Source organism: Mastigoproctus giganteus, chromosome 10, assembly GCF_048544385.1.
Source record: "Mastigoproctus giganteus isolate SK-2022 chromosome 10, ASM4854438v1, whole genome shotgun sequence".
In the NCBI taxonomy this organism is placed as follows: domain Eukaryota; kingdom Metazoa; phylum Arthropoda; class Arachnida; order Uropygi; family Thelyphonidae; genus Mastigoproctus; species Mastigoproctus giganteus.
Genome location: NC_143584.1, coordinates 183,170,632 through 183,384,789, shown reverse-complemented (window position 1 = coordinate 183,384,789; position 214,158 = coordinate 183,170,632). Strand labels below are relative to the sequence as shown.

General features: G+C 36.5%; 3 protein-coding genes and 1 non-coding gene across 4 annotated transcripts; 1 reads left to right on the top strand and 3 right to left on the bottom strand.

The window, feature by feature from the left end:
- Positions 1-16,620: 16,620 nt before the first annotated feature.
- LOC150079613 (putative ATP-dependent RNA helicase DDX23) lies at positions 16,621-163,818 on the bottom strand. The gene is made up of 18 exons (XM_090383822.1): positions 163,623-163,818; positions 159,283-159,366; positions 134,658-134,711; positions 125,741-125,872; positions 110,332-110,443; positions 91,085-91,223; positions 81,279-81,400; positions 69,826-70,002; positions 63,304-63,383; positions 55,423-55,648; positions 50,640-50,785; positions 40,353-40,530; positions 37,791-37,880; positions 37,011-37,160; positions 32,286-32,437; positions 26,987-27,095; positions 21,589-21,763; positions 16,621-17,049 (listed from the first exon to the last, which is right to left on the bottom strand). Exons 2-18 carry the CDS (start codon positions 159,363-159,365, stop codon positions 16,826-16,828), a joined length of 2,349 nt encoding a protein of 782 aa, XP_090239948.1. The 5' UTR covers position 159,366; positions 163,623-163,818; the 3' UTR covers positions 16,621-16,825.
- A 13,625-nt stretch (positions 163,819-177,443) lies between these two features.
- Positions 177,444-201,827, bottom strand: LOC150079611 (uncharacterized). Its single transcript, XM_090383400.1, has 4 exons — positions 201,734-201,827; positions 184,496-184,554; positions 180,401-180,642; positions 177,444-177,888 (listed from the first exon to the last, which is right to left on the bottom strand). The coding sequence occupies exons 2-4, from the start codon at positions 184,503-184,505 to the stop codon at positions 177,691-177,693; spliced, it is 450 nt and encodes a 149-aa protein (XP_090239526.1). The 5' UTR covers positions 184,506-184,554; positions 201,734-201,827; the 3' UTR covers positions 177,444-177,690.
- On the bottom strand, positions 192,628-192,699 carry TRNAD-GUC (transfer RNA aspartic acid (anticodon GUC)). The gene has a single exon. It is a non-coding gene; the product is annotated as a tRNA-Asp (tRNA).
- An 11,175-nt stretch (positions 201,828-213,002) lies between the features above and the next one.
- Positions 213,003-213,502, top strand: LOC150079610 (late histone H2B.L4-like). Its single transcript, XM_090383371.1, has one exon. It carries the CDS (start codon positions 213,027-213,029, stop codon positions 213,399-213,401), a length of 375 nt encoding a protein of 124 aa, XP_090239497.1. The 5' UTR covers positions 213,003-213,026; the 3' UTR covers positions 213,402-213,502.
- The last annotated feature ends 656 nt before the right edge of the window (positions 213,503-214,158 follow it).

The following is a 214,158-nucleotide window of genomic DNA, read 5'->3' as shown; positions in this document are numbered from 1 at the left end:
CATTCCAACGTACACGCCGAACAATGATCGTACGGAAACTTAGTTTCAGAGGGGGTATGATAGTTGATATCAAATGGAGGAAACATCTGTGTGTGTGTGTGTGTTGTTTCTCAGGAATTAAACATTCACAAGTGAACACTTGAGGATCTGCTGAAGAAATGGAAGTCAGGAATGATGCTGAGCCCAAGAATATACCTCATAAGTGTAAAATACTGATAATGTTAGCCGATGCGCATTGAACCAGCTCGTTACGAGTATCTTATCTAAATATTAGAGAATCTCAGTTTGGAGTTGCAGTCACTCACAAGTATTTTAGCAACACGCAGAGAACTACATGACGTGAATTTTCGCAGAAAAGTTACAACCTACCAGCCTTTGATAAAGACAAATGGCGTGGTATAAAGCATACACTGAACCTGGGCTGCGAATCAATGGAAAATGGTCCTGTGGAGCAATGAGTCACAATACGCTCTTCAGTTTGATAGGCGTGTTTGGGCCTATCAAACACGCCTATCAAATTCTCCAGGAATGCCTGGAAAACACTTACTATAGGAGTAAAAAAGGTAAAGTGCAGCCATTATCAACCCACTGCGGGATGGAAGCCTCCTCAACAATTCATGCTGAGGGAAATGGACCATAATCTGCCACGCTGGTCCAGTGCGGGTTGGCAGATCGACCGTATTCAGCAGTCAGGGGCTTGAACCTCGGTCTACTCAAAGAGCGTGTGCTACTGCACTCCTGCTCTTGAGGCTTCCATCCTGCAGTGGGTTGATAATGGCTGCACTTTACTATAGGAGTGTGCTGACCCACCTGTGAAGTGGGAGGAGTAGGAGGTGTCATGATCTGTGGGTGTTTCTTGTTGTGTAAACTAGCTTCACTGATTGCAGGGCATGGAAGAATGAATGCTATCTTGTGCATTCACATTCTGGAAATTCTCCAGAATGTGATAATGGCTGCACTTTACTATAGGAGTGTGCTGACCCACCTGTGAAGTGGGAGGAGTAGGAGGTGTCATGATCTGTGGGTGTTTCTTATTGTGTGAACTAGCTTCACTAATTGCAGGGCATGGAAGAATGAATGCTATCTTGTGCATTCACATTCTGGAAATTTATGGAAGCAGCTCTTACACTTTCCAAAATGACAACGGACCATGTCACAGCAAGATTTTGAAAACATGACGTGAAAAGAATCATATCAGAACATTGCTGTGGCCACCACAAAACCAACATTAGCTCAACTAATCACCTTTGGGATGAATTGAGACGTAGAATAGAGTAAGGCTAAGAGAACCTTCTTTAGTGGAGCTTAAAAAGGGGGGGGGGTTAGCACACAATACCACTATTTTCTACCAGAAAGCCCTCGCGATAGCACAGTTGATATCAACTGTGCTATCGCGTGGCCTGAGTTCGAATCCCTTCAATGACACGAGGAATTTTGCTAGGCTTTTTTCACAACGTGGCTGAATTAGTCGGTCTCAGGCGAGGATAACATGGTTTTTCTCCTGAAAATTCGGGTTTTTCATCCAGAGAACGTTCATGCTAATCCCAGAATACACGCAATTTACAGACACAATATATTGTTGCCTCATAGCCTTAGTTGCTTTGGCACTTCAAAATTCTAGCAGAAATCAACAGAATGTCTTGCGGGACGCACTGAAGCAGCCATTGCGACTAAAGGTGAATAAACAGGGTATTCAGATGACGCGAGGAACTTTAATGGGCTTTTTTTCACTCCGTGGCTGAGTTAGTCGGTGTCAGGCGTAGATAGCAAGGTTTTTTCCCCCAGAAATTGGGGTTTTTTCGTCCAGCAAACAGGCAAATCGACCAGAGAACACACGCAATTTACAGACAAATAAATATATGGGTAGATGTAAGAAATTACGGGTGGCCTTAATATAATAATAATACAATATTCATTTTTTTGAATAAATATATATTTTGTTTACAATTGCGAAACATCTTTTCAAAGAGATTATAATTGCAAGTGTTCCATGTCCTATTGTAGGACAGTGTATTGCATTTTAAATTCATTATGGTATTAAAATTCCTCCCTCCCCACCCGTGTCATTCGAAGCCCCTCCATTAATGTCAAACAAATTTAAAAATTAGCCGATAAGGCTTAATAAATTTTCATTGTAATGTAAGGTATAAAGTTTATTTTTTTTTAATGTTGAGTGATTCTAATGAAAATGCGAAATTATATTTTTATCATTGCTTTATTTTTAAAAATCTCCTCCACAGCTAAAGCACTTATGCCATCTGTTGTACGTATATACCGGATTTTTTATACTCTGCTCAAAGTTTTTTGTTGACGTTTGGTGCCATTGTAACAGAAGGTGCTCCGGCACTTACCAGTACAGTCAGTGGCGGATTTAGCACTTGAGAGGCCCCAAGGCTTCATTCATTCAATTTTGAGGACCCCCTCTAAATATTTTCGGTGCCACTACAGTGTGCATTCTACCCGCCCGTTTTTACTATAGCACGCGCTCTAGATTTGGTGTTGCGGTTTTAATCATTTTGGTTGCGCAATTCTTTCATACATATTTTAACTAATGTTTAAATGAAAAAATGGCACAACTAAGCATTAATGATAATACGTATTCTACTTCAGATTCACTTAGTTCGCATAGATATTTCATATATGTAGGGATATTCGCATAAGAGTTTACTAACTTCTCATATTAAATTATAGTTTTATTCAGTAACGGTAATAATGATGAGTGTAAAAATTAAAAATGAAACAATTTTATTATTTTTTTTGAGACCTGAAATTTGAGGCCCCTATATTTAAGAGGCCCCAGGCGCGCGCCTGTGCGCAAATCCGCCACTGAGTACAGTTCCTTGCTGGTTACAATAGTTTCTTCTGCTGTATGTCTGCGCATTACTCTTACATTCAGGAATTGATTATTATTATTATTTTATTTATTGCAGCAAGTGCCATTTACAATGTAACTAAGGAAGGTCTTAACCAGGTGTTCCTGCGCTCAGGTCAAAATAAAAATTTTGCACACGCAAGTCTTCCATAAATACACATTGTTAATTAACAATGAAGAAATATAATTCTCAATCTGAAGATATAAAAACACGTAAAAATATTTTGAAAAAAAAAAAAAAAAAAAAAAAAACCCGAATAATAAATAAAATGTAAATTATTATTAATAAACATGAAAGAAAAAGCATAGGAACAATAACTGTGAGCCTCTATTGAACAAAATCATCAGTTTTATCATTGCGATGAACTTGTAGAGATATTTCCTGATATCCAGCCCTGCCTGATGATAGTAGGGTAACGGTGCAGATAATTTTTAATAAGGTTAAACTTTATTTATTGCTGGCCATAGTGGTGAAGTAAGGTATATTTCAATTTAATTTTGCTAAATTTGGATATGACTCCACATAATGAGTACGCTAGGCTTAAAATACTTAGATTATACAGTGTACAGTCAAAACATTTGACCACCCGTGTTTTAGCAGTCGGCCGTTCCTCCCCTCCTGGTGGCACACTTGTCGCAGTTAGAACCAGTAAATGCGATACTTCAGGTTCTTGGCATGCGATCCATATGAAGTACAGGGCGATTCTAAATTATTGTCGGGGTTTCCGTGGGCTATAATTTTCTAACCGGAAAAAACAAAATAAAACTGCTTACGAATATGAAAGTGTAACTCAAAAAGTTTTATTACCTATAGAATCAATACTGCAGAATGCTAAACAGCTTCAACATGCGCGCCTTTCGTGGCACGTAAGATGTCCAAGCGATATTCAATTTCCCTCCAAGTGTTCTCCAGCATTTGCGGTGTAACTATTTCAATTGCAGCAACAATTCTGAGCTTCAGTTCATTGAGGGAGGTCACAGGAGTCTTGTACACAATGTCCTTCCTGTATCACCACAGGAAGAAATGAAGCACCGTAAGATCGGCTGAGCGAGGAGGCCACGGAATCGGTCCACCACGCTCAACCCAGCGCCCAGGAAAATGCATGTCAAGAAATTCCCGGACAATAAGAGCCCAATGTGGCAGTGCACCATCTTGCTGGAACACCACATTTGGCTGATGATTTTCCAACTGGGGTAACAGATACAACTGTAACATGTCCAGATAGGTCACCGCGGTGAAGTCCTCCTTGCCCTCTGGAAGGCACGTCGTTTCCGATTTACTTCTTGCCTCAGTGCCTGAAGTTCTCTGGACCACAAGGGGGCAGCTCCTAGAAGTGGATTTCTTTTCCTGATGGCTTCATTAGCTGCACTCACGATTGCATCCGTTACTGCCGTTGGTGCCAGTCAGGGTCTTGGTCTTTGGGGTTCTTAGCCAATAATTGTTGCTCTTTTCGGTTAGCATCTCCTTAAATAGGTTCCAGTTTGCCTTGTCCGTGGCATGGCGTTGGAGTATCTGCCCTGTGATCCGGGGTACGGGTTATTGTTCTGTTAATATTGAAGGTAATGACACGATGGTCGGAAGTGGTCCATTCCCCCTGCACGGTCCAGTCAGTGATGTAGCCTGCAAAGGGTCTGGTTGATAAAGTTACATCTATGGTGACTCTGTAGCTGAGTGGTCTGGGGCGGGAGTGCAGTAGCACACACTCTTTGAGTAGACTGGGATCCAAGCCCCTGACTTCTGAATACGGTCAATCTGCCAACCCGCACTGGACCAGCGTGGCAGATTATGGTCCATTTCCCTCAGCATGAATTGTTGAGGAGGCTTCCATCCTGCAGTGGGTTGATAATGGCTGCACTTCATATTTTTTTTTTTTTTTACCTATGGTGGCTTCCCAGAGGGTGCTGGAAAAGGTTGGCAGATTCGGGAACCCACACCACATCGATGGTCGTGGTGAAAGTAGGCTGTCGTCTACTTTCACCATGACCTTATCTTTCCTCTTATTTGAGCCAGTAGACGAAAACGGTAGGACAGCTGATCTTTTAAATTTAATTTTTAATATTTAAGTTTTTTTTTAATAGAATGATCCCAAACTCATTTTGGGCAATCTGTATGAGACCACCACGTTCTATCTTAGTTGTGGCTCACCTTGTGGTGTAGACAGGCTCCGGGCAGGCCTTCTAGGTGATCGCTCTCCCAAAGGCAAAATGGCCAAAAACAACTGAGCAACAATACACACATTTCTGGCCTTTTTTTTTAAATGAAAATTCCTAACACGAAAGGTGTTAGAACGTATACTACTTAGTACCATGCATGGGTTGAAAGTATGAAAGAAGACTACTTGCTGATATTAGACTTAAATTTCTGTAGATTGTAATTTTCAGGAAATACGTGTAAAACTAATGTACCTAACCTAACCTAATACTAATTAAAGGATACAGTTCAGCGAACGTACCTTGCCTAATGTCCAGTGGTGATGCTCTTGTACATTTTGCTGTATTTCAAAATTGAGAAAAGTTACGATAAATAAACCATCAAATCATTATGTTTCAGTATATACAGGGTGATTTATAACAACTACACTTGCAGTTAGGTTAGGCTAGGTTGGTGTGTGTTAAGCACCAAAGCATCTGCTACAGAAGCATCAGTATATTGTTTGTAATTGCATGTATGCTGTTTGCCGAATGAAAAACTAGTATTTCTGGGAGAAAGGCCATGCAAGCCACATCTGAAATCAATTAACTCGCAAGGTTGTAGGAAAAGAGAGAGAGAGAGAGAGAGAGGTGGTGCTCTTGTACATTTTGCTGTATTTCAAAATTGAGAATCCCTTGCACCATCACAAGGGATTTTTATGGGTTTTTCCCCCCTTAAAAATCCCTTGTGATGAAAGGAATTGGAACTCATCCTTTTCCATCCAGTGTAAGAATGGTGTTTACAACCACTGTGATATCCACAAGAACATGCTAGTCGTATACTGGCTTAAGACAATATAGGGCATATCAGTAATGCCTCAGAATAAATCGAAAATGTTTTTCCGAAGTTTTTTTAACTGACTCCTGATTTAAACAAGATATTCACAATTAAAGCTTGATGACATCACATCACATCCAACCTGAGCGATATGCGATCATAATGCAACAGGTCCATAATAATTAAGACTAGTGTTCCCAAAGAAATGGGCTCATAAATGGCAAAAGAAAGTAAAAATTTACTGCATTACACCTCATGCTGTGATTGTACACTGTACAGTATTTGAAGTCTCGTATCTAGGTAGGCCATCCCAGTTAGGAACTAAAGGGACTATAGCTTCATGATCAAAATAATGCAGATATTTTAACTGATACATGATGATTAAAGCTTAATGATTTCCCAGAATACTGCTTTAGCTTCCTCCAGATCTTGAGACCACTCCTGCAGGTAGACAGTCAGTTGCTTTCTAAAATGAGGAGAGTGGGGGGATTCCTGTATCATGTTTGAAATGCCTTCTATTTACAGGGGCAACTAGCAGTTACATGGGGAAGAGCTGGAAATGTTTTGAGAGTTCCTCAACTTATTTTTAACTACAAGTAGTTCTCAATAATCACAAGGATTAGGGCCTGGCAAACCCACCAGCAGAAAATGCTTCAGTAATGAAATGGGGGGGGGGGGTTGAAAAATTCAGAAAATTTAAACAATAGAAAAATAAATTAGTATTAGAAAAGAAAAAACGAGTATGTACACTCAGTAATCACTGAATTATGACCTTATTAGTAATGGACTATGCCACTTCGTTCACAGTATGAAAAGCCAAACAGCTTCGTACACCAGAGCAGCAGTAATTTGCATGTGGTTATGTAAGTCAAAGTGATAAAGTTGTAGTTATGGGTCATCATAAAGATATCACAGTTTCAGAAGGGCATGATTGTGGGAGCTCTTGCGTTTGGTGATTCCATATCGCAAACTGGATGTCTTGTTGGTCGCTCATGGCCCACCACGGTTATGGTGTACAAAGAATGGTGTCAAATGGTTCAAATCACCTCCCGCTGACAGAACTGTAAAAGATTACACAAGGTGGATGTTCGTGGTGAGTGTTGTATGGACTTAATGGCAAGTCAGTCTGTGACAGTTGATATCGAAATACACTATTACGTATGGGGTTCCCCATCAGCAAATGCTGGGGTATCAACACTACACTTGTTGAACACTGGAAATGAGTGTTATGAGTGTACTGGTCGGATAAGCCAAAATCCTAGTGCTATAGGCCAATGGATACCTTTTTGTCCATGGACCTATCATGCATGGCATCCACTATCCAGGCAAATGGCAGTGGTTGCTTAATATGCAACATGTTTAGCTAGGAAGAACCATAACCCCCTGCTGCCAATGGACTGTTTCACTGGTTAGGTCTGCCAGCAGCTCAGGTATACCACACATCCACTGGTATTACACTACATCCAGTGGATGCGGGATTTTGTGTATAAAGTGCAGACAGGTAGTAAAAGTAGGCTCTACCTACCTGTTGGCTATGCATGGGTATCAAGCAGCAGCTGTCCTGATGTTTGCTGCTCCCTGGTAGTTGTGGGGCCTGAAACAACACAAAAACACACCTACACAAACATGTTTGTGTATTGTGGTATAGTAAGTGTAGTTTGTGTAGTATGAGGCAATTGTAAGACCACATTTGGAATACTCTGTCCGAGTATGGAGAACTCATCTGAAAAAAAGGATCTAGATGGGAAACTTGCATGGTGAGATTGGCAAAGGGCAATCGTACAAGGAAAGACTGATTATGTGGGCTGCAGAGCTTGGCAACTAGGCATCTCAGAGGGGTACCTGACAGGTCTATAAGGCTCTAAGAGGTTAATAAAATGAATGGAGAAATTTTCACTGTTATGAAGAATTCCAAAACTAGGGGCCATAAATTCAATTTACAGGGAAAGAGATTTAGATTGGATTGTAGAAAGGTTTTTTAGCCAGTGAGTCACTGTTTGCTGGAACAAGTTGCCCTCACAGGCAGTTGAGACTGGCAGTTTGAATAAATTCAAAGGTCAACTGGTAGTTACCTGTGTGAGAGAGAAGCATATTTGTATTTTATCTACTTGTTTTTTTTTTTTGCCAGTGCAGGAAAAGCCTGTGGCTTCCTTGCACTATATAGCAAATATTATTACTATGAGAGTAGGTTTAGGATATTAATGGTAAGAATAATATTCCTGGTAGGCTTAAGTTTATTATCTTTTAATCATAATTTGTTTGGCTCCTACTACATGTTGTTCCTGAAGCTCTTGGGTTATTTCTTCCTCTATAACACACAACAGATGCCAGCTAGATATAACACCCTTAAGAGTTCTTTAGAGTTGCATGGGAGATACTTTCACTGAAATTCCAGCAAAATTTGTAACTTGCAGTCCCCCCCCCCCCAGAATGCCTGTGGATTAGTTTCCACTAGTAGGTCTCCTGACTGCAGTTTCTTTAACTGCCTTAGATCCTGCAATATTTAAGTGTTCTTGGATAAGGGAGGGAGATAATTTACTTAGAGGCTGATGTGCAGATGAGTGCAATATGAGAAATGCTGGAAAATCTGTTTTTTTAAATCTCTTGGCTTGAGATGTGTCATGGTCAGTTTCTGTTTTTCTCGGAGAACTTGTTGGCTCTAAAGATGGAAACACATTATGATCCATATCTGCTCCTTTTCTCCCTTGGCTGATTAACTTTTCTGCCAAGTTTTGGAGACAGGTAAGGTTATTTGGCTATTTGGTTTTTAGGAGCATCAGCAACTAAGGCCATATTGCTCCGTGAATATGCGGTGGTCATTCCTGACCTTTCCGCATCCTCTGTATTTGGTGGTGATGGGCTCTAACCCTGGTTTAATCAAGAAGCGTGTGCTATGCACTGCTGCCCCTTCCCACCTGGCTACGGAGGGACAGGTAAGGTGCAACCATTTATCAAGCAATAAGAGGTTAGTGTGTTATGAAGGTTAGGTCTATATACAAGAAGAAAGGTGCCTTTTCTTTCTTTTTAGTAAGCTTACTTCTTTACTTTGAAGAGCAGAAATCAAATAACTGTATAAATGAAAACTTGAATATTCTCTGTAATCTACTGCTTGGAGAGAACGTGCTTTGAAATTCGCTTGGCACTCAGAGCCTGCAACCTTATGGATCCAAAAGGATCAGCATTTTTATTTTATGGTAAACCTGAGTTAAATCAGTAGGGATATAAATATAACTCTTGGGGGAAAACATACTTGACTTCTGGAAGTTCACTTTTGGTCAGTGTGTTGACAACTACTGGAATAAACTGTTTCTGTGGATATTCATGAAAGCAGTTTGCCAAAATTTAAGGGACAGCTGGTTTAGTACTCTCTGGCAGTGGGAAGGAATATGACAGAAGTGGATACAAGTTGTATAATAAAGTTTTTTTTTTTTTTTTTTTCTGATGTAGAAAAAGCATGACTTCCTTGCATATTTTGATATATGTTAATAAGGATGTTTCAGTTCTAAATTTAAAATTAGTTTTAATCTGCCTTCCCCATTTTAGTTTTCTAATTTCAATGTAAAGAATAACTAATGGCAATGAGTTCTGTTTATATTATGAATCTTTATGCTATTGATTAATTACAATTGACCTTTTGGAAACTGAACTGAAATGGTGCACACAAATCAAGTAATAATGAAAATACAAACAGGCAGTTATGCATCACTGTAACATATGGTCTGGCCTGCAATATATGTGATTATGTAGATCATTCAGATTATGCATTACTTGCACTTTGGATGCCAAATATGCTCCAGTAATTGTGGTGGACAGTAGTGTGCTAGAAGTAAGTTAATCAATCATGGGTAGAAGTCACAGTGGTACTAAATGTCCACCCAAATATAATACCCCGATTATGAAGACAGAGAAGTGCCCCAAAGAATTGCTAAGATTGACTTAAGAGTCGCAACAACAGCAAATGACCAATATTAGTCAAGGCAGACATGCACTTTCTGAACTCCATGTTTTCAAGAGATTAACTGTGGCTTGTGAGGTATAGCATTAAAATCTTTGAGTGCCAAGTTATATATTTAGGGGTGTAGAGACCTCCACTTCTAATAATCATGTCCTCCTACCCCAAAAATGGGGAGAGTGTGTGTGGAGTTCTTCAGAGTGAGATTATTTCACTCCAGGCCTGAATTCCATTAAATATGTATGGGATGGTCCATGCAGCCGAATGTGAAATTGTCAGTTGCCCTTAGAATCTTACATGAGTTATAAACTATTTTCCTGGGAGAGTGGACCTCATTCAGCACTCCTAAAGGCCACTCTTCCAGGAGAACAATGTATAGTTTGTGTAATCCTGCCTGGCTTCTGTATTAAGTAATCATACCCTCCCTCTCATTCAGTTATGCATTGGCTAATATGCATATTTCATAAATTACATGCTTTACCCACCCATATAAGATTTTTCTTAGTCTTCTATGGGTAGGTAAAGAATGTAATTTCATTCAAATGATACTGCGGCATTATACTGAACCAAACCAAATTTAATTGACTTATATAAATTATTCTGCACACTATCATACTCTTGCCATTGATGCCTTAGAATGCAGCATATTTTTGTCAGGTAGTGTATAAACATGTTCATACTTTTCTAATGTTCGCAGCTACAGGAAAAGATGCAAAAGTTTTGAATGTCTACATTTTTTGATGCATTTCACTGGCATTGGTGGTTGGAGTCTTTACACACAAGTCTTGAGAGTTTTCTTATCAGTTAGTGATACATCCTAGAGGAAAAGTTCTGTGAACAAGTTAGAGTGCACTACTAAGCAGCATATTTTTTGTATGAAAGGTCCAGATAGTTCAACACTTTAAGTTAGTAAGGATGTTTTTAATGTCTGAATCTGTGATGACAATAAGTGCAAGATGCCTAAAAATAAATCTATCAAATAATTGTTGCAACAGCTGGGTTTAAAACATATATCCACTTTAAGCAACTGTTTGACAACACAATTTAAAACTGTTTCCTTACAAAATGCAGATGCAACAGTCTCAGAACAATGTTAACAAATAATGCCAATTTGCCCCTTTGTGATCCATTTTGTCATTATTTGGAAAACAACACACCACATATGGTTCACCAATAAAGAGCACTTTCACCTTAGTGGCTGTCAATAAACAGAATTATTGGTGTATGTAGCAGTGAGAATCACAACACAGTCACAGAGATGCCTTTTGCATCCTGAAAAATGCAGTGTAGTAAGCAGTTTCATCAGTTGGAACTGTCAATGTCTTCCTGAATGATACAGTTAATGGAGAACATTACCTGAAACTCCTTCAAGACAACTTTGTTCCAACTATTCAAAGCATAGGAGTGCACACAGAAGAAACATTTTTCCAACAAGATGAGCCAAGACCACATCTTATTCACACCACACCATATGGTGAATGCAGTTCTTAATTTCCTGGAGGAATTTTAATGATAGGATCAATGTCTAAATGATATCCTGAATGACATAGGATTGGATGGTCTTGAGAGGTGAATTATTCCTGTGAACATTATTTCTATAATGGTTGCAGGAAGAATAAACTATTGAATAATCCAGGAATAATCCTTTAAAGAACAGCTGTGATGAAATCACAGCTGCAAGTGGAGGGCATCTCTGAAGAAACAAGCAGCAGTATTGGTAACTTTTATCAACATCTGTGAATACTCTTGGATACAGAGGAATCACGCTGAATATGTTTCTGCTTGCATAATACTAATGCGTTATCTGTTTAACATCAAATTCACCATTGTTGGTGCAATACACCAAAAAAAAATATGAATTGAAATCAGTTGCATCTTGTTTTGATGATTCCGTGCAGAGTACTAACAAATTTATCATTTACTTTATATTCCTTACTGTAATGTAAGAAAAATAAAGTGAAAGATAAATCATATGTATTGTTGCACACCTGGCTTGGTAGGCTCAAGGGCCTCCAAACAATACATTTGTTTATTGCACTGCATGTATAAATATTTGAACTTGGCATTACATTTTTTTAATAAACCGAGTCTATAGTAGTATTCTGCATTTTGGTACATTTTTTGTGATGGTGTTTGGGGGAGGGGACAGTGATTACTTCAGTCATTGCTAGTTCCCTTGGTATGATGGCCCTAACAGCTATTGTGCCATTAAACTTCAACAACAACAACAGTTATGTATTATGCTTGCACAAGTATGTTCTCACTGGTTGGCTGATTTGTATGTTGTACAAGATGTGAAATCTGCAATAATTGATGGAGGAGGAAAAGCTATACTCTCTGTCAGGGATCAGCTAACTACAGCCTTGACTAAAGAGGCCTTTAAGAATTTCAGTCTGGTCTGGATTCATCAAATTCTTAAAGTGGCAAGTAGTAAATTCTCCATATGGTCGTGGGAGACTGTGTTTATTTATCTATGATATTCCAGTATGCAAAAATAAGTAATACTACATCACTAGATAAATAATTAACATCCTATTAATGTTTTTACTGTTAGGAAGAAAAAAAAACAGAAAACCATCTAACCATTAACAAAGGAATTGGACAGATACCAAATTTAATACAATAAATGTGGGAGCAGTGCAAACCTGGTTGGACATGCACAACAAAGGACTTTCAACAATGAATAAGCACAAAAATGCTTTTTTTTTTTTTTTTTTTTTTTTTTTTTATGTAAACCCCAAACACGAGAGGTGTTAGAACCTATAGTACTTAGTACCGTGCTTGGGTTGGAGGTTGAGAGGAAGAAAGAAGATATTTGTTGACATTGGACTTGAACTTCTGTAGGCTGTAATTTTCAGGAAATACGTATGAAGGAAGGTTGTTCCAGAAAACAGCAATTGAATGAATAAATGAGGAAGATGAAAAGTTGGTTCTGTGAGTTTGAAGTTGGACAGCAAATGGATGTTGGCTAGTGGTGGCACGTGTTCGGACTGTTTTGAAAGAGAGAGCGGGAATTATAGAAGCCAATTCAGAAGAACAGCACCCATGGAAGTATCTGTAGAAGAGGCATGCAGCAGAAACAGTACGTCTATGGGAGGGCGAGTGGAGAGACTCTGTTAGAGATGAATCATTAATTAACCTAACTGCCCTCTTCTGAATGGAATCAAGAAGCCTGAGAGAGGTTTTGGGGGCACCATCCCAGATGTGGGAACAATATTCCATGGCAGGGCGGATTTGCGATTTATACAGAGTGAGCAGCTGTTTGGAAGAAAAGTAATGCCGAGAGCGAAAGAGAAAACCAAGTTTTTTAGATGCGGAAGAAGCAATATTTGTAATGTGCTTGTGCCAAGAGAGATTAGAAGTCAGGGTAATCCCCAAAAGAGATATATCATTTTGCCTAGAAATCGGAGTGTCACTAAAGATAAGCATAGGAGCAGAAGAATCCTTTTTGCGAGATATAAGACAAGACTGAGTTTTAGAAGGGTTGAAATCAACTAAGTTGTCTTTGCCCCACTGAACAATTACCTGAAGATCGGCATTTAAGGAATTGGTAGCAGATTTTTGAGAAGTTGAAGCTGATTGAGCAGGACAAGGTTTCTCAAAATGGAAAGTGTAATGCAATGTGCTATCATCGGCAAAACTATGGATAGGATTTCCAGTCAATGGAAGAAGGTCATTAATATACAAGAGGGAAAGAGTGGGGGAAAGAACTGAACATTGGGGGACACCGCATTAGCGGAGAAATTAGAAGACAGAGAGCCATCTACCATCACCCTCAGTGAGCGATCAGAGTGAAAACTGGATAACCAATTACTAAAAACTGTTGCAAACCATAAGATGGAAGCTTGTTTAGAAGACCTTTATGCCAAACACGATCGAAAGCCTTTGAGATGTCAAGAACAACTACTTGTGTTTCACCGAACCTTTCCATTGAATTAGTCCATAAATGGGTAACATAAGCCAGAATATCACCAGTGGATCGACACTGACGGAATCCATACTGGTAATTTTTGATCAGACGTAAGGTTTCTAGGTAGTTTAAAATTTGGCGGTTAATTGATTTCTCCATTACTTTAGAAAGAGTAGAAGTAATTGCAATGGGACGATAATTGGATGGGAGGGATTTGTCACCCTTTTTAGGAACTGGCTGGATATGAGCAAATTTCCAAGCAGAAGGAAAAACACCTTTGGAATAAGAAAGTGGAAAAAGGTGGCAAAGAATATGAGTAAGTTCAGGAGCACAGGTTTTGAGAACAAGTGGAGAAATACCGTCGGGAGCTGGAGCTTTCTTAGCATCAAGATTCGTCAACATCCTTTTGACGGAAGACCACGAGAGGCATTGAAAGGAGTGTGTTGGGAATAGTGGGAGGTCTTTTACCAAGATCGTTAATGCATGAGTTGAAAGAAAAATGGGATGCTAACAGGTCAGCTTTATCCTTGGCTGAAGTGACAACAGAACCATCTAGTTTGGACAAAGGTGGGAGCAGAGATGGGCAAAAGTTGCGGCCAATAGCTTTGGCAAGAGACCAGAATGCTTGGCTACCATTAGGGCAAGAAGCAAGTTTTCTACTCTTAGCCTGTTCAAACTCTAGTTTGGACTGGTTAATAACTGCTTTACAATTGTTGTGAGCTTTGGTGTAGGCAGAAAATGAAACTGAAGAATTAGAAACGGGCCAATTACGATATGCAACATTCTTCTCTTGAACAGCCTTAGCACATTTATCAGAAAACCAAGGTTTAGATAAAGGATGAGATTTTAAAGTGGAGTGTGCGATAAAGGATTCCATTCCTGCAAGAATAATTTCACTGACACGATCTGAGCAAACGTTGACATTAGAACTTTTGAAACAGTACTCCAACCAAGGAAAAGAAGAAAAGAAGTCTCGCAGGTCATCCCATTTTGCATTCTTGTAATGCAATACAACATGAGGTTGGGAATAGCCATGAGATAAAGGTTCCATTGGAGAAAAGACAATCACCAAGGCGTGATCTGAAGTGCCTAAAGGACCTCTCACTTTGACCGTGTGCTTAGAAGGGTTGTTTGTGAGAAAAGATTGAAGAGTATTGGCTGTATGATTAGGATTGTCTGGTATTCTTGTAGGTAAATGAACAATCTGTGCAAGATCATTAGTAATTGCAAAAGCCTCAGTATCTCGACCAGCTGGGTCGGTGTGACTAGAAAACGGAAGGCAGCTGGAGTTGTGAACAATAAAATCACCAAGGAAAATTACCTCACTGTTAGGAAAGTTGGACTGCAGAAAGTCAAGTTGCAAAGAGAGGAAGTCAAAGAGCTCCAAGTGATTAGTGGAGTTGGGAGAACGGTAGAGACAACAGATGAATTTGACACAATGAGGTAGAGAGATTAAGCCAGAGAAGATCAAAGAGAGGAGATTCCAAATTGCCAAGTCTCTGACAGGGAATATCAGAACGGACATATGCACAAGTACCACCTTTGAGGCGAAAAGAATCATACAGTGAATAATTTGGGCATCTGAGATGAGCAGTAGTTGAATCAACCGATAACTGAGATTCTGTCAGAAAAAGTACATGGGGTTTGGCAGACTGCAAGTGGAAATGGACATCGCTGAGATTAGAATTGAGACCACACGTATATTTGTGAAATGAATTAGGAAGTGCTTGGGAGGTTTAGATCTTTTCGCAGATAAGCATGCTCTATTAATTTGACAATTCATGGTGTATTCAATAATAAGAAAAGTGGCACATGCTGTATGAAGTAATTTTTGGATATGGCGTACACATAGTAAGAATAAACCCAGATCCTTGACATAACGTGGCCTCGACAATGCTCCCCGCATACACATTACTTGGACGCCCTCCAGTCACTATCTGGCAGAGTAGAGGTAGCAAGATTATACATTAGCTGATCCGGAAGACTCCTAGAGAGTTACCAATAGGTTTGGTCCAGTGTACTAATTAGCGGCCGGCCTGCGAACACCGTTTTAGAGCTGTACCCTCGAAATGTAAGGAATATTGGATCTCACCACGATGTTCATCAATCATACTGCATGATGGAAGAGATGGGGAAGGGTTAACCGGAACTTAGCTCCAGAGACTAAACATGGGTTCCACCACTTGTAGCCTCCAATAAGCAAAGTGGTGGTATTGCACCGGTTGATGAGAGTCATCTACCACCTAGTACTGCCTGGTAACATAGAGGGGCGGTGTTCCTCCATGTGGTGTGGGCGCCACACCTCGACCCCTACTTACGTTGGTTCACACTGGAATGGTCACCCACCATGTACTTGTGCATGGAGGTTATACCCAGGATTACTAAAAGTCCCGCCATCGTGAAGGTGCAAGCAGAGGATTTGGCTGTCACAGACCGTCCGGACTTTGCCGAAATTGGGTCCACTTGACTTGAGTGTTACCCGAATATTAGTTCCATCAGCGTTTTAGACTCACAGGTAGCAAGTACAGCTTGTCTGGCATATCTGAGAGAATGTCTGTGACAACCTCAAGGACCAACCTCAATGCTTGCTCATTGTTGAAATTCCTGTATTGGAAAATAGGGATTATGCTGAGAATTAATATGACATTTTCCTATGGATCTAAAAAATTATTTATATAGTAAACTTGATCCAATTTTTTTTAAAATCAACCCCGTATATTCTTAAAATTATGTATACAGATTGAAAATACAATTATATGCTGGAAGAAAACCCAAAAAAAAAAAAAAAAAAAAAAAAAAAAGAGTGGACACAATTAAAGGAACTTGCAAACTAAAGATAATAATAATGTATTTACAAGTGATGTTACAGACTATATAACACAGCACTTTCACTTGATCTAAAATACCATGTGGAATATGGGATCTTAATCCCACTTGAATAAAATTTATACTCTTGTACACCAGCAGGCAAATACAAAATCTTTACCAGAGTGATACTGCAGGTCTTTTCGTTCGCAGAGATATACGAAATCTCTTTTCAATAAAACCTACAGCTGCATCATGGTATTTGAATATATTAAAGATATAACCCGTTGTGACACAGAAAAGTATCTGCATAACAGTTCAAGCAAAAATCTTCTCTTCCCTTCGTTTTTTAGTGACAACAGTTCCGGGTTTGTGTTGTGCATCAGGATGATTAGCAAGTTCTGGAGGACAAGTCGATACAGGACTGCTAAGAACACATTGCTTAAGGTCATAATAAAGGTGAGAATCTTCTTTTGTTATTAGTGTTACAGCAACTCCATGCTTTCCAGCTCGCCCAGTCCTTCCAATACGATGGGTGTAATCTGGAAAAAAAAAAAAAAAAAATTATATATATATATATATAAAAAGTAATCACCAGTTATAGTGATCACATTTGCAAACTGAATTTTGATTATAATAAGTGAAAATTGACAAATAGTATCCACAGACTATAAAAATAAAAATATAAAGCACAAAATTACACTTTATTACCAAAAGTTTATTACCAATTAAATGATATATGAAAATCGGAAGAATATTATCTACAGGTCAGCAAAATAAAAATAAATTTATACTTACATATAGCTTAATTAATATACATATTGATTAAACATAAGACTTTGCAATATGATTATAATTTAAAATACAGTAGTCAATTATTTTAGATTGCTTTAAATTATCACTACAAAGTCTATTTATAGATTTTTCATTATTGTATAACAGTCTATATTCACAATTGCAGCAGTTTCTTATGACCGAAGGTGTGATTCTAATAAACGATGTAGTGCATTTTATTGATTTCAATCAGTTCTTTGAAATTTGATTCTATAAAGTGGCTGATTCTAATAACAGTAATTACTATAACTGGTGCTTACTGTATACACTGAGTGATCACTGAATTATGACCACCTACCTGATACTTTGTAGGTCCTCCTTTTACCCTCAGTACAGCAGCTATCTGACATGGCACTGATTCAACAAGATGTTGGAAGCGTTCAGGAGGTATGGCAAACCAAATTGTGTGTAATGCAGTCAGAAATGCAGGTATGGAGGTGATTGGTGTATCCAGATGCCTGATTATGCCTTTCCATAGTGTCCCACAAGTGCTCTATGGGATTGATATCAGGGGAGTTTGGAGGCCAATCAATATGCTGGAAGTCAGAACTGTGTTCCTCAAACCATTCCTGCACAACAAGTGTCCAATGGCTCGGTGCACTGTCATCTTGGAAGACACACCATCGCCATTCGGGGAAAAGTGTAACATAATGGGGTGTACACAGTCAGCAAGCAGTTAAAGATAGCGGAGACCACTGATACGTTGTTCCAAATGCACCAGTAGTCCAAGTTCCTGCCATTGAAACCTGCCTCACACCATACAACCACCTCCACCAGCCTGCACTTTTGATACCATGCATAATGGATCAAGAGCCTCATGTTGTTGACACTAAATCTGTACACGACCTTCCATGATGTGGAGTAAATAACGTGACTCATCCGACCAGCACACCTTCTTCCAATCTTCTAACATCCAACTTGCATGCTCTTTGCACCATGCAAGCCTTTTACACGCCGATGAACCTTGGTTAGGAGAGGATGCCATAGGGGTCATCTGCTGGTATAGCCCATATGTGAGACGTGTGGTCATGTCAGATATTGTTCCAGGTTGGCCCATATTGTATTGGGTAGCCAACTCTTCAACAGTGCTGCACATGTTCGCCTGTATGAGTCATCAGACCCAGCACTCACCTCTAACATCAATTTTTGCTGACCTTTGCAGTTTTGCCGTCGGGTCATCGTTTGACCATTTTGACGCCAGTCCTGGTACACTTTAACTGCAGAGGCTCTCGAACACCCCACCAATTCAGCTGTTTGGGAAATCGAAGCACCAGCTCGTTGAGCATCCACAATCTGTCCTTTATCAAAGTCCGATAAATCCTTCCTTTTACACACATCATATGGAATTTTATTACCTACTGAACCACTGACACCTTATTTTTGCTACGTAGGTCGACTAACTCCTCACCTCTACTTCATGTGGTCAACGGGTCGCATTCAATTTTCATAGGGGTGGTCATAATTCAGTGATCACTCAGTTTATATATTTCATAGCTAATGATATATGCAGCTTACAACTATATTCCACTCATATATAGTAAAATATAATTATATGCAATTTTTATTTTCTGCTATGAGAAGGCTTTTGAATGTAATGAGTAAAGTCTTCATAAGAAAAGAACCATCACAACAGCCAACTAAGGAATGGATGTTTATGGTGCAGCAGCATCTAAGGCCATAATGTGCCAAGTCCAGCCAACTAATGTATAATATATTTATTTATGTCAGTATGACTGATTAATAGCAGCTGTATTCCTACTTATCTGTAGATAGCTATATAGTAGCGATGATCAGCATGATGTCAATACATCGAAAGGATGCTGAAATCTGCATCCAAGTGGATGTGGACTGAAAAAAATGACAGGTTTATGATATTTATAACAAGGACTCCTGAGGTTTTGAGGAGTAAACCACACGTTTTCCATTCCCCATAGAAAAAAGCCCAGTGGGGACAAATCAGATGAGCAAGCTCGCCAAGCAACTGGCCCACCTCTGCTAATCCAAACGTTTGGGAAGATTTTGTTCAAAAATGATCAAACGTTCCGAGCAAAGGGGCAAGGTGCTCCATCATGAGGAAAAACCTGTATTGGCTTCAATCTTTAATTATCTTAGTTAAGCAATAAAATATTCTGTAACACTGCAAGATAACTATCACAATTAACCAGTGTTTCTTCAAAAAAGAAAGGACCAACTATGTGTTTTTTCCAGGGCAAAGAAGACATTGAATTTAGGGAAATCCCTTTCATGCTCGAAGACTTCTTATAATTTCTCTATCCCACAAATATGACAATTATGATGATTAACGACTAATGTGAAACATTGCTTCATCTCTAAACATTACATTGTCAAAATATAAGATGATGTTTTCAACATTTTCATTAAACTTCTGAAAGAGCTAATGTCACATAGTAGTCCTCTTCCAGCAATATTTGATGCACTTGAATCTTTTAAGGTCCCTTGTGCAATTTTACTCTAAGAATTTTGTGCACCATTTCTTTAGGAACCGAGTTCTAGAGATGCCCATCTTAGTGATTTTCATGGGCTTTGCTGAAAAGCTTCCTTGACAGATGCCACAGTCTCCCTATTTAATCTGGGCTCCTTCCAGTTCATGGCTTATCATTAACAGAACCAGTCTATTTTAGCTTCTTCATCCAGTCTGAAGTATAATTTCTATGCAGTACTTCCTTTGAGTAATGTGCCATAAATTTTCTTCTAACCACTGATATGAACTTAAGCTCTGTTAGCCAGAGGACACAGTTCACTTTCTCTTCTACTGAAACGATCTCTTGTAGGGTAAACTGTCCAAAAAAATTATATTAAGTAATTATTTCTGTGCATAAAAACTGGAATAAATTATCTTTCCAATGCATTTTACAGATTGTTTTTATCTTGTATAGAACTTAAGTTATTGCAGATTTAAAATACACAAAGACTTTATGGACATCCTGTATTTTTCTGAAAGTGGCTAGGAAATGTGGTGTGACACGACGGACCCATCGGTGAACAGCAACGCACCAGAGAAACATCCATTTTACATCAATGCTGTTTCCCAAACTACATTCTAGTACTTTGGTGCACCAAACATTAGGAGAAACACTATTGAGTTCAATGGCAATCACTCATTCAGCAAGCCACAAATGTGAAATCTTTTAACTCCAAGTGTGACTTGAGTAACAAAAGTTAGGGAACCACTGTGGCAGAGTACAAACAGATCCCCTCCCTGTGCACTGCCTACTAGACCCCCCACCCCTTCAAGGTCTCTGAATAGTAGGAGCAATAACTATTGTCTTCTTTTGTTTAAGGATACTGAACTGAACCATGCACAGATAAGAAAAATGCAGATTGTGATTTTTGCCATACAAAAACAATGTTATCTCAAATCCGTGGTTAACAGGCCCACAGTTGGGAAGGGATTAAAATATAGGATATGTTTTGTATTTGTAAGGATTTCAAATTAATGTTTTATTCCTAACTTTTTTTTTTCCCTGCTGCTTTACTTAACCATTTACAAGTAAATGATTAACTGAAGTTAAGGCTTTTATTCCTCTCAAATACAATCTTACTAGAGTATCAACAGCCTTGTAGTGTAAAGCAACAGGCATCTTGATATCCAGGAGGTTTCAAACACCAATGTTCTGCTCAGTTCTAAAGAATAATTATAAGAGTTGCAAATCCTTAGAAGTTTCCATGGTAGAGCTGTAATTCATAATCAATATAATGTGAAATTTAGGCTCTGAAATGAAAATACTGACACTATGATTAAAAATAGTTCTAATGAGAAAACAGGTTGCAATAGCACTGTTCAGGTCAAAGGGCTGAGTGTAGTTTTGGAGAATGTCTTTACTCTACTAACTGTGAAGAAGCACTCTACCAACAGTGAAGTACAGTGGAGGAGAAGGCTGCATCATGGAAACTGTTCTGATGGTCATATTGCCTAAAATGCTCATAGCCATATCTTATTTTAATGTTACAGACTAACCCATACTAATCACAATGTAGCAGTTCTATGGATATAGATGTAAGTCATTCTGCATGTAAATGTACTAAGCTACAGAGCCAGACTTGGTGGCTGCTGGATTTAAGAGAATGCTGTTGTAAAATTGGCATAACCTGCATGCAAGTCTGACCTGAATTCCATATAAATGTAGGACTAAAATGCCTTTTTTTCCTGTGTATATAAAGCTACTCAACTCAACAGTACATATACATAATTTGCACATAGCACACATCTAATATTACAAACTTACCTTCAATTGACTTTGCCATGTCATAATTAATGACCAATGATACATTACGGATATCAATACCTCTACCAGCAACATCGGTAGCCACCAAGATATCTTTTGTTCCTGTCTTCAGACTAGCCAAAGCATATTCTCTTTGCTCTTGACCTTTTCCACCATGCAAGGTACAAGCATTGTACTAAAAAAAAATAAAAAATTATGAAATCTGTTATGTACAGCACATTTTAAAAAAATCAGTTAAAATAAATATAATTAAAGAAAATAAAAAATAAATATATAAAAAAATTGCAACAGTGTGTGTGCGTGTGTGTGTTTTAAAGATGAACACTGTAAACTTTGTCCCTAGAGGGCCAGTTAATCTTCAGATTTATGTGAGATAGATCTTCTCTGTACTGTTCAGGAGAAAATTGCAAACAAGTTTTTCCCATTCCAAGTGCTATTTACATAAGACAGAAATTTTAGAACTTTATCATGACATCTGCTTCAACAAAATACCAGTTACACACACAAACACTTTTTTTTTTAAAATCAGTTGCAAGGAGAAACAAAGCCATTCTCTCATAAATCCTCAACTAACTAAACTACACATAATATACACTTAGTGGGCACTTTTATTGGTACACCTACACTTTTCATGAAATGAAGTGCTCCTTCAATAATAGCATCATGTTTGTAACAACAATAAAAAGCAGATGGGCAGGCAGATACATTAGGATACTCTATGTGTGCAATTCAGTGAGTGAATGAACGAGATAAAAAGAGGCTTTTAAAAGTGACAGTAATCAATGCCAGACACGCCAGTATGAGTATCTTGGAAACTGTTACATACTACTCTGCACAAGACTTGAGCAGGGTAAGTAACAGAAAGACTATAGTTAGTCAAATAACAGCCCAGTACAAAGAAGAATTTTAGAATGCATAACTGTCATACCTTGTCACAGATGGGTATTGCAGCAAACGACAGAAAAGGGTTTGACTCAGCAAAACACAAATAACGTACAGGTTACAGTGGGCTCAGAACACCAACAAGACAGTGCAGTAGTGGAGAAATGGTGCATACTCTGATAAATCTCGGTTCATGTTGTTTCATACTGTCAACAGGACCAAGTATGTGTACCTAATAAAGTGGCCAGTCAGTAAACAGTAGATGACACAAAATAAACTTGGATAGAAAAAAAATCCATTTCTTTGAGTATTTTTTGGACATTAGTGAATCTCCTAAAGAACCAAATATTTATTAAAAATAAAAACATTATGTAAGTGAAAGAAAGGAAAGCTAAAGATACATTCCAGCGTAATGATGTGTCCATGCAAACTTTTACTACTCTGACAGAAGACTGCCAATAACAGGGATATTCTTTCAGTAATTTGGGAGAAAGGTTTTCTCACATGGCTTAATCCATTTTACAGTTGTGTGGTCTTTCAGTCACTAAAACAAATCTAAGGATAAATGCAAAAATTCACTTTTACTGGGCACCTCAAAATTTTCAAATAAGAGAAATCTTAAATATCTTTAAGAGAAATTTTCTTCATTCCAGTAAAAATCAGCCATCTATACAGTACTCAAATGAATTCGAAACTAACTTTGTTCTCACTAAAATATTCAAAATGCAATTTCTTAAATTATGGGTCCACACTAATCTTCAGAAAATATTACCAATGATTGATAATCAGAAACCGTCTCTCACATTACAACAGTGCTCTAATTTAGACAAACCATTGGAGGGGATAGATAGGTGAAATAGGTTTTTTTTTTTGCTAATGCTGTATAAGCTTGCTTTCTTGCATCGTTTGCCACTATTAATACTAATTTCATGATCCTCTCTTTCTCCCTCCCTTGCTCCCTACCTCCTCTCTCAACTACTTTTAAATCACAACTAAAAAATAAGGCATATGTGGGAAATCCTAGGTTATTAAATCAAAATTATAGTGTAACTGACACCTAACTCCACTTAAGGTTTGAGCTTAAATTGCAAGATTTATTGGATATCAGGTGGTTTCTATTACACTTAATAGCTATTGAGCAAATGAAATAGGCTCCCATATGCAACTAGTTAGCAATATTGTCAAGGGTGGTTGAATACAGAGTCTACTTCATTTACTCATTCGTCATTAAGTGTAACAGAAATGGCTTGGTATCCATAAATCTCACAATTTAAGCTCTTGACATCAAAAATGTTTACTAACAGGGCCAGCAACAAACAGCTGAATATTTAAATTTAAAAAAAAAGTCTCAAATTCATTGCATTGTTTTAAACAAGTAGCATCATTCTAATATACAGCTCATCATCATCAGCCATTTTCAATCCACTGCAGGATGAAGGCCTCTCCAGCAACTTTCCAGTTCCTTCTGTTTTGTGCAATGGCCATCCATTTACTACCCACAAACTTCATCTGTCCATCTCCATTGTTGTCTTCCAGGTTTTCTCTTAGCTCCTCTTGGGTACCATTCTGTTATTTTCTTAGTCCATCTGTCATCATGTCTTCGAGCTATGTATCCTGCCCAAGACCATTTTAGTTCTTTAGTTTTGATAAGAATGTCCTTTACTTGAGTTTGCTGCCTAATCCATGTGTTTCTCTTCTTATCTAACAGTCTGATTCCCAATATAATTTGTTCCATTCTTCGCTGTGTAGTTCTCAGCTTCTCTTCCATTCTTTTGGTGAGTGCCCAAGTTTCACTTCCATAAGTCATGGTGGGGAGTATACACTGGTTCATTATTTTATGTTTCAGACAAACTGGGATATTGCTCTTCAGTATGTGACTATATTTCCTGAATGCTATCCATCCAAAATTTATTCTTCTCTTGATTTCCATCTATTTATCATTATTACAGCTAATGACTTGTCCCAGATAAATATATGACTCCACCTTTTCAATTACTGCTCCTTCAATCATTATATCCCTTTTTGTGGCATACTTGTTCATCATTACTTTTGTTTTAGCCATATTCATCTTTAGTCCAAAATCCTTACTAACCCTGCATAACTGATTTTCCTCTAATTCTTTGGGATTGTGGCTTATGACCACAATGTCATCTGAAAATCGTAAATGGTTTAGGTACTCTCCATTCACATTGACTCCTTTCTGCGACCAGTCTAATCTTCTGAAAGCTTCCTCAAGGGCAGCAGTAAACAACTTCCGAGGTATTGTGTCTCCTTGTCGAACTCCTTATACAGCTACTATTTTATTACAATATACAGCTAATATTTTATAATTATTGTATTTTAGCTTTCTTTTTCTTTTGGCAGTTAAAACAGGACAGAAGATTGGTTAACTCTCCAGCCAGAGTTGTTGTTATTTAAAGTTAGTACCTGAAGTAGCTAAGGACATAAAGCATTGGTATAAAATATCTTTTTGTACAGTGTATGTATTATGTGGTTATTTTGCCTCTTTTTGTGGGATGAAAAACCCCAAGTTTCTCAGAGAGAGAAAAAAAATAATGCAGCCCTTGCTTGAGGCTAACTAACTTGGCAACAGGTTCATAAACCTTTAATCTTAAACAGATTTGAACTCAGTCCTTTTCCACACAGTATGAAAGAACAAACTGTAATCACTATCTAGCTAAAAGCATATATAAAAGTAATTCAGTATACTCATGTGGCTACTGATAGCCTTAATAAAATTTGTTGGAAGCTAGTAAGTTCAATCGTTTATTTATCAAGAAACAGTGTTAATGATGACATTTATTGTTCACAATAACCTTTTGTTTCAATGGGAACTGTTTGTTTTGAAATAAAATCTCGTCAATATATACAAAATAAAAATGGCTTATTTCTAAATTAACGAATGATTAATAATGGATGATTACATTTGTAAGGAAAAGTTTTATCTCTCTGCCATACTGCAGCATATATTATTGCTTTGTGCAAAATCAGCTTACACTGTAAATTTTTGTCTACCCATGAACTAATGGAACTGAAAGAGGAAATATGATGTTTAAAGAGGTGATCCATTAACTCGATCTCCAAAAGCCAAAATCTGGCTACACACATTGATATTTTCATGTGAAAAATCATAATGCACATAATCTATGCTAAGAATATCTGTGATTTGGTTGAAAGATAGTTGAGTGACAGAGATAATCAACTACTGATGATCCAATATAGGTTGCTCATGAACTGAATAAATACAGTAGAGCATCAGTAGAAGAAAATAGAGGCCTTCAAAATGTGGATCTACAGATGCATGCTAAAAATACCTTGGATAGACAGAATCACCAACATTGAAGTCTTGAAAAGAGCAGGAAGAAAACGTGAATTGTTGAGCTTAGTGCAGAGAAGGAAAACTGCCTACCCGGGATGCATCCTTAGAAAGGTGAAATATAAATTGCTTCAAGTAATAATAGAGGGAAAGAGAGAGGAGTGGGGAGGAGGAAACCTTTTTGGCTGAAAAACATCTGCAACTGGCCTGGCAGATCAGCTGAGGATCTTTTTCATCTCGCCCAAGGCAAAGAAAAGTACAGCGTGGTGATCACCAACCTCCAATAGGAGATGGCATCAAAAGAAGAAGAAGAAGTGGACTCGCTCAGAGTTTGGTGTTGGCCCTTACTGTTTTGAACATTTATTAATGATATTGATGTAGACATATCAAGTTTAATGTCTGAGTTTACTGATGATACAAAGGTGGTTAATGACAGTAATCAGGTTATGCTACTTCAGCAAGACCTGCATAAATTAGGCATATGGGTTGAAAAGCAATCAAGGTTTAATGCTGACAAATGCAAGTTACTATACCTGAGTAGCAGTAAGGGCAGTGGGGGACTGCACACATTTGATTCTTGGTTAGAAACTATGAAAAGAGGACAGGATGAAACTTGAAAACTACTTGAACATTTGTACTTCTGAGTAGCGTAAATGTTCATATGTTGTGTTTCTGAAGCTGTTTTACTAAGCATGAGATAAAACTTTATGCAACTCTTTGTTCCTTTGAATTGCTCATTTAAAAAAAATCAGAGGACACATTGTACAAACATGCATGACTAACACAACAAAGAACTGCATATAATGAGAAAAACTACTACAGAAGCATATTCTTCCACAACCAAGCAGTAGGAAAAATCCATTCTATTATTTGTAATGTTGCTATTGGACTATTCCCAGGTGTAATACAAATTTTCATGTAACTGACCACTTGTGTAATCTCTAATTATTAGCCTCACAATATCAGCAGATTACTAATGGCATTAAAGTTTTAACAGCTGGTAACAAATATATTTGAATTTCAATAAACAGAGGCAGGTACTATAGATTTGGGACTAAATTCTAATTAATTCTGAACCAAAAGTTAAAAATAGTAATAAAAAAAGTAAAGAAAAATAGAATAAAAATAATGTTACATATTGATCATTCCAACTGTTCAACTACTTGTACTTATATAAAAACAAGGAATTACAATACATACCCCCATTTTTTCCAGTCCTTTAGCCAAAACGTCTGCACCTTTCTTCTGATTGACAAAAATGATAACAGGTGGTTCCACACCCCTCTCCAGGATTTCCAATAGTTTCTTTCTAAAATGAAGAAATTGGGAAATTATAGTACATACAACAAAAGGAGTTATCATATATTTTTTTCAAGCTCATTTCAAATAACACTTCAAAGTACTAAGATTATTACTATATTTAATACCACGCTTACTCTTACACCACATGAAATTAATAATATAGTTTATTAAGCTATTCGCCTAAACTACTATACATTAAGGTAACATTTCAGGTATCTTACTGTATAGTAGACCACTATACATATCTTAATGTATAGTAGTTTAGGCAAATAGCTTAATAAACTATATTATTAATTTCACATGATATTAAAAATAGTAATAATCTTAATGGAAAACAACCATATAAATATCCTTCTCTAACTATATTACTCAAAGTACATTAAACTCATCCAGTGCCATCTTTTATCTGCATTTCTAAGATGCAGACAGTTTATAACAGATTTCTGTATGAAAATAGATTTTAAAATCAGAGGAGGAGATCATGCCTATCAAATAATGTTGCCTGATTTTGGCTTATGAAATCTAAAATTCTCTGGAATTCAGGTCTAGAAGTTGGAAATTGAATAAAGCAATATATAATAGATGTAAAAATAGTATTACATCAAAAAATAATAAAATGAAATGTTTTTAAGAATTTTTGACAATTATTTTCTGAATTCTTGTTTTTTTTTTAAATTCTGAATTAATTTTTGAAATAATTTCTTTCTAATACTGGGCAAAAAAAGTCATATTAAGAAAAAGTTATTTAAAAGCCTATATGCAAAAATTTTTCATTTTTATGAATTTTCAAAATTCATTAAAAAAAAAAAAAAAAAAAACTTCTGAAAGCACAACAGAGTGCTTATAAACTTACTCCTGAAAGGATTAAACTATGAAGAAAGGATAACTTATTTTCCTTTTTATATTATCAGTAGCACATTTTCTGGGATATCTAGTTAATCAGTAACAACCTAATCACTTGATGTAATTATAGCTGAAATATATATATATATATATTTTTTTTTAAATACAACTGCATAACTTTTTACATGAAATTTGATCTTGAAATGTAATTTAAGATGATAAATCTAATCATGAAGCCAGAATATGATTTCAAACTGCAACATGGAAATCAAGTTGGCAAAGAAAAATGTGCATTTAATCGCAACACTCAATTCTAATCTAATGCAGTACACAGAGTGCATATGAGTAAGATTTCTTGTTCTGTAGAATGAAATACAAAAGTCTGAAAGATTCATAGCAGCTGACAGCTACTGGCAGGATGGTTACAAGTTAACGTGGCCAGACATTAAATATGTCAAGAATGGTAATGTTTGTAAAGAGTTGCAGCATCTGGGATCACTAGTGATTGGCCTGAACAGTGAGATACTATTCAGGGAGATGAAAGCTAGACAGCTCTTTCAAGTTCTCAGTAGCCACAGAAACAAAATTTTCTACGATCACCAATAGAAAACTGCATAGAGAAGTACTGGGTGAAATGCATCTTATGAGCTGCTGAATACTTCACATACAAACTAATTAGCAAAATTATTTGTTAAATAACTGTCACAATAATAAATTAACAAAATAATTAAGTGATCCTGTGATACAGGCGATAAAATTTACCACACTCAGCATATTTAGTAGAGTAATTTGCTATTAGAAATTTTGTTTCCCATACCATAAGTATCAATAAACTACTTTGTTGATTTCACATGGAGCAGTTTGATAAATTTAAATGTGCACATAGAAGGCTTTAAGAAAGGGACCTTTGTGCATTTTTTGGGGGAAGGATTCTTTTGTCATAGTGCACTAATTTATATGCTGTTCTAATTTATATGATCTCTATGTGTTATGCCTGTACAAAAGTATGTTCACAAGCTGATGTTCATGTGCAGGCTGAAACACCACTCAGAATAATTCACAGTGGAAAACCCTAATTCCTCTGCTTGAAATCAACTAACAGCCCTGACTGAAGAGGCCTTTAAAATCCCTCCAGTTTCTGATATTTAAACCCAGACCTCTCCAAATGAGTGCTAGGTAGCAAATCCACAATTTTGTTTCCTTTCACTCCCTTTTTCCCTCCATCAAGAAAGCCTCACTTGGTGCAGGCAACAAAGTCTTGAATCAAGACCAATAAGCCAATATTTTTTTTTTTTAGATGAGCTTAGTCAGTCTTAAAAATGTATTCTTTGCATGTTCTCATCTGGAATATGTTCCTATTACTGTAATATCAGAAATAGGGGCATTATTATGGTAGCAGTGTAATGGTCTGGGTAGGAACCATGACAAACAACCACAACAAACTCCACATCTTTGTGGGAGGCATCTTGATTGCTGAGAGGTATAATACAAACCTTGTGAAGCTTTTAAGAAGTGCTATGAACCCTAAATTCATTTTCATGGATAATAATTCTTTTCCATATAGGACTTAATTGGTTATTCAATTAGCTTAAGGTGAGGATATTATTCACCTTAAACTAACCAACCAGATCTGCAAACATGAATTTAACTGAGCATGTCTGAGATATTTGGGCTGATGAATTGAAGAGAGAAAAAAAAATCCCTCCCTGCTCTTATGAAGGAATGGGATTTATAATCATGTCGTTACCATTAGCCGTGTATTAAATGGGTAGACTTTCAAATTCAACGTATCTGAGCTTTATAATAATGCTCTTCCACATAAGATTTGATGAAATTCCACTGGGTATGTATTTTTCTTGATATTCCAGATTTTGCAGTTGTAACTAAACTTTTTGGCACTGGTATGGAAACTGATTATGCAAAATACAGTATAATTCTTTAATATAAAAGAAATTTACTTTTTTTAACATTGTAAATTCAAAAATTTAATAATGTGTAAATAAAGATGAAATTTATCATTGTTCAATATTTTAAAATTATTTTGAGATAAACATCCTACAACTATGTCTTAATCTGTATAGTAGGCCTTCTAATCAAGAAGGCCTGATTTACTTAAAAAAGATTACCATTTAAAATTTGTAAATCCTTCTTGTTATATGATTAATGTGATTTCATTTCATTTTATAAAAAATTTTAATTTATATTCCTTTCCTTTCCATCTCAAATATTTTGTAATTCATTAAAATATTTGTTGCTAAAGAAAAAAATCTGAATTTATTTGCACATAACCAGCGATGTAATAAACTGGTGAAATACATCGAGGATGCCGGCCAAAGAGGCCCCTCCCACATGCGCCAGGCATTCTTATAAACAATAAAATTAATGACAGGAGGATCAAAAATCTCTGCAAAAAAGAATTGCCATTTAAAAAAAACTTATTTGCTTGCATTTGATTGTTGCGCTAAGTAAAGAAGTAGATTTAATGAAAATTTCAGATGAAATTATTTCACTAACTAAAAAAGGAATCAGCAATTGTTGGAGTTTTTGGTTATAGTCTCTCTCACTGCTATAGCCTATCATTTAGATCGTTATCACTTTGCTCAGTTACTTCATCAGAGGATATAGTTAGTCATGCCAACTACGTCCTCTGCTGCAGCATGTACCACAGAATAAGGCATCCATTAAATGATCAGAAATTATGGTAAAATAAACATGGCCTAAGACATAACGAGGACAGTACACAAATACATCAAAACTTATAATTATTACTGAGCCATCCAGACAATGTATTAAAGAATAAATACAAAAATATGTATTCATTCTTTAAATATGTGCTAAATTAACGAAAAACACACCAGTTTGAATATTCAGTGGTTACGTAATCCATTGGTAAAGACTTAATAGTCATTATGACGTATTGAGAAGGTTGGGCTAGTTCTCATTTTTGATGGACCAGTAGTCTGAAGTTGTAAGTAGTAGTCTGAGTTGTCTACAGAAGTAGAACAGCTGCTCAAGCCTTGGTGGAGTTGGTGTGCTGTGACTATAAATTACACAATCCAAACGTCATTTCCTACTATGTGGATAATCCAAATGTCATTTCCTACTATGTGGGATAAAAAATTGTAAATATCCCAATGGGAAAACCATATATTCTCTATCTAAAATCAAATTATCACCACTAAATACAAAAAAACCATTAAAAAAAAAAAAAAAAAAAAAAAGGTAAACTGCAGCCATTATCAACCCACTGCAGGATGGAAGCTTCCATAACAATTCATGCTGAGGGAAATGGACCATAATCTGCCATGCTGGTCCAGTGCAGGTTGGCAGATCGACCGTATTTAGCAGTCAGGGGCTTGAACCCCGGTCTACTCAAAGAGCATGTGTTACTGCACTCCCGCTCCTGACCACTCGGCTACAGAGGCCTCACACCATAAACAGGATGCAAACCAAACCTTTCCATTTGAAGATGAAGGAAAGGGTAGAAATATTTGTCAAATGGACTAATGTGTGAATAAAAGTTTGCAATATATCAGGTCAATTCTGATGAGAAAAAATAACATCCTAAAGCGATACAATGGAAGACACGCAACGCAGCGTGAAACAATTGTCCATAATAATACAATCCAGATTTCAAATAGCAGTTTTCCTATTACATTATAAAATATAACCAGCTTCTAACTGTAAAAGTGCATTACTGATATTTTCAGATATGTACACTAAACTGCTAATAAGTTTACATTTGATAATGCATTCCCTTTAAAAAAAAAAAAAAATTTAAAAACAAACATGAAACTGTTCTCAAATATAAGAAAAGCCACAGAAGAAAGAAAAAGAAACAAAAACATTAAACGACAATACAACTTCTTGGCCATAGTTTGCTCTCTGCTTAATATTCAAAATGTTTCATTCCATGTAAAATCAGCATACTGAAGTACCACTTTCAACTTTACCACCTCTGATTATCAAATGGGTCATAATTCTGGATCTTTTAACATACAAAGATCAAATCAGGCTCACTTTTAAACTCTAGAAAGAAGCTTTAAAATTATGTATCATAACTTTATTAGAATAAAAAAATATTTCAATGGTTACTATAATGAAAATATTTCTTCAAGGTTGAGAAATCCTGTTCTAGAATATGTCAAGATTTCTGTTATTTATCTCTACTCTGACTTGCATTCTCAAACGTTATAAAATTTTGGCTAGAGGTGAAACACTTCAACCTTTTCTATTGCTTTTTGAACACAGAAATTATTTTCATTTAATGCATTTCACCTTATACAGACTTTTCTAGAAATGCAATTATCATGTTAATTTGGTGAACCAATATATATTGCAATAAATGTCTTACCTCTTTTCACTTTCAGTTACAATATACACTATCTGCTCAACACGTTCAGTTGGTTTGCCAGCAGATCCAATGTAAACAACAGCTGGCCGACGTAGATAAGATCTGGCTAACCTTTCTACAGCTGGAGGCATAGTAGCAGTAAACATAACCGTCTGTCAAAAATAAAATGAGTGATATTAATTAATGGAATAGAGGTACAGAGAGAAAATAAATTCTCAAACAAGATATTAAACACAGTTTACAAGAAGTTGCATCCATTAGTACTGACAAGTTGGAAAAAAGTCCGAGAAACATGCTTTAACATTTACAAAAATGTTTTGGAATTGGTGATGGCTATTTTAGACAGATATTTTAAAGAAAACATGGTTACAATGTCTGTCTTTAATACTTTAACAATACATGCTTTAACATTTACAAAAATGTTTAGACAGATATTGTAACCATGTTTTAAAGAAAAAAAAAAAATGCATTTACAGATTTTATGGACACTGTGTAGTTTAAGAATGTACTAATTCAAAATTCCTTCCTCTAATCACCCACAGAAAAGGTTTTTCACAATGGGGCTGAAAAGCCCAGAACAGGATTGCCTACCAAACTATAACTCATAGTACCATTTTGGAAAAGCATATCCTTTGATTTCCCTATTAAAAAATTGGCTGATAATGAGGAAACAGCTGAATGGCTACTTACAGGATGGGGAATTGTTTGAAAGCTGTCAGTTACCTTCCCTGAAATCATTTTACATCTCTAAAGGGCAACTGACATTACTATGCTAATTAGTATTAGCTTTTGCAAAATGACACAAAGAAGCAAAGCTTATTTACCATCAACAAAAAAAAATAAAAATAATAAAATAATAATAATATATATATAATCGTGTATTTTAAATAGCATACAGGAACTCCCCGACTTACGTAAGGGTTGCATTCTGCGGAATGCTACGTAAGTCGGAATTTCCCCCATGCTTGTGCAGCACTCGCAACTGTGCTCGCTGAATTGATTGAATCAAAAATGAAAAAAAGAAATGTTTGACCAACATGTAAATAGAATTATTTATTGTATTTATTCAATTTTTTATCTCATGCACAGGAAAAATTACAAAAGCGTGCAATTTAAAAAAAATTTCAAAATTATAAAATTACAAAGAGAGATGAAATAGGCATGACGTCAATAAGTTTTACCTCTCATGCATCGTTGCCAGAAGCTGATAAGTACGTTGCTGCAGAGGTTGAGGGCTGTGGAGATTTAGAAGGAGTCAGCCACTCAATCTTACAAAAGAACATATTAATGGATGACTAGACAGTGGCTTTTTTCTTTTCATTGTAGATTTCTTTGTAACAAGCAAGCATATCATTCACCCCTCTGTTAACTTTTAAGAATCGTTTGCTGTCAGGATCCATCTTCTCAAACCTAGCCATTGCTGATACAATTTCACGAAATGCCATTGCCATCTCTCTGGCGACGAAGCGTCTCAGCTCATCATTTGGTTCATCTTGAGCTTCGTCAGCATTTCCTTTTTTCACTATTGCTGCCTGCAAGTCAATAAGTTCTTTGTTATATAATTCTTCCTCTATTAACTCCATGTCTTTGGCATCAACCTCCAACTGAAGTAGCTCTACAACCTTTACAATCTTATCTGTAACCTCTTCACATGATTCGTCTTTTTAAAATCCTTCGAAGCCTTTTAAGTGCCGTGGGCATATTTTCTTCCACACGCCATTTAAACAACTTTTAGTCATTTCTGCCCAGGCCTTATTAATGTTTAAGATGACAGGTAAATATTGTAAGATTTCCAAGTCTCTTAACATAAAATTTTTCTCATCTACTGCAGACAATGCCTGAGCAAATGTTGTGCTTAATAGTATGCTTTTAAATTCGAAATAATACCCTGATCCATCGGCTGGATGAGTGAAGTCATGTTTGGTAGTAGAAATATAACTCTCACGTTTGAAATCATCTAGATGCGTAGGATGTCCAGGAGCATTATCAAATAGAAGCAAAATCTTGAAAGGAATGTTGTTGTCTTTACAATATTTTTCAACCTCGGGAATGAACCAGTAATTAAACCAATCCTCAAAGACAGATATTGTTATCCATGCTCTCTGGTTCGATCGGAAATGCACGGGTAGGGTGGCTTTATTGATGCCTTTAAATGCATGAGGATTTCCAGAATGGTACACAAGCAGTGGTTTTAATCTGTAATCTCCTGCTGCATTAGCCCCAAACAAGAGCGTGGCCCTATCTTTTGGCGCCTTGAAACCTGGCATTGTCTCTTCCTCTTTGGCAATGTATGTTCGATCCGGAATTTTTTTTCCAATACAGAGCAGTCTCGTCACCGTTAAAAATTTGTTGCGTTAAACAGCCGCCTTCATCAATAATTTTTTTCAACACATCATAAAATTTCTCTGCAGCTGCAGAATCGGCACTGTGACTTCACCGCATACTTTAACGTTGTGGAAACCAGTGCGATGCTTGAACCTATTAAACCACCTGTTGCTTGCCACGAACTTGGGTTGGAGTTTGCTGTACTTATCCTTAATATCTTTATAAATACTTGTTGCTTTTGCTTGAATGGTCATTAGACTCAGGGGCACTCACTTCTGAATCTGATTTTCCATCCATATTTTCTAGATCCTGTTCCATCTTCAATATAGATGGAACAGCTGAACACTGTTTTGTAATCACTGTTGATCTTAAGTGCATTGATCCTTTGACATGGTCTTTTATATGTGCACTGTCCTTTAAAATAGTATTCACTGTTGAAGCAGCGAGACCTAATTCCCTTGCAATAGATGATTAACTTTGTCCTGCTTCATACTTCATAATCATTTTCATCTTCATTTCTAAATCAATTTTGTTTCATTTCCTGGCACTACCACCACTTGCACTTTTCGTTGGTCACTTTCCCTTCATCATTGTAATACGTAAATAGGAATGAAGAGAAGTTTCTGAAAATTTGTTTTTTTTTTATGATTGAATATTTCTTTGAAGGGGAACACATTTCACCATAATAGCTAAAAACTCACACAATTGCAATTATCGCTATTATTGCAAATGCAATAAGATCAAGTTTACTACCCATTTATAATTAGATGCACTAACAGAAAAGCCCAATAAACTGGAAAGTGCAAATTGTTTTTGTTTAATGGTAGTGACCTCCAGAAACATGCTTTAGAAAAATATCACAAAGGCATTCAAAATTAATTCTTATAATGGAAACATATGATAACGATGAAAGGGTAGTGCAATTTCCATTATAAATATGACCTTTTAGAGAGATAAATAGTTTAGTAATATAGCGAAATTTTCAACTTCCAAGTCCTTGGAATGAATCACAAAAAAAAAAAAAAAAAAAAACCAGCCGAGTACAAGGTATCGATTTTCTAATACATCAATCATTCGACCAGGTGTAGCAATAACAATCTGAAATTATTCCACAAATATAGATGTGTGTACACACACACATTCAAGAATTAAAATATTAAATATCAAATAATAAAAGACAAAAAATAAGGAGTGGTAATTTGTATGTATCCAGATAAAGAAGTAAGTAATTTCAGTTAACAGAATGTACAAAGTGTCAGTCTTAGACTAAATTAACAAAGCATGCCATTAGTTATTCTAGTAAGAAGTTTCAGATGCAAGCCTAGCATTTTGTTCCCATAATGTCATTAATATTAATTTTAGTTAAACTTTCTGGGGAGTTTCTGTATTTTATTACTAAAGGAAAATACAAAATAAAAACTTGGTCACCTCAGTACATTTCCACAGGAGGACTTACAGATGACAAAAATACATTAGATACACCTCTAATAATAAATAAATATATGGATAAATTATAAATAGATAAAATAAAATTAAAATTTTACCCACTTCATTTGCCCATTCCTTCTAACAATCTGTCCAGTCTAACCCTACTTTAAATTTATTCAAATTACACACTTCTTTTTTATTACACCAATTAATTATTCTTTGGTAGAAGGCAAAATTTCTGCATATATATTTGCAACTATTTATTTTCAATTTAAATTGAAAAAAGAATGGTTTCAGATTTTCCTGTATGTGTGTCTTAGTCTGATCCCTTTTAAAAGTTCTTATAAAAGTTCTTATATATACTCTTCAGTTAGGTTACCACGTAAATGGATAATTTCCAGACATTGCAATATACAGAACCCCAGTCTTTCTTGGTAATATCCTTTTGCACCCCAACTAATCTTGTTGCTCTTCTCTGAACCCTTTCTAACAAATCTAACAATTTCTAACAAAATTTATTTAAAAAAAAAAATGCTACTGGGTACTGTGAGTTACAAGCTTGGTGGACAATCGAGCTGATGGTTCACATTCTTAGAAAAGTTTTTCCTTTTATTTCTCTATTAAAAACTTGACAACTGACTGATAATTAATAAGAAAGCAGCTGGATTGCAAGCCAAATGCGAATGCTGCTTGATTTGATTTCCTGAGAAATGGTTGCAACAGTGGGTAACTTTTATTTCAAAACTTCTTTATGAGAAGAAATCAATATCCGGGAGGATAAATTTAGTACATGAAAAACATTACTGGCTTCTTCCTCTTCTTTGGGCTCTACTATATAGAAAGATTTGTCCTGTAACTAAAATTTTGACAGTATTTATAACACAAGCAAATTATTGCAGACCCCATTTTGAAATTTTGTTGAATTTCCAAAAAAAAAAAAAAACAGAAGAAAAAGGTTTTCAGCTGTCTTACCTGACGATATTTATGTTTACTTGCAAAATTTGCTAATAATTTTTCCTCATCTTCAGCATCATCAGTATCAGGTTTCTGGTTTGTGACAGGCATATATTCTAATATCTTCTGAACATCTGGTTCAAAACCCATATCTATCATCCGATCAGCCTGAAATTCAGTATCAAAGAAGATAAGTTATTTAAACCTTACATAATTAAATATGGCCAACACTGAACTACATATTTAAGTATCACAATTTAATTAATTATTAGAAACTATATCAAATTTACACCTGAAAGTTTCAACAAGATGTGGCACCTGCTTTTCACTTCAACAGACAAAACGATAAAGAAGCAACAAGAAAAAGAAACAAAAGCATTTGAGGAGACCACACAGTAGGGGTAGGGTCTTGGGAGGGGGGCCTGTAAAATGAGCCCACATATATACACATCATAAATGGTAAAGCACAAAATTAAATATCCAAGGATAACAGAATAAATGTTTAAGAGCGATTAGGTTTTAATATTAAATTAATGAATCATCACTTTCCAAACAGGGAAGTGCTGCTACAAGAGTACTATAAACACAGATAACTCAAGATATTACTGAATTAAATTATTACTGAAATACCCTTTAAAATAGACTATTCATTATTCTGTTATTTTAAGCATATTTTGGAATGTTCTTTTAAGAATAAATTATTTCTAAAAGAGATAATAAAAACCTCAAAGTTATAAATGTTATTTTAAATGTTAATAAGTTATTTTCATTACATTTTTAAAAATTTGGTAAGCTTACCTCATCCAACACAATATAGGTGCAACGGCTGAGTACCAGGTATCGATTTTCTAATACATCAATCATTCGACCAGGTGTAGCAATAACAATCTGAAATTATTCCACAAATATAGATGTGTGTACACACATTCAAGAATTTAAATATCAAATAAAAGACAAAAGATAAGGAGTGGTAATTTGTATGTATCCAGATAAAGAAGTGAGTAATTTCAGTTAACAGAATGTACAAAGTGTCAGTCTTAGACTAAATTAACAAAGCATGCCATTAGTTATTCTAGTAAGAAGTTTCAGATGCAAACCTAGCATTTTGTTCCCATGATGTCATTAATATTAATTTTAGTTAAACTTTCTAATATTTCAGCTGTTTTCATAAAGGGAACACTTAATTTCTATACTGTGCATTTATTTCATCTATGGCATCTTTAATATTAAATTTTAAAAAAAAAAATTCTTTATATCCTGTTGTGAGTGAATAAGGCTTTTGTGAAGTACTGTTATTTTACATCACAATCACACTAAATAGAATCAATCAATTTTAAAATATGTTAGAAAAGGAAAACAAATTTGAAGAATGTTGGATAACTCTGGCCACAAAAGACTGGAATACTGATAATTATAATATTAAATTTCAAACTAAGCCATTCCTTCCTTCTATAATTCAGCTATTTAAAATTTGGCATGACTGTTACAAAAAAATTATCCTATTTAAAATCATAAACTCATTACCATACCATTGTAAAATTAATGGAGGGCACAAGATGAAATGTGGAATTATCCTATTTAAAATCATAAACTCATTACCATACCATTGTAAAATTAATGGAGGGCACAAGATGAAATGTGGAATTATTCTATTTAAAATCATAAACTCATTACCATACCATTGTAAAATTAATGGAGGGCACAAGATGAAATGTGGAAATAATAATCTACAAAAACAACTAAAGCTCTTATTTTGGCATGTTTCCATAGGCCAATTTACATAATGCTAAAACAATTTTATGATTGTCTTGAAATGCTATTTAAGTAGTAAAATTTTTGTGATGACTATGTCAATTTAAAATAGCTATACTATATAGCACAAAAAGGATGGCTAAGGGAGGGCCTATTATATTTGTGTGGAATAAAACAGAATCAATGTGTGTGAATGCTGCCACTCAGATCTCAGACATGGTGTGTTACTGCATTGATCTTTCAAAGTTGTTAAATTCTTGACTGACTAATTTTTAAGTGAGTTTAATTTTATATAATATTAAAAAAAATTGTTTTAATTACCTTTTCTATATAATATATTTGATATTAATACGTCAGATTGATGTGTTATATATTAACACAGCTACCCTGAAAATCCCTCTGGGAAGTTCTAGGACTTGCATACAGCAAAACATTAGTCCATCAATTGCTAACCAGAATTTCATAATGTAGAGCGTCATTTGACTGCACATTGAAAAATGAATTCTGAAAACAAAGCCTAACTTTTCAGTGGTTTGCAAATTTTAAGAAGGCCACCTATAAATTAAAGATATTCCTCACTCTGGCCACACTTCAACTTCAAGAATCAACAATTCAATTACTCATGTTCATGATCTAATCAGGGTGATCAAAGTTTAACTATCCATGGAGCTGCTAGTGAAACTGATATTCCTTATTGGGACATCAATCAATTTTAATGCAAGATTTGGGAATGTGACTCATTACAGCTAAGTTTATGTCTTGCATCCTTATTGATGTTAATGGAGAGTAGTGAGCTTTTGCAATGAGGATCTTCATCAACTGCTGCTATAATCTACATTTTTTTTTTCCATTATCACTGGTGATGAATCGTGGATGAATGGCTATGACCTGGAAACAAATTTCCAGTCCTCTCGCCTTCTATGATGAGGCCCAAAACAATCTCAAATGTGAAGATTATGCTTATCATATTTTATGCCTCATGGGGCACTGTTCATTATGAATTTGTTCCACATGATCAAACAGTAAACCAGGAATACCACAAAACAATTCTATGGTAATTGTGTGATTCAAAGGAAAAGGTTAGAAAAGTGAGATTCGGGGAATTAGCACTTGAATCAGAACAATGCCCCTACCACTCTGTACTTTTCATTCAAGAATTTCTTGTGAAGCACTCCATCATTGTGGTCCCTACCTGCTATACTCATTAGTTTTAGCTCCTTTTATTTTCACCCCCACATTCTAAGTACCCTTTATTTATTTATTTATCCAAATAGCTGATAAGTTTTGCCATTTACCAAATATCAGTATGGTTCCTGAACTTTTTGTTTGAACACCTTGTTAAGAATCATGTTATTTTTAGGAGAATAAATCTTTCTCTTCTGCACAATAAATAAATATATTCATAAACAAAAGGCTAATGCATGACATCATCTAGCTTACTTCATCACAAAGCTTTATCAAATAGTGATGTTGTGGAGAGCAATTACCCAAATGCTATAAAAATAATAACGGAGTATCAGATGGAAAATCATAAATACTAAAAAACAGTAGACATGATTTCCATTAACTAAATTTATTTGTCCTTTAAAAACTCTTTTCTAAACTTACCTCACAACCCAGCCTTAATCGAAAACCTTGTTCCTCTCTGGATAAACCACCAATAACAGCTACTGTTCTAATATCTAACATCTTCGCAAATTTAATAGTTTCCTCTTCAATCTGTTGCGCCAATTCACGAGTAGGAGCAAGTATGATAGCATATGGACCTTGATCAATATCCTCTGCTCTAAAACATCAAAATATGTCAATGTTATTAATATGTATAAGTGCTATACAGTTAAATACACTTATAAGGAAAACAGGAATCAGGGAACAACAGATCTGTTCCAGATATAGGTGTTGAAAGCAAAAATTAGGCACTCAGATAAAAAAAAAAAAAACATATCATAAAAAACAGTATGGTCATACAAAAAAAAAAAAAAAAAAATAAGAATCCTTTCTATAGGTCCATAATCATATTTACATACATATATTAGCATTAGCAAAGGCACATGATGCAAGAAAGCAAGCTTATATAGCATCAGCAAAAAAAAAAAACCACCCTTACACCCATCCACTCGCTCCAAATGTTTGTCAAGTTCTGCCTTGAATCTATTTAAGCTATCAACTTCTACAACAGATGGAAGTTTGTTCCAGCAATCAACCACCCACTGGCTAAAGGCAAACTTCCGCACATCTTTCCTCAATTTTGAATTTATGACCTCTCGGGCGATTATTTTGAGCAAGAGGAAAAATCCCATTCGCATTGAGCATGCTCAAACCATTCAGGGTTTTATACACCTCAATCAGATCACCTTACAGGTGCCTAGTCTCCAGACACTGTAATTTGCAAAACTTAAGCCTTTCTTCATAAGAGCAACCTTTTGTTCCTTTCACTAATCTCATTCCAACAGCTCTACATCCTTCTTAAAATGAGGCCTCCAGACCTGTTTACAGTACTCAAGGTGTGGCCTGACCACTGCCTTATACAAGGGGATAATCACCTCGTTTATGCCTGCTAGAAAAATTCCTGTATATCATTGACAAGACACCATGAGCTACTCTTGCAGACCATCTGCACTGCTCAGAAAACTTCATATCTGCCTGCACAATTACCCCCAGGTCCTTTTCATTCATTTTTTTTTTTTTTTTTTTGGCTGATGCTGCATAAGCTCATACACTTGCTTTCTTGCATCACATGCCACTACTACTACTACTACTACTACCACCACCTCTCAAGCCCATCTGCTCAACTTTTCTAGATCCTGTTGCAGCAGCGTACTGTCATTAGTGTCATTAACAACCCTGCCAACTTTCGTATCGTCTGCAAACTGAGACATTAAGCCTGATATACCATCATCAATATCATTTATAAATACAGAAAACAACAATGGACCCAACACTGAACCCTGAGGGACTCCACTAATAACATTAGTCCACGAAGAGCAGTGTCCATTGATTACCACTCTCTGTCTTCTCCCACTCAACCATCCCTTTATCCATAGCAGCAATTTGCCTCCAATGCCACACTGCTCCAATTTGTGCAGCAGTCTTCCATGTGCAACAGTATCAAAGGCCTTTCTAAGATCCAAATATATGATATCAAAATTATTCTTTGCATTGAGTTCCTTTGTGACTACATTATAGTATCCAATCAAACTGGTCAGACTTAACAAATCCATGCTGTGTCCGAGCTATAACTGAAATCTTGTCTAGATGATCCTGCAATGCTTCTTTAACCAGTGCCTCCATTAATTTCCCTGGAACAGAAGTTAAATTAACAGGTCTGTAATTACCTGTCTCCTTTTGATCCTCCTTTGTGGATTGGGGTCACATTTGCACATCTCCAGTTCATGGGTACCTCTTCTGAGTCCAAGGAAGCTCTCATAATTATGGCTAAGGGTTTGCTTATTTCCTTTGCCGCCTCCTTTAATATAACTGGATAGATTCCATCCACTGCAGTTGCCTTTCTTATGTTTATCTTCAACAATTTCTCCTCCACTTTACTCTGTTATTACACGATTATCTATTATCTAGCTTACTGCCAGAGCTTAATACACCTCTGGCATTCCCCTCCTGAATAACTCCTCACGTGTGAATGTAGATGCAAAATATTCATTTAGTTTGTTAGCTACCTGAGCAGGATCGTCAACAGTTGAACCATCGATATCAAGTGGACCAATCTGATTCATTCCCTGGTGAGTCACCATTTATCTGGTGAGTTACTCCAAGTTTTTAATCCACAAAGCATGCAAATTTGCCTGTGAACACAAACTTGTCAGAAACATAACTGCGAAGCCTCTGGCTTCGTGGATGAGATGATGGGTGCATATACATCATTAAGAAAGTACAGCATGAGCAGGATGCCAAGATGGACAAATATGGAGCTGGCCAGTTTAATAGAGCAGAAAAAGACAGCAAGGGAAAGTTACAGAATGAGGAAAAGTACTAAAGCCTACAAAGCTACAAGTTGATCTGTTATAGTGCCACAAATAGGTTAGGGAAGCTAAGACTTAGTATGCAAAAGCACTGACTAAGACAGCAAAGAATGGAGAAAAGAATTTGTCATGTATGTGAATACAAAGAAGAATAAAATGAGTTAGATCATCGTATCGTTGCATACTGGGAGTGGTAAAGGCTTAGATTACCCAGCTGGCATTGCTCATGAACTGAATAGGTACTTTGCATCAATCTTTATTGACGAAAGACCCTTCATGCTGTGGAAAGTTGAAACACATAAAATTAGGGATTTATAAATTACAAATGACTATTTATTAGGAAAACTTTTGTGCCTAAGGCAAGTAAAGCTCCTGGAGTTGATGGCTTATATCCAATAATTTTGAGGATGGCAGCCAGGGAGTGTATCAAACCATTGAGCTTAATTATGGGGGAATCATTGGACTTTTGAGAGATTCCTTTGATTGCAGAAGTGCCAACATACTGCTAATACATAATGGTGATTCCAAGAGAGAAGTTAGTAACTATAGACTAGTTAGTCTAACTTCAGTGTTAGGAAAATCTTGAAGGCAATGATTAAGAGATATCTCCAGATATGCAATCTGGAGACATTTAGATAGAAATGGCATTCTGAAGGATACACAACATGGTTTTGTTAAGGGAAAATCATGTTTAACTAACCTGGTAAGCTATTTTGACACAGTTACTCATAAGCTGAATGCAGGGAACAATTTCGACATAGTTTATTTGGATTTTAGCAAGGCTTTTGACTCAGCCCCTCATGACAGGTTACTGTAATAAGCTGGAACATGTTGAGATTATTGAAAAGATTGGGTCTCAGTAGCCATGTTAGCAAGAGTGCAAGGATGTACTGAGTGAAGAGTGCGGGGTTCAAGACCAGTTGTTGGTAGTTGTGGATTTCCCCCTTGGTATCTTGAGTTAGTCAGTCTCAAGGCCAGGTGCTATTAGCAAGTCAAATCCAAGGATCCTGACTAGAAATGCATTTGAAATAAATAAATTTAAAAGATTCTAAGATGGACTGCAGAGTGGCTGCAGTGCAGAAGGCAGAGGGTTGCAATTAATGGATATTCTTCAGATTAGTGTAACGTCAGAAGTGGAGTCTCCCAAGAATCAGTTCTCAGGCTACTGTTGTTTCTGATTTTCATAAATGACATCGACAAAGGGATAGAGGGCATGATGTCAAAATTTGCACATATATGTAAAAATTGGAGCATCATTAATTATCAGTGCCAAGCAGTACCCCTTCAGGATACCTTGAACAGGCTTCGAGAATGGTCAGGAAATTGGCAGCTATGTTTTAATGCAGCAAAATGTAGTGCCTTACACTTGAGGAATGCTAACCCCAAATTAACTTATACAGTACATTTGGTGAGATTAAATTAAAAAACAGAACAAGAGAAAGAAAGAACAGAGGAAGAAAGGGATCTGGGAGTTACAATACGGGTGATATGAAGTTTTTTGAACAGTGTAAACAGGCAGTCATAATCCCATTATAAAAGGCAATTTTAAAACAACATTTGGAATACTGTGTCCAAGTATGGAGACTTCATCTGAAAAAACACATTGAGTTCCTTTAAAGGATTCAAAGATGGGCAACTCACATGGTGAGATTGGCAAAATGGCGACTGTACAAAGTAAAAGTTATGTGGGATACAGATTTTGGCAAATAGGCAGCTTAGAAGGGACCTGACAGGTTTATAAGGCTCTGAGAGGAGTTAGTAAAATGAATGAAGGCTGAATTTTCATTGTTATAAAGGATTCCAGAAATGGGGATCATAAATTCAAATTACTGGGGAGGAGGTTTAGACTAGATTGTAGGAAGTTTTCTCTTAGCCAGACAGTTGTGGATTTCTGGAACAAGTTGCTTCTGCAGGTAGCTGAGGCTGAAAGTTTGAAGAAATTCAAAGGTTAATTAAACAGTTATGTATGTGAAGAGAGAAGCATGTAATTTGTATTTTCTTATCCACTTTCTATTTTTACTTTTTTTTCTTCTTTTTTTTTTTTTTTTTGGCCAGTGAAGCAAAAGCCTGTGGCTTCCTTATATATATGGCAAATACTTAATACTAATACTGTAGTTCAGAGTTTTCTACAGCACCCATGCATCCTGAATGAAACTTGGCATCAGAGAAGCAGGTTACTCTGCCTTTATTGCAACTAATTTCAAAATGATGCCAACTAAATGCATTTCAAGGACCCAACTCACCCTGTATGCAGCCAGTGTTTCAAAATAAAAACAGGTAACGCCTTCACACACATATCCCTAATGATTTCAAAAATTTATTTATTTAATTTTTGGAATAACTTAATTAAATAATAGCAAAAATCAAATATTTTTTTAATTAATTAAAGAATATCAAAAAAAGCAAAGATAAATAACATTAATGATAAGTGATTAAAGTATAATAAACATATAAAGCTTCATAATAATAACACCTGTTTGAAATGATAAAGTAAAAGTATACATTATGTAACAAAATTTCCAGACCTGGAGTTTAACCAGAACTGATATAAAAAAGCATAAAGTTAAATTTTAGAAAATACAAATATATAACTAATAAAGATATATAATAAATGCATAAATTGCAAAAAAAAAAGATTATTTTAAAATGGAGAAGTTATTCACAACATGGTACTAATATGCAGATTCAGAGATTAAACATATTTTCTAAAAGTTAAAGAGAAATTAAGACTGAACTGACTTAAATATAAACCCTTCAACTTTTTTTTCAAATTTACCTTTTAGACGCTTCTATTAGAAGAGCCTAAAAGGTGTCAATTTGTGTAAAGGACTAAACTTTACGTAATCAGTTCAATATAAAATAAAATATTGTAATTATGGATTCATATTTTGGGAATGTTGAAACTGATCTCAAGAAGTAAATTAAAGACCTGATAATTGATATGCATTATTTTGTAGAGGAACCTTAGGCCTTGTATATGCCTCCTTAACACAGAGGTTTCATATTGGATTTAGTGTTATTTTGTTATTTGGTTTTTTTTTTTTTTTTTTAGGAGCATTAGCAACTAAGGCCATATTGCTCTGGGGATATGCGGTGGTCATTTCCTGACCTTTCCGCATCCTTCGTATTTGGTGGTCACGGGCTCGAACCCCGGTCTAATCAAGAAGCGTGTGCTACACACTGCTGCTCCTTACCACCTGGCTACGGAGGCGCCCTGGATTTAGTGATATAGGAAGGAAATTTAATACTGTGAAATACACTAGTGTCACAAAAGATTCCATGCCAAAAGGAAGAAGTCAATCAAATCCTCATAGTAAAATAAATAATATAATGCAGAAATCTTTTTCCCAATCTCCTTTTGCTCCTCCCCCAAACTACAGTTTTTAGAACTTCTGTTTTTAATTTGTGCAAAAACTGGTTTTTTTTTTTTTTTCAAAAGTTATCTTCATGCAGCACTGTTCATTGGCTAATTATTTTGTGAGTTTTTGACACATCACTTACTTTGGTCATAGTGCCAGTTCACATGGTATGATGGTATGGTCCTCCATGTACAGTATAGTGGAAAAGCTATTTTTAACTTATTTGGAGAGGTCAAAGTTTGAATTCCATCAATGAATGGAGGAATTTCTAAAGGTCTCTTTGATTAGGACTAGTTAGCTGATCTCACATAGACAGAAGAGGGTCCCAACCAGGAGTCGTTCTGGGTTTTTCAGTTTGCACAACATTCAAACTGGCCCATAAATAAACACTTGTACATATATAATACAAAACAAAGCAATATTGTCTAAGTGAAACAGCAATAACAATGACAAACAAGGTATGCTGGATCCTATAGTCTTTATTATGTGTATTATATACAAGAATTTTGCCAGGAGGAACAAACAGGTGGTTATGCCATTGTGCAAGGCAAAGGATAGGCTGAACCTGGAGTATTAATATTAGTAGTGGCTAGTGATGCAAGAAAGTAAGCTTATATGGCATCAGCCAAATGCAAAAAAAAAAAAAAAAAAAAAAAAAAAATTACCCGTAATAGAACTTCCCATATCACCTATCCACCATCTGTTGAGTACTATAACAATTGGAAGTACTGCTACATAGAATACTTCCAATTGTTGCAACAGGTTGGGGAACCTCATTAGGAAGGATACAGGTCTGTTGGAAAGGGTGCAGAGATATGCAACAAGATTAGTTGGGGTCACAAAAGGACACTTACCAAAAAAAACTTGGAATCTCTAAAACTGCAGTATCTGGAATCTTAAAAGAGACCTGATTGAAGTGTTTAAAGCTTTGCATGAGTTAGGTTAAATATTAATGCCATCATTACTCATTCTCAGGTGACATAAACAAGGGAACATAAATTTAAACAAGAAAAGGGTAGTCACACAATAATACTACAAGTTTGCAAGGGAATATTTCAATGCAATAGTAAAATCAAATAAAATCATCACACAAAGTAGTGTACAATTTTATGTGAATTCAAATTTGATTTCATTTGAATGCCATTGAAGGCCAAGACCGAGTACTCACTATTATGTTCAACTTATAGACAAATTTTGTTATCCATGGTTCTGTTTAAGTTGTTAATATCTTTTTAAATTGGATAGCATCACCTGTTCAAGTTATACTATACAATTTAAAAACTAATAAATTTTCACTTTTTAATCAATCTTATAATAATAAGCCATTTATTATGTGTTAGCATTATAGTTTTTAAATAACTACAAGAAGTAATCAGAATGATGATGCTGTTAACATCACACAGCAAATTTATGTGAGCAAATGAAGACAATTTTATCCTTAAATATAGTTCACAATATTCAATCTATTTCTATACTTGTTTCTGAAGGAAACAAAAGATGGGAAACTAGTTTTGCATCTAGTCACTTGCTGCATTCATGAATGTTGTTATGATGATGATATGATTATTTGTATATTTTCTAAGGACTAGTATCATCCCCCTTCAAGGAATGATAGTGGACCACAAACCACACTTCATACAATGCTGCTTTAATCAATTATATGAGAAATTTCAGTTTTCATCCTTTCTCTTGAAATACTGAAACATAATTGTCATGACAGACAGGATTGAGACAAAGTCAATTAAAAATATAGAATGTTGTTTTATTGAGCTTCTGGTGGTTATTTCTCTCTAAACATAACCCCAGTCTTGTTCAATACATCTTTTCCATTCCTTCACCCATTTTCTAAACACTCCAAAAAAGTTGTTTTCGGAGATGATTTCAGATACCATGAGTGGCATTTAATATCTTGGTATCCAATGTAAAATGGTGACCTTTTAATCACCCTTTAGCTTAAGAAATATAAAAAAGTCACAAGAGACAAGATCCAAACTATGGGAGGATGGGGAACTGGTTTGATGCTTAACTTGTGTAGTGTTTCCTCAAAAACTGAGGTCATGTGCATCCTTGCATTGTCATGATACAGTAGCCAAACCAGATGAAATCAATTTTCAAATCAGACCTTTTCTGGCTCATTTTCTGATTCATTTCTTTACAGCTTCACTATTAATTAATATTGTCCAGACAGCACAACATTTTTCCACGTTTTAAAGATGTGCTGTCTGAATAATTTGTTATACAAGTGTAAATAATGCCTGTCATTTCAAAAAAAATTATAATTATATGCTTATCTGTACTTCACAGACTATGCCTTGGTCTGTGAAGTACACCTCTTGGAGGTGGAGATATGCTTTGTTTCCACTATGAACTTTGTTTTGATTCAGGATTACAGTGGTGGATCCAGAACTCATCTTCAGTGAGTATTTTGCTTAAAAACATTTTTTTTCTTACACTGATAAATTTTTATGAGAACAGAGATTTCCACTCCAACCTGCCTTTGTTCAGGAGTAAGAATTGGAGGAGGCCCAATGTGAACAAATGTGTCATTCCTAAATGTTCTTTTAAAATGGTTTGTGCACTCTTGCAACTAATACCCAAGATCTCTGCAAGTTTACTGACTATAATTCATCTGTACTCAAGGACAGTAACAGATGCTATACTAATAATCATGTCAGTTATTGATATTGATGGATATTCTATGATAGAATCATGTTCTACCGGGTACAGAAAATTCTCCATAGGCTTTCTGAAAAAGTTCTAATACAGTATAATGTCGGTTATCCGGAATAAATTTGAATGGCTGATCTTTCTTTCTTTTTTTTTATTAATAACGGTAGTGCAGTAAGCGTGGGTTATAGTGATTCTAATGACTGAAAGATCGAGTTTACTACCCGTTTATAACAGATTGTACAAACAAAAAACCCAATAAACCAAAAACTCAAAATTGTTTTTATTGTTTTATGGTTGTGACCTCTAGAATTCTATGTGACCTTCAGAAATATGCTTTAGAAAAATATCACAGAGACCTGGATTTTCTCAGAAACTGTGAGTGAATTTCAGATTAGTTTAGCTCCAGATTAGGTAAGAATAATATCGGCCTGAAACTGTGTGATTTATTATTTTTCTCAGTTTTTAAGGTAAAATGTGAATGAAAAGAAAACATGCAGTTTTAACACTGCAACATAAAATAGAAATTAATAGAATTAGAAAAGGTGAAATTTTAGGAAATCTCTCCAAAGGGTTTAATGTGGGGGACTTCAACAATTTACGACATCGAGAAAAATTCCAGTGCTATAACAGAATTTGTGTCGATTATGGATAGTGGAAGAGAATCTAGCAAGAAAACAGACAATGTCAAAACCTGAAAATGCCGCTTTAGAGAGTGCACTTTATTTGTGGTTTCTTCAGAAGCGAAGTTTAGTGAACCAGTGTCTGGCCTAATGTTGTGGGAAAAAGCATTGGATTTTAATTCAAAAATTAAGAGGTAATGAAGATTTTAAGGCAAGCTCGGATTGGCTGAAAAACTTTAAATTGAGACAGTATACGTGAACTAGATATTCAAGGCGAGAACTTTCTAAAGATGAATCGGCAGTGGTGTTCTTTAAAAGTAAGTTTGCTTCAGTAATAGCAAATTATGAGAAAGTAAATGTTTATAATGTTGATGAGACGGGCTTATTATGGAAAGCATTACCGAGAAAAACCCTAGCCATTAAAAGAGTGAGTTACAATTGCTGTGTGTGCAAATGCTACTGGGATGCACAGATTGTCCATGCTCATTAATTGTTAAGTCGAAAACACCAAGAGCATCTAAAAATCTTTCTAATTTTCCTGTTTTGTATAAAAATCATAAAAATGCTTGGATGGATGTATCAGTTTTCCGAGATTGGTTTATAATTTTTTAAAATTAATTAATCTTAATTATTTAATTTAATCTTACCTTACGTTTGATTATGCATAAATTTTGGCTAACCTTAAGAGGTCTGACATCAGTTATTCTGGATAACTGATGCTCTACTGTACTTCAATTGGCGTGTTGTAAGTCACAGAATTTCACACTGACTCGCTCTTTGTTTGTTATTTTTCTTGTGGGTATGTTATCCTTGTTTGAGTTTGATGTTGGTTTTCAGAAATTATTGCAAACATGCAGAAACAAAAAAAAAATTTGTTAGAGATAAATATCTAATAGGTTTTAATGTATATTTTTTTACATTCTGTGTAAAATTACAATCATTTTACATTCTGTGTTAGTAAAATAGTGTCAGTCTTTCTTGATTACTCCTCATGTATGACTTATAACTTGTACACGAGAAACAATCAAGATACCCCTCAGAGTACTTATATTTTAATACACGTATATACTGAAATACAACTACTGCTGAAAATTAAAATGATCAATATACATGCTTGCAGAATGTTAAACATTTTGTTTCATATGGATTAATTACATTATTAATTATATGTTAAAGAAATGAGAAGTAATGGATTGAACTTTTTGACTGAAATGTAAAATGGTGATAAATTCTTCCTCTCATCTCTAACTAAACTCTTTTTACACATACCGTTCGATCTTGGGAAGAGATGTTATCCACACTAACAATGGTATTAGAAAAGCTAAGGTTTTTCCACTACCAGTTTCAGCTACACCAATTATGTCTCTATTTTGCAATCCAATAGGTATAGCTTGTCGCTGAATAGGTGTTGGATCCTGAAAGAAAATACATTAACTTTATGATCATAATAATTTGTTTATTAAATTTAAAGCAAGTTGTGAGATTCTGAAATGAATGATATCAATAAATTTGTGATGATCTGCTGTATCATCAAATACAATATCAATACAATAATTTGTCCTTTATCTAGTTGTATACTTTATCTGCAATTATCATAACAACAGTAATTCTATATGAAAAAAATCTATTGATTTTCATTTCTTTAAACTGTGGTCCTAATACTTCAATTGGAATCTAGTGAGACACCGTTCGAATATGGTATCACCAAATTTTGATTGAATAGCATGTTACACATGCATAACTAAATTGAAATTAAGCAAAAAATAAAATATTGCAAATAAACCAAAATGATTATCAATAGGGAAGGAATCAAAAGCATAGAATTTTAGTAAACCAAACCTTATTTAAAGTAGTTCCAAATAATAGATTTCAGAATTATTTGTTGAATACCATCCTCAGCCTCTTAAGGATTACATCTAAACTAATTTGTGCTTCGGTATTGATACACGCCAGGTGAGAAGCTACTTGGATGCTACTTATTTATTACAATGATGAAAACTAGGTGCCAAGTTGGGTGAAGCTTAGCTTTTTTATCAAATAAATTAACTTGCCACATTTTGAAAGTGTCTCCGACTTTATCATAGGGCCAAAAAAAAAAAAAGGTGAAAAACAGGACATTTTTGCAAAAAGATGCTGATTTGAAGCAAATCAAATTTTTTGGGGAAAGTAGGACGTTATTTGTAAAGTCCATACTATTCTAGAAATTTCATTTCACTGATGACATACACATATTATATTAACATACTGACACTGGAATGTTTACCAGTACAGCTTATCTAGAATTTTTCTGTCTATAGATTTCTATTTGGACTTTTTGTTACACATCAATTAGTTTTATTTCTTCAAGATACTGTTGCCAACTTTGCTGCTCTCTTCAGAAATGTTGCAGCTTTGTTAATAATAATGGCACTGCTGTATAGCCTTTGCTGTTGAGAGAATTTACAAAGCTTCACTAGAGAGAAAAGATCTGAACTCTTTCCCTCCCCCCAGGTAGATGAATATTCTCTCATGTTGCTACAAGAAATTGTTAAAATTACAAGCATGACTTGGGATAATTTTGTTATATCTCAAGCTTCCTTGTGCACTTGTCAGTTTGGAAGATTGCAAAGCAGGTGTGTGTGGTGGGGGGGGTATATAGGGAGAAGATGATCAGAAGTATGGAGGATTGCAGTCCTGAGAGTAATTCTAAATCATTTGAAGATAATAAAGCACTCACACCTATTCTGGTATTATTATGTTTACTTCTGAATTGGAAATATGTACATAATGGGTCAAACATTTCATGGTATTTTCTTACCACTTCTTCAGTGAAGAAGTGGTAAGAAAGACAGTTTGTTTGTTATTTGGTTTTTACGAGCATTAGCAACTAAGGCTATATTGCTCCGGGATATGCGATGGTCATTCCCTGACCTTTCCGCATCCTCCGTATTTGGTGGTGACGGGCTCGAACCCCGGTCTAATCAAGAAGCGTGTGCTACGTACCACTGTTCCTTCCCACCTGGCTACGGAGGCGCCAAGAAAGACAGTAACAAATAAGGGTTACTATACAAAGCTGGCTACAAAGACAGTAACAAATAAGGGTTACTATACAAAGCTGGCTACAAAGACAGTAACAAATAAGGGTTACTGTACAAAGCTGGCTACAAAGACTAAGTAACTAAGGATTATTATGGAATTCTTAAAAGTTTTTTTAGTAGAATTTAATAGTAGATTAAAAACCTAATCAAACCTTTAAGCACAACGTGACTTTACTCTTAATAATGCCATATGTGTGCAATTGCAGGTGTTGATTACCTAACCAAGCCATTCCATGTTGCCTGTTTAGTACTATACTGCAAATTGGTTTCCCTATAAATAACTTTAATATGGAAGCACATTTGCTATAAGAAATTGCAATCTCAAACTGACTTTTCTAGAACACACAAAGCAAATTCAAAAACATAACCCTGCCAACAAATTCCATGAAATGTTTTTGTCATAAGAGAAACAAATCCTTGGTTTTAAAGGGTGAGCAACAAATGTATAAAAATATATGTGTGAGAAATATCTATAAATATGTTTGTATTAAAGTCTTTCTGCACTAAGCATGTGGCCTTTAATTCAAGTTTAGGATTTTATATACAACATACAAATCAAATAACAGAACAAGTAAAAATTATGATTCTTAAAATTTTATGATTTTTTAATTATTTAAAGATCAACTTATATTCCATAAGAATCATAATCATGGTGTGCAAGTGTCAATTCTAACTGTACTTCTAATTACAGGTATATGTACAACTATATACTTTTAGTATATATCTTCAAGCTGCTATTTGATTAAATTAGCTAACAAACTTCACAGAATAGTGTTACTGTTCTTTCTTTCCTAAACAATATTTAATCTTTAAATATATAATATCGGTGTTTAGATACACCATAGACACTCTTAAAAAAACTACAAAGTAGTTGTTGTGGGCATCATTTGCCCTTTCTCATATTGTGCTCTGCCTTCACGACGAGTTGCCATGATACTGCACTACCTCAAATAAGTAACGCTTCACTAATAGAGAAGACTATTGTTACTTATTCTCAGTGAGTACCACCACCCAGACATGTTTCAAGGCTATTGGCCTATCATCAGTGGGTGGGCAGGTACCCTAGTATGCGTTGGCATCTCTCATATTGTGCAATTAACTTCACAACTGGGTCGTCATGTCTGCAATACTAGGGTACCTGCCCACCCACTGATGATAGGCCAATAGCCTTGAAACATGTCTGGGTGGTGGTACTCACTGAGAATAAGTAACAATAGTCTTCTCTATTAGTGAAGCGTTACTTATTTGAGGTAGTGCAGTATCATGGCAACTCGTCATGAAGGCAGAGCACAATATGAGAAAGGGCAAATGATGCCCACAACAACTACTTTGTAGTTTTTTTAAGAGTGTCTATGGTGTATCTAAACACCGATATTATATAGATACTAAACTCTTAAAGTATTATGCCATGTGCATTTAATTATTTTAAATATTAATCTTTAAAGCACATTAGCAAAGGCACATGATGCAAGAAAGCAAGCTTATACAGCATCAGCCAAAAAAAAAAATTTAAGCTATCAACTTCTACAATGACAGATGGAAGTTTGTTCCAGCAATCAACCACCTGCTCGCTAAAAGCAAACTTTCGCACATCTATCCTACAACTGTCTTTCCTCAATTTGAATTTATGCCCTCTCAGGCAATTATTCTAAGCAAGAGAAAAAAATCCCATCAGCATTGAGCATGCTCAAACCATTCAAGGCTTTATACACCTCAATCAGATCACCTCGCAGGTGCCTAGTCTCCAGACACTGTAATTTGCAAAACTTAAGCCTTTCTTTGTAAAAGCAACCCTTTGTTCCATTCACTAATCTTGTTTCCCTTCACTGTACTCGTTCCAACAGCTCTACATCCTTCTTGAAATGAGGCCTCCAGAACTGTATACAGTACTCAAGGGTGTGGCCTGACCATTGCCTTATACAAGGGGATAATCACCTCCTTATCCCTGCTAGAAAAATTCCTGTATATCATTAACAAGACACCATGAGCTACTCTTGCAGACTGTCTGCACTGCTCAGAAAACTTCATATCTGCCTGCACAATTACCCCTGGGTCCTTTTCATTCCTTACCACTGTCAGTGTAGTACCACACAGTTGATACGTAACTGTGGGGTTACTGCATATGGGAAGCAGTAACCCTACAGTTGATACGTTACTCTGGGGTTACTGCTTCCCATATGCAGTACTTCACATTTGTCAATGTTAAACTTCAGTTGCCACCTCTCAGCCCACCTTCTCAACTTTTCTAGATCCTATTGCAGCAGCGTACTGTCATTAGTGTCATTAACAACCCTGCAGACCTTCATATCGTCTGCAAACTTGGATATTAATGATGATGGTATATCATTAAAAAATACAGAAAACAACAATGGACCCAACACTGAACCCTGGAGGACTCCACTAATAACATTAGTCCATGAAGAACAGTGCCCACCGATTACCACTCTGTCTTCTCCCACTCAACCATCCCTTTATCCATAGCACCAATTTGCCTCCAATGCCACACTGCTCTAATTTGCGCAGCAGTCTTCCATGTGCAACAGTATCAAAAGCCTTTCTAAGATCCAAATATATGATATCAAAATTATTCTTTGCATCCAGTTCCTTTGTGACCACATCATAGTATCCAATCAAATTGGTCACACAAGACTTCCCCTTAACAAACCCATGCTGTGACCGAGCTATAACTGACGTCTTGTCTGGATGATCCTGCAGTGCTTCTTTAACCAGTGCCTCCATTAATTTCCCTGGAATAGAAGTTAAACTAACAGGGTTAATTACCTGTTTCCCCCATTAATCATATATGTCCTGACTGTACCTTATAAGAGTAACTATGTTATAAAACATAGGCTATATGCGTAGAGTCAGTGCACATTTAATTAATAGTATTTCACACAATATTCTTTAAAAAAAAAAAAAATACTAGGTCTTCAAGATTTTTACAGTTAAAATGAATGATCCACAAATTCTCATACCGTGTATCCCAGCTGATCTATAATGTCCAAAATTACTCTTGGAAGACCAGATTCCTTCCAGTATCTGACAGGATTGGGAATTCTGCCACCTTTGATAGCAATGTTAAAATCTTCTCGAAATATTCTCCAATCTCTCTCTGTCATTTCTTCCATAGATTTCTGAGTCCAATGACGATCATCCCACTTTTGCTTATCTTCTTTTTTCTTCAGCTTTCTCAAGCGCATACTATAAAATAGAAAATATGTAAAAAGTTATGCAGAAACAAATATTCAAAACACAACTTAAAGAATGTTAATTTACATTAATTTTTTATTTTTTTATTTTTTACTATTCATCTCAATGTGGTAAAAAAAAAAAAAAAAAAAAAAAATTAGTGAAGTAATGACCCAAAGGTGATTTGAACAATTTTAGTATTAGGCACATGTAAATGTGCAAATAAAACACACTTCTCTCTCTCTCTTTTTTTTTCCAATAATAGTAACCCCAAATAAGAAAGGTTACTGGAATATGTAGTACTCTGGTACCACAATACCAGCTGAGAAAACAGAAGATATTTGTTAACATTGGACTTGAATTTCTGTAAATTGTCATTTTCAGAAAATACATAAAGAACAGAAGTAATGAGAAAGAGGATAGTGGACAGGATAATGAGAAGAGATGAAACTTAGTTTGGAGTGGAACTATGAATGGATGTTGACTAGTTGATGCATGTGCTTAAAGTGCTTTGGAAGAAAGAAGTAGAACTGCTGATTTTAATTTTGGTGCACAATGCCCGTGAAAATATCTGTGAAAAAGGCAAGCAGCAGAAACTGAATACTTGTGTTACAGGGAATAGTATATGTTTGTAAATTAAAATTATTAATTAACTTGAATGGCCTCTTTTGGACGGAGTCCAAAAGTTTAAGAGGTTTTGGGCACCGCAGATGTGGGAACAATATTTCATGGGTGGGCAGATCTGTGATTTGAACAGAATCGGGAGCTCTTTAGAAGAAAAGTCATCCTGAAAGTATAACAGAAATAGTTTTCCATTGCAGAGAAAGCAATACTTGTAAAATACTTAGGTCACTGTTGTTATTCTATTAGAAACTTGATATCACAAGGGCACAAAAGGACATAATGTGGCAGACAAACAAGGGTGTAACAGATGTTATCAAAAGCCAGATGTATAGATAATATAGGTTTTAGCATCAAATACCGTCACAGAACTGAATCTTTTTTAGGAAAAGAAACACTGCAACTACATCCCATCTGTTGTCCAAGTTTGTTTTAAGACAGGAGCAGCTCAGGCTACTGATTTAATAAGAATGTAGTTTGCCATGCTATACTGTAAAGAGGACAATCAACTATGATATGCTGTACTCTGAGTTATGCTTATGCCATGAATGAAGTCAGGGATATCTCCAGTCAAGTCTAGTGATCTCATCTAGAAATCTTAGTTGTTGAAAATGAGCACAGGAGCAGCAGACTTTTTGACAAGAAAAAAATAGGACAAAGAAGGATCAAAGTTAATTAAGCTTTCTTTTCTCCACTGGAAAAATACCTGGACAATGGCATCTATAGAAATGGTGATGGCTCTTTGAGAAGTTGCAGCAGTTGTTTGTGCAGAACAGGATTTGTTGTACTGGAAGGTTGAACTAGTGGTGTACTATCCTCAGCAAAACTGTGTGTGGAAGTTAATGAAAGATCATTAATGTACAGGAGGAAACAAGAGGGTGGAGGGAATTCAAGAAACAACCTATAAACTTATCTTACATCCTAATGAATTTTTGATAATTATTGAGAATATTTTCAATGGCACCTCCATAGCCAGGTGGGTAGGAGCAGCAGTGCATAGCACATGCTTCCTGGTTAGACCAGGGTTCAAGCCCGTGACCACCATATACGGAGGATGCGGAAGGTCAGGGAATGACCACCGCATATCCCCAGCCAGGATAAAGGGTGAGGGTTGGTGTCAGGAAGGGCATCTGGCCGTAAAAAATTTCATGCCAAAACAGTAAAAACACTGACCTCATATATATATAATGGGAAAAAGGCGAGGACAAAAAAAATTTAGAATATTTTCAATGATGCTTTCATATCTTCCTTGTTCCCTAAGAAGTTGTGAACAATATTTTTGAAGCCAATTCCAACTTCTTTTCCAAATGGGGTTATTGCTCTTTCAAAATGCTTATATAAAGTCAACTTCCTTTTCTATAGCTAAATGAAACTGCCTTTTTTGAATTTGCCACCTATTAAACTTGGCAACTGATTATGAAGATACTTAAAGCAATTACCATCACTGTCTAATGCTGTTGTTGGTATTGGGTTTAACAAATTATCTAATGCTTCATTAGCCCTCATCTGATATGAAGTGGAGGTAACAAGACTTCCATTAGGTCCACCGTACTTTTTAACAAGACTACCACTGCTTCCTCATTCAATGCTGAGCTCCTGCTCTGCTATCACATTCACATATGAAATAACACTTTCATAAATACCTGACTGATGACCCAACAACACACACAGATGTTCAAGTCTCCACAAAACAGTCACATATCTTTCATATCTAACTTTATTAAGAAAAAATTAGAGGTTTCACATGTCTACTTCAAGTATATCTGAAACAGAAGCATACATTTTCCCTGATGAAGGATATTATCTGTCAGGATAGCATTATAGAAATGATAAACAGGCTCCATTCACTTGGTTCATAATACCAGAGCTCTTAAGACAATGATTAATCCAGCAATATGATGCAATTGACAAGTGAATATTTCTGAGAAAACTATGAAACATATTTCTTTTCACAGTGGCTCTCAAAGATAGTCATGTCCATGAAGAGAGAGCAGATTTTCAGTTTTAGACTAAAGGGTTAAAGTTGGGCGATCTAGTTAATCAAGGATAAGGACCGTCTCAATCAAATCCAACGGTTGGGATTAGTGACAGTGCAGATAATTGGAAACCTAACAGAAAAAATGCAGTCGAACTCCATCACAATGGATATACATATGCCATTGCATCAATTTATTGGAGAATGTTAGAGGAACATTCTACAAAAGACCTGGCAGCTCATCTTTCAAAAAAAAATCAAGACGTGTTTCCCCGCTGAGACAGTCACTGAACATGCATAGTCTGGTTAATTGGCTCTCAAAATTCCATACCACACAATTAGTGAAAATTGGTAGTGGAAATTGATTTCAACTGTTGCACGAAGATTGTCACCAGTCCACACGGTACCATCAAGGTGCTGTACTTGTAAACAGTATATAGATGTAAATTCTCTTTACTCAGTACAATCCAAGCAGTAATTTTAGGAATTCTAAAGTGTGTGGATATTCATCAAATAATTATTCCAGAAATGCATTGCAGTCTTTGACTCATATTATTTTGAAATTCAAGATAAACACCAAATGATCCAGTTTCCTGTGAACATCAGTATGAATCAATAAAAACTTGTCAATTATGGGCAATACAGTCAGTAAATTAGCATCAGCATTCCTCAACAGCAGCTCTTGCATTACTGGTAAAATCATAATTAAACTCAATCAACCCTAATAACATAATCAAACACCATTTACAAGTTCTAAGAGTGTGCTTACAAAAACTAGACTAGTGAATTAGACCACAATGTACACCAAGCCAGGCAGTACTGCAGATACTAATGGTCAAATTATGAAATGACCATATCACCCCACCTGTAGGGAATTAGCATTACCATCAGCCAAAAAAAAAAAAACCCTTCCCATTTCACCAATGTGGTCACTCCAAATGTTTGTCTACTTCAGCCTTCAGTTTATTTAAGCTATCAACTTCCACAACGACAGATGGAAGTCTGCTGGGGAAGTTCCAGAAATCAAATACCTGCTGGCTAAAGGCAAACTATTCTACAACTGTCTTTCCTCAATTTGAATCTATGTCCCCTAAGGTTCTTAATCTCAGCAACTGGAAGTATCCCATCAGCATTGAGCCTGCTCCAACCATTCAAGGCCTTGTACACCTCAATCAGATCACCTCACAGGTGCCTAGTCTCCAGATGCTGCAACTGACAGAATTTAAGCCTCGCCTGGTAAGAGAACCCTTTTGTTCCTTTCACCAATCTTGTTGCCCTTCTCTGTACCCATTCTAACAACTCTACATCCTTCCTAAAATGAGGCCTCCAGACATATACGAGTACTCAATGTGTGGTCTGACCATTGCCAAAGGTCACCTCCTTGTCTCTGCTAGCAAAATTCCTATATATCATTGACAAAACTCCATGACCTGCTCTGGCAGACTGTCTGTACTGCTCAGAGAAATTCATGTCCAACTGCACAATTACCCCAGGTCTTTTTCATTCTCCACCTCCCTGAGTGTAGTACCACACAGTTGGTACATTTCGCTTGGGTTACTGCTACCCACATGCAGTACTTTACATTTGTCAATATTAAACTTCAGTTGCCACTTCTCAGCCCATCTACCAAACTTTTCTAGATCCTGTTGCAGTAGCATACTCTTTTTACTATCATTAACAACTGTGCCAACCTTTGTATCATCTGTAAAATGGACATTAAGTCTGATCTACCTTCATCGATATCACTAATAAATACACAAAACAACAATGGGCCCAGCACCGAACCCTGGGGTACTCCACTAATAACATTAGTCCACGTAGAGCAGTGTCCATTTATTACTACTCTCTGCCATCTACCACTCAACCATCCCTTTATCCATTGCAGTAACTTGCCCTTAATGCCATATCGCTCCAATTTGTACAGCAATCTTCCATGTTCAACAGTATCAAAAGCTTTCCTGAAATCCAAGTATATGATATCAAAATTATTTTTTGCATCCATTTCCTTTGTGACCACATCGTAGTATCCAATCAAATTGGTCAGGCAAGACTTCCTCTTAACAAACCCATGCTGTGTCTGAACTATTACTGCAGTCTTGTCTAGGTGACACTGCATTACTTCTTTAACCAGTGAAGCCATTATTTTCCCAGGAACAGAAGTTAAACTAACTGGTCGATAATTATATGCATCACCCTTTGAACCCCCTTTGTGAATTGGGGATACATTTGAATATCTTCAGTCAATGGAGACCTCCCCTGAATCTAAGGATGCTCTCATAATTATGGCCAAGGGTTTGCTTACTTCTCTCGCTGCCTCCTTCAATATAACTGGATAGATTCCATCTGCTCCAGGTGCCTTTTTATGTTTAATTTCAACAATTTCTCCTCCACTTTGCTCTCTTACAAAATCATTTAGCTCCCTGTTTAGAGTTAAGTAAACATCTTAATTAACTCTAACTGTCCTCCCCTTCCTTACAGAATTCCTCATGTGTGAATGTAGATGCAAAATACACATTCAGTTTGTCAACTATCTGAGCAGGATCATCAACAGTCAAACTACCAACATCAAGTGGACCAATCTGATTCATCCCCTTCATTCTAGAGTTTACATAAGTAAAGAAGTCTGTTGTTTTTCTCTGCATCCTTTGTCAAGGATTTCTCATAATCAGTCTTCATTTGCCTAACCTCCTTTGTGACTTGATTACAGACTAGCTTATATCTGCCATAGGCTTCTGTGTCACCTGATAATTTGTATGCATCTCACACATTTTTCTTCTCTGCCACAAAGGCGCCTCCGTAGCCAGGTGGGGAGGAGCAGCAGTGCGCAGCACACGCTTCTTGATTAGACCGGGGTTCGAGCCCGTCACCACCAAATAATACGGAGGATGTGGAAAGGTCAGGAAATGACCACCGCATACCCCGGAGCAATATGGCCTTAGTTGCTAATGCTCCTAAAAATCAAATAACAACAACAACAACAACAGCATCTCTGCCACAAGCCTAATTAGTTCATCTGACATCCATTTAGATGTGAACCTTGAACAGTATTTCTTAGTTGGTATGAAAAGCCTAGTAGCCTCCAAGATTAAGTCCCTGAAGGCCTACCATTTAGAATTCACTGTTTTTAACATCATCATTTGATCCCACTGTATAGAGTTCAAAAATTGTCTGAGACCATGTAGTCATCTTTACGAAAACAAAAACCCTTCCCTTTAACTTTTAATAGTAGTTACATCTTTAAATACATCCCACATCAGTAGACTGTGATCACTGTTACCTAGTGGTTCCTTTATCTGGAAATTCTTAATGCATGCGTCATCACTGCTGATATTCAGATCAAGAGTATTACCTCCTCTGGCTGCCCCTCGAATATGCTGCTGTAGAAAACAATCCTCTAATAAATCCATAAAAGTCTTGCTAGCGTGCAAGTGACCAACCCACAAGTTCCAGTCAATATCTGGAAAGTTAAAATCCCCCATTACAAGACATTCTGATTTACTGGCCCATTCTATTTCTCTGCACAACTGTTCATTGTACTCATCAGAGTCATTAGGCCTATAAGACACTCCTCCCTTTCCCAGTGTTTTTGTTACACCAAACAGACTCAACATTCACTGTCCACCCATGTCGACTGGATGCACTTCGTTAAATTTTGTGTCTTAACTAACAGCATAATCCCTCCTCCCTTCATACCCTGTCTATCCTTTCTGTACACATTGTACTCCCCAAATTCCAATTCTGCACTGCTTATATCTGTGTGACACCATGTCTCTGATATCCCAACAATATCTGCCTGTGATGCCTTGATCAGCACTTCAAATTCATCAAATTTATTTACTATACTTCTAGCACTGGTGTACATGCAAGTATACATGCACCTGTTCTTACCCTTAGCTACCCTAACACAGCCCATGCATTTATTTGTTCCATGATCCACAGTAACTTGCTCTCTAGGCTGCTGCTTGTTACAATAGAAGCAGTATAAGAATTGCTTTTGTCTCTGCCTGTGGCTACTGTTAATCTTTTAGTCTGTGAATCCCTCCAAACTAGCAGTTTTCCGACCCACCTAACACTGCCTTGATAGCATCCACAAATATTCTTGCACCATTTCTATTTAAGGGTATCCCATCCCTGTAGAAAGAAGCAGTCTCTCCTGTTAGCAAGCACAGACCACGATGAAAAAAATTCTACCACATGAGCCGTGCACAGTCTCCCAGGGCCGAATTGATTGACAAGGCTCTCATCATATACTCCCTCCTATCGTGTCTGGGCAGAATTGCAAACACTTTCAAATTCAACCCTAGCATTGACCTGTATTTGTTAAGTAAATCTGCAGATCTCTTACTCTTAAGGTCGTTAGTACCAACGTGTACAACAATATCACCTTTTGTGCCCTTCAAAGATGATATCTGTTCTGCAACACCATCAACTTTTGCCCCTTTGGCAGACATACCCTGGTCCTGTTCCAACTCTCCTTTTTGCATAATATATTCCCTGTCTTCCTGACAATAGAGTCACCAACAATAACTAGTTCCTGTGGGACCAACACATTTTGCCTTGGAGATTGCCACTGTGTTGCCTGATGCACAGGAGTGAGCTCTGGCGTTGAGTTAGGCAGCTGAGAGCTTGATGGGCCCTCTTATTAATTTCCTCGAGGAGATCCACCCTACACCTCAAACTCTCATAAATGCCCATTAGAATGCTGAGTTGGTGCGTAATTGAACCCATACTAATATGAACTTTTTTAAAATCACTAAGGAATGAATTCCTGAAGTTTGGCAGATTCCTCTGGGACCCTGTATAATTTGCCAGATCCAAAAAAATAATTGCAGGTTTATGATATTAGTGCTTTCAGCTCTAATGGATCAATAACATGCAGCAGAATTTTACTGGCTAAAGATAACTGAAAACACTAATATTTGGTGTTTTCAGCCCTCTTTGGCCAGTAAATTTCTTTTATTGCAATTTTCAGACATTCCACTTTATGGGTGTGAAATATGTTTTATCTAAATGGTTATTTTGGAGCTGAGTATATGACACAAAATAATAAAATAAATGACAGATTACTTACGCTTCTTGTTCCTTTTCTGCAGCTGTTCTTCTTTTTTCAAGTAGCTCTCCATAAAACTTGCACTGCTCCTTTTTCTGTGACTATTTAAGATAATATTAAATAAGTACTTAGAAAATCATTTTCATTTCAGAAAAAAATCCTGTTAAAAAATAAATCAACTACTGATTTGTTACAGTACAATTAAATAACATGCCAATTCTTGGTGAAAACATCCTAATACGAACATGGAAATGATAATGCCATTCATTATCAGCAACACTTGTGGTGGTGGGGGGGGGATTATACCAATAAACTGAAACTGTGTCATTAAGTGCAAATCTGAAAATTAACTTAAAAACAAGCAAACTGAAACAGAAACTTCTACTTACTTTCTAACAACTATAAAATTATTCAGTTTTGCAAAACTTTTCATATATGTATGCTTTATATAACTTTAAACAATCTGAAAAGCAAAATTTGCAAATTCTTAACGTGGTGGATAATATCATCATGCCTGTGGATAAGAGTATGATACAGAGAGAGAGTTGTTGTTGTTGTTATTAGGAGCATTAGCAACTAAGGCCATATTGCTCTGGGGATATGCGATGGTCATTCCCTGACCTTTCCGCATCCTCCATATTTGGTGGCCACGGGCTCGAACCCTGGTCTAATCAAGAAGTGTGTGCTACACACTGCTGCTCCTGCCCACCTGGCTATGGAGGCACCAAAGAGTATGATACAGAATGATTTCAATAAGAATGGGTTAAGTACCCTTAATCCTTTCAACAATGAATTTGCCAAAAGTGTGCTTGATCAGAGCAGTGAGCTTTCCACTAGAAGTTGGCTCTGAACTGAGTTTGTTCGTGGAATATCGAAGTATTTTAAAAATGAAAATGTATATAAATGATTTAAATATTAATTTGTTCTTATGTTGACTTGATCACACATTATAGTAAAATTACTGTCAAAAATCAAATCACAATTTTAAAAAAAATCATAAAAAACATTTTTATGCAAAAATAACATCCTCTACATCTATTTATCTCTATTCAACTTCATAAAAACTTCTAGATTTGAATTACAGTGAATTTCTTAAATTTCAGATCAAAATTAATCCATGTGTTAATGGACAAGTTATTTGAAATGTAGATGAAATTTCCTTGAAAAACATATACAGTGAAGCTTGGATAATTCAAAATATGGGTTATTTCGAATTGTTATTCTGCATGTTGTTCCTCCTATTTTATAAAAAAGATATATTTAATTCAAAATTTGAATAATTCTAAACAATTCTGATGCCCCCTTCAACATAAAATTATCCAAGCTCTACTACACACACACACACACACACACACACACACACACACACACACACACACACACACACACACACACTATATATATATATGTCCTGCTGAAAGGGTTAGTGGATCACAGCATAGATTTGTGAGGGAAAAGTCAAGCCTGAACAATCTGGTTAATTACCATGACTAAGTCATAAAATATTGATTGCAAGGAAAAAAATTCGCAAAAAAAAAAAAAAAAAAATTATCTTGATTTTGTAAAGCATTTGATGCAGTCTTGCACGAAAAGCTATTATATAGAAACTGAAGCAAACTGGGATTACTGATAAGGTCCTTTCCTAAATCGAGGGCTAGCTCATTTTTTGTCAGCCCTCGTTAGTGGCCACCTTGAATACTTGTAATAAACAGGTATTCAGGGTGGGCCACTTCAGACAAGTGGAGTTCCTCACGGATCAGTGCTGGGCACCTCCTGTATCTATTCTTCCTTACTGTGAAGAAGAAGCTGTCAAAGTCTGTTGTTGTTTGTTGCTTCAAAATGACTTGGATCAGTTGAAAATATGATCTGAAATATGGCAACGACAATTTAATGCTTTCGAATACAAGTTTTGCATCTCAGGAACAATTCAGGAGTTACTTATAAGCTAGGAGGAGAGAAGTTAAAAGAGGTTCAAGATGAAAGAGAATTAGGGGTTATGATATACTCAGATATGAAATTCAATATATAGTGTAAGCATGCTGCTAGGAAGTGTCTTGTCTGACTTACAGAACCTTTGCCAATAGAGAGAAGGATGTTATTAGCTCTCTGCATATGACAATGGTGATACTTCATTTGAAATACTGTATTTAGGTCTGGAGACCGCACCTAATAAAAAAGACAGAGTTTCTAGAGAGGATTCAAAGAAAGGCAACAATACTGGTGAGGAGTGTTAACTGATGTCTCTATATGAAGAGCAGCTTTACAAAGTGTGGACTGCAAAGATTGACAACTTGAGAATGGAAAATCTGACTGATGTGTACAATATAAAACCACAAAGGGAATTACTTAATGAGAGAGTTTCTCTCCTGCCAGTATACTCTCACTGGCAGGAGAGAAAATAATTAGGTGTATCAATAAAAAATTTTGGAAATTAACAGAAAGTTGGAACTCATGAAGTTTATCTTCAGGAAGTGTGCTGTACCTCCCTGGGATAAATTATCTACCAAGGCTGTTTGATAAAGTTAAAAGGGGAATTGGATGGTCACTTTTTGGCAATGGGAAAAGTAAGTATAATTGGAAGGTTTTTTTTTGGCAGATAGAGAGTGCTTCCTTGCATCAGTCATCCATTCTAATACTAAGACTAAATGGTGTGGAACCTTCTCTCACAGCCTTTCCTTTTCTATTTATTAACCTTGTTAATAAATACAATAAGTCAATCTTATGATGAACCTTTTCCATAGTGTCACATGGCTTATTGATCCTATTGTAATCAGGCTCAGAAGATATGGTCATCTGCATAGCTTAGCAAATGGAGACTTGAGGGGGCGGGGGATTTAAATGAAGTGTATAAGGTCCTAAGGAGATTAGTAAGATGAATGAAAGAGGAATATTCTCACTCTTAACAGGGGCACAGAGATTTTTTTTTTTTTTTGAGCTTCAGAATAAGTTTGCTTCCTTGCATCATTAATGCCATTTTTTAAATGTAAAATAATTAAGTAAAATACACAAAACTGACTTTCTCTTCTGGAGGACACATAGTATATACAAGTTCATGGGGGCTTATACACTCTCAAAATGAAACACACATAAGCGCTGTTGTCTCGAAACTTGCGCAGACAAGTAGCATATTGGAATGTTAAGTATAAAACCTGCTAATCAACACACACAGGAACAACAATTAAACTGGGCTATGATGACAAAATGGAAATCTTGACTGATGTTGAAAAGGGAGAGGGAGGGACCTCAGTCAGAACATAAAATACTCATACCAAAAAAAAAGATATGCCACCTTTATTGAAAAAATACCATAAAAACAAATTCATACAATGAATTATTATACAGTGACTGTTTCCATCCGAGTGAGTCTTTCCTTCAAAATTCCAAACGAGACTAGGATTTTATTGGTTATACAACTGATTCCATCCCTAAGCATAACGTAAGGTTTGAGATGGATTATTTTTTGATGATTCAGCTTGATAGACTAATTTGACCAATCATAACATGAAGTGGGAAAAAGCCAGCATTAACTCAATGATTCTAATGAAGAATGCCAAACAGAATTTTTCTTTGGTGGAATGCAAGAACATAACTGAAATATGCTTATCTTTTTGTTGCAATTTCACCATCCACGTTAAATAATCCATGGATTATTTAACATCTTGATATGAAGTGCATATTAAAAACCAACAACATCTCTCCATCTTCGCTAAAAGTAAAGAAATAACCGACTTAATCTCCTAATTTAGTGGATTTTCTGACCATCCAAACTAATTGTGGCTATCCAATGCAAATATAACTTTTGTCTTCCCTCATTTTACAAAGAGTAAGCTGCCCATAATATATTGTATGTATGAACAACAGACTTTCTTATATTGCAAAGATTGACCAACCATAACACTATATTGAGCTCCAAGCATGATGACAGTGAAAATCATAACTACCCATTATGCATACAGCGTGACCAATACACAATACTACTTGCTCACTACGTATGAAATACACAAAGATAATAAATTCACTGCTAACAAATGAAATAGAAGCACACAATTGTATTTATCCTTACAGTAGCTGTGGTCAGTATTAGTTCAAAGAGATAAACATACTATTAAATTTAAAAAATTAACAACAAGTAAAAACAACATAGGGACAGGTATATATGCTGTTCCATTATAGTTCTGTAAGAGGCCATGTACATGCTTTAGTCATTTACAGTATTACACATAATAAATTTATATCTCTTCATGTATATTTAAATGTCCTGCTTTTAAATATATTTATGAAGTATCTCTCTTCAAACATCGTGCCTTTTACAATTTTGTTCCATCTATAACATTAAAACAAAACATAATATGGCTTGCTGAAAGCCATATTATATTTTCTCTTATAGTTATGTTGTGCTAGCTCTGACTTAGATGATACATAAAAAAACGATGAACAACTAGACCTGTTCTTTTTTATGTTCACCAACTGTAAGGACAGTTGAAAATATGGTAGTTCTAGACAGACAGGAATAACATTTTAGAAGTTATGGTAGTTTTATGCATATGCTACATCATATGAGACCACTTCAAGTTAGGAATGACTGCATTATTGCTCTGCAGATGTATTAATTTTGTCATTAGTTATTGTTAATGTTGCTTTAAAGGATTTTTATTGCTGATATCAGTCAAAATACGGGGCTTACCTCTAGGCTTAAAGCAAGGCAAAGAGCAGGAATGGCACTGTTGATATCCAAAATCCATCTGTTCCTGATAATAAAAAGCCAATATATTCTATTTCTACACATTCACTTTAAGAAGTTCCTTTATATCTAATTCCTTCTTCATTAAAAGACAACTCTGTTCATAACAATTTTTTTTTTCTTGAATTTAAATTTAATCTTTAAAGTATAATTCCAATTACTGCAATGAGCAATGTACAGTACTAAAGCTGTTAAAGAGATACATGCAAAAAATTATTTTTATCTTGCACATATCTCTTTGATAAATGCCATAAAACCAAACATGGGAGGAGAAACAGAAAGAGAGAATTAACAATCAGGGAAAAGCTGGGTATACTAGATTACATTAGGTAAAATATTTCAGAGAAAAAGCACTAGTAACATTAATATGTTTGCTGCTGGTGTACAGTACAAGAACATCATAGGTACCCTACAAAAGATGCCAGCACATTTGTGGAACAGGCATCATCATTGCATGGGTGATCATAATGCCACATTGTGCACATGCAGAGCCACTTTATAATGTTAGTGGATTAATATCAAGAAAATGTGGCTACTATTTAACAGTGTCAGTAAGTTAGTAACAAAGTCAGACCGGAAAGAAAAGGTTTCTCAGAGAAAATAAAGATACTTTTCTTTTGATCTGTGAGTCATCCAGCATGAGTCTAAACAGAAGTTAGAAACTTTTTAAGCAGCCATTTAGCAGCATCAGTAGATTACTAGAAAGAAAGTTGTGGCTGCCATTTGACAAGTGTCAGCAGCTTAGTAGCAAGGTCAGACTGGAAAGAAAAAGATCCCAGAGCCAATAAAGCTATTTTTTGGATCAGAAACTATACCGATAGCCTTCGTGAGGCATCAGAGGATGCTGAAGCATAATCAAGATTTTTCTTAGTATCTTCCTAGTCCAGTTTGATCCTAATAAGTAGCAAGAAACTTGAGGCTGCCACTTGATAGTGTTGGCAGATTAGTACCAATAAACTTGAGGCTGCCAGTGCTTTCTCATGCTAAATTCAAAAGAAGCTGTTAATACTGCTGCTGTCACATAAAAAGCCTTTCAGTTCTTAACTACAAATTTTATTTTTCCATGTATCTTTTTTTTTTTCTTCACAATTGCAGCATCCATTTTTCTTTCAACACAATAAATTTTATCAAAAAATATTCTAACCACAAATAAATCACTTTTCTATACCTTTAAACTAGTAGCTGGAACAACTACACCCAACCATGGCATAACTGATACTGACACATGGAACAACTATTCTGTAAAAAGCACCGATTGTGTCTAGAACATGGCAGGATTAAATGAAGCCAACATATAGCAGCAGTAGCACTGAAAGTGTTTATTATGTGTAGAGTGCTTAATATAAATATAATACACTTTAATAAAGATACATTTTCACAAATGGACCTACTCAAATTTGAAATTTATATAGTTTAACATTTTATAATTGCTAATTTCATTACATGTATAGTAAAAAATAAACTTGTATATAACTTAAACCATACAATAATAAACTAGCACTGAGCATACTGGATGCAACCTTCAGCTCTAGGATTTTTTAAGATATAAGTAGCATACACTGTACTTCCCAAAAACCAGCACATATCTGAACCTAATGAAAATATGAATGAAATTAACAGGATTAGTAAATATATATACAAACAGCCTCCAAGTAGCTTCACTTCATGTTTGACAAGCACATATCCTCTTGCACATGGAGATGATGTAATAACTCAAAATCACATCTGCATCTATGAACTAAATCTATCCGATCTGATATATAATCATTAAGGAAATAATAGAACAAATTTTCAGTACATACCTTTAAATCAATACCAGCAACATGACCTCGTCCAAAGAACTGAACTGTATGCCTCTCCTTATAAATTGGATTATAATCAACAGCTGTATCTTCTGAAGCATCCCAGTCAAACACAAATTTTCGATCATTTAGACGTCTCACTCTCCGTTTTTTCTTAACAATACCAAGATACCTTTCCTGAAAGTAGTATTACTGAAGATAAATTTACTACTTATATGAAACAATGCATTGCACATATATTTAATTTTAAAAACATAAGCTTTGTTGCATATTTTCAACCTATATTTACATATTTAAAAACCAAAAACGACATGTTTAATACATTTAATTAATAATAGTTTTAAGTTATACAGGTTGTGTCAGAAATAACTGACACTTTCATTAGTGTTTTTCTCCTGTGCATAAATAGGAGATTCTGTTTTTAGTGAGGTTGTGCAACAGGCTAGGGAGATAAGCTTGTTATGATGCTTTGGAGCATTCAACGTCATATATTCCATGCATCTGATGGTTTTTTGAAAGAAGTCTACTGTTGCAATGCAGCATAATTTTTGGTGAAATTTTTGCATTTGTAATGTGTCCTTCATCAACACAACTAAGTTATGGGTAACCAATTTTTAAACCAGTTTTTTTGTCTGTAACACCATCAGTGTTGTAACAGACAAAACCATCAGCAGCTTCACATACTGTAACTATGCCAATGATTGCTCAACAGACAATTGAGTTCTCTTGTCTGTCGAACAGAATCCAAAAAGATCCATTCAGTACAGAAGTTTGCAAAAGTTTTCATGCGAAAGATTCACCCTTAAAAAATGGCTGTTATTCAAGAACTTAGACAAATGACAAAATAAATCAATTAATGTTTTATGGAGTGAAGTGGACAATACCTAATCTTCAAATAAACTGTCTATAAATGATGAAGCACATTTCATTTGAATAGTGAGGTCAAACAGATTTATCACTACTGGGTTACTAATAATCCTGGTCAAGTTCATGAATTACCCCATCATCGCCCAAAGGTGATGTATGGAGTGCTTCTTCAAGTTTTAAGATTATTATCAGTCCTTTCTTTTTTTTTAATTTTTAAATGGCCATGCGCTTTCAATGCAGAACACTATTAGTAGTAGTAGTAGCAGTAGGGAAAAATTATGCAAGAAAGAAAGCTTATATAGCATCAGCCAAAAAAAAAAAAAAACACACCCACATACTTCACCCATCCTTACTTACTCTCTAAGAATTTGTCTAGTTCTTCCTTGAATTTTATTCAAACCATCCACTTCCAAAAAAACAGATGGAAACCTATTCCAACAACCAACCACTCACCGGCTAAAGACAAACTTCTGCACATCTATTCTGCAACCATCCTTCCTCAACTTAAATTTGTGCCCCCTCGCACATAACCTTAGCAAGTGGAAGAATGCCATTCACATTCAGCTTACTCAATCCATTCAAGGCCTTAAAATAAATAAATCTGGTCACCCCCACAGGTGACTAGTCTCGACACTGCAATTTGCAGAACTGAAGCCTTTCTAGATAAGAGCACCCTTTTGTTCCCTTCACCAATCTTAAATGCACTTCTCTGAACCTGTTCCAGCAGTTCTACATCATTCCTGAAGTGGAGGCCTCCAGACCTGTATACAATACAGTAAGTCCTTGACTTACACGGATTCATAGATATGCGGTTGTGCTACTTCTACTTACAACTAGCCACGGCATCCATTAAGTGCCACTTTAAATATAATAGATTGTGTTAGTGTTTGCTAATGTGAACTGATAGTGGCATCGGTGCTTTGTTTTCACCTTAACCACTTAAGTGTAAGTTGTATCTTGTAAGCTTATACTTGTTATAAACAAAATAAATATAAACCCTAAATATGTCTGCAAAAAGAAAAAATGGTGGGAATAGTAATCATAGTGATAAGAAGAGGTGTATTATAACTATGGAGACTAAAGTCAAAATCATTAAACAACATGAAAACAGCAAGAAATTTGTGAACATCGCACGTGTTTACGAAATGAATGAATCGACTGATTAGAACCATTATAAAAGATAAAGTTTGTATTATGCAGCACGTAAAAAGTTCTGTGCCAATGCAATCTGCGATCATATCCAAAAAAGAGGCTTATTAATAGAAGAAATGGAAATATTGTTGTTAATTTGGATAGGAGACATGAAACAACAACGAATGCTGATAAGTCTTATTCTCATACAAGAAAAAGCCTCGAGTCTTTTTGAAGAACTAAAGTGTAAACATGGTGAGAATGTTGCTAGTGAAACATTTATTGCAAGCCAAGGGTGATTTCAAAGATTTAAGGGCCATGCTAAACTACACACCATCAAAGTTACAGGTGAGGCTGCTAGTGCAAACATAGCAGCAGCAACGGAGTTCCCCAAGAATTTGGCAAAAATCATCAAAAACAAGGATTACCTACCACAACAGGTCTTCAATGTAGATGAGACTGGTTTATATTGGAAAAAAATGCCAGATCATTCTAACATATTACAAGAAGAAAAAACTATGCCAGGATTTAAGGTATCAAAGGACAGATTAATCCTTCTTCTTGGTAGAAATGCTGCTGGAGGTTGCAAAATAAAACCACTGTTAGTTTACCATAGCGAAAATCCAAGAGCCTTCAAAAATATTTCGAAGGCATCGCTACCTGTTGTGTGGAAGTCCAATCGAAAAGCATGGGTGACACAAGAAATTTTGCAGGATTGGTTTCTCCTTCATTTTGTGCAAGAAGTTAAAAAATATTGCCAAGAAGACAACTTACCATTTAAAATATTACTGCTGGTTGATAATGCACCTGGTCACACAACTATGTGTGACTATCATGAAAACATAAAGGTTATATTTTTGCCTGCAAATACAACTTCCCTCATGCAACCTATGGATCAGGGTCTAATACAGACATTCAAAAAGTATTATCTATGAACAACATTTAGACAGGCAATAAGGGCCACTGAAGGACAGAATGCCATATCATTGAAGCAGTTCTGGAAAGAATTCGACATTTACAAAACTTGTTAAAAACATCGATACTGCCTGGAGTGAAATTACAGTATCAACCATGAATGCCATCTGGAAGAAATATTCACCCCCCAGTTTGTTCAAGATGCTTTGAGAAGTGAAGAAAATAAAAATGTAATTACAGAGCTTGTGGAAGTGACCAGAACATTTAGAGGAAAATGACTTTATTGAATTGTTGCAAAGTCATAAATGAATTAAGCAATGACGATTTAATGGAGCTTGATGACCATAAAAAGGAAGAGGAAGTACAAGAAGAAGTGCAATAAGTTGAACCATCAAAACGATTTGATACTAAGGAAATGGCAAAATGCTTTAAAATGATTGACGAAGGACTAGCTGGCTTAAAACCTCAGGATCCAGACACCGAATGGTTTGAAAAAGTGATTGGAGTGGTGCATGATGCAATTGCATGCTACAAACTGATTTACAACAAGAAAAAAAGAGCAATAGTGCAGACATTATTGGACAAGTACTTCAAGACACTATCAAAATCTCCAAAGTCTGAGAACATATTAAATTATTAACATAGAATGGATATTTTCAGCTAAATTAGATACATTTTTATATTTATGTATGAGTATGTACTCGATAGGATATTGAATAAAGTTTTAGTTCCACAAAGTGTTCATAAATAGAAGTTGATTTGCTTGAATTTTTCTTTCAAGCGAATATACAATTAAAAATAGATTGTATTTAAGCACTATTCGACTTAAGTGGTTTTTCAACATGCATGGAAATTGCTGGAACGAATTAATCACGTAAGTCGAGGACTTACTGTACTCTAGATGAGGTCTAACTATGGCCAGACGCCTCCGTAGCCAGGCGGACAGGAGCAGCAGTGTGTAGCACATGCTTCTTGATTAGACCGGGGTTCGAGCCCGTGACCACCAAATACAGAGGATGCGGAAAAGTCAGGGAATGACCACCGCATATCCCCAGAGCAATATGGCCTTAGTTGCTAAGGCTCCTTAAAAAAAAAAAAACCAAATAACAATAAAAAAAATAACCATGGCCTTGTAAAAAGGGATAATCACTTCCTTATCCCTACTAGCAAACTTTCTGTATATCATTGAAAACCCCATGAGCTGTCCTGGCAACACATCTGCACTGTTCAGAGAATTTCATATCTAACTGCACAATTACCCCGGGTTTTTTTTCATTTTCTACAACCCTGAGTGTAGTTCCACACAGTTTATAAGTTATTCTGAAATTGCTGCTACCTATATGCAGTACTTTGCAATTGTCAATATTAAACGTCAACTGCCATTTCTAAGCTCATCGACCTAATTTTTCTAAATCTTGTTGCAATAGCATACGGTCATTACTGTCGTTAACCACTCTGCCAACCTTTGTATCATCTACAAACTTTGACATTAAGCCTGATATACTTTCATTAATAAATAATGAAAACAACAATGGGCACAGCACCGAACTCTGGGGAACTGCACTGATAACATTAGCCCACAAAGAGCAGTGCCCATTAATAACCACTCTGTCTTCTTCCAAAATGCTCCAGTTTGTACAGCAGTATTTTATTATAGAACATTTGGTGAAATACATGCCATTCTTTGTTCATAATAACAAATTGCAATGAATGGCATCGATTTAATTGTATCTCATTGTGATTTCCTTCACGACGAGTTACCATGTATTGCACTACCTCGAATAAGTAATGCTTCTCCAATGGAGAAGACTATTGTTACTTATTCTCAGTGGATACCACCACTAAGACAGCACCATTTCAAGGCTTGTTGGCCCATCATCGGGAGGCAACACCGGGGTACCTATCCACCCACTGACGATAGGCCAACAGGCTTTGAAATGGTGCCGCCTGAGTGGTGGTATCTGCTGAGAATAAGTTACAATAGTCTTCTCCATTGGAGAAGCATTACTTATTCGAGTTAGTGCAATACATGGTAACTCATTGTGAAGGGAGTCACAATATGGGATACAATTAAATCGATGCCATTCTTTGCAATCTGCTATTATGCACAAAGAATGGTGTGTATTTCACCGAATGTTCTATTGAAAATTCCAATTCATATATGTATTATGCCCATTGCATTTATTTTCTTAGCAGTCTTTTATGTGCAACAGTATCAAAGCCTTCCTGAAATCCACGTATACAATATCCAAATTATTTTTTGCATCAGCCTGTTCTTTGGTCATTGCATCACGGTAACCTATCAGACTGGTTAGACAAGACCACCCCTTAACAAATCCATGCTGTGGATTTGTTAAGGGACATTCCTTAATTGCAGGAATGCACAATTGTTCCTGTCCAGATGGTCCTGCATTAGTTCTTTAAACAGTGACTTCATTATTTTCCCTGAAACAGATGTTAAGCTGACAGGTCATTAATTACTCATGTCACCTTTTGATCCCCCTTTATGAATTGGGTACACATTTGCACATCTCCAGTCCATAGGGACTTCCCCTGAATCCACGGATGCTCTCATAATTACAGCTAAGGTTTTGCTTACCTCCTTTGCTGACTCCCTTAATATGATTGGAGAGATCCCATCCACCCTAGATACCTTTTTTTATGTCCAGCTTCAACAATTTCTCTTCCACTTCCCTTTCAGTTATCACAAAGTCATTAAGCTCCCCATTGGAGTTTGATAAACTGCTGATATTCCCTCATGTAAAAAATTCCTCATGTGTGAATATGGATACAAAATATCTATTCTATTTGTCAGCAACCTGAGCAGGGACATCAACAGTTAACCCACTAACATTAAGTGGCCCAATGTGATTTAACCCCCCCTTCAACTGTTAATATAAGAAGTCTTTACTGCTTTTCTTGGGATTCTTTGCCAGAGACTTCTCATAATCTGCCTTAGCTAGCCTAACCTCCTCTGTAACTTGATTACAGACTAATTTATTTCTACCATAGGCTTCTGTATCACCTGATAATTTATATGTATCCCATGCACTTTCCTTCTCGGCCATGTGTCTCAATAGTTTGTGACATCCATTAAGGTCTAAGCCTCTTTCATTACTTCCCTGAATGCTTCCAATTTAGAATTTGCTGTTGGTAACATTATTAGTTAGTCCCACTGCACAGAATTTAAAAACTGTCTGAGACCACTGTAGTCACCCTTACAAAAGCAAAAGCCTTTCCCTTTACCCTTGACAGTAGTTATGTCTTTAATTAAATTCTTCATTAGTGCACTGTGATTGCTGCCATCCAGTGAGTCTTTTACCCGCAGATTCTTAATGCATGTAGAATCAATGCTGATAACCAGATCAAGCGTACTGATTCCTCTTGTTGCTTCTCTAACATGTCTTGCAATGTCTAACATGAAATCTACACAAGTCTTGCTAGTGTGTGTGTGACCAACCCAAAAATTAGTCAACATCTGGAAAGTTAAAATCTCCCATTATAAGACATTCTGATTTACTGGCGCACACTATTTCTCTGTATAGCTGTTTAGTAAACTCATCACACTCAGGCATATAACACATCCTACCCTCAATTTTGTTTTCCCAGCACTTATATCACAGACTGACTGACTCAACATTGCACTATTCACCCATGTTGACTGGGTGCACTGCCTTTGATTTAATATTCTTCTTAACTAAGAGCATAACCCCTCCATCCCTCTTGTCCTGTCTGTCCTTCCTGTATACATTATAATCCCCATATTCAAATTCAGCATCATTTATGTTTGAGTGACATCATGTCTCTACTATCCCTACAATGTCTGCATTTGATGACTTAATCAGTACTTTAAATACATCAAATTTATTTACAATGCTCCTAGCATTAGTGTACATGCACATGTTCTTACTCTTAGTTACCCTTACACAGCCCATGTTTTCACTAGTTCCATGATTATCCATGGCAGGACCTAAAATCTCTGACACCTTGCTTTCTAGGCTGCTGCCTTTTCCAATAGAAGCAGTGCAAGACAAACCTACACCTCTGCCTGCAGCTCTAGTTAATCTATGTATCCCACCAAGTTAAAAGTTTTCCAACCCACCTATCACTGCCTCGATAGCATCAGCAAATATTCTTATACCCCTTCTATTTAAGTGTATCCCATCTCTATAAAAACAGTCTCTCCTGTTAACAAGCACAGACCACGCTGAGAAAAATTCTACCCCATGAGCAGTGCAGCAATGCACATTTTCTCCAGGGTTGAATTGATTGACATCCTATCATGTCTGATCAGAATTGCAGACATCTTCAAATTCAATCTAAACTCAAGACTTTATCCCAGTTGTGACATGATTTGGGAGTTCTGATCAAGCTTGAAAAAATAAACAACACAGATAAATAAGTTTTATGTTTATACTCCAAGACAAACACATAAGGTCAAAGGAGTTCACATGACAGAGAAAATAGAGGAACAGGCACCATGTTTGACCATTTGGCTACAGCAGTCTTGATATGGTATGAGATATATCATCAATATACAGAGCAGCAGCTCATAAAAAAACAGCAATTATGAACTTTTATGCAAAATTTTTCCAGGCTTGCTCATTTCTCACTTTGGAGATGTTCCATGACCACCCTATTCCCCTGACTGTATGACACTCAGCTTTTTATGTGGGAATAATTCAAGAATTATGTGTACACAACTAAACCATTATTAAATAAAAGAACTACAAGGTCCGGTATACTTTGAAGTAGATAACTTTGAATATAAGTAAGCACTTGCCTTTATTTTTATTTATTATTTATTTTTTTTTCAAGGTACTGCTTACGCACAATATACACACTAAAATTACATACATGAATTTCAGCATTCAAGAAATTAATTATAACTCACATCTTAAAACAAGAATTAAATCCCCAAATGCGCTCGCCTTCAAATTAGTAATTCTTTTGGTCAAAGTAATTATATAGCATTTGAAAATAAAGTACATAGACAGATTACCCATGGATCTTAGTTTAAGTGATCTCTTTTAAAGAGTTATATTTATCCAAAATTAAATAAACATATTTACAACCTTTCACCTTGCAAATCATCTACTACAGTATATATCTCAATGATATATTGTGCATACCAACATGCAAACTATAATGAATATTATGGAGGTATTCAATAATGTGCACTCTAGGCTGAAATTCATCTTGGAGGAAGAATTAAATTGTTCTTTTAATTTCTCAACCTTACATTAACTATAATAGAGTGTAATCAAATTTAAAATATAAACTAACATGCAAACACGGGCATTTTTCTTCACTATGATCAGTTACCATCTTTAGTCTCCTATCCTTCAACTATTCACCAATCCAGCTCAGGATCTTGCACATAATCCCAATATACTCCAGCTTGTACAGCAACTTCCCACATAGGACAATACCAAATGCTTTACTGAAATCTAAACATATCATGTAAAAAGTATTTCTTGTTTCCATCCCCTAAGTGACCATATTATAGTAGTTTATTAGGTTGGTTAATCAAAACTTTCCCTTTTCAAAACCATGTTGTGATCCATTTAAGATATTATTCCAGAGGTTCCCAAACTTTCTCGGTTCACAGGGCCCTTAATGTCCCAGTAATTTTTTCATGGCACCCCTAGGCCAAAAGAAATACCTAACACAGTGGTTTTCGACCTTTTAATATGTACCTATATAATAATTTTATTTTTTATATAGAGGTACTAAATAAAGATCAATTATAGATCACCACAAAATTAAAAAGATACGGTACAATGGATACCGTACACCTTTTTATAATGAAATAAATGTATAAATTTCAAAAGAATAATACTAATAATAACTTTAAGTAACTTAAACCGAAATTACATGGCACCCCAGTTGAAAACCACTGTATTATACAGTAGAGTGTCAGTTATCCGGAATAACTGGTGTCATACCACTTCCGGATTGATAAATTTTCCGGATAATTGAACGTAAGGTAAGCTTAAATAAAAATTCAATCTTACCTTACCATTAAATTAAATGGTTAAGATTAATTAAATTAAAAAAATTATAAACCAATCTCAGTAAACAGAAACATCCATCCAGGCATTTTTATACAAACAGGAAAATCAGAAAGATTTTTAAATGCTCTCGATTTTTTTGACTTACAGATAACGAGCACAGACAATCTGTGCGTCCCAGCAGCATTTGCACACATAGCAATTGTAACTTGCTCTTTTCTCATCTTAAAACATGGTGCAAGCACTTTTCTTTTAGTGGCTACGGTTTTTCTCAGTAATGCTTTCCATAATAACCCTGTCTCGTCAACATTATAAATGTTTTCTTTCTAGTAATTTGCTATAACTGAAGCAAACTTGCAAGGATGCCACTGCTCATTCATCTGCAGAAAGTTTCTCGCGTTGAATATCTGTAAAGTGTCTATAGTATACAGTTCACGTATACAGTGTCTCGTTTAGAGTTTTTCAGCCAACCTGTGCTTGTCTTAAAATCTTCATTACCTCGTAATTTTCGATTAAAATCCAATGCTTTTTCACACAACATTGGGTCAGACACTGGTTCACCTAACTTTGCTTCTGAAGAAATCACAAATAAAGTGCACGCTCTAAAGCTGCATTTTCAGGTTTCGACATCATCTTTTTCCTTCTAGATCCTCTTTCACTATCCATGATTGACACAAATTCTGTTATAGCATTGGAATTTTTCTTGATTTCATAAATTGTTGAAGTCCCCACATTAAACTCTTTAGAGAGATATCCTAAATTTTCACCTTTTCTATTAATAATTTCCATTTTTTGTTGTAAGGTTAAAACTATGCATTTTCATTTTGTTCATATTTTACTGTAAAAAATTTAGAAAAATAATAAATCACACAGTTTTGGGCCGATATTATTCTTACCAAATCTGGAGCTAAAGTAATATGAAATTCACTCATGGTTTCTGAGAAAACCCAGTAGTCTCTGTGATATATGATATATTTCTAAAGCACATTTCTGAAGGTCACATAGAATTCTAGAGGTCACAACCATAAAACAATATGCAGTTTTTGGTTTATTGGGGTTTTTGTTTGTACAATCTGTTATAAATGGGTAGTAAACTCAATCTTTCACTTATTAGAATCAAAATTCAATTTACAAATGTGATCACAATAACTGGTGCTTACTGTACTGCCATTAATAAAAAGAAAAAAAAAAAAAAAAAGATCAGCCTTTTCGAATTATTCCGGATAACTGACGTTCTACTGTACTTCTCAAGATGATCCTGCAATCATTGAAATTGGTTATACTAAGATCAAACTGACTGGTCTACAGTTATCCATCCCATCCGTAGCTCTCCCTTTGCAGACTGACTTTGACACTTCTCCAATCCAAGGGTCAAGTGATAACCTAATGACTCATCCTAATCGTTTGATGAACTCCCTTCCCAGCCTCCTTCATATGATCAGGTACCATCTTTACTATGCCCATCACTAACTATGCCCTTATCTACTTTCAAGCTCAGTAGCTTTTCTGTTGGGCTCTTCTCTATAATATCGATATTACATATCCTATATGCTCAGGTACATCAGCACAATAGCCCCTGCCCAAAAGGGGCTTTCTATTGTGTATTTATTCAACTCACCAGATGCAGTGACTGATTATATACTTTAGAACTGATACTATACCAAAATCCAGTCAATAGAAGAAAAACCACTGTAGACCAGGAAAAGGCATCTTCATGCAAGCAAGCAATCAGTCTGCATGGGGAGCACAGTAGCATTCTCACCGTCCTTCCCACATCGGGTGGAAAAGGCCCAGGTTTGAATCCCATGAATGATATGAGGAACTTTTATGGGCTTTTTTCACTCTGTGGCTGAGTTAGTCTCAGGAGTAGATAGAAAGATTCCCCCCCAAAAAAAATCATGGGTTTTTCTTCCAGCAAAACAGGCAAACTGACTAGAGAACACATGCAATTCACAAACATAATACACTTGGGCAGATGAACTGATATTCCGGGTGATTGATATTCCCTAGAGTGACATTTATTTTATATCTTCATGCAAGCGCACCAAGTTGCAATTGACAGAAATCAAGAAGCTCGAGTTAACACTATGTAGCCAAATACTTCCAACAGATTACTTAATGATAAAACTAAATATAAGCATATCTGACATATGATATTTTTAATCCTGTTATATTTAAGTTTTAATTTGTGTTTCAATTCTTAATTTGAGTAATAACAAATTATTTGTGGCTTCCACATATAAGCACAATCTGAATATTAGATTCAGTTCCTGTACAATGATATCACAGAAAAAAAGATTCCCTCGGTATTAATCCCTGGATCCCAGACCACTACCACTGAGGAATGAGCCAGTGTAACCAGTGAGACACTGATACACTTTCAGATATAATATTTTTTACTAAACAGAGGGTTTCTCTGGTTTTTCACCCAACACGATATCTACTACACAGAAAATTATCATGTTGGTTTTGGATTTAGTAAAAAAATACTAAGTTATTGCTAAACATTTTATTGCACCCATTTACCTTAATAGCTTCTAATTCTTTCTCCTTATCTTTATTCTCCCTTATTTTTTCCCTATCTTCTTCTTCCTCTTCCTTTTCTCTTTTCTCACGCCGTTCCCTTCTTTCTCGTTCTTTACTATCTTCTACAAATCATAAAAAGAGTGATATGCTACATATATAACCATAATTGGAGAAAACCTATTGTAAGAGTGCATTCATTACATATTAAGAAACAGATATATCTACTATTTCTTGATAAAACATAATAACAGACAATTTTAAATGGGGATGAATGTTAACTGAAATACTTCTCAAGCAAGCCACTGGTGTGCTGCCAATTTTTAATTTATTAAAAATTGGCAGCACACCCCTGACTATATTTCTTCAATACTATAGTAAAATATTTGTTTTTTGTCTACAGGAAATGGAAATCGGAAAGTCATGAAAGAGTGATCTAATTTTGAGAAAAGTTGATGATAACATTAAGAATATTGTTCAGAAATAAATTCTAAAGTTGAAATTCCTGTTTTTTTATATAAAAAATTATAAAAAATTTATTTTTATGTAAAAAGAAATTCAACTAATTAATTATCAACAACATATGTCAGGTTTTAATGAAAAAGTGTAAATAAAAAATTATAATTTATGTAAATTTAAAATATAATGAAAATTAAATCAGCATATCATTTTACCAAGAAGATTTACATTTGGATTCAATAGGCGACTCTGTAGCCAGGTGGGAAGAAGCAACAGTGCGTAGCACACGCTTCTTGATTAGACCGGGGTTCGAGCCCGTCACCATCAAATACGGAGGATGCGGAAAGGTCAGCGAATAACCACCGCATATTCCCGGAGCAATATGGCCTTAGTTGCTAATGCTCCTAAAAACCAAACAACAAACAAAAAACCAAACAACATTTGGATTCAATGAAGGAAACATCATATAATTTTTGATTTAAAAAAAGTGGCGATTATATTCATCATGATTTTAAACATTTACAAATGTATTTGGGGTTCTCTAGCTGGCCAGGTAAAGTCTTTTCGAAAGAGGCAAAAAATGTTAGGCATTAATGATAAAGTTTAGTTACATAACCTTATTTCACAATAAAACAAATTTTTAAAAGTTTAAACCTTTCACATCAGGTTACCCTATTAATAAACAATATCAATGTAGTAACTTTCATTATTATGTGACATTGGGAGGACTATCCTGTCCTTTTATGTGTGTTTTAGGAGAACAAACTTTGTCTTCAGAACAAGTTGCACAGAAAGTTTGCTACTTTCAAACAGAGCCAAAAGGTTAATCTGAGTTATTTAAAAGAGACCACTGCTATCTGTAAGTCCTGAAAGAGGCTATCATAGTAGTGTCTCATCTTTTAAGCAAATGGCAGAATAACCTTTCATGATGTTATTTTTTTTTAAAGTAGTGTAATATCAGGGCAACTTATTATGAGTGCAAAGGTATTCTAATGTGAGTGATAAGACTGTTGCATTAACTAGGCAGTTAATCCTATTGGCTGCAAAAACACATGAATGGAGAAGACAGTCCTCATAACTGCATACAAGATTTTAAAAAATCAGATCATTTTTTTCAGCATTCTTGTTTATCACAGTTAATTTCTCTGTTGATGTGGATAGGGTTCATTAATGGCTCAATTTACTTTTCTGTGCTTACAGTAATATTTTAGAATATAAATTCCAAAATTGCAATCGATGTATATAACGTGTGAGTTTTTTGTACTTGTAAACACCAGTGAGTTTTTTGTACTTGTAAACACCTCTTACCTCAGCTGTCATGGGATTCAAATATTGTTACAGGTCAACCATCACTAATCTGGCCACGAGTAATCCGGTTCCACCGCTAATTCAGACATAATTTTCGCGAACATAATTTCAAATTTCCTGGGTCGGCGCACCAACCTGCCGCTACTGTTTTGGTGGCGTTGGTTGCCAGTGTTTACGAGTTTGCTCCAACAGCTAATGCTGTTGGAGCAAACTCGTAAACACTGGCAAGTCATTCTCACATTTTTTTCTGCATTTATTATTATAACCTGCTCACGTTTAGCCCCAGCCATGGTTCCAATGCATAAAGGAAGTGCCTCTTGTGGTGGAAAGCACAAACACCGTACATTGTCCATAACAGATAAAGTTGAACTTCTGAAAAAACTCGACAGCAATGTGTCTGTGAGAAGTTTAACTCTGCTTAATTGTAAATTCCAGCAATTTCTCTCAGTTCCTCTTATTTTAGTAATTTTCTTTTAGCCATTCCTTTTTAGTTTTTTTTTTTTTTTTTTTTTTTACAACACACAACACACTTGTACAAACTTGCGGAAAAACACAACACAATATGATGAATAATACAGTGCCCTAACAAACTTGTTTTCACAAAATCTCTAGCAATACTGACAAACTTATTGCGATGTTTGAGAGTTTATTTTATTGTAATTAGTTTTATTGCAGGGCTCGCCGTGCATGCAATAAACTAATCACAAACAACCTTCATATGTATGCCATAATAGTGTCACATGTACGTGGCCGACACGGCTTCTCAAGAAATAAAGTAACCAACATATGTGGCCACGTTGGCCACATATATACGACATAAAAAAAATACTTTTTTTTTTTTTTTTATTTTTTATTTTAAGCGAAAAAAACGACAACACTGACATTACAATATTTATTTTAGAATAATTAATCAAATTATTTGCTAAATATTTTTTGGCTCCTGGGGAATTTTTTTCTTAAACTAGCTTGGCAGTCAACGTGTTAAAGGTAGGAGGAGGTGGTTAGCTGTTGGGTAAACTGATGTGCTAAAATAACCACCGGTGATCCGGCAAACTCACTAATCCGGCACCCTACAGGTCCCAATGCTGCTGGATTAGTGATGGTCGACCTGTGCTATATACACTATATATTTTATGTAACTAATAATATTTACATAGTATTATTACTACTGCATATTTAAATAAGATCAAATAGTATTATCTATTTTATAATTTTGAAGCTGCAACTTATTATAGTCAAATAAAAAACATAAAGTGACTTTGTACCTTACAGTTATGTCTTTTTTTTTTTTGTATTGCATAAATTAAAAAGCAATAAGTAGTACATAAAATATAAAACAAAACAAACATCATACTGAAAAGCACACATCATCAATTTTTTTTTTATTTCTTTCTCTCTTTGATGCCAGTTCATCTAAGAGATGTGAGCCAAAAGATTTGGGACTTGGGCAATAAAATTACGCTTATATAGTCAAATGTTGGCATTATCCATTTCAAAGTAGTTCCCACCAGAGTTTACACACTGATCCCAACATTTTTTCCACTGTTTGCAGTGACTCTGTAACTTTGGTCCTTGAGGCTGTCACAGACATTCTCGCAGATAGGCAAGACAAGCTGTACTTGCTACCTGGAAGTCTAAAACGCTGATCGAACTCATATTCGAGTGACATTCAAGTCAAGTGGACCCAATTTCGGCGAAGTTGCGATGGTCTCTAACAGCCAAATCCTCTGCTTGCACCTTCACAATGGTGGGACTGTTAGTAATCCTGGGTATAACTCCCATGCACAAGCACACTGTGGGTGACCACCCAGATGTGAACCAATGTAAGCAGAGGTAGAGGTGTGTCGCCCACACCACATGGAGGAATGCCATCCCTCTGTGTTACCAGGCAATATTGGTGTTAGATGACTCATCAACCAGTGCAATACCACCAATTTGTTTATTGGAGGCTTGAAGTGGAATCTATGTTTGGTCTTCAGAGCTAAGTTCCAGTGAACCCTTCCCCATTTCTTCCATTACGCAGTATAACTGATGACTTTTGAGGTTATAATGAACAACATGGCAAGATCCAATCTTAATTACATTATAGCTCTAAAACTGTGTTCGCAGGCGGGGCATTAGTTAGTACACCGGACTGAACCTATTGGTAACTCTTTAGGAGGCTTCCGGATCAGCTAGTGTATAATCTTGCTATCTCTACTCTGCCAGATAGCGACTGGAGGGAGTCCGAGTAGTGTGTATGCAGGGACATTGTCGAAGTCACGTTATGTCAAAGATCTGGGTATATTCTTACCATATGTACGCCATATCCAAAAATTTCATTACTTCATACAGCATGTCCCCCCCCCACTTTTTTTTTACTATTGAATACACCATGAATTATCAAACTAATAGAGTAAGCTTACCTGCGAAAAGATCTAAGCCTCCCAAACACTACCTAGTTCATTTCACAAATATATGTGGTCTCAATTCTAATCTCAACGATGTCCATTTCCACTTGCAGTCTGCCAAACCCCATGTACTTTTTCTGACAGAATCTCAGTTATCGGTTGATTCAACTACTGCTCATCTCAGTTGCCCAAATTATTTATGATTCCTTTCACTGCAAAGGTGGTACTTGTGCATATGTCCATTCCGATATTCCCTGTCAGAGACTTGGAAATTTGCAATTTCCTCTCTTTGATCTTCTCTGGCTTAAAAATCTCTCTACCTCATTGTGGAAAATTCATCTGTTCTCTCTACCGTTCTTCCAACTCCACTAATCACTTGGAGCTCTTTGACTTCCTCTCCTTGCAACTTGACTTTCTCCAGTCCAACTTTCCTAACAGTGAGGTAATTTTCCTTGGTAATTTTAATGTTCACAACACAAGCTGGCTTCCGTTTTCTAGTCATACTGACCCAGCTGGTCGACATACTGAGGCTTTTGCAATTACTAATGACCTTGCACAGATTGTCCATTTATCTACAAGAATACCGGACAATCCTAACCATACAAGCCAACATGCTTGATCTTTTTCTCACAAACAACCCTTCTAAGTACACAGTCGAAGTGAGTGGTCCTTTAGGTACCTCAGATCACAACTTGGTGATTGTCTCTTCCCCAATGGAGGCTTTAGAATGCAAATTTAGAATGCACAACTTGGTGATTGTTTCTTCCCCAATGGAGGCTAAAGAATGCAAAATGGGATGACCGGCTAGATTTCTTTTCTTCGGTTGGATTACTGTTTCAAAACTTCTGATGTCAATGTTTGCTCAGATTATGTGAGTGAAATTATTCTTGTAGGAATGAAATCCTTTATTCCACACTCCACTTTAAAATCGCCTTTACCCGAACCTTGGTTTTCCAATAAATGTGTTAAGGCTGTTCAAGAGAAGAACCTTGCATATCGTAATTGGATTGTTTCCAATTCTTCAGTTTCATTTTCTGCCTACACCAAAGCTCACAACAATTGTAAAGCAGTTATTATTCAGTACAAACTAGATTTTGAACAGGGTAAAAGAGTAGAAAACTTGCTTCTTGCCCTAATGGTAGCAGAGCATTCTGGTCTCTTGCCAAAGCTATTGGCCGCAACTTTTGCCCATCTCTATTCCCACTTCTGTCAAAACCAGATGGTTCTGTTGTCACTTCAGCCAAGGATAAAGCTGACCTGCTACCATCCCAATTTTCTTACAACTGGGATGAAAACTCAATTCATGCTCTTAATCTTGGTAAAACACCTCCCACCATTACCAACACGCTCCATTCAATGCCTCCTGTGGTCTTCCGTTAAAAGGATGTCAGAAGGATTTTGACGAATTTTGATTCTAAGAAAGTTCCAGTACCTGATGGTTTTTCTCCACTTGTTCTCAAAACCTGTGCTGAACTTGCTCCTGTTCTTTGCTGCCTTTTTTCACTTTCTTATTCCAAAGGTGTTTATCCTTCTGCTTGGAAATTTGCTCATATCCAGCCAGTTCCTAAAAAGGGTGACAAATCCCTCCCATCCAATTATCGTCCCATTCCAATTACTTCTACTCTTTCTAAAGTAATGGAGAAATCAATTAACTGCCAACTCTTAAACTACCTAGAAACTTTCCGTCTGTTCAACGATCGTCAGTATGGATTCCATCAGTGTCAATCCACTGGTGATATTCTGGCTTATGTTACCTATTTACGGACAAATTCAATGGAAAAGTTCGGTGAAACACAAGCAGTTGCTCTTGACATCTCAAAAGCTTTCGATCGTGTTCGGCATATAGGTCTTCTAAACAAGCTTCCATCTTATGGTTTGCAAACTGTTTTTTGTAATTGGTTATCCAGTTTTCTCTCTGATCGCTCACCAAGGTTCAGTTCTTTCCCCACTCCTTTCCTCTTGTATATTAATGACCTTCTTCCATTGACTGGAAATCCTATCCATAGTTTTGCCGATGATAGCACATTGCATTCCACTTTCAATTTTGAGAAACCTTGCCCTGCTCAATCGACTTCAACTTCTCGAATATCTGCTACCAATTCCTTAAATGCTGATCTCCAGTGGGGCAAAGACAACTTAGTTGATTTCAATCCTAAAACTCAGTCTTGCCTTATATCTCGTAAAAAGGATTCTTCTGCTGCTATGCTTATCTTTGGTGAAGCTCCGATTTCTAGGCAAAATTATATATCTCTTTTGGGGATTACCCTGACTTCTAATCTCTCTTGGCACAAGCACATTACAAATATTGCTTCATCTGTATCTAAAAAACTTGGTTTTCCCTTTCACTCTTGGAGTTTCTTTTCTTCCAAACAGCTGTCCACTCTGTACAAATCACAAATCTGCCCTACCATGGAATATTGTTCCCACATCTGGGGCAATGCCCCCAAAACCACTCTCAGGCTTCTAGATTCCATTCAGAAGAGGGCAGTTAGGTTAATTAATGACTCCTCTCTAACAGAGTCTCTCCACTCGCTGTCTCATAGACATACTGTTTCTGCTGCATGCCTTTTCTACAGATACTTCAATGGGCACTATTCTTCTGAATTGACTTCTATAATTTCCGCTCTGTCTTTCAAAACAGTCCGAACATGTGCCGCCGCTAGCCAACATCCATTTACTGTCCAACTTCAAACTCACAGAACCAACTTTTCATCTTCCTCGTTTAATCATTCAACTGCCGTTTTCTGGAACAACCTTAATTCATACATATTTCCTGAAAATTATAGTCTACAGAAGTTCAAGTCTAATGTCAACAAATATCTTCTTTCTTCTTCTCAACATCCAACCCAAGCACAGTACTAAGTACTATAGGTTCTAATACCTCTCGTTTTTGGGTTTTCATAAAAAAAAATAAAAATAAACTCCTGTTTTGTGATGCTGTTCAACAATTTATGTGATTCGGCTTGAATCTCTACAATGTCTTAAGAGTCTTTGTCCTTTATGGATTTTCATTTTGGGAAACAGCAAAAGGTCATATGGAGACAGGTCAGTAGAATAAATAGGGAAGGTGGAGACCATCAACATTTTATTCTTCACTAAAACCTGCTGAACTGACAAAGCCACATGGATTGGTGCATTGTCATGATGCAGAAGCCAATCCTGAGTGAGCTATTTTGTATGGATATTTTCTCCTAACATGTTCCCTCAAATGCCTTAGGATCCTTATGTAGAACTGGTGATATAGAGTTTGGCCTGGCAGAAGGAATTCCTGATGAACAATTTCCTCATTGTTGAAGGAAACAATAAGCATGCTTGCTTTTTTTTTGGACATGCAGATGATGTACTTTTCCAATGGGAGGACTGCTGCTTCGTTCCTAGGTCATAACCATAAATCCAACTTTCATCCTGTTATGACCTTGGAAAGGAAGTTTCTGTCCTTTCCAGCCTGTGCTTGAAGGTCTTTGCATATAGAAAGCCATGCAGGTCCCTGCACTCAGCAAACAGGGTACAAATTTTGTAGTAATCCGCCTCATGTTTAAATTTTCAGTTAAAATGCATTGGTACATACCGTATGATAGGCCTAGAATGTCACAAATATCATGACTTGTACACAATCTGTCCTTGTGGGCGACTTGATGCACTTTTTTAACATTATCATCAGTCTGACAACAATGGACAACCTGAGTGGTGCAGATCCACAATTGAAATCTCCCCACCTAGGAAATGCAAATACTATTGAAAAGTTTATGTTCTAACCACAGCATCATCACCAAACACTCATTTAAGCATTTGAAATGTCTCCAAAGCTGTTTTTCATAAAATTTATGACAAAATTTTATGAAAATTAGCTGTTCCTTAACATCTGTCATCTTACTCAGCTACAAAAATCAGAAGACACACTCAACAGAAACACACTTAAACACAATTACACAAAAGCACAATGTCATAAATGGCATGAAACTCACCACACTTTCACAACGAATTATTATTGTAGATTATTGTGTGACACAGAGCAAAACAGAAGACAGAATAAATAATGACGGGTTTAATACTAATTGTAAAACATACATATATTAAATACATACAGTATAAAGGCTTTCAGTTATTATGGTAACCTTCATCAGTCAAACTAACAGTTAAGAGTGTGGAACATGAGGGCGTGTACTCCCAGTCATGTATATGAACTGCGTGATGGTTAATTGTTTGATGTTGAAGCCTGTGGCTGTGATTGTATGTGAACGTTGCCAACGTTTGTCATTCATCAAAATGGTTGCTTCAATAATAGGGTGGACACAACATCCACTGCTTCTGCTGACTGAGGTATTAGAGCATGTGATGTTCAACGACTACCGGTATTGGCGGGACCTATCTACAATTACAACATCGCGGTGCGGGTCAATGCCATGGCAGGTTAACCAGAAGTGTTCGGCAATGGCCGAGTGTTCTATGTTCGCTAAGCCATCTCCCAGTTTCCCCAGTGTAGCAGCTAGTGCAGTCACGGCAAGAAATGCGGTAAACTAGATCACTTTGTAGTATGGTGGGAACCAGTGTTTTCACTCTAGAGATGAAGGATCACAACTTTCTGCCTGGGAGCTGTACACACTTTATCCTATGTGGTTTTAGGACCCTAGAAACCTGTTGTGATAGGTTTGGGTAGTATGGGATAAAGGCGCTCGCGGTTGAGTCATCACCTTGGATGTTCCTGTTTGTCGTTACATGGTCATGTGTCTGCAGGTCACACCTGTCAAGGGTACTGATGGGATAGCCATACCTTGCAAGATCCGCCTTGACTTTAGCAATCTCGGTGTGCCTCTCATCTACAGAACTAGAGTGGGTCCAGGCATGGGTTAACAAGGTCCATACAGTGTCAAGAAGATGGCTGTGCGCATGTGCTGACCGGAAGTTGGTAAATTGGCCAGCACACATTGGGGGGTAGCACCTCATATTTGTATATTTTTATGAACTACAGATTAAATTTTTGAATTAAACTGGCCAGCTATTATTTAATCTACCCAAGTGGTTAGCTTAAAGGTCAAGGTTCAACATGACATTCATTAAAGCCTTAACATAAATTTATTGTCACTGGTTGACTCATTATTCACTGCTATTTTCAGTGTTGCTCTTAACTGCATTTGTATATTGCTCCCTCTATTTCATTACCCTTGGCTGGTCACATGGGCAGTAAAAATTGACCTATTAGCAAATAATACACACACTGATCTGTATGCATGAATTGGTATGATCAATTAGTATGAATTTTGTGCATTTCAGGTCCAATGCAGCTGTACTACCATTGCCAAAGATTTTCTTTAGGCAATTGTATGATGGCTATCTACCATTGCCTAAATGTCACCTTTATGAAAAATGGAATTCAGTTATAAAATTATTTTATGTTAATAGTCACTAATAGACCCCCATTCTGGCAGATGCAAAGGATTGTGTTGCCCTGATGTATGCAGTTTAATATTGCAAGCAATAAAATACAATTTTATTCATTTAAATTGATCATTTTTATTATTACACTTTGTGCATCATAAATTTAATATTATTCCAGAGAACAAAAACAGAGAGACCACTGGAATACAGAATTTATCGTTTTATTAAATTCTTGAAAATTATCAAAAAAAAAAAGAAGCAGCAAACATTCGTTACCTTGTAACTTCTTAGCTTCTTCAAAAAAATTCATTCTTAATTTTCTGTCTTCATCTAAACGTTTTCGCTGTTCATCCACCTGTTCTTGTCTTCTTTTAAGAGCCTCAGCAACTCGTTGTTCTTTTGTCAAAAAAACAGGCTGTAAATTAAACAGAATTATAAATAATTAGTATAAAAATATAATGTGAAAAAGTTTTATCAACTACTCATAGAAAAATACAAAACCTGTTAAAATAAAGCCAAAAAATAATTATGCCAATATTAGTCATACAGTCAAAACAAGGAGAGAAGTAACAACTTAAATTTAAATACAAAATATATTAATTACTTTAAAAGTGAACATCAGTTTTAATTTATTAAATATATTATTATATTAATTTAAATATTGATATTTATATTAATTCAAATATTCATGCCAATCAAACTATTCTTTTATCTTCAGCTGTAAATATCAAATATAAATATCCACCAAATTACAAGTGCTACTCCCCCACACGAGAGTTGGGTCCCTTAAAAGATTGTTATACAAATACAACTATTTCCTGTATAGCAATGGACCTTCTTCCAGCCAATGGAAGGTTATTAATAACCTTCCAGGAGGAAATGAGTGGTATGCACATGCCACTTTTCCTCTGGCCTTTGCAATGCTGAGTTACCCAGAACCTTGGGTAACTCCAGTATAAGTAAAAGGTTAGAAGGCAGAAAGTTGAAAGGTTAGAAAGACTTCTAACCTTTCAATCATCACATGCAGTGAGCATGTCACAGAGGAAACTGGCTACCCAACTGCAAAACACAGAAGGTAAGTCATAAGACGGAAGCATATTTAGAAGACCTTAATGAAAAAACATGATCGAACACCTTGGAAACATCAATGGCAACCACTTCAATTTTTGAAGCATTTACACTGAATTTAACAGGTGACAAACACGAGACAATATATCACTAATGGTTTCACACCGACAAAATCAATATTGGGAATTATAAATTAGATGGAGAGTTTCAAAACAGTGCAAGAGAAGTTGATGGATTTCTTTATTATCTCTGAAAAAAGTTAAATTAAATGCTGAGATAAGTGGAAGAAAAATATCATTTTTTTTAGGAACTGGCTGGATTTGAGCAAATTTACACTGTGAATAAAAATTACTAGTTGAATAAGAAAATACAAAAATACAACACAATTCAGGGGTAACTATGAAGCACAAGTTTTTTTTAAGAACAAGTGGAGAAATGCCATAAGAACCTGAAGACTTCTTAGCATCAAGATTGTTCAAGATTCTTCAAATGGCTTTCTTTTGGACGGCTAAGGGTGGCACTGAATGGAATGTGTTTGATGTGGTAGTAGGATAAAAGAACATCAATGCAAGAAGAAGATGAAAAGTAAGATGACAACACAATAGAACATGATATAACAGAGATGATGGTACAGATGGGAAGAATCAGCAACCAACAGCTGTGACAGGAGACCAGAAAGCTCAATTAGCATTTGGCCAAGAAGTTTCCTATTCTTAACCTTTTCAAATGAAGTTTGGATTTATAAAACCTGGTTAATTCAAAGTCCAAAGCAGAAATATTTGATCCACGAAAACAAAATACATTTGTTTTGGAGTTAAAAAAAAAAAAAGTCTGAACAAGATAAGGACAAGTCGGTATTAATTAAGAGAAATTTTTAAAGTCAGATACTCTTATTAAGACTATGTACAGAATTTTGAATTCTTATTTAAAAAGTTTTTGAAATTTTCTTTAATTTTAAAATTTAAGAATATTTCAGTTTTGTTGTGGATAGATTATTAGCATTAGCATTAGTTGAGGCATATGATGCAAGAAAGCAAGCTTATACAGCATCAGCCAAAAAAAAACCCTTCCCATTTCACCCAATCCTGTTACTCCAAATGTTTGTCTAGTTCAGCCGTAAATTTATTTAAGCTATCAACTTCCACAACGACGGATGGAAGTCTGTTGTGGAAGTTCCAGCAATCAACTACCCGCTGGCTAAAGGCAAACTTTTGCACATCTTTTTACAACTGTCTTTCCTCAATTTGAATCTATGCCCCCTCAGGTTCTTAGTCTGAGAAAGCAGAAGTATCCCGTCAGCATTAAGCGTGCTCACATTCAAGGCCTTATACACCTTAATCAGATCACCTTACAGGTGCTTAGTCTCCAGATGCTGCACTTGCAGAACTTAAGCCTTTCTTCATAAGCGCACCCCTTTGTTCCTCTCACCAATCTTGTTGCCCTTCTCTGTACTCGTTCTAGCAACTCTACATCTTTCCTAAAATGAAGCCTCCAGAGTTGTATACAGTACTCAAGGTGTGGTCTGACCACTGCCTTCTAAAAAGGGATAATTACCTCCTTGTCTCTACTAGCAAAATTCCTATATATCATTGACAAAACTTCATGACCTGCTCTGGAAGCCCGTCTGACCTGCTCAGAGAACTTCATATCTGACTGCTCAATTATCCCCAGGTCTTTTTCACTCTCCACCTCCCTGAGTGTAGTACCACAGAGTTGGTATGTTTCTCTTGGGTTACTGCTACCCATATGCAGTACTTTGCATTTGTCAATGTTAAATTTCAGTTACCACTTCTCCGCCCATCTGCCTAACTTTTCTAAATCCTGTTGCAGTAGCATACTGTCTTTAGTGTCATTAACAACCCTGCCAACCTTTGTGTCATCCGCAAACTTGGACATTAAGCCTGATATACCTCTATCGATATCACTGATAAATACACAAAACAACAAGCACACACAAAGACATCCTCCTTGGCTAGATCACATCCTGTTCTAGACAGGTCTGCAAACATTTCACATTTCGCACATTGTTTTAGACTGTGATGCATGGGAGAATTGTCACCTGTTCTCCCGCAAACCACAGCATTCTGGCTATTCTGTGAATGCTGCTTTCCTGCTCTAGTCTGGGTCATGAATTCAATTAAATATAATTTAATTAACAATGAAATTTAATAAGATTAATAAATTTTATTGATAATACTATACTAATCTAACAGATTTCTAATACAGTGCTAGGTATTTCGCTATCTAGTTTTACAGGTGACCCCCGCTTAACGCTGATAATTTGTTCTGGAAAAACAGAGCGCTAAGTGAATCTGCGCTAAGCGAGCGCCGCATTCCCATAAGGTAACATGTATTTGTGAGTTGCAGTCAGTGCCATAGGATATTTCCTAATCGATAACAAATGGTAGTGAAAAGATGCACAAATGTCGGTCAAAATATTTAATATTCAAATATTTGCACATATAAAATATTCTGCATTACATATGTATATAATTGTGGTAATTACTTACATATCAAAATTAAACTTGAAATTCCAATTAAAATCATGAATTTAATTGATCTAAATTGATTTTATTTGATTTAATTTAATTGATGAATTTAATCGTGAAAAATGTGTCGATTTTGGCCCTCTTCCAAATAAACTAAAAGGGGTATTAGTTTTAAATCCCCCGCAGCATTACCACCCAACAATAAAGTCACCCGATCCTTCGCCGCTTTGAAACCTGGCATGTTTTTTTTTTCTTCTTTCAATATGAAACTTCTTTGAGACATTTGTTTCCACAAAAGTCCTGCTTCATCTATGTTAAAAACTTGTTGAGAAGTATAACACATAATACCCTTCTTCAATAATTTTAACAAGTTCTTTTTTGAAAGTTTCGGTTCCTTGATCTGCACTTGCAGCTTCTCCCTAGATTTTAAATCTATTCAACCAGCCCTTACCAGTTTTAAATGGTTCCACATTTTTTTTTTTTTAGGTGAGTTTTCTTCAGATCATCATATTGGCTAATCTCTCTCTCTTTTATAATATTTAACTTAACTGAATTCTGCATTGGACATTATCTTCAATAAAATTAGTTAGTCTTTCCATTTCAATCCTAATAGTCGGCCTAGCCCTAGTTGCTTGCAGTGGAACAGCTATCTTTCCCGCTGCTAAAATTAATTCTTTATTTTTTTATAATTGTTCTTACAGTTAAACTTGCAAGTCCTAAATTATGGCACACATCCGCATGTCGTTGACTGGAATCGATTCGCTTCAAAACATCTAATTTAATTTGCAAATTCAGTCTTTTTCTTACATTTATAGTCTTTGTACTGCGTCCAGACGTTGTTGCTTTTTCATTCTTATCGGCCATTATTAACTCTTTGAAAATGTAACTGCGTTGGTTGCATTAATTATGATACAATGTTCGAGTAAACTGTCCATTATGTACGATGTCTAATACTGTACTGAGTGATGATTAGTCTTTGGATAAATGCATATAACGCAAATATTACAAGCAATATACTTGATAATTTTTTAAAATGTTGATCTCGGAACTACGTAACAAGTCACTGTACTGCATTAAATTAGCATGCGAGAAAATTTCACTAAGCGTGGGAAAATTTCTCAAGTCGGCGTGGGAAACGTTTAATGCTGTTTTGCTATTCATTTTCAAGCTATCGACTCCATCAAATGAAACGATTTCGTTAAATATGCCAAAAATGCAATCTGTAAAAGAGCGTTATAGTCAGATGCAGGTTATACTATAAGAACAGTGTTGTAGCGAATCAGCATAAAGCGAACCACGTTATAACGGGGGCCTGCTGTATATTAAACCTTACAGTATTCCGCATTGCATAACAATGGCGGCAAATTACGAATGTAAAATCTACGGACACTAAATATTAACTTTCAAAATCGCTATCTAAATTCAAAATAAACCATGGAGCTGCTTGGCTAGAACTATAAAGCTACTTATAGAAAATAATTTTGTATAACAATTTTTTAAGTCAATAAAACGACTAAATATAAATATAAATTTAGCGTTCGCTGGAGTTACAAAAATCTTGACCAATGTGGTAGTAACCTCATATCCAATTCCCCAATTCAATTAATGTGTTAATGTAGTCAATATGAGAAAGATAATTCTACTGTGTAAAAATTCAATCAATCAATATTAGTAGTGGCAAATAATGCAAGCAAAAATGCAATAGTAAAAAAAAAAAAAAAAACACGATCCATCCCTCTAATAATTTGTCTAATTCTTGCTTAAATTTATTCAAACTACCCACTTTCAACAACACCAAATGGATAATCTATGCCAATAATCAATTGGAAAAAAATTTTGCACAAATACCCTACGATTAATAAACTTTGATAACTCCCTGAATGTCATTAAGGAAGATTAAAAACAGGAGTGGCTCCAATATCAACCCTAAGAGATACCAACTGTTATGCTAGTCCTCCAGAAGAATGTCCATTTATGAATATTTTCTACCTCCTATCTTTTAACCAGACCCTGGTCCAATGAAGGATCTTACCAGCAATCCCCATTTTCTCCAGTTTATATAAGTCTTACATGGAGAAGATAAATAATACTAATATCAAGATAATGTCAAAGTTTTTCTTGCATCTAACTGCTTCACAATGTCATGATAAAAATCAATTACAGCAGTTGAGCAAAACTTCCCCTTCATGAACCCATGTTGTGATCAATTAAAAATACCATTTGTATCCTTACCACAGACTTATTACCTTACCCAACACTGAAGTCAAACTTGATGGTCTCCAAGTGGTTCATAAAGTCTTTTGCACTTCCTTTGTGGACTGGGGAGACATCACTGCTTCCCCAGGGGATCATCCTGAAGTTCAATGATGATCTCATTAACATTCCCAGTGGGCTGTTACACTCACATGCAGCCTTTTTTAGTATAACAGGATGTATACTGGCCACCCATGGAACATTACCTTTCCTCAATAGACTCTTCTCAGAAATTGCTACTGTCACTTAATTTATAGCAGCCTGACCACTAGCCTCTGTTCCTTTAATGTCTGAATGATCTTTCAACTACATTTATGATCTATCAGTGTTTTCAAGGCTTCACCAATACATAGTTGAACCAATTACTTTCATTAACCTTTGTCAAACTTTATGATCTAATTTTAAAATTAAACAAAACTGAACTCATCATACAGCTCTTACCATGGCTTCCATACATTGTTGACCATTTAGCCTCAGCTGGAGACCCCACTTTACTCCCAGCCAGGTTATTATCTCTATCTTGTGGAGGTAGATCTCCACTAACATTTAATTATTTAATATGCATCTAATATCAAATACATTACCCACCACAATTTCAATCTTAATCAATTGTTCTTCTATTCCATTCTATCTGCTACTGGTTCCTCGTCTTATATACTTCCTTACAAAATCTATCGAAATCCGAAAAATTTTCTAATTCAAAAGAAATTAAAGGTAAACTACTGTAATACCCAAAAACTCTTATTAAATTACCACTAACATTATTTATACAGCCAGGCCTCACATAACACGAGTTTGATTAACGCGTTTTTCAGTTACCGTGATTTGAAAAAAATGATACCACTTTTTACTTTACGTGATGCAAATTTCCAGTTAATGCAATCTTTTTTATGTGATAGTTAAAAAACATTCGAATCAAGCACTAAGCATCTGACAGCCAATAAACAAGCATTTGCCCCTGTCCACCTCAGTGTGTTCCATCAACCATCGGAAGTAGACGTGTTATTTGTTTGTCTCCTGCTAATAAAGTCACGTGCAGATGTATTTAAAAATTCTAATTTTCTACCCCTGTTAATTATGGATAAAAGAAAGAGTGAAAAACAATGTGATTGCAATACAAAAAAACAAAAAGTTATTACTTTAGCTGAAAAACTTGAAGTTATTAAAAAACATGAAAGTGGTGCAAACCACGCAAAAATCGTAAGAGATCTAGGATACAGTAAGTCTACCGTACAAACTATCTCGAACCATAGGGACGAATATAAAGAGAAAGGTAAAGTTTCATCAACTTCTTTTGTTTTACAAAATACCAGAAACAGAACTCAAATAATGATTGAAATGGAAAGTCTTTTATCAATTTGGATAGAAGATTGCAATCAAAAAAGAATTAAATTATCTAAGGACAATATTCAGAGCAAAGCTATTAACATTTTTACTAAGCTTAAAGAAACAAACAAAATATCAAGGGGAGACTGAAATGTTTGTTGCTAGTTCAGGGTGGTTTGAATGTTTCAAAAATAGAGCAGGACTGCATAATGTTAAAGTAACAGGGGAAGCTGCTAGTGCTGATGAAGATGTTGCTGCCAAATTTCTTGCAGAATTGCAAAAAATCATTCAGGATGGTGAATACGATTATTGACAAATATTTAATGTAGACAAAACGGGCCTATTTTGGAAACGAATGCCAACTAAAACTTATTTGGCTGCAAATGAAGCATCACAACCTGGGTATAAAGTCTCAAAAGATCGACTAACACTTTTATTAGGAGATAACGCTGAAGTTGATTTTAAATTAAAGCCAATTCTTGTGTACTGTACACAAAATCCTAGGGCTTTAAAAGGATACAACCATCGAACTCTTCCAGTCATTTTGCGTTCAAATAAAAAAGCATGGAAGACCAAAGTCCTATTTGAAGACTGGTTTACATCTTATTTCTGTCTAACAGTTGAAGCCTACTGCAAGAAAAATAATCTTACTTTTAAAGCTCTGTTGCTTTTATATAATGCACCTGGTCATCCTTCTGCACTTGGTGACTTAAATGAAAATGTGAAAGTTGTTTTTTTTTACTGGCAAATATGACTTCATTATTGCAACCCATGGACCAAGGGACGATTGCAACTTTCAAGGCTTACTCTCTCAGTAGAACATTTGCACAGGTACTTGAAGCTACAACAGGAGCAATTCCTGTACCAGAATTTTGGAAAAAATATAACATACAAGTGGCCATTGAAAACATTCATGCAGCATGGGAAGAAGTGACAGCCAGCAATATAAGAGCAGTTTGGAAGAGTCTTTTACCCCATTGCGCAAATGATTTTAGTGGCTTCAAAGATGCAGTTCAAAAGGTTATTGAAGACATAACTAATATTGGTAACGACCTTGGTTTCAAAGGCTTGGACATGGCTAACGTTCGAGAATCACTGAATTCACATTCAGAACAGCTAAGTGACAACGATCTTCTTCAAATAGAGGAACAGCGTGCGTATGAAAAAGCTGAAGAAAAAGAATGCAAGCCAGATGAAAATGTTACTGTAAAGGAGATAACGGTAAAAGAACTAAGCAAAATCTTTCGTATCACAAAGAACCTTAAACAAAAGGTAATGAACGTTGATCCTAACATCGAAAGAAGTAAGTTATTTCGCCAGGGCCTAGAGAAGCTTGTTGTCGGCTATCAGAAATTGTATGCTGAAAAAAAGAAAGCCAAAACTGTTCAAACGACTGTGTTCAAATATTTCCATAGCAAATAGTTAGTTTCTTCATTTATGTATTTTATGCAATAAACATTTAATTCTATAATTATTTTTATAATCTTTTACATGGTATGCAGTTAAAAAGTTATTTAAAAGGTATTTTTAAAATTCTTTATGGACCAATTATAATTTTTCCTATTGATTATTATATTCGATTAACGTGTTTCCGTTTTGCACGTGTGCTCGCGGGACAAATTAATTGTGTTAATCAAGGCCAGCCTGTATAATTGAACATAATGTGAGCACTAGTCTCAAAAGAACTGCAAATAAACAAACTTATCAGATAAATCTAACTCAAACAGCATGCTTTTCACACCATGACCTGCAATAAGAAACATTTCAAAAAGACCAAAATTTATATAAGGCTTCACTTCGACATCTATTATTTTCACATCAGGAATAAATGAAAAGGTTACTTGACCTTTCTGACTGCTTCACCACGTCTGTTACCAAATCTCATACAATGCATTAATTATTCTCTTCTTCTTTTGCATAACATTTTATTATTATTAAACTCAATTTACTATCAGATATCTGATTCTCGTAATTATCAACATAACTATCAGAATTTATTCCATTTCTCATAGTCACTTGGAATCCTAACTCCAAGTAATTCTATTTCTGAGTCATGTTTGGAAATAGAATTAACTGTCAATACCTGTAACGCCACTGTTGGGACTGCCCTACAAGCTCTTGATGTGGTTAACAGAAAAGTCTCTGTATTGATGACAGACATGTCTAAATTGCTACATTAGTAGTTCTATGGCACTATGCGCTAAGTGCATAAAAAATCATCAGAATAAATACAAAATTATATATTAACTTCATAATTTACTCCTCAACCTCCAATCTGATCATATTACCCTTCTTAGTTTAGTACACAGTCTTAATCCTATCTAAGATATTGTACATGTGACAGAAATGACAGATTGTCATCCAAATAAATTCCAAGATAAATAAATTCTAATACCAATGATGTGAATCATTTAGCCTGCCTCTAAGCAGTATACTATTTGTCTTTGTATTGGATATCTCCAATTCATGTATTTGACACCAGTCATTTATGATAGTTACTGCATACTGACTTTTAGTCATCTACCTGGAAATGTGCCTGGAATATTACATTTGTGTAGTAGGAGGAGTCACATCACAGTACAAGATTTAAACTCATGGTCTTATGCATTATTGTATGCAAGTGATTAGATGACTTTCATCGACCGGTGAAATACCACCACTTTGCTTATTGGAGGCTTGAAGTGGTGAAACCCATGTTTAGTCTCTAGAGCAAAGTTTCCGGCATCCCCCCCCCCCATACTTCTCCTTCAACCCATGCACGGTACTAAGTACTATAGGTTTTGATACCTTTCGTGTTTGGGGTTTTCATAAAAAAAAAAAAAAAAAAATATTGTGATTAGCATTATAAAAATATACAGTAAAAATAGATGAACCGACATTGTATCAAAGAGAAAAAGAGGGAAACCTGTACATATAAAATTGTATCCAATGTTTCTGATAAAGAAGCCTTAAATGATAAACTGAACACACCAATCAAGCAAGAAATAAAGTGTGTGCTGGTGTAGCAATAGGATTTTCAGAGCAATTCACAGAAAGAATTAGAAGTCAAGCAAAAGGTAAACATTCTCTTTTTTTTAAGTTTCTTATTTCCAAGAAATGTTTTAAAAAAATTTACACAAGTTATTCTCTGGACCAGTTTGAGCACTATGTCATAAAGCAAACATCCAGAATTTTTATATTTACAATAAAAAAAAAAGTACCAGCTATACCTAAATCAATCTCAGTATTGAAACAAGAAAAATAAATTTTAACTGGCAAAGAGAAACTTCACAAGATGGAATTTTGTTGGAAGAAAACTTTTAATGGAAAGAAATGACATCACAATTAAGAGAATGAATAGAAAATGAAACAAATAAGAATAAAATATTTTAAAATATTTTTTTATATCTCCAAACTTTATAGGTGTTCCTAGTAATTCATCTAGTACTGCATTTAATATAACTGGGACCAGTACTGAACCTTAGGGTAGTAATGCATAACTCTTCCACTATTTCATTGATAAATTGATAAATGATAATTTTTTTTTTTTTTTTTTATGTGAATCCCAAACACGAGAGGTATAAGAACCTATAGTACTTAGTACCGTGCTTGGGTTAAAACTTCCCGTGGAGGCGCTGGGTACCGATCCCGGTACCTAGGTATTATTAAAAAGGTTATTGATATTGCTCAAGGTTCAGAGTTTAAATATGTATTGGTATATCATTAGATCTTTGAGGATCTTTTGACCATCTCTGCAATTAAAGTGTGTTGTGAAGATTTAAGCAGATTTAGTCTAATTACTCTACAGAATTGTATAAGTTAATGGAAGGTTATTTTGTTTTTACTAAGATTTTCTGATTTTTAAAGTAACCTTCCATTAACTTATACAATTCTGTAGAGCAATTAGACTAAATCTGCTTAAATCTTCACAACACACTTTAATTGCAGAGATGGTCAAAAAGATCCTCAAAAATCTAATGATATACCAATACATATTTAAACTCTGAACCCCGAGCAATATCAATAACCTTTTTAATAATAACTGATATCAATTTATCATTTGTGAATCCAAACTGTTTACTTGAATGTATACTCTGTTCCATATACTTATTTTGAAATCTCAAGATTAATAACTTCTCTAACACCTTACCTACTACAGGTAAGAGCACTGTTGGTCTATTGCTAGGCATTAGGATCTTTATACATTTTATTTGATTTGAATAAAATCCTGATAACTGCTTTTTTAGGGAAAATGCCCACTTTTCAAGGCAGTATTGAAAACTAATTTGAATAGTTCAGGTTTTAGAGTATTAAAGCATTTATGGCTTCATTTTCCACTAATTCCCACCCTGGAGCTTTTCCACGGCTGTTTAAACTTATTGCTTCAGTTACCTCTTGATACCTAAATTCAGATTCAATAATTTCAATAGCATAACATTAATTTACCGAATGAATATCTTTCCATAACTGAATTTTATTTGATATCTCATCATTAAAAAAAAGTGAATCCAAAAGATCATATATTGGTAAAAAAAAAAAAAAAAAGGTAAACTGCAGCCATTACCAACCCACTGCAGGATGGAAGCCTCCTCAACAATTCATCCTGAGGGAAATGGACCATAATCTGCCACGCTGGTCCAGTGCAGGTTGGCAGATCTATCATATTTAGCAGTCAGGGGCTTGAACCCCAGTCTTTTTTTTTTTTTTTTTTTTATGTAAACCCCAAACATGAGAGATATTAGAACCTATAGTACTTAGTACCGTGCTTGGGTTGGAGGTTGAGAAGACGAAAGAAGATATTTGTTGACATTGGACTTGAACTTCTGTAGACGTAATTTTCAGGAAATACGTATGAAGGAAGGTTGTTCAAGAAAAAGCCAGTTGAATGAATAAATGAGGAAGATGAAAAGTTGGTTCTGTGGGTTTGAAGTTGGACAGTAAATGGACATTGGCTGGTGGCGGCACGTGTTCGGACTGTTTTGAAAGAGAGAGCGGGAAATATAGAAGCCAATTCAGAAGAACAGTGCCCATGGAAGTATCTGTAGAAGAGGCATGCAGCAGAAACAGTACGTCTATGAGACAGCAAGTGGAGAGACTCTGTTAGAGATGAATCATTAATTAACCTAACTGCCCTCTTCTGAATGGAATCAAGAAGCCTGAGAGAGGTTTTGGGGGCACCACCCCAGATGTGGGAACAATATTCCATGGCAAGGCGGATTTGCGATTTATACAGAGTGAGCAGCTGTTTGGAAGAAAAGTAACGCCGAGAGCGAAAGAGAAAACCAAATTTTTTAGATACAGAGGAAGCAATATTTGTAATGTACTTGTGTCAAGAGAGATTAGAAGTCAGGGTAATCCCCAAAAGAGGTATATCATTTTTCCTAGAAATCGGAGTGTCACTAAAGATAAGCATAGGAGCAGAAGAATTCTTTTTGCGAGATATAAGACAAGACTGAGTTTTAGAAGGGTTGAAATCAACTAAGTTGTCTTTGCCCCACTGGAGAATTACCTGAAGATCAGCATTTAAGGAATTGGTAGCAGATTTTCGAGAAGTTGAAGCTGATTGAGCAGGACAAGGTTTCTCAAAATGGAAAATGGAATGCAATGTGTTATCATCGGCAAAACTATGGATAGGATTTCCAGTCAATGGAAGAATGTCATTAATATACAAGAGGAAAAGAGTGGGGGAAAGAACTGAACCTTGGGGACACCAGCATTAGTGGAGAAGTTAGAAGACAAAGGGCCATCTACCATCACCCTCAGTGAGCGATCAGAGAGAAAACTGGATAACCAATTACAAAAAACAGTTGGGAAACCATAAGATGGAAGCTTGTTTAGAAGACCTTTATGCCAAACACGATCGAAAGCCTTGAGTTGGAAGAAAAATGGGATGCTAGTAGGTCAGCTTTATCCTTGGCTGAAATGACAATAGAACCATCTGGTTTGGACAGAGGTGGGAGCAGAGATGGGCAAAAGTTGCGGCCAATATCTTTGGCAAGAAACCAGAATGCTCGGCTACCATTAGGGCAAGAAGCAAGTTTTCTACACTTAGCCTGTTCAAACTCTAGTTTGGACTGATTAATAACTGCTTTACAATTGTTGCTCCGAGCTTTGGTGTAGGCAGAAAATGAAACTGGAGAATTAGAAACAAGCCAATTACGATATGCAACATTCTTCTCTTGAACAGCCTTAGCACATTTATTGGAAAACCAAGGTTTAGATAAAAGATAAGATTTTAAAGTGGAGTGTGCGATAAAGGATTCCATTCCTGCAAGAATAATTTCACTGACACGATCTGAGCAAACGTTGACATTAGAAGTTTTGAAACAGTAATCCGACCAAGGAAAAGAAGAAAAGAAGTCTCGCAGGTCATCCCATTTTGCATTCTTGTAATGCCAAACAACACGAGGTTTGGAATAGCCATGAGATAAAGGTTCCATTGGAGAAGAGACAATCACCAAGTTGTGATCTGAAGTGCCTAAAGCATCTCTCACTTCGACCGTGTACTTTCTGTGAGAAAAAGATCAAGTGTATTGGCTGTATGATTAGGATTGTCCGGTATTCTTGTAGGTAAATGAACAATCTGTGCAAGGTCATTAGTAATTGCAAAAGCCTCAGCATCTCGACCAGCTGGGTCGGTGTGACAAGAAAATGGAAGCCAGCTGGAGTTGTGAACATTAAAATAACCAAGAAAAATTATCTCACTGTTAGGAAAGTTGGACTGGAGAAAGTCAAGTTGCAAAGAGAGGAAGTCAAAGAGCTCCAAGTGATTAGTGGAGTTGGCAGAACGGTAGAGACAACAGATGAATTTGACACAATGAGGTAGAGAGATTTTAAGCCAGAGAAGATCAAAGAGAGGAGATTCCAAATTGCCAAGTCTCTGACAGGGAATATCAGAACGGACATATGCACAAGTACCACCTCTGAGGCGAAAGGAATCATACAGCGAATAATTTGGGCATCTGAGATGAGCAGTAGTTGAATCAACCGATAACTGAGATTCTGTCAGAAAAAGTACATTGGGTTTGGCAGACTGCAAGTGGAAATGGACATCGTTGAGATTAGAATTGAGACCACGTATATTTGTGAAATGAATTAGGAAGTGCTTGGGAGGTTTAGATCTTTTCACAGATAAGCTTGCTCTATTAGTTTGACAATTAATGGTGTATTCAATAGTAAGAAAAAGTGGGTGGGACATGCTGTATGAAGTAATGAAATATTTGGATATGGCGTACACATGGTAAGAATAAACCCAGATCCTTGACATAACGTGGCCTCGACAATGCTCCCCGCATACACACTACTCGGACTCCCTCCAGTCACTATCTGGCAGAGTCGAGGTAGCAAGATTATACACTAGCTGATCCGGAAGCCTCCTAGAGAATTACCAATAGGTTCGGTCCGGTGTACTAACTAGCAGCTGGCCTGCGAACACCGTTTTAGAGCTGTACCCTCGAAATGTAAGGAATATTGGATTTCGCCATGATGTTCATCATAACCTCAAAAGTTATCAATCATACTGCATAATGGAAGAAAGGAGAAGGGTTGACCGGAACTTAGCTCTAGAGACTAAACATGAGTTTCACCATTTCAAGCCTCCAATAAGCAAAGTGGTGGTATTGCACCGGTTGATGAGAGTCATCTACCACCTAGTACTGCCTGGTAATATAGAAGGGCGGCGTTCCTCCATGTGGTGTTGGCACCACACCTCGACCCCTGCTTACATTGGTTCATACCTAGGTTGTCATCCACCATGTACTTGTGCACGGAGGTTATATCCAGGATTACTAACAGTCCCACCATCGTGAAGGTGCAAGCAGAGGATTTGGCTGTCACAGACCGTCCAGACTTCGCCGAAATTGGGTCCACTTGACTTGAGTGTCACCCGAATATCAGTTCCATCAGCGTTTTAGACGCCCAGGTAGCAAGTACAGATTGTCTGGCATATCTGAGAGAATGTCTGTGACAACCTCAAGGACCTACTCAAAGAGTGTATGCTGCTGCACTCCAACTCACTTTTAATTCATAGTTTCTAATCCATTTGTCTACTTGACTGTATAATAGATGGAGTCCAGCTTAATCTTATCATTAAAATCTTGTAAGACACCAAGGATTTTTACTGCCTTGGTGTTTTATTAAGGATATCCATTATTCTTTTTTTCTTTGATATATAAGCTTATTATATTGATTTCTAAGAGTTATATATCAATTTTCATATATATATTTACCTCTTGTAGGTTATGAATCCTATTTTTTTTTATACAGAGTGTTTCAAAAGTCATGGTCAATAATTTAAAGGTAAACTGTACAGACTACAATATTCAAAAAAAGCCTAGTAAACATGGGTCCTTGAGTGAATCGTTTTAGAGATATTACACATTTCTAGTTGGGATCCACCACTGACTTGTTTGTTTAGGTTAAGTTATGCTCATTCTCTTCCTTTCCCCTCTCTCAATGCTCTCAGACGTAGCAGGCATAGTAGTACTTGTCAAAGGATAGTCAACAGGGAAAGAGGTTACAGCAACGAAGAGTATGCAGACATGCACTTCACATATGGTAAAGCCAACAGCAGTGCACTCAAGGCTGCACGTTTGTACCAAGAAGCATTTCCCCACTGAAGGCAGCCCAACAGGTGCACATTCATCAGGTACATGAACACCTTAGAGAGCATGGGCACTTCACATATGGAGTACGAGCCGGTAGGCCAAGAAGCATAACACCTGATGTTGAGAAAAGGGTGTTAGAAAGAATAGAACAAAATCCAGGAATTTCAACAAGGAGGGTTGCTCCGCAAGAGTGTGTACTGAGTCATAGCAGTCTGTGGCGAATTTTACATCGCCAATTACTGTACCCCTACCGTATCCAGCGTGTTCAAGGTCTCAGCAATACAGACTACCCTCCCAGAGTGAACTTCTGCCAGTGGATGGAACAACAGTGTGTCCTGAACCCCTAATTTTTAAACAACATTTTGTTCACTGACGAAGCTGGGTTTACTCGTGATGGTATTTTTAATTTTCGTACCTGTCACATTTGGTCCGAAGAAAATCCTAATGCAATTCACGAGTCACGACATCAGCAATGTTTCTCACTGGATGTCTGGGCAAGACTACTAGGAGATATTCTAATTGGACCACACTTTCTGCCAAACAGGCGAGCTGTACCTTCAGTTCCTGCATAATGTTCTTCCAGACCTCCTTGATGGTGATAATGTTCCACTTCAGCAATGCCAAAACGTGGTTTATACATGATGGTGCACCGGCACATTTTCCTCGAGTTGTGGCTAGGTATCTAACTAAAAAGTATGGTCAACCGTGGATAGGAAGAGGTGGGCCTGTAATGTGGCCTCTCAGATCACCAGACTTAAATCTTATGGATATTTATATCTGGGGGTCAGGTAAAAAGCTTGGTGTACACTTGTGACATTAACACATTTGAGGAATTGCAGCATCAGGTTGAAGGAGCCTTTCAGCAAATCAGAAATGACCCAGGAATGCCTGAGAGGATTTGCAACTCAATGCAGCGAAATGTTCAAAATGCTGTCCTTACATCCATATGCAGCTTTGTAGTCTTCCCTGCATTGAGTTACAAATCCTCTCAGGCATTCCTGGGTCATTTCTGATTTGCTGAAAGGCTCCTTCAACCCGATGGTGCAATTCCTCAAATGTGTTAATGTCACAAGTGTACACCAAGCTTTTTACATGAACCCCAGATATAAAAATCCATATATATGGTTATTCTTGCTATGGTTTGTAACGTTCCATAACATGTAATGTCTGTAAAATTCTGTGGTGTTGAAACCAAAAATTAAAAATGTATTATCTTATGTTTAATAAAACCACCCTTAGCAATGGATTCATAGCTTTTTGCTAAACTAGTGGTCCCCTAGTCAGTGGCGGATCTTAACAGAAAATGTGCATTAACGCTTATTTTAGTTTGTACTTTTCACCTTTAAATTACTGACAATCATTTTTGAAATACCCTTTATATCCTAAGTTACCTCTTTACTGGTTTTCTTAATAGGTCAACTGATAACACCACCAAGGCACAGTGAAAGTATGTTTTAGTCATTTTTAAATGACTAAAACATACTTTCATTTAAGCTTTAATAAGCCCATCCTGAATGACTTTAACTTTGTCATTCACTTCAAATGAAAAGTGATTGGCAATTATTCATTTAAAGTTGACAATTTACAGATTTAATCACAAAACTTTTCTTGATAGCTGGCATTGTTTACATACCTGTGTTTAATATTAAGGAAGGTACATCAGTAGCCACTGATGGTCCATGCATCATTTACTTTCCAATCTTCAACACACCAATGTATGATTCACTGTGAAAGAAACTATAAGTTGATATTTGTCTCAGCCAATTTAACATTGCCAGTCTAAGCACACTGTTCAATTCTTCTAATGCCTCTCCCTTGTCATCCATAAACTTACTACCCCTTAAAGGTAAGTTGATGTCAGCATCCATACCTGTAAGAATTCTTTGAGAACCCAATTGAGTATATACCTATACCTTCTCTATATATATTCGAAGTAATTCATAATATTCTTTCTAAACTGGCAATACAAAGTTGCCAAAGAGATAACACCAAATATTCCAGCTATTTCAACACGTATATCATGAGTGAAGTATGATACACCTATTCTAGTGACCGCCAGATCCCTATTTCTTATTATTATGGCAATTTGAATATTTCCAGTAGGCTGTATAATTCGAAAATTTAAGGGAAATATCTTAATCTCCTCCTCATAAGTGTACATTTCTGGAATAATAATAATACGATATTTTTCTTGTGCCTTAATTTACACTCTTAGTGCACTGACCACCATTTGTCTATTATTTTTAATGTATATACTTTATTCATAGAACTATCTGCAGTTGATTCTATTCTTAGATAATTCTATTGCTGTTTTCAACTCTTGAAAACTATTGTCCCTCACTGAATGGTGATAATGTTTCTTGTTAACTTTACAGTTACTACACTTAAGATAATCTCTTCTATTCAAGCACTCCTATAAAAATGCGTGCATTTTCCATGGCCAGCCTGTACATGTACATATATTTGAAGAGGAGTGCAATTTTTGGAAGTATGCCCATATATGAAGCCCAATTTACAAAGACTTTGTCTATTTCTTTACCAAAATTTGCAAATTTCTCCTGAACGTCATTTATCCAATTTGATTTAGTTTTATTACAGACTCTGACTATAGATCTTATTTTACCTTGATTATTTATTTCATCCCTACAATACAAATACTCCTTTAAAATTTTTACTCAAAACTCACTTAGGAAATTCTTTCTGCACTCCTTTCTCTACATCATAGAATAAAGTTTTGGACCAGGCTTCACTGGGAGATCAACACTTAATCATGTCCAAATATTCAGCAGAATTAGTAACTAAAAGCATCTCAGCATTTCTAATTCTTTTTATATCAAAGATAATTTCTTACTGTACAGCCAAGTACAGTAAGAAATTATGTACTTACTGTTCATAATTGAATGTCTTATTCAATTATGAACAAAGTGCATTATAATGCTACCTTTATGCACTACTAGATTAGCATGAATTAAAGAAGTATCCAATACAATTGCTTAGATAATTTTACTAACTACACATGCAAACTACATGATGGATCATAATCTTTTGCAGCACAAAATGTGTGTAATGAAGATGCCAACATCCAAGAGGGACTTCATAATTTCTCTTTTTCCTCTCCCATAGAACAGGAGGGGAAAAAGAGAAAGTACCCATTTGGTAATTATGTACAGAGACCATGCATTTTGGTTAACTGGAAATAAATATACTAAACTTCATCAAATATTTTAAACATTCTATCCCAAAACAGATAGGATGTTTATTCTAGTTGTTTAGATTGGAGAAACCTAAAAATTATGTCACTGTTTTCCTATTATGTTAACATCACTGACATCACCAATTGTAAAATCACCAGAAAATAAATCAAGGCTAAACAAGCTGTGTACAAAATACTAATCATAGTTTAGATTGATATTGTACAAACTTTGTTTTAATTTACAAGAAAATAATGACTCTGAATTTTAAATAAATTATTTTACATTTATTTAAATCTTTTAAAATTATTTATTTTAAAAAAGATGTAAAATTTAAAGATTTTATTTTAAAAGCTTATTTAATAGGCAACACTGTTGTTACAATCAAATTTGTTTAATAGGGAAAAAACATGCCACAATTCCTGCCACATGGGGGGTTAAACTTTCAAAAATACATACTGTATTTTCTGCATAATGTCAGTAATGTTGAGATCTGTGTAAACATATAAAGAAATGCACATACAGAGAGATATAAAAAAACCCAAATGAAATTGTTTCATATTTTCTAGACTAATAAGTGTAAAAATATTATGTAGAAAAATTATTATTACTTTACTCCTAGCCTCCTCTTCAGCTTTCCGCTTAGCCATCAACTCTTCAAGAGATAGAGGTTCTTTTTTTTTCTCTCTCCTTCTACCTTCATCATCATGTCTCAAACCATTACTAAAAAAATAAATATTACTAAATACATATGCTCATAAAAAGCATAAAAATATATCTTGAAATATAAAGCAATCATTGATAAATTCTCAATGTATAAAATCATTCAATTAGAATAATACACTAATTACAAAAGAAGCTAATATCAACTGCAAAACTTGAAAATTTGGGTTTCAGTCTAGTCCCCTCAACACATATATACTGAAATCTAATGGTTAGAAGTGCTGTGTTTTGATGTCTAATTAATTTATTTATCAACAAGATTTAAACATTGACAAATAATTCAAAAGAACCAAATGATTTCTATAAGTTATCAGTGAAAAGATTATAAAAATCTTACCCTTCACAGGAATACATCAGAAAACAGCTATCAAAAAAGAGTTCAACTTGAATATATAGATTTCTTATTTCTCTCTGGGATAGAGGACTCTGATCAACACTAAACTTCTTGACATTGTCATAAACCAGTGGTTTTCAACCTTTTTTTTAATAATGGCACCCCTAACAAAGTAATTTATTTTATTTTGCGGCACCCCTACTCAATTTTCTGTCTGTTAGATCCAATTCTCTCTCTCTCTCTCTCTCTGTATATACCCGTGTGTGTGTGTGTGTGTGTGTGTGTGTGTGTGTGTGTGTGTGTGTGTGTGTGTGTGTGTGTGTGTGTGTGTATAAAATATTAAAAAATATATATGTTATATGATATTTATTACAATAATATAATTATGAAAATTACATTTCATAATACAGTATATAATTTTATTCTTTATATAGAGGTACTAAGTAAACATCAATTATAGATCACCACAAAATTAAAAAGATACTGTACACCTTTTTATAATGAAATAAACATATAAATTAAAAAATAATAAGTTTAAGTAACTTAAACCCAAATTACGTGGCACCCCTGGAATGCAGCGAGACTCATCTGCGCTGCTGCTACTGTCAAAGAAACTCCAGGTGTGTTCGACCGTGTCCGCCAATCCATGCTGCGTCGGTGTCACATATGCATTGCATCTCATGGTGGAACCTTCGAGCATCTGTTGTAACATCATGAAATGCATCCATCTGGTACTCCATTGTTAATATTATGTCGAATAAATGTTTGCCACTAATTACTGTCTTGTGTCATTTCTGCTTCTTGTGCCTCTGCTACTACCTTCCTGTGACGTTTCTGGTTATGGGTTCATATGCGATTCACATTCCTTTAGATGTTACCTACCTCCCCTAAACGTTTGTACCAATATTTTTGAGACACCCTGTCAACCGGGATGCCGCCTTTCAACGGGCGGCATCCCGGTTGAAAACCACTGTCATAAACAGTTATAATTAATGAAATTATCATCTTAATCATTATTTAAATCTGTTATAGCCAGTGAATATACAGGGTGTCTCAAAAATATTGGTACAATAGCAAGAATATTTGCTGATGCTATCGAGGCAGTATTAGGTGGGTTGAAAACTGCTAGCTTGGGGGGGGATACAAGGACTAATAGATTAACAGTAGCCACTGGCAGAGGTGAAAGTGATTCTTGCACTGCTTCTATTGGATTGAGCAGCAGCCTGGAAAACAAGATGCAGGATATTTCAGACACTGCTGGGAGTCATTGCAGTACAAGTAAACACATGGGTTGTGTTAGGGTAGCTAAGAATAGGAACAGGTGCATGTATACTTGCGTGTACACCAATGCTAGGAGTTTGGTAAATAAATTTGATGAATTTGAGGTATTGCTCAAAACATCAAAGGCAGATATTGTTGGGATATCAGAGATGTGGTGTCACACAGATATAAGGAATGCAGAACTGGAATTTGGGGAGTACAATGTGTACAGAAAGGATAGACAGGATAGGAAGGGAGGAGGGGCTATGCTACTAGTTAAGAAACACATAAAATCCAAGGAAGTGAAGCCAGTCGTCATAGCTGGACAGTGCAGTGTCGAGTCAGTCTGGTGTGACATAAGCATTGGGAGATCAAAATTGAGAGTAGGAGTGTGCTATAGACCTAATGACTCTGATGAGTATAATAAGAAACTGTACAGGGAAATAGAGTGGGCCAGTAAATCAGAGAGTCTTATAATGGGAGATTTTAATTTCCCAGATATTGACTGGAATTTGGGGGCTGGTCACTCACACACTAGCAAGGCTTTCATGGATTTATTGGATGATTGTTTTCTACATCAGCATGTTCGAGAGGCAATTAGAGGGAGTAATACTCTTGATCTGATTATCAGTAGTGATTCTTCATGCATTAAGAATCTGCAGACAAAGGAACCACTAGGTGGTAGTGATCACAGTGTGCTGAAGTGGGATTTACTCAAAGAGGTAACTACCATCAGGGGTAAAGGGAAGGGTTTTTGCTTTCGTAAAGGCGACTACGATGGTCTGAGACAGTATTTAAATTCTATACAGTGGGACCAACTGACGATGTTACCAACAGCAAATTCAAAATGGGAAGCATTCAAAGAACTTATCTTGGAAGCTACTAGGCTTTACATACCAACTAAGAAATATTGTTCAGGTTTAGGCCTAAATGGATGTCAGATGAACTAATGAGACATATGGCAGAGAAGAAAAATGCATAGGATACATATAAATTAATGGGTGACATGGAAGCCTATGATAGATATAAGCTGGTCTGTAACCAAGTCACAAAGGAGATTAGGCAGGCAAAGGCAGATTATGAGAAATCCTTGGCAAAGGATGCAAAGAAAAACAGAAAAGAGTTCTTTACCTATGTAAACTCTATAAGGAAAGGGATGAATCAGATTGGTCCAGTGGATATTGATGGTTCAACAGTTGAGGATCCTGCTCAAGTGGCTAACAAACTAAACAAGTATTTTGCATCTACATTCGCACATGAGGAGTTGTTCAGGAAGGGGGAATGCCAGAGGTGAAGTAAACTCTGGCAGTGAGCTAGATGATTTTGTAATAACTGAGAGGAAAGTGGAGGAAAAATAGTTGAGGATAAACATAAAAAAGGCAGCAAAGGAAGTAAGCAAACCCTTAGCCATAATTATGAGAGCTTCTTTGGACTTAGGGGAGGTACCCATAGAATAGAGATGTGCAAATGTGACCCCAATTCACAAAGGAGGATCAAAGGCTGACACAAGTAATTATACACCTGTGAGTTTAACTTCTGTTCCAGGAAAATTAATGGAGGCACTGGTTAAAGAAGCACTGCAGGATCATCTAGACAAGACTTCAGTTATAGCTCGGACACAGCATGGTTTTGTTAAGGGAAAGTCTTGCCTGACCAATTTGATTGGATATTATGATGCAGTCACAAAAGAACTGGATGCAGGGAATAACTGATATTATATATTTGGATCTTAGAAAGGCTTTTGATACTGTTGCACATGGAAGACTGCTGCACAAATTGGAGCAGTGTGGCATTGGAGGCCAATTGCTGCTATGGATAAAGGGATGGTTGAGGTGGAGAAGACAGAGAGTGGTAATCAATGGACACTGCTCATCGTGGACTAATGTTATTAGTGGAGTCCCTCAGGGTTCAGTGTTGGGTCCATTGTTGTTTTCTGTATTTATAAATGATACTGATGATGGTATATCAAGTTTAATGTCCAAGTTTGCAGACGATACAGGGTTGGCAAGGTTGTTAAGGACACTACTGATGCCATGCTGCTGCAACAGGATCTGGAAAGGTTGAGCAGATGGGCTGAGAGGGGGCAAATGAAGTTTAACATTGACATATGTAAAGTACTACATATGGGAAACAGTAACACCAGAGCAATGTATCAACTCTGTGGTACTACACTGACAGTAGTAGAGAATGAAAAGGACCTGGGGATAATTGTGCAGGCAGATATGAAGTTCTCTGAGCAGTGCAGATGGGCTGCAAGATTATCTCATGGTGTCTTGTTAATGATATACAGGAATTTTTCTAGAAGGGATAAGGAAGTGATTATTCCCTTGTATAAGGCAATGGTCAAGCCACACCTTGAGTACTGTATACAGGTCTGGAGGCCTCATTTCAAGAAGATGTAGAGCTGCTGGAATGAGTACAGAGAAAGGAAACACGATTAGTGAATGGAACAAAGGGTTGCTCTTACGAAGAAAGGCTTAAGTTTTGCAAAATACAGTGTCTGGCGACTAGGCACCTGCGAGGTGATCTGATAAGAGATGTATAAAGCCTGGAATGGTTTCAGCATGCTCAATGCTGATGGGATTCTTCCTCTTGCTCAGAATAATCACCTGAAGGGGCATAAATTCAAATTGAGGAAAGACAGATGTAGGATAGATGTGCGGAAATTTGCCTTTAGCCAGCGGGTAGTTGGTTGGTGGAACAGACTTCCATCCCTTGTTGTGGAAGTTGATAGCCTAAATAAATTTAAGGCTCAGCTGGACAGGTATTTCGAACGAATGGAGGGGTGAAATGGGAGTGGTTTTTTTTTTTTGCTGATGCTGCATAAGCTTGCTTTCTTGCATCATATGCCTCTACTAATACTAATGCACAGATACTATAATATTTTGACACTGAAGTCTGAAGTAGGCATTCTTCCAACAATGTCTGAAATACAGCTGGAGCTAATATTCAAATACCACTTGTGAGTGAAGTACACTGAATTTCAAAAAATTAAATGTCCAATCATTTTGCAATGACCAAACTGTCTGCTTGTACTTTCAAATTAGTGAGATTTTTTATTTATTTATTTATTTTTAAGCATTTGCTATTTTATTATTTATTTATTTATTAAACCAGGTGGTCCCAGGCAGCTTTCCTGGCAATTCTGCCCACCAATTTACAATGCTGTACAGATATCACACAAACTACCACTAGTTGGTTAGCATCCCTAGCATGTGGATGCAGCCAGGGATTCACTATCTGCATACTGATAATACCAAATAAAGAACAGCAAAAACAGGAAAGAGAAAAGAGAGCAGAAGAAGAAAGAAGTAGGAAGGAAAACAAATTGAGTACAGAACTTGAAGCAACAGCAATCAGTAAATCCATGCAACCTAAAGCGAAAACTAAAAAGTCTCTGTCCCGCTCCTAACCAACTGCAGCGTGTTCCGGAACAATGGACAAAAAGTGCTTTGAACAAAATGTGAGAAAGGACAATTTATAGCTGAGTAATTCAAACAAGTAGGTTTCATGTTCTTTTATGAACATTCCTGATAAGTGTCCACTCCCTGCACAATGAGAACAAACTATTTCCTTCATATAACAAAGTCCTGTCATATATCCATAGTGAAGACTTCTACAGCACATTGTAGTTAAATACCTCTTGAACTTGTGACTTTTACAACCCAAGTAAACACGCTTGAAAAAAATCTCTAACCCTAAAACTGACAGCCAATATTTAATTTCTATTATTATATCTACCAACTCTTGAGAAACAAACTATTATTCATTAGTAAACTCTTCAAGGCCATAGTCAAGTAATTCTGTTCATATAACTCTTTCATTGAGTTATGCTCTTCAATATCTTGATTCACATCAAAAATAATAATACAAGATGGTGGTCTCAAAGGCTTAGTCACAGAGAGGCCTAAATTTTTTAAACATACATTGGATTCAAGCAAATGAATGCCCTTACATGTACCAACCCCCATGATTACTCCACTCCTTAATCCTCCTGACTTTCAATGTATGTAGAGATGACCTGGATTCCTCCAACAGAATAAGCTTAATTTCAGCACTACTGATAGGTTTCACAACATCCCGAAAATCATTACTGTGACTATGTAAAGCCTCACTGAACATTTTTCTTGGTTTACTAAGCTTATGTCCTTTTAACGGTGTACTCATCTGATCTGTATCAGCAGATGGCTCTACAATTGTCTTGCACTCCTTCAATATATTCAACTATTCTCTTCACGGAGTCAGCAAGAACCTCGTTAGAACGTTCGAAACACTCTAAACATGATTTAATGGAATCTTGAGACCCAACTGTTGCAGAAACCTGTCCACCAGCTGTTGGAGAGGGCAAAGAAGAAGCCACCATGATTGAGGAAGACTTTTTAACCAAAGATTGTTGCCTATCTTGAGCTGTAAGCCCACTTTGAATAGTCATACTGCATTTCACATCTGCTTACATCTAAGCTCTCAAAGCTTTTTACCATCAATTTGCATCCAGAATATCCTCTTTCACCTTCAGAACAACAATTTACATTACAATTCACACATTTTTCATGTTAATTGTGCAAACTGTCCAAATCAGTATGATTCCTCTCAAATTGGAACAACCGAGAAGCAAAACCCATCAATAAGTTCCATCTGTTCAACAAACCATTATATGCGTAACTGCTCAGCTCCGATTCAGCACTATTCAAGAAAACTATTATATTTTTTGCAATGTACTCAACACTCTATTCAACACCTCCGTAGCCAGGTGGGCAGGAGTGGCAGTGTGTAGCACACGCTTCTTGATTAGACCGGGGTTCGAGCCCATGACCACCAAATACGGAGGATGTGGAAAGGTCAGGGAATGACCACCGCATATCCTCGGAGCAATATGGCCTTAGTTGCTAATGCTCCTAAAAACCAAATAACAAACAAACAAACCCTATTCAACAGAAGATCATCTAAATCCTTCGAGTCCAGTGAATTATCATTCCGTAGAGAGCTGTGGTCATGCATCTTCTTTTCCTCCACTAAAATATGTCCATAATCAATGTACATAGAATGCAGTGAATGTAAAACTGGAACAAGATCTAGCTTAATACTATTAGTTCTAAGATGCTTCATTTTAATTCTATTATCCATTCCCTTCAACCTTAGTTCTTCCTCTGTATCACAAGAATCGCCACAGTGAGGAAAATAAGCTCAGCTAGAGAAATCCCTGTCAGGCAGAGGTGCACCCCTGTCAGAAAATATATCAATCTGCTTCAGTAAATCTACAATAGACTTCAGTCCATTAGATCCGATCACAACACTCTATAAAACCAAGTCATGCAACCATAATTCAAATGCAGCAATATCTGATGCAATTGGTTCAGATTCTGTTAGTTCTGATTTCGCAGACTACTCACATCCTGTCTCTTCTTCTTCAAGGTGTATGACCCTGATTCTGGTTCAATGGAATCTGATTTAATAGATTCAGAGTCTGTTAGTTCTGATTTATCAGACTTTTCACATCCTATTTCCACTTCATTACACCCACTATCATTAAATGAGATCTTGTTTGTACTCTGCACAATACTAGCTTCCACAAGAGGACATGCCAGTGCAGACATGGTATCCCTATTATCATTCCATCCATCTGATTTCTTTACGCCACCTTGTGCAGGTAAGGTATCACCATAATCATTTCGTATGCTTGAACCCGTTACTACATCCTGACATACTACACCTTCTAAATCTAATTTCTTCTCCTGCTCACAAAGAGCAACACACTTTGGGACAGAAACTGAGAAGACACCAACTACAGATGAAGAGTCAAGAAAAACCTTAAATCTACATTTATCAACTCCAACTATCCAAAATGCTCCTTTATACTTCTCAATCAATGCCTGAGCAGGAGAGCAATTTGATTCACCAATATCTCCTGAAGCATCAATAAGGTTTTAAGAACCCATCTTAAATCTTTCGATTACATGTGTTTGTCAGCACAGCCTATTCCCACAAGATTTCACATATGCATCAGCCTCAACTATGCATTGTAGCCCTGGATCTAACTTTCCTCCTTTTCATACAAATGTGTTGTTCTTATTCATTTTGCATACACTATTACAGTTCATTAATAGTTCCTGCGGTAGTACCTGTATACAGTATAGACTATGTATTAATAAAATTTTCAATTTAATATTCCATGTATTAACAGCATGCTCAAATATAGGCAGGTGGCAGTATTGTAGCCATGTTTCACTGATGTGCGAGAAGGCAAAATGGTTGATTCAGCAGAATCTTCCTGACCTTGAGAATTGTAATAAATTAATAAATCTACAACAAAAGCAAAGTCCATGAAAAATAATAACATGTATGTGTAGCTGTAAATTAGACCTATCAAGGGACACTATTCTACAAATATTCAATCCAGTCAAATGTTCTTATTTTCACTAAAAACCAATAACCTTGAATTTTCCAATATATCTGTACACGCTATGATCACAATGTTACATGGCCATTATTGGAGCTTTATCACTGGAGAAAACCAAGTATTGAAATACACTTATAGCCTGAAACATAAACAATCCCCAACAAAAACTGAATACATATTTCCACTCACTGTGCATTAATTTACTCGATCCAGAATTTCTTTTCTAGCAACGGTATCTTTTACCAGTTTTATTAGACAAAATTGAAGGAACACAAAATCCTACAGCTGCAATATAAGAAGTACAATGCCCTCTCAAACTGCTGTGACTGTTAATAAACTCTGGGTCTATCCCACATATGCATGGTCTAAAAATACTAAGCTGGAGGAAATCATTCGGGTCTGAGCCAATGTCAGCAGCTAATGAGATGTGGCATCCACACCAAACAGAGAAAAAGACATGCCTCTATGACACCAAGAAATACCAAGTGGCGGATGACTCTTCACATCCACTGCAATACCACCAGTTTGATGAAAGCTCAGAGTGATAAAAATCACATCCCTCCAGCATCGCTCCATCTCTTCAGTCATACAGCATAAGCAATATCTTTTGAGGTTACAGCAAGCAACATGGAGGAATCCCATATTCCTTACATTCCAAGGGAAAAGACAACTTTAAAATAGCTTTCACAGGCAGGCAGGCCACTAGATAGTACACTGCACCAAACCAATTGGTATAATTCTGGCAGGCATCAACTAATGTATAATCCTGTTGCCTCTAATCTGCCAACTGAGTGGATGAAATCTAAACAGTTTTTATGCACTGTTTAGGCCATTTTCTTAGTATTAGTAAGGCCAAATGATTGAAATAAGCAGACTTCTGCACCATCCAAAGATAAAAAAATAATTAATATTTTTTTATCTGTTTTATGTTATATATATAACATAAAACAGAATTATCCAATTCTACTTTAAATTTAGGTAGACTCACTGCTTCTACCACACTGGGGAGATAACTTATTCTGGCATTTGGCAGCCCACCGCTCAGAGGTGAACTTCATAAGATCTGGTCTTCTGCTACTCCCTGAAATGTTATATTTGTGCCCCAGGTACGTGGTCTTGAAACGTATTATGTCATATCTGAAATTTCAATTCATACATTATCCTCCAACTTTGCGAGAGGAGTCTGTCAAACTGGACACTACCACTGTAACATTAATGCTCATCTTTTCCTCACCAACAACCCTTCAAACTATACAGTTAATGTTATTTGTCCTCTAGGTACTGCAGATCAGTTATTAGAAATGGTAATTACTAATTACCACTACTAATAACAGGCAGTCCTACAAGATTTATATTGGTATGCCTAAACCAATGTGCATGTGTAGGAGACTTCTAGTACAATATGCCATATACACAGAGAGATGACTAAACACTTTTGGTCACATAGTGTACCAGTTTCCATAAAAACAATTACAATCAAGTTGTAAATTCTTTGGACAACTGATGGCTATGCCAAGTATAAATGGAAATTTTATTTATACTTTATTCAATGGAGAATCGAATAACATTTATTAAATCAATTTTTTTTTTTTTTTTGTATATGGATAAGCTAAGGCATTTAAGCTGAGACTTATCTGATAACATCTAAATTTGATATAGAACATCCATTTCTTTTCACAGGATCAAGAAGATAAATCCAACTATTAAAAAAAACTTTAAAAAAATCAGTACAGTAAATACAGAACAGAGCTGAATATGTAATATAATTTGCCTGCAACATTTATCAGAAATTTGGAATAACTCTAAGTAGAATAACTAAGAAGAAGGTCTCATTCTTCATAGAATTCCTTTTTTAATGCTAGAAATAACAGTACAATGTTATTTCAAAAATGAAATTAAAGAGTATCAAAGAGTAACCATCCCAGCTGCTAGTTCATAGGTGAAATAAGCCAAATGCACAAGTTCAAGGTTACAGATGACAGTGTTTAGAAAAAGAGTAGCATTTACCTTAGAAAGGTGAGTACATTTAAAAACACTATAAATAAAATGAATAAAAAATTTTTAATCAGAAGGTTATGTTTAATATGAGTTCTGATTTAAGATTCATTTATCCATATTACTAAGAAGAAAATAAATTATAGCACCAAAAGGAGTAATGACTTACTCAATTTCAGAAATACAAGATAAGGATCAACATTCAGAGGAAAAAATATTTGGAAATCTCTGTAAAATATTTTCCTTTACAAAATCCTTTATTGATATTTACCAGTTTAATCAAAAATTGTCATAAAATAGCAGCACGTGGGGGGGGGGGAACTGTCACTGCTCTCAAATGACTAAGAAAAATACTGAAAAGAATTAAATATAGAAAAATAAAAATAAAAGATGAAGGGGTAACTTACGTGTGCTAACCCAACAAGAGCCAAGGAATATCAGCACTTGTGAAAAACTTGAACTCTAAAAAAAAAATAAACAAACAAACAGAAATGAACAATGCCTAAGCTGATCTTCTGAAACAGAGATTACGATAGAGGGGGAAAAAGCAACAATGATGTTACATGCAAGTGGTTAAAATAATGGTGCAACTAATGGGACGAATTATATTCTTGGAGATCACACTATTATCCAAAAACATGTGCCATTATTTCCAATATTCACACTCCAAGGTTACAGATGTATTTACCAAAATATTAGTACACTTGGTCGTCGACTTACGACCTATGCGACTTACGACCGGCCGCACTTACGACCACAAAAAATTTGATTTTGAAAATTTCATTTGTATTAATTTTTACATTAATTTTAGATTGTATTTTTGTGTTTACAGTACATTATGTACAGTATTATTTTTCAAATTATGACAATACTGTATATGTAATTATAGATCGTAGTTTTGTATTTTTTATAAACAGTATGAATAATAAACCAATTAAAATGTACAGAGCGTTTGAATTTAACCTCCTAGAGAGAGATAGCCTAGGCGTAGAAACGAAGTAAAAGATAAAAGCATTACTGTATTTAAAATGAAAAATAAAAGATGATAAAAATTTAAAAGATTATAAAAATAAATTATAAAGATAATAAAAAGATTAGAAAGGTTAAAAAATACTGTTAATAAATATATGGCCGACATACGACCAGATCGACTTACGACCTGTCAGTCAGAACAGAAGTCGGTCGTAAGTCGACGACCAACTGTATTACTTCAAAACTAAGTTTCAACATAATTTATTGATATTAAAAAAAGCAAGATTTTTTTTATTCATTATTTACAGTTGCAAGTATTTTAACAGGAGATTTTCACAATTTACACAATAAATTCTTTTCCTTTATTTTTGTTAATTAATTATACAGTATAGGTGTTCATTACTCCACTGGAAGATGTGCTTACATATAAAAATTGAAAGGTACAATATAAACAGAAAAAACTAGAGTTTTATCTTCTAACTTAGAGAGGAGAACAGAGAAGTACTTACAAGTAGACTTTCCTACTACCCTTGAAGTTTACACTATTTAAGATATATGATATCCTTAACAGCAGAAAGAAAGCCTACATGCCACAATGATGTCAAAACTTTTATCATTTTACTGTTTTCGAATTGAAAACAGTATAAAAAAATATATATTCAAGTTTATGAATTAGGTAAATCCTTTATTTTGAACAGAACACACTGTTTATTCACATCCAAAGAATTCAACACTCTCTCTGTGAATATTAATAGTGGTAATCCCAGGATAGTTGCACAATTTGAGTAGCACCAAATTCAAGATACTTGGGAAGCTTGAGAAGCTCCCTGAGCAGTGCAAACAGACTGTTATGAAAATTCGTGGAATTCTGTCAATCATGTACAAGAGCTTTGCCAGTGGAGACAAATTTTGATAGGCGAACTGGACAGGGAGGAACTCATAAAGGCATCTTTAATGAAATAACTTAAGACAGAGTTGACAAAAGTGAGGAAAAGTGCAAGACTAACGATCGGAAAAAAAAATTTCAGAGAATGGATTACCATGATCACACAGCTGCTTGTAAGCTGAAGCTGAATCCCAGCAATGCACCATTGCCTATTCTAGCACAATGAATGGAAGCATTAAACATAGCAATAACATAACGTGACATGGAGTGATGAATCATGCCACACTATCCAGGATGTACCTGGATACACACTCCAAAACAATAGCTTCACACAGATTTCACTGGATCAACAAAGTTTGCTGGTGATGTTTGTTTGTTTGTTTGTTATTTGGTTTTTAGGAGCATTAGCAACTAAGGCCATACTGCTCCGAGGATATGCGGTGGTCATTCCCTGACCTTTCCGCATCCTCCATATTTGGTGGTGACGGGCTCGAACCCCAGACTAATCAAGAAGAGTATGCTACGCACTGCTGCTCCTTCCCACCTGCCGACCGGGCTAGCCGAGTGGGTAAAGTACCTGCCCGGCAACCCAAAGGTCGCGGGTTCGATTCCCGCCTCGGGCTTGGATCAAAGTACTGCAAAAACCTTGGGAGGTGCAATATGGCCTCAGAAGCCGATGCGCCAACAACTACCAAATCAAAAAAAAAAAAAAAAAACCTTCCCACCTGGCTATGAAGGTGCCTTTGCTGGTGATGCTCTGGGCCTGTTTAACATGGATGAGAATTGGTCCACTGGTTATCATCAAGGAAGCCATGAATGCTGGTGTCTAACATAATATTGTGAACAATTCTACTTTACCTGTATCACAGCAATTCTTTGGAGAGGGGTTGTATTTATCAGCACCTAATGTAACATGGTGAAAAATTTTGCCTTACCGGTATCAGTTTGGAGAGGGGTAGTATTTATATCAGCACCCCACATCACAAAGCATGGTGAGTATGACAGTGGTTTGAGAAGAATAATATGAATAATCTGCCATTTCCAGTCAGGAGCTCAGATCCAAATACTTCTGAACACCTTTGAAATATTTTGAAACACTGACTGGAGACAAAAGGAGGTTCTAGTTCAAGCAGAAAACCAAAGCTAAAAACCTGTAGAAATGTCCCTCCCACAGAGTGACTATTACCATTAAAGCTCAAAGGGAATCACACTCAACATTAAAAATTTTTTCTAACCATATATATATATTTTTAAATTTAACATCCCCATACATGTTGGAGGATAACATATAAGATTTGTATAAGTGTGCGTGTAACATGGAATGTGAAGTATTGGAGAATCCCCTTAATATGCTAGATCTCTCCTCTTGTAACATCTAAAATATGTTGCAAGAGGAGAGATCTTCAGGCCTCTAAAATAAAGCTAAAGAATGCCAACTCTGGCTGGATGTCAATGTAATATTAATTTTATTAGCAACCAAAAAAATTCTAAGAGGGTGATATGCTCAACCTTCTGAAACAATGGAATATATGTTTTAATATTAAAGGTCATTGTGTAAACTGTCCCTAAGAGACTACAGACCCTGAAATGGTTATCTACTAGACCTACTTATATTTCACTGGAAGTTTATTGTTTACCAGTGATACACACACACTCTTCAAGAGATGCTACTTTTTAAAATTTTTCTGCTTTTTTTTTTTTTTTTTTTTTTTTAATGTGCAGAAATAAAATAAAATCCTCCCATATACTTTTCCTGATCAATATTCTCTAAATGATGATAACAGCATTTTTTTGTTTTCATTTTGATTTATTAGAAATATGAGCAATTAACTGTTTGCTTGGTGTATGACATGCAAGTGAATGTATTTTTATTTTTGGAATTAATGGGATACACAAATACTGCTCATCCAGTAACTGTAATTCATCCTACCTACCGTTCACAGTAGATGAGGGAAAGAATTATGGGTAATATATTTACACCAGCAGAACACTACAATTTAACTCTTTTTATCTGCCTTGTTCATTTTTCTGAAAAATTTCTCTTTTTTTCAAGGGAAATTTCTGGATGAAAATGCAGAAACAGAGTGAAGGGATGTATAATATAAGTGAAACAATATGCACACAGCTCAAGAAATTTTAAACAATGAAAAGTGGGATAAATTATGTAAATCTCAATTAATAAAACAGTTTTCAATTCAACAGCAAAATATTAAATTTTTCTAAAACATTTTAGAAAACAGCATTAAAAAAAAAAACAGCATCTCTCATGCAATATGAACATTTAGGGGGGGAACCGATGGAGAATTAAAGAAATTAAAAAGGTATAGTACAACTCTCTAAATCGTATTTTATTGATAGTTACATATGACAAAACATATTTTGCTAACTGGGGAGAAAAATGCTGGAAAACTAAGAACTGTAAATGCATCTTTGCCTAGGATTTGTTTTTAAAAATAGACAATTCAGACAATTTCATTTTGCTTCAGTTCTTTGATTTCCCAGGAAACAGAATACTACTGGAATAAATTAAAACCTAAACTTGCAGCAGAACTAGGGAAATTATATAAAATTAAGGAAAGATTGATTAGGTATCTAGATAAAACCAAGTGAATATTTTTTTAAAGGATGATATTGAATAAGACTAGCTCTTTGCATCAATCTGCTTTCATTAATATTAATAAGTGTAAAAGATATGCACTTTTCATAAATTTTATGAAAAATTCAAAAAAGGTTGGCAAGTATGCAACGAGCACATTTTATAGCATTAAACTGAATCAACCACAGGAATTTGATGTAAACCAGTTCGTGAGATGCTTAATTTTGACCATAATCAGTTTTAGTATGAAAAACTCCAAGGTTAAAATAAAAAATTTTGCATTGCATGTGCAAAATCAATCTCTTTTTATGAAGAGTACACACACATCTCCTTGCCAGGCACACAGTCCCTTACTAATCACTGGCTACAAAGATTAGTACGTCTCTGCATATGTAAAAGAGAAGCTGCAGAAAGTTTTGAAACATCAATAGCTGTTTCAAAACCTTCTGCCTCTAATAATACAGTATGCACAAATGATCTGAGCCTACTTCTGTTTATAATCACTAAAAACTGCTTTCCCTGCCCCTTCCTCTTTCCAATGAATTTCACTTTGTATGAACACAGCTTCTATTTAGAATTTGTCACTAATTGCTTTAGCTAAGAGTCACTGATATCAAGCTCTATCCAAAAATTAGTTAGAAATATACTACCAGTGTTATCCACTGAATCATCTGTTTGAAATCATTTGTTTACTTCCCCACCCTTCCATAATTATTCAAATGCATATAGTTATATCAAATCAATTAGTACTGATTTATTTTAGTGATTCATCATAAGAAGATTCCATAGTCAGTCCTGTGGGCATACTGCTCTACAAACTAAAATGAAATATTAAGATTAAAATCAAACTATATTACCTGTATTTTCCACTCCTCCTATCCTTGTCTCTGTATTTTGATTTACCCTTATCTTTTGACTTCTCTTTAGACCGCTTTTCTTTACCACGTCGATCCTTACTTCTATGCCTCTCTTTACTTCGAGATCTGGATCTACAATGAGACATCATTTTTAAAATGAATATTGCATTTATTAGAGTTTAACAACAGAAAGGTGTAAATCACTGTAATACTCAAAAATCCAGAACTTTCTGAATATTTTTACAAGGGTAGTTGACCATACAAGGGCAGAGGGAAAACAGGCTGACTGGACTTATAAAAAGCACCACAGATGCCAAATTTATGAATTATGGTTGATTAATAATTTCCTAACACCAATTTCTTTCTGTTTTACATTTCCTAGACTGTATATCACTGTTACTATGTATTTGCAATGTACAAAATGATTCATTTTGTAAGACATTCAATACTAGTTCACAGTATAGTATACTTAGTAGTACAGTAGTATGTGTTTAGTTTTTAAGGCAATTCGATTTCTGAAATTATATTGCACCATTTATACCTCATATTAAAAAATACTGAACAATCCCAACACTCATACTTGAGACTGCATTCAAACTCATTACCTTTATTTCTTAAGCAAGAACTTTGCTAACCTGACCAATCTAGCAGTAAGGTTAATATTTTTTCTTAATGTTGATGAATGTTGTTTTTGTGGAAATTATAGGGATCACACAGCTACTGCATTATCTAATAATTATCTCTGAATACTTAGGCTATATGCATAATTTTCAAAAAAAAAAAATCAGAATTTTTCAAAAAATTCAGAATATGTTGTCTCTCAGGATGATGGATTTATGAGATCCTAATATATTCAAATAAAACTGAAAACTATATAGCTTTTAAATATTAATTTCTTCTTATTTTGACTTGGAAGTCCAAAAATCAAATTATAATTTTTTTTTTTAAATTATAAAAAGTTGCTAAAAAAAACTCATTATTATTACAAATTTTTTGATGTAATATTATCTAATCAATGCCACCACACAACTTCAGTTGGTTTACTGTATATAGAAATTATCCTAATGCACTAACTTATACGATAGTAAACTCTTCCAACAGTCTGAGACTTTTTAGCCGTAACTGCCACACATATTATTATTTAATCAGGAAAGAATCCTAAAAAGACTTACCTAATCATTCTTGATCAGGTAAGTCCTATGGAATAACATTTATTAGTATTCAATGCTTCAAAATACTTTAATCTAAAGTTTAATGTTCAAAAAAAGTTCATTTTTAAATCATTAAAGTAATTAAATACATAACTTAAGAAATTCAATAAAATCTAAACATTTAAAGACAGACCACACATGGTCAGCAAACAAAGATTGACGAAATGATCTCAGAAAATAGCACTGCCAATCTATACTATTTTTAATCACTGTGATGTAATCCACAGCTACCCAATATATATTTTTAGTTAATTTACTAAATTAACACCAAATTGCACAAAGTTAGCTAATTAATTAACTTTGTGTAATTTTGGTTTCATTAATATCTCAATTCTTAGGCCTGATGACAGGATTCAATATGGAATCCAGAAGCATCACAAATTATTAAGCAGTTCTATTTTGTAGGAGTTTAACTTAATGAAATACTTTTTACATAATAAAATTCATTTGATAACAACAATTGATTTCATTTAATTTGTGTTATAAGCATGTAATTAATTTTATTTTTTATTGGATGGTACAACAAAACCAGGGAACTCCTTGCATCATGTGGCTAATAATAATGATCACAAAAATAAAAATTATATGTATACAAAAAATTCAAATGAAACAGAACAGGAATAATATGATTTTTTAAAACAACAACCTTTAACATGTTAAACTCTTAATGTGTTATTAGAAATTCTAATAACTCTAATAACTAATCAGACACAGATATTGAAACTATACTACCCAATCATACTGCATTGTTTGAAGAAAAGAAATTAAATTTTCTGTTGAGTAAAGGTGCTATTGTATTGCTGTTTCATAGTATTACTCATAATTTCTGTTAAGAGCATAAAAATATCATTTTTTAATTTATCAAAGTATCAAGTCAGCTTCTAGCCTTGTTTAATTTTAACTTTTCTTCACTTACAGATTTTCCCCCTTAAACTGCAATTGCTATTTCTTCTTCCATCATCACCTTCACTCAGCCATTTTCCTCCAAATTAATATTTTACATCCACCAAATTAATATTCTTTTCCCTACTTTTGGACAACATATTTTTGAACTCTATCTCTGTTTTCATCTAAATAGTAGTAGTAGCAGTAGTAGAGGCATGTGAAGCAAGAAAGCAAACTTATGTATCATCAGCCAAAAAAAACCATTTCAAACACAATCCATTCCCTCTCTAAACATCTGTCCAGTTCCACTTTGAATTTATTTAAGCTATCAACTTCCACAACAACAGATGGAAGTTTGTTCCAGCAATCAACTACCTGCTGGCTAAATGCAAATTTCAGCACATCTATTCTATAACTGACTTTCCTCAATTTGAATTTATGCCCCCTCAGGTTTATAATCTAAGCAAGGGGAAGAATCTCATCAGATTGAGCCCGCTCAACCCATTCAAGGCCTTACACACCTCAATCAGTTCACAACGCAGGTGCCTAGTCTCCAGACACTGCAATTTGCAGAAAGTAAGCCTTTCTTGGTAAGATCACCCTTTCGTTCCCCCTCACCAATCTTGTTGCCCTTCTCTGTACTCGCTCAAGCAACTCTATATCCTTCCTAAAATGAGACCCCCAGAACTGTACACAGTACTCAAGGCGTGGCCAGACCATTGCCTTATACAAAGGGATAATCACCTCCTTTTCCCTAATAGCAAAATTCCTGTATATCATTCACAATAACCCATGATCTACTCTGACAATCTGTCTGCTCAGAAAACTTCAGATCTGACTGCACAATTACCCACCAGGTCTTTTTCATTTTCTACCACCCTAAGTGTAGCCTGTTGCCCTGCTATGAGTAACCCCACGTTTCTCTGGGGTTACTTCTACCCATATGCAATACTTTGCATTTTTCAATGTTAAAATTCAGTTGCCACTTCTCAGCCCATGTGCCCAAATTTTCTAGATCCTGTTACAGTAGCACACTGCCACTACTGTCATTAACAACCCTGCCAACCTTTTTATCATCTGCAAACTTCAACATTAAGCCTGATATACCTTCATTAATATCATTGATAAATATACAAAACAACATCTTGCCCAACACTGAACCCTGGGGGACTCCACTAATAACATTAGTTCACGAAGAGCAGCTTCCATTGATTACCACTCTCTGTCTTCTCCCACTCAACCATCCTTTTATCCATTGTAGGAACTTACCCTTAATACCATACTGCTCCAATCATGTACAGAAGTCTTCCATGCGCAAGTGTCAAAAGCTTTCCTGAAATCTAAGTATATGATATCAAAATAATTTTTTGCATCCAGTTCTTTTGTAACCACATCATAGTATCCAATCAAATTTGTCAGACAAGACTTTCCCTTAACAAACCCATGCTGTGTCTGAATTATTACTGCAGTCTTGTCTAGATGATCCTGCAATGCATCTTTAATCTGTGACTCCCAGATATTGACAAGTTTCAGTCAATATCTGGGAAGTTAAAATCTCAAATTATCAGAAAATCTGATTTACTGGCCTATTCTATTTCTCTGTACAGTTGTTCATTGTACTCATCAGAGTCATTAGGCCTATAACACATTCCTATTCTCATGTTTGCTTTTCCAGTGCTTATATCACACCAAACTGAATCGACATTGCACTGACCATCTACAGTGGCAGACAAAAAAACTGCATCACTTATAAATTTTGGATTGTGGGTTGCAGAAATGTTCGAAATGCATTTGTTAGATGGGATATATATCTCTGTGAATTAGTAAAAAATCTGTGAATTATTAAAAAGAGGAAGGGAAACAGCTGTGCATTTCCTTTAATTTGAGTGTTCATCCAAATTTTAATTGTGATTTTAATCTTTTTAATCGTGATTTTAATTATTTATTACCGGAAGCAGTTTTAATTATTTATTCTGACACAATGTCTTCTCACACTCATGGTCTTGCTGTGGTGGTTTGATGTGTTTTGGAGTCGGGTTGGGGCTCTTGGCTTTCGATTCCATTGCGCGTCAAATTTGGTTGTATCTCTATGAGTGAGGGAATTCGTTAATTCATTTTTTTCATTTTTTTTTATTCGTTACATTTGGGAGAGAACTGACTGGAAGTATTCCACAAAAAAGATTCCGTCTCTGATATACCTAATCACAAATTTTACCTCTGATATACCTAATTGTCATAAATATCTTCCCAAAGGGTAAAATACGTAATTAATGGAAACAGGAGAAATCATGTAAATGGCAATCATGACAACCAAATATACATTTTATTGTATTTATATGTACAAACTGAAATGACAAGTTAACGTAATAGTATTATGTACTGTAAATCAGCAAATAAGTCCTCAATATTTTGTTGTTCCTCCTCGAGGTGCAATTACAGCCTTGCAACGATCTGCATAGAGTTAATCAACTTCTACAGTTGCCCAATTTCATGGTACCACACCCTTACAATGCTCCTCCTGCAGCTGAATCTTACTTGTTGACTTCTTCTGAGCAATTTTAGACGACATTATGTACCAGCAATTTTCAATACGGTTCAAATCTATACTGTTGCCGGGCCAGTCCAAAACTGTATTGCCAGCATTTCTGAGGTATCACTGCACCTTAAGGGAGAAAAACGAGGGAAAACGTGTATGTTTTAAGCCTTGTGAGATAAGAAGACAAACTCATTAAAACTAAATAGCATAAAACTTACCAATTTTGCTGTGTGGCTAGGTGCTGAGTCCTATTGAAAAATGCAGTTTTGGACATCTGTGTGGTGATCCCTAATAATGGGTTTGAGGTACTCCTCCAAGATAGCAGTGTAGTTTCTGCATTCAACGTTCCATTAATAAACTTAATTAGCCCCACTCCTTTGCTTGATATGAATTCCCAGACCATCTGACCGGCAGGAAACTTTACAGTTGGCGTTATGCAGTCAGGATGGTATGCCTCCGATTTTCGTCTTCTGACATATCACTTCCCATCCGAGCCATACAGGTTGAATTTTGATTTGCCAGAAAAGATAAGTGTCCCATTGCTCTTTTGTCCATGAAACATGCATTTTAGCCCAAGCAAGTCACTTCTTCGTTTGTTGGGTCAACAAAGGATTCTTCTTGGGCCAATAAGCATGCAGACCAAAAGGCATGCATGCCGAAAGCAGTCTTTGGATAGTTCATGCACTTGTTTTATCACCAGAGGCCATCTCAAAGTCCAGTTTTAGATCAGGAGCACTAGCATGGCGATTACGAAGGCATAGCCATTTCAAATATTGATCTTGAGAAGGTGTGGTCACTCTCTTATGGCATGATCCAGGTCTTCTCTTCACATCACCAGTTTCACGCTTTAATTTCAGCACTCGGGATACTGTTGACTGGTAGCAGTCTATTTTATCAGCAATAGCACGTGCAGAAAGCCCTTCCTGGGAAAGAGCAACAGCTACACTTTTATTTCTTGGTGTCAACTGAACATATGGAGCAGCCATGCTTACATTTCTGAAAAACAGGATATTAATGAGCGTGTATACCCTTCCAACTCTGTATTTATAGAAATGGCTGATGCAATACCTTGCAATTACTATCTGATGCAATAGAAGCATTATCTGAAGCAACACCTTTGCTTTGCAACAAACAAAATTACTGTAATCAAACAATATCTTATGTGTTTCACTACAAATGTTACTTTTTTAAAAGTGATGCAGTTTTTTTCTCTGCCACTGTATGTCAAATGGATGCACTTCCTTAGATTTTGTGTGTTTCTTAACTAACAGCATAACCCCTCTTCCCCTTCTATCCTATTTATACTTTCTGTACACATTGTACTCCCCAAATTACAATTCTGCACTGTTTATATCAGTGTGACACCATGTCTCTGATATCCCAACATTATCCACCTTTGATGTCTTGACCAGCACTTCAAATTCATCATATTTATTTACCATACTCCTAACATTGGTGTACATGCAACTATATACATGCACCTATTCTTATTCTTAGTTACTCTAACAAGCCCATGTATTTATTTGTTCCATGATGACTTCCACCAGTCCCTGAAAACTCCAGCACCCCACTCTCCAATCTAATAGAAGCAGTGCAAGAATCACTTGCACCTCTGCCTGCAGCTACTGTTAATCGTTTAGTCTGTGAATCCCCCTAAGCTAGCAGTTTTCCAACCCACCTAACACTGCCTCGATAGCATCAGCAAATATTCTTGCACCCCTTCTATTTAAGTGTATCCCATCCCTGTAGAAGCAGTCTCTCCTGTTAACAAGCACAGACCACACTGAGAAAAATTCTACACCATGAGCCTTGCACAATCTCTCCAGGGCCGAATTGATTGACAAGGCTCTCATCATGTACCCCTCCTATCATGTCTGGTCAGAATTACAGACTCTTTCAAATTTAACCCTAACTCAACTTTTTTCAACATTGACCTATACTTGTTAAGTAAGTCTGCAGATCTCCTACTCTTAATATCATTAGTGCCGTGTGCAACAATATCACCCTTTGTGCCCTTAAAAGATATCTGCTCTACAACATCAACTTTTGCCCCTGGCAGACATACCCTGGTCCTATTCCACCTATCCTTTTTACACAACATATTACCCATCTCCTGACAATGGAGTCACAAACAATAACTATCTTCTGAGGGACTAGCGTATTCTGCCTCGGAGATTGCCGCTGTGTAGCTTGATGCACAAGAGGTAGCTCTAGCACTGAGAGCTTGATCAATAAATCAATAAAAATATCTTCATTGTATTACTGTACTCTGCTTTACTTGATTCCAACCTGCATTCCAGTTGTAAATAGAACTTTTTATCATTTTTAATAATTGCAACTGTCTTTTCTCCTCGTGTGCTACTCACTGTCAGAATTGCCAAAAAAACAATCAATTTTCAAATATTTCCTTCAATATAAACATTTACAGCAAATATGAATATAATTCTCTGATTCGTAGATTGTGTGAGGACCAAGTCTTAAACATATAGGAAAAAAAACTATTCTCAAGTTATACTGGTTATTTCACATATCCAACTTAAGAAATATACTGAGATTTTTCTGTAAAATAAAGAGTATGATCTTGAAATCTGCAGATAATGTGAGGGTCAGGAGGGTGGTTAATGATGGGAGTTAAGCTTATATCCATCAAAGTGATTTGGACAGGCTTTGTGGACAGTTGCAGAAAATGGTGATTAAGTTTTAATGCTGCCAAATGAAAAGCCTATATTTGGAAAATAACAACCTGAATAACATATACACTGGGGTTGGGAATAGCTGAAGGATGCATATGAGGAAAGAGCAAGAATTGGGTGTTGACAAACATGAAAGTTGCCATTCAGTGTAAGCAGCTACACAGAGAAGTGCACAATGTCAACAACAATTTACCATACATTTTCATCTAAGGAGAAAGAGACTATTGTTCCATTATACATTTGGAATATTGCATTCAGATCAGGTGGCCACATCTGAAGAAAGATACTGTGCTTCATAAAAGGATTCAGAGACAGGTGGCCATCTAATGAGAACAGCAAAGGGATATCCATGTGAGGAACCACGAAGATGTGGATTACAGAGCTTGGACACTAGGCATCTTAAGAGGGATCTGATTAAAACGAATAACTGGAATTTTCACATTGAAATGTAAAATGATAACCAGGAGACATAAATATACAAACTAACAAACGGGATCTGAAGAGGCCCATGTTTGGTCTGCATGATTTTTATGCTAATGGAATAAATTGAGTGCCTGAGTGGTCAGATCGCCAAAATTTATAAGACAAATTGACCAATACCTTTTGACAGTAGAAAGAGTAGATTTCTAATATAGACAATGACAGAAATAAGTCTTCAGCTTAAAACTTCTACTTAACTGGTTGAATGAACTAATGCTATTCAGAGTATAACACCTAAGAGATTTGTGTAAAGAAAGTGAAAATTTGGAACCTGACATAAGGAATAGAGTCCAAGTTGTTACTGACCTACAACCTATGGTATTTATCCAAAGTGATCTCAGATTTTAGTCTCTATAAAGGGAATATGAGAGTTGTTCAAAAAGTTCATATTTTGAATGCATAACATCAAATGTATCCAGAAGATTTTTTTTACAAAATAGTCCCCAAAAACTGGAAAAACTGCACTTGGTCTAGGCAGTTTGACAGAGACTGGATTCCATTTTGAAAAAAAAATTCTGTCCTTATACGCAGCTAAATTATTCTCAGTGTGAAGATATGCATTTCTGAAGATGTACATTGTTTGTTATCTGTTAACTGCAACTGAATTTACTTTTCTTCATCTGTCAACATCCTTTAACATCTAGCAACCAAATGCCAATATAAAGTCATATTAGAAAAACAATAAAATTTGAAACACAATTCCAAAAAAACTTTATTAACTGCAGGTTGGTTGGTTATTAGGAGTTTTATGGTGCATCAACATCAAAGGCTATTGTGCACCAAGTCTAAGGTAATAAAATATAAAAAAATATAGGAAATATGTAAAAATATAAAATAACATATCTAGTTAATATATTATAAACAAAAATATGGCATAACACATTTATGATATATTAAACATTAAAGCAATCTAAATAAATCTGTATAAATTAATCAGTTGTAAAAACCTCTATTAACTGCAGGTAAAAATATAGTGTGAATATCCTAATTCCTTAGTACACAAAATGTGAACTCATGATGTGAACTTATGATCTTCATAAAAAAAGAAATATTATTTAACAGACTTTTTAAGGAATGCAATAAAAACAAAATTTTCTCCAAAACAAACTTACCTTCTTTCTCTACTACGTGACCTTGACCTTTTCCTTCTTTCTCTACTTCGTGACCTGGGTAAAAGAAAAATTACAAATTATGCCATATCATATAATAAAAAAAGTTGGTTACAGTATAGAACGTAGACACCAGATGTAGCAGACAACTTTTTTGACAAATGGCATCCCTGGTAGCTGATGTGTTACCCACATTTAAGCATTAAACCATAAATTTAATGCTAAATACAGGTTGCATATGCATGTTTGCAGGGTGTACAGGTTGTGAAATCAAGATAGTGTGTATATTGCATTTTTCAATTAGTTTTCATATCAGTTAAATGCATTAAATGTCCTTTCCAAGGGTCTTGAAGGTTTACTTCCTTTTTAGAAAAGGCAGCAGCTAGTTGGACTTCCCAAACAGCTGCATAACATATCATAATCTAACCTAACCTTTTATTGAAACAATTTGTCACAGTGGTTAATAGTATATATCAGCTGATGGACTGTAATTAACTACCTCAGCATGCACAGAGCCCAGTGAAATCAGATTAGCATGTTTATTCCATTTTTTGCTTAATTGTCATGCGAATGTTATGTTAAATTAGGTTAGGCTATGTTAAGCAAACCAGCTAGTTGGGAAGAATTCCAACTAAATGCCCTTTTCAAGGGTGCCAAAGATTTACCTCCTTGTTGAAAAAGGAAGCTAGTCAGAATACCTTTCAACCAAATGCTGACTGATAAACCCTTTATCCTGAACTATTGGCCCTGAAAAGAGCCAGTGGATAAGTAGGGGGTTACAAAGGATAATGAACTTTTACTTTCTTTAAAAATTAAAGGAAAATTTAAAAATTCTCCTTTCTGGGAATCAATTATATATGCTGTCGAGAACTGTGCTGCGTTTTTAGCAATTTTAATTTCATCATTCCCCACTTTTGTTCCATGCCTTGCATATGGAGACCCATGAGGGGATTAGCGAAATTCAAATTCACAGTTTTGTGACTGTACTGTTCCCAGGAAGGTAAGTCCATCACTCATTCATCCAGATTTCTGTTTCTTGAGCCATAAGTTGTTGTATCAGTGGGCAAAGGGTAACTGTGTTGCAGTGGCAAACTGAGAACATGCAAGTTTCTTTTGGGGCTCCATTATGGTGCAAAATCATTCCAAATACCCAAGGACCAACTACAGCTTTTTCATAGTTTTCAATGAGCAGATCCCACTCTGTTGCCAGCCATCATACGGCCATGGTTATATTTGCAGCATCCTCACATATAACTTTCATTAATTTGGATGATTTCACCAGGTCCTCCCACTGGTCCAGCCTGTCTTAAGATACAAAGCAAAACTTCACATATGTAGTTATGCCAATCCACTAGTGTGATGTTTATGATTCCAGAAAACCATTTAACACATCCTTGATCATAGTAAGAGTAATCTTTTTGGCCCAATGCCAAATTATTAGCAATGATATATTTATATGGTAATTTTTTGATTGTGGCCTAGATGATCAAAAGTACACGTCCAACTTACATGAGATCCTGTTCTCTTTTTGATGCTGTGCTTCTTTTTACACTGGGAGCAATGAATAACTGGGTATTTCCTTCCACTGTGCAATACAGTTGTTGTCCTCAAGTTTCCATTGCAATTTGGAGAAAAATCACAAAGCCGCATTGCTAACAGAAAAATCAATAATCAGCCCTTCCTGTTGATAAAAGTGGAAGGCGCAATCTTCTGGAGAACAAATCTTGCAGATTTCTAGCATATTTGGATCTCTATCGAAAGACATCACAGCACAAGAATTCTAAAATAAAATAAAGGTCAAAATAACAGCAGTCACAAATAATAACGACAACATACTAGTCTCACTGATTACATTACTACAACTCTTGTTCTTCTTGATTACGTTACTATTATAATAAATAGTAATGGTTCTAACACAGAACACACAAATCTTGTTGATTACATGGCAACAACAACTCTCATTATTGTTAATTATGTTTACTTACGAATTATCAATTCTTGAGTAAAAAACATGGAAAGAAACACCAAATCATATTGATTACATTGCCACAACAACTTCATTCTCATTAATTACATTAACTTAAGATGCTCAAATCTCGAGTAAACAACATGGAACAAAACGATATCAACCATTAGCCCACGTGTCAGAAAAGCTGTCTGCTACATCTGGTGTCGATGTGCTATACTGTAAATAAAATGTTATTGATGTTATTATATCTAATAATTACAGAGACCTGCAAATCAAAATTTGCAGAATGAAGTTTATATTCTAATATGTTAAAATCTGCATAAACAGCCACATTTGTATTAAAATTCTTTTATTTTCTTTGCTGGTCTTTGAAAAGGGATACAAATGACATAATGCATAATAGAAAACCAAATGTTCTTTTGAGACCAAAATGTCTAAAATTTATTCTTAGAAATCTGATGAATTTGTATAAACAGGCACCTTTGTATTAATATTCTTCTATTTTATTCACTTTGAGTATTGTCCATTTTATTAGTAAAAATTTGAAAACTGTATTTGAATAAATCATGCATAAAATGTTTTTTTGAGAACAAAAGGACTAAAATTTATTCCAAGAAATCTGATGAATCTGTATAGTCACCTCTGTATTAATATTCTTCTATTTTATTTGCTTTGAGTCTTGTTCATTTTATTATTAAAAAATTGCAAATTGTTATTTGGATAAATCAAAAAAAATTTCCAAAATAAGGAAATATAGGTTTTCCATTTTTCCAGTTTCTATAAAATTGCTAAAATAATTAATCTTTTGAAATCAGCATAGCAAACTCCAAAGGTTAACATATTAGCATACAAACTTAATTCTACAAGTTTTAATTTGCCAGCCTCTGTAATTAGAGATGAAAAATTCAGTAACCTGGAACTTTCAATTCTTATACAAAATGTCAGCTGAGCTGATGTAATGCTTCTAATAAATATCCAAAACAACATCTTTATTTTTGTTTATAAACAACACTGATAATACTGTTTAAACTTCTAGTGTTTACAATGTTATGAACAAACTGTGCTAAATTAGTTTAGGAAGTTGAAGAGCCAGTTTGCTGTTCGATGTTTTAGCATGTTGTAATTAAAACAAAATAATATATATTTTTATGTACAATTCGCTGGATTGAATTCTATTATACCAAACAGTACTTCCATCTATTGGGGCAAGAAGGTACTCAACTCATGGTGTATACAAAACCTACAATATAATGAGGTACATTATTTATGGGTTATATAGTTTTTTTTTTTTTTTTGGCCTTTACTTTTACAATTAATTCTCTAGCCATTTCAAGTCCAAAGAATTAACAGTACTGGCTTCAATGGATATCAGAGCTGATCAACTAAAAAGGTCTTGAGACATGATCAATCTGTGACATATTTTAATTAATTGAACTAAACTTTTGGCACTAGTTGTGGTTATTGATATCAGGCATCTTCATTGCATACTAAATAAGAATACATTATAAACATATATACAATGTCCGTTCACAGCAAACAATGGCCAGGAGATGCACAAACAGGCCAAACATTGCTGAAAAGGAAAAAAAGGGTTAACTACATACAATAAACTTTTCAAAGTATAGCACCTTTTGAAATTGAGAGGTGCCAGATTTTAGAGGGGTATATCTTGTGACTGAGCAGTTTGGAAAAGCACATTTGAATGAATGTGCTTCTCCAAACTGCTCAGCACTAAAAACTGAACTTGTTTACATATGTAAACATTTATAATGACTATAAAGTAGAGCTCACAGTTAAAATCTAAATAACAGTTCAATTTGTTAATTGTGAACAAATGATATTAAACACAGTCACAGCAAATGTTGTCACGTAATGTAATCAATTTTAAATGCGTGCCTGGTACAGTATCAGAAATAATATCGATGGATGTGCTTCAGAGAAAATACTTTTGCATTGGAGGATAAAAAAATTAACTGATTCTTCTTAAGGAATAATCAGAAAGAGATATGTGTACTCGTTATTAATTTGATCTACTCTGAAGAAATTTAATAAATATCTCATACATAATAACAAATATTGCTAAGTTTAATTTTTGCCACCATTACAATTATTGCACAGAAAAAACAACAGATGGTTCATGGTCACACACCAGGCCATTTCTTCCATAAAGTTAGTGAGAGTTGGAAGCCAAGTGAGTGATCATGAGCTGCCTGTTGTTTTTCTCCCTACTTTAGTCATGCACCTGATGATCTGTATGACTACAGAGAGGAGAAACAAAAGGCAGCTCAAGGTCATTCCACAGCATTAATACGGAGTGGGGAGCCAAATTAGTGGTGACCTTGGGCTGCCTGCTTGTTTTTCCTCTCTGCAACAGTTATAATGGCAGCAAAAAAAACTTGGTTGTGTGGATTTAAATCTCTTGTTTGTGCACAGTAAGTCTCCCTATTTATGAAAGAGACTAACCATACATTTAATCAAGCATGCATTTTTCCAGCTATATCACACTGGCATTTTCAATCTTTCTTTGCAATCAGTTATTCTTAATTAGCAAACTCATCACCAGTTCATGCAAGTGCTGTATGCATCAGCTGAGTGATGAGTTTGAAAGCAATGAAAAAATTGTAAAAGTTGTAATTCCCAACAGTAATGCTAAGTTATGAAGTTTACTGAATCATCATCATCATCAGCCATTTTCAATCCACTGCAGGATGAAGGCCTCTCCAGCAACTTTCCAGTTCCTTCTGTTTTGAGCACTGGCCATCCATTTACTACTCAAAAACTCATGAATTTCATCTATCCATCTCCGCCTTTGTCTTCCAGGTTTTCTTCTAGCTCCTCTTGGGTACCATTCTGTTATTTTCTTAGTCCATCTGTCATCATGTCTTCTAGCTATGTGTCCTGCCCAAGACCATTTTAGTTCTTTAGTTTTGATAAGAATGTCCTTTACTTGAGTTTGCTGCCTAATCCATGTGTTTCTCTTCTTATCTAACAGTCTGATTCCCAATATAATTCGTTCCATTCTTCGCTGTGTAGTTCTTAGCTTCTCTTCCATTCTTTTGGTGAGTGCCCAAGTTTCACTTCCATAAGTCATGGTGGGGAGTATACATTGATTCATTATTTTACGTTTCAGACAAACTGGGATATTGCTCTTCAGTATGTGACTATATTTCCTGAATGCTATCCATCCAAAATTTATTCTTCTCTTGACTTCCAGCCATTTATCATTATTACAGCTAATAACTTGTCCCAGATAGGTATATGACTCCACCTTTTCAATTACTGCTCCTTCAATCATTAGTTCCCTTTCCGTGGCATACTTGTTCATCATTACTTTTGTTTTAGCCATATTCATCTTTAGTCCAAAATCCTTACTAACTGTGCATAACTGATTAAGATTTTCCTCTAATTCTTTGGGATCGTGGCTTATGACCACAATGTCATCTGCAAATCGTAAATGGTTTAGGTACTCTCCGTTCACATTGACTCCTTTCTGCGACCAGTCTAATCTTCTGAAAGCTTCCTCAAGGGCAGCAGTAAACAGCTTCGGAGATATTGTATCTCCTTGTCGAACTCCTTTCTCGATTTTAAATTTCCTACTGTCTTTGTCTAGTCTAATAAAGGATGTAGCACTCTCATAAATTTTCTTCAAAATCATAATATATGGAGTATCTATGCCTTGTCTTTCCAGTGCCCCAAACATTGCCTTATGCTGTATGGAGTCAAATGCCTTTTCATAATCCACAAATGCCAGGCATAATGGTGTTTTATATTCATTTGCTTTCTCCATTAGCTGTGATATTACGTGAAGGTGATCCATAGTTGAGAATCCTGTCCTAAAGCCAGCTTGCTCTTTCGGTTGATTCTCATCAAGTATTCTTTCTAATCTGTTAGTAATGACCCTTGTGAACAACTTGTAGATATGGGATAACAAGCTAATTGGTCTATAATTTCCAATTTCTGATTTATCTCCTTTCTTATGCAGCAAAACTATGATTGCATTATTCCACTGCTTAGGCATCACACCTTTTCTAATGCACTTTGTGAAGAGCCTTGCCAGTTTTTGTGTTATGTCTCTTCCTCCCAATTTTAACAACTCTACAGTAACTTCATCTTCCCCCGGGGCTTTCCGATTCTTCATTTTCTTCAATGCATGTTCTACCTCATCAGGAAGAATATCGGGTATGTCGTATGTGTTGCTACTTTGCAATCCATCTTCCCCACTGCTGGTATCATTCCCTCGCTCCTTGTATAATTCTCTATAGTAGTCTTCTGCTATTTGAATTATGCCTTCTCTGCTGTTTATAAGTACACCATCGCTATTCTTCAGTTTCAGTATCATTTGTCTTTCTGTATTACTGCTCATGGCTGCTGATTTAAATCCTTTGTTTTCCCTTAATGCTTGTTCTACTTTTCTTGTGTTAAATCTTCTTATGTCCTCTCTGAGTCTCTTTCTAATGGCTTTGCATAACTCAGTATACTCAATTTTCTCCCTGTCAGTGTTTTTCTTGCTCTTCATTTGTCATCTTTGGTTCATCATGACAAGTGTTTCTTGACTAATTTTTTCTTCTTTGGATTTCTGTTTCCCTATAGGTTTCTTGGGCTTTATCACTTTCAGAAAGTTGTAATATTCCTCGTCAATATCTTGGTCCTGAGCAGTCTGCAGAAGCTCAAACTTGTTCTTCAGTTCCAGTACATACTGCTTTTTCTCCTCCTCTGTTATTTCAAAGACCTTTGTATTATTTACTGGAGTCAGTTTTTTCCTTTCCTTTCCTACATCTATATCAAGTGTACATCTTACCATTCTGTGATCACTTCCAACATTTACCTTATTCAGGACGGTAACATCATTCACAATATATCTTCTGTTAGTGAGGATGAAGTCGATTTCATTACTTGTTAATCCATTTGGACTCTTCCATGTCCACTTTCTGTTCACCCTTTTCTTGAAAAAAGTGTTCATTACTGACATTCCTTGAGATTCTGCAAATTCCACAAGTCTTTCACCTCTTTTATTTCTTTCACCAATTCCAAAATTTCCTATAGTTCCTCTTTCTGCACTGTTTTGCCTTTTTCCAACCTTAGCATTGAATAAGAGATAGCAATAAAAGAATAAGAGATAGCAATAAAAGAGAGAAATTCAAAGTTATAATATGGCAAAAGTTTTATGGCCTCAGAGGAATTATACATTTGCAGTATTACCTTGTGTTTTCATGTTTTTGCAGTATATAAATTGCATTGATATAAACTGCAGTATATAAATTGCATTGCAATATTTTCAAATAACCTCTCCAAATGGTTAATTAGTAATTTGTTTAAAAGATAAGGCTACTCTTGCAACCTGTTTAAGGATTAATAAGCTCCCTGCTTAGATAGAAGGTGGTCTCCAGTGACTTACTCAGACAAAACAGCAGCTTTAGCTATATTATAACTTTGAAAACTGATTTCATATACTGCATGGCAACTCACATCAAACAACTCCTTTACAATTGTCTTGTCCTGAAACAGACTGTCATAGCAGTCTCATCTTTTAAACAAATGGCAAATTAACCATTTGGTGAGCCCATCTGTGTGAAAATAGTGCAATACTAGGACAACCCATAGCAAACAAAAGTTTGTTCTACTGAGAATTACAGCCATTGCACTATCTAATTAATTTAAATCCTGCCTGCCTTCCATAAAAACAGATTAAAGGGCAAGACAGTCTCACAAGATTCTTACAAAGAGACTAGTGTCACTCCTTTTTGCATGGATCCTTAAAGACAAATGCAATCATTGAGTGGAGCCCTGGATTTTTTTCATAATATTTCTGGGATTGTAAGATGTGCCAAATTTTAAAGTGCTGGATTCCAGAGTGAATTACTGTACAATAAATACACAAAATCTAGATACAGTATATACAAACACAAGATTGTAGTTTCCAGAATATTAATATCAAAATCTTCCATAATAAGGCAGCCAATAGTCTCATTGAATTATAGCAGGGAAACAGGCTATTTTACTGGGGGTGGGGTAAATTACTGTCCCTAGCACTACAGAAAAATAGGACCTGTTCTAAACAAATCTCTGGAGATCTATCTTCAATTCTTACAGGGAGGAAACACTTGTATAGGGAAGCACTCTTGTCAAACATAGCTGCTTGGAATGCAATGCTGGGTTGGATTGAAGCCCAGGTTGAACAATCTGCCAGCCAACTACAGTGAACTCTCACTTTACAATCAAATCACTTTGTGATGAACTCTCCTTTCACTATACAACGTGGCAAGCACTGGTTATTGTGATCCTGTTTGCGAATTGAATTTTAATTCTATTAAACGGCGATTCTGATAAGTGAAAATAGGAGGAATATTATCCACAGGCTATAAAAATAAAGATATAAAGCACAAATTTACCCTTTATTACCTTGCCAATTAACAAAATTAAATGATACGTGAAAATCAGAAGAATAGTTTCCACAGGTTAGCAAAATAAAAATAAATTTACACTTACATACATAGCTTAATTACTATTGTGATATGGCCATGCTAATTGATATTTCTGTTCACTAACATGTTTTTTGTTGTAAAATTTAAAACAGTAAAAAAAGATAAGCAATCAATAATGAAGAACACAGCATGCACAAATAGCGACTAACACGATATGCACAAGTGAGATACAGAGTAACAAGTTTACGAAAATTAAAAAATACAAACGAAGAGAAGATTCTGAAAAATTTATTTAAGTTTTTTATATTATTGAAGGTTCCATGGAAGGGGAAACACATTTCACCATAATAATGCTATAAAAACCCACAGAATTCCATCTTTTTTTTTTTTTTTTTTTTTTTATGAAAATCCCAAACACGAGAGGTATTGGAACCTATAGTACTTAGTGCAGTGCTTGGGTTGGAGGTTGAGAAGACAAAAGAAGATATTTGTTGACTGTAGACTGTAATTTTCAGGAAATACGTATGAAGGAAGGTTGTTCCAGAAAAATGGCAGTTGAATGAATAAACGAGGAACATAAAAAGTTGGTTCTGTGAGTTTGAAGTTGGACAGTAAATGGATGTTGGCTGGTGGCGGCACGTGTATGGACTGTTTTGAAAGAGAGAGTGAGAATTATAGAAGCCAATTCAAAAGAACAGTGCCCGTGGAAGTATCTGTAGAAAAGGCATGCAGCAGAAACAGTACGTCTATGAGACAGTGAGTGGAGAGACTCTGTTAGAGAGGAGTCATTAATTAGCCTAACTGCCCTCTTCTGAATGGAATCTAGAAGCCTGAGAGAGGTTTTGGGGGCACCGCCCCAGATGTGGGAACAATATTCCATGGTAGGGCAGATTTGTGATTTGTACAGAGTGAACAGCTTTTAGAAGAAAAGTAACGCCAAGAGTGAAAGAGAAAACCAAGTTTTTTAGATGCAGAGGAAGCAATATTTGTAATGTGCTTCTGCCAAGAGAGATTAGAAGTCAGGGTTATCCCCAAAAGAGATATATCATTTTGCCTAGAAATCGGAGTGTTACCAAAGATAAGCATAGGAGCAGAAGAATCCTTTTTGCGAGATATAAGACAAGACAGAGTTTTAGAAAGATTGAAATCAACTAAGTTGTCTTTGCCCCACTGGAGAATTACCTGGAGATCAGCATTTAAGGAATTGGTAGCGGATATTCGAGAAGTTGAAGCTGATTGAGCAGGGCAAGGTTTCTCAAAATGTAAAGTGGAATGCAATGTGCTATCGTCGGCAAAACTATGAATAGGATTTCCAGTCAATGGATGAAGGTCATTAATATACAACAGGAAAAGAGTGGGGGAAAGAACTGAACCTTGGGGGACACTAGCATTAGTGGAGAAGTTAGAAGACAGTTATGTTTTGTTATTTGGTTTTTAGGAGCATTAGCAACTAAGGCCATATTGCTCCGGGATATGCGGTGGTCATTCCTTGACCTTTCCGCATACTCCGTATTTGGTGGTGACGGGCTCGAACCCCGGTCTAATCAAGAAGCATGTGCTACGCACTGCTGCTCCTTCCCACCTGGCTACGGAGGCGCCTCGTTAGAAGACAGAGAGCCATCTACCATCACCCTGAAAACTGGATAACCAATTACAAAATCCAGCTGGCAATAAGATGGAAGCTTGTTTAGAAGACCTTTATGCCACATACGATCAAAAGTCTTTGAGATGTCAAGAGTAACTGTTTGTGTTTCACCAAACTTTCCCATTGAATTTGTCCATAAATGAGTAACATAAGCCAGAATATCCCCAGTGGATCGACACTGACGGAATCCATATTTGCGATCTTTGATCAGACGGAAGGTTTCTAGGTAGTTTAAGAGTTGGTGGTTAATTGATTTCTCCATTACTTTAGAAAGAGTAGAAGTAATTGCAATGGGACGATAATTGGAGGGATTTGTCACCCTTTTTAGGAACTGGCTGAATACAAGCAAATTTCCAAGCACAAGGAAAAACATCTTTGGAATAAGAAAGTGAAAAAAGGTGGCAAAGAACAGGAGTAAGTTCAGGAGCACAGGTTTTGAGAACAAGTGGAGAAATACCATCAAGACCTGGAGCTTTCTTAGCATCAAGATTCGTCAAAATCCTTCTGACATCCTTTTGACGGAAGACCACAAGAGGCATTGAATGGAGCGTGCTAGGAATGGTGGGAGGTGTTTTACCAAGATCATTAATACGTGAGTTGGTAGAAAAATGGGATGCTAGCAGGTCAGCTTTATCCTTGGCCAAAGTGACAACAGAACCATCTGGTTTCGACAGAGGTGGGAGCAGAGATGGTCAAAAGTTGCGACCAATAGCTTTGGCAAGAGACCAGAATGCTCTGCTACCATTAGGGTAAAAAGCAAATTTTCTACTCTTAGCCTGTTAAAATCTAGTTTGGACTGATTAATAACTGCTTTACAATTGTTGTGAGCTTTGGTGTAGGCAGAAAATGAAACTGAAGAATTGGAAACAAGCCAATTACAATATGCAACAGTCTTCTCTTGAACAGCGTAACACATTTATTGGAAAATCAAGGTTTAGATAAAGGACGAGATTTTAAAGTGAAGTATGGGATAAAGGATTCCATTCCTACAAGAATAATTTCACTGACACGATCTGAGCAAACGTTGATATCAGAAGTTTTGAAACAGTAATCAGACCAAAGAAAAAAAATCTTGCAGGTCATTCCATTTTGCATTCTTGTAATGCCAAACAATATGAGGTTGGGAATAGCCATGAGATAATGGTTCCATTGTAGAAGAGACAATCACCAAGTAGTGATCTGAGGTGCCTAAAGGACCGTTCACTTCAACCGTGTACTTAGAAGGGTTGTTTGTGAGAAAAAGATCAAGCGTGTTGGCTGTATGGTTAGGATTGTCTAGTATTCTTGTAGGTAAATGAACATTAGTAATTGCAAAAGCCTCAGCATCTCGACCAGCTGGATTGGTGTGACTAGAAAACAGAAGCCAGATGGAGTTGTGAACATTAAAATAACCAAGGAAAATTACCTCACTGTTAGGAAAGTTGGACTGGAGAAAGTCAAGTTGCAAAGAGAGGAAGTCAAAGAGCTCCAAGTGATTAGTGGAGTTGGGAGAACGATAGAGACAACAGCTGAATTTTACACAATGAAGTAGAGAGATTTTAAGCCAGAGAAGATCAAAAAGAAGAGATTCCAAATTACCAAGTCTCTGACAGGGAATATCAGAACGGACATATGCACAAGTACCACCTTTGAGGCGAAAGGAATCATACAGCGAATAATTTGGGCAACTGAGATGAGCAGTAGTTGAATCAACCGATAACTGAGATTCTGTCAGAAAAAGTACATGGAGTTTGGCAGACTGCAAGTGGAAATGGACATCGTTGAGATTAGAATTGAGACCACGTATATTTGTGAAATGAACTAGGTAGTGTTTGGGAGATTTAGATCTTTTCGCAGGTAAGCTTACTCTATTAGTTTGATAATTCATGGTGTATTCAATAGTAAGAAAAGTAGTAGGGGACATGGTGTATGAAGTAATGAAATTTTTGGATATGGTGTACACATGGTAAGAATATACCCAGATCCTTGACATAACGTGACTTCGACAATGCCCCCACATACACACTACTCGGACTCCCTCCAGTCACTATCTGGCAGAGTAGAGGTAGCAAGATTATACACTAGCTGATCCAGAAGCCTCCTAAAGAGTTACCAATAGGTTCGGTCCGGTGTACTAACTAGTGTCCGGCCTGCGAACACCGTTTTAGAGCTATACCCTTGAAATGTAATTAAGATTGGATCTTGCCATGTTGTTCATCATAACCTCAAAAGTCATCAGTCATACTGCATAATGGAAGAAAGGAGAAGGGTTGACCGGAACTTAGCTCTAGAGACTAAACATGAGTTTCACCACTTCGAGCCTCCAATAAGCATAAGCAAAGTGGTGGTATTTGCACCGGTTGATGAGAGTCATCTACCACCTAGAAAGTACTTTCGTACCATCTATCAGTACTTTTGCAAATGCAATAAGATCCAAGTTTACTAGCAGTTTATAATAGATTGCACTAACAGAAAAGACCAATAAACCAGAAACTGCAAATTATTTTTATGGTTCACAAAGGCATTCAAAATTGATTCTTATAACTGAACATATGATAACGATGAAAGTGTAGTGCACTGATTTGAATTGGTTTTCTGAAATTTGATTCTATGAAGCGGCTGATTCTACTAAACAGTGATCATGTTAAGCTTAAGGTGCCTACTTATTTCACTTTTTACGATGGGCTTGGCTTACAATTGTCTCCGACCGGAGTACGTGGTCCTTCCTCTCAGCCAATAGCAGTCTTAGTAAGCATGTTGGCCATGTTTTGTTTTGCATCCTTTAGTTGAAGTGATTTTTTGTGTTGTGCTTTAATCACTATATTAGTTTTAATCAATTTTTTTAATCAATACGTACAATTTCCATTATAAAACTCACCTTTTAGAGAGATAAATAGCTTAGTTATATAGCGAAAATTTCAACTTCCTAGGTCTTGGAACGAATTGTCAAAAAACTATGTATTATTGGGTTCACATTACAATATTTCCACAATACAATGGTGTCTGCCAACTGGGCTAGCCAGGTAGGTATAGTGCCTGCCTGGCAAACCAAAGGTCGTGGGTTCGATTCCCACCTCGGGCTTGGATCACAGTAAAATGCGAAAACTTTGGGAGGTGCATTATGGCCATAGAAGCTGATGCGCCAACAACTAACAAGAAAAAAAAAAAAAAAAAAACAATGGTGTCTCTGGAATAGATTAATAACATAAAGGATAGGTCCACTGTCTTTCCCATATATCAGGTGCAGAGAATTTTCCTGCAAATAATTTTACTACGCAAGTTTTTTCTCCGTGATCATATCAGGGAGCCTTTCAGCCCAAGTGGATGGGCCGTGGGCATTGTGCATAGATGTAGTAGAGGTAGTTGATTCTTCTATCATCTATTTCAAAAGTCAAAACTCAGCAGCAAATAGTGATTTCAATGTGGATATCAAAGCAGAAGGCTCATATTTCTGCTCTGTACAGAATGCCTTGATAAGCCTGTGTGGCAACATAATTTTTAGTTAAAGTTAAGTTCACATAAAATAGATGCTGTTTGGCTAGTCACTGTTTTCTTGTCATCTGCACATTTCACTGCACAACACAGTGGGCAAAAGGAAACTTGGCGTCAAAAGTTACTCCAAGGTCTTTATGCTTTTGTACACTGGGGATTCAGATGCCATTGTGAACAGACACCATAGCTGCTGGTGATTTTAGAGAACCATGTTAGCTGATTTAGCTGGATTAATCCACAGTTCCAAAGTTTTTGAAGTACCGTATTTCCCCATGTATAAGACGCACCTTTTTTCGAAAAATTTGGGGTCTTAAAAACTGGGTGCATCTTATACAGTGGTTGTAGATTTTTTTACTTGCATTTCCCGTTTTTTCGCGCTTGTTGTCTTTGCGCTCATTGTTTCGCACTTGTTACCGGTATATTAGGTTACGTTTTGCCATGTTCTGCCCAGAAATGGCTCAGAAAAGATTTTCGTACAGTGCTGAATTCAAGTTAAAAGTGATCCAGTTTGCAAAATTGAATGGAAATTGTGCTGTTGAACGTAAGTTTGGTCCTCCTCCAACTGAGAAAACAATCCGAGACTGGCTACGAGAAGAAGAAACCCTACTGAAAACGCCATGGCAGAAGAAGGCCATTAGAGGCAAGTCAGCAAAATTGCCTGATTTAGAGAGGGAATTGAAGATATGGATTGAGGAGCAAAGGGCAATTGGAATTCCTGTGTCCACAAAGATGGTTCAGCATGAGGCAAGAAGAATTGTTGATGAAAAAGAAGTTACTGATTTCAAAGGAGGACACAATTGGTGCTTCAGGTTCATGAAATGGAATGGACTAAGCATGCGTACACGTACCAGACTTGCCCAAAAGATGCCTGAAAACTATGAGCAGAAGGTCCTTGAATTTCATTGTTTTGTCATTCAATGTCGGAAGACACAACAGTTTGAGTTGGGACAGACTGCAAATATGGACAAAGTCCCCCTTCAATTTGATGTCCCAAGTAACAGAACTGTTGATAAGAAGGGGGTGAAAACTGTAACTGTGAAGACAAGTGGACGTGAAAAGAGCTATTATACAGTTGTTCTAGCTTGTTGTGCCGACGGAACCAAGCTGCCTCCTATGCTGATTTTCAAACGCAAAACAATGCCAAAAGAAGACATTCCTCGAGAAGTGACTGTCCACGTTCGTGACAAGGGTTGGATGGATCAGGATGGGATGAAGATCTGGTTTGAGAAAGTTTGGAGCAGGAGACCAGGTGGGCTCTTAAGCAAACCTGCCCTATTGGTGCTTGATCAGTTCAAGGCACACATAACAAAAAACACAAAAAAGATTGCTGCAGAGCAAAAAACAAAACTTGCCGTCATACCTGGAGGTTTGACATCCCAGCTCCAACCACTTGATGTCAGCATTAAAAACCTTTCAAAGCTGCCATGAGAGACGAATGGAACCAATGGATGAAGTCTTCTGGGGACAATTTGACACCAACAGGAAGAGTGAAAAAACCAACTATAGAAGTTTGTACCTGGGTGAAAAGATCCTGGGATAATATCAAGATTGAGATCGTTGTCAAGTCATTTAAGAAGTGTGGCATTTCAAATGCCATAGATGGAACTGAGGACGAGGCAATATATGAAGACAGTGATTCGTCATCAGACACAGATGAGGACAAGCTAATGGATGGGAGTTTTGACAGTGATGAGTTGTATGAATTTTATGATGAATAAAACTTGAGTTCAATAACTTTATGTAATACATTTTTTTTCAAATTTTGGGCCCCAAAATTAAGGTGCGTGTCTTATACATGGGGAAATACGGTAAGTACCTATCTGGGGTATGGTGTTGTCAATATGTTCTGTAATTTCCTGTACCAATGCCATATGCAGAATTTCTCTCATTACCTTATGGTCACCAGAGCAAGCAATAATATCCCCTCTATTACTCAACAGAGTGGCAATGATGGCTGCAGAAAGAATCCCAAATAGAACTTCCCCTTGCAAAACACCTGCATTAACTTCTCTCATGTAGATTTTATACTCTATTGTCAATTGGATGTTTTGATTCCAAGCAATTCCTATAGAAAATATAGTAAAATTACTGAAATGTGGATACTAACAAAAGCTGCTTCAAGGTCAAGGTAATAACTGCAATTTCGAATTCATTTTCAAACACAAGGATATCATTCATGATTGTGAGTAATTTGTAATGGTGGATCTGTTCCCAATGGCAGATGACTTGTGGAGGATTATGAGGAAGTATTTGCTTTGTAAGGACAACAAGTATTGCTTTTTCCAGAATCAATGCTTTTTGAAGATTTCAAAAAAAAAAACAAAAAAAAACAGTATTCTTTAACATAAACAACTGGAAACAACAATACTATTTTTTTTCTTACAAGTGTATTTTAATACATCTTTTTTTAATTATTGTATTGGGAAGTCCCAGCCAACTTCTGGCAACCCTGTCATGTATTTATATAATATCATAGATTAAAAAAAAAATTAAAAAAAAGAGAGAGAGAAGATGGCTTCTGTAATGTAGGTGTCCACAGATGAGGAATGTAATTCTCAGAGATATCACCGATATTACATTTTAATAAATCTAATGACTTATTTTATTTATTTATTTTTTTTTTTGAATATTCTACAAAATGTTAATTCATCACATAAATCTATATCATTAATATGTCAACGATCAACATTAAGCTATAAAGCGTTTAGGGCGTAAGCCTCAAGCTTTGGAAAAGTCTAGACTATGTATAAGTTAGTGTGAAAGCATCAATAATACATAGCTTGAGCATTGTATTAAGCTTTAACTGTAAATCCATACTATTTTCACAGGCAAGTATCACATTGTTAATTTATTTGTAAGACATTTAATTGAAAACCAAAATTAAACTGTAGAATTTTTCAACATTTTTAAACTTTCTGTGGTTCATGCACATCAACTACCAATTTGGGATGTAATAAGATGATTGATACCAAGATCTACATTCTGCAACAGATAAAAGCATTTTTTCCCCTAACAGACCAAATGTACCCCTATTGTGTTGATCTGTTTTTAGATTATAAAAAATATCTAAGGAATACATAATGCAATCATACTGTATGAGTGAATCAGCAAATGAACCCTGTAACTTTAAATGTCTATAACAAATGACTAACTGAAATCAGTTTTAGTGAACTTCTCATCTTAAATATATGTTTAAACCTGCTATAACAGTTACATGCTTGTGTATCTATGTACTTTCTTCTGTTCCAGCCAATAAAAATTAATGATATTATTGTGCAATAAGTTTGTTTTTATACTGCAATTCCACTTCTTTTGGAAGTCAAGTATCTTAATCATCACAACACTTAACAGTCTAAATAAAACCAAAGGATGACTGAAGTGCTGAGTGCAGACTAGTAACATAAAATAGGTGCATGTATACTTGCATGTATACCAATGCTAGAAGTATAGTAAATAAATTTGATGAATTTGAAGCGTTGGTCAAGACATCAAAGGCGGATATTGTTGGGATATCAGAGACGTGGTGTCACACAGATATAAGGAATGCCGAACTGGAATTTGGGGAGTACAATGTGTACAGAAAGGATAGACAGGATAGGAAGGGAGGAGGTGTTATGCTGTTAATAAAAAAAAACATAAAATCAAAAGAAGTGCATCCAGTTGATATAGATGAACAGTGCACTGTTGAGTCAGTTTGGTGTGACATAAGCACTATGAAAGCAAAAATTAGAGTAGGAGTGTGTTATAGGCCTAATGACTTGAATGAGTACAATGAACAATTGTACAGAGAAATAGTGGGCTAGTAAATCGGAATGTCTTATAATGGGGGATTTTAACTTCCCAGATATTGACTGGAACTTGTGGGTTGGGCACTCACACACTAGTCAGACTTTTGTGGATTTATTGGATGATTGTTTTCTGCAGCAGCATGTTCGAGAGGCAACCAGAGAAAGTAATACTCTTGATCTGGTTATCAGCAGTGATCATTCACGTATTAGGAATTTGCAGATAAAAGAACCACTAGGTGGCAGTGATCACAGTGTACTGACGTGGGATTTACTTAAAGATTTAATTACCGTCAGGGGTAAAGGAAAGGGTTTTTGCTTCCGTAAAGGCGAGTACAGTGGTCTCCGACAGTTTTTAAATTCTGTACAGTGGGATCAACTGACGATGTTACCAACAGTAAATTCTAAGTGGGAAGCATTCAAGGAATTAATCGTGGAAGCTACTAAAAGTTTCATACCTATTAAGAAATATTGTTCAAGGTTTAGGCCTAAATGGTTGTCAAATGAACTAATGAGACTCATAACAGAGAAGAAAAATGCATGGGATGCATATAAATTATCAAGCGACTCAGAAGCCTATGGCAAATATAAGTTAATCTGTAATCAGGTCACAAAGGAGGTTCGGCAGGCGAAGGCAGATTAAGAGAAATCCTTGGCAAAAGATGCTAAGAAAAACAGCAAGGATTTCTTTACTTATATAAACTCTAAAAGGAAGGGGATGAATCTGATTGGTCCACTTGACATCGATGGTTCGACTGTTGACGATCCTGCTCAGATAGCAAACAAACTGAATGAGTATTTTGCATCTACATTCACACGTGAAGAATTATTAAGGTTTGAAAATGGCAGAAGGTTATCAAATTGTATCAAGATACTTAATGATTTTGTAATAATTGAGAGCAAAGTGGAAGAGAAATTGTTGAAGTTAAACGTAAGAAAAGCACCTGGGGTGGATGGGATCTATCCAGTTATATTAAAGGAGGCGGCAAAGCAACTAAGCAAACCCTTAGCCATGATTATGAGAGCATCCTTGGACTCAGGGGAGGTTCCCACGGACTGGAGATGTGCAAATGTATTCCCAATTCACAAAGGGGGATCGAAGGGTGACACGAGTAATTACAGACCAGTTAGTTTAACTTCTCTTCCGGGTAAAATAATGGAGTCGCTGGTTAAAGATGCATTGCAGGATCATCTAGACAAGACTGCATCAATAATTCAGATACAGCATGGGTTTGTTAAGGGAAAGTCTTGTCTGACAAATTTGATAGGATATTATGATGTGGTTACAAAGGAACTGGATGCAAAAAATAATTTTGATATCATATATTTGGATTTCAGGAAAGCTTTTGATACTGTTGCGCATGGAAGGCTACTGTACAAATTGGAGCAGAATGGTATTAAGGGTAAGTTGCTACAATGGATAAAAGGATGGTTAAGTGCGAGAAGACAGAGGTGGTAATCAATGGGTGCTGCTCTTCTTGGACTAATGTTATTAGTGGAGTCCCACAGGGTTCAGTGTTAGGTCCACTGCTGTTTTGTATATTTATCAATGATATTGATGAAGGTATATCAGGCTTAATGTTGAAGTTTGCAGATGATACAAAGGTTGGCAGGGTTGTTAATGACAGTAATGGCAGTGTGCTACTGCAACAGGATCTGGATAATTTGGGCAGATGGGCTAAGAAGTGGCAACTGAAGTTTAACCTTGACAAATGCAAAGTACTGCATATGAGTAGAAGTAACCCCAGAGAAACGTACCAACTGTGTGGTACTACACTTAAGGTGGTAGAAAATGAAAAAGACCTGGGAGTAATTGTGCAGGCAGATATGAAGTTTTCTGAGCAATGCAGACAGGCTGCCAGGGCAGGTCATGGGGTTTTGTCAATGATATATAGGAATTTTGCTAGAAGGGAAAAGGAGGTGATTATCCCTCTGTATAAGGCAATGGTCAGGCCACGCCTTCAGTACTACGTACAGGTCTGGAGGCCTCATTTTAGGAAGGATGTAGATTTACTTGAGTGTGTACAGAGAAGGGCAACAAGATTGGTGAGGGGAATGAAGGGATCCTCTTACCAAGAGAGGCTTAAGTTCTGCAAATTGCAGTGGCTGGAGACTAGGCACCTGCGCGGTGATCTGATTGAGGTATATAAGGCCTTGAATGGGTTGAGCACGCTGAATTCTGATGGGATCCTTCCACTTGTTCAGATTACGAACCTAAGGGGGCATAAATTCAAATTAAGAAAGGACAGATGTAGAATAGATGTGCGGAAATTTGCCTTTAGCCAGCGGGTGGTTAATTGCTGGAACAAACTTCCATCTGTCGTTGTGGAAGTTGATAGGTTGAATAAATTTAAGGAGGAACTGGACATGCATTTAGAGGGAATGGTGTGATTTTTTTTTTTTTGGCTGATGCTGCATAAGCTCATACATTTGCTTTCTTGCATCACATGCCACTACTACTATTACTACTACTGTAGCACGATTTTTTTTACACACTGTCATTTGCACATTAGGAAGGAGAATGGCATGAACTACAAAGCTGAGCTAAAGAGCAATGCCTTTTATTTCATAACTTTTTAAAAATAGAGATAAATAAAAAAAGAAAAACATTTGTAGATAAAAACACTGCCTTTCATTTCATGTATCATTTTCTAAAATTGCCTCACTTTACTCAATACATTTCATACAGCACTTAGCAAGTTTCTGTATTCTATTTTAGTAAAATTCTTTTGGCTGAGAGCCCAACCATTGCTTCGCAGCTGCTTTAGCTTCTTCATCAGCATTGTATCTGTTGCCTTGGAGATATCCTTTAAGCTTGGGAAAAAAAAAAAAAAATGCCACTTCGGGAAAAATCTTAAATATAGGGAGGATTATAGAACAACTTCAAATATCCCAGTGACAAAACTTTTGCCATTGCACAGCGATAGTGAAGCCATATGTGTGCTGAAGTAACATAGTGGTATTGCCAAGCCTTACCTTATTTAATTTTTTTTTAATGTACTATAAATTTATTGGGACTTTTCCAAAAAAACCATGTGTGTACCCTGCACAAACGAAAGATGTTTTATTTTATGTGAAAACAGCTTTGATGAAAATCAAAACCGTTTAAATTTTTAAAATCGAACAGGTAGAATCAAAGCTATGAACGATGTAACCGAATCAACACTAGTGATTGAGTTAGCATCATTTAGGAAGTGACATCATTTGCGTCATTTCCATCTTGCATTTTCGTTACCAATCGGTTTTACTTCAATCCAAAAATTTAGTAGTGCCATTGATGATTTTTTGATGTTTTCACATCAAAAAACATTTTTGGCAGTCAGAAGCTCAATAATTTCACTTTGTTTGCATTACATGTTTAATGGTGGTTCCATTTAAATCAGAATAACTTGTAAATGAACAACCACACAAAAATGCTACTGTGCATATATAAACTATTGGCTACAAGGAATATCTAGCTGGAACTTGCTCCAGCACCTAACACTAAGGTTATGAGTTAGCATCATTTAGGAAGTGACATCATTTGCGTCATTTCCATCTTGCATTTTCGTTACCAATCGGTTTTACTTCAATCCAAAAATTTAGTAGTGCCATTGATGATTTTTTGATGTTTTCACATCAAAAAACATTTTTGGCAGTCAGAAGCTCAATAATTTCACTTTGTTTGCATTACATGTTTAATGGTGGTTCCATTTAAATCAGAATAACTTGTAAATGAACAACCACACAAAAATGCTACTGTGCATATATAAACTATTGGCTACAAGGAATATCTAGCTGGAACTTGCTCCAGCACCTAACACTAAGGTTATGAACTAAAAAACATTGAAAAACAGCTTGTCAAAAGTAGAAAAAAAAAAAAAAAAAAAAAAAAAAAACAGATTTTAAATTGAACTTTTTTTTCCTTTTGGTTTAATTTTCTCTTTTTCATTTTTTTCAAATTTTGTTTGAAATTTCTTCATTAGTCTGAAATTTGGTGTCAGCCTCTAAAAAAGTCATGGGTTTAGTAAAGATTCACATTCACCTAGAATCTCCCCCCCTCCATGACAGCAGGCTGGAACCAGGCACATCCATTGTTGTTGTTATTTTGGTTTTTAGAAGCATTAGCAACTAAGGCCATATTGCTCCGGGGATATGCAGTGGTCATTCCCTGACCTTTCCGCATCCTCCATATTTGGTAGTCACAGGCTCGAACCCCGGTCTAATCAAGAAGCGTGTGCTATGTGCCCACCTGGCTATGGAGGCACTGGCACATCCATTACATTTTTTTTTTTTTTTTTTTTTAACATAGTTACCAAGCAAGGAAGATACATTATTTCTGTCATTTAATGAACACACTTCCATAAGCTATTTTTGCAGAACACCTCTGATGATTTCCAGGTGAAAAATAACTTCCCAGATAGGAAGTGGAAGAAATTTGAAGGGATAATGTCAGAAATGTATGACATACAAGCACCACATTAGCTTTCCATCTAAGATGCAGAATGTGAATTGTATTCAGAGGCAAAATTATGAGGGTAAAGCAGCACCATAACTCTGGTCAACATTCTTTAACAACTGAATGCAAATGGGTCAAAAGGCCGCAACAATATATCCCAATGACACCAATGTCCCTTTGTAGAAATCAGTGAGGATCACAGCATGCTATTCAAAGAAAACTAACAGCATTACCTTTCCAATAGGGTGCCTATATTTTTGCCTTTTTCAAAGTCAGTGACTGAGAATGTTTCCATTTTTTGGAATGGTTTTACCTTAGCTTCATGTTCAAATGGTGGATTTAGAAGTCATCTAGTCACTAGTCATGAAAAGAGGTTATCTTGGACACTGTTGCATGCAATAAAAAATTGCTCTGTGCAATTCTGTCTTCAAATTGTTCAATCTTCCTTACATATTCTGGAAAGGTGACAAAAGTTAAAGGATCCACTGAGAGAAATTATATGCAAATGTTTTGTTTGTTTTCCACAGTCCTCTGAGAGTGTACTAGTTCTTTGTGAACTGGTACATAACAAAAACATAGCTGCTATGTAACAGCTTCTTCATATTCTCCTTTCTGGACAGCAGTTGTTGGGTATCCTAACATCATGAAAATTAATATGTTCCCACTTAAACTGCCTATCCAAATGCTATTCTATTATAATATTACAGGATGGACAATCCATACTTACATTACTAATGCACTTATTTCCTCATGAATTATTCCTAAATTTTTCCCACTGAAGAAACAGGAATGGATGACAATTCATTAGTAATGTAAGTATGGATAAATGTAAGTCAAGAATTGCCAATAAAGAAATTTATAAATCAGTACCTTATAAAAGCTACAGTAATAATTTTTATTAAAAAATAAATTATTTTATTTAAGTGTTATTATTTTATTTTAATCATTTTTATTAAAAATCATTACTGTAGCTATTATAAGAGTCAATTTTGGCTCTTATAATAGCTACAATTATAAGTCCAACACATTGATACACTTTAAATTTGCATCAACTGGTAATAAATTATATTACGAAGTATGGTATCTTATGGTTATATATGGTATATTTAATGGGGGGATACAATGCCTTTTTCATTAATTACAAAGTAAAAAATGAAAAGAATTACACAGTTAATATAGCACATAATTATGATTAATTTTTAATTATAATCCCTTTTATCCATTTGACTATAACATAGTTTTATCTATCCTATAAACAGGACTCTACCATTTTGTACAGTGGCTTAACTTGGAATGGGGGAAGTCAAACACATTCCATCAAAATGATGGAAGGTGCTTGAACATTCAAGCTTACAGGAAAGACATTTGCACATCACCAATCTATACGAACCTCCCCTGAATCTAAGGATGCGCTCATAATTGTAGCCAAAAGTTTGCTTACCTCTTTACTATTTCTTTTAATATAATTGGATAGATTACATTAGTCTGAGGTTCCTTATTTTCTTTTAACTTCAGCAATTTCTCTTTCACTTTCTTCTCAGTCATCCCAAAATCATTTAGCTCCTAGTTATAATTTAGTGTGCTTCTGGCATTCCCACCCCTAAAAACTATATTGTGGGTGAATGCAAATTATTTATTCAACTTGTCAGCAACCTATTTATTCAGTTTGTCAGCAACCTAAATGTGACCATCATTAGTTATGTTATTCATATCCAGTGGGCCAACATTGTTCATCCCTTTCCTTCTATTCTTCACATAAGCAAAGAACTCCTTACTACTTTTCTTTGCATTCTTAGCCAAGGACTTCTCATAATATGCTTTAAGTTCCCTAATCCCCCCCTAGTGACTTGATTGCAGACTAGTATATACTTATTATATGTTTCTGTGTCTCCTGCTGAATTTATAATCATTCCAAGCATTTTTCTTTTCTGCTGCTAGTCTCATCAGTTCATCTGACATCCATTTAGGTCTAAATCTTGAACAATATCTTAAAGCTTATTAGCTTCTATGATTAATTCCCTGAATGCCTCCCACTTAGAATTTGCAGTTGGTAATACCATCAGCTGATCCTACTGAAAGGAATTTAGAAAAAGACCATTGTAGTCACCTTTACAAAAGCAAAATCCATTCCCTTTACCCTTGACAGTAGTTATATCTTTAAACAGATCCCACATCAATATTTTATGAGCAATGTGGTTGTTTTTCTGGATATTTTTAATGAATGAAGAGTCACTAGTGATAATTTGATCAACAGTACTGCTTTCTCTTGTTGCCCCTCTAACATGCTACTGTAGAAAACAGCCATCCAACAAATCCAAAAAATTTCTGTACTGTGCGAGTGATCAAACCACAAGTTCCAGTCAATATCAGGAAAGTTTAAGTCCCCATTAAAAGACTAGTTTTGTGTCCACTTTATTTGGTCTGTTCATTATACTCATCTGAGCTATTTGGCCTATAGCAGATGCCTATTCTCATTTTAATTTTCCCTGTGCTCATATCACACCAAACTGATTCAAAACTGCACTGGCCAACCACATCATCCAAATACAATGCCTTAGATTCTATGTGCTTCTTAACCAAGAGCATTTAAAACTTATTATTATTTTTAATTATTATTATATTTTTTATTGCAGAAAAAGACTGTGGCTTCCTTGCACTATGAGATTAATACTAATACCCCCACCTTCCCTCCATCCTTCCTATAGTCATTGTACTCACCATATTCAAATTCTGCATCCCTTATGACTGAAGTACCATGTCTGGCATTTCTTTGGCTACTGATGGTTAAAATCAAAAAACTTGGTGAACCACATATGTACAATCATATTATAAAAGCCTACATTTAAAAAAATGAAAATAAAAAAAGTTAAACAATTAATTTTTAAGATTAAGCCATACCTCCGTCGTTTGTCTGCTCTCTCTCTATCTCTATCTCGACGTCCATCTAGAAACAGTTTTAAATCATCCTCATCAGATGCCATTCTAAAGTACAAAAAGGGTATCAAATAATAAAATTAGAAATGGCACAGATGTTAACAATTCTGAAGAACTAACAAGTACTAACAACAGAAACATTTTTTAATTTAATTTAACCTTAATTTATTTTGAACTGTTGGCAATTTATAATTAAAATGATATGATTCAACTAGATTCTTTTTGTACCTTTAATAATGATAAGATTAAATGGAAGAAACTTTCAATCCCTATTTCATTCATACTCAAGTACTACAATATAGTATTTCTGACAAAAAGTATCTTGTACACATATATATTAAAATTTGGTAATAATCAAACTGTTCTACTTGTTTTAGTACCACTGTATTCCTATTTTGAAATCTCTCATTTTTAGTTCATATTCAGCACATGATATCCCAAGAGAACTATAGCCTTGTAATCTTATGACACAATAAACTGGATTTATTTATTTAAAATCTGATAAATTTATTTATTTAAAAATCTAAAAGCCTGGACTTGTAACTGTGCAATTCTGGAAATTGCACAGTTACAAGTCCAGGAAAATACCAGATGGTCCATGCTATTAAAGAGCTAGTGGGCCAATTCACATGAAAATATATTGTGTTTTTAAATTAAATTAACAGTGCCAATTAAAATTTAAATAAAATAAGAAATGGTTATTTTATATATAACATAAAACTATAAATTATATATTACTATAAATGGACAACTTAAACAGTGGCCTGTGCAGATTCCCAATTGTGCGTGGACTACATTGATAATATAGTCTATGTCAGCAATAAACTCAGCCGCATGCAATAATTAGACTGTATAATACCACTCTGTAATGTTGTTTCACTTGTGACACAATATATTCAAATCAGGCATACAAAATATAAAAAATGTAGCTTATCCATGTTGAAATGCAAAAATTTAGTTGAAGAAATGCAATGAGAGGTCAGGCTTGAAAACTATATTTCCCAATATTTCTGTTATACAGAATTTAAGGCTGAAAATTTGAATTATATGATAGCTAAAAGTGAAGCAATGAAAACCTCTCAAAACAGTAAAAAATGTATTATTAGAAGGAAGCCAAGCTATTCAGTGTCAGGGAGTAACAATGTTTATTCTCCTAAAGATAAGAAAATAAGCACTAAAAAAATGATCAAAGTAGACAATTTTACAAAGTGTATTATTTGTTTTAAAATCCATGATTTTGTTAAAAGAATTCTTCTCACATTAAAATGCTTTTTAGTAGAAGTGAAAACTCTTGCTTTTAGACTGGCAGAAAATATCTTTAAACTCTACTTAAAGAAAAACCCTACTTTAAAATTGCCAACCTTGGAGAAAACTGTCATTGAAAAACTGAAAATAGTGGCCATGCAAGAACAATACTTAGGGAAAATGTGATGAGCCAGATAAGGCAAAAAAATAATTTAAATTGATGAGACAGTAGCTAGGTATTGGCACCTGATGAAAGCAGTGTACTGCTGCCAAACAATACAGGCCATTACCTAATTACTGTTTCATGCTGGAGGAGGTAAGTGGGTTTCTAAAAAACTCATTATGAATTTTTAAATCAAGACAAAAGACTATATGAACTTTGAAAATTTTTTGAAGTGGACAGAAGAAAAACTCATATTAAATTGTTCACCTAACTGTATAATTGTAATTATTATTATTATTAGCCATATGGTACAAGGAAGCCTGAGGCTTATGCTGCACCAGCCAAAAAAAAATTCTGAGTTACCCTGTGTGTGTGTGTGTGTGTGTGTGTGTGAGAGAGAGAGAGAGAGACGTAGAAGGAAATCACAAGTTTTTTTTTTTTTTTGGTAGTTGTTGGCACATCGGCTTCTGTGGCCATAATGCACCTCCCAAGGTTTTTGCAGTACTTTGATCCAAGCCCGAGGCGGGATTTGAACCCGCGACCTTTGGGTTGCCAGGCAGGCACTTTACCCACCCAGCTAGCCCGGTCGGCGAAATCACCAAGAAAGAGAAGAATGATGATATCCAGCTGAGGACCCTGGGTGTGCCAAACCCATACTCACCAGATGTGAGCTCCTGGGGTTAATAATGGATAATGCTAGCTATCATTATATCCAATGAAATAAAAAGCCAGGTGGTGCCATATCTCTGAAAAGAAATACACAGCAATGGTTGCAGAACAATGATCTAAAAAAATAAGATACATAAAAATATTATGTTGCAATGATCTAAAAAAATAAGAATTTGGAACTGATAAATAAAACGCCATCATCAAAAAAAAAAAAATCTGTGAAATCTTAAATTTTTAAAGCTTGTGGGCATATCATTTTGTTTATAGACCTCAGTAAACAAAGATTTCAATCCAACTGGCTTATCGGGAGGGGGGCATAAAAGTCTGAACTGAACTGAACTGCTTCAGAAAACACTGCAATAGCCCTGAATACTGTGAAAATACTAGCACAGAAACTGTTTCTTGAATACACACCAGATAAATTAAAAAAATATTGCAAACATGAAAGTCAAATTGAGGATGAAACTGATAGCACAACAATACTTATTATACCTATACCTATACTTATCAATAAGTATAAGTATAGTAATACACTATCGTAAATATAGTAGAACTGTCTTCTTAAAAGTCTGAATGCAATCCTAAAATTTTTCCATGTGAGACGCACATTTTGCTGATTATTTTGTAACAAAAAAAGGGAGAGAGAGAGAATCTTTATTGCAACTAAATGAATACAATGTACATATATAGATTTAAGTGAAGTTGCAATTGTCCCGTCACGACCAACAGCCAGGGGCTAAATGTTATACATCAGGAAAAAATTAGTATAAGGACTTTTTTGTGATAATTATTTACTCGTACAAATTTGTAATTTATAATTTAGGACCTTGTCAACATCACAGTTTAAAACGCTGTGTTACATGATACACATATTAAGTAATTTTAACATTCTACAAAAAGCATATAATAATATTGCATTTGGCTCACAATGGAATGAAAATTTTATTTTTTCAGTCACTCTACAAGCTGGACAAATAACAAAAAACCCAAAATTACAATAAGCCGGATAGTTTAAATGGTGGCCTTTGCTTACTCATCATGAAATGAACTTTTCTGAAATTCTGATATTGTTTATTCTGTAAATGTTATTTTCTCTATGAATACCATTTAAGTTTTAAAAAATAGATGTCTCGTTGAAAGAAATTCCTATTTAACCTTTTAATGCATGAATTACTATAATAAGGATGTTCTAATAAGCTTACAGCAAAAAAAAAACTATGCCTTGTCAGTTATACTCCAGATTATGGGTACACTTCCGGAGGAAGTGGCTTCTTCTGCTTGACTCCATCCTGAATTACTAGCGTAAACTAACCTAACCTTTTTTCACTAGCCAAAAATGAAAGTCTATTAAAAAACCCACCCTTCTTTTGCTTGAATCCATCCCGAATTTAGCCAAGCCTGCAACGAGGTGACAAGGTGTACCCATAATCTATGGTTCAGCCGCTTTGTCAGCTGCACTCTACCCCTTACCGCAGATCTCCCCACTTTGGTGTGAATTCGTTTCATGCTGACTGAGCAAAGGTCACCACTTAAGCTGCTAAGCTATACTGTAATCTTCAATATTTTTTTTGCATAACTTCATTTTTTAGAAAAAATAATAGTACATGTTCCTATTAACTTTACACAGAAACATGGGCTCACATACTTTTTTGAATTCCAGGGCTGATTCTGTATGGTGTTTTAGATATAAATGCAAACTTAATATTACAAAATGATATAGCTGTTTTTATGTGATTTTAATTGTTAGAATGCTAATATATCGACAATGGGGCCACTTAAGTTAAGCTGAAATTTCTTGCCTGATATAAACGTTATCATTATATAAATGAAACCACTAAAGTTTCACCATGTTACACCATAGCACTGCAAACTGTATGCCGAGACCTGCTTTTCTGATATTTCATGCTGCCAATCATTCAATGGAAAAACGTTGTCTGCTGTGTTAATGGCATTTAAAGGGCGAACGGTCAGTTTGCATTTTACTTTACAAAAGCCATAAAATAACAAAGCCGCCCTCTCGATTTTATCAACAAGACAGAAAAATGTCCAGGGATTTAACAATTTCCATGGTAGCTAGACTCAGTAAGGTAATGTTCCATGAGTGAAGGCCCAGTTTAAGAAAATGAAACCACTAAAGTTTTCAAAGAGCCCTCAAATTTTGCGAGCGATCCAAAGACGAAACTAAACTTCTACCTTGATTCAAAACTAAGATACAGAGAACACTTACTTGAACAATATTTATGAGGATCTCATAAAACCGGAAGGTTCTTTCTTAGAACACAAATATTATTTCAGGACCTTTACAGTCAATGTCCGCTACATACAACCCTCACCCAATCGACACCATCTCCATTTTTAAGTTTAAACATTTATTATCAGCAATTTTAAACAAAATTACAGTTGCCATTTACACATCATAACAAAACGTTTGCTAAAAGTCGATATAATTAACTGCTGCCACCTGCTGGTCAAAATAGGATGAAGTTAAATAATAAAAAATAGCATAGAACCCATCTTACAATGACAGGTATTATCGATCAATACACTACTGTACCAAAATATTAGAGATACATGTACGTAATACTATTCATAGAGAACCCCTTAATAAAATTTTATCACAAGACAAAATGGCAAACTTTTTATGGCTAAATAATACTGCTGCATGTGTTTCAGTGAGTCAGGCACTTATGATATTTGCACAAATGGATTTAGGCTGACCATTTATCATGTAACATAACCAAATAGAGAATAGTAACATGTACACATTCGGTTTTTCAAAAATATGCTGCTTTTTAATAAGTTCTTTGACAACAAATCATTTATCAGACAACTCATCATAGGATTTTGGAAGTGCTCTTTGCTTCCAGTGTCTCTTTACTACCACATGGTAAAGACACATTTAATAAGGATTTCATGCATTAGTCTATCTAAAAATATCTTTCAAATACATTTAATAATGCAGTCTTAGGGCGAAAGTTTTTGTTACGACTCTTCTCCCGGTTTTAGAAGGTGCAGTCTCTGCGACAATTTCTGAGGCCAAAACAGCATTACTTTTGCTGACAATTTGGAAGTTATACAGAAGTACAGTAGGTTGCGATACTTCAGTTAAAAAGTTCAGGAAAACAAATAAAACTTAGTTCAAGTTATACTACCAAGATCAACGATTTTATTCTTTAAACACAAATAAATCTGAGTCTTGACAATTTCTGTTCAAAAACAAAAACAGAGTATCTCTGAGAATAAACAGAGTAATTAATGACAAAGACAAAGTAACTCTCAAGATATACAGGGTAATTAATGTTCAGTGACAGATTTAGGTTGTCAGGGAACCAAGGCAAAGTTAATAGTTGGACTTACCTTACAGACATCTAGCGAAGGTAGGGAGTCTTACGAGCAATCCCTGGTGCACCCTTATAGGGAACCCCAACTAATATCTAGTACCCTATGCATAAATCTGGTCCTTGATAATGCACTACTCAACATGCAACAGAACATGCAAAAAATGTGGTGTAACACGTGCAGCTTGCAATGAAGTGCGACAAAATTTGGTATGGTGGTGTACCATAAACGATGAAATGAGAAGAAAGCGAGAAACTTTTTCAGAGATAGAAGGAACATTTGTAGGGATTGTAAAAGAATTACCAAAAAAGTTGACATTACAGAAGTCGATACGAGATGTTCAAAAATATGGTCACATATCATCAGTACTGCGTTGGATCCCCTCCATAGGCTAAACAGGCCTGACAGCGGTGATCATGCTTGATATAAGGGTGTCCATCAGATTCTGTGTTGGAGTGCAATGCGACGCCCAAGGGCGCCCCATACGTGGTCAATCTAATTTAAGTCTGCTGATCGTGCTGGCCGCAGAAGTCGTTGGATATCTTCAGTTTCAAGATATTCCACCCCCACTTGAGTTCTATGAGCAGTGCGTTATCCTGCATGAAAAGAAAATCTGAGTCAACCGCACCCCTAAAAGTCACACATACGGTTTGAGGATCTGCTCTCCGTACCTATGCGTAGTTATGGTACTCCTATCGAAATCATGAAGAGCAGTGCAGCCGTTAATCATTATTCCGCCCCACACGAGAACACCGTCTCCACTGTAAATGTCCCTTTCTCTGATGTTAAAATGATGGTACCGCATTCCTCGTTGTCTCCAGATGAAATAAAATCTAGAATTTCTTTGTAGACTAAAACAGGGTTCATCAGAGAACAGAACTGAACTCCATTTTTCAGGGCTCCTAGTCACATGTTCATGACACCAGTTTTGACGAGCTGTGCAGTGGTTTGGCGTTAATGGAAAAATTCAAACTCAAATTATTATATTAGGGTTACCCCTAATTAATTATATAAACTCCTATTTTTATCTGTAAATTACGTGTGTTCACTGGTCGATTTGCCTGCTTTGCTGAACAAAAAACCCCAGTTTTTTGAGAAAAAAACCTTGCTATCTACGCTTAAGACTGGCCAACTCAACCACGGAGTGAAAAAAGCCCTTTAAACTTCCTCGCGTCATCGACGGAATTCGAACCCGGATCTTTTCCGCTCGGTGTGGGGAGGACGGCGAAGATATCACTGTGTTACCCGCGCAGACAAGTGGCGTTAATAGGATACAGACCACTAGCCTCCTTGCGTAGAGTCCACTTCAATTGAGCCTTCTTAACACAGTCCGGTTGGAAATGCTTTAATCTGTGATCGCAGCAGCCTCAAGAGACAATTGATAACAGAATATCGTAGGGTTCAGTCTTGCTGTTAGAGTCAGATAGCGGTCTTTTCTGGTTGACGTAGCCTTCGGGTAACCATGGCCAGCTCTTCTTGTAATGGTTCCTGTGTCCTGAAACTGTTTCCATAGCGCCGAGACGACACTGCGTGACATATTAAGCCAACATGCCATCTCCTCCTGCGATTGCACAGCTTCACGTCGTCCAATGCCTGCTCAAAGAATCATCTAAACGGCGGTGACTGCGTGATCCTGAGCACTGGCGATGTGGTTACCCAACTGAGCAAGCCAAAAAACGGGAATAAAGTGATATTGTCACAACCCGTGTTTTTCATAGGCATGAATAATTTGCACAATGTGCGGCTCTGTAAGGTGGTCGATCGGTTTTTATTTAATACTCGGAATTTTCATGTTGCTGTGTTATGCCTGTGACATCAAATATTCGCTTTCGGCGACACTGATCACAATAAAATATTCGTGAAAAACATTTTTTTCTGTTAATTTTGTCGAGCAGTGCATTAAACATATAGAGGAAAATGATGGGGAGATAGCGAGGGAGAAAACATACATGCCTGATATCTTTGGCACAGTTACAACCGAAACTGCAAAGACCTCGAACTGGACTGACCCAATTAATCATATACTAGAAGAATTATTTCCTGAGGATGATTCCGCAGGGGATCTACCAGAGCATTCAGCTATACGAATGGCCAACAAAACCTATGAGACTAAGGCAACTACCCACCCCTTCACCATTGATAAACTGTCGGCAGTGATTAATAGGATCAATCCCGAAAAATGCCCTGGGATGGATCTAATAGAATATGTTTTTATTCTATGTTTCTTCAATCTTAGACCGCTATACCTACAATTACTGTACAATAAATTCTTGCAAGACGGAGTATTTCTCAAAATTTGGAAAGTAGCTCTCCTTCAGTTCATCAGGAAACCTGGTAAACCCCCTGACGACCCTCGCTCCCTCAGACCTATTGCCCTCCTGGCAAATTTCGGGAAAATACTGGAAAGACTCATGGCACTAAAAATCATGCAATTGCTCTGTGAACAAAACCTCTTCTCCCCAGCAAAATATGGTTTTATGCCAGGGCACTCTTCTGAGGAGGCGCTATTTGATCTGGTCCTCCACACAGAAAATTCTACATCCAAATATGAACTGGCTATCTTTGTTGATTTCGAGGGCGCCTTTAACACTATCTGGTGGGACAGTGCATTGTCCCGCCTCCGTCAGGCTCAGTGCTCCCTCCAGCTATATCAGCTCTTTTGAAATTATTTCACATAGCATAAGATAGTAGTTAAATCCAACTTCCTGCGGGTAACCAGATCGACCTCTCGAGGGTGCCTACAGGGTTCTGTCCTAGGGCCCCATGTCTGGAACATGGTCCTCCACCGCTGGCTCACGAAACCCTTGGATGAATGTAAAATAGTGGGGTTTGCAGATGATCCCACTATCGTTGTTCCTGGAAAATCCCGCTTTGACCTAGAATGTAAAGCAAATCGTATCCTGTCCGATCTCAACTCCTGGACGGTGCTCAACAAACTACGAATCAATCCGAATAAAACAAAAATGATGCTCTTCAAATCCAAGCTAGATCTCAGATGCCTACCACAAATTAAGATCTCTGGAAAGTAACTCCCGATCGTAACATTGGCGAAAGTCCTGGGGGTGATTGTTGATCACAAGCTGAGCTTCCACCGACATCTTATGTACTTAGGGATCAAGGCTAAAAGATTCTCAGCGGCCATCATTAGATTTTCCAGATGTGACTGGGGATTCTGAAATAAAACTCTGTCTTTATACTACAGAGCAGTCTTTTTTCCTATTGTGACATATGCGGCTGGAACGTGGTTTCATAGAGTGAAGCTAGTCACAATAAAAGACAAACTTAACTCCATCCAGCGAAGCATGCTTTTGTCTACTCATAGAATTTGCCGGACAGTGTCCACAGCTATCATTCAACTGATTGCCGGAACATTACCCCTGGATTTGTACGTCATCTATCGAGGTCTGAATTTCAGGATCAAGAAGAAAATTCCAACTAAAATCCTTGAAATTGAACTGAGTCTAAACAGCAACCCCAAATCCGAAAGACTCAAGTGCTACAATGAACTAATAAACATTTGGCAGACCAGATGGGATACCTCTGTAACAGGCACCATCGCTAGAAACTTCCTTCCAGAGGTCTCGTTTACTGCAACGAAAACTGTTAAGTCCTGGCTGTCTCTGACCTTGGAATCCTGCTTCTTGTTCACTGGATACGGCTCCCTCAACGAGAAGCTTTTTCAGCTAAGACAGTGTACAACAGATAGCTGTTTCTGCAGAGAAAAAGGAGAACTGGCAGCATCTCCTACTTGAATGTCCGCTGTATGAATACATAAGAAGAATTCTTACACAGGCAGTACCAAACATCACTGAGAATCAACCGGACCTCCTACTCTAAACACCAGAAAATTCTCTCAGCGCTGCTGACTTATGCTGCACGGGTCTTTGAGCGTAGAAGGCGAACCATGCTGAAGCAAGACACGTTAGAAATACTTGTGCAGCAAACTGCAAGTCCACAGTGAAAACCTTTTTTCCCCTTATTATTATTTATATAATTTTTTATTTATTTATTTTATTTTATCTGTCGTAGCGTTCTGTTATTATTTATTTTTTTTTAGTTTCTTATTTTATTATTTTTCTTTTTAGTTTTATTTATTTATTATTATTTTTTATTACTTGTTATTTTTTATTTATTTATTTTATTATTATTTCTTTATTTATTTATTTATTTTATTATTTTTTTTTTCTTTATTTATTTATTTTATTATTATTTCTTTATTTATTTATTTATTTTATTATTATTTCTTTATTTATTTATTTTATTTTATTGTTTTTTTTCCTTCATAACGTGCACCACGAGTGTTTGTTTTTTTTTTTCTCCCTTCCCCCATCTGGAATGAGCCCCCAGAGGATCCTGGCCCACCTTCGGGCAACACTAGGTGAATCAGCGTCTCTTTTGAGACGGTAGGTATTTTACTGGGACTGGCCCACCTTCTCGTGGTGTGGACGAGTACCCAGAATCATCGGTCCAGGTGACTGTTGCTTCTGGGTAGCCAAGCGGCCAGACACAACAACAGAACACACAAACCTACGTCACACACATATCTGGCCCATTTGTAGTGATAGTGTTCTTCACAGAGAAACGAGGCGGAGTTGAACAGACGTTCTAGCTTCCCCCCATTACATATACACATGTCCAATGGGGGTAAAGTAATCTAGATCCAATGCTAGTTATATTAAGCTAAAGAAGTCAATACGGATTTTTTATTTTTTTTATGCTTAATTAACGTTGTAATTTGTAGCAAAGCAAAAGCTTTAAGTGCCATAATTACACGGGTATGCATTAATAGTTTAATATTAATATATATATATATATATTTTTTTTTTTTTAAATTATAGTTTAAAAAATAATGCAGGATCATCTCGACAGTAACACTATTATTTTATTTATTTTTAAGCCACCCGAATAATTAAATTCATCTGCCGTGCTGTGTCTTATGTCTGTTAATTGCATGTGTTCTCTGGTCGATTTGCCAGAGACGAAACACCCCAGTTACTGGGGGAAAAACCTTGCTATCTACGCCTTAGACCAACTAACTCAGCCACGGAGTGAAAAAAACTCATTAAAATTCCTCACGTCGTCGGTGACGATACAACTGTAGTAGCACAGTGCACGGACTCTCGACAGTGACAGCAGTCCCAGCACGGATTTGTTAAGGAGAGATCTTGTCCAACCAATCTGATTACCTGCTACAGTGGTCTCCAAACTTTTTTGGTCGCGCACCCTATTTTACTTAAAAGGACTAGCGCACACCCGGAATAAAAAAAAAAAAAAAAAAAAAAATATATATATATATATATATATTTTTTTTTTATTTATAAATCATTTACATGGAAGGCATTGCATCTAAAATTACATTTATAAAATCAAATATAATTTTAAAAGATCACAAATAAAAAAAATACAAAACAAAGTTAAATTGAAGTTCAAGCACAAAATGTATGTATTTGAACGTGCATGATCGAATAAAGCCGCGCGATCAAACAAAGCCGCATATTGAAGTATTAAAAACAATTATTTATAATTTTTATTTTCAATAACGTTTCGGAAAACTAAAGTTTTCATAATTAATAAATATTGATTTATTGCGGATTATCTCGCGCACCCCATGGATCATCTCACGCACCCCTAGGGGTGCGCAAACCCCATGGATTAATGTTGATAGTGAACCCGTTAGAGTTCAGTGTTAGGCTCTTTAATGCTTTCTAAATTTATTACTAATGTTGATGAAGGCATATCAAATTTAATGTCTAAGTTTGCTGATGATACAAAGGTTGGTAAGGTGGTTAATTACAGTAATGAGGTCCCATAAGTGATCCAAGAAAAACATTCCAGTTGGGCGATGCCATACTAAGGGTAGTGAAGAACGAAAGAGACGTAGGTGTAACTGAACAGTCCAACATGAAGTTCTCTGAGTAGTAGAGCAGGAATTTACCAGCAGGTACAAGGAGGTGATTATCAAATTGTAAAAAGCAATGATTATGCTGCAGCTTGAGTTCACTACTGTATACAGGTCTGAAAGTCTAATTTTAGTAATAATGTAAGTCTTTCGGAACGGACGCAAAGAGCAACAATGTTGGCTGTGGGCATAAGAGGTTACATTTACCAAGAAAGACTTCCATTGTGTAAATTGCTGCATCTAGACACTAGGCACTTGCGAAGAGATCTAACTGAAGTGTTAATTTTTTTTAAATGGATTGAGTAAACTTAGTATTAATGGTATCCTAATTCTTTCGCAGATGGCACACGTTGTTGTTGTGGTAGGGTTTTAGAGAATTATTGACTAGAGCCATATTGCTCCGAATATACTGTCTGTAAATAGCATGTGCTATGTGATAGATTTTTTTGTTTTCTGGACGAAAAACCCGTTTCCGGAAGGAAAAAAACCATGCTACCCTCGCCTGAGACCGACTAACTCAGCCACGTTACGAAAAAGGCCTATTGAAATTCCACGCATTACTGATGGGATTCGAACTCAGTTCTTTTCCACCTGGTGTGAGGATGACGGCGATTATACTAATTGTGCTCGAAGGCTCTGCACGCAAAGATATTTTTGCAACACTTTAACGAGTTCTGAGAGAACCTAAAATATTTCAACCAGTCAGTCAATGTTAAACTTCAGTAGCTACTTCTCAGCTCATCTGCTCAACTTTTCCAGATCCTGTTGCAGAAGCATACTATCATTACTGTTATTAACAACCCTTTTTGGGATTGTCAAATTTCGAAGTTACAGTAAATGCTAGGAGTATAGTCAATAAATTTGATGAATTTGAAGTTCTGGTTAAGACATCAAAGGCGGATATTGTTGAGATATCAGAGACGTGGTGTGACACAGATATAAGCAATGCAGAATTGTAATTTGGGAAGTACAATGTGTACAGAAAGGATAGACAGGATAGGAAGGGTGGAGGGATTATGCTGTTAGTTAAAAAACACATAAAATCTAAGGAAGTGCATCCAGTTGACATAGATGGACAGTGCAATGTTGGGTTAGTTTGGTGTGACATAAGCACTGGGAAAGCAAAAATGAGAGCAGGAGTAAGTATAGGCCTAATGACTCTGATGAGTACAATGAACAATTATACAAAGAAATAGAATGGGCCAGTAAATCAGAGTGGCTTATAATATAATAGGGGACCTTAACTTCCCAGATATAGACTGAAACTTGTGATTAGTCACTCGCACACTAGCAAGGCTTTTGTAGATTTATTGGATGATTGTTTTCTACTGCAGCATGTTAGAGAGGCAACAAGGGGAAGTAACACTCTTCATCTGATTATCAGCAGTGATCATTTATGCATTAAGGATGTAAAGATAAGGGAACCACTAGGTGGCAGTGATCAGAGTGTACTGATGTGGGATTTACTTAAAGATGTAACTACCATTAGGGGTAAAGGGAAGGGTTTTTGCTTTCGTAAAGGTGACTACAGTGGTCTCACATATTTTTTTGAAGTTCTATACAGTGGGACAAACTGATGATGTTACCAACAGCAAATTCTAAATGGGAAGCATTCAAGGAAGTAATTTTAGAAGCTTCTAGGCTTTTTATTCCAAATAAGAAATACTGCTCTAGGTTTAGGCCCAAATGGATGTCAGATGAACTAATGAGACTAGTGGCAGAGAAGAAAAATGCATGAGATGCACATAAATTGTCAGGCGACACAGAAGCCTATGTTAGATACAAGCTAGTCTCTAATCAAGTCACAAAGAAGGTTAGGCAAGTGAAGGCAGGTTATAAGAAATCTTTGGCAAAATATTCAAATAAAAACAGCAAAGAGTTCTTTACTTATGTAAACTTCAGAAGGAAGGGGATGAATCAGATTGGTCCATTTGACATCAATGGTTCATTCTCAGATAGCTGCCGAAATAAATGAGTATTTGCATCTACATTCACATATGAGGAGTTATTCAAGGAGGAGAGGGCTAGATGTTTATGAAACTCTAAAAGGGAATTAAATGATTTTGTAATAACTGAGAGCAAAGTGGAGGAGAAATTGTTGAAGTTAAACATCAGAAAGGCACATGGAATAGATATTATCTATTCAGTTATATTAAAATAGGTGGCAAAGTTAGTAAGCAAACCCTTAGCCATAATTATGAGAGCATCCTTGGACTCTGGGGAAGTCCCCACGGACTGCAGTTGTGCAAATGTATCTCCAATTCACAAAGGGAGCTCTCAGGGTGACACGAGTAATTATAGACTTGTTAGCTTTACTTCTGTTCCAGGGAAAATAATGGAGTCACGTGTTAAAGAAGCATTGGAGGATCATCTAGACAAGACAGCAATAATAATTCACACACAACGTGGATTTGTTAAAGGGAAATCTTGTCTGACCAATTTGATTGGATACTATAACGTGGTCCCAAATAACCCAAGCTCGGTACTAAGTACTATTGGTTCTAATACCTCTTGTGTTTGGGGTTTACATAAAAAAAAAAAAATGAACTGGACGCAAAAAAATAATTTTGTTATCATATACTTGGATTTCAGGAAAGCTTTTGATACTGTTGCACATGGAAAACTACTGCACAAATTAAGTTGCTACGATGGATAAAAGGATGGTTGAGTGGGAGAAGACAGAGAGTGGTAATCAATGTACACTGCTCTACGTGGACCAATGTTATTAGTGGTGTCCCTCATGGTTCGGTGTTGGACCCCATTGTTGTTTTGTATATTTATCAGTTATATTCATGAAGTTATATCAAGCTTAATGTCAAAGTTTGCAGATGATACAAAGGTTGGCAGGGTTGTTAATAACAGTAATGATAGTGTCCTTCTGCAACAGGATCTGTAAAAGTTGAGCAGATAGGCTGAGAAGTGGCTACTGAATTTAACATTGACAAATGCAAAGTACAGTACTGGGGTTACTGCATATGGGTATTAGTAACCCCAGAAAAATGTACCAACCGGGTGATGTTACATTCAGGTGGGTGGAGAATGAAAGAGACCTGTGTGTAATTGTGCAGTCAAATATTAATTGTGCAGTTTTCTGAGCAGTGCAGCCAAGCTGCCAGAATAGGTCAGGGTATTGTCAATGATATACAGGAATTTTACGAGCAGGGAAGGAGGTGATTATCTCCTTGTATAAGGAAATTATCACACATTGAATACTGGGCATGGCCATGCATTGAGTACTGCGTATGGCCACACATTGAGTACTGCGTACAGGTCTGGAAGTCTCATTTTAGGAAGGATGTAGGGTTGCTAGAACGCGTACAGAGAAGAGCAACAAGACTGGTGAGAGGAACAAAGGGGGCGTTCTTACGAAGAAAGGCTTAAGCTCTTCAAATTGCAGCTTCTGGAGACTATGCGCCTGCGAAACGATCTGATTGAGATGTATAAGACCTTGAATGGATTGAGCGGGCTCAATGCTGATGAATTCTTCGTCTTTCTCAGATTACAAACCTGAAGGGCTATAGATTTCAACTGAGGAAACGCAGTTGTAGAACAGATGTGCGGAAATTGAGCTATAACGGAAGTCTTGTCTAATTGATCCTGCAGTGCTTCTTTAACTAGTTAAAGAAGCACTGCAGGATCAATTCCTGGAACAGAAGTTAAACTCACAGGTCTATAATTACTTGTGTCAGCCTTTGATCCTTCTTTGTGAATTGGGGTCACATTTGCACATCTCCAGTCTGTGGGTACCTCCCCTGAGTCCAAGGAAGCTCTCATAATTATGGCTAAGGGTTTGCTTACTTCCTCTGCTGCCTCCTTTAATATAACTGGATAGATCCCATCCACCCCGGGTGCCTTTCTTGTGTTTATCTTCAACAATTTCTCCTCCACTTTACTCTCAGTTTTTACAAGATTCTCTAGCTTACTGCTAGAGTTGAATACACCTCTGGCTTTCCCCTCGCTAAATAACTCCTCATGTATGAATGTCGATGCAAAATATTCATTTAGTTTGTTAGCTACCTGAGCAGGATCATTAACAGTTGATCCATCGATATCAAGTTGAAAATCAGTTTCAAAATGTTCCCCATGGGCAGAGTAAAATATTTATGAATTCTGAAATAGCACTTAAAAATCATCTTTAACTTATGAATGTGTATCTTTTTATTTTTATGTGTAGTTAATATTTCATACCCTTGGGTTATTTTCCCTTCCCCGAAATCACAATTTTTTTTTTCCAAACAATGCAATTTTCAGATAAGCAGATAAAATAAACTTGTATGTTATTTGTTGGGTAAGCTATAATTTTCTCTTTTTTTTGGGCATGGTCTACGTTGGGGGATAAATGGTTACAGTCACCATAAAAGTTGGAGTTAACCTGCTTTGTTAATGTTTTTAAGCAATTAAGTTTAACGTCTTAAGTCTTAAGGCAATTAGAGCCAATACATTAACAAAGATACTCATTTCATTATCAACCAAAAATTGCTTTCAATTTAAATAATTTCGAAATAATCGAGGGAAGTGGGGATGTAAAAATATTTCATCAGCCGAAGGTTAAAGGCCTTATCTACAAGTTGGTTATAAAGTCCATTCCTACTTTTAAAAATTAATATTTCAAATCTATAGACCACATTCCAAAATGATTTTTTCATTGTAATTATTATAGGCATGCTTTTCGCCCTTGTGGGTAGCATCTCTGTCCTCCCCAAACTGGATGGAAAAGACTTGAATTCGAGTACCGTTGATGATATGAGGAACATTTAAGGGCAGTTTTGACAACGTGGCTGATTACGTCGGTCTCAAATCGCTGTTTTTAATTTTTTTAAGTGATTTTTATCGGAAATTGAACTTTCTACCTGCCAAGGTCAACGAACCTCACTTGAAGATTAATTTGAAAATGGCACATCAGCTAGAATGTTACTCCAAGTTCGAGTTACGCGGAACAGTACGATTTTTGTGAGTGAAACGTCTAAATTGTTCCGATATTCATCGTGAAATAACGGCGGTGTATGGGGAAAATGCAATGTTGCGTCCAGCCATAGTGAAGTGACACCAGCCGTTTTAAAGAGGTCGCACAGAATTGACGGATGCTGATCGAAAAGGAAGGCCATCAAAGTCAACCATTGCAGACGTGATGCAGGTTGATGAAATGATTCGCAATAATCGAAGACTGATAATCACAGAAATGGCAAAGGGTTGGATATTTTGATAGGCAGTGTTCATTCCATCGTCTGTGAACATCTTGACTATCGCAAATTGTGTGCACAATGGGTTCCTCGTTCACTGACAAACACAAAGGTCAAGGTTTTTTGTCTTCGCTAGCCTTCCTTCAACGCTATTTTGTGGAAGGCCATGACTTCTTACGCCACATCATTGTTTGTTTGTTTGTTTCGGGATTTATTGGGCGCATCGGCAACTATGACCATAGTGCGCCAACCACATCATCACTGGCGATGAAACGTGGGTACACCATTTCACCCCAGAAACGAAGAGAGCGTCTATGGAATGGAGACACACATTGCTGTATGGAAAAAATTCAAAGTTGCCCCATCAGCAGGAAAGGTCATGGCCACTGTTTTTCGACTGTGGAGTTGTTTACACGAAATTTATGGCAAAAGGCACAATTAATGCTGCCTTATACTGCCAAACATTAAGGCCTTTGCGAACAGCCATGAAAAACAAGAGGCCTGGAAAGTTGAGCAATGGTGTTGTTCTCATACAGCACAACGCTACGCCACACAGTGCACGCACAACATGACACTTGCTCCAAAGTTTTGGATGGAAGGTATGGCAACATCCGCCGTACAGTCCCGATTTTTCGCTTTGTGACTATCACATCTTCGGCAAGCTGAAAGAACATCTAGGGGGACAACAATTTGAAAACGATGAGCAGGTGCAAACAGCAGTTCGACGGTGGCTGAATGACCAAGGAGTGGATTTCTATCATCAGGGAATCGAACGTTTAGTCACACGTCCCGAGAAGTGTTTACACCAACTCGGTTACTATGTGGTAAAGTACTGCAAGGTATGTGCTTTCTTTTGCATAATGTTACGTACTTCAATAAATGTCTCTTGGGCTACAATGGTCAAGTGTATAACCTTTTTTTGAAATTACCCTCGTATAACGCGCCACTGCTCAGAACACACGCAATTTACAGACAACATACACGAAGAAATAGGGCCTTAGTCATTAATGGTCCTAAAACTCTACTAAAACAACAACAGCAGCATGATTTTCAAAACTAAAAATCAGAAATTTTATCACCATGGTGGCGCTCAAAGTAAATAATGTAAAAAAATAACACAGAGGTCAAATTTTTGCCAATATTTATTAACGATAAAATCTCCAAGTGGCCATGAGCAATCAAGCTGGCCATTGTGTTTTCCACAATTACATTCAAAATTTCCAATGGATTGTTTTTCCCTTGGGATGAAATTTTTATCCTTTGGTCTGCTACTTTTTCCCTAACTTTTCCTTAGCATTAGGGAACAAGTATTTTATTTAAATGTCTGACTTACATTCCACATCATACACACCACAGTATGAACAAGAAGTTCAGTAATCATGAACTTCTTATTCGTATTGTCCTGGGTTTACAATATACTGCCTTCAAAATGTACTGGTTTCGGTATTACATCGACATTGGAGTGTGCTACCCAATTATATTATATTAGTCTTTGAGACATCATTCAAAGTTCACAGTAGTTTGCAAAAATCTATAAATTGACTAATTTAATGAAAATAGTTCTTGATGTTTCAATATATTCAGCATCCTTTTTCTACACACATATACAGTATATATTTTTAAACCTAGGACTATGGAAATTCTCATTCAGGCTGTAACGCGACAGCCAACAATCCTCCAGCATTATACCAAACACAACCCACATGTTCGACGCTCCTGTCTGTTTAGGCTGATTACAATTATGCGAATTTGTTTTCTTTATTAATCCCAATAAAAGTGAAACATCTATTAATAGCAAATAAAAATTAAATATTTAGGGGCTTAACAGATCAGTAACAATGCAGTTTTAACCACAAATTTCTTTATTTAAGAAACGATCAATGATGACCATGATGGCCGTGATGTCCATGGTGACCATGATGTCCAAATAATCCATGGTGTCCGTGATGGTTAAAAATTCCATGGTGTCCATGATGACGATGATGGTGGTGGCCTCCTTCGACAATAGCTTCTGTTGCTATCCCTAATGCTGTACCAGCCAATAGCCCTGCTCCAAATCCGGATCTATGTTGATGCTGAAAATAGGAAACAAAACATTGGCATGAACTTCAATCATAATTTAAAAGATACTTGTGGACAAGATCTGTAAAACTCATCAGAGGTAATAGTAAAATTAGACTTAGTTTTAGATTCTTAATTCATGCTTATCTCACTCTGTAAAGTCCCTCAGTATCTAGATATCTATTCAGTCAACTGTATTGCATCTCTCACTAAATAATTCTATTTCATACAGAAAAAACTATACGTCCTAGAAACGATTTTCTAATTATTTATTTTCTGATTATTTCAAATATTTTGATTTCATTCCTTAGGAATTTTCTAAACAGTGAAATAGTGAAATGGATCAAGTCCTAAATATAAAAAAAATTCATACGTGTTCAAATACTTTATCCTATCGTAAACAAAACTGGTCTTACAGAAACTGAGTGGGAAGAGTGTTAATGCATTATAAAGCCCTTGACTCAGTGAAGCTGATATCATGTTGCACAGGAATGTACATCCCTCCAAACAGTATCCACGCACATGTCGGTTTCACAAACCAAACCAAATCAAATTATGATATTAGGGTCCCCTGTAAATGATTACATCTACCATATTTATTTTGTCTGTAAATTGCGTGTGTTCTCTGGTCGATTTGCCTGTTTGCTGGACGAAATCCCCCCAGTTTCTGGAGGAGAAAAAACCTTGCTATCTAGGCCTGAGATCGACTAACTCAGCCACGGTGTGAAAAAAGCCCACTAAAGTTCCTCGCGTCATTGACGGGATTCGAACCCGGGCCTTTTCCACCCGGTGTGGGTTTGGTTTGGTTTGGTTTTTTATGGCGCATTGGCAACTAAGGGCCCGGTGTGGGAAGGACGGTGACGATACCACTGTGCTACATGCGCAGTGTCGGTTTCACAATGGCGTTACCGCCACGCAATTCAATAACGTGCTGATTCCACTTTGGCCGCTGTGACACACACACACCATCTTTTTCAGTAAGCTTTCCGCCAATGAACGATAGACTGAATCGGATATAGTCCTCCATGCCTCCTGCAGAACAGTGACCAATTGATCAACCGATATAGGATGCATTGGTGTGGCTGTCGTCTGAAGTCCAGTTCATCCCACAAGTGACCCATACGGTTCAAATGGAAACACTGGCCATTATAACTGCCGTACATTCGAGTTCATGACCCATTCTCAAAAAGAACTGATGGCATGGCATTGGATATTATCATGTTGAAATAAACATGGGTTTGTATCAAAGAACAGCCACATGGTAGAAGTGTGGAATTGTCCACAATGTTATGACAGGCATCGGCATTGTCACGGTTCGCAGCACAACCACCAGATGTCCTAAGCCATACCAGGCGAAGAGGCACCACACCATAACCCCACCTCCTCCAAACTTCATTGTTTGCACAACGCACTCTTATAGTAGATATTCTGCAGACATCATCCGTGCGTATACCGGCCCAACTAATCGGAATAGGACGAAGCGAGATCCGTCTATCCATAGAATTTATTTCCTGTGCCATGGTATGGCGATCGCCAATGAAAACCGAGGCTGTGAAGCTCCACATGCAGTGTGTTCGAGCAGACTTCAATCCCTGCTTATATCTTAAATTTTTGATGTTTCACTAGGCTATCTCACGAGATTATCGTATTACCCTTCCGTGTCTGGTCAAAATTAACTGAAATTCCGTCCTCTTCCTAAGCGTTGCTGGACGGTTATGGTACTCCATTTCATATTACTGACGACGGATTTTAGATGGTGTGGGCTATTGGCAATTGCATGAATCGACACGTCAATAACACCTACCCCCCTAAAAATAGGTAATCTCGGCTCAACGAGAAACATCTAAATTGTCTAGCTCATGAGTTTTCCTTATATACTGGTCTTGATAACTTTATCCGGGTGGGTCAAATGAACTATGAAAACAGAGGTATTCTGATACTTTCTGGAAGTTAGTGGAAGGTAGTGAACACAGTACAGCGATAAAATGTCACTAATTATAATGTATTCACAAAAACACAAAGATGGCAATAAAATTGAATAAAATCAAAATGATTAACAATTAAAAACCCGCATATCTCTCTCTCTCTCTCTCTCTCTCTCTCTCTCTCTCTCTCTCTCTCTCTCTCTCTCTGTCTTTCTCTCGTTTCGAGAAGGAGAAATCCATGAACGATTCAAAATTATGACAATTAAAATAAAATCTTGCACCACCTGCATTCTCATCAAATATTTCTTACTGCCTGTCACTGGTACCCATCATTTATTCGCTAGTCCTCTGTTCCGTTTTCTTCGAATAATAAATAAACAAAAAGTTAATTTGCTTAACCCATCTGTAAATTCAAAATTACTCTTCACTCTGCTTTTTTAAGCCTGAATTTTTTTCATTATACATGAATTTAATTTCAATATAAATCTCAACATTCTCATCCGATTTTTGGACCTGTGTGTTCTGTGGTTGAGGCATAGTGTTAATGAATAAATTTAAAAGTTTTCAAACTGCTATTAAAAATTTAGCTTATTCTACCTACCCGCTCTTGAACAATGACAGTTGGATTGGTCGGATATCTCTCCTGTACCACCACTGTGTTCACCGCTGGATTAATTGGTGGCGGTTGCACAATCACATTACCTCGTGGTATGGCCACCCCCGCACCAACTTGAGCAGTGGCTACTGTAACAGCAGCTCCAGAAGGATAAACATTGGTCACAGTGCTGTTTGGATACTGAGGGTTATAAGGAAGCTGAGTGCCAATTGGATAGGCAGGTGGATCTACAAAAAAAGAAAAAAAAACATTGAAATATATTTAAAGTATTCACATACAAAAAAGAATGATGTATGGACGGGACCAAGGCTAAAACAAAGAGCATTATGTAATACGAGGGGTTTCCGAAAAATAAGGTAACACATTTTTTCTCTCGATGATGTTTAATAATACGAAGTTGAAATTACACCCCAAGAAATAAGTGAACGTGCACTACTTCTCCACAAAGTTTCCAGTTTTATTGATGCACTTGTCCCAACGATGGATCAGTTTATCAATACCAGTACTTAAGAAATCCGTGCCCACATGCAGTAACCAACATCGTACCGCCTGATGAATTTCCTCATCCGTGGTGAAATGATTTCTTGAAAGATGTTTTTTTCAGAGGGCCGAACGGCACAGGAAGTCTGAAGGCGCTAAATCTGAACTGTAGGGAGCTGTGACAGTTTCCCAACGATTACGGTGCAACCACTCACGAATGGACTGGGCAGTGTATGGATTGCGTTGTCGTGCAACAAAATCAGGCCACTTTTCAAGAGTCCTGGTCCTTTGCGTCGAATGTTGGCTTTCAGTTTTTCCAACGTTGCACAGTAATGCTGTGCATTGATTGTTCCTTGCTTCAGCAAGAAATTCATCGCAGTGTTCTGGGAACACCTTGGCGATCGCAGGACACTGTGGCCATGACTTTTCGGACACTGGGAACAGTTTTGAATTTTTTGTGCACAGGAGATTGTGGATGTTTCCAGGTCATGGAATCTTGTTTGCTCTCCGAGGTAAAGTAATGAACCCACATTTCGTCTGCTGTGACTATGCGAGCGAGAAATCCTCTCCTTCGTCGCTGTGTCGCAATAGGTTCTCCACACACTTCCTCAAGCGTTTTGCTTTGTTCTCCTCTGACAATTGTCGGGCACCCAGCGGCCGCACGCCTTTCGAAAGCCAGGGATATCGTGAACAATTTCCTGAACAGTCGACTTACTCACGTTCACTATTTGTGCAATTTCACGCAGTTTCACTCGCCTGTTTTCAAGCACGATGCCCTTAATGTGTGAAATGCTGTTTTCTGTCTTACTCGATGAAGGCCTGCCCACCCGATGTCGATCTTCAATGTCAACACGGGCCACTTTAAATTCATTGCACCAAAAACATACATCCTTCTTTGTCATCACCTTTTCGCCATACACAGCAACCAGTTCATGGTGAATGTCACTTGGTGAAGAGCGTTTTGCTTGCAAAAAGTGAATAACTTCACGAACACCTGTTTTGGACCACACTCGCACGGTGCCTGTTTGCCGAAAGAAAAACCCGACCTTCCAGAGAAAACCATGTAACCTCACTTGAGACCAATTAACTCAGCTTCAAAAGGACCCATAAAATTTCCTCACCTCATCGACGGGATTTGAACTCGGGTATTTTCCACCCGGTGTGGGGAGGACAGCAATTCTACCAACAATGCTACCCGCGAGGGCTCTAACGAAGGACCTCCCTTTGAGCCGAAATAAAATTACCCTTGGAAAAGCCCCATACTTCGTCGACCATTCGAGGATTTTTAACCAATGATTTTCGGAATAGGTGTTCTGATAAATGACTGAAAATTTCTCTGAACTGTGTTACAAGGGATCCTAACATATCTATATGATGTGACAGCTATTGGAAGGGCCAAAGATGTACCTTGTGTTTCTTCTGGACAGGATGGACGTAAAAATGAAGACCTTGAAACAATCCTATTGAATAGACCATTAAACACCAATAATTGACAGAAAGGTCATTTCTGTAGGCTGTCAGGTTACAGCATTTCAGTCTGCATATTATCATATTGTGCAGATTCAGTCAATTTCATTATTGAGCCATTCTTTTTCATGGAAGTTCAATGCTATAGTCCCACAACAGGCACATGCTATTGTCAACTGCTCATTGAAAACATATTCCTGTCCTTAAAGAATGTGGTCACCTGTTTACCTCATATCATCTAGTAATATGAGAACCACTCTAATCGCTGAGTGATACGACTGGTTCAAAAGTTGCAGTTTTGCAGTTTATCAACTAGAACGGAGTCCCCGCCCAATTCAGGTACTGATTTTAACAGCGGGCACTGATTAATAGCAATGAACTATTTGATTGCTATAGCATGCGTTGTTTTGCAGTTTACAGCACCACGTGCCATTTTTGCATATTCCAGGTATCATTAGTGTGCGCTGGTAGCTCAGTGGTATCGTCACTGTCCTCCCCCACACCAGGTGGAAAATACCCGAATTCCAATCCCATCGATGACGAGGAATTTTAATGGGCTCTTTTTACTCCGTGGTTGAGTTAGTCGGTCTCAGGCATAGGTAGCAAGGTTTTTGACCCCAAAACTTGGGTTTTTTTTTTCATTCAGCAAAACAGGCGATTCGACCACAGAACACACGCAATTTACAGACACAAAATACGGGTTTATGTAATGAATTACGGGAGTGCAAAACTTCAGCGGGCACTATTTCACTATTGCACTATTATAACACTATTTCTTAAGGTTACAACCACAAAATCTTCACTTAGGGTACTCTTTACTGATGAGAGTAGATTCAGTCTCAGCAGCGATTCTGGACGTCAGCTAATCTGGCTAGAAGTTGACACACGGTATCAGCCCGCAAACATCACTCAAAGTGATCGATATGGCGGTCGAGGTGTTCCCGTCTGGTGAGGCGTTAACTTGGATGGTCGTACACAACTGATACTGGAAGGCAATACTGTAACCGGTGCATGCTACTGTACTGAGGTAATCCTTCCCCATGTGCGTCTGTTCCGAAGTGCCATTAGGCCAAAATTCGTGTTTATCGATGATAACGGCACACAACCCCATCACACTGCAGCTGTTTATATGCTTTTGGAAAGTGTGGAAGTTATTCGTATGGATTGTCGGCGCGGTTAGCACAGTGGTATCATCATCGTCTTCCCCACACCGGGTGGAAAAGGCCCGGGTTCGAATCCCGACGAAGACGCGAGGAACTTTAGTAGGCTTCTTTCACTCCGTGGCTGAGTTAGTCGGTCTCAGGCGTAAATAGCAATATTTTAACCTCCATAAACTGGGGATTTTTTTGTCCAGCAAACAGGCAAATCGCCCAGAGAACACACCCAATTTATAGACAAAATAAATATGGGTAGATGTAATTATTTACAGGGGACCCTAATATCATAATTTGGTTTTTTGTTCGTATGGATTGACCTGCCCGTTACTTCCGATCTAAATCCCATCGAACACATATGGGAGGCTCTGGGGAGATGCTTAGCGGCACATCCACACCTACCAGAAAATGTTCACCAGCTGAGGAGGCGTTGACAGAGGAATGGACGATGTTACCGCAAGAACTTATCAACAACATTGTTCTAGGTATGGTTCTAGGATTGTTCTAGGTATGTAAAGCCTGCATCGACATTAGGGGGTGGCCATATCTACTACTGAGGACCGCCTCTTCCCTTTGTTCCATCTTTAGCAGTGCTGCATCTGTATCATTGCAGCCAGTGCTATGTTGCCATTTTTGAATAAAGTCCCTCTGTACCGTTTTGTTTCCGTTGTTGTGTCGGTGTTGTTTCCTTCATCATTTCTGTACCTCACGAACTTCCTTTGGTTTGCTTTTCCCATATCCAGGCCACTGCTATGAGAAACTACAGGTGAAAACCTGACTGGTCCTTAAATTTTGCACACCAGTGTATTAGTGGGCGTTGGATCGTGAGAAGAATAGAACGGTCATACTACTAGAAAATTATCTATCTCAGATACCAGTAATTAAACAAGCACGTAACATTTATTATTATTTTTTAAATTTTAACTTTATCGATTACTAAAAAATATTTTTAAGCCATTGTTCTATTCTGTTCACTTACAGTAGCTCATAGCTGATGTAATGCAAGTCTTCTCTTCCTGTGCGATGCTCCTTGTTAATCTAGAAAAGAAAATTAATGAATAAATCAAACTGCAAGTTTGGACTAAAAAGGATCATTTTTAAAATTGGGAGTAAAATCACTACACTGCACGGAGATCTTGTAGCTTAATTCTTATAGGGAACTTGAAGTTCCCTATAATATATTCATCTGGTCTCCAATTGGATTCAAAACTTCCAAGGGAGAAAAAAATGAAAAAATTACTACACTGTTACGGAGGATGTGAAATATGGTAGTATGTAAAATCTAGAACTATGGTATGTAAACTATAGAAGGAAGGGGATGAATCAGATTGGTCCACTTGATATCGATGATTCTACTTTTGATGATCCTGCTCAGATAGCTGACAAACTGAATGAGCATTTTGCATCTACATTCACAGATGAGGAATTCTGTAATGAAGGGGAGAACAGAAGTTTACTAAACTCTAAGAGGGAGCTAAATGATTTGGTAATAACGGAGAGCAAAGTGCAAGAGAAATTGAAGTTAAACATAAAAAAGGCACCTGGGGCGGATGGAATCTATCCAGTTATATTGAAGGAGGCAGCAAGTGAAGTAAGCAAACCCTTAGCCATACTAATGAGAGCATCCATACATTCAGGGGAGAACCCCATGGACGGGAGAAGTGCAAATGTATCCCCAATTCGCAAAGGGGGGGGTCAAAGGGTGACACAAATAATTATAGACCTGTTAGTTTAACTTCTATTAGGGGGGAAATACTGGAGTCACTGGTAAAAGAGGCATTGCAGGATCATCTAAAAAAGACTACAATAATAGTTCAAACACAGCATAGGTTTGTTAAGGGGAAGTCTTGGCTGACCAATCTGATTGGATACTACGATGTGGTCACAAAGGAAATGGATGCAAAAAAGACTTTTGATATCATATATTTGGATTTCCGGAAGGCTTTTGATACTGTTGCACATGGAAGACTGCTATACAAATTGAAGAGGTATGGCATTAAGGGCAAGTTGATACAATGGATAAAGGGATGAGGGTGATGGCAGAAAGTGATAATAAATGGACACTGCTCTACGTGGATTAATGTTATTAGTGGAATCTCCCAGGGTTCGGTGCTAGGTCCATTGTTGTTTTGTGTACTTATCGATGAAGGAATATCAGGCTTAATGTACAAGTTTGTAGATGATAGGGTTGGAAGGGTTGTTAATGACAGTAAAGACAGTATGCTACTGCAACAGGATCTAGAAAAGTTAGGCAGATGGGCTGAGAGGTGGCAAATGAAGTTTAACATTGACAAACGCAAAGTACTCCATAGGGTAGGAGTAACTCAAGAAAAACGTACAAACTGTGTTGTGCTACACTCAGGGAGGTGGAGAATGAAAAAGACCTGGGGTTAATTGTGCAGTCAGATATGAAGATCTCTGAGCAGTGCAGACAGGTTACCAGAGCAGTTCATGGAGTTTTGTCAATGATATATAGGAATTTTACTAGCAGATACGAGGTAATTATCGTTTTGTATAAGGCAATGGACAGCTCACACCTTGAGTATAGCGTACAGGTCTGGAGGCCTCATTTTAGGAAGGATGTAGAGTTGCTAGAACGAGTACAGAGAAGGGCAACAAGATTGGTGAGAGAAACAAAGGGATGCTCTAACCAAGAAAGGCTTAAGTACTGCAAGTTGCAGCATCTGGAGACTAGGCACCTGCGAGGTGATCTGATTGAGGTGTATAAGGCCACGAATGGTTTGAGCAGGCTCAATGCTGATGGGATTCTTCCGCTTGCTCAGATTTCGAATCTGAGTGCTCATAGGTTCAAATTGAGGAAAGACAGGGTTAGAATAGATGTGCGGAAGTTTGCCTTTAGCAAGGGAGTAATTGATTGCTGGAACAAACTGCCATCTGTTGTTGTGGAAGTTAATAGCTTAAATAAATTTAAGGCTGAACTAGACAGACATTTGGAATGGCTCGATGGCTGAAATGGGAAGGGATTTTTTTTGGCTGATGCTGCATAAACTTGCTTTCTTGCATCATATGCCTCTGCTAATTCCAATGTTAGTAGTCTTACAATTGTTAGTTCAAGACGACTTAGTGTATTTATTTTTATTCGCTTCATTAAAAAAAATAATGAATGTTTAATAAAAGTTAAAAGTTTTTTAACCTGCCAATAATCCGAATCAGTCAAAGGAGACCCCTACCCACCGAATACCCAGCCACTGAGTTACCACGGAGTAATTTATGTCCACAATGGCTTGCTGTGTAGCCTTTAATTGGCTACTTATGCTCATTAAATTAATTGTGTACGAAATAAAATCTTGACTACACTGAGCAAAGTTTATAAATTCAGTAAGTTGATTTGGTAATAAAGAAATACTTAATAGCATTAGGCCGGAGGAGCTCCAAGAAAAGGTCATCCGTGACATGTTCTAAGATTAGTTGCTTTTGTTCGGTTTTAGTCTCATCATCGACTTACACTCAGTGATTACTGAATTATGACCATCTACCTAATACCGTCTTGGGCAGCGTTCGCACAGATAGCAGCCGCTATTCGCCTGGCATTGACTCCCTTAGACTTCGAAAGACGGCCGTTGGAATCTGCAGCCATGCTGCCTGCAAGGCTTTCAACAGTCTCGGAGTAGATGACGGGTGCGTATCCAGATGCTTCACTTTCCTTTCCAAAACATCCCGCAGATGTTCAATTGGATTGAGGTGAGGTGAATTCGGAGGCCAATCAAGATGGGTGATACCTCCGCTTCGTTCCTCGAACCTTCGTGCAAAGTACGGGTCTGATGACATGCCACATTATCTATCATCTGGAGGATTCCATTTCTGTTCGGGGAATAAATCCAACATGCCAAGTTGCATGTGGTCACCTACTAGCTGTCGATAGAACTCACCAGTGAAGGTTGGTCCGTTCTTGTCAGCAAAACATGCCCCATATTAAGCAACTACCGTGTATGGTGTCCACTATCCTGCCTGGATAGTGGACACCATACACGATGGGTCCATGGACTCGTGTTGTTTGTGCCACACATTAAGGTGTCCGTCGGTGTGTTGCACAGGTATTGAACTCACCAGCCTGTTGCTGACACCACAGCATTTGCCGTCGACGATGATCAGCGGTGAGGAGAGGATGTCTCTTGGGTCGTCTGCTGTTCAATTGCATTCTCATATGCATGAGTGTGGGGTGCTTCGTTTATTTTGGATATTGTTTTTGCGTTCCTCATATTTTATTGCGATGTCAACCGTTACACATTGGCCTGCCATTGAGCCCATACAACTAGCTGCACCCTTCACTTACCACGAACACCAACTTGCATAATCCTTTACAGTTCTGTCGGCGCGAGGTGGTTTGACCCGTTTAACACCATTCTTTGTATACCTTTACCACAGCAACCAACAAGTTGTGCCATTTTCATGCCCTTTTGAAACTCCGTGACATCTTTACTACGTCCCATAATTGCTTCTTTATCACTTTGCCTTGCATTACCAAATGCAAATTACCACGACACTAGCATACGAAGCTGTTTGGCTTTTTATACTGACTGCTATGCGATTCCATTACAGATGAAGTGGTCATAATTCAATGATCACTGAGTGTATATCATATTGAACCATCGTGTATTTTCTGAATAAATGTATGCCTCGCGGGTAGGACAGTGGTTATAATCAGTACTCCCCACACCGGCTGGAAAAGGCTCACGTTCGAATCCCTCAATGAGGCACGGAACTTTTATGGACTTTTTTCTCTGTAGAGGAAAAACCAGTTTCGGGTTTTTCCTCTTGTAAAACTAGAGGAAATCTAGGCAATCAACGAAATAAAAAAACAATTTTTAGACATAATACACATAGATGGATGAGGTTGTTCTAGGGTAACCCTAATATATGACAATTTTATTTTTTTTTTTCTAATTGTGTGTTTATAGGCCGATTTTTATGATGGTAGGCTCAGGAAACCCTATTCCCTCCGTCTGGGATCGGCAACTACAGCCCCGATTAAAGAAGCCTTTAGAAATTCCACCAGTTTACGACGGTAGTCACACCCCAGGGATGAGTACTTGGGGTGCAAGTAGGAACAAAGGTGGAACGAAACAGCTAAAGGGCATATGACCCATATATACCTACCGAGAGTAGAAATATTCAGTGCCAGAAATAAATCTTGGCAAAAATCTGGGCTGAGTGCTGCCTTTCTGATAACAGTGCATGGACTTGCTAAAAGGTTATATGAGCTAGGTTTAGCTCCCAATGGACTATGTAAATGAGGTGAAGAGGAGACTTCCGTTCATATGATGTTAAGCTGTGTAAATTATGATATATGGATGCAATTGGAGATTTCCATTGAGAATTTGGAACAACATAGCAATCTGCACGGGTAGCACAGTGGTGTCGTCATCGTTCTTCACACACTGGGTGGAAAAGGCCTGGGTTCGAATCCCAACGATGATGTGAGGAAATTTAATGGGCTTTTTTTTTTTTACGTTGTGGCTGAATTAGTCGGTCTCAGGCGTAGATAGCAAGGTTTCCCCCCCCCCAGAAACTGGGGTTTTTCGTCCAGCAAAACAGACAAATTGACTATAGAATGCATGCAATGAACAAACATAAGACACACAGCATGGCAGATGAATTTAATTATTCGAGTGGCCTAAAAATAATAGTTCGTTCGTCGGTTGGAGCAACATAGTCTTGGAGCCATATTTGTGGATAAGAGCAAATTCTCTTATTTTAACAATTTTGTATTGCAATGTTTAAGAGAAGAGCACGTTTACGGCTAGATAGTCGACACCTACAGGTTGGTAACCCAGGGTTGGTAACCCAGTCCATTGGGATAGGCGGGATAATATATAATTAAACCAAGGTCCTATTTCCCTTCACTGGGGTCAAAGTGGTGAAGTTCTCTCCTTAGTTCTTTCATTACTGAATTTTGTTACTTTAGAAAATTTATAAATTTAAAGTTTTTATTCATAGTTATTGTCAGAAAATACTGAGTTATGATCCATTTATAAACTTTGGTTTGGAAAGTGGATCACGCTTATGGCGTTTTGAATGGAAATGGTACTCGCACCCTGATCTTTCCAAACCAGTGCGAAGTGATCAAACCACTATACTGTAGAGGGAACATGAAAGTATCCTAGGGAACATGAAAATCTCTCGCTCTAACTGTTTTCCTTCCCATAGCTGATGAGAAGCAAGATTAAAAACTTCCCCGAAGACTATCATAGCACGAAGACTATCATAGCACATCATAGAAAACGGTACATTCATGGCATATTGTCGAAACATAGCATTCAGGGAGCCTGAAAGAATATTATCTAGGAATATGTCGAAAACTGCAGAAATTAAAGTACAATGAAAGAATTCTACAAGTTAGGCTCTCTTCGCCAACCGCGATACCCAAAAGTTTTTACGACCGGGGTATATAACGGAAATCGTGGGAGGTTGGCCAGGATATTTTATTCGTTGTATGTTTATGGTGTGAAAGCAGATTGTGTACGTGACCCTTTTGTTTGAAATAAATATTGTTAAGTGTTACACACATGTTGCATTCTCTCTGCCAACATCCTAAACCATGCCAGGGTAAACAAACTAAGAAAATGGATTTTGTGGGATGGAAAGATGCTAAGCGATCTTTCCATTAAAAACACAACGCGACATGTTGCTGCAAGAGTTCAGGGTTCTAAAACCCCTGATTTCTAAGGGCTCAGGTTATTGTCCTAACTGATTGCCTGAGTAAGGCAAGATAGACACACCACAGGTAGACCCCAAGAAAGAGAAAGAAAGCGAAAGAGAAAAAGTGAAGAAGAGAGAAAGAGAGAGAGAAGAGTGAGAGTGGGGTCGTACAGAAAACCGTCGATTCGATTCTTACAAACAGCAGAGTAAAATACAGCACAAATTGAAAACTGATACCACTGTCTATGCTACGTCATAAGTAGCGAAAATGAACTCTCTAAATGACATATTTATTCATAAATGGAGATATTTTATGATGTGACCAGAAGGCAATTTCTAAAATGCGCATGATAAAATATCGGATTATTATTTTAACTGTTATAATAATTCAATCAACTATAATAATTAATATTATAATAATACTAAACTACTAATTATAATAATAATACAATGAGAATATTATAATAATAATACAATATTATAATAATAATATTGTATTATTACCCCCCCAAATATATATATATATATATATTATATACCCCCCCCCAAATATATATATATATATATATATATATATATATATATATATATATTTGGGGGGGTATAACCACAAGTCAATGAAAACTGTGGTTAAAAAGTCATGTTAACCAACTGGAATTTCTCATTCACTTAAGAGTGAATGAGAAACTCCAGCTGACCAGCAGTCTGGGCTGTTAATAAGTATAGTATAACTACAGTTAAAATTTAAAAGGAATGATCAGAGATAAATAGTGGTGTGCATAATTGAGAGGTTATAATCGATTATTTTGATTACAACAAATCATTTGATTATGTCGATTATGCCAATATCACTGATTCATTCAGTTATGGAAAATCATTCGAATTATTCATTTATTATAGAAAATCATTCAATTATGGAAATCATTCGAATGATTAGTAGTTAGTAACTAATAATCATTCTCCGATATTCAAATGAAACTTTTCCGAATGGTTCCTGTGTCTGATGAACAACGCAACGGAGTTTATGGGGGCATTGTTTCTAATGTTGTTGCCATTTTAAACTCTGGCTGTGGATGACACGACCCTCTATGTGTATTCAACTTTGAATACCGGAATCCTCCTGGACAACACAGTTGGCAGAATCACCGTCCTCCTCACATGGGGTGGAAAAGACCTGAGTTTGAGTCCCGTAGATGACGTGAGGAATTTTTATGGGCCTTTTCACAACGTGGTTGAGTTAGTCGGTCTCAGGGGAGGGTAGAGTGGTTTTTCCTCATGGAAACTCCGGTTTATCGTCCAGCAAAACAGAAAATGGACCACAGAACACATGCAATTTATAGACAATATACACAGAGCAATATGGGCGTAGTCGCTGATACTCCTAAAAAAATTGCCAGAATGATAAAAATGTAAACAGAGCATTCAAACATTAAATATTTGAATGCACTGTTCATATTTGTCATTTATTTATTCATTCAACTTATTCTATGAATCTTATTCATTAAACTTAAATGAATTAAAATCTCATTTCCTCCTCCAGGCAGGGAAGGCGAGGATACTAACGAATATACTACCGAGGAATAACGAAAGCCGATTTCAAAATAGCACTTTTCATATAGGTCCCTTGAGAAAGGGACCTATATGAAAAAACCTGAGAAAAATCTTGAATGATTCCCGAAGCAATAATTTAAGTCGTTTATTCCTTCCTGTTTCGTATAATTCGTAATGTAGGGATATATATATATATATATTAAAAAAGTGATTAGTTAAGAAAAGGAGGAATTACCTTTATGATGTCTTGTAGAACACTTCTGTGCCCATACTTTCCGTTGTTCAATTAACTATGCAAATAATTTACATGAATTCCTCACACTCTTAGACAGAATCAGTGATCTAATGCACCATGGAATCGGTGGCCCGCGTCAGGGCCGGCGCTAGATTAGCCGACAGCGACTGGCGCCCTAGGAAAATCATGAAGTCAGCGCCCCAGACTCCAAGAGAAGTATAGGCTGAGGTCAGTACTGCATCCCTCTGAGGTCTGCGCCCTAGGTGGCTACCTAGTTGGCCTAATGATAGCATCAGCCCTGGTCGGCGAACCCCAAACCCGACCCCAAAATTACATCGAATCACCAAAACCGGGGTCGGGTTTGGAGTCCGCGGGACACCGATTCCGTGGTGCATTGGATCATTGATTCTCTCTAAGAGTGTGAGGAATTCATGTAAATTATTTGCATAGTTAATTGAACAACAGAGAGCATGAGCACAGAAGTGTTCTAATCATAGAGGTAATTCCTCCTTTTCTTAACTAATTGATATATAACGTAGAACGTATTGGGTCATTGCATCTCTGTCATCTATTAATTAAAAACGTGATATATTGGTGCTGAAATTTTAAGACACATTTTTTTTTTATAAAAAAAAGTTTTACATATTAATTAATAAATATGCCTCCTCCCCGGCGGGGAATCGAACCCCGGTTTCCCGCGTGACAGGCGGGGATACTAACCACTATACTACCGAGGAACAACGAAAATCTATTTCAAAATAACACTTTTCGTTTTTATACATCCTTGTGCGGTGGTAGAATGGCATAAAAATTTTTAATGACTCTTGATTTTTAAGGAGTCCTTATGTGCTGTAATGTAATAACTGGATCGTATGTATAACTTAGCTTAATTTTTAAATTTTTAATGCTGAGTGTTTAGTTCCCCTTCTCAACGTGTAAAAATATTTTAAAGATTTTCTGCTACAGTCATAGCTGAGTTTGCCAACTGTCTGTAAATAGAGCTAATTGGACATGTCTTCTGAATTGGCTCTATAATTCCCGCTCTCTCTTTCAAAACAGTCCGAAAGCGTGCCGCCACCAGCCAACACCATTTACTGTCCATCCTCAAACTCACACAACCAACTTTTCATCTTCCTCGTTTATTCATTCAACTGCCGTTTTCTGCAACAACCTTCCTTCATGTGTATTTCCTGAAAATTACAGTCTACAGAAGTTCAAGTCTAATGTCAACAAATATCTTCTTTCGTCTTCTCAACCTCCAACCCATGCACGGTACTAAGTACTATAGGTTCTAATATCTCTCGTGTTTGGGGTTTTCATAAAAAAAAAAAAAAAAAAAATCCATAAACTTCAGGTATCCAGGTTTTCATTCATTGTGAAATATGAGAAGCTTATTAGGTTTGGCAACGTTTCAAAAAAGCAAAAATATAGCACCAAGAAAATTTTATTTGTAAGGAATACAAATTAAAAAAAAAAAAAAAACACACGTACACATAAACAGGATTTCTATTCCGGTTCGTCAAATGTGCTGATAATGTCGTGTACATACTTGATTACTTAACATATTTTATTACCGGAATGCTGGCTTAGTTCGTAAAATTTTTCATTTAGATCCCTGCAAGTAAATAAAATTGGCAAATCACGAGAACATACTAGAACAGTGGAGAATCATTTCATCTCTGAGTGTCTAAAATTGACTGCAACAAAATAAAATAAAATAATAATAAAATAAAATAAAATCTTCAGCCCACATTTTGTATGCCATAGAGCAAAACTTTCAACTTCCACGTGTCCTAAAAAAAACTGACTAAAATTAGCAGACACTCTTTACTGTTATTATAAAAAATGGTAACAATACTTCAGTTTCTGTATTCAGTATACAGAATTCTGCACACAATTATAGTTTTCGCCACCAGGTGTCGCTGATATAGCGTAATACAGTACACGTTTGTCTTCAAATAAAAAAAGTATTTAAAAAAATATAGTGCGGTCCTATATTTTCCTATGCATGTCATTCGCGCAAGGCGTGCAAATGGTTCGCCATCCCTACAACAGAAAGAAAGTAGAAGTATGGACAGAATAAATAAGCCCAAAGAGCTGAATTCCTTTTCCAGAAAATTACGACTTTCCAAGTAAATACTGCGCAATACAAAGTCCTATCATCGTATCAGCCTTCAAGCTTGAAACCAAAACCACAGAACGTAGGGCCTCAACTCATAATATTAAGTTTTGGATCGTTGTATAACCTATGACACGAATTTTTGCATACGTAAACTTTTGTTTTCATGTGGTTTATTATGTTTCTAAAGTGTAAAAGTTCATTGTATTATTAAAATGCACATATGTTTTCGTGTATTTTCCACACCTGAAAAGGAAAATACAATTTCTTGACGAAACCTGGTAAGCTGGTTTAGGTAACATGGGAAGCACTCATAAATCTTGGGACCCGGACAAAATATCCATACACGGGTCCCTACAGAAGAACCCTGCGGAAAAAGTTTCGAGTAAGGGTCCGAAACGTTAATTTGAGACTTTCCTTCACATAGTTAATGAAAATTTGGAGCTCTTTTTATATATATATATAATATAAATGTGGCATAATGGCTGCTGTGTGTATTGGGTTCTAAAGCAACCGCTGACACGAGTATAGTTTCAAAAGATAATGAAACAGCAGTTCCATTGAACCCTACCAAATCCCTACATGGATAGCTGTACACTTGTCTACACGTAATTTTTTCGCTGACTCTATGCAGCGCAAACAGGCGGCCAGGAAAGTACACAGCATCTCATCAATGATCTAATAAAATAAACTTTACCGCGTGCAATTATTTAATCAGTTTATTGGTAGGAAAGCTTTTTAGCCTTCATGCCAATGATACAAGTTGATCAGAAAATTTCAATAATTAAATGAATTTGGCTGTTTCGAATTTCTCTGTTGAAATCCGTCTTCAAGCCAGGATTTTGGGCTTAGAAGATCAAGGACAGTAATATATCCTAACTTCCTCATTAAACGGAAAGTGTTATTCCATCTATCCTTAAATCACGAAGACATTGCACAGGAAAAGTATTAAATAATAATTATTACCAAATATTTTTGTATATCACACTTCGCACTGTGCCAACTGTTTTCAATAATTAGAGGGCTTGTCGTAGTGTGAATGTGAGGCCACAAAGCAAGTGCTTCATGTACTGCGAAGAATTCTTCGAAAGTTGCATACCATGATATCACATAGACACTACTGCAACTGCAAGAGGATCAAGAAAAATTGGGCAGATTGGCTGAGAAGTGGCAACTGAAGTTTAACATTGACAAATGCAAAGTACTGCATATGGGTAGAAGTAATCCCAGAGAAACGTACCAACGTACACTTAGGGTGGTAGAAAATGAAAAAGATCTGGGTGTAATTTTACAGTTAGATATGAAGTTTTCTGAGCAATGCAGACAGGCTGCCAGAGCAGGTGATGGGGTATTGTCAATGATATACAGGAATTTTGCTAATAGGAAAAGGAGGTGATTATCCCTTTGTAAAAGGAAATGGTCAGGCCACGCCTTGAGTACTGCATACAGGTATGGAGGCCTCATTTTAGGAAGGATGTAGAGTTGCTTGAGCGTATAAAGAGAAGGGCAACAAGATTGGTGAGGGGAAACGAAGAGATTCTCCTACCAAGAAAGGCTTAAGTTCTGAAAATTGCAGCGTCTGGAGACTAGGCACCTGCGAGGTGATCTGATGAGGTGAAAAGACCTTGAATGGGTTGAACACGCTGAATTCTGATGGGATTCTTCCCGTTGCTCAGATTACGAACCTGAGGGAGTATAAATTCAAATTGAGGAAAGACAGTTGTAGAATAGATATGCAGAATTTGCCTTTAGCCAGATGGTAGTTAATTGCTAGAACAACTTCCATCTGTCATAGTGGAAGTTGATAGCTTAAATAAATTCAAGGAGAAACTGGACAAACGTTTAGAGGGAATGGATGTGTGAAATTGTTTTTTTTTTTTTTTGGCTGATGCTTGCTTGCTTTCTTGCATCACATGCCTCCATTACTACTACTACTACTACAATAACAGGCCCGCATCATGTTCCTATTGTTCAAAAACAATACGAATTTCAACGGATGAAAAACTGCTGATATATCTGGCACTGTATATTGAACAATGGTACCAATATACATTTTTATCATTAGTGTTCTGCCAATGGCAGATCCAAGCATACATCTCAGCAACCACTCCCCCAAATACCACTATATAGCATCTAATCATAACATCGGTTATAAATAATATAAACATCGGTTATAAATAACATAAACATCGGTTATAAATAACATAAACATCGGTTATAAATAACGTAAACATCGGTTATAAATACAAAATAAGTTAAAATCAGTAACATACAAATAATTACAAAAAGGTTTGCTGGCGTTATTCCAAAAATTTTGTAACGAAAAACCGTCATGTGAAAAACGTTACGGAAGTGAAGTTTTTTTTTTTTTTTTTGTTATTTCAAAAATATTATGGCTCAATAGCACTTAACACCCCTCGTCAGGTTTATTATTGAACCTTAGACCTTTATCCGACTGAAGATAACTCTCGGAATTTACCGTACGTGCTTGACTGCACAGTTGTTAATGCGCGTCTTAAATTGCCAGCTAGTCTGTCGTAAGACGAATTTACACTAATTTCCCTAGTCGTTATATGACGAGTTATGCACTAGTATTTAATAAGAGGCATAAAACCACGTGAAATGTCTAATTACCGTAGTTTATCCGTATGAGAGGATAAACTGATTTACACTCGAAAAATTCCAGAATTCTTTAGAAATCTTCCAATGTAACAATTTTTAAGGCCATATTGTGCCATCTGCATATTGTCTGTAAATTGCATGTTCTGGGGTAAATTGAAGTCTCGTGCTTGTTCTTTGTAAACTTTTACTCCTCTCTGTCTCTCCATGTGCACTATTAAAAATAGTGCGCGGTTATTCACTTTTTTTTTTTTTTTCTGGTCTGAAGGTGAAAAAAGTTGTCACAATCCATAGATGAGTTGTTGTTGTTGTAGTAGGGTTTTAAGAGCATCAGCAACTAAGGCCATATTGCTCCGTGCGTATATTGTCTGTAAATTGCGTGTGTTCTAAGGTCGATTTTCTGTTTGCTGCAAGAAAAACCCGAGTTTCCGGGAGAGAAAACCATGCTACCTTCGCCTGAGACCGACTAATTCAGCCACGTTGTGAAAAAGGCCCATAAAAATTCCTCACGTCATCGATAGAATGAGAACTCAAGTCTTTTCCACACGGTATAAAGATGACGGCGATCCTACCAACGGTGCTAACCACGAGGGCATAGAAGTGTTAAAACAGTAATCAGTGACCTATGCATTAGTAAAGGCTGTGCCTAGATGGATGGAATCTTTTAAAAACGTTCTCGTGAACACAGAAAATGTTCGCCTTCAAACTCTTTGACTACTAATAGGGGTTATTATATGGAAACATTAACTCGAAGGAAAATCATGGATTTACAGTTAAAATACAGTTGTTGAAATGAATAATTAAAATAAAATGTGCTGAAGATGGAGTCTTCGAGAACTACTAAAGAAGAAAAGATCAATACAAAAAAAAAAAAAAAAAAAATCTGGAGCAACATGATGCCAAAAAGAACCATGCTTGTAAAGAATAATAACTATTTATGAGATCTGGGTTCATTACTTTAAACCAAAAAAGAGAGCAAGTTTAATCTATAAACATTACGAATCAGCAACACTCAACAAATGCAAGTCTGCATTCGCATAAAACTTTTAATGACGTTTTTTTGGGTCTTTGCAGAGCTACTAATAACTAACTCAAAGAAAGGTGAAATAACTCATACAGAAATATGCCCCAGTTTATTGAAACATTGTTTAACTTGCCCACCATCCAAAGTAAAAGTCAACGAAACGTTTAAAAGGCCTTTACCTCTTCAAGACAATGAAAAGATATCGATGTGTAGTCCACAGAACTTTTGAAAATGGTTTTTAAAAATTGTGTTTGAGCTATTAAGCACATCGAACATTTAAACCGTTTGTCACCCTGGATTTTCATCTTCATGGACCACAAAAGACCGTATTCGAAGTAGGCCCTAACGCAGTGAAGCGCCGTCCCGGTTGTTGTTCTAGTGCAGCGGTTCCCAAACGGTGGTTCGCGAAGGTGTTCCAGGGGGTTCGCACTAAAAATTCTATAATGGCGTCTGCTTAGATTTACATAGGTATATTGTTGTAAATTACAAAATATAACTAGTAATAAACAATAAAGTAAAATCAAATTAAATAAAAAGTAAAGAATTGCCAAAGAAAGAAACCACATCTCCACAATTCCTTATAATTAGTTTACTATCTTACAGTATATCATGTTAAATAAATATGTTTTCCATACTAAATTTTTTTGATTCTCAAGGACTATTGTTATGTACAGGTACTTTTTTTTTTTTTTAGAAGCTATAGTACTTAGTACCGTGCATAGGTTGAAAAGTTGAAAGAAGATACTTGTTGACATCAGACTTGAACTTCTGAAGATTGTAATTTTCAGGAAATACATAAGAAGGAAGGTTGTTCCAGAAAACCGAAATTAAATGAATAAACGAGGAAGAAGAAAAGTTAGTTCGGTGAGTTTGAACTTGGACAGTAAATGGATGCTGACTGGTTGCGGCACGTGTTCGAATTGCTTTGAAAGAGAGAGCGAGAAACAGAAGCCAATTCAGAAGAACAGTGCCCGTGGAAGTATCTATACAAAGGTCTATGAAACGGAGAGTGGAGAGACTCTGTTAGAGATGAGACTGTTGCGCGATAGCACAGCGGTATCATCACCATCCTCCCTGCACCGTGTGAAAAAGGTCCGGGTTCGAATTCTGTCATTGACGCGAGAAATTTTAATCGGCTTTTTTCACTTCGTGGCTACGTTAGTCGGTTTCAGACACAATAAATATATGGGTAGATGTAATCATCTACGGGTGACCCTAATATTATAATTTTTTTTGTTAGAGATGAAACATTAATTAACCTAACTGCCCTCTTTTGAATGGAATCTAGAAGCCTGAGAGAGGTTTTGGGGACACCGCCCCAGATGTGGGAACAATATTCCATGGTATGGCGGATTTGCGATTTGTATAGAGTGAATAGTTGTTTGGAAGAAATATAAAGCCGAGAGCAAAAGAGAAAACCAAGTTTTTTAGATGCAGAGAAAGCAATACAGTATTTGTAATGTGCTTTATGCGGAGATTTTTGAAGTCAGGGTAATCCCCAAGACCTTGCTTAGAAATCGGAGGGTCATCGAAGATAAACATAGGAGCAGAAGAATCTTTTTTGCGAGATATAAGACAGGACTGAGTTTTGGAAGGATTGAAATTAAGTTATCTTTGCCCCACTGGAGATCAGCATTTAAGGAAATGGTAGTGGATATTCGAGAAGAAGGGGTTGTTTGAGCAGGGCAAGGTTTCTCAAACTGGAAGGTGGAATGCAATGTGCTGTCGTCAGCAAAACTATGGATAGGTTTTCCGGTCAATTGCAGAAGGTCATTAATATACAAGAGGAATACAGTGGAAGAAAGAACTGAATCTTGGGGAACACCAGCATTAGTGGAGAAGTTAGAAGACAGAGAGCAGTCTACCATTAACCAGTGAACGGTCAGAGATAAAACTGGATACTCAATTACAAAAAACAGCTGGCAAACCATAGGAGGGAAGCGTATTAAAAGACCTCTATGCCAAACACGAACGAAAGCCTTGGAGATGTCAAGAGCAACTGCTTGTGTTTCACCGAATTTGTCCATAAATAAGTAACATAAGCCAGAATATCACCAGTGTATCTACACTGACTTAATCCATACTATCGATCGTTGATCAGACGGAATGTTTCTAGATAGTTTAAGAGTTGGCGGTTAATTGATTTCTCCATTACTTTATAAAAAGTAGAAGTAATTGCAAAGGGACGATAATTGGGTAGAAGGGATTTGTCACCCTTTTTAGGAACTGGCTGGATATGAGCAAATTTCCAAACAGAAGGAAAAACACCTTTGGAATAAGGAAGTGAAAAATGCAACAAAGAACAGAATTAAGCTCAGGAGCTCAGATTTTGAGAACAAGTGGAGAAATACCATTAGGATCTGGAGCTTTCTTAGCATCAGATTCATCAAAATCCTTTAGACATCCTTTTGACGGAAGCCCACAAGAGGCATTGAATGGAGTGTTTGAGGTGATTTACCAAGATCATCAATACATGAGTTGGAAGAAAAATAGGATGCCAGCAGGTCAGCTTTATCTTTGGCTGATGTGGCAACAGAACCATCTGGTTTTAACAGATGGGAAAAAGTTGCGGCCAATAGTTTTGGCAAGAGACCAGAATTCTCGGCTACCATTGGACAAGAAGCAAGTTTTCTACTCTTAGCCTGTTCGAAATCTAGTTTGGACTGATTAATAACTGCTTTACAAAGTATAAATGATACTTAATAATAATTTTTATTATTATGCTATGTCGCTTACAAAAACGTAGTACATGTACTGGAAATATTTTGTAATAAAAATACAGAAATATTATACGATTTCAGAGAATATAGGCTTAGTGATTCGCTAAAAAAAATTTACGTTGAAAGGGATTCGCGAGTCAAAAAAGATTGGGAACCGCTGTTCTAGGGTATTATTATTTTCGTTCTGGTTTCCAGTTCAAGCACTGACTTAAGGAGAACTTTGTGGGCACCGCTTAAAAACCAATGATGAGGGTAAATAAAAAAAAATGTGATGCGTGTGCAGCTAAGTAACGAAAGGGTAAGAAAAAAAATCTCCGGCTTTTGAAAAACTTTTTGAGCTATATTGGTTTTATGGACGCCTTATTGCGACAGTGTGTTCCGTCTCCACAAATGCGTATTCACGGTCCGATTTACAAAAGCATACTGAAAAACTCTGAATAACATACAGGAAAAATCGTATTCCATCAGCCTGAAATGCTGAAAATGTCCTCAAATCTCGTACGAGATTCTAAAAAATATTAAATAATAATAATATTATTAAATTCTATTAAATGTAAAGAATGGTGATTTTACTGAAAAATAATATTATTTTTATATTTTTATTGTGTATATATTTTCATGTATTAACATTTGACTCGCTCTCGTAAACGAACAAAAAATAACCATATCTGGGTAATCTAGAAGACAAGTTTTATTATATATAGTATTGCCTATGTGAATATTATCTAGTATTCACATAAATCTAATAAAACTGGCTATAAGGACTAAGTTTGCTTTAGCTACGTACACAAAAGGAAGCTTTTGCCAATTCTATACAGTAATGCTGTAAAAACTATTTTTAAAAACAAGCAGAATTACAAAATATGTTTAAATGAAATAACATTAACAAGGCTACTTCGAAGAGAAATTTATACATATATATATATATATATATATATATATATATATATATATATATATATATATATATATATATATATATATATATATATATATATATCATTGCTCAAGTGTAGGCAGGCATTTCACGTTAAATTTATCTTTGAACTTTTGAAAGAAATTGAAACCTCAATTATGCTAAATACGAATTCAACTATTCTATGATTTTTACAGTATTATTCGGTATAATTGACTATGTTGTAAGCTCTCCAATGTTTATAATTTATGAAGTTAATTCAAGTACTGTATATATAAATCTTTACAGGAAAAATGGTAAGCAAATACTTTTCATACCACCTGATCTTTGTACACAGAGGGAAAATAAATGAATCAATAGCAAAAGGACTTACCACTTTGCTTGCCGTTTGTTTCGCTCCTTATAACTACAAGAACTGACAGTAACTACGTGAAATGATACTGCCTTATCTGTAGATTATGTCGTTATACTAAGCTGAACAAAGTCCAGGAATACGAGTCAACTTCATGACATAAATATTGCTGAAACGTGCCCATAGTTTCGTAATTGCATGAAATCAAAGAGAAAACCGGAATTCTTCGTTTATTATTGTATGCTAACATGGTGTACTCACTAAACCATAATCTTACGTATACAATTGATCAACTAACAATAGGTGGCGTCATGAATGAAATTAAATTAAATTAAAAATATGGGAGGGGAGAAAGTTCGATAATGAGAAATATTGAAAATTAAATTTTCTGTTTTTTTTTTTTTTTTAAATTAAAAACTGCTTTTTTCATGTTGTAATATGTAGTTTCTTGCAATAAAACAAATCTTAGCTTTCAAAAATAATGCTTTCATTTCGTCGATTTTTTAGACTGGAACTGAAGGTTCAGTAAGTAGATTTTGTGATAAGTGTAGAGAGCAGCGTCAAAAATCGTTAAAACTTACGATTGCCCTAATTATTACATTACAACAGCTCCAGTTGTTATGTAATATGTAATTATTACATATTACAACAACTAATCGCGTCTTCACGCCAATGATAAATCGTATGCAATTAAAAGGTAAATGGTGCTGCAGACACACAATGATGTTGGATTATTAATTTCAGAGTCGGATTTACATATAGGAAGAGTAGGCGCTTCTCTTTGAAATATGGGTGATCATCAGTATTTTCAGATTCCAATTTTCGAATGTCTTGCTGTGTGTGTGGTGAGGCAAACCGGATACACACCTGCTATGAGACATGTATTCGGTTTGCCTGTTTACAGAACAAAACTGGCTTTTCGGGAGATAAAATCATAGAACCTTTGTCTGAGACCGACTAACTCAGACGTCAGACGGAAAGGTTCCTCCCGTCAAGACAGAATCCGAAACCAAGTCTTTTCGACATAGTGTGGATGAAAACGGTGAACATAACTATTTATGAGAGGGCTTTAGGATTTTTTGGTGCCCAGCTGCTACAAAATTTACATCTCAACTTTTTGTGTTAAAAAGTTGAGATGTAAATAAAAGTTGAGATGGATAGAACAATTCTAGTTCAAATGAACTAGAATTGTTCTATCCATCGGACTTAACTGACGAAGCAAAGACAGTTAATGCAAACACAACAAAATTCTTAACCGACCCAGGAAACTTTCTAGACTTGCTAAATTTCAAGCTCAACCACATACATTTTGCCCATATGACAAGACAAAAATCCATCAAGGACACTTGTACCAGGGTTCCGAAGACTAAAATGTAAAAAATGACTCCCCATAATTTCTTCACAGAAATATATGTGACATTTATGCAAAGGTGAGATAATGGCTAAATAGTAACTAACCTTTTCAGCGATGTAATACTATCTCTAAAAGGTTAATCTCCACAGTTATTTAAAAAACAAAAGTATCTGAAAGTAATGAAATGCCAGCAAAGCCAGTAGCGATGTTCAGGGGGCACGCGTGTGAGAATTAAAATTTGGCCCATTCGATCTTCCTTGACGGAACTGAACTCGTTATAATATCCCACCCAAAGGATGCATTGAGTGGGGTATTACATGAAAAATGTTTTTGTTTTTTTTTTTTTTGAAGCAAAAATTTGTGGAATAGATGTGAGGAAATTTGCATTCAGCCAGAGGATAGCTGATTGCTGGAACAAACTTCTATCTGGTGTTGTGAAAGTTTGAATAAATTTAAGGAAGAATAGGCAGGTAATGTTTTTTTTTTTTTTGCATCATTTGCCATTAATAATATGCAGCCGTTATCAATTTACTACAAGGTGGAGGCTTCCTCAACAAGTTTGCTTCCTTGCATCGTGGATCATAATCTGCTATGCTGGTGCAGTGCGGGTTGGCAGATCGACCGTATTTGGTGGTCAGGGGATTGAATCCCGGTCAACTCAAAGAGCGTGTGTTATTGCATTCCCGCTCCTAACCACTCGGCTACGGAGGCCTTGGCATTACTTATACTAATACTAACAATGCAATTGATAAAGTTAAGATCCATTTCCATCCTTCTTTTCAACTCCTCTCACAGTTCTCGACAGTGATCCTTCTGATCATCATCATCTAACAACCTTGGAACAAATTTTGCTGACACTCGACGAATGGCAAGATTTTCGGTTGATATCGTTTGGCACGATCCAAAGGAGGTTCCAGTTTATCAAAATTTCTCGGATGGTTAATCGTCAATCAGAACGAATTTTTTCACTTGCTTTAACAACCATTTTATCACTGCTTGAAGATCGACCCAGGACCTGAATTTAAATATAAGCCATATAAACCAGGCTTGGGACCTCGCTATCCAGGAAGGAGGGGGGGGGACTTTTCCGTTTTATTTTGTAGAGATAAAATGTATAATTATCTATTTTGAAGCCTCTTCGTATGCGTTGGCTTACAGTTAAGACCACATTATGTCCAAGTCCGGCCCTGAGTAAACCTGAACATTGGTCACCTTTGACAGATTCTTGGCTCTTTTGGAAATGCTTCGTTATTGGTAGACACATGCCTTACTGAAACACATAGTTGTTGTTGTAGTGGGGTTTTAGAAACATCAGGGACTAAGGCCATATTACTCCGTGTATATTGTTTGTAAATTGCGTATGTTCTCTGATCGATTTTCTGGATGAAAAACCTACGTTTCTGGGAGAAAACACCATGCTACCCTCGCCTGACACCGACTAACTCAACCACGTTGTGGAAAAGTCCCATTAAAATTCCTCACATCATCGACGGGACTCAAACTCAGGTCTTTTCCACCGATGGAGAGAGGACGACGATTCTACCAACTGTGCTACCACGAGGGCACTGAGACAAGCATCACTAAATGCAGTTCTTAACATTAGAAGGATTTCTGCTGTTTTTTTCATTCTTGATACAAAACCTGATGCACTCACGTTGTTCCGCTTTTATATTCATTATTACAGAGCGCTTAAGACAAGTTAGAACTTCAAAAGGCACTGCTCCTTGGTGGTTTGGTGGAGAGAAGTAGCTTGAATTGGGAATCTCTCTCCTAAGCTTACTCATTATCTCGGCTCTCTACCTCCACCGCTTCTTTTGTAATAAATAAAGTATTAGAACTTTTTGATTGGACCTCATATAGTTATTTCTACTTTTATTTTCAATTTTTTTCTTTTATACTTTTATTTATTCCTCTATTTTATAAAACTGAAATTACAATGTCACTGAAGAGTACAGAATCTTTTCCGATTGCGATTGGAAAAATCGGACACATTAAAACTTTTGTAACAAAAATGCTCTAGTAGAAACAATATGAAAACAGTACATTAAGAAATTAATGCGATTTGTCATATGCTATTACGTTAGCTTTCAGAAATATGGTGGGTATTTTTTTTGGTTTTTTTTTGATGCTGTAACTGGGATAGATAATTTTTTTATCTGTCCACAGATAGGTATCTGTGTTGCACCATTATTCCAAGAGATATTATTATTAAAAACAATGACTCACTTAACCGATTTCTTCGTCACTGTTTCAGGTGATTAAAGTGTATGATAACTGGAAATATATTTTAAAATTATTGTTTTAGAAGTAGAATGACTGCATGCACAATCAATCACTCATGACAATTTTTCCTCTAATATATAATTAATTTTACTTTTCTTCCTGGCTTATTTCCACACCCCCAAATATTACTTTTGGGTAACAATTAACGTTTGAGTTTATTTCACACAGTTGTATTTAAAAAGTGCTAAAATTTATAATTATTTCGCATTAAAAATGTACACCGATGTGCCAAAACATTATGACCACCTACCTAATATGATGTTGATCCTCCACGTGCAGCCAAAACAGCTCGTACGCGGCGAGGCATGGATGCTACAAGATTTCTAAATGTGTCTTGTGGTATCTGGTACCAACACGTAACCAGCAGATCCTTTAACTCCTGTGAGGTCCGTGGGTGAGACGCCGCAGATTGGAGTTGCTGTTTCAACACAAACCACACATGCTCGATGGGATTGATGTCCCGGGGAATTTGGAAGCTAAGGCAATACCTGGTAGTCTTCCTCATGTTCCCCGAATCAGTCTCGTACAATCAGGGCGGTGTCGCATTATCCTGCTGAACAACGGCACCGCCAGAGGAAAAGACCGTTGCCATGAAAGGGTGTATCTGGTCAGCAATGATGTTTAGGTAAAGTGTAAAGTGTGTTTAGAGTCTGACGGCACCAGGGGTGCCCCCATCTCCGCGTAATATACATTGTCGTGTGTTACAGTACACTGTAAAGGCCAGAGATTTTAAAGTGTATGGATATTGTTAAGTGTAGTCTGGCCATTTAGCCGTTGGATCCCTATTGGGGCCCACTGTTGCCCACACTTGGCCCCGTGGAAGCAGACGAGGAACACCAGTATTTTAAGTAAGTACTCTGGCAGGTCCTGCCACCTAGTTTCCTGAGATTTCAGTGGCTAGGACATAAAAAAAATAATAATAAAATAAATAAAAATAAAAATAAAATAAAATAAAGAACGCAGTAGGACTGAGCGCTGAATGGGTTAGAGGCCGAGGAGAATACTTGTACAATGGAATTTGAAAGTTTTAAATTTAGACTGTGTGGGGCTTACGCTGTGAGAGTGAACAGAGTAGGGAGTAGACTGAAGGCTGGAGGAAGGAAACAGGAAGTAAGGGATGATGTTTAGGTGTGTGGTGTGTTGGGTTGCCTGAGCGGAGCCCGGAGTTTCCCCCATTAGTCGCTTCATTTCTTCTTGTAATATGGCATCTCTCTTCCAGCCATTGTTCTGTTGTGTGTAGGGGCTGGATCGGCAACCTAGCAGGTGGGGGGGCAGAGACACCGAGTCGCCGCCTTCACTCCCCAACTCTGCCACGTGAAGGCGTGCCGGGTTCTATTATCGTCATGGTGAGCACTCCTAAAGAACTTTAGGAGTGCTCAAGGTAGAGAAAGAAGAAGGGGGGATAGAAAGGGAGCAGGTCTAAGGGAAGATCGGCCCTAGTTAGAAGGAATAAATGTTAAGCAAGTAGAAAGATTCTCCCACTCAGGATGGTGGGGGAGTAGGGGAAAAGCGAGTTTTGATGTTGTCCTCGCTTAATTATTATGCATGAGTTGGCGATTGTCAGGTCCAGTTCGGTTGTGCTCTCTTCTTTTGAAGGCCTTGGTGGCAAATGTGTTAAAGGCCTTGAAGTTACTTTCTGTTGCAATCAGGTTTTCTTTATTCATTGGCAGTATGGCATCCACCAAGGAGGAGAGCTCCTGTCTGAGGTCTTGATAGTAATAACATTCATCGAGGATGTGGTCAGCTGTTTCTATTTCACCGCAATGGCAGTGCGGTGCTTTAACCAGTCCTAGTTGGTGCAGTTTGGCATTTATGCTACCATGTCCCGTCATAAGGAATATTGCGTGTAGGTCTGGTGTCATCCATAGCTTTTCTTTCTTGGTCAATTCTCTTGCTTCAGGGATGTAGTGCCTAGTCATATCCCCCACTTCATCCGTGGACCAGATTTCCTGCCATCTCTCCTTCAGTTTATTTCTTATCCTTGTGAGTTCCTCTTTCTTTTCTGCTTGTAGGTTGATGGCGATGTCATCCAAAGTGGTGGGTATATTCTTTCTTAGCCTGTATTTAGGATACCGATATTGTATTTCCAGATGGGCTGGCATCTTCCAGAGCAGTGCCTGTGGGGCCATAGCAGAAGTTGTCCGGCAGGCTCTGGACATGGTTAGTAGAGCTAGCTGTTGCGCTTGATTCAGCTGCTTAATCAGAGCCACCTTGTTCGCTCTATAACCCCAAGCCCCGGCACCATAGTAGAGAATTGTGAGAAAAATGCAGTTGTAATAGAGTCTTAGTGTGTGAGCTTTAAGGCCCCACTCTCGATTGGTTATCTGTTTTATAGCAAACAAGAAGGTTTTGATTTTTTTCTTTTATATATTTGATGTGAGGGAGGAAGCTGAGTGTCTCATCTACTATTATTCCTGAGTATTTGTTTGTTTGGGATATACTTGATCTTTTGATCCATATATTTAATTGCTGGCGGTCGCTCCCTGTCAAGCTTTCCATTGATGAGCATTTGTGCTGTCTTCTTTGTCGACACCTTTAGTTTTTTTGTTTTCTGTCCATGTAGCGATTTCCTTGAGAATTAAGTTTGTCCTGTTCTCAATTTCTCTCCTAGAGTTACCAGCCGTGAGTATGGTGAGATCATCTGCGTAGGCTATGAAGGTTTTTCCCAGCCAGGAGTCGAACTGTGGGGACTGAGTCTTGGGCTGACTCTATTTGTGTGCCCTTCTTGAATACTCAGACTGCTTTAGAACCTATAGTATTTGTATTAAGTATGATTTTTATTCAATCAGCAACTGGTACCTCAACCTCTAAAGCGCCACAAGCTACCTGTCTGCATATATATATCAGAAGATCCTAGTCCTTGAGGTTTCTTTCTTAATTTTCCCTGCCAAGATAGAATCAGTGTTGAATCCCCAAGCAGTGTGTTTCTCTTGAATAATGAGACTCTTAGAAACAGTAATCATAATGACAAATTTAATTATTCACTTCTAAACATTTACATATACTACAGTATTTAATTGGGATATATACAATTATAGATTACAACTTTCTCTATACCTGCTATACTTATACGTAGCAGTTGAAGAACAAAATAGTGGCTTGATAGTCTATACTTCATTAATCTCTCCGTTCATATAACTGGTAGTTATTTTACCCACTTGTAGGTACATAAATATGTAATGTTAGTTGTCTACACCACAAACTTATGGCTCTGAAATTACCTGTCTTACCCAGTTCCATACCCTCAAAAGGCTAACTAAATTTATATGTATGCATATGGCTCTCTTTGCCTTATAACCTCGAAATATAAAATCGATAACGCACTCTCTTTGTACTTATGAAAGATACATATGGTACTTATATACATTCATATATATCCTCTACCCTCAATACTAGTAATGACATTACATTTTTCATTGTACTTATTTTATATCTTATTGAGGTCCTTACTTCTTTTTTCCTTGGTCTTACCAATGCCTTTAAGTTCGTCCATGGCTTACACACTCCTCAGCATTCTCATTACTATTACTTAATAAGGCAACTTCTCTGTCTTTACTTCAAGAGTCATATTATTTTTTGTATTTCGCCTGGCACATATCTAACCTCTTCTCATATCTAACCTCTCTGTAATAATAAAAAAGAACTTACATTGTCTATCTTGAGTGCACCCTCCCTTCCGTTACCTCTCCTTGCATATGAAAATCGCTCGAGTTTTTCATTTCCTCATTCTACTTCTTATTTCGTCCTTTCCGTGTTCACCTCTTTTCCCAAAAAATTAATCCCACTTGTTCTGCATCCCTAACCGGACCGCACTTTCTTTGTGACCAACCACACTCTCACAAGACGATACTCTCTGTGTTCAACCCAAAAAACTCTCTCCCGTTTTTTTTTTCGCGCTTTTTCCTTTGTTTCTCTCAACTTTTCTCTCGGATCAATCACTTCCCCCCTGAACCTCGAGAGGGCGTTTTGCCACCATAGTGCATAAAAGGCCCCCGCCAAGTCTGCAAAGAGAGCAGAGAGGTATTTGCTGTTGTCTCTGGTTGATATTAATTCAGTGATTGCATCCCCAGTGCCGCGTCCGGGGGTGAAGCCATATTGTTTCGGCGAGTAAAGGCCATTTGATTTGTATGCTTCCATTCATCTGGTCGCGGTGACTTTCTCTAGGACCTTGCCCAAACCCGGAAGGAGGACGATCGGCCGATAGGACGTTGGATCCTGTTCTGGCTTGTTGGCCCTTTCAAAATAATTTTCAGATTGGTTAGTTGTCAAGTCCTTGGGAAGGTGCAGCAAGGAGGCAGGAGTTAAGGGCCCCATGAATGGCTTGGGGGACCAACTGCCACACCCTATTTAGGACCTTAACTTTAATGGCATCATGGCCCAGACATTTCCCGCTCTTCATGTTGGCGATAGCGTGACCAATTTCCTCGTTTGTTAAGGGAGGTTCCGTCGGGGGCCCTATATATGACTTTTTTTTTTTTTTTTTGCCTTATTTCCTTTTGGTATGGCGTCTCACTCTGGTTTATATCCTAATGTGTGATTGCATCCAATATTGCATTGATTTCCGCCCAATTACTAGTGGGGATGTTCCCTTGCACTTCATTTTTGGTGTAGATTTCTGGAGGGGGATCTTGCTGTTTATCATTTTATAGACCAGACCCCATAGGTCTGAATTATATTTGGTTTCGATCAGTTTTTCCCAGGCTATTCTCTTCTGCAGCTGAATGTTATGATGGTAGGTATTTCTTGTTGGGGTCTGGTTGGTTCTCGCCGGGCACTGATATTCCCTTCTAGTTAGTCTGATTTGCTGCTTCAAGTGGGCAGAGTTCCACACTTGAAGTGTACAACTCTGCTCACTTGAAAAAATACCATGTCCCTTGGTGGACAGCAACTCTGTCCACCAAGGGATATGGTATTTTTTTCTTCTTTGGGGCTTCATTGACGCAATTCACGCTTTTATTATTTTTCCTTGCAGGCTCTCTATATGCTCTTTTGCTGTCAGATTTTGTAGGGTCAGTATGTCCTCGTCTGTCAATTCCTCCTTTATGGTGGTTTCAAACTCATTCCACTTTGCCAATTTCGTTTGAATTTGATCTGTGTTGTCATTCCTGGTGGATCTTTTTCCTTGTGTGACAGTGAATGTTATCGCATTATGGTTTGTTGGACTTTCCAGTTTTGGATTCTTTGGCAAACATTGGGGATTGCTAGGGAAACATTTATATATGACATGCCCTGTGGGGTGACGCATGTTGGGAGATGCCCTTGTGAGTTCAGCACTTTCAGTCTGTGTGTTATAATAACTTCTTCCATGATCTGCCCTTTGTCCTTTGTCTGTGGACTGTTCCATAGAGTTGAGTTTGCGTTCATGTGCATTAGTTCATGATGTTTAGGTAGGTGGTAGACGTCAGAGTGTCCGGCACGTGTATAAATGACCCAGGGTATCCCAGGGTCATTCATCACCGCCGCCACTGGCTTGTGTTCGTCTCACGGTGCATCCAGGCGCCATCACTTCCCCAGGTAAACGACGCACATGTACCCGACCGTCCACATGGTGCAACAAGAAACGTGATTCATCGAACCAGACTGCCTTCTTCCAATCACTCAAGGTCCAGTTTCGATGCTCGCGTGCCCATTGCAGGCGCTGTGGCCGGTGAATCCTGGTTAGCATGGGCATTCGGAACGGCCTGCGGCCACACAGTCCCATTTTCCACAGGGTTCGATGTGCTGTGTGTTGTGACACATTACTCCCATCACCAGCATTCCAATTACCGGCTAGTTGCGCCACAGTTGCCCTTCTGTTGCCACGTACCACCCAGGAGAGCCTTCGCTCACCGCGAGCATCGATGAGCAGTGGTCGTCTAAGACCTCGCCGGCGGTTTGCGGGTTTTCCTTCCTCGGACCACTTTCGTTAAGTACTAACTACGGCTGACTGTGAGCATCCTGCTAGCCGTGCCGTTTCGGATATGCTCTGACCCAGTCGTCTGGCCATTACAATTTGGCCTTTGTCAAACTCGCTTAAGTCCGCTGCAGTTACCATTTGAAGAACAAGAGTAACACCGACTAATGGAGCTCAGTATCAGGTGTTTTTTATACTGTGTCCGGACCCGCGCACGCGCCGTAGTTCACCTGCAATTGCTTCGACTTGCATAACGACTCTCTGGTCATAATGTTTTGGCTCATCGGTGTATGTAAAAATGCTTTAGTTTATGTAATATGCACCAGTTTAGTTGAAGCTAGTAGTAAACGAAGTTAACTTTGTGACTTAGGACTCAAGGGACTTATAAAAATAACAAAATCGAATTAAAAGGTGAGAATCCGTCGAAACAAAATTCACTAGCTTACTAATTTTCAAAGCATGGGCAACCATGCTTTAAAAATTAGTAATATAGTAATCAGAGATGGGCAGCGAACCCCACAGAGTAGTAACATATCTTACTACTTTGTGGCCAGCCCCATCTATGATTTCAGAAGATTAAAATAAAATATTCAAAATAGTTTTTATAATTTTTAGCAGTGATTTAAATTATGAAAATCAATAAATGAATATTTAATACGTAAAAGATTAATAATAAACAAGCTTTATGGGAAATGTTTTCAGAGTTTTTTATCCGTAGCAAATTTTCTACGCGGACCTTCTGTTCATAGTAATAATGAAAAATCATATAATCTGAACTGTTAAACTTTTTTATACTACAAAGTTCACACAAAGGATTTCAAGAAAATCAGTAAGTATACAATAATCTTTAACTTTCTTTACGGTCTGAACGTGTTGAAAGAGTTTAAATTTTGTTCAAAGTTTGAATTTGATATCACATTATCAATGATATCAAATTCCACGATGATAGGATTCATCAGCATAATGCAATGAATCGTTAAAATCGTTCTCTAGCAATGTTTTGTGTAAATTATCGAGACGTATAATACTGAAAAAATGAATTTTATGCCGTTCACGCTATTCTTCTTATTATTAATACCACTATAGACATCATTAATGTGAATTTTTTTAAAGGAAAACAAGCTTATGAGATTTCCAAGCCTGCATTTCCCACAAATAACACTTCTGTTCAGGGTACAGAGGGGACATAACCCCCCTTAGCCATGCATATAAGTGTTCATAGATCTATCTAAAAAAACACTGAAAAACCTGGTCATGCACCCCCTTACGATGATATCTGGATACGATGCAGCTTCTGTTCGTAATTTAATCCTAAATAAATTTTCAGTAAACAGGGGGGAAGTGAGGATAAGAAGTCTAGTTCCAAGCTTACAATTTGTGTGGCCCAACTTCCAGAATTTTTTGAGATAGTCCACTCAAGAACTGGTATTTATAGAACTCAAATTTCCAATGGGTGGGAGGCACACTTTCTTCCTTGTATATTGGACATTACTTGATACATATTAGGTCTCCCCATCTGGAAAAGAATACCTTGACAGTGGTAGTTTTCTGCTATCTTAAAACAAGTCTGAAATAGGCTCTATTGTTCACCATACCGAAAGAATCAGAAAGTATCCCCCCCCCATTATCTCTGTTCAGAATTCCTTTTTCCCAATTCTTTAAATGAAAACAGTCTCATTTGAAGTCTACTCCCAGAGTGCATGACGATAAGGGTATAAAAGAACTTTAATGTGCTTTGGTACTGAGTTGCTTGGTTTAGCTCTTATCGTTTCAATTTAGTTGTGATGGCACCTGTTAAGTCCGGAAAAGCTATAAAATCGAAAATTCAAGAAGCTGCTGTGCACAGTACAATTAAGAAAAAGCGTGGTACCAAGAAGAGAAAGGAAAGTTTTGGTACTTATCTCTATAAAGTACTTAAACAAGTTCATCCCGATATTGGTATCTCCAGCCGATCGATGGCTGTTATGAATAGTCTAATTATGGATTTATTTGAACGAATTGCCATGGAAGCAGCCCGTCTCTCCAAATACAGCCAACGTTCCACCATATCTAGCCGAGAAATTCAAACGGCTGTACGCCTTATAATGCCTGGAGAATTGGCGAAGCATGCAGTATCTGAAGGTACGAAAGCTATTACAAAATACACCAATTTTTCTTAAGTTGGAGCAGACTTCCTACTTATTTTATTATGTTATGTGATTGTTAGTGCATTTTACTCGAAGTATGTGTTTTATGTAATTTAATAAAGTCATTTAGTTTAGTTCAGAATGTTCAAAATTTCGATTTAATCATGGAACAGGAAATAATCACAGGAAATTCATGTGAAGAAACATTACATTACTTATGAGTCTTATTTTAAGAGATTGAAGTGATATTAATAAAGCATTGGAATTTCAAGGGCTTAATTTCTTTGACTTAAATTTAAAATGTCTTTTTAACGACCCCTTTCTATTGTTATCTGTTTGGGGGCGTATTCAGAAATTTGATGGGAATAATTCAATATTCTTCACTTATTATCCAACTCTGCTCGAAGTGTAGGACTAAATGTTCCCTGATCGCAAAGGGACACCAGCCTTGCTATGTTAGAAGCACTTTTTTTCTGCAGCTCTTCTAGTTACGACATGATTTGAACCATTCAGTCAGATTGCTGTGCTATCATGAACTCTCCTCTTCTCCCCTATTGTCAGATTTTTTGTCTACCATATGTGTACAACTGATTTTACAGTACTGTAATAAAAAATATAAGTAATTTACAGGAATGAGTTAAACATTAAAACATGTTTAGGAGCGATATACAATTATTAATTGAACTTGCAAGTATAAAGATTAAACACGTGCATTATTTAATAATGCCCGTGCTATCACGTCCTGTCAGCTGTCTCAGATAGGGGCTATATCCCCCCCCCATGATCAAAA

Excerpts from the sequence above, each read along its gene's own strand:
- LOC150079613 (XM_090383822.1), bottom strand. The coding sequence starts at position 159,365 with ATGGCATCTGATGAGGATGATTTAAAACTGTTTCTAGATGGACGTCGA. Across the intron at positions 27,096-32,285 it reads GTAACTGAAAGTGAAAAGAG|AAAGAAACTATTGGAAATCC; the intron begins GTAAGACATTTA and ends TCTTCATTTTAG. Across the intron at positions 17,050-21,588 it reads CATGGCAAAGTCAATTGAAG|ATTACACCCATCGTATTGGA; the intron begins GTAAGTTTGTAA and ends TTTTTTTTCCAG.
- LOC150079611 (XM_090383400.1), bottom strand. Across the intron at positions 177,889-180,400 it reads CTGTCATTGTTCAAGAGCGG|CATCAACATAGATCCGGATT; the intron begins GTAGGTAGAATA and ends TCCTATTTTCAG.
- LOC150079610 (XM_090383371.1), top strand. The coding sequence starts at position 213,027 with ATGGCACCTGTTAAGTCCGGAAAAGCTATAAAATCGAAAATTCAAGAA.